The sequence below is a fragment of the Labeo rohita genome, chromosome 20 (genome assembly GCF_022985175.1).
Source record: "Labeo rohita strain BAU-BD-2019 chromosome 20, IGBB_LRoh.1.0, whole genome shotgun sequence".
Lineage (NCBI taxonomy): Eukaryota > Metazoa > Chordata > Actinopteri > Cypriniformes > Cyprinidae > Labeo > Labeo rohita.
The window spans coordinates 17,540,767-17,829,124 of record NC_066888.1 but is presented as its reverse complement, the minus strand read 5'-3'; the positions used below and the strand labels follow the sequence as shown (position 1 = coordinate 17,829,124).

Here is a 288,358-nt window from a genome sequence, read left to right as displayed (position 1 = left end):
TATATACAGTATATACACACAAGGTCATATACACACAACCGTTTAAAAGTTTAAGGTCAGTCAGACATTTGTTTTTTTTAAAGACAGTAAAGACATTGATACTGTTATACTGTATTAAATATATATTATATATAAATGTTGTAAATATTGTTCTAAATATTCATTAAAGAATTTTGAAATATTGATTACATTATCCACTAAAATGACTTTTTTCAACATTGTTATTGAAAAGAAATGTTCTTTCAGCATTAATTTAGATAAAAAGCATGTCAATAAATGATATCTTTGTTGGACAACAGGTTTGTAAACAGGCTCAGCGTTGGACTGTCATAAAAAAATGTAACACATTTAAACAAATTAAACATTGAAGAACTGTAAGAAAATATAATGAATATGTTATATGGTGCATCTATTTAGCAAAATGCTCTTCTCTGGAGTTCTTTTTTCTAGCTGACTAACAAGTTTATGGCCACAGAATATGTTTTTTTCTGGGGTAAATGTGACCTTAGGTGACATTGTTTACAAACGTCCTTGCGCGGTTGAAACTATGAAACAGGATATGGATTTCGGTAAGTTGTACTCTTTCTTTTAGCACACCTTCGGGTGTTTATTCATGTTTATTTCGTGCTGATGATCAGTTCACTGTCGATTCTCTAGAACTGAGGCGCTACAGCGATCTGTCACTCCACATGCAGCGCCAAAGCAGCATTTATTGTTTGAATACTGTAATAAAATGGACAGAATTCGGAATCTGACGGTTTGTTCCATATCAAAAGTAACAAAGCACAATGCTTATCATGATTTATTGGATGGGAGGTGCACAATGTTCCATTCGGGCACTGAAAACAGGCTAGACTAAGTATGATATTGCTTTGTTAAAAAAAAAAAAAAAAAAAAAAAAAATCGAGTAATCAATCATTTTTTACCCAGCCCTAGAAAACAGTTTACAAATATCAAGAATTATTTCATAAATGTCATCACATATACCACATGGAATTTAGAACCCAAACTATATATATTTCACCAAAGAAAAGAGATTTCAACTCTGTATTAATGCATTTTCACTACTTGCTTCAACCATTTCAAGTACACAGTAAATGATGAGTAGTGATCAGAGGTCTGCCACTGATGCTTGTAATGGGTTACGGAGTTCGTGTCCACATTAACCCTGTGCTGACCCTGGCCTTTGCCTGTGATTAAGTTCATACACTCAGAAAATCATACGTCCTTGAGTAATTAGTGAGACGATATTGCTAGAAACTGAAAATACGGGATACTGTACATTCATAACAAACCTATTAATATTTGCATGTCACAAAGAGCACAGACAGAACAATCAATAGAAGATGCAACTGCACACCCACCGGCTGTCAAATATTGGCTTGTAAATTATAGCAAAACAGACGTGAGTGCGAGGTACAAAGGAATAAACCAGACATAATCGGGTTGACACAGGCTGTTTGAATGATCCATCTTTTCATGCTCATGCAGTAACATGTATTTCCAGCAAATATCCAATCGGCATTACTCAAAAGCTCATTCACACTGGTCAATGGACATATCATGTTCATAAAGCATGCTTTTTTCATTTATTTCCATCCTTCTTGGATTCAGCTCATTTCACTGGGCATTTCAAAGCATGTGCAACATAAAAAAGGACACATAATCAATGTTTCTATGAAATCATGTGTTGGACATGGCATAGTGCACGTCAATAGCTGTATGTAATAATGTACTGCTCTTCGATTAAGTAAAACAACATGGATGTAAGAAAGAAAATTCTGTGTGCGGACAGTTCCAGCCATGCATTTCTCACCCTCTTTCTGGAAAATGAAGCAAACGACACACATTTAAATGTTTTTTCCAACCAGCCTGAAAAAACGCAGTGTTCGTCTAATTGTTGTCTGACTAACAGGCAGAAAATCTCTCCTGAATGTAAAAGTCTCACCGCCTCAGGCAGCTTCACGCAGCTCGCATAGCACGCAAGTTATTTAGCCTCTATCTCTGTGTTACTCTGTCAAGGCTGATAAACATTGAAAAATGAGGCACTGTTGGCACTTTTATGCCCATCCTCACTTTCGTGCAAGTGTGTGTGGTCTCTGATGACTGCAGGTACTTATGTCAGCTATATTTAGAGCAGCATATATAGACCGCAGACATCCAGAGCAGTCAATCTAAAGACATATGTGAGAAAAAATCCCACCAAGCGTGTGTTTTGATGAAAGCTGGCTGTTGTGTTATGATGGTGCAGACATTCAGTTGGGTTATTGTCCTGTAGAGTCAAGCTGGTCATATTACTCTTGGACTGACAGAGTCTATCCAGGGTGTTTTGTCCACAAAAAAAAAAAATAAATAAATAAAATAAACAAAATACAGATAACTTGGCTAATAAAACAGTTCTTGTGTAAAAAACAATTTTATACAAACAATGCAATTTTAAACCATTTTAATGAACTTAAAAAATATTATTATAGAATTCTAACAAAATAATTGTAAGTAAAAAAAATGCTAAAATGTTTAAGGTACAGGAAAATTTGTGTTTTGCAATACACTTTAGTTTAAACACATTATTAACAAAATATATATTAATAACAAACAAAAATACATTAATTATTAATAATAATAATAATAAAACTAAGATTAAGATACATTTATTCAAGCTGAAGTATATTGCTAATGTAAATATTATACTCAAATAATTTCCAATAAAAAATAATAATAATAATAAAAAAACTAAATGCCAGGGCCTAAAATAAAATAAAATAAAATAAAATAAAATAAAATAAAATAAAATAATAAAAACAGATTACTTGGCTAATAAAACAATTTGTGTTAAAAACAAATTAATACAAACAATGCAACTTTAAAACGTTTAATGAAATGAAAATATATATATATATATTATTAAAGAATTCTACCAAACAAAAAATCTTAATAAAAAAATCTAAATTATTTAAGGTATAGGAATATTTGTGTTATGCAGTACACTATAGCTTTAATACATTATTAACAAAATATTTATTAATAATAAACAAAAATGCATTAATTATTATTATTATTAAATAAAACTAAGAGTAAGCTGTATATATATATATATATCTTATGTAATATAATATAATATATGATATAACAAACATTATTACAACATAAACACAATTACACTCAAATAATTTCTAATTAAAAAAAAATAGTAATAAAAAGCTAAATGGCAGGGCCTTAGACAGCATAAGCCTATAATGTTTGTGTTATATTATATATTATATTATAAAAGATATTTAAAATAATATATATATATATATATATATATATATATGTAAGAGGTTTACATACTGTCCTGCATGTGTCCTATTCATGCACTGACATCAAATTTGTGCTAAATACTGCTTGTATTTATCCATGCATACTCTCACATGCTAATGTCTCTCAGTGAGTGTTCTGTCAGTGATTTAGAGAAGCCGTTTGACATGCCTGAATATCCCAAACCAGTCATGACTAATGAGCTCATGTGATGAGCACAATTACCAATGTCAGAGCTCAGAAGCACACTGAACTGACTGACACAACAGGCTTTAAGCCCATACTGAGATGAGCCCTGCCCTTTGGGGACGGGTCATTAGAATAAAGGCAGGACATGAAAAGTAAAGTGGAGGGGGGGCACCCCATATATAGCAGCTGAGGGAATAGATGAACCTCTGAACCTATGATTAATTTTAATGAGGATATTAGTAAGTAGGTAGCGTCTCCTCCCAAAAACCTGCCATGCCTGCTAGAAAATCCACCTTAAGCTGGTAGCAGTGGTATAGAACATGATGGCTGGTCTAAACTGGTCATCATGATAGCTGGTCTGGTTATTAGCTGGTCCAAACTGGTTATTGTTAGGTAACATGTCAGATGAGAAAAAAAAAAAAAAAAAAAAAAAAAAACACAAGAACTAGCTGATGATAATACCAATTTAAGGTGGTCAAGCTGTTTTTTTTAGAACACTGTGCCTAGTTACCACACTCAAAAAAATAATCTGTTGAATGAACATGATTTAATCGTAGCACCCATTATGCATCTAAACAAATCAAGTAAACCTGGACTGAATTGAATATGTTATATGAACACAATAAACATTTGTAGATTTAACATGATTTTAATATGTCAGTGTAACAACTTTTTAACTAATTGAATCAAAATGTTTGTATTGTGTTAGTCTAATCAAATTTATTCTTATTCACTCAATGTCGGTAAAGCACTTCAATTCAACCACATCCTGCCTTGTTACATCAACTAGTTATTGTCTTGTTCATGTATGGTTTTAGTAGTTTAATGAATATCGATCTTGTTGTTTCAATTAGATTTGTTTTAGATGACAGCACTAAGAAACAAGACATTACCCAAAGCTCAGTAATCTTCAGAAAAAGCACAGACAACATGCAAACAATATACATTTTTTATTTTACCATTCAGCTTTAACATGCACTGATTAAGTTTAAACTGCTTTCTTCAATTTAAGTCCCCTATCCATTTGAGTGTCTGTAACACAGTGTATAAGAAACATTTAACCAACAAAATATTGGCTCTTGATAAAACTGATCCCCAAGCTTGTAGGATGTTAATGCCCTATTGGTCTTAAAACTTCTAAAAATTAAGCCATTTTAACACTACCCTTTTGGGAATTTGTAAGGTAAACCTTGGCCTGACACAAAAAAATAACATTTGAAAACAAACAAGAATGCACATGAATTTATAACATAAAACAAACATTGATATCACGTGTAATATTTTGATGATTCTAAATGACCCATGTAGCTATGTTGCTTCACATCTGAAAATAAACAATACTGTGCATCAGTGACTGCTCCACTCAGAGAAAAAAAAAAAAAAAAAAAAAAAAAAAAAAAAAAAGTGTGTAACAGCTGCTTCAGTCAGTTACTACAAAACACTGTTAGTCTCAGTCCATTTAAAACAAACAAAAACAAACTACTACTTAAAAGTGCATTTTGTTTGATTTTTGTTTGTCTTTTTCAAGCTCACTCCAAAAGCTTGTTTTTGAGAAACTGTACCTTGGATGACAACCTCTGTCCATTTAGAAAGATCTTCTGCAAGAATTCAAAAGTACATGTGAGCTCTGGTGGGTTGCTCAGGTTCAAACAGTGTATCAGTCCAAATAACAAGTCACTCAGGACTTCCACACCTTCAATACGGACACCAGTGTCATGTGGGTCATCGTCAGGCAGCGCTCCCTCCTTCAGTATGTCATACACTCCCATCACAGTTTGCTCCCTGGAACTTTGTGACTCCATGTCTGAATCCTGTGTGACAAAATACCTGAAAGATCACAAACAAAAATTAGCTCAAATATTTATTCCAAGAATTGCACACGTATACACTCACTTGCCACTTTTATTAGGTACACCTGTAAAGTAAACTTCAATCCACTACAGAAGCTCTGCTGTGAATTCTACATTTACAAGGTTATAGTTTCTCAGTTTTAAGTTGAAATTGTAACTTTAGGTGAGAATTCTACTCACCTAATATGTTTATTATTGAAGTCACAGTGGGTGCTGGAGTGTTATTGCAGTGCATTATATTATAAGATTGTTATAATTTATTTGGCTACCATATTTAAAATGAATAAGCTGGCTAAAACATTAGAACCATCTTAGAATATAATGCACTGCAATAAAACAAAACCATGCAAGTACAGTTTTCTGATGCCGTTTATGCATTTATATATTTATTTTTTGTAGCATGCCTCTTCTGCCTTTCAGACCAATTTTTAATTTTTAGTAGGGGTTTACACATAGTTTTGTAAATTAGGCCCCAAGAAAGCTCAACAAATATAAATAAAATTAATTGGTTTAGTGCATTAACCTATTCACATAAGAAATTTGTCATGGTGTACCATCAGTTTCCTATGAATGAACAGTTTGTCCAGCTCAGTTATTTGACAAGTGTTCTCTCGTCACATTTTTGAAAACACGCCCCAGTAAAGAATATATGGGTTTTTTAAACTTTTTTTCCGTAAAATCACCAAATATGCCTTGACTACTTTTTCAGGGTCTTCATTTCAAGTAGGTCCACAGAAACTTGATGACACAGGTTCTTCTGATATGTATAGTGTCATCCTGTAGAGTGGGGACATGATTAACTCAAACTTCAGTGGCAGCACAGCTTAAGAGTATTGAACATGTTGCTGTCTATGTAGAATGTAACGGGTGAAATCTATACACATGGGTTTTAAGTCCTGCCCATGTCTTAAATGTGCATGGACAATTTAAATTTACACAAACATAATGATTGCAGCTTCCAAAGCAATGGTTTAGTTTATAATGCTTAAGTAATTAGTACCTACAACTCTTTCCTTTGCAACACACTTCCTGCACTGCCACATACACCTCACTGAAAGAGAAAAAAAAAAAAAAAAAAAAAAAAAAAAATGGAAAGTTCAGTATTCAAGGAGTTAGTTATACATTACTGTATGTGAGCATTAAGAAAAACTACTTACCATGTAATAAAGGTGAGGTTCACACCAGAAGAGCATGGGGACAGCTTTATATTGTGATGTATTTCTTCCTTTCTTTTTATTTTTGTACATAAAAAATAACATTTCCACTGTGAAGAAAAAAAAAAAAAAAAAAATATATAAAAGTTCAATTTTCCCCTAATGTGTATTTAAAAAATTGGCCCAAAGAAAATTACGACTACTGGGTGCTGTTACTAAATATCAAGACTTTTACTTAATATTTATAACTATATTCCCTGAATAAAACCATGCATACAACAATTTTCAGTTGTACTGTATTCAAAAAGCTGGGTAGCATTCTGAGACATTTTGAAACTATGTTTGAATAAACAGAAATGTCTAGTTATAGAAAGTTTAAAGTAATATTCTGCTGATATACAGTGGTCAACATTTGAAGTGGATCAAAAAAGTTAATCAAAGTTGTTGTAAGACAAGAACAGGTTTAGTTTTGGTTTTAGGACAACTTCGATAAAAGGTTTTGATCCACTTCAAATGTTGACTACTGTATACACACGAAAAACCAGGATAACGTTAGTTTATTTAGCTAATGACAACAACAGTCCCTCCGTTGGCATACTAAGCAAAATCTCAAAAAACAAAAAAACAAACAAACAAAAATACTAGCTAGACTTAAAAAAAAAGCGATGAGAAACGGATGCATGGTGTGTTCGACTCAGCATTCACTTTTCCTCCCGTTTTCCCCTCTCGTTGTTTGGGTAGACTGCAGGATTAACGTAGGTTAGGTAGTTAATAGTTAGGCTTAGTTACCATTGAATTGTGACAGAAATGCACCAACTGTAGCGCATATATTAACGTAAGATGAAAGACACGGAACTTAACCTAACACATGTGCTTCAAGCCTGAGAGAATGAACCTGCTTATAAACATCGCCACTGTCTAATAACTTATTTTTAATCTATAATGCTACGTTACTAATTACAAACAGGTACATATTAAGTACTTACCCTCAAAATCAAGTACGCAAAGCAATTAGACGCAGCAGTTCAAAGCGCCGGCGCTCTCACAGCTCCATTTCTTCCATCCGCCTGTACCCACGTGTTTCCGCCGCTGTGCTGAGCATGCGCAGTGACTCACCAGAGAGAGTCGTTGATATAAGCGCCCCAGTCTCGTTGAATCAACAAGTGCTGATCTAATTAATTTGATGATTTCTTAATTTAGTTACACATAACAAGAATGAATCACTTAACAGAAGTAAACTCGTTATATTCTTGTTAATCAGACATATTTGTATTTTGCAAATCAAGCAAGTGGCTAGTTCACTTTTTTGAGTGCAGTCTAAACTGCTCATTGGCTGGTCACTCAGTGAGCTGCCGTGCAGTCAGTACAACCTTGTTGCTATTCCAATCATTTTATTTTTTTTATTTTTTTTATTTCATTTTTTCCCAAATTCATGATCATTTTTTTCCACACTCTAAAAATGTTTTGTTTTGACCCAGTGTTGGGTTACATATTTAGCCCAGCCTTCTGGGTAGTTTTATTTAACTCAAATATTGTTTTAAAATGACTATATTACTGCCTTAAAATAAACCCAAAATAGGTTGTAAATTAAAAAACAGACACATAATTGCTAGAGGCATCAGCAGTAATAAAAAAGTGAGCTTGTACTAATAAGCAACTGAAAAATGTTGATTTTTTATTTTATTATTTATAATTCAACTTATTCATAAATGTTAATTTATTGAACATACTAATAAATGTTAATTTCCAATCTATTCTGTTTTCATTTTAAGCAAGAAATATAGTAATTTTTAAGCAATAGTTGAGTTAAATAATACTACCCAGAAGGTTGGGTAGGGTCCATATTTCACTCAGAGCTGGGTTGTTTTTTAACCCAGCATTTTTAGTGCAAACTCTCAAATATTAATTAAAATACATGTCTAATTAATTGAAATCATGAAACTTACACAATTTAACTGCAATTTAGTAAGTTTAACAAAAATTACCTTTTTTTAAGGCTCTATTAAATGTGTGTTGTTTTTTTTGTTGTTTTTTTTTTCAAATTCAGTTTTATTTTTACCCAATTCTGTTATTATCTGGATTCCATTTTAATAGTTTCATTAAATTTTAATAATCAAAAATATTAATTAATTTAAATAATTAATTTATTTAATTAAATAAAATAATTTATTATTATTTCATTTATTTATTAATTTTTTCAGAAATGTGTTGTGTAGTTACATTTTTCTGGTAAATAATTTCTAATAAAATATTTTATTCCAATAAATATTACTTTAAAATAATGGTTTAACGATTATTTTATTAGTAGTATAAGTACTATCATTACATTAAGTAATATATTTGTCACAGTTACTTCAAGTCGAACCAAACTTTTATTTTGACAGGTTGCTGTGAAGACCTTTAACTTTTTGTTTGTATATGATATGACGATATCACAAAATAAAAGGTGCTCATGAAGTGACTCTCAGAGGAGTTCTAGAAATTATCTTCTACGCATTTATTGAGGCGGTAGAGGCTGAAACAACGGTATCTCACAGCCAGTTCGTATGTATTTTACGAGCTGGCTAATTCGTACGAATTCGTACAACCTCACTCATACGATTTTGTACAATTTTTGTGATGGTTAAGTTTAGGGGCCTTCCACCTTGTAAAGTACGTAAATTTTTCACAAATCATATGAAATTGTATGAATGAGGTCATACGAATTAGCCACCTTGTCAAATATGTAGGAATTGCCGTGAGATCAGGTTGTCTGAAATCACTACAAGCGTCACAACCGCTAACCGAAACCGCTAAATTCGTATGTATTTTACGAGGTGTCTAATGCGTATGACCTCACTCGTACAATTTTGTACGATTTCTGTGATGATTAAGTTTATGGGGGGCCCAGGTGTGGTCATTCATACTAACTCCTATGAATTTGCCACCTTGTAAAATTCATACATTTTTCACAAATCATACGAATTTGTACAAGTGAGGTCTTACAAATTTGTACGAATTAGACACCTTATCAAATATATACGAATTGGCAAGAGATTAGTTTGGCTGAAATCACCACAAGCTAATCGAAACTGCAAAATTCGTATGGATTTTACGAGGTGGCTAATTCGTATGACCTCACTCGTACGATTTTGTATGATTTCTGTGATGGTTAAGTTTATGGAGCTCAGTTTGATGTGGTCGTTTGTATGAATTCCTACAAATTGTCCACCTCATAAAAACATATATTGAAAACATACATACGAGTGAGGTCATACGAATTTCCTTGTCAAATATGTATGAATTGCCATGAGATTGGTTTGGCTGAAATCACCACGAGCATCACACGTGCTAATCGAAACCATGAAATTCGTATGACCACACTCGTACGTTTTTGTACGAGTGATGTGATGATTAAGTTTATGGGGCTGGGTTATTTCGTCACACCAAGACTCATTTTTATGACTGGACTTTGCAATTCCATCCGCTTTTCTCGCATCATGGAAATCATAAAGCCCTGCTAGTCCAAGATACTCTACCAGCTAATAACTAGCTTGGGCCATTTTATGACTACCCCCTAAATGACCACCATCTAAAGACCACTTTAGACCAGCTAAAACGCTGTTCCAAAACAGTTACCAATTACCATTTTTGCCTGGATTTTCTAACAAGATTTTTATTTTCAGAAAACAGCAGCACAGTATATCATTATTAGGTCATATGGTCAATTATTTAATAGTTTTATTTTGCTTTTGAGTCCAATTTTAAATCATTCAGCACCCATTTTTTCCCTGAACACTTTCCATTTTCCCTATTAAGGTGATTCCTGGGTAGCAATGAACTGTTTCATTTTTAAGACTTATAACTGGAGAAGATTGATTTTCACAGAAACACTGATTGACACACACAATCCACTTGCTTCAATCACAAGTAATGAACCTCTCCGCTTCTCTGACCTTCTTCTTCATCACCATTTCATTCTATCCATGGGGTGGTTGCACTCGGTAATTAGAGAAAATGGGGCTATTATTATCGTTACACCTTGATGAGTTAAGGACGAAGCATATGTATTCTCCCACACTCTTTCTATCGCTCCCGCTCTCATCTCAGAGCTGCAGGGATTAACGCCATTTGGACTGCGGCGGCGTTTATCTGACTAGCATGACGATGCATCTACTTGCTAACATGGGCTTTAGAAAGAGTTTAGAAGACCAAACCCAAAAACGACAGCTTTTCACCATAGCTGATTCTCATAACACGGCTCTTATTTGACAAAGATAATCACATTAGCTTACTTCAATGGCAAAACAATCATATTTTTAGTTGCTTACAGCACTAATGCTCATGAATGTCTGCACGCTCAGTCTAAGAAACCCCAGGAGAGCTGCTTATTCCCTTCTATTCAATTCAATGTCAGCTTTCATCATGTGTTCGCTTGTAGGCTGCTATAGCGAAAAATCGCAGGCTGTGCTCATTATTCATTCCCTTAAAGCGACCGCACCATCATCCTGACAATCAAGATGCCCATAAACAGCTGCCCATGCATATATACATGCACAACTGTAGGATCGGTACAACTAGGACTGGTTCCCCAGTTCCACCGAAGATTTGTTATTATACCCCTGGGCAATCAGCATTGCAAATGGATGGGAGAGTGTCAACAATGGATAAAGGCCAATGCGCTGGCAGGGCCGACAGATCAATATCTCCGCCATTGATTCACGTGTTTGAGAATGCAAAACAGGTGGTAATCATGGGCACCACCTATAAAGCTTGGTGAACGGCATAATTAAAGGCAGTGGAAGTGTTTGGTAAGGGGGTGGGGGTATTCAGATTTACAGAGGCTTTGTTCTGACAATGTGTTACTAATGTGCAAAGCTATCGCGGGTATCTCTTTTGACCTGTAGAGGAGAAAGATACCGAGGTGCTCGTTACTGACGGAGCTGCAGGGGGATGTGACTTTATCAATAGCCCATCCCCGTTCATCTTTGTCGCTTTGTCATTTGTTTGGGACTAATTTTTAACAGGTACAGAGATGAGCGGGTCAGAGAAGGAAAGGCTATTGTAGTCACACAATTGAAGGCTGATTGTAATCCACGCCTGCTCCGACTTGATTTCAATCAGTGCTGTTACATTTTATGAAGGCTGAAAGGCTCCACATTTGGGGAGAATACATTTTCACCAATGGGTGGGGAAAAAATTAATTACATTATTTTCAGATCATCAAAAATTTGCATTATTAAAAAAAAGAATTATGAAATAATAAATTTAAGTAGTCGATTATGATTTTATTAACTTTTAAAGTTATTAATATTATAAAATTATCCAGTCAGGTATCATATTTTGTAATATACTTAAGCTTTTTTAAATGATCACAATTATTACTAATAAATAAATGAAAAATACAATATTATTGTTCTGATTATTACTATTATAACCTTTATTATTCTTAATAACTAAAGTACATTTAATACACTCATATTGATCATTTAATAAAATTTAATTAATGGCTCCACATTTGGGCAGAATGCATACAAAGTAAACACATTAAAAAGAAATAGGTAATGAGAGGACAATATATATAATATATATATAAAGGAATACAATACATAAAAATATATAAATTCAATTCAAAACCTTCATTATTTTCAGATTATCAATAATTTGTATCATTTAAAAATATATATATATATATGATTTAGTAAATTGATGATTAACTATTAAATTATGAATTAATAAACTTGAATCACTCTTAATGATTTTGGTAACTTTTTAAGTTGAACATACTATAAAATTATCCAGTCAGGTATCAATTTTTTAATATACTTAAGCTTTTTAATACAAATAAAATACATACATTATATAAAATAAATACATTTAAAATTATTATTGTTCTGATTATTATAATCTTTATTATTAACAATACCAAAAGTATATTTATTAAAGCTAAAGTACATTGAATGTAAAGTACATTGTCTCATATGAATTAATAAACCTGAATAATTCTTAATTATTTTATTAACTTTTAAGGCTGACAATATTATAAATCATTGTTTTAATTATTAGTCATGTATCATATATTGCAATATACTTAAGCTTTTTTAAATGATAAAAATATGAATAATAAATAAATTAATGTTCTGATTATTACTATTATAATCATCATCATTATTATTATTATTAATAACTTAAGTATGTTTATTAAAACTAAAGTACATTGAATTGGTTCATATGGATCATTTATTAAAATGTAATTTAAAAAAACAGTAACAAAAAAGGACATATATACTTACACTCGGATACTCAAAAAAAAAAAAAAAAAAAAAAAAAAAAAAAAAGTAAATAACTAAATAAATAAAATGAGAAAATAAGATAAAATAAAATAAATACACAAGTAAAACAGTGGTAAACCACTGCAATGAGAAAAGCAGCTTTGATTTTCTCAAATTATTCCCTAGCCTGAGATTAAAGGTGATTAGGGACACACACTGACTGCATTTTCCTCTGTTCAGTCTGCAAATGTACGGTCTCTCTGTCTCAAATCTAACAGAGTGAGCTCCACTAATAGTGTGGATTGATATGTGACCTGATTTCGCCAAACTGAGGTCATAAAGGCTGACACAGCTGTACTTTGGTGTGAAAAATTAGATATAAAAAATGAAAATTACCCATAAGTGACCTGTACAGTAATGAAGAAGAATTCTACATAGCCAAAGGTGTTCTCGATATCCTGAGGCCATGAGCAATTATGATGTTTTCAAGCAGGCTTCTGTGGGGAGATCTGTTATAATGAGATCTCAGACCATTACATAAGAATTGGCTTTCTTCACAAAAGCATAAGATGCTCTGCTTCCTGCTTATACTCTTTCACAATGATAATGAATGGACTTTGTCGACTAGAGTCTTCTTAGGCCTTGTAGCTTGTATAAAATGTGAATTCAGTTATGCTTGATTTTTTCAAGAATAATACTGAAGTTCATAATTCATTGTTTTATATACAACAACAACATCAACAAATCATAAGCCTAATTTCTGTAATTCCACAACGCTTACTTTCTATTCGCATAACTCTGATGATTCATTGAAATCACCCAAGGCCAGTCGTCTCACATTTGCTGGTGCTATTTGTCAATGATTGGGTGAAGGGAAGCGATTAGTGAGATTAATCATCCATATGGTGTTTCATACTATGTTGAGCCGACATTCTGTTTACCGTTCCCCATTGATCAGCTCTACAAATGCAGCGCACGAGTCCTATGACAGCCTGCAAGCGTGTGTTCATGAAAAGAAAGCCAGTAGCACACAGATGAGAAAACAGGCTTAAGATGGATTTCGAGGGGCAGATGGAAAATTAAGTTCTTTACACAAAAAAAAAAAAACGTCTCACAGTCTGCAAGTCTGTTTGCTCTCAATTATTTTCACCCCTCCAGTGGGAAATGCCAAGTATGTATAATTTTCCAAAAAACAGACAGTAGGCCAGCAATAAATTGTATAAACTAATAAACTAAAAGTAAAGCTATTAAAAACATTTTTGTTGACTGAAAGCTGAAATCAAATATGAAAAACTTAAATTAAATGAAAATTAGACTTGAAATAAGTTTAAAAATGACTAACTAAATTTACTAATTAAAACTACTATTACTATACTATTATACATATATATATACATACACACACATATATTAAAAATAGTAGTAGTAAAATAGTAAAAAGAATAATCGTTTTCCAGCAGGTAAATACTCTTTCAAAATGGTGTAAAATACAAGAGTTTCAGCAGTGAATGATTATTCACTAAAATAAAAATATATCATAAATTCAAATATACAAAAAGATAAATACTATTTGGCTCTCAAATGAGTATTTCAGAGATTTTTATGTTGTTTTACTATATTTGGCTCTAATGGAACTTACAAAAAAGTACTAAAAAGTACTAAAAATAGGCCTGTTTTTTTTTTTTACAGAATAAGTGGCAACAACGATAAATGCAAAATTAAATAAATAAAATCTAAAAATACAAAATAATGAATCAAATATTAATAAAAACTATAACTGTATATAAACAGTGAAATAACTTTGTCAACAATATTTAGATCATAAAAAACCAAACAAAATATAAAAGTTGAGATTTAATGTTGTTTTACTATATTTGGCTCTAATGAAACTTAAATAAAATGAAAATTAGACTTGAAATAAGTTTAAAAATTACTAATTAAAACTACTATTACTATTACACTTTGTAGTAGTAGTTGTACTAAAAAATTAAAATAGTAGTAGTAAAATAGTAAAAAAGAAAAACTATTTTTTTTTTTTACAAAATAAGTGGCCACAGCAATAAAAGCAAAACTAAATAAAATCTAAAAATAAAATTTTAAAGATTAATAAAAACTATAATTGTATATAAACAGTGAAATAACAGTGGTTTGTGAACAATATTTAGATCATGAAAAACCAAACAAAATATAAAAGTTGGAAATATATTATTTCACACAAGCAAAACTTTTACTTAACTGCTTTTAACAATCTCATTAAAACATAAGCGTGTCATTTCTAGAAGTGCAAAATAATAGTTTTCCAGTAGGTAAATAATCTTTCAAAATTGTGTACAATTTCAGCAGTGAATGATAATTCACTAAAATAAAACATATCATAAATGCAAATATACAAAAACACAAATACTATTTGGCTTTCATTTGAATATTCAGAGATTTCATGTTGTTTTACTATATTTGGCTCTAATGATACTTTGTGTAGGACACGGTGTAAAATTTTGATTGGTGTAACGGCATAAAAATAATTACGGGCTGTCATTAATCTCCCGTTTTTGGACACACGTCCGTTGCTGCGGGACACAACAAAAGGGGAAGCAGTAATTGGCAAAGAAACTGTTGAGATAGTGGCAAACAGCCTTGCGTTCTGTCTCTCTGGCTTTGTATGATGTGTGATTAAATCCCTCTTTGTCTCTTCATAGCCTCTCACTCACTCACTCTCACACACACTTATACACATGGCCCTGTTCCATAGCAACACAAAATTGAATTAGATCTCCTGGACCCAATCTGAAAATGATTAAAGCTATCTCTGGAACGCCGGAAATAACGTTTTATTCTAACGCACCTGGCACAAGCGCATAATATCGCTCTTGAATTACAGAGTGAAGAACTAACATTTCCTCCCTCACAGGCTTTCAATGTTTATGCTTTGTTTTAACCTATTACAGGTTCATTTATTGTTTACTTTTCATGATTTTTTCCTTTAACATCCTCAGAATAGATGTTTATATGTGACTTCAAAGGCTATCATTAGGGAAAGTGATGGGAAAATTTGTTTTTGTGTCAGTCTATGTGAAATATAGGGCTCTCTGGAATACTTGATTTTGATTGTTTCATCACAACACTGAGAGGTCTGATATTACATCAGTATTTATTGTACATCATTTTACAATAATGACTAGCTGGACAAATAAATAAATATATGGACATGAAATCATTTAAGAATTTTACCTGCATATTATATTAATGCTTCCACTAAGAAAATTAAAGTCCATTACAATGTACAAAACAAACAGCCGAGTGGCAAGACATACTGTAACTGCAACAATAACACAGATACATTAAAGTATTACTCCACTTCCAAGATAAAAATTTCCTGATAATTTGCTCACCTCCATGTCATCCACAATATTCATGGCTTTCTTTCGTCACAAAAAAAATTAAGTTTTTTAAGGAAAACATTCCAGGATTTTTCTCCATGTAGTGGACTTCAGTGGTGGCCAACAGACTGAAGGTTAAAAATGCAGTTTCAATGCAGCTTCAAAGGGCTCTAAACGATCCCAGACGAGGAATAAGGGTCTTATCCAGCGGAACGATCTGTCATTTTCTCAAATAAATTAATGTTTATACACTTTTTAACCACAAATGTTCATCTTGTCTAGCTCTGCGATGTGCATGCCTACTCTGTGCACTCCGGTTCAAGACAGTTGCATTTTCAGGACCGCAGCCATTTTCACTGCAAGAGAGAGCGAGTCCATATGAAACATGAAAGTAGCATTTACATGTAATTATAACTGTGTGTGTGTGGGGGGGGGGGGAGGGTGATCTATATGGTCTACAATAATATATAATTGTTGTTAAAATTATGCAATTTGACATTACTGAGTAAACTACACAATGTAAGTTAGACTATTATGCTAGTACATTTAAAATTCAGGCTTTCATTGCATGGTTTACTCTATTACAATACATTTAGAATTCCCCCAAAATTCAAGATAAGGGGGCAAAAAAATGCCTCCATATGACATTTATAATGTCTTTTATATTTATATCTACTGATACAGTTAATAATACACAAAGAGTTGCGTTTTTTTTAACCAAAATATTAGCACGATTGCAAATGTTATATTGATTTGATGAAAAGTTAAATAAACAGGTTAATATTAAGTGACTTAATTAGAATTAGCTTTAAAGGGGTCATCGGATGCCCATTTTCCACAAGTTGATATGATTCTTTAGGGTCTTATTGAAAAGTCTGTAATATACTTTGGTTAAAAATTCTCAATGGTAGTGTAAACAACACCCTTTTTACCTTGTTAAAATGAGCTCTGGAAAAATCATCCCATTCTGAGAGATTGTTCCTTTAAATGCAAATTAACCTTGCTCGCCCCGCCCCTCTCTACAAATGTAATCAGTTGCATCGTCAGTGGCTCAAATGATGACCACTATGTACATTATTACATCCAGCAACACAACACCTCAATCGGAGATATTCTTGTCTAACTTACATCCCTGCTCCGGCATCGAAACAAAGGAGGTCGGACTTTTACAGTTGATCTGAGATAAGACGCTCATGTCAATCAACTATCATGGGAGCGGCCTCTGTCGGCTCGATTTGAAAAAGGGAATATTATTTTTACAGATTAATTAAAAACCACTGCATGGATTTTTATCATTATAGGGTAGATGTGTACAAACACTGCCAACACACATTAATGTTCAAACAATGTGTAAAAGTGAACTTTGCATCCGATGACCCCTTTAAGCGACTTAAGCAGATTAGTCTCTGAGCAACACACGAAGGTGTATCGTTACAGAGCCGTTTGAACTAATCAGTTGAATGAATGAGTCACTGAGTTTGAATAAATCACTCACTAATGCAGTGATTTGCCGCCACCTACTGGCGACTTTAGGTTTCAATTTAAATAAACCCTCCCCCTCCCCCCTCCCCAAATAATTTCAAACATCACTCCTGAACGTTTGGTTTTTAAAACATCAAAACATTATTTATGCACTTGTAACTGCAGGTTAAATGCATTCATGCCCTCCATTAAACAGTCTGTGTAAATGCATCTAAATGCCACTTCAGATGCATATTACAGTATGTGCCACCTCTACATTGCAAAGACAAATTTTGTTGATACTAACTTCATTCGACTGGTAACAGCCCTATTGTGTCTTACTATTTGAATTTATTGATTACATTTAAGAATTTGACACAAAAGATGATGCATACATTTAATAAGGTTAGGGAAAAAATGAACTGTCCACGGCAGTCCTAAGCTTGCCAAAATTGCAGCACAATAACATGCTCAGCAAAATATTAAGTACTGTTATCAACAAAAGTCCAGAAAAAAATTAGATATCATTTTTTGTCATTATCGCACACCCCTATTTACTATTATATTGTTTTCATCTTTACCCAGATAAGTGGACAACCATGGATGGCGCGATTGACCAATAAAAGATTTAAGAAAGAAAGAAAGAAAGAAAGAAAGACAGACAGACAGACAGAGAGAGAAAGAATTCAATTCAGATGTTTAGCCCTTTAGAAGCTTTGAAGGATATGATACAAAATACTCCATTCTTATAGTCATGAAATATACATATATCATTAACAGAAAGAGACTGAAAACTGCAGAGATGAAGAATGCTTCTTACTCACAGGGCACCTCTAGTGCCTAATTTAGCAGTCATATTAGTTCTGAGGAAATACCCAATGTGACCATACACAAATATCAGGGAAATAGAAGAAACTACCAGACTCAATTATCTTTTGAAGCGATACAGCCACTCCAGGGACTCCAGCCTAGTGTTTGAGCCTCTTAGCAAACTGTCTATATCAATATGACGCCCCTGTTTGTTTCCACTACAGTCTTCCATGAATAAAAATCACAGATTTTCATGGACTTCATGCATAATCTTGTATTGGTACTTTTCCCCTCTTTGAATAACTGAAGCTATGTACGTCCCCTTCCTGTAGTGCTTCTCTTTTCAAGCTTCCCTCATGTTTTAAATTGTATGCAGGAGCGAGACAGCGCCTCTCATCCTAGTGTGCGTCTCATCCCAGAAGGGCATCAGGCATCCATATCATTACACCATGTACGAGACCACTTTTACAATGTACATTCTCACAATGGCTCTCTGGTGTATAAACTGCAGAAGGATGTAAATCGAGGGTACAAAGTGTATCTGATTCTTGTCCTCAATGACATTGCCTTCCAAAACCTTTTCTACTTTAACAGCAGCTATACATTTATGAGGTCACTCAGGGCGCAAGCCTGCATACAATACAGCAATTTTCTGTCTTTCTAGTTTCACTTCCTCCATTTCCTTCACTCTCAGTTCAAATGAACACATCCTAGATACCTTCTCTTTCTCTACTGCTGTGTGCTGACCAGTGGTCGTGCTGTATTAATAGTGTCTGACATGACTTCAGCCTCTTTCCCACAATGCTCTATTTCTGTCACAATTGCTGATTTCATGCATAACAGGATTCTCTCTAACTGATCTACTCTAAGCTCAGACTGCCGTGTCTTTCATACACACATAATAAACAACCAAAGAAAAAGAGTCAGTCTGACCAGCATGGATCTGCTCTGGCCTCACATAATATAAAAAATAAAAAGCGCTGATGGCATTAGAGCTAATTTACTCTCGAAACGGGTATTTGCTGCATTAACAGCCTAAATCTCTTTTGGAATCACTGATAGCATTTTAATTAGTTGCTATGTTTCAACTCGTTAAGCTCTGAAGATCAATGCTGACTCCTGTTTTGGATCATTTAAGTCTGCATTGCGCTGTCAATGGTGCACATCAATGGTGCTGTGTTTGTTTTACATCCTTTGTTTTGATTGTTTTATGCTTCTTTAGGCTGCCAACGGGTTGAAGGTACAAATTGCAGTTTCAGTGCAGCTTAAAAATGCTCTACATGATCCCAGCCAAGAAATAAGGGTCTTATCTAACAAAACGATCTGCCATTTTCTAAAAAAAAAAATTAAACGTATATACTTTTAATCACAAAAGCTTATCTTGTAGTAGCTATACAATGCGTGTCCACAATTTCACGCATTACGTAATCATGTTGGAAAGGTCACACATGGTTAGTTTTTCGTCTGTGTACTCCGGTTAAAAAAGGTAGGGTAGGGCGAAAAACTCCATTGTTGTACTTTTTTTTGTAAAGGGCATTTGATTTTCTTTGCACATTCACTTTGTAAACACTGGATCGGTACTTCCACCTACGTCACACGTGACATTTCCAACGTGATTACGTAATGCGGGAAGTTGAGCTAGTGCAAGACGAGCATTTGTGGGTAAAAGGTAGGGCTGTCCTCGACTAAGGATTTTTCTGGTCGACTAGTAGTTGTTAATTTCAAGCATCAGTCGACTATTAGTCGCATGTTTAATAAACCATATAAATCATAATAATAACCCTTTAATTGCTTATACAGCCTAATAAGCGCTCAAGAGCACGCAAAAAAGCTTTCCACAACACACCGACAGATATAATAATTTATCGCGATTATTCACATAGAAAAATAAAAAAAATAAACGTTTGAGTTTGTATAATATATGTATGTGTACTGTGTGTAATTATTACGTACATATAAATACATACAAATTAATGTATATATTTAAGAGAAATATGTTATTTACAATATATTTTTATTTATATATAATATAAATTCTATAAAAATATAATAAATACATATACTTGTAAATATTTCCTAAATATATACATGAATGTGCTTGTATTTATATATACCTAATAATTACACACAGTACACACACATATATTAGGCAAATTTAAACTTTTATTTTGTATGCGATTAATCACGATTAATCGTTTGCCAGCCCTAATAATTATGAATGTTTCAGCAAGGAGACTGCATTAACGTTTTAATAATTTGTTGATAAACTAGTGTTTCTTTGGTTTCGGCTTAAGAGATGAAGTTGGCGATACTGATTTGTCATCTCCGCAGTAGTGATGCACCTGTATGCATGTTTCATACAGATGACATAATATGAGAATATTTGTTTTCTATTTGAATTGGTTCATTTCAAATTAGACATTTCACTCTCTATAGATATATTTTTCATGTCAGAGTTTTGAAGTTTCATGCTCAAGTTCACAGAGACTGAGATGGCAGAAAGCACATCCTGTTTGCCTTAATTATTTTACAAAAGCACAACGTTTCGTTGTTATTCAGAGTGGATACAAATAAACGTAGAGTCTTTACAGATTTGAAAGATGTATAACTTTTATCTGTATGACCAAAAATGATGAAGTATTTTAAGAGCAAGTGACCGCACCAGCGCCTCCATCTGTCATGCAGTGAGCGAGCTACTGTTCAGCTTCCACACTCTGTACAGACACTTCAATAGCGGACAATTTTCTAGGTTAACATTAGATTGAGCGGCCATGTAAAGTTGCTATTACTTACATATTTCAGATGAAAAGCCGTATTTAAGACCAATGAATGATAGGTGAGCATTTGGATGTCCTGCCCGATGTACTATATTACCACATAGACGAGCCGTTAACAATCTGTCCGTCACGGTCTGCGTGACTTTGCCACTTCCTGTGGAATTACTTTTTTTTCTTTCTAAGCAACTAATAACATTTTGGTTGACCAAGCTTCTTTTCGTCAACTAAGGGTTAGTTGACTATTAGGGGGCAGCCCTAGTAATAAAAGTATTAAATGTAATTTTTTTTTATGAAAATGACCAATCGTTTTGCTAGATGAGACCCTTATTCCACAGCTGGGATTGTGTAGAGCTCTTTGAAGCTGCATTGGCCCTTCAACCCGTTGGCCGCCATTGAAGTCCACTATATGGAGAAAAACCCTGGAATGCTTTTCTCAAAAACTTTCATTTATTTTAGACCGAAGAAAGAAACACATGAACATCTTGGATGATATGGGAGTGAGTAAATTATAAGGAAATTTGTACTCTGAAAGTGAACTAATCCTTTAATTGTAATAATAAGTAACTTAAGCATTTTTAATGTTTAACTACACTAAATGATGCAGTGTTGCTTTAACAAACACGTTTCTTGGAAAAGAAAACCATCGTTCAAGCCATATGCCAAATGAATCCATTACCAGCTTGTTCAGACATCCGTAATGTGATGTAATGATGAAGCTGATGCCGCAGATAATCCTAGAGTAATCTGGTAGATATTGATTTAGCAAGCTCTTGATAAAAACACAATCAAGTGGGCGGCAGAGTGTGTTCTGCTTGGACAGTTGTGATGGATGTGTTTCTGCCCTAATGACAGATCCCCAGCGGAAACATTAGGCTGATACTTTTTCATAATTTTAATGCATTAATATTATTGATGTTAGCTGGTCTCCCATAGCATGTTTGCTTAATAAGCTGTAGATCAGGGGTGCCACTCACTTTGTTGGTTTAACTAATGGGCATTTTAAGTTAGGTTAATTCATGTCATGAATGTATTAGTCAAACACCGTGAACAAACTTGACTTAAATGTAAACTAAATATGTTAAAAGAATAGTTCACCCAAAACTTCTGTCATTACTAACTCACTCTCATGTAATTCCAAACCCGTAAGCCTTACGTTCATCTTCAGAACACACATTAAGATATTTTTTATGAAATCCGAGAGCTTTCTGACCCTGCATAGACAGCAACACAACTACCACATTCAAGCCCAGAAAGGTAGTAAGGAAATCATTAAAATAGTCCATGTGACATCAGTGGTTCAACCTTAATTTTATGAAGCTACGAGAATCTAAACAAGCCGCAGCACATCCAGGTTCTACATCAGAACGCCAGCTTCTGCGAAAGCAGCATCACACGCGTCGTGGTACTTTCGTGAACGCGAGTCAAAAATATGGAGGAGATAAGAAATTGTTGAACAAAGTCATTATTTTTGTTTTCTTTGCACACAAAAAATATTCTCGTGGCTTCATAAAATTAAAGTTGAACCACTGATGTCACATGGACTATTTTAACGATATCCTTACTACCTTTCTGGGCCTTGAACGTGTCAGTTGCATTGCTGTCTATGCAGGGTCAGAAAGCTCTTGAATTTAACAGCCCAGAAAGGAAGTCAGGACATCGTTAAAATAGTGTTTTACCAAAAATATCTTAATTTGTGTTCCAAAGATGAAGGTCTTATGGGTTTGGAATGACGTAAGGGTGAGTAATTAATGACAGACTTCTAATTTATTGGTGAACTATCCCTCCAAGGATGGGTACTGCTCATTACTTTGCCTTCAGGATACTAATAACGCTAGAAACGAGTACAGCGCCAGGAGCATTTGATTTATGAAAAGCCAACTCCGTATCTGTTCTCTCGAAAATAGCTTATATAACCTGTAAAGATATAAGTGCTAAGTAATTTTCAGTGAGAAAATGATAAGAGAAACCTCTTCTGTGAGGGCTAGATAGAAATGATCTGTGCTGGATTATCTACACTGGAAACAGATATTAAGAAGGTTTTGGATGAAAAGCTTGTTCTGGTGAAGGATATTAAATATTTAGTGTTCTGAGACTGGAAAAGCGAAACTACTCTATAAAAACAAAATGCTGTGCTTTTCATTCTTAATAGTTATACAGAATGCTTCATCTTGGGTCTGGATTAATAGTTATGAATAAATGAAAAATAATATAAATCGCAGTATGCGCATGTGTTTGTATGTGTGCTTGTGCATGAGCGTGAACATCGTATGGTGTAATTTTGCAAGACTATTCCCTTACGTCTATGGTTACATAGGCAAATAGGCCCCCTGGTTCCCACTGAGGCAGGTGAGTAATGTTTTAACATCGGCAATGGACCAATCAACTTTATTGCAAGTTGTAAGGTGCTTTGCATTTGTGGGCACTTACAGCTTGCAACATGAATAATGCAAACTGGATATCATTTTAGTAAAACGTTGTGTGGGAGCACTTCAGATGATTCACGTACTAAGAGAATGTGCAGTCACGGCACAAGATCTGACTGCCTGATGAATTCTTGAGAAATTACAAAGAAAATGGACTGCAAAGATCTTTTAGGTTTATAACCTAATCTTACATATAGGATTAGAATCTTATCATAAAACAGAGATGCATTCTAATGCAGATGCTTCAAAGGGTTAGTTCACCCAAAAATTAAAATTATGTCATTAATTACTCACCCTCAAAACGTTCCAAACCCGTAAGACCCTTGTTCATTTGCGGAATACAATTTAAGATATTTTTTATAAAATATGAGAGCTGAGAACTCTCTGAGAACGTACAAGGCCCAGAAAGGTAGTGCAGACATTGTTAAAATATTCCATGTGACATCAGTGGTTCAACTGTAATTTTATTAACCTACTAGAATACTTTTTGTGCATAAAAACTCCCCCCAAAATATAATTTATTCAACAAATTCTTCTCCTAATATTTCTTCTCTGCGTCGTTATTTTTGTTTTCTTTGCACACGAAAATTATTCTTTACTGTTGAACCAATGATGTCACATGGACTATTTTAATAATGTCCTTACTAATTTTCTGGGCCATGAAATGTTTGTTGCGTTGCTGTCTATGCAGGGTTAGAAAGCTCTCAGATACCACCAAAAATATATTAATTTGTGTTCTGAAGATGAACGAAGGTCTTACAGGTTTGGAACAACATGAGGGTGAGTAATTAATGACATAATTTTCATTTTTGGGTGAAATATCCCTTTAAATACAAGCATCATGAGAAAGCAAAGACCCTATCCAACCGGACCGAATGAAAAAAATGATCAATATTGCATGTCTGTGCTTTCCGACATCGCTCAGAAATGTCATGGACTGGGTGTTTTATGAAATCAGAGATAAAACTGATCTATCCATCTGTTTACAGTCTTGAAATGATTTAAGATTAACTGGGCATCAAGCAATCCTTCTTAAATGTAACAACAAAAAAAAAACTTGATATTGTCCTTTCTTTTTCTGTACTGACTAAGTCATCATTTATTTCATAGCGTGCATGTGAAAATCTTTTACGGAGACATCTCATTAAATAAAGAACAAAAAACTCACAGCGGAGCTCTTCGGAGAGAAAGCAAAGCAAGCCTGCACATCGATCAATGAGAATGATTAGAGTGGTTGGAGCAGCAGGGCGGTGTCCATCCTGCTGATCTAAGCACTGTCCACACCAGGACCATCGATCTCCGCTGGGCTGCAGACTTGGCTGTAACTCCTCTATCCTAACTACCTGCTGTTCTGTCCTTGCTCAACACATCCTCTAGGAGGTCACAAAGTCGAGTCCCAAATTCTAAATCAAAAGCACCATGCATATTTAATCTGATTCATTCGTTATGAATAATTGAAATGGAAATTTAATTAAAAACGACCACAACTTGAGGCCTGTGAACGTAAACATTTGCTAAGGGATACAGGACATAACAGTCTCCACAGGCATAATGTGATTTACACTGTTATAGGACATGTTCTAACATGAACAACTTTGGTTGTTCCTGCTGATTAGTTTACTGAAATGGATTTTGATCCAGGGACATGTCCTACTTGGGCAAATCACAAAAAGCATCCAAGGGAAAAGAGACAATTGTAAAGCACCAACATCAAAATTTATGTTAATTATTTTCATGTTATGACATATAACCAATAAATGGCCAACAGTAAAATTCCATATTATTTAGTCCTTATAAATGAACAATAAATCACTGAAATCAATTATTTTATTTGCTACAAGTGATTTAGGCACCACAACATTATAGTATGAATAAGGAATGTTCATTTAAAGGCATCATTCACCAAAAAAAAGGGGAAATTATGTCATGAATTACTCACCCTCCCCTCATCTTATTCTCATCTCGCAAGACCTTCGTTCATCTTCTGAACACAAACTAAGATATTTTTGATGAAATCCTAAAGCTTTCTGACCCCGTATAGACAGCAACGCAAATGTGTTTAAGGCCCAGAAAGGTAGTCAGGACATTGTTAAAATAGTGTTTTACCGAAAATATCTTAATTTGTGTTCCAAAGATGAACAAAGGTCTTACAGGTTTGGAACGACATGAGGGTGAGTAATTAATGACAGAATTTTCATTTTAGGGGGGAAATATCCCTTTAAGATTACATTTAAGAGTGCTAATATTTTTAAGATTAACTTAGCAGTCATCTAACACTCACTTGATATTAATTTAAATATTAAAAAGGGGAAATGTGCATGCATAATTAAATATCCAGTATCCAAATATCCAGATTTGTCTAATTCTTGTTGGAAATGGAGCAAAAAAATTGTCATTGACTAAATTTATTTCAGTAGTACAATAGTTTTAAGTTGTCCTCTCATGACCTTGACCTTTCAGCTCCTGGGTTTGGCATTTCATGCTGATTTCTAACTCACTTCTGCATGTCTGCTGCTTCTCTCTCATATAAACAAACAGGAACGATGTTATTGGAATGAAGTAGCACATTACTGCTCTAACGTTGTATTGCCTCGGTTTCAAATTCTTAACAGTGCTTTTCCCCATTCAGATTATTTATGATGCATTTTAGCCATTTATGGTTTGACTTTTGCTGCATCTGTAAATGTTAAAAGCCTCCTAGATATGTAACGATTCAGGATTATTCTCAGTGTATAGTTTTTACTGTTCAAATTTTACTAGCTATAACTGTCAGCAGCTGGGTTTCAATGGCAGTAAGAAATTTCAATGCCTCTTTCTGGCTGGTAATCAGTGATGTGTCCAGATTTTCTTGACTGGAGCGATCCATGTTGGACTGACTCAAGGGGGCAAAGCATAATGTGATTACCCTAATAATAATAATAATAATGTAAAAAAATTAGTTACATTTCTGCAATGTAATTATAAAAAGACTAAAATCTACAAGATGTGGGGTTAACAGAACAGATCTGCAGAAAAACCAGTTTAAATCTCATAGTAAAAATAAAAAAGGTCATTTTAAATATGACATAGTCCATGTGACATCAGTGGTTCAACCTTAATTATATGAAACTACAAGAATAAATTTGTGTGCAAAGAAAAAAGTGTATTCAACAATTTCAACAATGCATGAATGTGAGATGTAAAGTCACAATTATAAAATGTAAAGTTAACATTATCTTCTTCCATAGATTTGCAATATTGTCATATCTTTGAAAAATTGACGGATGTTTAAGTAGTATAACTTTGCATGAGTTTGTTATTGAAAGATTATCCATGCCAACTCGTGAAAACAGTTTTTCTAATTACCTATTACTTAGAGAGATCATCTCACTCAGGAGAAGCACTATTAAAAATGAAAAATATGTAATAAGCCATTCAGAGGTTCTTGCATGTCTATATGAGAAATTTCTCTAATTGCTTGCTGAAAGACAAATACATTGAGCTCAAATGATAAATGCAACTGCCAGTCCCTTTCAGGGAGGAGGGATAGTGATTTTTCCTGCTGAACGAGTTATTTCTCCACGTCTATGGTAATGGATTTTTTAGGTGGGAAGAAAAACAAGAGCCTTGGTTTTCTGTCATGTAGTGAAGAGGTTGTGTGGGCTTGAATTGGTAGAGACAGATTTTATGATCATCAGGAGCAGCTGAACTGATTGAAGCTTTCTCTTGAGACATCATGGGGTCAAAGAGAGTATTTGTATATATTTTCTAAGAGAAATGTCAGAAACAAAATATTAAATAAAATTATAGAAAACATGTATAGAAAATACTACAATTTGAATTTTTCAGAACACATTTCTTTGGCTTTTCGACCAGGTCTGGTCCGACTCCCTCCTAGGTTGTGCATTGAATAACCCTCATGTTTACAGATTGTTTTGAGCCGGAGGTTGTTCTCCCTTGGGTAAAGTATGCACAGCGTGTCACGTCTGTTCTAACCCTCCATGTGTCCCCGCAGACCCTACTTCAAGGGCACAGCTCCATCAGCCCTGCTTACAGAGACACCGGCACAACACATTAACATAATTGGGTGTGAAAATTGCGACTGAAATGCTTGCATCTCCTCCCTCTCATTCTCCAACCCATGAACCAGTCAGGAATAAGATCTCAATGTAACTAGTGGAGTAAAGCACTCTTGAGAAGGAGCAGGACTGAAATGAAATCTTCAGAAGCAAACAGTTCATAAGCAAGAGTATGTATCTGTGTCCTCACTTTGTCAGTGTGTCTGCTGGTGTGTCATTCTGTGGCAAAAATCCACAAATGCAGGGAATCTGCAGTCCCAGCAGGAGGCTGTTGAGCTGAACAAACTCATGGTGTTATGACAGACTGAAATTAATGTGGACTCGCTTCTGTGGTCACTTACAGGAACATCGTGGAGATAAATAAAGGGGGAAAAAAGGAAGATAATGACTATGATCATTTTTTATTGAACATATTGTTACTGACATTTAACAAATGTTTATCTAACAGTATCAAAAAATGCATATTTTAACTTGCTATATGCTGGTATATCTACCAGTATTTAGCAATAATAGCAATTATTACTAACAGCAGTTCCATGTTTTAAACACAGAGCCAGAATTTCACAATGTACCTTTAAATGACCGCCATGGAAGCTCTGATCATGTGCGACAATTTCATTCCATTTTTTAATTCAAGTACTTTGCAATTTACTTTGATTATGAAATCTTTCTAATGTCCAGGAGTCAGTAATTAAAACCCATAAATACAAAAGCCAAAGAATATTTAATCACTGCAGTTAACACTCAATAATTTAACTGAGAAAATTACAGCTGTACAGCTGTTAATTTGTGTAACAAATGCAAATAATGTAAGCATCAATCATTTTTTCTGTTCTCCATACATCTAAAATTGTAAAAGGGTTATTTCACCCAAAAATTAGAATTCTGTCATTAATTACTCACCATCATGTTGTTCCAAACCCACGAGAGCTTCATTCATCTTTGGAAAAAAAATTAAGATATTTAGCAAGGCGACTGAAACATTTAAGGCCTAGAATGGTAGTTGAAGACACTGTTAAAATGTTGAATAAAGTCGTTATTTTTGCTTTCTTTGCGCACAAAAAGTATTCTCGTAGCTTCATAAACATACAGTTGAACCACTGATGTCACATGGGCTATTTTAAAGGGGACATCGGATGCAGTGTTAATTTTGGCAGCAAATTTTGATTTAGTCTTAGTCAGAATCTTTTGACTAAAAAGCCATTTAGTTTACGTCATATTTTAGTCATCTGTATTGATTTGGTCTAGTTTTAGTCAGCTAAATATCATAAGATTTTAGTCAACTAAATCTACAGTAGATTTAGTCAGCTAAAATGTAATGGGTTTATTTAGAGTGTAATGCATTTATTAATTTCTTTATGTGAATACTTGTCAAAACAGACAAATACAGTTCAAATGTCCACATCTGACCTCCTAACCACACAGCAGATTCGTTCTGAATGACTCTCTTCAAAAATCGTCCCTCTTTAACATTTTCGTCTCATTTTTATTTGTTGCCAAAAATGTCAATAGTGTTTTGTAATAGTTTTTGTCATTCACAATTAGCCACGGAACTTGCTAACTAGCACATTAATAGGAAAGGTGATTTGCAAAGATTCATAAAAAAACCCTTATACTCACTTCTTCTGCAGGTGAAGCTGGATCACAAATGATTTGTGTAAACATAGACGCATTTAGGTAGATTGGGAGGAGCATTCCCTTCGAAAAAAAAAAAAAGTAATCCACTGCATCTTCAGTGGCTCATATGTCGAGAGAAATGATGACTGCTATGATCATTATTACATTCAACAACAGAACACCTCAATTGCTTAGGAGCCATTCTTGTGTACTCCTGCTCTAGCATCAAAACACTGGCGGACTGTTTACAGCTCACTCAGGACGGGTCTATGCTGAAACGGCCGTGTCAATTAACAATCGTGGGAGTGGCTTTGTTTGTGTGACGTCACACAGCCAAGAATCTGAGAATGGCTTGATTTGAGAAAGGGGTTATGATTTATAGGGATTTAAAAAAAAAAAAAACCACTGAGTGGTTTTTTACCATTATAGGGTGGTTGTGTACACACACTGCCAACACACATTTATGTTTATACAACATGTAAAAATGAATTTTGCATCTTAACCCCTTTAACAATGTCCTTACTACCTTTCTAGGCTTTGAACATCTATGCAAGGTCAGAAAGCTCTCGGATTTCATCAAAAGTTTCTTAATTTGTGTTTTGAAGAAGAACAAAGGTCTTACGGGTTTGGAATGACATGAGGGTGAGTAATGTGGTATAGTGTAATGTGGTGAACTAATCCTTTAACACACTAATCCATCTGCTCAAACATTGGTGTTTGGTATTGATGATTTTAAACTAGCCTTTCTGGCAAACAGTCTAATTGGAGTTTAAATGATTGAGCATGATGTGAGTATTTTCTCAGTCTATTTCCTTGCAAATTTCTAATTCAGATGAATGTAATTGGAAAGCTGCAGAAGGTAGCTAAACCACAGTGTTTAGAGTAGGATTGGTCTGCCATTTCCTTTTACTGCAGCAAGGGGGAAACTGCACACCCCATTACTCATGCAGTACTTCTACAAGACAGGGACATCAGCTCACATCACTCAGACGGGGGACGTGACACTCACTAACACCTCTGGAAGTTTCTAGCAGCAGGTCCCGCCATGGGCTCTGGTTCAGAGTGTGAATATGATTCATCTCTCACAACTTCCAACCTCTTGTTTCTAAATTTCACTGCTCATTTTCAATTTTGCATTCACTCTTCTCATGCAGTTTTCTCAGATTTAATTAGACATGCTTATATGTTCATATCAGGAATGTATAAAATCCTTGTCCCATTTCCTTTTCTTTCTCCATCCACTTTTCTTTTCAATCTCAACTGTCCTCAGGAGCAGTACTCATGGTAGTACTAACACAAAGAGACAGAAAATCACTTTCCTGAACTTTCAACCATAAAGGTAAAGCATTCAGCTTCCTAACTTCACCCGAGTAGCTGAAGCCCTTTCCATCTGCAAAGAAACACCTGAAGACACAGTGAATCCACACTTTCTGTTAAATTATTTAAGGGATAGTTCACCCTAAAAAGAAAGCCATGTTCTAAACTTACAAGACTATACTTTCACAGAACATAAAAGGAGACATTTTTAAGGACATACTGGTTGCTCTTTACCATCCAGTTTCAATAACTAAGAATGGAGTTCTTTCAAGCTTTAAAAATGGCACACAAGAGCACTAAGTATCATAAATAGGGCCATATGATTTCCATGATGCGGAAAATGCAGACGGAATCATGGAAACCATTCATAAAAATGGAATTTAGATGAATAAATCAAAACCTAGTTAGTACACCTAACATGTGTCTTTGAATATTAAGCCGCAAAAGACTTTAAAAAATGAATTCTGCATGTTCTGCGTGTCTCTGTGTGAATAAATGTCACAGACACGTGGTTTTGTTTACTACACACGTACTGAAGCGCGCGTAACGCTCACAGTGTTTTCAGCCTCTGCCACTGCAATATATAAGTACATGAAAACATAAACATCTCTATAGATCTGCACTGTCACTTCATGACTTTTGGCATATCAAATACAAAAAGAAACTTAAATGTCTTTACAGCAACCCATCAAAAGTATGGTTTAACTTGAAGAAACTTTGACAGAAATATATTACTTAATGTAATGATAGTACTACTACTAATAATAAAATTATTATTAAAACATTATTTTTAAAGGAATATTTACCAGAAAAATGTAAATACACAACAAAAATAATAATAATAATAAAAAAAAATACAATATATATTTTTTATAAAATCAATTAGAGATGCCTTTGATTATTAAAATGAAGCCATTAAAATGTAATCCAAAAATGACTGGAAAACCGAATTTCGTCAGAAATAAAACTGATTTTGAGATAAAAATGAAATGAATTTCATAAGGGCTTACAAATGTATTTTTTGTTAAACTTTTAATAAATTGCTGTTAAATTATGTATGTTCCATGATTTTGATTAATTACACATTTTTTAAATTAATATTTCTTAATTTATTTAATTTAATTGAAAAATTAAAACAGAAAAAATGGAATCCAGAAAAACTAAAACAGAAAGAACTGAATTTGGAGAAGAAAAAAAAAACAGAACAGAAAAAATAAAATGAACTTAATAGGGCTCTACATAAATAACTTCAGAAGACTTGTGTGCAGTACAAGAGTATATTTGCTGCTTCTTATGTTGTAGATATCCTCACAAATATCTTTTAAACAAATATGAAATTATGACACTGTTTCAGGATCAGGTGCTTACTGTAGGTGCTGTGAGATTATTTTTGTACACACTTCATGAATTCTGTGAAAACTCCAGGAGTCCTATCAAAAAAATTCAACATTCCCCTCAGCTCAAATGCAGCTGCACATGGCAGGTTTACACAGCAACCGAATGTCAATATGCCCTAAATACACTTCTCCAAACACACCCCGATCATAAATGCAATGTAATATGTCTCCTGAGAGCGATATTGCCTGCCATTTCAAGTGTTGCCATAAAACTACTGATGCTACAAACTAAACACAACATTGTATAGCCTTAAGTGAATTTACAGCAAGCGCACGCACCCTACCGTGCTGTACCAGGTGTTTACAGCAATCAATCCAGATTACTGACGCTGTTAAACACAAACTGTGTGACTGCTGGTATTGCAAATCTGTGGTGTGTAATGCCTAATGCAAGTGGTTAAAAAGATCTTCCAGCTCTTTACTGCAGAATAAATGTAATTTAAATTTTAGGTTTCTCTGCAAGCTGAATCATCGTGTAAGTTTACAGTCAGATGAATATTCAAAAGCTGATTGCATACATAGGCCTTTAAACTATCTAAAAGAGCACAACTGCTAATTACTGCCTCTTAATAAAGGAAGATCACATCTTTTCCTCTGTCTCACAGCTTCCAGATACTAATTAAGCCCGTAATGTTTTCTACATATAAATTATTGTAACGAGAACAGTTAATTGGATTCTGAAATTGAGCAGACAAACTCTTTCGTGATGCATTACAATGTATTACATCAAGCAATAAAGCAGAATGGTGTTTCAATTTTATGTGACAGATGTGTGTGGTTTTAAAACCTAAAAGTTAACTTTATGACAGTTAACAGAAAGTACAGAGTAATTCCTCTCAAATAATTATTCAGCAATCATTTACTTCTCAAATCACGTTTGCTGTGACTTCCTGACAAAATCCTTGTATTAATAATTTATTTTGTCTTTCAAGCAGTGTGATTGTTTACTGCCTTTGTGTGCTAAAAAGATAAATGACCTTCAAAGGCATAAATAAATGCCAGCTGAATACCAGAGACGAAACAATAATCTGGCATTTTAATATAAAAGAAAAACAGTGAATGAATGAGTTCCCATGTTAAGTCCGTATGCAGTTTCTTAAACAGGATTTGTTATTGTTCCTAGAAGCAGACCTCTCTGACATCCATACATATGAGATGCTTTGTAGTCGTGTTTGATGCTAATGCCTTCATTTATTTACATTGGAGAATTTGTTGGATTTGTTTTCTTCCATTTCCTTTTGTAATTCTCCCTGATGGCAACACTATACTGTGTGTTTGTGAGAAATAAGTCTGAAGCTTTTACCAGACAAAGTCTTATTTAAGGAAACATTCAAATTGATTTTGAGGTCAAGCACAGTATAGGGAAACTACAAAACAGTTTGTCCCAGGGGACAGGATATTTATCCTGATTGCATAATCAGTCATTTTACATTTATGAACCTTTCAGAATCTGCAAAATGTTAATTATTTTGCCAAAATAAGAGGGATCATACAAAATGCATGTTATTTTTATTTAGTACTGACCTATTGTGTTGATACCTGAATGATCCATAGTTGTTTTTGTTTTTTTGGTGATAGTTATTCATGAGTCCCTTGTTTGTCCTAAACAGTTAAACTGCCTGCTGTTCTTCAGAAAAGTCTTTCAGGTCTTTAGTTTTTCAGCATTTTTGTGTATTTAAACCCATTCTAACAATAGCCACGTTTCCACTACAGATTTGCACAAACAAGTATGTCAAAAAAAAATTGCGAAATGACGTTTCCATTAACCGATGTTATGTGACTAAAACGTAATTTGTTCCTCTCGCGATAAGCCATGGCAACGGATTTTGGTGGGATTTGGACGGATTTTGGCTTTTTTTAATCGAAAGAGGTGTATGAGTGTATCTTTACAGAAGCAGCATGGAGAACCGCTTCAGAAACGTGTGCGACACTGCTGGTATAAACATAACATCAGATGCGTGCAACGTACACAGTCTTCTGTAGCTTCAAGGGCAGTACTAAATGAAGAAAAAAAAGATATTTAGGCAAAATAAGAAAAATGTACGCATCTTCAATCTGTTCAAAAGTTTTCACCCCCCGGCTTTTAATGCATTGTGTTTCCTTCTAGAGTATCAGTGAGCATTTAAAACGTCTGTAATAGTTGCATATGAGTCCCTCAGTTGTCCTCAGTGTGAAAAGATGGATCTCAAAATCATACAGTCATTGTTGGAAAGAGTTCAAATAAACAAAAATGCTAAAAAAACAAATAATTTGTGGGACCTGAAGGATTTTTTGAAGAACAGTTTAACTCTTCAGGACAAACAAGTGGCTCATGAACAACTATCACTAAGCAAAAAACCACAGCTGTGGATCATACCGATAACAACACAGTATTAAGAATCAGGCGTATGTAAACTTTTGAACGGGGTCATTTTTATAAATATAACTATTACTTTCTCTTGTGGAGAAAAAAACTAATCCAAAATAATCGATATCAAAATCATAATTGAATCGCACGCTTGTGAAGCATAATCGAATCGTGAAATTTGTCTCAAAGCGCAGCCCAAGTAACTAGTTACATGTAACGGAATTTACCTACAAAATAAATGTAACTAATCCCTTACTTATAACTTTTAACTGTAATCCACAGTTACTTATGAAAATGTTAGCGGTTACAAAAAGGGTCAGATCTGAATATTTTCTGTAAAAAGCTAGAATATGTTTTTGCAGACCTGCTGCAATGGCCAGTAATTAAAATGCATTCCAGACTAGAATTTCCAGTGCTGGAAATGTAAAAATCAAAAATCAGAACAATCTTAAAGTAAAAAGAAGTGTCTAAGTCTGAGTTTGCGGTGGCTGTGCTTTAAAATTAAATTATTTATATCTTAATTAAAGCGATGAAGGGTTTTGAAAGTCTGACAGTAATTAGTGTCGAGGACTACTGAAAGGTTAATGTTTGAAATGATTAACAGTTGAAACCATTCATTGGAAATTTAGAAAAGTAATCAAAAAGTAATCAAATGTAATCAGTTACATTAATTTAATAAAGTAATTGAAATAGTTTTACCTTGTAATCTGTAACCTACTGCATTTTCAAAGTAACCTTCCCAACTCTAATTATTACCTCAGAAACCATAACATGATAAACAATTTTAAACTGTTTCTGTAAACAGTCAGGCTTCATAGTGATGTATTCAGTTTACTGTCAGCGGAGACAGAGGAAACACAGCCGGATGGTGCAATGCAATTAGCATACAACTCCAGCCAGCAGCAATCAGCAGAACCTAACCTTATTACTGTCTATGGACTACATGATCTGTTTCACGGAGAGGTGAATTAATTACACCAAATTAACCTTGCCGGGAATACGAGACATGTTCAATATGAAAACACAGAATGTTTCATATCCGTCCGTGTAAATGACGATCCTTTGGACAGCAAGAAATACTTTGGCTTTTCCTGTGTAATGTCAAAGTTAAGAGAAAAACCATGTGAACAAAATAATTAAACAAGTCGGTTCCTGGACAGATGCTGATTATCTCGTAACACCATTATACTGAATTAATCAGTGGCAAATCATATTTCCAGTGACTGGCTTTGAAGAGACTTCCATGAGAATAGATATTGGCATTTCTGTTTAACCCAGGGGTCAGTTTTTTTCAAACGCACGCTGCAATAGTTTATATGAAATAGGTCTTGATTAGATTCTGCTATCCAATTACTCGTCTTGTCATTATCATTACATCAGCCCGCTCTGGACTCAAGTCCACTCCACAATATAAAACAGCTTACCTTCATGTATTTTTGTATTAACATCAATGAAGCTTTTATATGAACAAAAACGCATATTTTCAGTAAATTGATGTTTTAGTGAAAGCGGATTGAGACCATCTATGACATTCTTTACTTAACAATGGTTTAAGAAGAAAGAAAGAAGAAAGAAAGGTTTAAGAAGTTATCTGTGTTTCTAACAAAGACTCACAGATGGGACCAGTCCAGATAATCCAGCATAATAAGTGGTTTAATAAGAGGTTTTAGAGGTTATAAGGTCTATAAGCCTTATAATGTCCAGAACATTGTCAAAACACAATCACCATTCATATTCAGTGTTATCATTAAAAGTGTCTTATTGTGTGGAATTAAACAGCATAATGAAACATGCCCCACAGTGACAATAGAGAGTGGCAGTAACTTACACCAGACATCACATTCTATTAACCTCTTCCTCTCCACAAAGAGTCAGTGCGTCACCTTAATTTAACTGACGATCTTGAGCTAAATGACCAGTGTCATATTGACCACGACACATGCATGCCTCTGATGCCCTGAATGTGATCCACCCGTGAAGTCACAGACTAAAAGAATTAAAGTCATTCAACCCTGAATACAATGGAAATGCGTGTGCCGATAGCACATATACAGAATGTAATCACGGAAGAGCAAGTAAATTTAAGCAAACCAATCAACTAGACTTCATTCTGACAGTAAATTAAACTGGGCTATACTTGAGCTAAACTGTCATATGATTTTTTTAGGCTAATTTGCTAGAATCCTGTTTTGCCAAATGTGCAGCTCCATAGTATATGTGGCTTGCAGTAGGGGAAAAAAATCTAATTTTTATTTATTTATTTATTTATTTTTATTTTTTGGTGCAAAAGAAATTTGAATAAAAAGGCATTTAATTTTTGCACATTTTTGCACTTACTATTAGCATTTTCAGTGGGAAAAAAATAATTAAAATACAAACTTTCAATACTAAATAAAGTGAGTGACTAAATGCCATCAAGAGGTATGTAGATTTGATTTTATTACAGCACCTGTTTACTTTGGAATCGATACTCATTACAAATAAAACAAACAACCCTACTTTTCAGTTCAGCGCATTTAAACTTATTCATTGTACTAAATCTATGTTACTGTACTTACTTAAAACATTTTTTTTCTGTAATTGTATGCTGCTAATTGTATGTTTTTTTAGATAATTCATATTATTATTATTATTATTATTATTATTATTATTTTTACTATTATATTTAAAAATAACTACAACTACAGCATAAATTTCTTTGAGTGCATCCTGTTATACCTCAATTCAAATTCCAGAACTGAACTGGAATGTCGCCACTCTCAATCCAATTCTGAGTGGTGCACAATTCAGACCAAAACTGTGAATTCACTGCAAACTCCACACTCTAAAAAATGCTGCGTTAAAAACAACCTAACTTGGGTTAATTGGCAACCCAGCACTGAGTTAAAGCGCTGGTTGGGTTAAATGTTTTTACCCAGCATGCTGGGTTGTTTTAATTAAGTCAACTATTGTTTAAAAATTATTATGTTGTTGGCTTAAAATGGGCTGAAAATTAAAAAATTCCAGTGTAATGTAAAAAAGTGTAATCAACCATTCTCTGTAATCACTTTTCACCAAAAAAGTGCTAATTCTCGTGCCAGTGTGTCAGCAAAATCTAATCCGGTGATGGTCTACTGCTCGCCAAGGGAACTACGAACCTCAGACCACCACCTTGTGTTTCACTCATAGCTGAAAGATGCCGTGACTGACTCCATAACCTGCCTATAAACAAACAGCACTGAGATTAGAGAACATATTTTAGCATCAAATTAAATTAAATTTAGTATTACAACAACTAAAATCAGTTTATGTTATGCAAGGCAAAAGGCGTTTCCATCATGTAAAATGACCACTGCTGATGCAGCTGACTGACATCTTGTCCTTGCATGTTGGGTTGCATAAAATAATATAATTTACAGCACAGTAAACACTTGAGAAATTAAATAAAATGTTGGCAAAAATTGGCAGTGCTGAGAACAGCTCTCTCCTGTAGAGGACGCAAAAAGCCTATGTTCTAACTGTAATTCAGCAGCTGGGTTGATTCGTCGGAGACAGGCTCAACCCAGTTGCTGGGTAGAACAACATAACCCAGCATTAAGAATGACCCGGCAGCTAAGTTACAGAAAAAAACTACCCAGCTCCTGGGTAAAAAAATATGGGTATAAAAATAATACAACGACCCAACAAGCTGAACCCATCATTTGGGTTAAAAAAAAACAACATGCTTGGTTCAGTCTGCTGGGTTATTTTATTGAGTTGTTTTTAATATTTTTTTTACCCAGGTGCTGGGTAGTTTTTCTGTAACTAAGCTGCTGGGTCATTTTTAATGCTGGGTTGTTAATGTTAGGTTATTTTTTTCTACCCAGCCGCTGGGTTGAGCCTGTCTCCACCAAAACAACCCAGCTGCCGAGTTACTGTCACAGCTTGGCTCTTTGAGTCCTCTACAGGAGAGAAGTTCAGTGCCACCAATTTGGTGCACTTCTTGAGCAGAATAAAGGTTTGTATACATTTTATTTCATTTATAAAGTCTATACAGTACTGTAAATTGTATTATTTTACACAATGTGACATACATAAATGAGATGTCAGTCAGCTGCATCAGCAGCGGTTGTTTCACATGATGGAAACGCCTTTTGCCTTGCATAACATAAATTGATTTTATTCGTTATAATACTAAATGTAATTTAATTTGATGTTAAAATATCTTCCCTAATCTCAATACTGTTTGTTTATGGGGAGGTTACGGAGTCAGTAATGGCATCTTTCAGCTACGAGTGAAATGTGAGGCAGCGGTCTGAGGTTCAAAGCTCCCCCTGGGGAACATCAGCCCAGCTGAGATTTCGGTGACACACAGGCACAAGAATCAGCATTATTTTGGTGAAAAGTGATTATACAGAATGGTTGAATACACTTAAACTAAAATGTTACTTTTACATGTCACATTTTTTTATTTCAAAAATGTTTGTTACACGAGTTCAAATGTATATATTGCTGTTGCCTCTAATTCTGTGTGATTTTTAATTTGCAGCCCATTTTGAACCAGCAATATAATAATTTTTAAACAGCTGACTTTAAAAAAAAAATAACCCAGCATGTGTTCGGTCCAATATTTACCCAGCGCTGGGTTGCAAAATAACCTAAGTTAGGTTGTTTTTAACCCAGCATTTTTTAAAGTGTACAGAGCACCTGGGTAAAAATATTAAAAACAACCCAATAAAATGAATCACCAGGCTGAACCCAGCATTTGGGTAAAAAAATAACCCAGCATTTTTTAGAGTGCATGCTTTCGTTTTATATATATTTAGAAATAAATATGAAAAAAAAATCATACGGTACTTGTGGCCAGATATACATGTCATTCATAATTCACACACTCTTAAACTTGCTGTGCATCATAAATGCCTCTGCTTTATATGAACTGACAGTGCATAAAGACAAACGACTGGGATTGTGTGAGCTTGTATCGTGCACACTGTGTTGTAGAGTCCAGTATTGGGGGTATGAGACAATTGCTGCCGCTGATGTGACGTCATGACTCGCTCTAAAAGCAAACGCTCTCACACCAGCCCAAGAGCTAAAATATAGTCTATTACATTATGCTAGCATGTATATTTCATATAACCAGTAACAGATTCTCTTCTCAAACAAAGCATTTTCTTTGCATGCTCAGATTTCTGAATGAAATCAGACAATTTTTTCTTTGCAAATCAAGTTATTCTGACTCTCGCTGCCTTGTATGTAGTATATGCCACCAATGTAATAGAGTTGCCTCAAAGTGTATTTGTACACTTAAGTGACACACAAAAAAATGTCTGAATGTTATTGCATTAGAAACAAAATATCAAACCAAGCAATACCAAAAAAAAAAAAAAAAATGCTACAGCTTTTCTTAGAAGTCTTACCTACAACTTTTACAATTATGAAACACAAGGTGGATATAATGTGATTCAATTCATGAATTTTTTAATTTTGGCTTCAGTGTCTAAATACTTTTGGGAGCCACTGCATGTCAGAAGCTTATTAATTTCATAAAGTTAAGGCCCATGCTCTCCCAGTTTTTAATACTGAGAGACTTCCACTCTTTCATAAATTATTTCTCCTTTGCTCTTCAAGACGTTTGCTCATGCTACAGTTGGGCAGCACATGCAAACCTCACTAAAGCTGTCTTGGCAATTGACAGGCCTGCCCTATGTGAGAACATGCTGTCTGGGAGACGTGGAGAGCAGCCAGGATTGATCGGAGCTCAAGGCGGGAGCTGAATCTTTCAGTGTGTATGAAAACTCTCCGCTTTTCTCTCTTCTCTCTTTTCATCGGCACCATCCTCCTCGCAGTGGATAATTGAGGTGCAGGGGGATGGAGACAGGGGAATCTATTTCAGCACAACATCAGGCGAAAAGGACGGTTGGATGGATGGCCAGCCGTGTCCTGAATGCAAAAGCCTCTTTGGCTCGGTGGAACGTGGCGGGTAATGGCTGCCTTATCTTCTCAGTCACAGCTCCTTTGTGCCCGTTAGAGCGTCTTCTGAGGCAATACAGACTCAAAACAAACAAAACTGGAGCTGTTTGGGTCACACTAGTAGGACAGAATCGATGCAGGTGCAGCAGCATTACCACATTGTTCAGGGTCCAGTTGCTGGGACTGACAATACAAAGATTATAATAAATGCTTCTCAGGCTGGATGTCAAGAAGATTGGTAACACGGAACTGGACTAAAGTTGCTTAGCACAAAACCATTCGGCAAAGTAAGGTCAAATATCACTCACAGCTTCATTGCAAGATACACCCAGTGACCGAGCCATTTACCGTGGATAATGATGACTTAAGAGGAGTCCCCAAATCAATACGGTGTCGAGACAGCCCGGGCGTGAAGGGGACTGAGTGACACTACACCTATCAGAAGCCACAGCTGCTTCTTGAAACTGTCATTTCTGATCATATATTTACTCGCCCTCATGCCATTTTTGGGTCCTGCTCCTTCAAAGTCAGCAACGATGTACAGGTTCTAATCAAAAATAGCTTCTTGTAATTCAGAGCAATACTCGGTACAGCAAAACCTTATTGATTTTCCCGCTGTATCAGGAGGGAGTACCAAGACTGCTGTCAGTCCAGTAGTTTCCAGTTATTCTTTAAAAAAAAAAAACGCTTCATGTAACAGTAACTCACACATATATTGCAATATAACAAGTGAAATTCAATTGTGCAATGTCTTTCATTTTAACATAACTAACTTTTGCAATAATGTGTGATGATCTGAAGCAGTAGTTGTTCTTAACCAGGTGGCCGAGGATGATCAGGGTCCTCAACAAACTTTCAAAAGGGTCACAGAATTAACATTAATTCATATTTATGCTATTATTAATATATTAAATCAACCTAAAAGAATTGCAATACTAAAACATGAAGATGTAAGTAAAACTGCTGTTTTATAATGACACTTCATATTAAGATACATGATATCAACACCAGTGTTGGGGAGTAACTAGTTACATGTAACGGAATTATGTAATTTAATTACAAAATAAATGTAATTGTAATTAGTTACAGTTACTGAGAAAAAATGTGTAATTAAATTACAGTTACTTTTGAAAAATGCCAGTGATTACAAAGGGGATTACATCTGAATTTTTTCACACACCCACCCCCACTTACAGATTCAATTGACTTCTTTTATAAATTGTATTGACTGCTCTAAAATGAGACACCAATGTTTCAGGAGTTTAGGACACAGAATAGGACACATGCTTATTCGATAACTGTTTTATTTCCTATTTGGGTTTATGCATAAACTTTATTTTTTAAGATTGTTTTTTCCAAGGCACTGTTAGATGCTAGTGTTTTCTGTCATAACTATGCAAACATTTGATTTCAAACCCAGTATCATAGCTATTAAACTATTTATTGTTATGATGTTATTTATGTTATGATCTTGTTATGACATATAGCACAACTGCGCTCACGGTGACCCGAGTTCGATTCCCGTCTCGAGGTCCGTTGCCAATCCCGCTCCCCTCTCTCCTCCCAGCTCTTTCCTGTCATCTCTCTACTGTCCTATCACAATAAAAAGGCATAAAAAGTCCGTCCAAAAAAAAAAAAGTCTGAATTTGTGGTGGCTGTGCTTTAAATTAAATTACCTGGCTCCACGGAATGCTTGATTCTGATTGGTCAGTCATTACATTCCAAGGTGTGTTATTCCCCAATAACAACTGGTAGGAGCAAATAACAGACTCATTCGGGGCAACTTAAATCAGTGCTATATGCTTGATAATTTTTTCTTAGCGGAAGCTTTGTGTTTGCTTAGCTAATAAAATATTAAAGCTTAATTCAATATTATGTGGACAATTTCTTAATTCTGTCATCCTGGTATCGTGGACTCGCTCTATTGTTTCATACAAACGCAGCTGCTGCCATTTTTTTTTGTACACTGTAATGGATTATAAGATAACTAACAAGCTAGTACTACTTCCTTAATTATTTATGTGGTGAAATGTGGTATGACTGCACTGTATCCCTAAAATGTCTAGTTTGAACTTGCCGTTTGCTAGCAACTGATTTCTTCATGGAAGCTTTGCGTTCAAATATTTCAACTCAGATCAGTGTTTCGTGTCGAATTATTTTGACACGAAACATCTAAATAATCTATCAAGCAGTTGTGTAATAAGTTGGATGCTACTGTAAGGTTAACTCTGCCTGGTTTAAATGTTTCAAAATGATTAACAGTTGAAAATATTAGAAATTTAGAAAAGTAATCAAAAAGTAATTAAAAGTAGTAAGTTACATTACTTTTATAAAGTAATTAAAAAGTTACACTACTTATTACATTTTAGATCAAGTAACTTGTAATCTGTAACCTATTACATTTCCAAAGTAACCTTCCCAACACTGATCAACACACATACTGTATAAAAATCCTTTTATTTTTTATATAAAAAATGTCCTATTGATTATAGTTGTTGTATAATACAATTTAAATATTAAAATCCATTTAAATACCTGTGGATAGAAAGCTATTCAAATAAAAAGAAAATAATTTATAATTTAAATGTATAATTTAAATTATATTTGTTACTTGCAAGCTTAAGTCAATCCACCTCTTATGGCTAACTGTCAATTAACACAGAGCTTCAGACTCTCTCCTCTACTACTTCTTGTATTAAACAGGCCTTTCGAAATGTTGACATGCTAATTAAGTTGTTGGAGAAATAGCCTTTTGTGCTACACGTTATTAGGCGCATAAACAAACAGACGCGGCAAGATTCTAACACAAACAATTTGCTCACGCACTGAACACGAAATGCTGTGAGTGACAGCCCACAATAAATCACAAACTACAGCCAATCACAACAACGTGCAGACGAGTTATCTGTGTTTGCGCAAGCTTCTAAAACGCGTTTCACATACCTTGTATCTTCACGACTTCCGTGACTCTTTTCCAGGATTTATTTTTGTGTGTTTCCTTGTAGAACTTGAGCAATATATCATAATATCTAATGTTTCCCAACATTCACAATCATTCTGCCATCGTCATAGACCTTTCTTACAGAAACCGGAAATACGCAATCGCAGGGAATGCAGACTTCCTGTCTAATGTCAACACAGCAGAAAGCCGGGTAATTTAAAAATGGAGAGAGTCTACACAACTTCCCTCACGGGTTTGCCAAAGATCACCTTTGCCGACGTGACAAGAGTCATGGAGGAAAACTCTGTCACAAAGAGGAACAAACTGGATAAAGGATATAAATTTTTCCACGAAGAGTTTATCTATAACTTTCAAGGTAAGTAACGTAGCTAACGTTAGAGAGCAATCATACAACTTTATTAAAGCAATATAACAGTCGTGGTCGTGATGTTACAAACAATATGACATTTACTGTCTTACTTATTCGTTAGCAGGGAAGGAGTGGAAAGATAAATAAGGCTGCTTTTGGGCATTACAAGAACAGCCCGGTACGCTACAACAACTCTTGCTCGATGCTTGCGCCATCTTTGTTGTTTACCTGGTTACCAGCATACCGGGGAGGAAATAGGTTTCCACAGCAATTGCGTATTTCCGGTGCAAAATACGGAAGTTGTGAGAAAGGTCTATTGTTGTAAAATACACCTGAGGAGCAGTACTTTGGTCCAACGAGAATTCAGTATGGGTGGGGTTAAAGGAGAAGTTCACTTCCGGACGATTTTGAAGTTCAAGAAAATGAGATGGGAGATTTCGACATACTCGAACTCTCTTGAACCGGAATGCACAGTGCTCACGCAGACCTAGACAAGATGAGCATTTGAGGTTAAAAAGTATATAAATTGTAAGTACTTTTAGAAAACAACCGTTCGTTTCATTAGATAAGACCCTTCTTCCTCGTTTAGAGCCCGTTGAAGCTGCATTTAAACTGTACTTTGGAAGTTCAAACTCATGGGCACCATTGAAGTCCACTATATGGAGAATATTCCTGAAATGTTTTCCCCAAAAAACAATTTCTGTACAACTGAGGAAAGAAAGACATAAACTTCATGGATGACAAAGGGGTGAGTAAATTATCTGTTAATTTTTGTTCTGGAAGTGAACAACTTCTTTTAGGCTAAAAGGGAGACAGCTGTGGCTACTGGGCATGCGCACATCAATCTAGTGTAATTTTTGTCACACTGTACAACAATAATACTGTTTTTGTATTACTGTAGTAACGGGTGTTGTAGCGAAAACCTGGCAACCCTGGTTTGTACACCACTGGTTTGTACATCGGTTGTACACTCATTATTGCTGTGCATTGTGGGATTGAATGAGTGCACTCGATAATGTCCACTAAGTTTTCGTACACCACTAAAAATGGCTGTCCTCTCAAATAGTGCCCTATTTAAGGGTAGGGGGGTGATTTCAGATACAGCCATCTGCATTATTCTTCAACACGGAAGTGAGCCTATGTGTGAGATTTACAGTTCATTACCCACTATAGTGAAATAACGAGAAGAATAACAATGTAAACGGTAAAACGGTTTGCACTACAAACCAATGTGTTCATAATATAATACATTACAATGACATGGTAAGACACACCCATTTGCAATACCAAGCAGCAAAAGAAGCTGTTTTGTGCAGCTGAAAATAGATAAATGTGGATGAGATTAGAAGCCAGACCCATAAAATTTAAAAAATGGCCGTGCACACTCTTACGGGAAAAAATTGGTGGATTCTTTAGCAGGAAACACATGACTTCACACTCTGTGGTGCTTAGTTAGTGAATTTTGGAGTAGCACCAGATGACTGCAAATATGTTTAGCTATGTGTCGTATAAAATTGACAAAATAAACGCAAGAAATAAAATATGAATTGCCTGGGAATTACTTCAGACTGTAGGTCATTGTAATCTACTGTCCTGCAGGTTTTGAAACTAGGCAGCCAGTGCTTTCATGTTTGGGACACAGAGGTATAGAAAAGCAGTTCAGTGATACACTTCAATTAGTAAAAGTGGTCATGTCATTGCCAAGGAGGCCAGCAACAGGAAAAAAAAAAACATTAGGAAGGAAAAGGCACATGCCACTTCCCCCATTGTCCTCAATCCTTTTCCTGTCACAGTTTAGCCTTCATTTCAATCCACCATGTCTTATAAATATAACATGCTTTCAAGGTCTTTGAACAGAAACAAAGCCGCCTTTCTGGAAGCAGAAACACTTTATGAACGTCTGAACAGACCCCCTGCAGAGAAAGAACATTTGAACTTTGGGATTGAAGAGACATCGGACAGCTTCTTAAAACCGTAAAACCCATCTCTTTTCTACTCATGCCCGGGTTTAGGAGGCTGTGATACTCAAGACCCTTGGATGGTGACAGGCCCTGCAGACTCCTTAGATCCACGGCTCTGTTTGATATCTGAGGCAGAAGTCTGTCTACATGACCTTAGGCACAAAAATCGGGCCTTGATTTTACAAAGCAGTTCCTTCTGCTGCATTTTGACTTTTTTTGCTAGAATTCTTATTTTAAAGATGCACTCAGATTTTTCCTCATTAAAAACAAAGAAATTAATAATAAAATATATTAAAAAAACATAGACAAAACATTTGTTACTGGAGATGAATGAAGGACGAGCAAACAAGATGAACTTGGGGCAGAAAATGCAGGAATTTTAGCATTCAGATTTGACCTTGTTCTCTTTCAGATTCAGCCACACTTTCCACCTTGAGGATCCCAAGAGCCATTTGAGGGATTTTCTTCCTCTGTGTCTGTCCAAGCATGTTTATTTCTCGAGGACCCCAGTGGGCTTCAATGTGAGAGCAGCTTTTTCCAATCCAATATGAAAGACATTATCATGGTAAATGGGCTGGAACAAGAAATGGCTCCAATGTGGGAATCATCCACGGATTTAAAACCGCAAACTCAAAAGCCTATCCTCATTTCACAGCAAAGGATGAAGTAAACCAATGCATGCACACATATATTATTTAATATGCATTAGCTCTTACAGAAAAAGGAGATTTCAGAATGTTAGTTCTGGTGATTTTGTGTTTACCGGTGGTCCAGTTTTGAATTCATGTAAAAACAAACCTCACAGACCAGTTATTTTCAATATTAATAAGCATCTAGTCAGCTGAAATGAGTCAATCTATAACCACTAGACCTTGGTTTCAACAAAAGGACAATCTGTAAGAATAACGCTGGTCAGCAAAAGCAACAAATGCGGTTACAATCCAATTAATGCCACATACTACGACCAAATCATGAAGGCAATCAGTGGACCTCCATGTAAGTAAAAAGAACTTAATTGGACGCAAGTTAATTCAAACTCAAATCAAATAATAATTACGGGCAAGTTTAATTAAAGCAATTTTCCCACCCAATCACACAAAAGCTGCAATAAATATGGCTCACAGCTTTACATTCACAACAAGGTGCCTTATTGTGTTACAAATTTATGTTTTTTAACGACCCAAGCTTTTTAATCAAACTGGTGCCATGTACAATGCTTATCAGAGTACTGTGTTTTACGACTACATGATTTACACACACTCCTGACACATTAATGACATGAGCTAGACTCAAACCCCATCCATATTAATGGAAATACAGCATTGTGAAGGGAAAAGGTGAGGAGATTAAACAGAAGCTCCACTGAAACAGCACAAATATACCACAAGACAGACCTCCAAAGTACACACAAAGGTCAGAGGTTAACTGGCAAGGGAATTGAATGTAGATTAGCAAAACTGACAGGAGATAAGAATAAGTGCTCTCAGGCTGGGTCTGCCGGTGGTCTGCTGTGGTTTATTATGCATGTGTCTTACACACAGATACACAGGTACGCTGATCAAAGCTGGTGCACGTGCACATGAAAGTGTTCACACTGTGTCTTGATTCGAACACAGATGCTAGTGAGGCTGAAAGGCAGCTCTGTTGCTCAAAAATAATATAGGGTTTGTACTTAAGTCACAATTTGGTCAGTTACTTAGATGCATGGCCATATATTGTCAATACTCAGATGTAAACGACAGCATGGATTGCATGGTTAACGTACTAGTGAATACATTGTTCTGCTAATTTATGCAGTCTGAACCATGGAAAAAGTGTGTGGAAGCTGCTAAATTATATAGAGAAGGATTTAGTAAGCAGGAAAGGGTGCAATATTTTGACAAACTAAAGGTAATAGGTGGTAAAGATACGTATGAGTAGTACTAATTAAGATATTAGCCTAATATTTTACCTAGCTGACCCGGAAATGATAAGAACAAACACAAGATTGCCAAGATTCTTGCCCTAGAAATCCTGTTTCAGTTTGGCCAACCACAAACTCTTTACACCCTTCTACTTGATTTGTTATAACTTTTGGCAGTCTATTGTACTCCAAATGCTTAGTACAGCCCAAAACATGACAATAATTGACCATTTTCAGCAGCAATAATCAGCAAAACATGCACGTTTTATTCGGTTCAGTGGCATTGTTTATGTTTAGTGCTGCCAATATGGCTGATTGATGACGTGTTGTGAAAACACTATATAAAGTGCTGCTTCTTTTTTACTTTAATACCATTAAATTACTCAAATAATAGTCAAGAAAAATTATAGGCACAAGCTGATTGGTCAAGCTTGCTGGTTTACATTTGAATGGCTGGTTAGCATTCACTAAAGCATTTTTACAGTGCGCTTTTAGAGTTTTAAAAACCTTCACCTCCCCAGCTCCACCTGTACAGATCTGCTATGGGTTATTATATGTGACCCTGGACCACAAAACCAGTCATAAGGGTCAATTTTTTTTTAATTGAGATTAATACATCATCTGAAAACTAAATATATAAGCTTACAATTAATGTATAGTTTGTTAGGATAGGACAATATTTGAAGCAAGATGCAACTATTTGAAAATCTGAAATTTGAGGGTGCAAAAAAAAGTATTGAGAAAAATCGCATTTAATTTAAGTTTTTGGAAAGATATTGCTAATACAAAGTATTTTCATGGAACATGATTTTTATTTAATATCTTATTGATTTTTGGCATCAATAATTTATGCCAAAATCAATTATTTTGACCCATACAATGTATTGTTGGCACTCTCTCTCTCTCTCTCCTTCAGCTTGCTCCCTTTATCAGGGGTCGCCACAGTGGAGTGATCGCACGCAATGTATTGTTGGCTATTACTACAAATATATCCGTGCTACTTACAACTGGATTTGTGGTCCAGGGTCACATATGTACTTTTCGTGCAACAGAAGTAAGTCTTAAATACTCACAGTACCGTATCAGCATATATATTGGCAGTAGTAAGTTCATGTACTTGTGCGATAATCAACAGCAGAAGCAATTCAGCAGCATAGCAGATCTATTCTGCCAAGGCTATATATGAAGAGTTCAGATGCAAAACCAGCTAAAAGCCATCTTGGTCAAAAATGAGACAATGATACTGAGTGAATGCTCTCGACACATATTATATGTCCATCAAATTATACATTTTTTTTCAAACTCGCTAAAATACCAGCCTCAGCCCAATCAGAAGTACCGGACCGGTACTTACATGGAAACCTATACATCTGAGTCTAATAAAAATTGTTTTTTTTTTAAAAGAAAGACGTCAGATGGATTTAGCTGGTTTTGCATCTGAACTCTTCATATATTAACACTGTCAAATCCATTACTATGCTAAAATCTTCCAAGAGTCATCATGATAGAACTTTAATAAACATAACCAAAAAGTTGATACCCAGTACTGAAGGGCCTGTTGGGGTATGAAAGATGAAAAAAGACTGAAAAGAGATGGAAAAAAATTCCTGGCATGCTTGCCTGTTGCCTGTTTTTGCATTAGGGCAGCACAAGCTTATTGCCATGTGCACAAAAATATGCTGATCTTGACCTGAATGAACTGTGTCATTAAAGCAACTGACAGCTAATTGACACAAACAGTTTGGCAGAGGTCATATAACAAAGTTTAATTAAGATAGAGGGAATCTGCGCAAATACTCAGTTTGAGGAAGGGAAAACAAAATAGATCGCTCCAGGCTATCGTCAGAGCACAGGCTAATTTGCTCTGAAATGAGTCAATAAACCCCATTTCATCTCAGCTCGCATGGCACAACAAACAGTAAAAATGATATATAGTCTCCTCTCCTGGGATGAGAAAATATCTTTCATACTGTAAAGGCATAAACAGCTTTTGAAATGTGTGTTCTCTACCTTTCTGACTGTGAGATTTTTTGAGACAATATTGTTCTGTTGTGAGATGCTCCTAAAGTAACATTTTACTCAGTATAGCTGGCAGCCCAAAATGCCTCTTCTTTCACAAAGTCATGTACATGTACAAAGAAAGAAAATATCCGAGCCCAGTCTACACGGCAACTAAAGATGAATTTAAAAACTATTACCGCAGGCTAGGCAAGGCTATATTCTCAAATGGAAGCCACAGCAACCGTTGCCATGCATTTGATAGGCACACGCTGCCTCTGATGGGATTAATGCAATAGGCGTGACAGGCGATGCATTGGCTCCTCACAACAAGGAGCAATTAACCCTGCTACTATTCACCCTTACATTTCAATGTGCCAGTAAAAGAAATATACATCACCCTGTCACTGCCATGTGCCAATCACATTGTATTCACAAATGCATACTCACAGTTTGGACCTGTCACTCTAGGAAATAAGCCTTGTTCATAGCAAATGACTTCCCATTGCTTGGTTCACTGCTTCAGCTCACCAATCAAGGCGTCACAGCAACCTCAATCAGCATGGAAGGCAATGTGTTGAGAACAAACATTCTTGCATACCAAAAATAAATGCTACCCCTTTTCATGAACAGGCAAGGCCAGAAAATATAAACAACATTAAAATGCAAAACAAAACAAACCAAGCATCAAGACAAAACAGAAACCAAAACACAAAAATAAACACAATGAACCAGTGAACAATGAACTAGACCAGGGGTGGCGAACGTCGGTCCTGGAGAGCTGCAGCCCTGCTGAGTTTTGCCTTAACCCTAATCAAACACACCTGAACAAGCTAATCAAGGTCTGAAGGGTTACTAGGAAGCTACAGGCAGGTGGAACTTTATTAGGGTTGGAGCTGAATTCTGCAGGGCTACGGCTCTCCAAGATAGGTGTTGGCCACCCCTGAACTAGACAAAATGAAACATAACAAAATAAAACAAAAAATAAAATAAAACACAGAACTCTAAACAAAAAACTGCTAACAAGTGGTGGAAAACGGGTAAAATCCGAGGAATAAGAGAAAAAAATTGTTGTGGCTTTGGATGTCAGAATTGGAATACAAATCATTTTTATAGAATGCTGTCGTCAAAGATGCAATTTGAAGCTCAAGTCAAGTCAAGTCAAGTCGAGCTTTATTGTCATTCCTCTACATGTGTGGACATACAGTGGAACGAAATGTTGTGTCTCGCAGGACCACGGTGCTACATAAATAAACATAAATATGAACATACATACACTAGACGTAGAAACAATTTTTTAAACCTATACATGTAACTATATACTATAAATAATTGACTATACATACATATAACCTAAGACAGACTATACAAGTACTTTACATAACTGTGCATGATAATGTGCAGAAGAGGTATTTAAAGGTTAAGAGGCAAATAGCGCAATATGATTTGTGGTGCATTGACAAGTAAACATTTGTTAAGTCCTTATTAGGTCTTTGTAACCTGGAGTGTTAATAAGAAAGTGTCTGGTGCATAAACACAGACGTTTAAATGGACAGACTAAACCTGCTATGACTATACTTTTAAAGCATGAATTTGATTTAAACAATTTGTCTACATAATATTCACATATGCAGTGCATAGAGAACATATTACATTAGCCCTAAATTTTCAGCATGAAATACTATTCTGATTTTTTTTCACAAATGCAAGTTTATATCTCGTATTTCTGACTTTAGAACTTGATTTAATTCTGAGAGAAAAAAACAGGTGTGAGAGATAAACTCCTGATTCTGAGCCGAGGGGAAAAGAGTGAATGACGAGTACATTTTTCTTATTCTTATTAGCATTGTGAGAAATAACCTCGGCATTGCAAGAATAAAGTTAGAATTTTAAAATAAATTTATAAATGTACCTTTTTTTTTGTCTTTTATTATTTATTTCACATATATACACAATTTGGCTAATGCTTCAGCTTGCAGAAACATGATTTTAATAGTTTTATATCACCACTGTTATGCTCTTTTTATAAAATTATTCATGCATTCTCCCAGTAATTTTCCATTTATGGTAGTTTTCAATATAAATGCAAGAAGTAGTATTGTGTCAGAGGATGGAATTAAAATACCACGGACTTCACCTCCATTTTTTTCCATTTCTGTTGCACATATTCACAGGGTGACGGAGAACTCAATCACATTCAGAGCCTGGGGGTTGGACTGTCTGCTTTTGAACCTTCCTTCCCCCATCCATGTACGTAATGAACAGAGCAAGGCAGATACAGAAAGAGACGCATCAAAGGTTTTCACTGTAGGAGACCAACAATTGGGGGATGTGTAGAACTTTAGCAATGACGGGTGATCAAATTCTTCAAGCCTTTCTGCGGGAGCAGTTTCGGTGTGCTTCTAGTCAGCAAATTTGACAGGGTCACTTGGTGGCTCTCACTGACACGTTATGACATAAACGACTAGATGTCTTCAGAGAGACTGATTAAAACGTCTCGATCCATTTGATGAGACCATCTGCTGAGGAGAGCAGGTGGAATAACCCGCCAACGGAATCAGTCATAAAGGGATTTTACCCTGTTGGCCTTTAGAGCTCTCAGTTCTCTTCTGCATCTAAGACTCACAGCGCCCAACACCCTAAATGAATCACAAAGCCAGTATACCACCATTTATAGAGCTGAAAAACCTAATGAAGATCAATCTGTGGTATGATTAAATTCTCAAATTTGTTTTGGCTCCAGCCATCTGTGTAGGAGCATCTTTTCATCGACCCTATTGTGACTAGTAAAAATATAACAAGTCCACAGTGGACAACTGCTTTAATGTCAAAATGTTATTACTTTACACAGTCTCTTCTCCTGCACATGTGAAAGTTTCTTATACTCAACATTTTTGGTCAGTAAATAAAAGTAAAATCAGTTATATTATGAAATGTTATTGCAATTTAAAATACATTTTCTGTTTTAATAGATTTTAAAATGTAGTTCATGCCTGTGATGACAAAGTTGAATTTTCAGCAGCCATTACTCCAGTTTTCAGTGTCACATGATCCTTCAGAAATCATTCTAATATGACAGTGCTTTCTTATTATCATTTTTTTTAGGATTCTTTGATGAACAGAAATCTCAAAACAATAGCATTTATTTGAAATATATATATTTTTCTGTAACAAAGAAGGTCTTTACGGTCACTTTTAATAAATTTAATGTCCCCTTTCTGAATAAAATTATTAATTTGTATTAATTAATTAATTAATTCTTTTATTTTCCTGGTAAAAGTTGGTGATTATGAGCTCCGAAAGTAACCTGGTAAAATGCAACAAGTATATTAAACACAGATACGTCACGTTTTAAAGTGTTATCACTTGTTAAAAAACAAGAATTATGGATTTCATTCAGTTTTGCACTCTGTTTTGCAGATATTAATGTACAAAATCATTTATATTACAGAAAAAAACCTGCATGTTCTTTTAAAATAAAAGACTTATAATAACAAATAAATATGCAGAAAAAAAGGAATAGCCACACAAAGAATTATAAAGAGGAAACATTCTTTTTATTCATATTTTTATGTTAATGCAAACTTAGGAGTCTATACATGGTTTTTAAAAAGGATAAAAAACTGTACAATACAAAGCAGGAACACTGATAAAATGTCATAGACATTGAAAAAGTCTAAATGCTTGGCAAATCTGTTAAACTTAAATTATTAGTAGAAATCACAGACAAACATATAAAACAAAGAGGAAAAAATTAAATAAATTGTACGAAGAACAAATAGAAAATCATGCAGCGACTTGGAGAAAAAGCCTTTTTCTCTTTTTTAAATAAAGAATCATTCAACAACAAAAACAGAGACAGGATTTTAAGATGTAAAAAAATAGCCACATATTCTACTTCAAACCTTCTGCAAATCCAAATAATCTCTTCTATTTGTTTCTTTATGAGAAACAGCAGTCACACTTCTCTGCAGAGACACTTTAAGGATTAACATGACAAACAAAAATCATCAAACATCAGAGGCTGAAGATAAATCACGGGACACAGTGAGGAGAAGGTCCTGTGAATTTGTCAACAGATGATAGCTGTTTGTATATCTGAACATTTTGAAATTCATTTTCAGTGTAGAAAGGCATAATCTTTTGAAGTTCAGGTAGATACAGTGGATTTGTTTACCACGTTAAAAGAAACCAGCTTAACGCTGGATGTTGCATGATCAGAGAAGAACACATGCATACGGTACATTACAGTATGACGCATACAGCACACACACTGAAATTCAGAAGTACAAACTCACTTCGGTTTGATGTCCTGAGAAGTGTTCGAGACAAGCTCTAATTTCTGATTTGCCACCAGCTGCACCAAACAGTTAAACAAGTAGATCTACATCCAGGGGAAATGACATGTCATCTTAGAGCCAATCATTATGCAGAGCAACTGTAACCAAATGAGACAGACGACAGCGCTACTGCTTTATCCAATTGAGAGACATCACAAGTGTCAGGGTTTATCAGGTAATTTACATATTAGAAAAGGCAATAGTATGGGGTGTTTTTTTTTTTTTAATACTTAAAACTATATTTTTACACACTTTAGCTCTTATAAATACACTGTACACTGCATTGCAATGCAAATACTTTGTTTTCAAAGTGTACTTGGGAAAGTTGGTCTCAATACTAGCACCAATCATAAAACAAAGACAATGGGATTTTTTTGTTTAAGGCACTTCCTGGTAAAGTGTAACGAAGATCTCAGGACACGGTCTTGCTCTTGTTTTATTCAGTCTCCCAGCATTTCAGGGAGCTTCTAAAAATGCTTATTCAATACCTTCACTTGTTGTGTTGCTCCTAGAAGTACAGTCTTAATTAAAAAAAAAATGTTCCTGCCGTAACTCACAGCTAGCTTGCAAACAACGTCCTGTTTTGTTCTCTCCTAGACCTCCATCTCCTGTTGTCCACTCTGTCCTGGGATCGCGGGCACTGCAATATCGAAGCAGGTCTCCATCATCACACGAGACTTGCATAGGTTGACACAAAACTCCAGGTCTCCGGTGGCCTGAGCCAGAGCCTCCAGGTAATCCTGCGACTCCTGGTCCAGATCTGGGTCCACATCAACTAATGGAAAAAAAGGTTGAAAAATGCAAACAAAATGGTTATTTTAAAACTTAGAACTTACAGTTTAATAACCACACTCTAAAAAATGCTGGGTTCAGCTTGTTGGGTCATTTTATTGGGTTATTTTTAAAAAAATGTACCCAGGTGCTAGGTTATTTGTTTAACCCAAATGCTGGGTTCAACTTGATGGGTCATTTTATTGGGTTATTTTTAAAAAATTTTACCCAGGTGCTAGGTGGTTTTTCTGTAAGTTGCTGGGTTATTTTCTTCTACCCAACTGCTGGGTTAAGCCTGTCTCTGATGAAACAACCCAGCTGCTGAGTTACAGTCAGAGCACAGGCTTTTTGAGTCCACTATAAGAGAGAGCCGTTCTCAGCACCACCGATTTGGTGCACTTCTGCAGCGTAGTAAAGGTTTGTATACATTTTATTTAATTTATGAAGTCTTTACTGTGCTGAAAATTGTATTATTTTATGCAACGGAACATAAGGACGAGATGTCAGTCAGCTGTGTCAGTCAGCTGTGTCAGCAGCGGTCATATCGCATGATGGAAATGCCTTTTGCCTAGCATAAAAAATATGTTCTTTAATGTCAGTACTGTTTGTTTAAATGGGCAGGTTTTGGAGTCAGTCACGGCATCTTTCAGCTGAGAGTAAAACGCGAGGCCACGGTCTGAAGTCTGCAGTTACATCAGTGAACAGCAGCCCATCACCAGATCATATTTCATCGACACACCAGAACGAGAATTACAGCTATTTCTGTAAAAAGCGATTACGCTTTTTACAGAAGAGAACAGTTGGGGACACTAAAATTAAAAGAGAACTGTTGGGGACACTAAAATTAAAATGCTACTTTTAAATGTTACATTTTTAATGTCTAAAATGCTTGTTAAATGAGTTTAAATGTACGTAATATTGTAAACTATGCTGTATTCACCCAAATAAATTCAATTTGTCTTGTATTTTGTCCATGTGTTTTTGCTTAACAATATTATTCTAGTAATTCTGTGTGTGTGTTTTTTGTAAGTTCCCGTCCATTTTAAGCCAGCAATATAATAATTTTTAAAGAATAGTTAACCCAGCATGTTTGGTAAAAACATTTAACTCAACCACTGGATCAAAATAACCCAGCATGTGTTCTGACCAATATTTACCCAGCGCTGGGTTGCCAAATAACAAAAGTTGGATTGTTTTTAACTCAGCATTTTTTAGAGAGGGATGTCAGTTTAACATGGATTTTAACATTTAAATATTTAGTTCACTCCTGAGAAAAGAAAATAAGGTTTTTGAGGAAAACATTCCAGGATTTTTCACCATATAGTGCACTTCAATGGGAACTGATGGGTTGAAAGTCCAAATTGTAGTTTCAATGCAGCTTCACAAGCTCTACACGATCCCAGCTGAGGAAAAAAGGTTTTATCTAGTGAAATGATTGGTCATTTTCTAACAACAACTAGCTCTGCGATGCATGTCTATGACTTCACACATTACATAATCACATTGGAAAGGTTGCACGTGATTAGTTCTTCATCTGTGTAATTCGGTTCAAAAAGGTAGGGAAGGGCGAAAAACTCCATCTCATTTTCTTCTCCAACTTCAAAATCGTCCAACATCGTTGTTTTACCTTTTTCTGTAAAGGGCTTTCTTTGTACATTCGATTTGGAAACACTGTGTCAGTACTTCCACCTACATCACACATGACCTTTCCGATGTGATTATGTAAAGGGTTACGTTGTGGACACAGAGCTAGTGCAAGATGAGCATTTGTGGTTAAAAAGTATATAAATTTACATATTTTTTAGAAAATGACTGATCGTTTTGCTAGATAAGACCCTTATTCCTTGGCTGGGATTGTGCAGAGACCTTTGAAACTGCATTGAAACTGCAATTTGGACCTTCAGCCTGCTAATCCCCATTGAAGCCCTATATTGACTGTACACTATATAGAGAGAAAGTCCTAAAATGTTTTTCTCAAAAACTTTAATTTCTTTTAATTTACAATAATTTGTGTGGTAAATCTGAAAAATTAATTTGAATACAGTCCTAATTAAAACATGTATAAATATAAAAGTCAAGCAATCTGTAAAATACCTCCACACATAGAAGCCACATTATTGTGCCACATGATAAAGATGTGACTAAGGGCTGTGAGATGCAGCCCTGCTGACACACCTAGATTGATAGTTTTATCACCCAGGACATAAACAAAAATCTCTGCATGTGATGGTTGGTTGGTTGGTGTGGGAGAAGATGGGCTTACAAAAACACCATCCTTATTTTGCAAGGCTCTGAAGAGGGGCTGATTTATACAGCATGACAGCCTCAATCACAGCTTTACCCAAGACAGCAGTCACACATGAATGGTAAACATCACCTGGCCAGTGGGCAGGTAGTGATTGCAGAAGAGAAAAATAATACCTTATTGATTCAAGAACACACACAGACACGCATATTCACTCCCTCTCTCCATGCGCCTGCCATTTTCTCTACATTACTCCTTTACGTCCTGCTATTTCGCTCCCACATACTGTTTACAAAAGTGTTTTTTCTAGCAAAGTGAAGACAGATACTTTGCAATATCAAGGTTGTTGTATTGGTGCCTTGTAATAGTTGTAATTCTAACTGAAACTGAGGGTTGAATACAGAATGAAACAGATACAGAATCACCAGAGCTTTCTTTGCTGCTGGCAATGTGCATTTTCATTTTGAATAGAGTAAACAATACTAATAACATGATTCAGCTTAATTTTCTTCAAATCATTTTCTTGCCCTGTGTACTAAAGCTCTTTGTATTTGAGAAAATCCTGAAATCTACTAATAAACCAAGTCTAAGAGCGTAGGCAGCAACAGCAAAAGAGAATCACAGTTACACGACTTCAACTAATCGTTTCACAGCTTACATTTATAGAGAATATTCTAGAAAGCCAATATCATCCATTATTGTAACACATTGTCTAAGGTACTAATTCACAGTAGTCAATGCTCAAGACATTTCTGTGAGTGCACCATTACCTCAGCATTTTCTTGTAAATTCTCCTGGCACTAAGTTCAAACGCTTAAATTAAAGTCATAAAGGCAGCCAGTAGTCTACATCACATCACTGGGAAACTTATGCTGTGTAAGATCCATGGTAAAATTAATCATTCCTGACCTTGATTCATGGTAGAGCGTCAAAGTAAAAATCCCAAAAGAAAGTACTTTTGGCTAAGTGAAATTGCTACTAATTTCAGACAAACAAAAGTGTAAATCCCTGAACACACCAAAATTATTAAATGAAAGTTATCATCGTAACTGATATTCAAAATGGCAAGCAAGCGCTGCTTTGTTTACGTTTTGTATATCTGGTATGTCATTGTTTTGGTTTCATCTTTTGAATTATGAATATATACTATTAAGAGCTAAATCTTCTCACACAGGTGCAGAACGCACATGTTAGCTTGCAGACAGCTGTAGTCTGTGTAGTGTGTTCAAGTGCAGCTTTTTTGTCAAGGCGCTGCTGATGCTCTTTTCGCCACTAGTTCTTTGAAGTCAGCTTGGTGTGTCCCACACTTAATATTTTTGCGTAGTACTTGATAATAGTCTGTGTCACTTAAATGAGTGGTTTTCAAATTGAGGTCAAAAGGGCCACAAGGGGGCCAAAGGAAAATTAGCATCAATAAGGCATCAAAGTTAACTTGTTAACTGAAGATATTAAATATGCCTGACACAAATTTTCAGCTTTTTACAGTCATAAATCATCAGATTTGTTTGATTCTTTTGACAGTCCTAGTTAAAGCCCTGGGTATTAAGACTTGTATGGCTTAATATAACCTAAATGTTATGTATAAAATATGTATAAAACAATGTGGATTTTTTTAAATAACATAAATTTTCATTGGTTCACTAGTACATATTTCAGTAAGAGACATCATTTATGTCATATTAAGCCATACAAGTCTTAATACCTAGGGTTCCCTTTAAACAAGTGGATGAAAATAAGGCATTGTATGAACTTAATACAAAGTAAATATTCTTTAGATAATATTGTAATTATTTGCTTTGGTTTTAGTGCTGTAACAAAATTCTAAGATTTAACTTTGGATACAACGTGGTTATAATATGCATAGATGGGTCTTCATACATTAAAATTTAGTACGTTTTTGCCATAATACTTAAAAAAAAGAGCTCTTCATAAAGGGAAGGTCACCTTTTTAAATGCATTAGCATGAATAAATTTGAAAAGCCCTGACATTAGATAGCAATACACTTACATTCTCCCATCCATTTGCTGGGGTCCAGCATGAGACGTGTCTTGGCGTCCTCCAACTCTTTTTTTCAGTTTCTCGTGCTTGGCTCTTAACTCCCTGATCTGCTGCTGCCTCTTCTCCAGCATCCTAAGGCGGGCGTTGAAGTACTGCAAACCCTGCAAGTATGGGAAAGCAGTGTACAGTCAACCACAAACCTTTTATACTTATACTTATTCCAAGCACCTGCTAGACTATGTGTGGCCGTCCTTAGGGCCGATTAAAAGTGCAGTGGCTTAAGCCGAATTGATCCAGTGCAGGCTAACCTGACCAGAGGATTTAGATCCTCAGCCGTTTGGTCAGATTAATTGGGGCCAAGCTGGAAATAAAATTAGCATCCAGGTTAAACACTCGCCGGTGTCCTGTAGGCACGTTTGCTTAAGGGATTAAAAAGAACGATCATGTTCGAGAGGAACCTGTTACTGAAAGGTTGAATTACAGTATAGATTACCCTACTCCTATCATGTGTATTCTGTCACTACCAGGTGGCCATTAGAAAGTAAAATGTGAAATAACAATTGAAATTACTTTTTCTTATCTGCAAATATCTCAGGTTTCCAAACAGATGAAGAGAAACGCATTCAAGCTGTTATGCCTAGTGCAAATAGAATTTAATTTCACAAAACATTAATAAACTCAGCAGTTATACAGCCTCCTACCCACATACACACAGATTCACATAAAACAAGAGGGTGAACAGCCTAATTCTTCATGAGCAAACTGCCAGACTCTAATATGCGAGCTGAGATCATTTTTTCTTAATTGAAAATAAATCAGAGCGCCATTCGACTGAGTTAATGTCTTTTCCTCTCGTCTTCTCCACACAATTGCCTGTGTGATCAGGGTTAGAAACTCACAGAGAAACGGTTAATGACCCATGGACACGCTTTGTGGAGTGGGCCATAAAGACCGATCAGGCGGGCCACAGATTGTGAAGCCACACCTCATTCATCACGGACACCCCTGACCCCCTCCCCAATGCTCTCTCTCCTTCTATCGCTCTTGCCATCTCTTCCTTTCCCTAGAAAGACCTTTGCTAATCTCATTCCACTTCTTTTTTGTCCTACAACGCCAGTCATCACTGTCTAACTAAAGTTATCAGTCCAATCTAAAATCAATTAGCCAACATAAGTAATTGTCACAGAGATAAGCTTCATTCCTGACAACTACACTTGTCACAGGATGTGTGAGAAACATCAGAATCTCATGCTATCGGATGCTTTTGTTTTTAGCATAAATGAAAAACTGTTACTGCATCATACTTGGACTGTGCCACATGCTGAACACTAAAGTGAAAAGTATTAAAACATACTCTTTTCTTACCTCTGCCAACCCTTCTTTGCGTCTCTGAAGGCGTTCCACATCATCAATCTCGTACACTTTGATCTCAAAGGGCTCCTTCATGGCACCCCCCAGTGGAGGTAGATCGACCCATTGGCCTGCTGCACCAACCTTCCTGCCCAGTGAAGAGGTGTCTGGCAGAGGAGCAGGAATCAGACGGCGTCGCTGCAGGCCTGGAGGGGTCACACAGGGTAATGCTCTTCATGTGGGGCGAAGATGAACAGCAGAGTTTGCTGGCATGCTTTTAAATATGTATGAGGCTTGCAAGATGTTAGAGGATTTAAAGCAAAAATGATTTTGGGGTAAATGCAGATTAGAGAATAGGGTGAATGCAAAACAAATACCAGATATGCCTAATAACCTTGGGTTTCTAAATTTAAATGGACGAAATAGACTGACTTGCTAGACAGGATGCATTACTAATATTTATTGTCCCTGTGGAATCTTAGGTAAAAGCTGTGGCACACTGTGCAACATCAATGGTCTTTTATCTTAGACTGTACAAAACACACCATATTGAGGATTTGGTTCCTAAGACACTCTGTCAAAATCGTGTGAAACCATTTTGAGGATGGTACTTCCTTTTCCATGGCGAAATATCAAACTTTGTCATTAATATTATTGTCATTAAATCTCTAGGAGTCTGTTACTGCGTAAAACATGACACTTCCTGTCAGGACTCCTCAGACATGTGAAGTTTGGGGCAGATCAGACATTGTATGCCTGAGTTATAACAACTTCCTGTTTCATGGCGAACTTCCTGCCATTTCGGATTTTGCTCCCAGATACTTTTTTGTAGGTATTGGTGTGTTACATGTGTCTTCCAATTTTCATACATGTATGTAAAACAGAGCTCGAGGGACACTTAGTTGAAAATGTATAGGTGGCGCTATCGAGCCATTTTGCCACATCCACTTCTGAAACCTGTATCAAATATTAAGCAATATTTGTGGTCCTCATTATCAAAGTCTAGTTACATTACAACACGCATTAAATTTTCCATTCTAATCTTCAAAGGCCATCTAATAAATACATTTTGAATTGTCACCATTGAATAGCACCCAGAGTGGTTTCCCAGTTAAACTCACCATTAGATCTCTTTTTGGGAGATTTTGAGGCCTTTGTTCGACTGGAAGTGGACACTCCACTCTCACTCATGGAATCATGGGCGGAAGATGCACTACCTGTGGTTTCACTGTCCCTGATCATGCTTTCATACCCACTGCTGCCTCCACTGTGATAAAAAAGTGCAGTGCGCCCCATGGCAGGGGGTAGTTCACCGCTAAGTACACTGCTGTTGTCACTACCGTGGCCACTACTGTAGCGCTGAGGACGGCGAGGGGCTGTGATCTTGCTGTAAGGAGAAGGCAAAGGAGCAGCCAGTGGCATCTCGCTAGAAGTTCTGGCATCATTGCTGCCATCTGCTTGGTCAGAGCCCCTGAGGTGTTTCTTGGAGCTACCAACTGCTAATTCGCTGACCCGACTGTTGGCTGCACGAATCGCTTGCTTTGTGCCCATAATAGTGCCCCTTCCTTGTTTAGCACTGGAGCTTGTGACAGAGCGAGTTGGGGGCTTTCCAGTTGGAGGTAGACTGGTGTTCCGAGCAGCTGAGGCGGCAAGGAACTTGGTGGAGGAGCTAAGGGACTTTGAAGCAGTACTCGACAAGGTCTTTCCTTTGTTGCCATTCCCAACAATAGATCTAGGAGTTATACTGGCTTTTATCTGTCCAAGCTTACAAATTCCACTAGTAGATGGAGGGGAAGTGGCGGTTGGTGTAGATATTGAACAGGCTGAACCAAGTTTTGGCACCATTTTAGCAGATTTACCAGTGCTGCTGATACTGACATTGCTGTTTTCCCTCGAGGAACTGTCACATCTTTCAAGGGACATAAGACTACCAAAATGCCTTGCATTGTCTCCTTTAGCACTATGTGATCTGAGACTAGAAGCTGTCTTCAGGCTGGATGACTTAAAACTAAAGGATTCCCCCCTAACTCGAACATCAAAGTCCTCCTCAGAAACAGATGCTTTGGAGGAAGACAGTCTTGTTCCATCATTACCTACAGACTTTAAGGCACTAGGAGACAACAAAATCCTTGTTCTCTGGTCGAGGCTTGACTTTCGGACAGGTGGAGCAGGAGGTGACATGCTTCCAGACTTAGGGAGCATACTACCCTTCTGTCCATTAGCTCTCTTTCCTAAGGAAGAGAATTTGAGGCTACCAGTCGTTTGCGAGGCATCGTTACCCCATTTCATCTCAGAGGAGCTATGGGGCACTGAGACCATGCCGAGAGTGGTGGCTCCTCTCCTGAGCTGAGGCATCTTGCTCAGTTCCCCTTTCTTAGCACTCGACTTCTCACAACCATCCACAACCCTTTGAGATGTGGATGGCACATGCATTTTAGGAGGACGAGGTACGCTGTTGCTATTCCCGTTTGTCTTTCTAGATGGAATTCCACTTGAGCCATTTTTTGGTGGTTTGCTTGCAGAGCTAAACTCAGAATTCCTGGCCGAGTGTAGCCCGCTACTAGTGTGGGTCCATTGTTCATCTATTCTGCTACCTTGGCGTTGTAGCTCATGGCTGTAGCTACTGCTAGAAGAAGCAGTTTGGGTGCTCTTTCTAGGGAGTGTAGAAATGTATGAGATCTGGGCAGACTGTGAGCTCATGAGTCTATTAGATCTTATCGACTTTGGACCACCAAGGGATGCTTTGGTACTGTCATGAGATAGAGGGCACTTAGATATGGACAATTTGTCAGTGGTCCCAGAATCATAGTCTTGTTCCGAAAAGCAAATTCCACTGTCACCCAATGGACTGTTTGTTCTTTGCTGGGAAAAAGACTCTGCGTGTAAACCACCAGGTAAATCCATCATGGAGCTGCTGACGGGTCCCTTGCGCACTCCCTTTGATGAGATGCTCCCTTCAGTCTCATCACTACTTGGAGTGCAAATATTTGTCTTGCAAGACCAGGAGCCGACAGCTGCATGTCCAGCTGTAAATTCCTCCTGTGACTTGGAAGTAGCACCTTGGTTCAGCTGGGATCTGTTTATCTGGCATGTGTATGCATCAAACTCATCGTTGATGCTGCTGATAATGCTAACAGGCCGTGAGCGAGATGCCATGGCCTGCAAAGAGCAGTCTGTGTTGAAGCTGATAATGCTGGAGGGTCTTCCATTGTCTGGAACCAGACCAGCAGGCAGCTCTTCGACCACCGTAAACACCAGCTCATCCTCGCCATTGAGCTCCACAGGCTGCTGCAGTGTAACCGTAGTCCTTAAAACATCCCTATCGAGGCACCTGTTCCTCAGAGTGGCACGTAGGTGGCTCACCTCCATAGGACTCCTACTGAGGTGATGGGATCTGTCAGTAATTTGGGAGTCATTGCGTTCTCCCTGCCTTAGGGCTTGCTGGCTCATACCTACTGGAGGCGTCCGTGTGGCTAAGCCACACTCTGTATTTAAAACTGAGGTCTTTGAGATGTTTTGCAATGATGAAGAGGCACTGGCTTTTTGTACAGGTCCTCTACTAAAGACTTTTTCTCTCACAACAGGCTCTGAATCTTGTCTTAAAGTCGTGTTAATTTCAGATGCAGCCCCGTGTTGCAGGTGTGCAGGCTTTTGAAGAGAGGACTTGGTGGTTCTGGTTGATACAGAAGCTCCTTCCACGCCACTTTTGGAGGCTGTTTGTTGGGCTTTTCCTTCACTGGTGAAAACAGAAGTGCTCTCACTGCCATCAATACATTCAAGCCGTTCTTGCAACTCTGCAAAGGTGTTGCATTTGAGATGGTCCCCATCAGACTTAGGTCCCTCTTTTACACGCTTCTTGTTCAGGGAGGGAATAATAGGAACAAATGCTGGTGGGCCTTCATTGTCGCTGAGTTCACGATCAGAGATAGGGGTCCCACCAGGCCCCACATAGATCACTGTATCACATGAGTGCTCACTGCTGGAGGAGTAATCTGGGTCACTGGATAACACTGCAGGGTGGTCCGGGTCAAGAGCCACAGTCCGAGGGTAGAAAGGTCTTCGTCTGATGTGTCCCTCTTCACAGGAGCTCTCCCCTCCAGAGGAACTTGATGCATACTGAACAAAATAACATAAAACACTTACATCAATATATCTTTGGAGACAGCTCTTTCACAGCACGCAATAAATTCAGAGAGGCATCTCTTCATGAAACAGCATGTCAATATCAACAAAGGTGAAAAGTGCACACCAAAGGCAAAGCTAAAATAGTTGTCAATACTATGCATAAGTTAGAGAAAGGACTTTTTTAGATCTATAAAATATTAATATATTCTGTCAAAACAGCTTAATTATGGTGAAAATTGCCTCTGTGATGGGAAAGGTTACATGCTGTTCTCCCTCCGGAACAAATGCATTGATTACATTTGTTGATTACATGACATAGGTCTCTAAGAAATTTTGCAGCTAAATTATCACCGTAACATTTGATTCTCTGACAAAGCATGAATCATTATTTAAATTGTGAATGATTCTAATGAATAAAAGCCAAAATGTAATTTAGGAAAATGACAGTCGTGACCTATTGCAGAATGTAAAACAAGAAGAAAATGGACAAAAATAAAGACTTTTAGCAAATACTATGTTGTCATAGAAAGTCAAAATTAAAAATATATTTTAAATTATCTGGAAAATATTATTGTTAATTCAATTAATTATTAATAATTAAAATATAGATACTTAGCATTTTCAAAATGAATGTTGGTCCAAAACATCTTTTTCATTTTTTACTTTTAGAAAAGTTGCAGTACTTACTGTCTTACCTTGGTAACATGAATCAGTGCTTCAGTTTTTTAGTTTTATTAAAGGACCATGAATACACAAGCATACACAATTCAAATGATCAATACATCAGTTTGAATCACAAACCTTGGATTTCTTCTTTCTCATGCGGTGAATACGGGAGGCAAGCTGCACAGTGGTGAGAGATTCGGCATAATTGGCTGGCGAGTCAGAGATGTGGGCGATCATGGTGGTTCTACAGTTGATGTTGCCCAGCGATTCCCTCAGCAGCATGGTAAGCTTGCTGTCTCTGAATTATACATCAAAAAATCTTCTCGTTAGCCAAAAAGGAAGCTAGGCTTTACAACATTCTACCTCTTTCCTTCTAAGATCATTGAGAGGTTGTCTTAAAATAGAGGATTATGAATCATGCTTGAATAAAAACAATCTATAGAAAATGATGCTCACTTTGTGGTGACCTGATTTGGAGTGTTTTTATTTTATCCTGTTGTGGAGGATGATATGGTACAAGAAAAAGATTCATTTTCTCTGCTCGCGTCACTGTATTTAGTATCCCACTTTCCGGTGAGTATTTCTTAATTTTCCTGTAGCATAAATCTGACTCACTGACCCACATTCATGTCAATACATCCCACCTCAAGTCCAATTCGCCCTAGCTGCCTTCTCTCCCTGCAAAGCTGGCTAATTGGCTTCATTGATCTGAGGAGGCTGGGAATGAAACCCTTGCAGATGCAGATCAGGAGGGTTCAATGTGTGCTCAGAGACACATTACCACCATTAACAGAGATCTATCATCTCCCACTATTGGTTTGTATTGATTAATTGAACCATAAAACACATACCTGTATGGCACATGCTTGGCTCCATTGGCCAAGGCTAGGATGACATTTCCAAGGGCACCCAATGACAGACATTGGCCTCTCCCTCCATCTCGTGTTTGACTCAAATCAGACTCACAACTTCCCAAGTCTAGAAGATGCAGACGGCTACGACTCCCAGACACTGCAAAGTTATAGACAGCCTTTTAAAAGAGAAGTTCATTTCCAGAACAAAAATTTCCAGATAATTTACTCACCCCATTGTCATCTAAGATGTTCATGTCTTTCTTTCTTCAATCGATAAGAAATGATGTTTCTTGAGGAAAACATTTCAGGAATTATCTCCATATAGTTGACTTCAATGGTGCCCCCAAGTTTGAACTTCCAAAATGCAGTTTAAATGCAGCGTCTGCATGAACTCTTTTGTAACATGAACGTTTTTTTTCGGTTCAAGACAGTTAGGGTATGTAGAAAAACTCCCATCTCGTTTTCTTCCCCAACTTCAAAATCATCCTACATCGCTGCAGAAGTACCAACCCAGTGTTTACAAAGTGAACATGCAAAGAAGATCAAATTCCCTTTACAAAAAAGGTAAAACAGCAATGTAGGACAATTTTGAAATTGAATAAGAAAACGAGATGGGAGTTTGTCGACATACCCTAACTGTACTGACCCGGATTACACAGACTATGCATGTGCATCGCAGAGACGAGACAAGACAAGCATTTGAGGTTAAAAAGTATATAAATTGTCAATCTGTTTCGAAAATGACTGATCGTTGCGCTAGGTAAGACCCTTCTTCCTCGGCTGGGATCATTTAGAGACATTTGAAGATGCATTTAAACTGCATTTTGGAAGTTCAAACTTGGGGGCACCATTGAAATCCACTATGTGGAGATAATTCCTGAAATGTGTTCCTCAAGAAACATAATTTCTTATCAACTGAAGAAAGAAACACATGAACATCTTGGATGCCAATGGGGTGAGTAAATTATCTGTAAATTTTTGTTCTGGAAGTGAACTTCTCCTAAAAACAGAAATTGACTCCCAACGTCCATGTTAAAGACTCTTTAGGCTTAAAATGGCATTTAAACACAATCTACGAATGGCTTAGTTGCTCTGGATATAGTATTTTATCATCAAAAGGACCACAGGTACTGCACATCAAAGTGTTTTAGGGGACCTTATGAGACAGCAGTTGGATATAGGATCTCTGCTAGGTAAGTGGTGATTCAATATCCTTGGCAGTCCATCAAACAGCAAGCAATAAAAGTAAGTACAGCTAGTTAGATTACAGTCCCATGTAGGTCACTAGAGTAAAATTCATTCAGTATCATTACAGAAGATGCATTTATTTCACACTGAGATGGAGGCCATTAACCTCACGTCAGTAGGATTTACAAAGCCAGCCCTCGGAACCGAAAACGCTCTGTGAAGCGGGAATGCAAACGAGCTTCTCATTTCATGCTGGGCTCTATAAACATCTCTGCAGAAGAGACTCCAGCCTCATTACATATTAAAATCTATTCTGGCTAGTGTCAATGGCCAGAACAGCCTGCATTGCAGCGGCAGGAGCGCAATACTAATGATCATGCTAATGTTGACATGCTGACTTGACAGGATGGCTACGCCCAGTAATGAAAACGTGCTAACCCTTCTTGTTAGCATTCTCGTAGAGCCGTTATCAGCAGGACTAAATTGAGGTAACTGATACTCTCTGTGAACATGGAGAGCATGATAATGGAAAAGTCAGGTATTGGCTGCTCATAGTAACAGTCTTCTCAAAATACTAATGATGCATAAAGATATATGATATGAATTCTTAGAAAGGCAGTATAACTTAATTTTTGCGGTGGAGTTAAATTGCCCTTGAAGTTGAATTATTTCAAGCCCTGCATGAAAAGGTATGGATGTTCAAAATATTATTTTAACATTTCTTCTCATTTCTTAAAAGAAAAACAACCTTACATAAAAAGCGTATCACATTTCAGTAATGGTTTCCTACATAAATGAGAAAATGAACGCAGCAAGCCATACTTCCTGCTTTGGTGCTCTTCTCCATACGGTACTGGGAAATGTGTAGGGTGAAGAGCATGTGAGAATTCCGGCGGTCCTCTTCCTTAACATCAGATCTGCTGGTGCTGCGTGCTGCGAGAGCTGCATCTAGGAAGAATGCCGCCCTTTCTGCAGAGTACGCCCGCAACTCACTCTGGTTCTGCAGCTGGACACAGATAAAAGAGAAGGGAGACAGAAGCAATTTGATATTAACATTTCATTTTGACATTACTGTGTACTACCATTCAAACATTTGAAAACATTTCGTAGACCGATATTAAAAACACTCTAATGCACCTGTGATCCACAGACCGGATCTTCTCGTAGGGAAATTCCTGCGCCCTGACTGTCCTGGGAAGTCCCTGTGGAAAAGTCAGCCAACAGGTCTCGCAGCATCTCCTCCCTGCCGCAGATTTCGACAGCGGACACACGAATGGAGAATCTCGTGCCAGCCTTCTCTTTCCTTTCCTCGATGAGCTTGAAGAGCCAAGAGATGGCACAGGGTGCCACACCCAAGCTCTGTGTAGAGCTGTCCCTGCCGATCATGGTGTAGCTTTTGCCTGTGAGGTAAAGGTGAGAAAAAAGATAATACTTTATCATTCGTTTTAATTGTCCTTACATGGTTCTTATTTAGTTCAAATTAAAAAATGGCATTAGTGAACAGCGTTTGTCAGTGTAGAGATGATAAAAATTACACTGTCAACTGATTAACTTTGCTTGACTTAACTACATAATGATATAAGAGCAGGTCTATAATAGGATTTGCGTTAATAATAGGACTGTCTGTGTAAAACGCCCCTAAGCTAATAAAATTAGCCCACAAGGATGTTAGTCATGAGAGAATATACCATGTTAAAGCAGAGCAAATGAGCAGCCAAGCTAACTATGGGGGATTGAAGCAGCACGGTGGGAAGCACACAGTCTCTCACAGTGAGGGGCTGTACAACAAGAGAGCAGGAGAGAGAGAAACTGAGCGCTTTTCAAACACAAAGTGTAAAACGAGGGCACTTTGTGTTCAACAAGCTGCTATTACTACTCAAACACATATGCCCTCCCTGCGTTTTCTCTGCCTTCTTGTTAGGAATTTTCAAATGCAGCCAAAACAGTCTTTTGTGTCACTTTTTCTTTCACCTCATGTAAGTGAAGGCTACTCTATCTAAAAATGGATTCTGAACTACAGTATGCATAATCTGTCAAATCATGAGGAGTTGTGAAATAGAGGTGGGTGATTATAACAATGATGTTAATTACTGTAAAATATGGCTTACTAGGTTGAACAGATGTGTACTAACCGAGGTTGGCTTGACCAAAACAGAAGATGCAGCCATCTGCCCCGTTGACCACAGACTGGATAACCTCTGCCACTGTCCCTGAGCACACCTCCGCCTGAGGACACAAACCCAGATTTAGACACCAACTCAAACTGTTTTACTAGTTGTACATACAGTATTTTTCTTCAGACAAACAGACAGAATGACAGAAACAAAACAAAAGACAAACGTGAGATACACAGAATGGCAGAACAATAGATAGAATGGCAGACAGAGAGACAGAGAGACAGATAGACAGAACAACAGACAGAGTGACAAACAGATAGATAGATAGATAGATAGATAGATAGACAGAGACAGACAGGGATAGAATGGCAGACAGAGCGACGAACAGACACACAGTCAGACAGGGATAGAATGGCAGACAGAGCGACAGACAGACAAATAGATCCGCAGACAGACAGAATGACAGACAGACATAGAATGGCAGAGAGAGCGACAGACAGATTGAAAGATAGATAGACAGACAGACAGAGATAGAATGGCAGAGTGACAGACAGATAGATAGTCAGAGAGGGTGACAGACAGACAGAGCAACAGAGAGCTAAAACAGACAGACAGACAGACAGAGATAGATAGATAGAATGGCAGACAGAGTGACAGACAGATAGATTGAGAGGGTGACAGAGAGAGCAACAGAGAGCTAAAACAGAGACAGACAGACAGAGCAACAAACAGAGAGCTAAAACAGACAGACATACAGAGATAGAATGACAGACAGAGCAACAGAGAGGGTGACAGACAGACAGACAGAGCAACAGAGAGCTAAAACAGACAGAGAGATAGACAGAGAGGGTGACAGACAGACATAGACAGACAGAGCAACAAACAGCTAAAACAGACAGACATACAGAGATAAAATGGCAGACAGAGCGACAGACAGAGAAGAGGACAGACAGACACAGCAACAGAGAGCTAAAACAGACAGACAGACAGACAGAGCAACAAACAGAGAGCTAAAACAGACAGAGAGATAGACAGAGCAACAAACAGAGAGCTAAAACAGACAGAGAGATTGAGACGGTGACAGACAGAGCAACAGAGAGCTAAAACAGACAGACAGACAGAGCAGCAAACAGAGAGCTAAAACAGACAGAGAGATAGACAGACGGTGACAGACAGGGCAACAGAGAGCTAAAACAGACAGACAGACAGACAGAGAGGGTGACAGACAGACAGATAGAGCAACAGAGTAACAAACAGAGCTAAAACAGACAGACATATAGCGATAGAATGACAGACAGAGCAACAGACAGAGAGGATGACAGACAGACAGACAGAGCAACAGAGAGCTAAAACAAACAGAGAGATAGACAGAGAGGGTGACAGACAAAGCAACAGAGACATAAAACAGACAGAGAGACAGACAGAGAGGGTGACAGACAGACAGATAGAGCAACAAACAGAGTAACAAACAGAGCTAAAACAGACATACAGAGATAGAATGGCAGACAGAGCAACAGAGAGCTAAGACAGACAGAGCAACAAACAGAGCAATTTAATAAAAACTTTCTAAGTTAGGGCTAATAATTGTAATTATTTCATTTCCACTGTTATTCAAACAATGAACAAATTATATAGAGAAAGCAAGCAAAGAACACAGTATCAACAGAGCTTTTTAAAACTCCTAATTAGTTAAACCACTGCGTCACAAAATGATTCACTGTTTCAAAGTGCTGCAATCGGACCGCGTATCACAAATCATTTGATTCAGAATGGGACTTCAAAGCACACATCTCAAATCAATTAATTAAGAACGGGACTTTGGAGCGGGTTCGCGGGATGTTTTTTATCCCCACCGGGGATGAAAATAATTCAGCGGAAGCAGGGATGCATAGCCCCCCACCACCCCCCCACCCCAGGCAAATCGCACCCTGTAGATAGATAGATAGATCCTTGCAAACTTGATCCTTGCTCATCCTTGCAAACTTCCCAAAGAGATGTAGAATACAGTAGAAGGACACAGATGAAGATTTCAAACCGTGAAATTATGTGTGTGTATTTTGCTGCTTGAGGAAAGCTTTGACAATGTTGTTGTAAGAACCACCTCTGATGTGTGCTCGCTCAAAGCCTCTTTTGTTCTGAACAATGTGGGGTAGTCATTGATCATCAGACCTGATGTTTCTAGGACAGGAAACCCAAAGACTCCTAACTCCCAAAGAGTTCAGGAGGAAGCTGAGAAAAGAGCTATGTTATCTTTTCCTCTGAGATCCCTTCAGGCGCTGTGGGCTCGGAACGATAACCCCAACTCACCAACCCAATGCTTTTATCTACCTCGCAAACCAAGCGAAACTGAATATCTCCCTTATGCATTGCTTTGATCTCAGCATGGATGTCCTGCCTGTTTGACATCAGTTCTGTGAAGATTTTTGTTCAATATAAAATTATAAGTACAGACAGGAAATACAGGATTTCTCCTTGGTATAACTTGTAAAATGCTTGCTTTTATTACTCTGATTGCCAAAAATTGAAGCATTTATATCATTACTGTACCTGTGAAGCATCTTGAGCAAAGACAGCATCAAAGGTAAACATCTTTGGGGCGGTGGCAGAGGTGGAGCGTGCGCAGGTGGGTGGCTCACAAAAGGTCAGCTGTTTCTTATGGGCATCTACCTTAAGAAAGGACATGGATTCGGAGGTGTCTCGTGATCCTTTGGCAGGGCATATCCTCACCATTACTTTGACCTGCAAAGCACACAATTATATTCGTATCATAATTATATTCCTACATAATTTTATATGTGACCAGTTTTTTTCGAATTTGCGGCTGAATTCAAAGCATACAGCTGTAATTGCACCCTCCCACCCACTAATTCTCACAATTATTGAGTGGTTTGAAAATAATGTCTTTCAGTTTCCTGGCCAAGAATGCCCCTCATTCTGGCAAAGTGGAAAGCATGTAATCAGCAGAAGCTGAATACTGAGATTCCCAAAGCCCTTCTGCTCCCACACATGGGACATCCTGCTGTAAAATGCGGCTGGATTCAGAAAACCGACTCACAATGTTCTGACCAGACACATTATATTAACAAATATCATGTTAATATAAAAAATATAGTATTAGTAGTAGCACAACTGTTAATTCTGATGATAATAAGAATGGTTTTCTGAGCAACAATTCAGCTTAGACTAGAATAATGGCTGCTGAAATATCGACTTTGCCATCATAGGAATTAATTACATTTTGAAATATATTAAAATAGAAACAAACTCAACAAAAGTTAAAAACTTAATTTAGGGATCATGAATTCATAACTGTGTGTCTGACAGAGTAACAAACTAGCTATAATCACTATGAGAAACATTATGTAACACAAAGCATGGATGCAGCATTTCTCCTCTTTTACAGTCATAAACATGAATGATAGTAAAGTGAAATATGACTGAGCCAGAACAGTTCATTATTACACCTACTCAATGAAGCAATAAAGTACTCGACTGTCTGTGTTTAACACCTATTTTTATAGCTCTGCCACTAGGGACACTTTCAGCAACAAATAGCCCCTAAAGTTTACAGTCCTCCACTGAGATAAAGAATTCAATTGGCAAAGAATAAGAATCTCTGTTGCCTGATCAGGCTCACTATGTTCCATACATATACTGACATGTTTGGGATTAAAGACTTGCAACTGTGTTGGATAAAAAAGAAAAATAAAATAAATTTGCAATAAATCTTGCAAATCTGACATTTTTCCACAATTCTGTTTTTTTCTTCAGAATTGTAAGATATAAACTCACAATTGTGAGTTGTAAAGTCAGAATTGTAATATATAAGCTCGCAATTCTGACTTCTTTTCTTTGAAATGTGAGTTTATATCTTGCAATTCTGAATTATTTTTAGAATTGTGAGATATAAACCCACAAATCTGAGAAATAAAGTCGCAATTCTGATAAAAACTCACAATTCTGACTTTTTTCTTGCAATATTGTGAGAACATATCAGTCTTTTTTCCCCCTCAGAACTGGACTTTATAACTCACAAATTGCAGGTTTATCTCTCACAAATCTGAGAAAAAAAATCTGAATTGTCAGAATTACGAAAAAGTCAGAATTGTAAGATTTTATCTTGCAATTCGCACTTTATTTCTTGCTATTGTAAGTTTGTATCTTGCAATTCTGACTTTTTAACGCAATTGTGAGTTTGTATCACACAGTTCTGAGAAAAAAGTCTGAATTGGGAGTTTATATAGCACGATTTTGAGAAAAGAGTCTGAATTGCCAGAAAAAAGTCAGAATTGCAAAACATAAACTTGCAACTGTGAGAAAAAAGGCAGAACTGCAAGTTTATATCTCACAATTCTGACTATTTCTCGCAAGTTTGTATCAATTTTATTTTCTATTTTCTGAGAAAATGTCAGAATTGTGAATTGTCTCGCAAAATTTACTTTATTGCGATCTTGTATCAGGAAATTCTGAGAAAAAAGAATTGTGAGAGGAAAAGTCACAATAACCCTTTTTTCCCTTGGTTCCAGGTCCAATAATAAAATGATTTTTTTTTTGCAACAAAATTGCAACTAAACCTGACAGCAAGTGATCACCAAAAATTGCTTATTATGATAGACATTCCATTGGTGTTTTCATTATTTGTTTTAAAGGAGAAGTCCACTTCCAGAACAAAGATTCACATATAATGTGCTCACCCCCTTGTCATCCAAGATGTTCATGTCTTTCTTTATTCAGTTGTAAAGAAATTATGTTTTCTGAGGAAATTGTTTTAGCATTTTTCTCCATATAGTGGACTACAGTGGTGCCCCATTTTTTGAACTTCCAAATTGCAGTTTAAATGCGGCTTCAAACGATCCCAAATGCGATTGTAAACGATCCCATCCGAGAAAGAAGGGTCGTACTAGCGTAACGATCAGTTATTTTAATAAAAATAATACAATTTATATACTTTTTAATGCCAAATGCTCATCTTGTCTTACTCTGCACAGACTGTTTTTGTTCCGGTTCATGAGAGTTAGGGTATGTCTCAAAACTCCCATCTCATGCTTTGCCTCAACTTCAAAATCATCCTAAATCGCTGTTTTACCTTTTTGTTAAGGGTGTTTGATCTTCTCTGCATGTTCACTTTGCAAAGACTGGGTCGGAACTTCTGCAGCGATGTTGGATGATTTTAAAATGATTTTTGAAGTTGAGGGGAAAAATAATATTGGAGTTTTTAGACATACCCTAATTGTCTTGAACTAGAATACACAGAGTTCAGGGAAAGAAAGGCAAGACGAGCATTTGAGATTAAAAAGTATTTGAATTGTATTATTTTTATGAAAATAACCAATCGTTACGCTAAAAAGACCCTTTTTTCTCAGGCTGGGATTGTTTACAACCACATTTGGGATCGCTTGAAGCTGCATTTAAACTGCCTTTTGGAAGTTCAAAATCAGGGCACCATAGCAGTCCATTATATGGAGAAAAATGCTAAAATGTTTTCCTCAAAAAACATAATTTCTTAATTACTAAAGAAAGAAAGACATGAACATCTTGGATGACAAGGGGGTGAGTACATGATACGTGAATCTTTGTTTTGGAAGTGGACTTCTCTATTCAGCATTTATCAATGATACAATTCAAATCCTTTTTTTATGGAACGTCCGATTACAAAAAGACAAATCAAGCAATTCCCTTGAGTGCAAAAGCATGTATCAGTCAGTCATTTCCACACAGATTAAGTTCCATTACCCTCAGTGCATTAGCACTGCCTTCCTACAATCACCTGTTCCTCTCTACCTGCTGCCTTCTAAGCACTTTGACATTTCCTTCCTCCACAAATAAAATAAAGAGTGCTCATACCCATTTCCTTCACAAGTACCCCAAAATCAGCAGGAAACATACTTCAACTCAGTGGGGCTTATTAGCAATCACTTCACTCTGTCTTTTTCTTGATAAAACTCATTAAAAACATGCAGCTGTCTGCCTTTGGTGTGACTTTAGAAAACTTTTAATGCCTATTGTGCACATTTTCTAATGCTGTGTTTGCACAATGCATCAACACAATTAGGTGCACAATTAAGGAAAGGAAAATGCCTTCCATAGCCATTGCGATATGGGGATGATGTAATAAGCTGACTCCTCCAGAGGTGGCTGGATACATTTTGAGGAGTAACTCAGGTGACTTCACCGTTCTTAATGAGCGAATCATCTCCCTGCAGACATGACGCTATAAAAACCTGCACCACCTGCTGGTGTTTATGACTCAGCAGTCTATTATAGCATCTAATGCTAAGAACACACATTATCTTCTTACTTTCCCACAGAGAAGTCGTCCTAAAGCAGACTCTAATGGGTCCCATCTCTTTGAATTTATTTAGAGTGCATCACCTGTGCTGGAGGAGGGTCATACGTGGGTCAGTGCAATCTTCAATGGCTTTTAGACCTTCAGGGGGTGTTAAGAAAAGGAATGAGTTTGTTACCCTAAATAGCAGCAACATGCTGAGATGCTCACGATGCTTTAGAGAGTCCCATGAGAGGGTATATATGGAACTGTCAGTTACATGACAAGATGTAGCAGTATATGTGCAGATGTGCCAGAGAGCATGACCTCAGCTCATTATGGTTAGCAGGTTAATATTAAGCAGATGCTCTTCATACAAGTGCACTAATTGCATGAACAGTCCCCCTGGAGTGACCTGGGATTAAGTGCTTTGCCTAATGGGTACCAACATGCTTTAGCATGACAGTGATCATCCAGGCACTAAGAATTATGTCATTTTTATAGGCAAAACACATGTTATGTCAACTCATCCCTGTACTGCCTGTAAGACCACATTAGGGAGATATAGTAATGCACATATCAGCACCATGCGATTATGGCCATCGCATATTTAATACTGCTTTTTCCATTTAGATTACCTTTGTTGTCATCTAGTGCTAGTTAAAGGGATAGTCCACCCGAATATGAACATTTTGTCATTAATTACTTAACCTAACTACTTAAAGCTGATCCAAACCCGTATTAATTTCTTTTTTCAGCTGAACACAAAAGAAGATATTTTGAAGAATGTTTGTAACCAAACAGCTGATGGTCTCCTATGACTTCCATAGTATTTTGTTTTACAATATGGAAGTCAATGAGGACTGAATGAATAATAACAGAATTTTCCTTTTTGAGTGAACTATTCCTTTAAGTTAAACACTAATTTAAAACAAAATCCTAAGCAAATCTAAATGATTAAGCATTTTTCATTCTATGCATTATAAATGTGGGTACATTAAAGTTTGTTATGCATAAAATTCACTTTTAAGTTTTTAGTGATCTTTTATCAATTTAAACAAGATCAAATTGAATTTTAATATGTCAGTTAATGTGAAAACAATTATTGGAATTTTAATATCATGCTTCCCTAAGGGAAATGTTTTATTAGTTCAGTTTAATTTACTGTAATTTTCACAAAAAGACAAGTTTTTATCATTAAACCCCAGCACTAAGCAACTACACTGTGAAAAACAATTTGTTGAGTCAACTTAAAATAATTTGTAACCTGGCTGCCTTAAAATTTTAAGTTCAGTCAACTCAAAAAAAGTTTATTCAACTTGAAATGTTAATTACACTAAATGACAACTTAGATATTTGAGTTGAATCAACTTAAAGTTTTAAGGTAGCTGGGTTACTTACCCATCTGTTTTTAGCAAACACAAATAATTAAGTTGTTACTTAGTACGACTTAACATTTCAAGTTGACTAAACTTATTTTAGTTGACTGAACTTAAAATTTTAAGGCGGCAGGGTAACAAATTATTTTAAGCTGACTCAACAAATTGTGTTTTTTATTTTTTACAGTGTAGCATGGAGAATCAGGATTGTTAGTTTGCTTATTTTATCCTATTTTATCTTAAAACAGACTTATCTTACATTGCTGCAGGTTCAAACAATACTAATTCCTTTGCCTTACAATCCCAAATATCAAACAACATCTGTTCAATGTTTTTTTTTTCATATACTTAGCAGAAATTCCTTATACACAATTATCCAGATCACCAAAAGTAATGCTCACAAATCTGGTGTTCAAATAATCCAAGAACGAGACACAAATATAGCTCCTTGAGACACTGGGATATCATAAGCATTTCCACACTCAGTCAATCCGGCACTAATAAACAGCTCTATTCTGAGAGAGAAATATGTCTTTCATTTTAATGCCCACTGATGTCATTCTTTGACCCTGCTGTTTTCATACACTGCTTTTCCCACTCCCACAGCCTGTCAGTCACTTACAGCGAGGAATGCTGTCTGGCATTCCGAAGGAGCTTCTTGGAATTCCAAGAGCCTGGGAATCACGACAACTGGGCCAACCCATGCTGTCACACACAGTCTGCTTTGATGGTAACCCGAGAACTAGCCAAATCAATAAACCCACGGGGCATTCATGAGCAGAGGGCAACCAAGAGTTTATGTATGATGTCATTTTATTAATAAAGAAGAAAAAACTCTACAATTATAAAATACAACTGGGTCATGTCAACATGGTTTTAAGATTCCCTATTATTCTTTGTCAAATTACAATGATTTTGACACAACCATGACCATCTGAGTTTTGATCATGTTTTACAAACCATTTCCATTCAAAATCTCTGAAGAACTGGAGAGAAAAAAAACAGAAAAAAACATACGCTTTAGCAATGACAACATTACTGTACCTTTCCCATCCCGGGGCTGTCCTTAACCTTTGACCCTGCCCTGAGGAGACATGGGGGTACAGGTGGGGGCGAGAGCTGAAGGGCAGCGCTGAAGCCATCAGTGTAGAAGAACGGCTCTTCTGGGTCAGGTGGTGAGGGTGGAAGCGGCTGAGGCTTCTTCCGTTTGGAGAGGTTCAGCTTCTGGGCAGCCCTGCGAATATATTTGAGATGAACACTTTTAATGGATGAGTAACAGACAAACCAACAGCAAAGAACATGATTATGGACACAAGAAACTATGGTGGATGTGGACTGTGGTGACTTAAAGAATTAAGTGCTGCATTTATTTGATAAAAACAGAAATATTATTAGTATAATGTAACTATTATGTATGATACTATATAGTTGAGGTCAAAAGTTTACATACACCTTGAAGGATATGCAAAATGTAAATTATTTTACCAAAATAAGAGTTTTTGAACCTTCTGTAAAAGTTGCATATGAGTCCCTCAGTTGTCCTTAGTGTGAAAAGATTGATCTCAAAATCATTCAGTCATTGTTGGAAAGGGTTCAAATACACAAAAATGCTGAAAAACCAAAGAATTTGTGGGACCTGAAGGATTTTTCTGAAGAACAGCGGGCAGTTTAACTGTTCAGGACAAATAAGGGACTCGTGAACAACTATTACTAAAAAAAAAAACAAAAAAAGCTGTGAATCATTCAGGTAACAACACAGTATTAAGAATCAAGTGTATGTAAACTTTTGAACAGGGTAATTTTTTATAAATTCAGCTATTATTTTCTCCTGTGGACTATATGTAAACGTCTTTTATGTTAAATTATTCTTATTCAGGTCAGTACTAAATAAAAAATAACATGCATTTTGTATGATCCCTCTTATTTTGGTAGAATAATTAACATTTTACAGATTCTGCAAGGTGTATGTAAACTTTTGACCTCAACTGTTTTTTAAAATATAATTTATTCCTGTGATGGCAAAGTCATTACTCCAGTGTCACATGATCACATGAATGTACTGATTTGCTGCACACACACACAAAAATCTTTTCTTATCACACTTGAAAACAGTTTTGCTATTTAATGTTTTAAACACTGATACATTTTTTCAGGATTCTTTGAATTTGAACCTTTAGTAATAATATAAAAGTCTTTAGTATCACTTTTGATTAAAGCAAACAAAAACAAATCTTTCTTACCCCAAACTTGTGAACAGTAGTGCAAAATTATGTTAAATGAAATGAGAAAGTGGGGTGGAGAAAGCCACAAAGACAAAGAGAATCTTGAAGGAGAGGAAAGTTAAAAGAAAAGACAAAAGTGTCCTTTTTGCCACAAGTACAGGCATAAGACTGCTGACAATGGTTAGTTAAATCTGAAAAACCTTCTTTTATGGTGTAATCAGAAGCTACTGCAAATGGTTCATAAAGACACAATGTCTTCATTATTCTAGAAATGCCAAATGTTTTATTTTTGGTTTTAGTTAGGCTGAAGTAATTATAATTAGCTACACAGTCAAAAGAATGTGGAGACTCATGGGTTTGGCTTTCCAATTAAGTCAAATCTTCACCCAACGGCAGTGCCTGACCTCACTTATGCTAAGCATTCATGTTCCAACATCTTGTAGAAAGCATTCCCAGAGGAGCAGAACCTTTTAGGAAGGACGAGATTCCTATTAATGAAAATGTGCATATTGGTGTAGTGTTTGGTTGTCTGCATGCTTTTGGCTATATATGGCTAGTAACAGTAAAAAGATGCAAGCTACCTAAAGCTGTGTGTGTTTTCCAGCTCACGTTTGCATCTTTATGCCTGTTATCATGAGGTTGAAGGGCTTGAGGAGAAGAGCTTGAGCTCATTAAATGCCTCACTCTTCATCACATCCTTTCTCTCCCTCCAACTCCTTCAGCACAGCCTCTTCAGCGGTGAAAAATCACAGAGAACACTGTGTAATTACAGTCTCCATGAAGGACACAAGAGGAGGCCCCCACAGGAAATGTGCATGTGCCATGCATTAAAAGGTGTGACGGGATGTGTGTGCAAACACACACAGATTACAGAAAGAAATTAGCACTTAGAATTATCATTGTGTGCATGTTTAAATGGAGACAAAGCACAATTGAGTTTGCATTTTTGGATAAACTGCAAGAATTTACTGCCAATAAATACATTCCGAAACATTTGGTGGCGTTTCAATAGTGATTTTTATTTTTTTTTTGGGTGTGATCCCATAAAATTGTCACTACCGTAACAGTCATGACCAAAACATGTCATCATTGTTTCGGTAGTGACAAAAGGGAACACATAATCCTCATATTTGGGGGAAATAAACAAAATTTTAGTACAGTTATGTAATTTTTTTTGCATTTTAATATGTTTTAGTAGTGTTTTAGTTTGCAAGTTAAAATTCTGTAATGTGATGCAGTTGCTACCAAAGCATTACTGTCATTACCGAAACATGGGATGTTTTGTCAAAAAGTATACTGAAGTATCAACTAAGATGTTATGATATTTTTTGGTTCAATGTATATTCAAACTAATTAATCTTTTACTTTTAAATCAGTATAATCAACTTTTTGCTTTTTTGATTCAAAATACAACAAATCTCATAAATTACATTTAAAATGTTGTTAAAAATGTAAATGTTATTGATTTACCTCTGAAAAAAAATTAGAAAATAGCAAAAAAAAAAAAAAAATATATATATATATATATATGTGTGTGTGTGTACAATGCAGATGTAAGCAAAATCTTAATCGGTCAATATAACCCTTCTAATTACATTATTATTAATGTGTTATGGTGGTAACAAATTTGGAGAGAGGACAAATATTCCAAAACTTTCTGAAAATACAATATGAGAATTAACTGCACAATTACTAGAAATGTGTACCTTGGATATTATTCAATTTGCATACATACCATTTTTTTTGGAAAAAGACACATTTTTTCCAAGACATTTCCAACTCCGACTTTGGTCCAATTCTGTAGAATGGCCCATATATTGACAGTATAAGTTTATATATTTTCCTAAAAGTTAGATATACAGACTTGCATATAAATAAATAAATAAGTAAAGTAAACAGCAAGGCATTTTGTTTACTCACCAAAGCCAATTTTTATTCTCATGTGGCACATATCGAGTGTTAATTTTGGACCCTAGGTGTGAATGAGGGAGACAGACTGAGAGTGAAGATGAAGAGCTTGTAATAGGGGGCATAAGAGGTTGGAAAAAAATACTTGAGTGAGAGGAGGAGGGTTTTATTAATGTTAAACCCACCTATGGAGACAAAGCCTCTTCTTTGCCTCCTCCTCCACACACTTCACCTATTCACACACACACACATGCAGCGCCTCCTCTAACATAAAGAGCAGACCCACGCCCACACGCAGGGCAGAGAGCCGCATTCACCGCGTCTGGCTGCACGACAAATGCTTGACAAGCTCTTTATGAAGCACAACACAGTCACGCACACACAAAAGATTGAGATATCAGTCTGGATGCGAATAGAGGTGAGTGCCCAGAGTGGGTGAAAAGCAGCATGGGAGAGTGAGCTCCGACACGCCAGGCTGGGCTTTATCCAGATGCACCCACCTGTTAAATCTCCCTTCCCTGCCCTGCAGTGAACAGCCTCCCTCTGGATTTGCCATCATTGCTACTAGTTCTAGGGTGAGGTTTTAGGGTTGCGACTGAGAGCAAACCAATGCAACTGTGGTCAGTAAAGCACTTTTACAACCCTAATTATGTATACTTAGCTTTTGAACAGTGAAGCAGCACATTAGAGAAAATTTTATTAATTTACTCACCCTCATGTCATTCCAAACCTGTCTGAATTTCTTTCTCCATTGACTTTCACAGCAGAAAGCCACTAGAAAATTGTGTTATGTAGAAGAAAGAAAGTCAAACAGGTTTAAGAAGAGTTGAGGATGAGTAAATATTGACTGCATTTACATTTTATCCACATAAACCCTAGGAATCAAACCCCACATCCTTGGTTTACCAGAACCAGGTTTAACTACACAAACCCTGATGAAAAAGCTTATAAGGATGGACAACTAAACAATAAACAACTAAAGAGTCAACTATACTTACAGTTCTCTCCAATCCATTATCTCAGTTCAGAGGTCATATCATCACAGCGGTGAGAAAAGCAGCTTTTTAACTTGTTCATTCCAGACCCCGGTAAGAGCACTCCACGGCTCCCGGCACATGTGAGAGCGAGGCGGGGCGGGTGCGAAAGACGGGCTGGAGACGGGGGGCTAGAGGTGTCTGCTGGAGGACGGGGCGATGTGATTACTGTCACTGTCATCAGGGGTCCATTTCATGCAAATTCCCAGACGAGGAAGTGGATACAGGTGCAACAAGATGAGCGGATGTCAGAAACGCTCATGGCGACCCTTAAAAGTTTTCTGCAGAACGAACAGATACGTTGCACTCCCGCAGAGAAGCATTTTCTGCCAGTTCCACAGAGTGAGTCGACTTCCCAAAGTTCACCTGTCGGAAAAGTTTGTAACCCAAAACTGCGATCAACTTTTCTGCTTCCCTCCAAGGTAGCCCTCACTTCACCTCTGCATCGAGGCTGGGCGGAGGCACGTCGTCCCTCTCTGCTGCGCTCCTTTCCTCCACTCTTTTGCACTCCTCTCTGACAGAACTCCCAGGGAAGGCAGCGGAAAAGGCAAATCCCCTGGGATGAGGGAAAAAAAGAGTCGATTCCTGCTTCTGCTGTTGCTGGGAAACCCTGGCAGAAGTCCAACGGTCCTCTCCGTCTACTCTCCGCGTCTCTCTCTCAATCTGGTGAGTCGCTCTCACCTTCTCCCTCTCGCTTTGCTGCACTCGCTCTCTCCCTCTCCTCTCCTCAGCCCAGCCCCCTTTCCATTCCCCTCCCAGACACAGTGTCAGTACACAGCTGCTGTGCAAAGCGCCACTGATAGGCAGCATGCTCCACACACACTTGTCTGCGCGCACACATTCTCTCTTTCAATCACACGAACACACTTCGCTGACGTGCAAAGCATGCACTTTCACACACACTGGCATGAATACTTCATGAGTGCAGAGGAGCCCCCTTTCCTCATTCTGCTGGACTTCAAAGAGACTGAGTTAGTGTGTGTGAAACAGAAGCAAGGAAACAGTATAATAAGTGTCTTCCTGCTCTTACACATGTGTCAATCCGTTTCCTGTTATTAACATAACAAAAAAGAGACCAATGAGCGTAGATGAAACTTATAACAGATCATATAGTGAAAGCAGAGTGATTGGCCATACAATGAAAGTCAATGGGGTCCAAAAAAATCTTCTTTTGTGTTCCATACAGGTTATACAGGTTTGGAATGACATGAAGGTGAGTAAACTGTCGTTTTTGGATGAACGGTTCCTTTTAGGAAGGTGATTAGCTGAATACAAATAAGGGCTGGTTAGATGGATGGGAGCACTGATGGATAAATCAATGAAGCAAGATAAAACAAACAAAGACTGCAGAAACAGGTGAGCTGCGCGATGTTAATGAGGACATTAGCCCGCAAGCAAAGCTACAGACCTCCACTGCTTTCACTGATAGTCAGAAAACAATGCTGTTAACTATTAACCATGCAGACCCTGCCTTTAGGGGCTTGGGGAAAAGAAGTGTGCCAATTATCATGTAATATTTATGGGAATGTGTGTGCGTTTGGGATGATGAATTGGTGAATGAGGTAGAATGAACGAAGAAGGATGTTCTGTTCCAGCAGGAAGTATGACATATAGCCTTGCTGGACTTAGTCTGATAGCTTTGTTCAAACGTTGATTCATCTGCTCTGAGTCACCATTCCCTCAACAATATGTAATATGGCCATTGGTCAAGCTGACAATGCAATAAGCTCAGAGTTTTGTGGTTTGTGGGTTGGTGAGAGTTTGTTTTGGTGTCTCTTTAAACTCCAATCTCTCCCAAATGTATTGAACTTTCCCGTTTTGTGAGTTTTAAAAAGAATGAACCAATGAGTTGTTCACGACAAGACTAGACACACTACCATTCAAAAATTTGGGGTTGGTAAGAATTGTTAATGTCTTTGAAAGCATCTATTTAAAAATACAATAAAACTAGTAATAATGTCAAACACTTTTGATCGATTTAATATGTCCTTGCTGAATGAATGTATTCATTTCTTTAAAAAAAATCTTACTGACCCCAAACAGATTGTCTAAAGGTTGATTTCATGCTGACACCTGGCATCCTGCCCACTGGACGTCAATGCACGTCAAGCAAGAGTCAACTTTGCCACCTGCTCATTAGCTGAGACAGCCCTTAGGTTACTTAAGGACAATTTGTCACCAATCTATCTAATCCCCTTGCAGCCAATGTCTTGAAGCTGATTATGTGACTAGATGTCCAACACATCCTTATTTTCCCCCACTTCGATCCTCCCCTTATTCTCTTTCCTTCAGTCTCCTTGGATCAGTCAACTGTTCAGGAAAAATCCTAGACAAACCATGGCAACAGATACATTTAAAAAATCAACTGTCTTCACTTGCGTCAGACATTTCTGCGGCTGCAAATGTAGAATAGGCGAGAAGTCTTTGACGCAAAATATTGTTGACCCTCAATAAGACACTTTTTCAAAAACTGAATTTAATTCACAGAGTAGTAGCTTAAAAGCCTATAGTTCTGAAAGAAAATCTTCTTAGAGAGTTTTTTTCAGATTAAACTGCATAAGGCATATAACCTTCAAAACTTCAAGTCATTTTGAGTCAAGGCTTTTTCGAGCCAGCATTAAAGTTTGCCTTGGCATACTTAAACACTTTCTTAACTGTGGTTTCAGTTAGTCTCACTGAGAAGTTTTGATATATCACTGACAACTGCAAATCTTCCTGTTAACATCTTTCTAGTATAAGATTCTTTCAAACAACAAACGAATTTTGTAAAAGTATATCATTTCACTGAAACTACTGGACAAATGAAAGTTCATTGTTAGTTTGTTAACTAATGGTAATAAATGAGCCATTATTAAAGGAGACATCGAATGCAAATTTCCCTTTTATGTGGTATTTGCAAATAAATGTGTCTTAGCGGTGTGTGGACACAACCACCCTACAATAATAACAATCCATTCATTATTTTTTTAATCTACAAGAAACCTTAAAGGAGAAGTTCACTTCCAGAACAAAAATGTATAGACAATTTACTCACCCCCTTGTCATCCAATATGTTCATGTCTTTCTTTCTTCAGTCGTAAAGAAATTATATATTTTTTTAAGGAAAACATTTCAGGAATGTTCCCCACATTGTGGACTTCTATGGTGCCCGCGAGTTTGAACTTCCAAAATACCGTTTTAAATGCAGCTCCAAGGGGCGGAAACGATCCCAGCCAAGAAAGAAGGGTCTTATTTAGCAAATCAATTGGTTATTTTCTAAAAGAAAACGACAATTTATAACCCCTTTAACCTCAAATGCTTGTCTTGTCTAGCTCTGTGTGTGCTCTGTGTATTCCAGTTCAAGACAGTTAGGGTATGTCGAAAAACTCCCATCTCGTTTTCTCCTCCAATTTCAAAATCGTCCTACACTGCTGCAGAAGTACCGACCCAGTGTTTACAAAGTGAACGCTCATGGAGGGTCAAACACCCTTTACAAAAAAAGATAAAACAGCGATGTACAATGATTTTGAGAGAAAATGAGATGGGAGTTTCAGAAAATAACCGATCGTTTTGCTAGATAAGACCCTTCTTCCTCGGCTGGGATCGTTTAGAGCCCTTTGAAGCTGCATTTAAACTGCGTTTTGGAAGTTTAAACTAACAGCCACCATAGAAGTCCACTATATGGACTATTTTTTCTGGAGTATTTTTGTTCTGGAAGTGAACTTCTCCTTTAACAGTCTCAATTATTATGCTGTTTGGATTTTCTGAACAATATGATATCATACTCTTTAGGCCCCACCCATGATTACTGACGGACTGTCCTGTATTAGCATATTTCCAACCTCAGCAAGTTGTACGCTGTCCACCATTTTCTCCGCTTTGGAGCAGCTGTAGCAACAACGTCTCATAAGCAGTGCAGGTATTCTGTATTTGGATGTTAAAATGAACATAAGAGTCTTCAATTGCTCCCGACATTGGAGCCACAGAGGACGTAGCTGATTAGTTTTGTTTTTGATGGTAACAAACCAACAAATACACAAAAAAGTGGAAGAGAGGGGTGGGATGAACAGTAGCTCATTATCATTTAAAGAGACATGCACTGAAATGGGTCGCTGTGAACAGAGCTGTTAGGTAAAAACATTCAGAAATTTTAATCAAAGCATGTTTCATGAAAAGCCTAAAAAATCATACCAACTTGTAGAAAATGGGCATCTCATCTCATTTAAAGTTTACCAAATATGTATTACCTGTCAATACAGATAAACTAGAAAAAAAATCTCCAACAGATAATCAGTATGGTATGGATATACTGTGCATTCCTAATCATGTATCATAACTCTATTACTTATTTGGGAGATGCATATGTCCTGCAGTCTGCAATGTACAATATGTTGGTAGCGTTCTTATTTAACATAATACTCTTTTCATGGCCGATCTGGTGCTGTACAGTACTTGGTATTCCTTCATAATGTATTTGTGACTGAACAAGGCTAATCCGCCATGCCGTTTCTTTCCTTTAAATCTCAGCGAATATGTTCAATCTTTTAAATAATGAAAACACAGTCCTCCTCCTCACTCATAGCATGTCGGGTCTCTTTCATTTCAACTATATTCCCTTGGTTAGAATCAGCATGAAGCCACTGATTCATATATGAGACACCATTGAGAGCCTTCAACGCCTATGGCTAGAAAAAGATCAGCTTAAAGGGCACCGTGGCTCAATAATTGCTGTGAATTCTAAATGGTGTACCCAAAACACCACGACATCACTCAACACCTTCTACTGCATCCTGACACCTGTGTTACCTGCTGAGCCGCATGTTCTCACTCATTCAGCTCTTTGTCTTAATGTTGTATGGCAGCTGCTTTGAACTCCCGTCATTATTGACTTCGGTTTCGTGAATTGTGCACCGCGACCTTGCCCTGAGGGACACTGGAGCTTTTGTCATGTAGTGCCAGGGGGGTTTGCCTCCACAAATGATGGGGCAGCTCTTTAACAGCATGCTAGCACATATGAGTTTGTTGGCGACTATTAGCACACACGCATTTTGATTCTGCCTGGCAGAACATATTCGGTTTCTGTTGCTGAACAGAACAAAGAGAAAGCAGAAGCCACTAGGAACCGATTCCAATCAAACATTCCCGTTCAATATTTTGGCCAACAACAGGTTGAGCAGTTGTTGGAGGCATCAGGAGCTACCGGGGCTCAGCTGCTTCAAGGACATGGCAGCTCAACTGATCGAAATCCAGAATCTCCCCTGTCTCCCCCTTAAATATAATATGGAGAAGGGGGGAGTTCAGACACTGGGGTGGAGGCACAACCCCCCCCTTCATTTTCAAAGGAATAGTGCCCGACTGAAAAACATCAAATAGTCCAGCTCAGAGACTCAAGGATCGGCTCTGTCAATATCTGCCTGGCATGTGTCCTTTATTGTTTTCCTCCCCTCTTTTTCTGAATGACAATGAAGCATCTACTGTATGCATGAAAATAAAAACTCTCGAAAGGAGGTTAAAATGCAAAAGTAGGCAGTTAAAAATGAAAGGCAGGTAATCTCTAGTGATCTTATTAGCATTCGGCTATGATGGCACAGAGTGTGAAATGAGAGAGGCAGGATTAAGGGGATACCTAAAAAGCAAAGAGTGCATAAAAAGCGGAGGGACAGAAAAATAATTACAGAGAGCAAGACAAAAAAAAACTCAAATATTTTAGAGATTTGAATAATAGAAAAGATATAAATAAGGCAGGACTTCATATTAAAAGCGTCTACACAAAAATGATCATTGACCTACCCTAATGTCATTTCAAACCTGAATTTGGCAAAACACAATAAGGACATTTCAAAAAACGTCTCAGTATATTTCTGTCCTTTAATGGAAGCAAAGTTTTTCGGACCCTATTGACTTTCATTGTATGGAAGCATTCTTCAACTATCTTCTTTTACAGACAAAACAGTAAATCCAATCATTGCTTTCGGAGGTGGATGCTTGCTGTTTAAGAGCACAGTCATGTAAGATAGTTCTGGGAGGCAATTATACAGAAATATTTTGACGTCAGACTTTGCTCAGGCATTTAACAACATAACAGATTCTGTGCAACAAGATCGGTCCACTGGTTATGCCATCCCATAGTATCCAGTCACATTACTTTTTGGATGTGCATTGAGGAATTTATTTACAAAATGCATTTTCATCTCCCATTATTCGCACTAACCCTTTTTCACACAAGTCAAAAATCAACTCAAGTAAGCGTAAAAACTTTTTTGCAAATTAAAGCGGTCATGAACTGCCTTTGTTTTTTTGTACTGTTCTCTGAGGTCCACTTAAAATGTTGTCAAGATTTTTACATCAGAAAATTTAGAATTCATAGGCTATCTTCTGTCCTGCTTTTAAGCCTTCCCAGAAGAACGCTTTGTTTGAATAGGCGTTATGGATTGTAGACTATGATTGCTATGATTGGCTAACAGCATACATTCATTCCTCATAGTTGGACGCCGCTGTGATTTAGGTTTAAAAGACATAAATAGCCAGTGCCGGCGTTAAGGGGGGGCACTCGCGGGCCGTGCCCCCCCCAAAGAGGTTGTTGTGCCCACCCTACACAATTTTTAATTCATTTAATATATATCAAGAATAATTAAAATAAATTAAGCATCGAATGGTCCATGATTTTTAATGTAATAAAAATAAGAAACTACAGCTGATGTGTGTTTATTTTTTTATGAAAAGAGACTTGTTTCTCTGATTGGTTGCGTTGCGGCGTCTCATGCGTCATTGCGTCTTTAGCATGTGTACATGGAGTAAAGCCTTGATGCTAGCAAGCAATGTGTTTTTTTCACAACATTTTATGGATCGCATAAAATATGGATATTAGAAAATGGCTCGTCAGTTCTACTTCTGCAAGGCCTTCTTCAGATTTAGAATGTACTACGATCACTCTGCCTTTTCAGCCAGCACCGCCTATTCAATCTGACATCACGGAAACACCTGTTGGCTCAAACTCGGAGACTGGGGCTAATGGAGCCGAGGCGGAATTTTCAAATCTACAGGCCGTGGATGATCTCGGGATCGATCAACCCAATCAAGTAAAATTAAAACAATACCCTGCACGCATGTTCGGTGGCAAAAAACGTGCTTTTGTGTCTAGTTGGTACATTAATCGAGACTGGCTTGAGTACAGCGTAAAAGCTGATTCTGCGTTTTGCTTTTGCTGTCGTAAATTTAATGTTGGCACGAGCCGTGTGGATGCGTTTGTGAACGCTGGCTACCGTAACTGGAAGAATGCCAATGAAACAGACCGAGGATTTCACAAACACCAAACTTCTAAAGAGCACCTTTCTTCATACGCAATGTGGAAGGAAAGAGAAAGACGTGTAAGCAGCGGAAAAGAGATCTCCACTCTTTTAAACGCAGACCAACTGCAAAAGAACCGGTACTACGTGTCCTCCATAATAGACGTTATTGGCTTTCTGGTGGAAAATCAGCTGCCATTACGGGGAAAATTGGATGCTTTTGACAACATGTCTGAGGGAGGCAGCGGCCTTTTCTTTCATTGCTGGACTACACAATAAAAAAGGATCCCCTTTTGGCTGACGCAGTGAAAACGCTTCCTCGAAATGCCACGTATACCTGTCATGATATTCAAAATGAGATCATAAGTTTACTAAGTGAAGTGGTAACTGAGGCTATCGTGAAAGAAGTGGGTGACTCCTATTACACATTAAAGGTAGATGGTACCCGCGACCCTACAGGCTGCGAAAATATATCAATTGTCATTCGGTTTGTGAATGAGAGCGAGTCCTACGAAGTAGCGGAGCGCCTGTTAACCGTAGCTACTGCTGAAATGGGTGATGCCCGGACACTGACAGATACCATTTTAGCAGAGCTAAACAAAGCTGGACTTAACCCATCAAAGATTCTTAGCCAAGTATATGATGGTGCATCGCTGATGTCAGGAAAGATTGGTGGAGTCCAGAAGCTGTTACAAGAAAAACTTAATAAGAATATCCCTTATGTTCACTGTCTTAATCATCAGTTACATTTAGTTGTAGTGCACGCCATGTCAGCCGAGGCAGCTGTGATGGATTTTTTTAACGTTTGTAACGCCTTGTACAAATATTGTAAGAAGCCCACAATAGCTGTGCACTACAAGGGTGAGCGCCTCAAACGGCTTCTTGAACAAAGGTGGACAGGCCATTTAGCTACCGTCTCCGTCATTCTGAACAACTTCGAAGAGATCACATCTCTTCTGACTGAAATTGACTCTGTAAGAGCCCATGGTCCAGAGCTGCGAATGGAAGCTGTTGGCCTGCTGAGAGAGATATCTACACCCAGCTTCTTGTTCATTGCGAACCTTGTGCACGAAGTGCTCGCATTGTTGGATCCACCAAATAAGCTTCTGCAGAGGGAGGACACTGACCTTTGGACAGGTCTGAGCATTGTGACCAGTGCAAAAGTGTGCATGCAGAAACTTCGTTGTGTTGAGGGATTTACAAAAGTGTGGGAGAAAGCCAGGGCTGCTGCCAATGCGCTGCCGAAATCCACGACCCCAAAGCGAAGACGCACGGGAAACAAGAATATGGACGATTACTTGGTGGAAGAAACAACGGGTCAAAGAGAGGATGACGTAGAAACAGAACTCAAGAGACTGTACTACAGCACTGTAGATTCAGTGGTTGGAGAAATGGATCAGAGATTTAGTGAACAAAACTCACATTTATACCGCGCACTGGCTGTGCTTGATCCAGAGAGTGATTTATTTCTGGATCCTGAGACTGTGAAATGCATAATGGACCTGACACAATCACCAATTTGTTATGCAGAGTTTGAAGTTGCGAAAAACTTTTTGAGGTCGCAAAAGGAATCGAAAACAGAGGGGGACAACTGGACCACAAAATTAATTCTCTCCAAATACCACAAAGCTCTGCAAACGATGCCCAGTGTACTGACTGCATTTAAACATGCTCTGACTTTCGGTGCTTCTACAGCGATGTGTGAGAATTCTTTCTCCTCTCTGCGCAATGTTTTTAGCGACCACAGACGCTCAATGCTTCACAAACGGAAGGCCCAGTTAGTACAGCTGGCCTTTGAGAGAGATCTTACTCGAAAATGCACGACCGAATGGAAGGACACCGTTTTAAGGAGGTTTAATGTTCGCACGCGCCGCCTTCAGCTTTTTTAAAAGGTAATGCCTTTATTTTATTTACGCACGCTTAAATGTGTTACTTGTTTTGTTGGTAATAATGATTTTTGTGATTTTCTTTACGGGAAATGAGCTGACAGTCTGTGCCAGTTGTATGAGTATGCGCTTGCACTGTATTGGTTTTTTTTATGCCTTGTTTTTGCAAGTTATTGTTGCTAATTGTATGCCCCCTTGTTAGATGTCGCGTGCCCCCCTGTTAGTCATGGTCTGGCGCCGGCTCTGTAAATAGCTCAACACATATCAAACGATCTGTAAGAAGAGACAAAGCAATAGTGATCACGTAATGAAAAGAGTTACTCACACTTTTGTTGCAACATCACTGTCTGATCCAATATAGGCGGCACAGCATTGTCTTTTATTTTAAATCTTTTAAAAAATCCTGCGTCGAATTGTGCCGCAATTCGATAATGGCGTAATCTCGGTTCCCTGCGATAAGAGAACAAGCGTTGTGTCTCTTACGCTGTAGGTAATTTTAAATGAATCAGCTGTAAAATTAAGTAAACAAAGGACCAAGTTCTTAGTGATGTGGTCTGGAACTTTAAAAATAAATTTCATCCATTCTTTCCTAACGTTGGGATCAGAAGGAAGGCAATGCAAAGACTGTTTCCACAAATTGGCACTGCAGAGCATCCTGTTGTTGTCGTCCTGTTGAAACCCTCTTTATTGTTTGGTTTCTGTGTAGACCTGCACGTTCGCCTCTTTAGTAAACACTATGCGCGAACCAGTGGGCGGGGCTTTGACACTAAAAAGTATATAAACTGTACTATTTTTATGAAAATAACCAATTCTTACACTAAATAAGACCCTTCTTTCTCGGCTGGGATCATTTACAAACGCATTTGGGATCATTTGAAGCCACATTTATACTGCATTTTGGAAGTTCAATATTGGGGCACCATAGCAGTCCATTATATGGAGAAAAATGCTAAAATGTTTAACTCGAAAAACATAATTTCTTTACGACTGAAGAAAGAAACACATGAACAGTTTGGATGACAAGGGGGTGAGTACATTATATGTGAATCTTTGTTTTGGAAGTGGACTTCTCCTTTAATATAAGCTGTTTTTAGAATAACGACAAAGTTTTGAGTTCGGAAACTTAAAGTATGTTTTTCTAGCACAATGACCTCTTATATGTCAAAAGATCAAGGAAATTTGGGTTTTCTGTCCACATAAACAAAGTCAGCCTCAACTCATCAAGTGATTTCAAAATGACCGCGCTCATGAGGTGACCTGCTCCATGTAAAGTAAAAACAACCTTTATGAGCGGTCTTCATCTTCAGTCTTCAATAGTACCTTTAAATAAAATAAATCTCAGTGTTTGTGAACGTACAGGAAAGTTATTGTTAGTAATAATTTATAAGATTATCTTCATAATCCTTAAATTCTCCCCTCCAGTCTACTGTTGCTCTACACTCCCTCCAGAAGTCTGAGATCCACCAGTGAGCGACGCCTTGTTGTACCATTACAAAGAGGCACAAAATCACTGTCCAGAACATTGTCTTACACCGTTCCTGGCTGGTGGAATGATCTTCCCACTGCTATCCGGAATGCCAACTCCCTAACAGCTTTCAAGCGACTGCTGAAAACTCATCTCTTTTGAAACTATTTGACTTAAAAAAAAAAAACTTTTATTCTACTCTTTTCCCCTTCTACCTTGTACTTATCTGAACAATCCCTGTTTTATAGTATTATGAGCACTTCCTAAGTCGTTTTGCCTCTTTAGGACAAATCGCTTGACGTATTCCCCACTTGTAAGTCGCTTTGGATAAAAGCATCTGCTAAATGAATAAATGTAAATGTAAATGTAAGAGCTGACCTGGAAAACAACAGCTTTTGCTGCATTTGCTATCAGTGTATTATCTTTCTTTCCTTCTACCCTCTCACAGATTTTGTGTTGAGATGTTTCCACTGTTGCTTCACCTGAAGTCTCTCCGTCTCTCTCTCTCTATCTCTGTCAGCTGTTTCCTGAGTGTCAAAGTTCCACACACTCACAGACTGATGTTTAATTACCACTTAGACAGCATCACCTACATGCCTATACATACAAATACACTCACACACACATCCGTGTGAGTACAGCGCTGACAGGCAGCATCGTGCTCAAAGCACCTGAGAATATTCTCTCTGTAAATAGCATTTTAAACAGACTTTGTGTCACGAGCTACTTACTGCACGGAAACGAGGGATGAGGTAGGAGTGAGAGAGCAAGACAAAACAAAGCGGGGGAAACAAGGCTGACAGGGGGTGATTGTGGAGAGAAATGAACGCATGAGAAACAAAAATAGAGTGATGGGGGAAAAGAGAGAAAATGTGAGCTCTTTCTCATCAGACTTTTACAATTACTTATTCAGCTCCATCTTTCTGCGAACAAACTGGGTCACAGGCTGAAACTTTGGCCCAGAATTATCAACACAGGCTGCCAGACCAGAGACATGGCTATATGCCAAACAACAACAAAACACACTCGACCTGAGAAACAAAAACTATGACACTACCTACACACTGATGCACAATACGTCCTCATCAGAAATATGATGAGAAATAAGAATGAAGTGCCTAGATGAATTCATAAATGAACTGCACAATAAATATTGATCCCAAATTTCACAGTGAAACAGTCCTAGAGAAGTGTTTTTCTTCTGATGGTGGTGGACAGCACTGAAAAACAACGTTAAATGCAAATAATAAAATGCAACTAACTAAATTTCAAGCATCGCCAGGGTAGGAAATAAGGAAATAAAATTGGCTTGTCAATCAAAGGCATTTTATTATTTTTTATACATTTGTACATATTTTTGTGCACATTCATCTGTCACCTGAAAGAAACTATAGTAGCCAAATTAGATATGTAAGCTAAAAGAAAAGATATTTTTGGTGAAATCTGAGAGCTTTCTGACCCTGCATAGACAGCAACACAACTGACACGTTCAAGCGTGTTCAGGGGGAGTGCCACGAGAGTAACTTTTTTTTTTTTTTTGGCAGTTCACTGAAAGTTCACTTAGCTAAAAAAAGAGGATGTTTCACAAATATGTAACATCATATTTTATGTATAAAATCATATATGTATTTTTTTAAGAATATGTATCTGTATAGTGGCACTGAAATCCTGTTTTATCTACACAATGTAAGTTATTTGGAAATATGAATAATAACAACCATTTTCGATTCACTGCCAGTAAAGCCTAATGCACACTGATAAACAAAACAGAGAGAATACAAAATGTGGAGACCAGCAGTAAACAATGTCAGTTTCTATTACGGAAGCTTTGTATTTATACTGCTGTGCTGCAGTAAATCTTGTTGCATTGAATTTTGTATTGAAGCTTCAATGCACAATCACAACAAATTTACATATACGCTTTTGCTTTCAGCAAGTTCTGGAGGTTATAACTTTTCCTAACCACGATAAGGTGACACATTTCTACAACGTGCATATAGTATCACACAAAGAGAGAGAGGTTACTATCAAACCAGAAAGCTTCTGTTAAAAGCAGGTAACAGAACTTGTTAAAAGCAGAAATGCGTGTTCAGCCACATCAGTTACATGATGCATTCCCAACCCCTGCATTCATTACGAGCACTTTCATTCAGTGCAAACAGGTGTCGGCTCTGTTGTTCCCTGACGATTATGCATTTCAGCACAGCAGTCAGCAGGACAATAATGTGGTGCATGACTCCAGCAGATAATACACACTCAGCGTGCCGATGAAAGCCCATGGAAATGCACATGAGAGAGGCCCTCGTCCACAGGACGACATCAAAGCCGTGGAGAGACAGTCCCCATCTATGCGAACAGAGAAGCCACTCTGCTTTTATCTGTAAATCTTTAAAGGCGAGATTATAGCTGGCCTTCAGTCATAAAAACCCACTTGTTCCTGGTACTTGCTTTTTGCACACTTCTGCACAATTCAGCATCATGCATGATGTGAAGTATATCACACGCAATACATGACACATATATGTTTGCTATAAAACATAACACTAATCTGCTATATCCAGTCGTGATCTTAAAGGTCACAGGGCTGCTGATTGCAGGAGATAAGTGTAAATATCCCTCCATCACCAGAGCTGAGTGCTCACCTCTTCACTTAAGGTTATGATCTGCCATATCAGAAAATAAAAAACAACTTTATACCTGAAACCTCCCAGGCAAATCTGTGGGTGAGAATGTGTGTGTCTGTATCTGTTCTTACACTCCCTCTGGCGTGTTTACTAGACTGCCACTTTCAAACAGATGAGAGGAAGGGAATCTGTCACAACAACCATCCTTGATCTGTATCTGTAATGGAAACAACTGGGGTTAAAGGTCACAGACACCACAGTATGCCTTCAGAGTGTCTTGCTGAACTGAAAACGTTTATTCGCACAGACACAAGGCTTGGATGGCCCATTGGGAGTGCAATAAGAATATGGGAAGCTCTAACTGGGTCATTCTCAAAAAATGTTGACTTTAAGTTAATAACTTATAAATTAATAACTTCTTCAGAATAGTGGGGATTTTAGCCTTTTTATATTTTAAAATTTTAGCCTATTCTTACTCTGAACTGTGATCATAAGTGCTCTTTGAATTTTTGAAGTGCAGGTTTTTAACATTGATAATAACCAGGGCATGGAAACAATATACAAACATTTTTTTTTTAAATAATGGATGATACTATTTTTTTTTATATTACTAATGTCTATTAATAACTACTTATTTTGTTTTCTAATAAATAAACATACAGACAGACCGACTGACAGACAGGCCGACTGTCAGACATACAGACTGACAGATTGACCATCAGACATACAGACCAAAAGACAGACTGACAGACACAGACCAAAAGATAGACATACAGACATACAGACGGACAGACAGGTCAACCATCAGACCAAAAGATTGAAAGACAGACCGACCGACCGACAGACTGAAAGACAGACTGACAGATAGAACGACCATCAGACAAAGCGACAGACCAAAAGAGAGACTGAAAGACAGATTGACTGACTGACACAGACTGAAACACAGAGAGACCGATGGTCAGACAGACTGACCGACAGACCAAAAGACAGACAGAGCGAAAGACAGACAGATCAAGAGACAGACTGACAGACCAACTGACAACAGACATACCGACAGACAGACTGACTGATTAACCAACTGACAGACAGACTAACAGACAGACTGACCAAAAGACAGACAGACAGACTGACCGACTAACAGACCAATCGAAAACCAGACAGACTAACTGAAAGACAGACAGACCGACAGACAGATCAACCATCAGACAAAGAGACAGGCAGACAGATTGACAGACCAGAAGAGAGACTGAAAGACAGACTGACAGGCACAGACCGAAAAACATAGAGGAACCAACAGTCAGACAGACTGACCAACAGACCAAAAGACAGAGAGTGAAAGACAGACAGATTGACCGACAGACAGACTGACAGACACAGACCAAAAGATAGACAGACAGGCCGACCATCAGAAAAACAGACAGACAGACCGACCAACAGACCAAAAGATTTAAAGACAGACCGACTGACCGAAAGACTGAAAGACAGACTGACAGGTAGAACGATCATCAGACAAAGCAACAGACCAAAAGAGAGACTGAAAGACAGATTGACTGACTGACACACCGAAACACAGAGAGACCGACAGTCAGACAGACCGACCGACAGAGCGAAAGACAGACAGATCAAGAGACAGACCGACAGTCAGACAGACAGACAGACCAACTGACAACAGACAAACCGACAGACAGACTGACTGATTAACCAACTGACAGACAGACAGACTAACAGACAGACTGACCAAAAGACAGCCAGACAGACTGACCGACTAACAGACCAATCGAAAACCAGACAGACTAACCAACTGAAAGACAGACAGACCGACAGACAGATCGACCATCAGACAAAGAGACAGACAGACAGATTGACAGACCAGAAGAGAGACTGAAAGACAGACTGACAGGCACAGACTGAAAAACACAGAGGAACCAACAGTCAGACAGACTGACCAACAGACCAAAAGACAGAGAGCGAAAGACCGACAGATTGACCATCAGACAGACTGACCAGCTGACAGACAGATTGAAAGACAGACAGACCGACCAACCAACAGACAGACCAACCGAAAGATCGACAGACAGAATGACTGACGAACAGAAGACAGACAGACAGACCTGTGCTGATCCCATCCTATCATCCCCCCTCAAAATGTCAACTAAGCTGACAAATGGGATCCCAAGCAGCTCTTCCCTTATCTTATCCTTTTTTTTAACTTAATCTCCAGAACATCCATAATATCATATCGCATTTGTAGTTTTATTGTGTATAGTTCATTTACACATCATCTGTGATCCCATTCTGTTGCAAGTACAAACAATTGGAAGGCTAATACTTAGAAAAGAAAATATATAAATATTCAAATCAGTTTTAACAAAACATGCCTTCAATAGAGAAAAATCAACAGGGGGTCCTAAATTATATGTTCCTGATCACCTCTCCACTTCCTCTCTAATAATTATTTAGTCTTTTTTGCCGCTCTTTCTTTCACAACTGTGCAACCATGGCAACTTGGTTTTAAAGACCCTGAGCAAGGTGTGAACTCCAGGTGGAAGTCAAGGCCAGGGAGAGGACATGAGCCCAACGCCTGACATTTGAGCTGCTCTGACTCGTATAATTGAGGAAAGCATGAAAACATTTTGCCATGAATATGGATATTTTGCCACAGGCAGTCTAAGCAATATTCAAAATGTCTATTTGTCAGTCGTGCCTCATTTACATAATAGCACATTCTTTCTTTCGCAGGATTTTGGACTGACTGAGTGTACACAGAAATCACTGCCAAAAGCTTCCCTTATGACCCACCTTATTTATCAACCACTGTGTGCACTGGGCATCAAAAAGACAGATGTGCTTTAGCTGACAACGCATACTAATTCACTAAATTCGGGTCAACTCAAATGGAAAAAGATTAGTGGTAATGCCTAATGATGCACACAGAAGCACAGGTCATACAGTGATCAGTGTCTAAAATCAATGGCATGACTAACCCACTGCCTCTTTATTACTTTTTGTAAGGGAACGTAATCGCCTAGGCAAACCCCCCGGGGTGATGTCTGTCAGTCATTTACAGAAGGTGGTACTAAAGGTGGTGAGCTAGAGATGAGGAGAGCTGCTGTCAATAGGCTAATTGTATGCAGTGTCACACAGCAATTAGTGTCTCGCACCTCTAAGCATCTCATTCTATTCCCAGACATTCGGTCACGGACACAAGCTCCTGCCTGTGTTTATTAGGTGAGCCACTGTTGCTTGTTTCTTTGTGTGTTTTTTTGTTGACCAAAATAATGATGACAAATAGAGACAGAATTCTGTATATCTGCATCTTTTTTCATCCTCCGCTTTGCAGCTGAGAACCTGCCTCAGTTTTTTAAGTATATAAATAATTTTAAAAAACATTACAAATGTTAAACTCAACTCAACAAAATGAATAAAAATTTAGAAATTAAATAAAAATTAAAAATGTACATTTCACAACTCAACTTTGATAGATACATAGATAGATAGATAGATAGATAGATAGATAGACAGACAGATGTCCTCTACATGTTACACTAAACCATCAATCCGCAAGAACAATTTTGGCAAACAATTGGTCTGTTACATAGCGATTAACCATTATCCCTGTGGATACATGGCCAATCCAGCTCTGAGACCTCTGCCATTTGGATTTTGCACTCTCTCTGACTGCTAAGCCTGAGCATTGATCGATGACATTTCAACACATTAGGCTGAACTGCCTTCAACATCGCTGCAGTCTCCACAGGCACTGAGAAAGCATTGCCGTGACGTGACTGCCAGAGGCAATGGAGGCTTCTGGGTCCTTGGGAGTAAGGGCCTGCGGAGGTGCTAAGGGACCACGACACTGAAACCGAGATCCACAGAGCAAGATAAGCTGAATTGATGGCTGCACACTGTGCAAGACACATCCCCAACAGGCTTTTAGGCTTACCTGAGGAAGAATGAGGCTGCTGAGCTGGTTTGGGGTGCTGGTGGGATGGCTGGCTGGTCATGGTGGGTCGGTTTATGTCCTGATGGAGAAACCAAGGGTACAGCACTGGCCTGACCGGACTTGGAGGCTACAATTGCCAAACTGTCCTTCTCTACGGTAGGACTCTGTTGGGAAATAAATCACAAAAGAACAATGTAGTAAATATTGCATTAAATGCAATTAAAAAAGGTATAATTCACCATGCACAGACAACAACGCAACTGGCCCAGAAAGGTAGTAAGGACATTGTTAAAATAGTCCATGTGACATCAGTGGTTCAACCTTAATTATATGAAGCTACGAGAATATTTTTTGTCCACAAAGAAAACAAAAACACAGTGCCTTGCAAAAGTATTCATACCCCTTACATTTTATGTTGCAGCCTTATGTTAAACTGCTTTAAATTACTTTTTTCCACAACAATCTACACCCCATACACCATAATGACAAAGCACAAAACAGATGTGACAACTTCGCAAATTCATTAAAAATAAAACACTGAAATAAGTACATTGCATAAGTATTCATACCATTAGCTCAGTGCTTAGATGAAGCTATCTCTATATTTTGCTGTGTTGAGCTTTCCTTTTACTCTGACAAGTCCCTCAGTCCCCGCCACTAAAAAAAACAGCCCCACAGCATGAGGCTGCTACCACCACTTTACTGTTGGGATGCTACTGTGCAGGTGATTAGCATTGCCTGGTTTCCTCCATACATGATGCTTGGAATTGGTTCATCAGACCAGAGAATCTTGTTTCTCACAGTTTGAGAGATCTTTAGGTGCTTTGTTGCAAATTCCACATAGGTTTTAGCGTGTCTTCACACGAGGAGAAGATTGAGTTTGGCCACACCGCCATAAAGACCGGATTGGTGGAGTGTTGCAGTGATGTTTGTCCCTCTGTAGGTTTCTTCTATCACCACATACGATCATGGAGCTCAACTAGAGCTTCTTGGTCACCAGTCTAACCAAGGCCCTTCTCCATAAATTGCTCAGTTTGGCCAGAAGACCAGCTCTAGGAAGAGTCCTAGCCATTCCAAACATCTTCCATCATGGATAATGGAGGCTACGTGCTTCTGTGAACCTTCAATGCAGCAGAATTTTTTCTCAACTCTTCCCCAGATCTGTGTCTTGATGTAATCCTGTCTCCGAGCTCTACAGGCAGTTCTTTTGACCTTAGGGCTTGGTTTTTGTTGTGATTTTTAGCTTGTTAGATATTTTATTGAGAGGCGTGTACCTTTCCAAATCATACTCATTCAAATGAATTTGCCACAGGTTAACTACACTTTAAGTATAGTAACATCTACAAGTGATATGAATGCTCCTGAGCTAAATTTCAAGTGTCCCGGGAAAGGGTATGAATACTTATGCAATATAATCATTTCAGTTTTTTATTTCTGATAAATTTTCAAAGTTGTTACAAACCTGTTTTGAGCCTTGTCATTATGATGTATGGAGTGTAGACTGATGTGGAAAAAATCTGGAGTGGAGTAATTTAAAGCAGTTTAACATAAGGCTGCAACGTAACAAATGTGAAAAAAAAATGGGGTATGAATACTTTTGCAAGGCACTGTAACAACTTTATTCAACAGTTTCTTCTCTTCCGTGTCAGGCTTTGATGCGCGTCCACAAGAGTAAGACAACACATTAGTGTGGTGCTGCTGACGCAGGAGCTGGCATTCTGACGTGGAGACTGACTTTGGCTTTCTTCGTGCTCAACAAATATTCTCGTAGCTTACGGCTGAACCACTGATGTCACATGGATTATTTTAACAATGTTCTTACAACCTTTTTTGGCCTTGAATGTGTCAGTTGCATTGCTATCTATGCAAGGTCAGAAAGCTCTCAGATTTCATCTTAATTTTTGTTCACAGATGAACAAAGGTCTAACAGGTTTGGAAAGACATGAGGGTGTGTAATTACTAACAGAATTTTCATTTTTGGGTGAACAATCCCTTTAAAGGGTGATTCATGCAATCACTGTAGAAGAGTGATGAAATGGTAATGACAAAAAATGTTTACCTATAATCCTTTCAGCACCCTGTTGATTAAATGAGTCTTTGCTCTAGTTTATACCAGATAAACACTGTGGTCATGACATGATTGTGTCTGGAGGAGAGTAGGTTGCTGAAGAATTTGTCTTACAGCTTTTTCACTACGCTCAGTCTTTGGCTAACAGGATTACAAACACATACCATAATACCACAAACAGAGCATGCTGTAAAATAATGAAATCCTGGGGGATACTTAGCAAATACTGGTGTCAAAAAGACAACGGCTACTCGTGCAGACGCAATGTGAATTCAGCCAAGCAGCCCATGAACCAAACGTGAAGGCATTTCTCAGTGGTACTGATAAATATAGCAAATTTCTCTTTATAACTGCTATAACACCCATCATCCACACTTTATGGGTATCTTTTTTTCACATAAAGGCAGTGGTGTTAGGCTACTGGCTGATGAAAATCGAGCAAAGTTCACATACTGACTAAAAAAAAATACTAGAAATCTGTACTCTTGAGAGAGGCACTCCAGGAATTGTCCTTGAGGAGGTTAATAAAAAGCTCCAGATCAAATGCACCCACTATTTGTTATGTAAGAGCAGCTACTGAGCATTCACACAGAGAGAAATGAGTATTCCCAAAGGTACAGGGACCAAACAGAAGCGTCATGCCCATTCAAGGCCATTTAGACTTCTAAGCCCCAGTCATTTGTAATACAACTTCAATAAATATTTGTGTCTTTGATAACTGGAGCTGCTTAACTTACACACGAGGCCTTTGGAAAGATCACCTATCTGGCAGCTACCTCTTCATCTTAAAATAACCTAATCTTTGCATCCTCCGTATGTACATGTGTTCGTAATGTAAGTTTTAATTAGAATTTTTCACCTTAAAGAAAAGAGAGCAAGTAGTACATGACAGCACATGCATACACACATGTACTCATGAATGCACAAGGATATAGGGGAAATGAGAAGGCATGAGAAGGTCTGGTTGGTGATCTGCTGACAGTTTGATGTAGAGATAACGCTCACCACCAGATGTCGCTCTCCAAACACTGTTTACACACTCTGACTGTTGCACTACACCCCCCCAGTCCAATCAGAGACCGTATAAAAGCCCCGGCCTTTCTGTCACTCACCGCCACCACCAGAGTATTGAACAAGTTTATCTAGTCATACGAAAAAGCGTTTCTTTGTGTTCCTCCCGTGTTGTGTCTTTCTGTTATTCTGGCTCCTCGTCTGGTTTGTCTCAACCCCCCGCCTGTTTATCGACTATTCTATTGCCTAGCCCTTCACGGATATCGTTCGCCGCTGGATTGACCCTCGCCTGGATTAAGGATTACTCTTGTCTCGCCGTCCATACACCTGCCTGCCGTTGTTTGACCCTGCCTGCCTGACCATGTTTATGTCTCGTCCTGTTAATAAAGGTTTGCACATGGATCCGCTCGCCTCACGTCTCTCACTCAACGTTACAGAATACTCGGCCGCAACAGGATCCAGCAGCTTTCATTTTGGACATTCTACAGGTATGGACTTTGGACTATTTAGTGTGGGCTCGTCATTTACTGTGGGGTTGCGGAGGTGGAACGCGACAACGCGGTAATGGCGGCCGCGCACCCCGCTCATATAATGACGGCCGCGCCGGAGCGCGACGCCACAGATCCACTGGCCGCTTGGCTCACTCGGGGAAATGCGGCCACGCTGGAGCGCGCCCGAGCAATGACGACGGCAATGGATCGCATTGCTCAAATGGCGGCGAACGTAATGGATAGCATCGCTCTAATGGCGGCGACAGCTGTGCCCGTTCACAAAATGGCGGCCGCGTCGGAGCGCGTCCACACAATGGCGGCAACGGCGGAGCACGTTCACAAAATGGCGGCGGAAACAGAGCTCCGTCACGTCACAGCTGCCGTATCAGAACCAATTAAAAGTACAGTTACATTTCCTGAGGCAAGTCAAGTTAGAACTGTTGTTCCTGTGTCAAGTCGGGTTAAAGCTGTGTTTCCTGTCTCAAGTCAAGTTACAGAGCCACCGCACAAGATGGCTGCCACGCCAGAGCCACCGCACAAGATGGCTGCCACGCCAGAGCCACCGCACAAGATGGCTGCCACGCCAGAGCCACCGCACAAGATGGCTGCCACGCCAGAGCCACCGCACAAGATGGCTGCCACGCCAGAGCCTGCTAAAGCCCCGTCAGCCAAGCCACAGCCTGCTCAGGCCATCTCAGTCAAGCCACAGCCTGGTCACGTCATGTTTTCTGCTCCTGAGTCGGCACCCATCGTGGCCGGTCTTCCCGAGCGGTTTCTGAGTCAAGTCACGCCCCGCCTGACGGCCCAGAGTCAAGTCACGCCCCGCCTGACGGCCCAGAGTCAAGTCACGCCCCGCCTGACGGCCCAGAGTCAAGTCACGCCCCGCCTGACGGCCCAGAGTCAAGTCACGCCCCGCCTGACGGCCCAGAGTCAAGTCACGCCCCGCCTGACGGCCCAGAGTCAAGTCACGCCCCGCCTGACGGCCCAGAGTCAAGTCACGCCCCGCCTGACGGCCCAGAGTCAAGTCACGCCCCGCCTGACGGCCCAGAGTCAAGTCACGCCCCGCCTGACGGCCCAGAGTCAAGTCACGCCCCGCCTGACGGCCCAGAGTCAAGTCACGCCCCGCCTGACGGCCCAGAGTCAAGTCACGCCCCGCCTGACGGCCCAGAGTCAAGTCACGCCCCGCCTGACGGCCCAGAGTCAAGTCACGCCCCGCCTGACGGCCCAGAGTCAAGTCACGCCCCGCCTGACGGCCCAGAGTCAAGTCACGCCCCGCCTGACGGCCCAGAGTCAAGTCACGCCCCGCCTGACGGCCCAGAGTCAAGTCACGCCCCGCCTGACGGCCCAGAGTCAAGTCACGCCCCGCCTGACGGCCCAGAGTCAAGCACGCCCCGCCTGACGGCCCAGAGTCAAGTCACGCCCCGCCTGAGGCCCAGAGTCAAGTCACGCCCCGCCTGACGGCCCAGAGTCAAGTCACGCCCCGCCTGACGGCCCAGAGTCAAGTCACGCCCCGCCTGACGGCCCAGAGTCAAGTCAAGTCACGCCCCGCCTGACGGCCCAGAGTCAAGTCACGCCCCGCCTGACGGCCCAGAGTCAAGTCACGCCCCCGCCTGACGGCCCAGAGTCAAGTCACGCCCCGCCTGACGGCCCAGAGTCAAGTCACGCCCCGCCTGACGGCCCAGAGTCAAGTCACGCCCCGCCTGACGGCCCAGAGTCAAGTCACGCCCCGCCTGACGGCCCAGAGTCAAGTCACGCCCCGCCTGACGGCCCAGAGTCAAGTCACGCCCCGCCTGGTCCCAGGTCTGCTCCAGAGCTCCCGGCAGTTGGAGAAGCCGCGCCAATGCCTCCTGAGGTGTCAGCCGTGGCTGTGGATCCTCCCTTGGAGGCGGCGCCCCCGCACAAGCTTTCTGCTTCTCCCTTTTTCCTGTCTGCATCTTCTGTCCCAGCTTTCCCCAGGTCCCAGACCATGACGCAGCCTCCTGCTCCGCCCGGAGGGCCGCCCCGCCTCCTGCTCCGCCCCGGAGGGCCGCTCCGCCTCCTGCTCCGCCCCGGAGGGCCGCTCCGCCTCCTGCTCCACCCCGGAGGGCTGCTGCTCCTTCTCCCCCTATTCAGTCTACCTCCTCTATCCCTGCTCTCCCAAGGTCCCAGGCCGTGACGCGGATTCCTGCTCAGCCTGCTCTGCCCTGGAGGGCTCCTGCGCCTCCTGCTCTGCCCTGGAGGGCTCCGGTGCCTCCTGTTCCGCCTTCGGCGGCGCCCTGGAGGGCCCCTGTGCCTCCTGCACCGCCTCCGGCTCCACCCTGGTGGGCTCCTTCTCTGTCGGTCCTGCCTCAATCACCGGGTCCTCCGCAGGGACCTGGCCCTCCAGCCCTTGCCCTGTCTCGCTCCCGCCCCACCGCTCCCCTGGACTGGTATTCTGTTGGAGCGTCTGGAAGCCGCTCTTTGGGGGGGGGGGGCTATGTCACGAATCTGGTTGGTGATCTGCGGACCGCTCACCACCAGATGTCGCTCTCCCTCTGTTTACACACTCTGACTGTTGCACTACACCCCCGTCCAATCAGAGACCGTATAAAAGCCCCGGCCTTTCTGTCACTCACCGCCGAGTATTGAACAAGTTTATCTAGTCATACGAAGCGTTTCTTTGTGTTCCTCCCGTGTTGTGTCTTTCTGTTATTCTGGCTCCTCGTCTGGTTTGTCTCAACCCCCCCCGCCTGTTTATCGACTATTCTATTGCCTAGCCCTTCACGGATATCGTTCGCCGCTGGATTGACCCTCGCCTGGATTAAGGATTACTCTTGTCTCGCCGTCCATACACCTGCCTGCCGTTGTTTGACCCTGCCTGCCTGACCATGTTTATGTCTCGTCCTGTTAATAAAGGTTTGCACATGGATCCGCTCGCCTCACGTCTCTCACTCAACGTTACAACAACAAGCTTGCATGGATTTTTTTAGTTGAATTAATTTACTTGATTATACTCATTTTCAAAATTGTGGGGACAGTATGATCCCAGCCAAGAAATAAGAATCTTATGTAGCAAAACATTCTGTCATTTTCTAAAACATTTTTTTAAAAAGTATATACTTTTTAACCACAAATGCTCATCTTGCACTAGCTCGAACTCATGCATTACATAGTCACAATGGAAAGGTCACTCATGACCTTATAATTTTTTTTGTTTTTATTGATAGTTGTTCATGAGTTCCTTGTTTGTCCTGAACTGTTAAACTGCCCGCTATTCTTCAAAAAAAAAAAACCTTCAGGTCCCACAAATTATTTGGTTTTTCAGCATTTTTGTGTATTTGAACCCTTTTGAACAATGACTGTATGATTTTGAGATCCATCTTTTCACACTTATGACAACTGAGGGATTCATATGCAACTATTACAGAAAGTTCAAATGCTCACTGATGCTTCAGAAGGAAAACATAATGCATTAGAAGCTGGGGGGTGAAAACTTTCAAGATCAGGATACATGTAACCTATTTTATCTTCTGGGAAACATGTAAGTATCTTCTGTAGCCTCTGAAGGGCAGCACTAAACAGAAAAAAAGAATAATATTTAGGTAAAATAAGAAAAATTTACACATTCTGCTCAAAACTTTTCACCCTCCGGCTCTTAACGCATTTTGTTTCCTTCTGGAGCATCAGTGAGCATTTAAACCTTCCATAATAGTTGCATATGAGTCCCTCAGTTGCCCTCAGTGTGAAAAGATGAATCTCAAAATCATACAGTCATTGTTGGAAAGGATTCAAATACACAAAATGCTGAAAAACCAAAACATTTGTGGGAGCTAAAGGATTATTTTGAAGAACAGCAGGCAGTTTAACTGTTCAGGACAAACAAGGGACTCATTAACAACCTTCACCAAACAAAAAAAACAACAACAAAAACACAGTTATGGATCATTCAGGCAACAACACAGTATTAAGAATCAAGCGTATGTAAACTTTTGAACAGAACCGTTTTTATATATTCAGCTGTTATTTTCTTTTGTGGACTGTATGTAAACATCTTTTATGTGAAATATCTTATTCAGGTCAGTACTAAATAATGCATTTGTATGATCCCTCTTATTTTGGTCAAATAAATAACATTTTGCAGAATCCGCAAGGTGTATGTAAACTTTTGACTTCCAATGTAAATAGTTCAATGTTTTGTGAGACATTTTTTAATTACACAAAATTAATTTCTATAGTATGTGAATCAACTAACAAATCCTTATTAACAAATGAACAAACCCATCCTAACATCACACAGTACGTTGCCAAATGTGACCAAACAACAACATTTAAACTTCTAAATAAGCAAGCAATGCAATACATATTAACCACTGAGCCATTAATAATATAATACATATTGTATTTGATTGTTTGCCACTGTATTCTGGGAAAAAGAGAAATAGGACTGAACCACATCACCACTGTTTACAGTGCAGGCCTGTTTGAAGTCCAAAAATGAACCAGTTTCACAAACACACTTCCTTTTGTTGTGGGTAGAGCTGCATTCAGATGTACACATGTTTTGATTACTTATGTTACTGAAAGATGCTGATACTTTAAAGTAGTAAATAAAAAAAATGAATGATCAATCAAAGTGATTCTTCAGTTATATCAGCATTATTTACTCGCCTTAAGAATAACTTTCATGGTGTAAGTTCGGATATATCAGCCAGCAGAAAAAAGGGGGTTCATCCATCAAACTAATTTGTCATTTATATAACAGCCATGACAATCCATTTCAGTTTGTCAAATTAAGGTAAATTGCATAACGACCTTTCCCTGTAGTCAACATTTCAATACAGAGCTTTTCATTTTATAGTGCAACATTGCTCTCTCTCTCTCTCTCTCTTTCTCTCTCTCTCTCACACACACTCACACAGGCTCACAAGAGTGTGTTAGATGGGCACAGCTGTGTTCCAATAAAACCCAGCAGCAGATGGAGCTCACTGACAGCAAAGAGGTCACATTGGACTTTAACTTTGACATTTATAGAGCATTCACTAGCACAAGTGGTGACAGGAGAGAGCAGCCCCTCTGAAACGCTATTAATTATCAGCTTATATTAAATGTTGTCAGACAACAGCAATCTGCCGGTCACAAAAACAATTTATAAACCCTTAAACCCTGCTGCCATCTCAAATATAACTTACTATTAAAAAAATCACTGTAAGTAATGAGTGATTCTCCACTGCAGAACAGGACAGGAAATTAAATTGTTAAATTTGGTCTGCTGTTTCTGAGTGTCGCAGAAAAGGCCCTTAACGTCCTTCACAGAATGAGACCACTGCCAAGTTAAAGCAGGGCAGCATGTGCAGTCTAGCAGACAACCATCCCAGATGGACGTCAGGTGCCGTTTTTTCACCCCAGGTGAGACTGCAGTCCCATCTGTTGACAATTTGCACTTTTGGCTCCCTCTACACATTCAAATAAAGCTTGTGCGGGGCTCCTCAAGGCCTTAAAAGAGCCCGGCTGCCAGAGGAGGCCCATTAGTGGGCTGCGGGTGGCACTTAGGCCCGAGGACAAGCTGATGAGGCCTGTCCTACACTACAGAAACACGCGGGCTGGATGCCTCTAGCAGCCTCCAAGCTGATATTATACTAAGTGGGATGTATGGATGAAAGATATGACTCTCCATCCCTGCTTTCCTGACGCAGCTTTGCAGTTTGCAAAAGGTGTATTATAGGGTACGGTCTGCACAATGCTGAAGTATACAAAAATGTGGGGAAAACAACACCTTTATGAATAAGAAAAGGACAAAACACTTTGTCAAATATGGCTCTATTGAAATTCATGGCGCAATGTCTTTGTCTTCAAGGGTGGAAATGTTCTCCTGGGTACCAACAGCCTTGTGTTTCTGTGTGGTTTGGATGTGCTGTGACTTTCAAGGTCTAATTGCTTTTCATACCCTGTGAGATGAGGGGGAAGACAGCATCCATTGTGCTTCTTTGACACAGGGCCAGTCAGCTTTTCTTTACTACAATATTCAGTATTATGCAGAGGTGATATAGAAAGACTACCAAATGCAAACCTGTTGACATTGGAAAGAAAACATTCCAACAAACACGATGGCGGTGAGCCAATCTTTCGTCAGGAATTGTATGTTATACCCACTAATAGTATTTTACACTCTGATTTTCTCTATAATTGAACCAATATTTTATATCCAGGATTTTTCGACCTGAGGGTCCAGTTGCTGTAATCGTGACTTACATTACTAAGCTTGATGAACTTCAACACATCCATAACTTATTGTAAAGATTTATGATGCATAAATGCATAAAGCTCAAGGAACAGTAACCACTAGCAGACAACAAAATAGTGCACACTACAAAATAAAATAATAAAATAAACAATAAAATAAAGTTCAGACTGTTAATACTAACCACAGCAATAACTACAGACAACACACTTTCACACTAACAAGCATATATATATATATATACACACACATTTTATAAAATTAAATTAAAAAGTGAAATAAATAAACTACAGACAGCAAACTATTCTACACTACATAACCAAATAAAATAACATAAAATAAAAACTACAGACAACACAGTTTCACACTAAATAACCAAATAAAGTAAAATAAAATAATTACAGACAACCCACTATTTTACACTAAATAACCAACTTAAATAAAATAAACTCAAATAAAATAACATCAATAGCCAGCACTATTTCACACCAAATAATAAAATAAAAAATCTATAAAATAATAAAATAAATAAAATAAAATTACCAAATAAAGTCAAATAAAATAACTACAGACAACACACTATTTTGCAGTAAATAAAATAAAATAAAATAAAGAAAACAGGCAACAAACTATTTTACACTAAATAACAAAATAAAATTAAATGAAAAAAAATGCAGACAATACACTATTTTACACTAAATAACCAAATAAAATAAACTAACTACAAACAACACTATTTTACACTAAATAACCTATAATATAAAATAATAATAATAACAATAATTGTAATAATATAAAAAAAACCAACTAAATTTCAGGTTTTTACATGCTTATTATACAGCCACACAAATTATGAGAAATCCCCTATGTGCTGCTCAGTATGATTTGCTATAGTAAATCATCTATGAACATATAAAACTAATAGTCTATTGAGAAACTGACTGATCAAATTCTATGCTTACTATGCAGGCAAGGTCACTTTCTCCAATCAAAACATTTATGGCTTGAATGTTGCATTTCCATGGAAACCTTGACATTCCAAGTTACCGCTGACAAGAGAAGGATATGAACTCACAAGCACATCTGCATCCTTTAAACGTAACTCTCACACATGTCTCCATCCTTCATAAAGTGCATAAAACTAGGGGTAACTCACATTCCCAGTGCTTAAGTTTTTTAATCTTATTCATCTCTCTAAACATCAGCCATGACAAATGGCTCATCTGTGACAATGGGGTCACCGCAAGCCACCCAAATGCCTATCAAATTGCATTCCATATCAAGATGACTTAATGCTCAATCTCCTGACGGGAAGGTCAAGTAGAACCGAGAAGGCCGATACGAGACAAGCAGCGGCTAATCTACCTGATAATAATGTCTGGCTAATGCTAAGTCGCTCAGCACGCAAACATCTCAAAGGTGAAATATTAAAATTGTTACTGTGTCTTTCGGGCTTTAATGAGGATTTACCATCTGTGGTTGTGGAAAATTTTGTCCTTTTTGACTTTCTGATATGTCACATGTGCAAAATCAATTAAGATGTTTGGGATAACCTTGAAGCAACTCCTAAAAAGGCATCTCACATTTGAAAAACATCTATAGTACATTACGTTTACCTTCAAACCATTCTGTTTGATTAAGTCACCTTAAGCCTGAACACTACCATTATCAAAAAGCTAATATCTTATTCTCCCTGAGAAGGGTTCTTGAGTCCTGTCATAACAGCCTGATCCTTGGCCCTGAACTGGACATGAGCTCCATAATGGCATAAATATAGTCACATAAACCCCATGATGAGGGACTCCTTTATGAAAGCTAATAAATAATTCTTCTCAAGGTAAAACCATAAACCAAATCACTAGGCCATAATCACAAAGACTTGTATATTTGCAATGCAACCATGATGTGCTTTGTGGCCCAAAAGGGCCTCTGCAGAAAAAGCCCAGACAGTGGCCTTGGTGTCCAGTCGGACCCAAGGACCACCAGAGATACTGTCTGTAAATTTTTTACACGAGTTACAGTTTGTACCACTAACTTTACTCAGGCTTTGATATATAGCCACTTGAACACTTTAAGAAGTTTGGGAAAGTAGTAACAAAAATAAAATAAAATAAAATAAAATTGTAAAAGTTTGTGCTCAGTAATTTTTTTTTAAATAAATTAATTATTTTATTCACTTAGGTTCAATAAATTGCTCATTTATAATGTTACAAAAGATTTCTAAATTATTATAAGCAAGTGTTTTTAAAGCCTTCTAATTAAGCATACTATTTAAAAAGATGATAATAATGGTGTCCATAAAAATATTAAGCAACACAACTGTTTTCAATACTGATAATAAAACAACATTTTTCCTGAACATCAAATCAGCATATTAGAATGATTGAAGACTAGAGAAATGGCTGCTGAAAATTCAGCATTGCCATCTCAGGAATAAATGACATTTTTAAAAAGAAGATTTTTTTTTTTTAATTGTACAAATAAATTCAGCCTTTAACATGACGCCTAATAAATTTATCACAAGTCACAACATGTACTTTTCATGTGCTTGTAGACTTCTTTCAAAAACAAACAAAAAATCTTACCAACCCCAAACAATAGTTACATATATACTGTTGTTCGAAGGTTTGTGCTCATCAGGACTGCATTTATTTGATCAAAAATACAGAAAAAACAGTAATATTGTGAAATAGTATTGCAATTTAAAATAATTCTATGTAAATATATTTTGAAATATAATTTATCCGTGAGATGCAAAGGTGAATTTTTAGTATCATTAGTTCAGTCTTCAATATCACATGATCCTTTATATTCAGAAATCATTCTAATTTGCTGATTTATTATCAATGTTGGAAACTTGCACTGATTTTTTTTTTTTTTTTTTTTTTTTTTTTGGAAAAAAATACTTTTTTGATACTTTTTTTCAGGATTCTTTAAGAAATAGAAAGTTAAAAAGAACAGCATTTATTTGAAATGGAAATGTTTTTAAACAGTATGCACTACTGTTCAAACTTTTGGGAGTCAGTACATTTTTTTCTTTCTTTAAATTGATAAAAAATGATAAAGTAAAAGCAAGTAAAGACTTACATTGTTGTGTTGTTATTCTTTTTTGAATAAATGCTATTCTTTTTTATTTTTATTCATCAAAGAATCCTGAAAAAGGTATCACGGGTTCCAAAAAAAATATTAAGCAGCAAAACTGTTTCCAACATTGATAATTAGCATATTTGAATAAATTCTGAAGGATCATGTGAAACGAAAGACTGGAGTAATGATGCTGAAAATTCAGCTTTGCATCACAGGAATAAATTCTATTTTAAAGTATATTAAAAAAGAAAACAGCATTTTAAATTGTAATAATATTTAACAATATAAAAAATATATTTCTATATTTTTAATCAAATAAACACAGCTTTGGTGAGCAGAAGAAACTTCTTTAAAATAAATAAAAAAATCTTACTGATTCCAAACTTTTGAATGTCAGGGTACATTATTATTATTATTATTATTATTATTATCATCATCATTATTTTATTATTTTTTAAATTTTAAGGCACTCCCTACCAAATGCTTGCACTTCAGAAAATCAAACAGGACTAGTGGGTCTATTAAATATTAATTACATTGATTCAATTAATATTCATGAGCCTAGCTCATATGTCCCTCCCACTTTTCAGATCATTTCTACACTCTTGATCATAAAGAGGTTGTAATACTTACTAAGAAAGATGCTTTCCAACCAGCACTTTCACTTTTAGTTTTTAGCTTTAAAAGTAGCTTATTCAGATTGTGTATATAAAGCATAGCTTCAGAAGTCATCATGCTATAGCTACTCTTACCAATGAGCGAAGATGATCTGAGCCACTAGTCACACGCCACACTCCCTCCAGGTAGTGTTGTGCATGTAGAGAAAGTGGAGTGACAGTGGCCAAACAGGTTCGTTTGCCACCCACTCTCACTGCTCCATCTTGATTCCAACCCATTTCCTGCATTTTCTCCCTGGATAACGGACCACATGGATGCCTGGTGAGTTTTTGACTGCTAGCAATTGGAGAACACTGTGTGGGCCATTCCCAGGAAGCAGAGGGTGAGATTGAACTGTGAGATGCCACACGTGGTGGCAGGAGGCCAGAAAGGGGTCCGGGCTGCAGGTCAGGCATGTCGTCGAACGCCAGCCCCAGGGCGGAGTGGAGTGCCAGGCGCCTCAGGTGGTGAAGGGGGGTTCCACACACTTCACAGCTGCTCTGGGCACCGCTGCCCCTCGGAGGCCATTCCAGAGTCTGGAGCTTGTCAAGGAGGAAGGCTGCAAAGCTCGGGTCCTGCAAGGAAAGTCAGTAGAATGAGAAGTTATTACAGCACAGCTGCTGAAAACATCTTGGTTTTGTTCATGCCGCATTCTGGTTAAATTAACAGGCTGATTATATTTTTCAGAGCTTGTGCATTAACATTCTCCATTTACAAACCAAAATCTGGGCTTAATTTATAGTTGATTAGCTTGTCAATCAGATGCAACACAGTATGAAGCAAGTAATAACCAGAGGCGGCAACACAGCCCACATGTTGGCATACATTATAATTACAAGCCTTTAACATTCTCTGAACTATGTAAATGAGATGTTTCATGGGAAAAACATTCTTCCATTTTTTTCAAGACATACACAATATTGATGCCTGATTAAATTCATTGCATTTGATAACGAACTACGTATCAATTTAGCTAACTATTAACTAGGGGTGGGTGATATACCGTTTGACACAATTAACCGGTATAAATTTGTCAGCCGGTATAGATTTTGGACGACAGTAACATCTCTATTGCAGTTACACTCTCAAGTGACATTGCAGCACTACGTGGTCACAAAAATGTATCGTTTGCACTCGTTTTTAAGCATTGTGGTTTAAAAACAAGTGATTTTAAGCCACTGAAACGCAATCAGCAGTAAAGAGAACTAATTTCAGCCATATCTGCTGTCATAACCGTGGAGAACGGATCTAAAATGAAGTGCAATTTTATACTTTTCAGCTTGAAACAACAATGGCGAAAGCAGCTCAATGAAAATAAACAACTTCAAAATCTGGCTTCGTCATTTGTATTTATTATTAATTACAGATTCATAATTTCCGATCCACATGAATTTGTAAATGCTCACGCTATGAATAACACATTTGGAAATGTAATTTAATCTGTGATATGACTTGCTGCGATCACTGTCATTGTTCATAAAGCAACTCATCTGATTTACTGTTCAGCAGCTCTTTGTAAGAAATTGTGTATTTGTTCAATTCAAGCAGGGCACTTACTTTTGAATAGAACAGACATCTGAGATACACACAAAATGTGCAGAGAGATGGTTCACTTACATGATCAGCTGGCTGAGATCAAGCTATGGTGTGTTTATTTCATCTGGCAGATATCTCAGTGCCACCTAGTTATTAAAAAGTTATTAAAAATGTGTATGGTAATGAATTCCAATCATTCGTAAATGTGCTCATGCGGGCTTATGCACAATTACAAGCTACGCATTCACAATTACAACTAGGCAAATTGTGTGTCCAGGAACGCAGTGGAATATTCTGGTCTAATTTAGAGGTTTTGCTCTAGTATATTGCATAAATGTGAAAAAGACTAATAGGCCAGATGCTTAACAATAAATATTCAATAACATGTCCATCAAAGAGTTTTTAGCCAGCTGAAAAAATGTCAGGAGCTTTTCTTAAAACGACTAGCTGGTGGTGCTTGAGAACGCTTTGGTGGCAGTGTTTTTCCAGCTGATGTAACGATTGTTGTCCTCAAAGTTGTCGCATACTACTGTCACCAATTTCAAATGGACGACTCTGGTTGTCAGTTCTTTTATTCACCGCATTGTATTAATACACCCAGTGATAACATTGCAGATGCAGACATAAACGCAGAAGCGTTAACCATTTTCTGCTGAACTACGGTAGGCGCAAATGAACAAAACAATGACAACGTCTGCAACGTATTAACTAATAGAGGGCACCAAAACACCATTTGATTTAGTTCACCATTCTAATTTCATGTAATTCAACATGTTCTTTTTAACTCCGTTACACTGAGACACTTTGCCATGATTTGGAATATCCACGGTGGCACGCTGTACAAGTAGGATGGTTGGTCGGTATTTGTCCCACCCCTCCTCTATTTACGGCTGGGTAAATAGTGACAGTGACGAGCACTGCGTTTTACAGTTAAATCAACTACAATTATAATGGCAGTGCATCAAAATTCAGTGTAATCACTTTGCCAAAAAGAACACAGAACATTTTACGCACTGTTTACACGTGGTATTGAGCAGGTGTACATTTCTTTCGTACCACAGACTGTAAAAAATATGGACATAGTGTCTGTGACGTCACCCATAGGTTTCTGAAGACCATTTTTGAAGCTCTTAGTGGGCGAGAGTCGCCATCTTGGAATCTCATCACTGCACGTCACTCCCAGATAATCAAAAATGGGCAAAGAGGCGGGACGTGGGTGGAGCTGGTTGCTGAAACCACGCCTGCCTAGCGTGACGGTGGCTACAGCAGCAGCAATCCACCTGTCACTCAAGTGGCCACGCCCTAAATTATGCAGAACTTTAAGGCTTAATATAGTTTAAACTGATGAGTTATAAAAAAATTCACCCCTCTCGCAGTTTTTTCTGCTGTAAAGTTGGGCATTTTAACATGGGGAGTCTATGGGATTGTCTCCCTTTTGGAGCTAATCTTTAGCGGCCAGTCGATGAATTGCAGTTTAAGTCACTTCCGTGTTGGTTTCAATAGAGAGAGTGGGAGGTTGCTGCTTGTTTCGTACCAGCGGACACTCTGAAAATATGACCATTTTCATTCATTCGAAAGTTTACGTTAGAATGAATTTACCCACGATTTACACAAAAATTTGTTCTACTCGTGTTTCATGAATGAGGCCTAACGTTTTAAGTTTAAGTCCACCAAAGTTAATCTACACTCCTGTCTGATTTGTTTGTTGGACAGAATGGCAGATTCTGAGCCTTATGATTGGTCAGATCGCCTGTCAATCAAGCTGTTTGCAAAGGGTTAATGTAGGTCTAAAGTAAAAGCAAACAGCTGAAAAAGAAAACACATGTAAAAGTATGATGGACCCGGGCAGGTCTTAAAGTGACAGCAGTCTAATATTCCTGCTGTCTGTCATTCCTGTTAATCAAACAATGGAGAGAAAATTTCTCACTACTCTTGACTAAATCACTTTTGTAACTTTAACAAGAAGAAATGTATATTTAATTTACACAGTGAAGAATATGCATTTTTTGTATACATTTGATTACTTTACAGAATGTATGTAGCATTTCTTCTTTGTTCTACTTTAGTTTTTTATCGTATTGCTTGTAATTAGTTAATTTGTGAAACTAAATATCTTTTAAAAATCACTCTGAAACCAGTCGGTGGTCCAAAAACTTTTTTGGGGCCACTATAAAAATATTTAGATGAAGATATATAAATTATGGTAATCTTTTGGTGAACTTGGGCATATAAATGTCACTCCTAACAGCTGCTGTTTTTAAAAACCACAAAATCAAAGGTCTCTCTCCATGCTTTGCAACATTGTGTGCAGTTTGATTTAAGGATTGTAATAAACTTATGCTGCCAGCACCCCAAGTGTATATTTTGCAGGAGTGAAATGGAGGTCAGGGGCCAAAAGCCCCGACCTCAGCACAACACTAAACCATGATTGAGTGCTTTTGTTTTGGACTGGAAGACTTCTACAGCAGGTTCACTCACTAAAGGGGGAAACCGTACAACATTGGCATGCCAGATGCCTGCAATCTGCTTCAGCTTCAGTCTGCATGCAGGCAGCCCCTCCAACCTGTTAGAGCTGCCTGTGGGCATAAGATTTTACATTTATTCATTTAGGCAGACTTGGCTAACATCTTTACAAGCAAGAGCTTTCGGGGATATAGTCTAGAAACCAGTAATATCATGATGGGGAATACAGAAAATGATACTGCTAATGCTATTGACAATGAATATGAATTAGTGGGGACTGAATAGAATAAAATAGCTCAATTCTGACTCAAAGATGTTACATGGAACAGGAAAAAATAAAATAAATTGCAATAAGACAGTAAAATCACTGAAACACTTTCTCTAAAATAAAATTAAGTTAAAAACAAAAGCAAAATCACTAACACACATCTGTAAAAAATTAAATTCTGCATCTTCATTAGAAACATCTAAAGGCTTCCGAAGCGGCTCAGTCAACATGTGTTCTCAGCAGCCTTTACGCATGTACATTTAAACACTGCGAATCGTAAAAATGCAAAATGACAGCTGCAGAATGCAAAATAACCAGATGACATGAACGCAAGCACAAATGTGGCGTGTGTTAGTCCATCCACCCACTCAACAGACACAAGCTGCACTTGTTAAGTGCTAGTCACACCACGGCGCTATCAGAGAGGACCTTCCTTTGTATAGAGATTTAAAGCCAGGCTGCCGTCTGCATCCTTTATTGTGTCTGTGGCTTCTGGTGTCTTCCTGGACAAACACATAGAGGTTATTCACGAGTCAATGCCTTCCTATGAGCCCGTGCTCTCTGAAGTCCCACCCCACATGTGCTCGCAGTAGCCACTGCATTCTGATGGACAGGACAAAGGGGTGAGGATGAGCAGGCACACTTTTGGAAGACGACAACAACGTTACACATTTGTACCCCTCCACCAACAGTGAACCTATAAGGCACAATGGTGAAGTGAAAATGTAGGATCTATAAGTACACCTGCGATAAATCAAAAATACTAGCCGGTAGGTATTAGCGGTGATGGACTACCTATCTCTGTTCAAAGAAATGAATAAATAAAAGAGCAGCTTAACCAAAGAGTGTGACATACTGACATACACTTAAATAAAAGATAGGATCACGGAGGCTGTCGAAGATGATGCAGTGCTAGATATAAGGCTAAGAGAGAATTGAGGCCTTCCTTCGAAGGCTTCATCCATGCTCCACAGAGGGGAAAATTGCTGGAGAATTGCAATTTTCTGTTCTGTTAGGTAACAGACAGATGATGGAGGTAGAAGACGAGAGGAACAGGAAATGGAAGGAAGACAGGCAAGGAATAAGTAAGGACTGTCAGAAAGGTTGGATGAAATCCAGTGTGCATGACAGAACCCAGTAAGAGGGCACATACGAGTGACCGGAATGACAGAACATAGGAAGTTTGAGAAGATTCATTTTACAAAAATTCTGAACGCATGGGCCATTCACACACAGAACACTCTTGCGTTTAAAAACGTGAAGCGCAGTAGAATGGAAAAGAGCGTCTGGATTTGAGACTAGGGCTGTTGAGCATTTTGGTAATTGAGTAATCTGATAATTATAATTAATTATTTTGTGGTAATAAAAATAGACCTAAGTACTTTAAAAGTACTTTTAAAATTCATATGTAATAGCAATGAGGCAATAATAATTGGTTAATATAAAGTATCAAAAGTAAGTAATCATGTGGTTTTATTGAACAAAGCTGTTAAAATACATTATGTATCATAAACAATAGAACTAATGTACATTATGCATTATAACAAATGCCTGCAGAGGCCGCCAACAGCCTGACGATTGTTTTTACACTTTACTGCGCGATCTAATCCTTGTTTAATATTGGCTAAACATCATTTAATTAAAATATTCACTTAATCTTTAATATTTGGCTATTTCTTTATAACATTAATACTACAGCAACTGTACTTTCTTTAATATGTCGACATCAAAGCCAGTGAGTGTTTGAGCTTTTATTTTGAAATCGCGATGAAGAGTGGCAGACAGATATTGATGTATTCACCTGTGTTTGCTTAGGTTTATAAATGATTTACCTTACCAGATGAACGTTATAACAAACCAAAAGTCACAGCAATACGCAGAAATGGAGTTTGAGATACATGTAAACGTGTGGACTGTCTGGAGCATTCACTGTGAATGAAGCCGCTCTGAAAGGTACGTATGTACACTACCGTTCAAAAGTTTGGGGTCAGTAAGACTTGTAATAGTCTTTAAAGAAGTCTCTTATGCTCATCAAGGCTGCATTTATTTGATTAAAAATATAGAAAAAAACAGTAATATTGCAAAATGTTTTTACAATATAAAATAATGTTTTTTATTTTAACATACATAAAATAGAATTTATTCCTGTGATGAAAAGCTGAATTTTTATCAGCTGTTACTCCAGCCTTAAGTGTCACATGATCCTTCAGAAATCATTCTAATATGCGGATTTATTATTAGAATGATCAGTGTTGGATAATATCAACAGCTGCCAAATATTTTTTGGAACCTGTGATTTTTTTTTTTTTCAGGATTCTTTCATGAATAACAAGTTTAAAAAGTACAGTGTTTATTCAAAATATAAATATTTTATAACAATGTAAATTATTTATTATTAACTTTTAAGAAACTTTTAATTATTAACTTAATACATCCTTGGTGAATAAAAGTATTAATTTCTTAAAAAAAAAAGAAAAAAGAAAAAAAGAAACAATAAAAATGTACTGACCCCAAACTTTTGAACGGTAGTGTACGTGACGTCGTAGCATTTGTGGATTCACAACAGCATTATGCTTAATTATGAATTCTTGATTGGTTTAATATATCATACTGCCTTGGAAAATGCGTTTTATGGATTCTAGTCAGTAGAATGGGCCACTTCCGGTATTTTAAAGGTTACTCTACACGTGCAAAATGTCTAGGATTTTTGGAGTCATAACAGCCCTACTTGAGACCTGTTGTAAACAGTGTGCCTATGCAAAAATAAAACAGCTGAATTACATACATTCATTAATACACAATGTGCATGTTAAGTGTGTGTACAGGTCTGTGTTTAGCTGCAGTTTACAACAGATTTGAAAGGGGCTTAACCAATCAGAATTAAGAACCCCATGCATCAGCCAAAGAGTTCTATCTTAAGCTTGCTCAATTATTTGAAAAAAATAAATGGACGTTTATTCATAAATGCAATCCACTCAACAGCTCCTCCAGACCTCTTTTTTGACTGACTGCCAATCCGCATGCACAGAATTGTGGGATATCATACAGTAAGCAGTGAATGATAAATCTATGCCCCTTTCAAAAACCAACCAAAGGCATCTTAGCAGACAGGAGGACACACAAACACTGGATTTGGACATGTCTTGTGGTCTTCCAACCTTCCAGCATTCTAAGGCTTTTAGACGCTGTCACATTCTCAACAAAATAAGACACATTTTCTCACTTATCTACTCTACAAAATGCACATTTATATAAAAATAAGCTATGGTGCAACACATCAAGCTTTCATTTTAATATGCTATATATATTTTACATGCTGAAACACATTTGCCAAAATATTGTGACATTAAACGCACCTGCACACTTTAAACAGCTGGGGAAAAAAGTTGAATTTATATTATATTATGTGACAAAACAAAACCCTGGGAAATTCAACAGCCTCGGCAATACAGTTTGTAAAATGTAAACCGCTTAACCGAATGATCTAAATAGCACAATATCCACAATTTAATCCTAATGTAAATTTTTCATACATCAAAAAAAAAAAGAAAAAAAAAAGAATTACCTGCTTTTCTCAGCAATCCGATAATACTGGCTGATAAAAGTCGACTGGTCACTTGATTACTTCATATTCTCGTAATCTCTCTGGCCGCAGCTTCTGGTATGCAGTCAGACCACAACTGACTCAACTCAGAGACAATTCTACTTACTCACAGAGCAGTGTTGTAAATCACTTCACACAAACAATTGAGATTCATCCTCATAAGCATAGCAACAGACGGAGTGCTTTGTATGCCGGTGGTCAGGGGGGAGACTGGATGCTCCTATCAGAAGTCTAGGAATGAGCAGCTAATTTCAGAAATGCCACCAAATCCTGATGATGTAAACTTCAAAATGATAAGATACTATAGACATTAAAGACAAGAATAGGTACGAAGATATTTAAAATGTCATGCAAAATGTCTTCAACCAAATGCATAATTTTACTTGTAGTAGAACAGCTGATAAAAACATCAAAATAATACACGTTATCCACACGACTCCAGTCTATCAATAAACATCTTGTGAAGTGAAAATCTGTGCACTTGTAAGAAACAAATATATTGCTAAGACTGTTAACTTCAAATTGTTGCTTACAGCTAAACTACATGTATTCCATCTAAAATATTGCTTACTCCAGTGAAAAAGTCATCTTGTCTAAAACAGGAGAGAAATATGAATGAATCAAACACTGTTTAGAACAAAAAAATATCCAAAACCATTTTAAACAAATATGTTTAAGTAGAGAATATAAGGTTACAGAAAATAAAGCATGATACCAAACAGAGTTTTAAAAGTGCACCCCTCTGCTTGGTCTTTACCTAATTTACCATCTGCAAGTCAATGTCTCATCCACACAAGAGCTGTCCCCAATGCTGCCTTCAAGAAAACCCTGATTTATTCACCTCTTTGCATATTCATGCTACCAGCAGTCGTCTCATCAAAAACACCTGTGTACATCCCATATGAAACCTGTTCTATCCCTCTTTGGAAGTGTACTTCTTTTAAAAAAAAAACTCATTAAAAACAAATTATGCATGTGTCACAAAATACTTTCAAATACGAGACTCTAATTAGTAATGCAAATTAATCCTCTTCACATAAAACGATGAACTGCCTCAATACAAGCTATATTAACATCAGGCGTCTGAACTGGTGTACTCAGTGTAAAAATGTGTGTTGTAAGTAAAAAGAAGAAACAAACAATCATGTTTCTTAAAAATGACATGCAGAGACAGAAGATCATAAATGCAAAAGTTTGTGAGAAGAATTTCACAGATAAATCTTAAAAACATTACTGAGATTATTCTCCTTTCATACAAAATCTGCTTTTAACATTCTGTATACTATGACACATGAAAGCGTCTCAGAAATGTAATAACTTATTTAGTCTCATGTATGTCAGTCTTCAAAGAATCTCTCCCAGAATAAATCACCTTTGATCACCTGGATGCATGATATAGGCCTAGTTATCCTGCATAATCTATCGCTTAATTCCCTGCAATGACAAAAACTGATACAGATATGACATTGACATCCTGGCCATCTTTGGCCAAATACTGACACAAAGTCCATAGCACTGAAATTACATATGTATATTATAAGTATACTCTGACACTTTTTCTGTTTGCTTCTATTTTACAACACTTGATGATTACCTAATCAAAAAAAACTCTAAAAAGGCGGTTACACAAAGAAACACAATACGAAGAAACAATGCTAGGACAACTCAAGATTGCACACTAGACGCATCATTTTCAATTCAAACAGTGGTCTAAAGGAGTTCATTACAGGCAAAAGCTCACTTTAAGAATGAGTTTGTGTGTTTCTGTTGGCTGCATGAATATAATTAGCTTTAAATATGCAACTTCGCTGGAAAACTAATGCATAAAAGTGACCAAATTAACGTAAACCAATGCAAATAAATGTTAACTATGACATCAAAAATCTGGGCCGAACCTGTGTTTGTTTTTGTCCCATTGTTGTAACAAATTGAGATGTTAGCATCCTCTCAGCCTCGTCGGCAAACATACTGCTGTTTATTCTCTACTAATGCAGCATCCAGTCAAAAAATTAATTACTTTAAAATTATGTGAAAACATGTAATGTGGTTTAGTGTATACACACCATTTCATTGTTTGTTTTAAAGGATAAATGCACTTCCAGAATACATTTTTTTTTTTTAATTTACTCACGTCTTCCAAGATGTTCATGTGTTTCTGTCTTCAGTTGAAAAAAAAAAAAGGTTTCTGAGGAAAATATTTCAGGATTTGGGTCTATATAGTGGACTTCAGTGGTGATCAATGGGTCTATTCTAGCAAAACGATCTGTCATTTTCTAAAAAAAAAAAATAATAATAATAATAGTAATTCAATTTATATACTTTTTTAACCACAAATGCTTGCCTTGCACTAGCACGTTGGAAAAGTCACATGTAATTAGTTCTTTGTCTGTGTACTCCAGATCAAAAAAATTGGGTATGGTGAAAAACTTCATCTCATTTTCTCCTCCAACTTCAAAATTGTCCAACATTGTTGTTTTTGTAAAGGGCATTTGACATTTTTTGCATGTTCCCTTTGTAAACACTAGGTCAGTACTTCCACCTACACTACACATGACCTTTCCAACGTGATTACGTAATGCATGAAGTCGAGCTAGAGCAAGACAAGACTTTCTTTACAAAATGACCAATCGTTTCGCTAGATAAGACCCTTATTCTTCAGCTGGGATCATGTAGAGTCCTTTGAAGCTGCACTGAAACTGCAGTTTGGACCTTCAACCCATTGACTCCCATTGAAGTCCACTATATGGAGAAAAATTCTGGAATGTTTTCCTCAAAAACCTTAATTTCTTTACTGAAGAAAGAAAGACACAAACTTCTTAAATGACAAGGGGGTAAGTAAATTATCAGGAAAAGTTTATGCTGGAACATGTCAAAACAAACAGCTCGAGGTGTCAGTGATTCTGCCTCTAGAGGACGCTCTTGACAGTAATGACAGTGGACCACCCAGAACCTAAAACAACTGGTTTAGGTGCGGATGTACATCTTAACACAGAAGAAAATATCTGTTGTTACTTCCATTTCAAGACGAGTTGAAACCAGTGGAGCTCCACAAACCACAGTCCAGTCCTGACTAAATGTCATACATGTCTCTGCAGGAAAATAATGGGAGTTACCAGATTTACAGAGTTACCGTTTTCGACAATGTTACCTCATTGGCTCACATCATAGTGATGGTTATGTTTAGTGGTGGGGTCAGGTAAGGGGGATAATTTTTCCTGCATGATTTAGAAACACCCACCAGTTTGCCCAGGTCACCGCCTGATGCATCCTCGATAAAAGAGGCAACGCAAGAACACATCCAGGGATTTGAACAATACTTGGTTAAATGTGAAGAGTGTTTGGGCAACGACTAATGGCGTTTCACAATTTCACAAGAGCAAGTACAGACAAGACCACATATTGAGAAATAGCTTAGTGATAAAGGAGAAGTCCACTTCCAAAACAAAGATTTACATATAATGTACTCACCCCATTGTCATCCAAGATGTTCATATCTTTCTTTTCTTCAGTCGTAAAGAAGTTATGTTTTTTGAAAAAACATTTCAGCATTTTTCTTCATATAATGGACTGTTATGGTTCCCCCATTTTGAACTTCCAAAATGCAGTTTAAATGCGGCTTCAAACAATCCCAAATGCAGTTGTAAATCCCAGCCGAGAAAGAAGGGTCTTATCTAGCGTAACGATGGGTTATTTTCATAAAAATAATACAACTTATTTACTTTTTAATGTAAAACGCTCGTCTTGTCTTACTCTGCCTGGACTGTTTTTTTCCAGTTTATGACAGTTAGGTTTTGTCGAAAAACTCCCATCTTATGTTCTCCCTCGACTTCAAAATCGTCCTATATCGCTGTTTTACCTTTTTTGTTAAGGTTGTTTGATCTTCTTTGCATGTTCACTTTGCAAAGACTTGGTCGGTACTTCTGAAGCGATGTAGGATGATTTTAAAATGATTTTTGAAGTTGAGGGAGAAAATACGATTGGAGTTTTTCGACATACCCTAACTGTCTTGAGCCAGAATACACAGAGTTCAACGAGAGCAAGGCAAGACAAGCGTTTGAGAATAAAACATTTTTTTTTTTTTGAAAATAACAGATCGTTTCACTAGATAACTAGATAGACCCATCTTTCTAGGCTGGGATCGTTTACAACCGCATTTGGGATCGTTTGAAGCAGCATTTAAACTGCATTTTGGAAGTTCAAAATCGGGGCACCATATTAGTCCATTATATGAAGAAAAATGCTGAAATGTTTTCCTCAAAAAACATAATTTCTTTACGACTGAAGAAAGAAAGACGTGGACATCTTGGATGACAATGGGGTGAGTACATTATATGTGAATCTTTGTTTTGGAAGTGGACTTCTCCTTTAAAACAACCGATTTTCTTCAGTTCTCAAATTCCGCAACTGTCGTGCAGTAAATATAAATTTCAGGGGCCTTCCTAATGCAGATTCTTATCAAGGGCCCTTTCATCACATCTTCAGAGTACAGTTAGCATTTTTGACAGTGAAAGCATTTATATTAAAATGACTTCTTTTCTAGTCAGTCAACAGTGTCTGATTGGTCATACGGCACCAATGATACCAAAGATAATGGCGTTAACGGAACAGTCATAATTGACTATGAGATGCAGGGAGAAATTGTAATGATGGCACTTAATAGAGCAATTATGCCCCATTAGGATAACATCTCACCCAATAAGCTCCCATTATCATAAGCAAGCGCAGATGATGATGACAGCATTTGATTACATGTGGGTGGGCCTATATTACACATTCAAGTGAATGTCTATAGAAATGCACTTTTTTACGACTCCCAAAACATTTACACGAACCTGTTGTCTCACTTAGAGGACTAATTTCATAGAGATTTGTAAACAAACAGGTTATGCCAGACAGACAAATTACAGCACGCTAGTTGAGTAATTTGGTTGCATTTATAGTCTCCCTGGTGGCTAGAATTTATGCCAAAGATTTTTCTTAATTAGTATTATATTGTCACTCACAAATGTTTTCGTAACAATATCAAGTATATTACAGCTGTGTTCATAAATGACTTGTGTGGCAAGGAAAGTTCCTTAAGAAGAGGAAGGAAACGACATGTTTTGCGAAAAGTCTGCTGTACGTTTGCACAGATATTGTTGAACTGTTTGTGACAGAATACAAGAGTAGGGATTTACGTCTATAAAGAATCGAGGGATGAAGCAGAAAAAAGAACAGCCACTCTCCCACCACAGTGACTTAGCAAAGACTTGTTTATCCTGGGTTTCTCTTGCATTTCAAGTCATCCGTATCAAAGCCGAGTTCCTGTCACTGTAATGAGACAGTTACGTAACTGAAGTGACATACACATACATCACTGATGCATTCAAAGCAGTGCTGCCTCTGTGTAGGTTATTGCATAATGTGCTGGAGGATGTATGCTCAGGTAAAATACGAAGGTAAGAGAGATGAAATAAGAGCTGCCAAATTAAATCTACAAGCTGTTTTTTAAAATAACAGAAGCCCTTGGTGCCACTTTGATTGTTTCAAGCAAACCGAAAACGAGATGGAAAGATTTGTTTCACCCTGGTTCAGCTCTGTGGTCAAATGAAGCGACTTTAGAGGGCTTAATTAACATTACACACAATCCTTCCAGCAGTGATTATGAAGCAAGTATGTCATCCCGTATTGAAATATGTAGCACTCTCATAAGAATCATTAGTGTCCCACTGATGCATATCAGCCAAGCCAATTAGCCAGATGATTAATACAATCATTCAGAGGAATGAGTCATAATAAATGAATGGAATAAATGAATTTTTCAGATGGTGCTGAAATAATTTCATACTTTGAACATAAATATTATCTTCTTCCCATATGCCTGGTTCCAACTGTTTGTATCTGCTGATCACAAAAGAGTTTTCTGGGTAGAAAATGTTGTTAGGAACAAGCAGATAAAGTAAAATTGCAGATAACTGGGGACTTCCAAACCTTACAGGGATGAATGTGGGGGAAAGATTTTATCACTAGTAGCTTTAAGTGTGCGTTTGGTCAAAAAGACATTTTTTGATGCAGGTTAAAAAGGAAATGTTGACCTGGCTTCCTTCTGCGTGAAACGCTTTTAACCCACACAGAGCAGAGCGAATAATATTGACTGTCAGAATGTACTGTCTGTAATGCAGAATTTATTATTTTCATTTGTCACATGCTCTAGAATGATGATATATCTGTATAGTCACAAAGATGATTGGGAAATGACTTTACATTAGTCAGAATATTGTAAGTCACTCTTTGATGGATATTTTTTCATCTACACGCTACAGAAATTCTCCTACATCTTCTACATTTAGTTTTATATGAAAATTGACTTCTGCCACTGCAGATAAGTGATATCCATGGTCAAATCCCCCCATCATGATTAATTTTTGAACAGGCATTATACTAGATTAGCATTAAAAGTGCTAATCAAAAGTTTGCATCCCCCTTTCAGAATATTACAAATGTTAATTATTTGACCAAAATAAGAGGGATCATACAAAATGCATGTTATTTTTTATTTAGTACTGAAATAAGATATTTCACATAAAAGTTGTTTACATATAGTCCAGAAAGAGAAAATAATAGGTGAAGTTATAAAAAAATCACCCAGTTCAAAAGTTTACATACACTTACACTGTGTTGTTACCTGAATGAGCTGTTTTTTTAGTGATAGTTGCTCATGAGTCCCTTGTTTGTCCTGAACAGTTCAACTGCCTGCTGTTCTTCAGAATAATCCTTCAGGTCCCACCAATTTTTTCCAGCATTTTTGTGTATTTGAACCCTTTCCAAACAATGACTGAATGATTTTGAGATCCATCTTTTCACACTGAGGACAACTGAGGGACTGATATGCAGCTGTTACAGTTAAAATGTACACTAATGCTCCAGAAGGAAACACTTCAAACACTTCATGCATGAAGAGCCAGGGGGGTGAAAACTTTATGAATTTGAAGATCAGGGTAAATTTAACTTATTTTGTCTTCTGGGAAACATGTAAGTATATTCTGTGGCCTCTGAAGGGCAGTACTAAATCAAAAAATATGATATTTAGGCAAAATAAGAACAATGTACACATCTTCATTCTGTTCAAAAGTTTTCACCCTCTGGCTCTTAATGCATTGTTTTTACTGCATTAAAAAAAAAAAAAAAAAAAAAGTCACAGCTGTGGATCATTCAGGTAACAACACAGTATTAAGAATAAACAGGATTTAAACTTTTGAACCGGGTCATTTTATAAATTCTATAAAAATTATATGTAAACATCTTTTATTTCAAATATCTTATTCAGGTTAGTACTAAATAAACAACAAGATGCATTTTGTATGATCACTCTTATTTTGGTAAAATAATAAACATTTTTAATGATTCTGAAGGGGGGGTGCAAAGTTTTGACCTCAACTGTATATACTATTATATTCTTTGGGGGGTTGTAATTCAAACACATACACAAATTTAGGTCATTTCATAACCTAATTTTTTCAAAATGCTCCATGGACACACTTCTTAAACAAAACAAAAAAAAAGCTAATATGACTGTAATTTTAATGACACATTTTAAAAGCAAATTTAAACTGCTTTGCTTTTTGTTTCTATCATGTGCCAAACATACATATTCTGAGTGATCGATTTTAGCTTTAACAATCCTTAGTTATGACGCTGTCATGCACTGTAATCAATCTTGATTGGAAATACAGTACTACTCTACAGATAGGAACAGTCAAAATTAGCTAAAGCAAACGCCATTTTCTTTTTCTATATTCAGATAAAAGTTTGCAATCAGGTCCTGCCATCACAGTGTTGGAAAAAAATCTGTTTTTCTTTAGAAATGTTATCGCAGCAGACACATAGACATAGAGGTCTAACACATTGTGAGCGAGCACCAAAATCCATATCTGCTCTGGGCCATGCCAAAAAACCAGAACGATAGGTAACCTAAGAGTATTCCACAACAGCAGGAGATAGAATTCAATGTTCCATGTCAACAGGGCAGTCAAAGTTCCTATTTTAGGTACCTCACCACAGGTTTCATCTTTTATGAACTTGTTTTTGAGCCAAGAAAGGTCAAAGCTGAACATGTCAGGCCTCCAGTCAACAGAGATCAAATGAACAGTTCCACTCCTCCCTGTGTCCACCGTGTAGTTTCCTGTTTTTACAGGGAATGTACAGTGATGGCACCACCTTTTAAAGAAAACAGCTATGGCTTGCTATTTTTTCCTTTTTAAAGCTCTGCTGTGGTGTCCTCTCACACGATGCCTCTGTTTTTCAGCAGGCAACCAGCTGAGTTTCCTCTCTGTGGCTCTCAGATTATCTGTGTGCATTCTGCTGGACACACATTCAAATGTATCTGCCTTCAAGAACATTGACTTCTTATCACGAAGTGTAAGTATTAGAAACTACTTTACGCACGCCTCTGCTACATTAACAATAATGCAGCAGACTGCCTATAAAACACCGCACATTCACAAGAAAGCTGTTTAGAAATGTCAATGAGATAATAAACTTCAAGCGTTCAGTTATTTTATATGCTGAATGTAAATGTCACACTAGGCCCAGTCAAATAAAACTGACAGGCAAGCGGCATTTATACATTAAAAGATATTCTTGCAGGTGCAGTATAAGATAAGTGGCAAAATATTCGACCACAGGAAGTGGGATTGACCTCTACATGCACTCTGTCTAAGAATGGCCATTTAAAATATTCACAGGAAGTTCTGAGGCTCAACATTAAAAATGAAATTAGACCAGTGAATGGTTCTCAACTGAGGGCCGGGACTCACTAGAGGGCCTCAGTAAAAGGTTTGGAAGCCTGTTTCTGCCAATGAATAAAAAAATAGAAAAAGGTAACTGTGACTTTTTTTTTTTCGTCTGCGAGTTATAAAGTCAGAAGTGTGAGATATAAACTCGCAATTTTAACGTTTTTCTTGGAATTGTGAGTTTATATTAATAAACTCAAAATTGCAAGTTATAAAGTCAGAATTGTAAGATATAAACTTGCAATTACGACTTTTTTTCTCAGAATTGTGTGACAAACTCGAAATTGCAAGTTAAAAAGTCAGAAATGTTCTGGCTTCTCAGAATTGTGTGATATAAACTCGAAATTACGATTGCGAGTTATAAAGTCAGAATTGTGAGATATAAACTTGCAATTATGACTTTTTTCTCAGAATTGCATGATATAAACTCAAAAATTGCGATTGCAGGTCATAAAGTCAGAACTGTGAGATATAAACTAGGAATTTCTAACTTTTTCATAAGAATTGAGTGATATAAACTCGAAATTGCAAGTTATAAAGTCAGAATTGCGAAATATAAACGTGCAATTATGACTTTTCTCTCAGAATTGCATGACATAAACTTAAAAAAATTGCAATTGCGGGTCAAAGTCAGAACTGTGAGATATAAACTAGCAATTTCTAACTTTTTCGTAAGAATTCAGTGATATAAACTTGAAATTGCAAGTTATAAAGTCAGAATTGCGAAATATAACCTCACAATTGCAAGAAAAAAAGTCAGAATTGTGAGATTTGTAACTTTATAATACAAAATTGTGAGTTATGAATTGAGAATTATGAGATATAAACTTTCAATTCTGAGAAAATATCAGTTTCTTTTTCCCCTCGGAATTGGACTTTATTCAGTCCAACTCACAATTACAAATTTATATCTCACAATTCTACAGAAAATCACAAATCACAATCATGAATCACAAAATGAATCGTAATTCAACACTCTTAATTTTTGTTAATAAAGGGGCCTTCAAGAATTAGTTCACTTCCAAAACAAAAATTTACAGATAATTTACTCACCTCTTTGTCATCCAAGATGTTCATGTCTTTCTTCATTCAGTCGATAAGAAATTATGTTTCTTGAGGAAAACATTTCAGGAACTATCTCCATATAGTGGATTTCAATGGTGCCCCCAAGTTTGAACTTCCAAAATGCAGTTTAAATGCAGCTTCAAATGGCTCTAAATGATCCCAGTCGAAAAAGAAGGGTCTTATCTAGCAAAAATTATCAGTCATTTTCGAAACAAATTAAAAATGCATATACTTTTTAACCTCAAATGCTTGTCTTGTCTCATCTCTACGATGCAAATGCGTAGTCTGTGTAATCCGGGTCAATACAGTTAGGGTATGTCGAAAAACTCCCATCTCGTTTTCTTCTTCAACTTCAACATCGTCCTACATTGCTATTTTACCTTTTTTTTTGGTAAAGGGCATTTGATTCGATTGATTCGATCGATTTTGAAGTTGGGGAAAAAAACGAGTTGGGAGTTTTTCAACATAATCTAATTGTCTTGAACGGGAAAAACCACTATATGGAGATTCCTGAAACGTTTTCCTCAAGAAACATAATTTCTTTTTGACTGAAGAAAGAAAGATGTGAACATCTTGGATGACAAGGGGGTGAGTAAATTATCTTTAAATTTTTGTTCTGGAAGTGAACTACTCCTTTCAGATATTGCGTTGGACAATGGGGGGCCTTCGAGTCAAAAAGATTGACAACCAAAGAACTAGAGGGAACCCTTTGTTGATAACGACAGGATCTCAAAGTTAACATCCCATAATACACCCACAAATGTTGTTTTATGAGCTCATTATCTTAGAGGCAATTGTAAAGTGTTGTTGCATTATATAACAAAAATGAACTAAGTGACAGTTTTTTTAAAAGAAATATAGCACAATTACTCTTTGGACACTTGGTTGAAATACTTTGCTAAGACACCTGTGTAAACCTGAAAATTCATTAAAATCACCGCAACTGCTGGTAATAAGACATTGCTTAAAAAGTATCCAGTGTATTACATTTTTTTATTTGACTTAGTAATTCAGCTACTGTGGATCTCCACTGAACACACCTCTTGGGTCCCATTTTCAGCCTTTGTGTGTTTTTAATACTAAAATAAGGTGTGTGAACATTTACAAGATATCAATCTGGAAATCAATACACCAGGTTTTCAATGCGTGACTTTTTCCTCTCACAGAAAAAGTATGAAGTCTATGAAACTTTTTTAATTATTCCACATTGCTTCCTTTTGATGACATTCAGACTTTGTACTCTAAGCTTAAACTCAGTTCCAGGTGTGAGAATAGAGCTATCTCCTCAACACAGCTGCTGTGCGTCTCCCAAAACACCAAAATCTCACATTCTAATCTTTGAGCCATCACTAATGACAACTAATCTGAAAATGTGACCGCCAGGCAGGCTGTGGCTGAAAGGAGATAAGGAGGTTGAAAGTAAGACAGAGACAACCTGGTTGCATGAAGTGACAACAAGGACAAACGACCGATGGAAGTGACTTAATCAAAGCCGAGTTAACACACCCATAGCATTAATCACAAGTTCAAAGTAGCTGAAATAACACCAGGAAGCTTGTAATGACTTGTCCTGTGTTTGCTTCACTGGACCGCTTGTATCCCTCCTCTGCTACAGCACTGGCATCCAGAACTCATGAGGAGAGAGCCGTAACCCTGCAGCTTTATTGCTCTGGTGGCTATTGAAAATGAGTGTGGTGAGAGTTATAAAGCCGGTTGGAACTTAAATATTCCAGCTCTGACAAGGCGTATGGGGCCTCTTTGGGCAAACTGGTGCATAAAACTGTGGCGGTGCTGTACCGAAGCATTCTCTTGAGCATCCTTTAACACTGCTGCACTGTGAAAGGATAAAGTGTCTAAGCTACTACCTGCTTTGTGCTAATATTTTAGGATATTTGTCAATGAAGAGAAGCCCTTTTTTCTTTTTTGTGTGACTTGGGCTTTCAATGTGACTTATATGATGCACTTATCGCAGTGCCAGACGATGAAAGTTGATTGAGGTGCAGGTTCAGGGACAGAACTGAATTACGGCTACCAAACCACTGCATTGATCTGTTTCACAGCTCACTTAGCCTGTTATTCAATCTGTTCCAGTGTGCTTCTATCAGCTTAGCGATCCCATATACTCGAGCTGATCCGGCCCACCGCACTGTCAGACCCCCATCGCCTCAGGTTAATGACAGACTCTGAAGGATGCAATGACAAACCTCTATTTCACTTCCCTCAACTGTCTTTCTTACGTTTGACTTGTCACCGTTTTCTTAATGTCTTCTCATCACTGATTCTTTTTGGTCTCTTCTAACCATTGGACCCTTTTTCTCAAGATGTGGTCATATTAGACTCTGTGGTCAGTTCAGTTCCATTATACACTTAGGAATCAAAGAGATCGGTAATCTGACCTGCACATTCATATAGTTAAAATGTTTGAGTCATGTTGTGGATCTAATCATCACAGATTGACTTCCTGTATGACTTAATATGAAATATATAAACTTCAAAGCTAGATGGATTGCAGTGCCACAGGAATGAGAGGTCTATTATGGAAGCCCATTTCTGCTACTCAATAAAAATAAGAACAGATAATTGTGACTTTTTATCTTAAAATTCTGACTTGTTTCTCAGAGTTTCGTAACACAAACTCGCACTTCTTACTTTTTTTCTCAGGACTGTGTGATGTAAACTTGAAATGAGATTTGAACTTACAATTCTGAGAAAAAAAGTCAGAACTTCTCAGAACTGAGAAAATATCTTTGGACTTCATAACTGACTAATTGCAAGTTTAAATGTCACAATTCTGAGAAACAATTGCGCAAAAAAGTCAGAATTGCGAGATATAAATTCACAATTGCAAGAAAAAAAGTCAGAATCAGAACTCACACTTCTGACTTTTTTTTCAAAATTGCATAATATAAATTCGAAATTGCAAGTTAGAAAGTCAGAATTATGAGATCTAAACTCATTTCTCATAACTGCACATTTATATCTTGCAATTCTGACTTTATAACTCACAATTGCATGTTTATATCTCACAACTGCGAGAAAAATTGTTCTTGCATTGTGAATTGTGAGAAATAAACTCGCAATTGCGAGTTAAAGTCCAAAACATATCAGGAAAAAAACCTGGTATGTTTTCATTATTGCGAGTATATATCTTACAATTCTGACTTAACTTGCAATTGCGTGTTATAAAGTCAGAATTACGAGATATGGAATTGCGACTATTTTTTTTTTAATCGCAAGCTTATATCTCAGAATTGCGAGTTTATTGCTTGCCATTATGACTTTATAACACGCAATTGCGAGTTTGTAATTGCAATTCTGAGAAAAAAGTCTGAATTGCAAGATATACACAATAGTGAGATAAAAAGTTGCAATTACCTTTTTTTTTTATTCAGTGCATGGCAGAAACATGCTTCCATAGTATATGGTAGATTTTAACATCTAAAAATTTTTATTTATTATTTGTGATCTATTTTTTATTAACAACTTCAAACTCCCTAGAGTGGTGGTTCTCAATCTTTGTGCCTCCAGGGCATCCCAGTGTCTACAACAAGTATTTTAGTATAAAGTAAGTAAGTATAACTTACAGTTTTATTTATTTAGGTCCCACTTTATATTAAGTGGCCTTAACTACTACGTACTTGCATTGAAATTAATAAGTTGATACAATGTACTTATTGTGTACATGCATTTACACTGTACTTAGATTTTAAAAATACCTGTATGTAATTACATCTATAATTCATTTCTGTAATTACATTCATAATTACACTGTTGACCCATCCCTTACACCTTACTAGGCATCACTAGGAAAATGTATTATAAAAAGTTTATTCTAAAAATAACTCCCATGGAGCTAAGATTTTATTAATTTCCATGACGTTTCCAGGTATAGAAATCACACTTTTACAACTAGGCTTTTATATTCCAGTTTTTCATATTTCCTGGATCATGAAAGGGAAAGAAAAGGGGGTAATTTAAAATATGAAATATTTTAGTTTTACGGACTGATTTTAATGTCTTTTTTGTCGTATTTTAAAAAAATACGGTTTTAAAGTTGACTAAGATCCACAGGTTGAAAACCTCTGTCCTAGTGCCTGACATCATATACTGTTGCTGTTTTTATTTGCGGTGTCCAAATAATTTTGCATTTTCAAAGCCTACTGTGACAAAATATTCTATTTCACGATCAGACCCACACTGAATCCACACCATCCATCATTAAAAAAATCTCTAAGCATTCTTTGCCATTGTTGTTTTGTTTTATTTGGTATTTTGACTATAATGACGATAAGAGTGCATTACTGTTATTAGTCATTAGTATGAATGAAAGTCATTACTATGTTCAGCACGTTTTGTCATGTTTAAATCCATTCTGTGGAATTTCACAATTTCCAAAAATCTGAAAGAGGTCTCTGCAGATTCAATCTGGGTCTGCTCATGATCACTTTGCCTCTTCATGCCAGATGTGCTGGCTATGTGAGCTTTTTTCCCATGTGAAGTACTAGAATGACAACTGTTGGTGGAATACTGTGGAGTTTTCCATGCTGGTGTTTCTCCCACACAGGTGCTGATTTGTAGGGTCTCCGTACGTAGTGCAATACCCTGATTAGCTCCTGGCTCTGTTCCACAGCCCAGGCGCTTTATAACCCACTCCTCACACATGTTCCCACTCACACATTCATCAGTCATCATGTGTTAGCCGTGAATGAGCACTCTGGAGTGATTAATGCAAATGCAGCATTGATCTGAGCTCTGCTCTCAGCTGCAGGAGTGCAGCCACTCTTTACCTGCAGAACGACTCACCCGGCCTCTGAGACTCCAGAGAGAATGAAAGGTCACTCTCATTAGTTTGGACTCACCGGAGACAAAACTCCATGGTGGCCGGGCATACAAAAGCACCATGGTGGCCAAATATGCTAACATTTCATTAATGTGATTAATGGATATGCAATGTTTAAAAAAAAAAAAAGTTAAGACTGTATTATAGTATTATAGTATAATTCTATATATCTTTTTGTTAACACAAATAAGGGATTCGTTGAAGTTTCCTGATAATTTACTCATCCCTATGTCATCCAAGATGTTCATGTCTTTCTTAAATTGAAAAGAAATGAAGGTTTTTGAGGAAAACTTTCCAGGGATTTTCTCTGTATAATGGACTTTAATGGTGGCCAATGGGTTGAAGGTCCAAACTGCAGTTTCAATGCAGCTTCAAATGGCTCTACATGATCCCAGACGAGGAATAAAGATCTTATCTAGCTAAATGTTCGGTCTTTTTGTAAAAAAAAAAAAAAAAATCATACTTTTTAACCACAAATGCTCATCTTGCACTAGCTCTGCAATCCACATCTACGATTTCATGCATTACGTAACCATGTTGGAAAGGTCATGCGTGGTTAGTTCTTAATCTGCAAACTTTGGTTCAAAGAAGGCCAATTTCAAAACCGTCCTACATCATTGTTTTACCATTTTTTTTTCGCATAACCTTGCAACTTGACTACATAACGTGAAGTTGAGCTAGCGCAAGATGAGCAGTTGTGGTTAAAAAGTTTTTTTTTTTTTTAGAAAATAACCAATCATTTTGCTAGATAAGACCCTTGTTCCTCGACTTGGATTGTGTAGAGCCCTTTGAAGCAGCATTGAAACTGCAATTTGGACCTTCAACCCATCGATCCCCATTGAAGTCCATTATATAAAAATCCTGTAATGTTTTCCTTAAAAACCAACTAAAGAAAGAAAGACCTGAACATCTTGGATGACATTGTGGTGAGTAAATGATCAGTAATTTTTTATTCTTAAAGTGAAATAATCCTTTAATGCATTTATTTCATTAATTTTGTTCTGTATGATTTCTAAAAGTATATATTATAATATTGTTAGTCTATTTTTAAAATATATTATTTAATTTTTACAGATTTGCATTCCACAAAAAATATTAAGCAAGAAAACTGTTTTCAACATTAATAAAAATGATTAAAAAAAATGATTAAAAAAGAGCAGCAAATTAGCATATTACAATGGTTTCTGAATGTTAATGTGACAGTGAAGACTAGAGCAATTACATTTCACATATTAAGCATATAAATTAGAAAACAACTCAAAGTATTTGTCATTTTATAACTGCATTTACTTTTACAGATTATGCATTTCTCTATATTAATACATCAACTATTTTAACTAAATGACACTTCTAAATATACTGTAAATAAAAAGTATTTTGGTTTATTCAAGTGGACGCACACACAGACAGACAAGGTCGGATGAACGATTAAGCATTAGGAAATGCAAGAAAGCCTTGTAATTCTTATTCCATCCTTCAAACAGGTTGCTATGACAACCAGGTCCCATCAGTGTGATGGATTGATCTGTGATGGACAAGTTGTGACCCCTCAGGGCATGACATAATCAGCACAGGATGGAAGGGGGAGAGTGACAGAGAAGAGCTCGGTGATGATAAGTCATCTGGCCACAAATGCACTGAAGATTACCTATTCACTAGAGTAAATCACACTCTTACCATGTCCAGAGTTTGGAAGGAGAAATAACAGGAAGGAAATGGACCTAAATAATGAACCGCTTCGGTGATAGAGGCATTGACTGTGTAGCAGACTACATCAAGCGCACAGATGATTTTTGAAGCTGTTGCGCACTTTGAGCAAAAGGACACACAGGAGGAAAGAGTTTGATCCTCAGCCGTAGCCTTTTGCCCTTCACACTGTATCGCAGTTGGAAAACTAAAAAGAGTGCTTGCAGTGCCAAAAGGTCACCTGCTAGCAAGCCAAGGACAAGACGACTGGAAGAATAATCTCATAGAGGAACGCAGAGACCCTTATAGGTATAGACCTGTATAAAAAAAAGGAAAGCCATAATCCCCTTGGGAAAGTACCCCACTTGCTTTTCCCTATAAACCGCGGTCATGCCTGGCAGACTGACTGCTGAGACAGCAGGGACATGTACAGGTTTAAATTTTCATCACATGGGCCAGCACATCATTCCATCCCAGTTTATTTCTTTGAGATTGCTTCGCCCCCTCCAGTGAAACCACAGCCGGCCTCTTCTGAGACTTGCCCAGGGAATTTACAGTCAGGTGATTCTCCATAGGATGGTCCTGGCTGATTGTAGTAATCATCCTTTTTACCTAGAATCCATTGCTCGGTAAGTAGTCCTCACAGTACGTTCAGTAAATATTTTCAGAGCTGGATGTTCCCCCCGTTCATGCTAGTGTTGAACACAGGGGGGCAGTCAGACGCTTACAGTGTCATCTAAAGCTCACAGATAGGAAAATGTTCTTGAGTGATTTTCTCAGTGAATGTAAAAGCAAAACATGCTGGGAGCCTTTTGGTTCTTTACTCTGGCATTTTAGGGGATATATAAAGGGCCAGCACTCGGAAATGTCCCAACATGCCTCGGGACTAGTTAAAGAAAATCAGCGAAGTGGGTGATGACTGTAAATTGAGAAAACAAAAGCACAGCACTACATGTAAGACAGTATTATCATTTGTAATAGCAGAAATATAAGCAAGTAGACAGAGGAATATCTATGCAGAAAGCTGGACAAAAAGGTTGAAGGTCTAGTTCACCCAAAAATGTAAATTCTGTCATTAATTACACACCCTTTTGTCGTTCCAAACATGTAAGACCTTCGTTCAGCTTCAGAACACAAATTAAGATGTTTTTGATGAAATCCAAGAGCTACCACATTCAAGGCCCAGAAAGGTGGTAAAGACATTGTTAATAAAATACAATGTAAAATACAGTGAAAAAAAAAAATGTCTGGGCCTTGAATGTGGTAGTTGCATCAAAAAGCTCTTGGATTTAATCAAAAATATCTTAAAGGGGCCATATGATGTGATTTCATGCTTTCCATTGTCTTTGGTGTGTTACAAGTTGTTTGTGCATATATAAGATCTGTAAAGTTGCAAAGATTAAAGTCTCAAACCCAAAGAGATATTTTTTTTAAAAAGTTAAGACTCAGCCACGCCTTGCTCATTCCATCACACCCCCACATGTCTATGTCACGGTGTGGGAAGATTTGCATAATACCGCCCAAATGTATACTCAAACAAAGAAGGCGCAACTTTTATTCTCACTGTAGTATTGTTGCAGCCATCTGCATGTTGTGGAGATGCTGTGTGTTTCGTTGTTTAGCCTTCCAAATGAGTACACAACTAGAAATCAGTGGTTAAGTTGTATTTACAACACTGTTCCAGAACAGTACAATGCAAATATTCAAGTATGTGCAGCGTTTTTTACGTTGGATTGTTTCCTGAACCTGGAAGAGTACCCTACAATTCCGGCTGTGCACACTATAAAGTGGGGCAGTTCCAACTTTGCAGTCTGGAGCTTCTGACTCACAGCCTGTAAGTACATTTTCATATTTAAAGAATTTGCTACTGGCTAATCAAGCATGAGTTTTGAGCAGTGTAGAGTAGTGCTTGTTTGTTGTTTCTATGATAACAAATGCAGACATGGTGTTATGTTTACGCAATGCAACACAAAGCAATGCATGAAAAGTCAGTATGAGTCATTATAATCAGTAATTATGTCCTCACTGGATGCAATAAATGACTCATTCATAATGTATTTTATTGTTTTTGTCTTGTTGTCGTGCCAGGACACGGCATTACAACATGGTAAGGGCTGTAACATTTCCGTCAAACGGTTGAGGTATTCGGCCAGTCACAATGCACTGAATAGCTGGCTAATCAGAGCACAGTGTGCTTTTCAGAACGATGAGCTTTGTAAAAATCAACGCATTTCAGAAAGCAACAATAGTGTACAGTATATGGAAAATAATGTGATTTTTAAATCTCAAACCACGCAAATACATTGCATTACACCAAATATAGAAAATAATGTTCGTTTTAGCAACATCTTACGACCCCTTGAAATTGGTTTCCGACGATAAATTAAGGTCTTTTGGGTGAGTAATTAATGACGGAATTTTCATTTTTGGGTGAACTATCTCTTTAAAGGGTGAAAACAAGTCATTAGTTTCAGACAATCATGTGTTTTTCAGGTTTTCAGAATTATTGTAGTGATAAAAACACCCACATATACTCAGAAGTGAAGTGTTGTGCCAAAAGGAAAACCAAAACCACACAGCAGACTAAATAATGCTATGGTTAGCTTTCCCAATAAATATTTGATATCACATGCCTTTGCCTAGTCCTGACGCAGAGATCATAATGTGACTTTAAGCCATGTGACCTTAGATACTGAATACTGTGATGGCCTGGAGAAAATCAGATGCATGATTTGCTTTCGCTAGGTTTATATGAGAATTTCACTGAACATTGAATATTGCAATAACATTTACCATGGCTTTCAGACCTTATGAAAATTGTGCTCACTATATTTCAACCAAGATATCAAGCCTGTAAAGAGAAAATTCTGTCATTAATTACTCACCCTCATGTCGTTCCAACCCTGTAAGATATTTATGATAAAATCCGAGAGCTCTCTGACCCTGCATAGACAGTAACACAACCGACACATTCAAGGCTCAGAAAGGTAGTAAGGCCAATGTTAAAATTGTCCATGTGACATTTGTGGTTCAACCATAATGAAGCTTAGCTTATGAAGCTAAGAGAATAAGTTTTGTGCGCAAAAACAACAAAATAACAACTCTATTGAACAATTTCCTGTCAGTCTTGCACGCGCATTCATGAGAGTACCACGACATATGCAGCATTCTGGTCCTAGTGGTACTTGTGAACATGCACTGAAGACACAGAAGAGAAGATTTTTTTTTTTTTTTTCGCACAAAAAGTATTCTCGTACCTTTATAACATTACGGTTGAACCACTGGACTATTTTAATGACATCTTTACTACCTTTCTGGGTCTTGAACGTGTCAGTTGCACCGCTGTCTGTGCAGGGTCTTACGGATTTGGAACGTCATGAGGGTGAGTATTTAAAGACAGAATTTTCATTTTTGTGTGAGCTATTTATTTAATCTGCCCCAATATTGATTTTAAAATATTTTTACATGTTTTCAGCTCATTTTATTTACTTATATTTCTTCATATTTTTAAAATATATTTTGGCTGTGGAAAACAAATTCCATATGAGCACTCTTTAAACTCTTCTTCCTGGAGATCTGCAACATAAGGATTTGTTTTTAATACATAGCGTGACCCACTGTTATGTGATCATAATGATGTGAAATTGAGATAAATCTCTCCATTCTACAATCCAATTTGTTTTCCATTGACGAGCTAGAATGGATTTAGACTGCCATTACACTTTTTAATTTAAATTCTTTCCATGAGGCAAACTTATGGAGTCTGGTATTGACAGCATCATTGTGTGCTAAAAGTGGCCTGAGATTCTTTCATCTTGCTTTTGTTGAATTCACAGCCTCTGCAGGGGTATCTTACAGCTTAATCTGACTGTCTGGACCCAGACTTGATTGTCTAAGCTGACAAACAATTTAACTCTGTCTGAGGCAGCAGAGAAGAAAATGTCCTTGCACATTTTACAGCTTTACCACATCTTATCTTCAGGCTTGTAATTAGATTCTAAGAAAGCAGCTATTTATTCTGTCCATGCATTAAAGGCTAGCTAGTCTTCCGAATACCTTTTATGAAGAAAGCCAGATTGGATATAGTTTGTCCATCCTTGTTTTTTTAGTGAATCCTTCATAAAACTGAATTAAACCATGCTTGTCTTGTTATGCTTTGTTAAAATCATTGTTGCATTAGCTAAATTCACTTGTCATCTTTAAATATCAAGCGCCATCTAAGACGATTGAACAATGCAATAAATATTCTAAAAGGGATAGTTCCAAAAATTATGTTAAGTTATTCCAAATCTGTATGAGTTTTATTCTTCTATTAACCACAAACAGTTGATAGTAGACTTCCATATTACTGAAAAAAATTCTATGTAAGTCAGTAGCCGTCAGCTCTTTGGTTACCAACATTCTTATAAATATCTTCTTTCGTGCCAAACAAAAGAAAGAAACTCGTACAGGTTTGGAACAATTTGAGGGTGAGATGACAGAATTGCAATATTTATATAATATTAAAAACCTCTAAAATGATTGGATGATCTACAGTATTTGGATTAAATTGTTACGTTCCAGTGCATAAGGGAGGGACTGGAAACCACATTTTTGTTAGCCAACTAGTAGAGCAGGCCTTTCCCAAAACAAGTGAGTGAAATCTACACCCATCCCCAAAATAAACCTTGAAATCTGTTGTAATCAAACAGTGCGTGACTGAATCAGACACTGTAGCTTTACAGTCCAGCACTGCTGCCTTTAAAGAACTCCACTTCCAGAACAAAGATTCACATATAATGTACTCACCCTCTTGACATCCAAGATGTTCATGTCTTTCTTTCTTCAGCCGTAAAGAAATTATGTTTTTTGAGGGAAACATTTCAGGATTTTTCTCCATATAATGGACTGCTATGGTGCCCCGATTTTAAACTTCCAAAATATAGTTTAAATGCAGGTTCAAATGATCCCAAATATGGTTGTAAATGATCCCAACCGAGGAAGACGGGTCTTATCTAGTGAAACAATCGGTTATTTTCATTAAAAAAAATACAATTTAAATACTTTTTAATCTCAAATGCTCCTCTTGTCTTGCTCTCCCTGAACTCCGTGTATTCTGGCTCAAGACTGTTAGGGTATGTTGAAAAACTCCAATCGTATTTTCTCCCTCAACTTCAAAATTCATTTCAAAATCATCCTACATCACTGCAGAAGTACCGACCCAGTCTTTGCAAAGTGAACATGCAAAGAAGATCAAACACCCTTAACAAAAAAGGTAAAACAGCGATATAGAGCGATTTTGAAGTTCAGGGAGAACATGATATGGGAGTTTTTCGTCATACCCTAACTGTCATGAACCGGAAAAAAGTTCAGGCAGAGCGAGACAAGGCGAGCATTTGACATTAGAAAATATATAAATTGTATTATTTTTATGAAAATAACTGATCGTTACACTAGATAAAACCCTTCTTCCTTGGCTGGGATTGTTTACAACCGCATTTGGGATCGTTTGAAGCTATGTTTAAACTACATTTCGAAAGTTCAAACTCGGGGCACCATATCAGTCCATTATATGGGAAAAAATCCTGAATTTCTTTACGACTGAAGAAAGAAAGACATGAACATCTTGGATGACAAGGGATGAGTCAGTTTTTGTTAATTAATCCTACCCACCATCAAGAAGCAACACATATTCTTTCCGGAAAGAATATGATTACCAAATTGCTAAAAATATTATTTTTAGTTTATTTATTGGCATCTACTCTTTCAGAATAAAAGTACAAAAGCTGTCACTGGGTCAGTACCCACCCGGTACCTTTTCAAAAGGGACACTTTTGTACCTTTTAGGTTTTAATATGTACACTTTAGGTACTTAAAGTATATAAAGTATGCACTTTTATGCTACCAATATGGACCCTTAAAGTACCAAGTGAATCCTTTAAAAAGAGAATCGCCCCAGTGTGTATGGTTCTATGAAGAACGTTTAACACCCATGGAAACTTTCCATTGCACGAAAGGTTCATTACAGTTAGGGTTGCCAGGTTTTTACAACAAAACCTGTGCAATTACTACTCAAAACTAGCCCAAACGCGTTTCAAGGGGGGTAAAAATTACGTTTGAGTTGGAAAAATACACTTTTTTTGGAAGGGTTCTCCTGGCCATTATTTTTTGGGTTGCTTTAACCCACGGACATTAAAAACAACCCGCGGCAACAGTGTTAAAGTAGCCCAATTCCGCGGGAAAACTGTGGACCTGGCAACAATGTTTACAATGGAAAATCGTTCTTTACATTATTTTAAAAAACATGGTTGTTCGCTAAAGGATGCTTTAGGGAACCCAAAATGCTTCTTATATGGCATCACTGCGAAAAACCCTTTTTGGAACCTTTATTTTTAAGAATGTGGGATGAAGTATCTGAAAATGTGCTGGCCTGATAAATTATTCGTCCCCTGTGGCTGGGTCAGTTTGAAAGACAAAACTTAAAAACAGGAGGTTACGGACAGGTCCAACTCTTTATAGGCCCAGTCAACGTGAAGGAATGCACAGCCTCTGGCCATTTGAGGAAATGCATTACCAAGCCAACAGGATCACACTTTCATTGAGTAGTAAAAGTTAGGTGGCTTTAACTTCCTTTTCAGATGGTATCACTTTTACACTTCCCTTTACATACATTGTTGTTAAGAACAATAACTACCAAGCGCTGCTGTATACAAGCGTGGAAACAAGACAATATTAACACTCATAAATAATGATGTCACTGCATAATAAACACAAGCAATAACAAAGGAAACATGTGAGTCAGCTTTAAATAACTATAAGTCAATGACAATGAGTGAGAGGCTAAACTGTATATACAAGCTTTATAAGTTTAAAGGGACAGGAGATTTGCATTAAAAGTTATGCTTCTGCCATAAACATAATAAAGCTTAGCTGCAGTTTAGTTTAAGCTGATTCTTCAGTGAAACACTAAGGTGGGCTGCAACCTTCTCTTTATGCACTGCCAGGACAGTTAATATAATCAGAACTCTCATCACCAATGATAGGCATGACTGCTTACATTCATCTCAGCAGTTTTTCTCTTGAATATAACCACTCAAAGTGTGTCATCGCTCACGATTAATGGGACCATAAAATCCTGCTGAGTTGGACGGTTCTACTGGTCATTGAAATGTGTTTTACCTGCAATACATCTCGCTATCATCTAAAATAATCACTGTGGACAGTGTAGACGCTGGTGGCCGTGTCAAAAAGAAGTAGCACACCTCATATTTTTGATCACTGTCTAAGGCTATTTCAGATGCATGGTGGGCTGAAGAGGCAGACGAGTCAAAATACTGCAATTTCAGCTTCATAGAGCAGGTATTATCCTTAATGACAGCGATGTGTCCAAAGGTGTTTGTGTCAAATGGTGATCTGAACTCGCACTGCATCAAATTCGTATGCGTATTGTAAATTTTAGAAGTTCATGTGGACTTCTTGAAGTCAGTAAGGAGTCTCTTATGCTCATCACGACTGCATTTATTTGACTAATATTATTACAATTTTTTATGGAAGCCTGTTTACGCCACTGAATAAAAAATAAAAATAGGTAATTGCGACTTTATCTCACAATTCTGACTTTTTTTCTCACAGCTGCAAGTTTACATCTCACAATTCAAAATTTTTATCTCAGAATTGTGAGATACAAACTCACAATTGCATGTAATAAAGTCAGAATTGGGACTTTTTTCTCACAATTGCAAAAAATAGTCAATTGTGAGTTTGTATCTCGCAATTCTGACTTTTTTTCACAGAATTGTGAGATATAAACTTGCGAGTTGTGAGTTATAAAGAGTCCAGTTTTGAGGATAAAAAGACCAATATTTTCTCAGAAATGTGAGTTTTTAGAATTAGAACTCGCAGTTGCATGTTATAAAGTCAGAACTGTGAGAAATAAACTCGCAATTCCTAGAAATAAAGTCGTGATTTTATTTCTCTGAATTGTAATTCTGACAATAATAACTCGCAACTGGGAGTTTATATCACACAATTCTGAGAAAATAAAGTCAGAATTGTGAGCTTATATCTTGCAATTCTGACTAAAAAAAAGAATTTCAAGACATAAACTTGTAATTGCAAGAAAAAAAAGTCAAAATTGTGAGATAAAAAGTCACAACTACCTTTTTTATTTTTTATTCAGTGGCAGAAATGGGCTTCCATACTTTTTTAGAATCTTAGATGAATAGAAAGTTCAGACACCTTTCTAATATAAATGTTTAAATGTCATTTTTGATCAATTTAATGAATCATTCTGAATAAAACTATTAATTTATTTAAAAAAAACAACAAACAAAAACTTACTGACCCCAAATTTTTGAATGGTAATATATATAAATCTAAATTCTTTCATCATTTACTTCCTGTCATGTTGTTCCACACCTGTTTGACTTTCTTTATTCTGTGCAACACAAAAGGAAATGTTAGGCAGAATGACAGTCTCTGTCATCAAACACTTTCATTCAATCTTTTTTTCTTCCTACAATAAAATCGAAAGAAGACTGCCAATATGCTGAACATCATCTCTTGTGTTCTACTAAAGATAAAAGGTGAGACAGGTGTGGAACAACATGAGCGTGAGAAAAAAAAATCTATTGTATTTTTTTTTGTAAACTACGCCTTTTAAGGTTTTTGAACTCTCCTTATTCTTTATTACTATGTAATGGGTATTGTTTGAAATTAACTTTTACTGCTTTTAATTAGAGTTTAGCCCTGATCATTTCTAAACCACAGTCACTGTCTTCATTGTGTAACAGGCCCTGAGATGAATTGATTTAATGGTTTAGTTGAATGCACAAACCTTCAGAGTTCCTGGCTCTGCCAGCTCACGCGCCTGCCTGTTCAGTTGGTTCGCAATGATTTGACATCGCTGACACAGACTTCCCCTCCCGTGCTTGTTCTCAGAATAACTTAACTCCGTTACGGACACTGAACCGGCACCCTCCGGGTTTGGCCGGCTGCCGCATTGCACTTCCTCTGCAGAATGAAGCCTTTTCCTAGGATTGAGTGCTGGATTCTGCACCGATTCACTGGCTGCTGATACTTCAACAACCTTAAGTGAGAAGAGAGCAGAAAATAATTCAAACTGAGAGATGAATTAAAAGTAGCTGATAACTGTATGGTCAATATGGTCCTCACAAAAACAAGACTGTACTGCTGAATTGTACATTGCAACATAGTTTGCTGGTCTTATCAGGTTTACCAAGCTGGTCTTCAGTCTTTTTGACCAGCTGAAAGACTTTGAAAACCAGCTTAAAGACCAGCTAAGACCAAGTTTTCCTAGTTTTCCTAGTCCCTTAGCCTTTTTCCAGTGTTCATGAATCAATAATTAAATACTAAGAATTTACATAACAATAAAATAATCTACAAACTTAAATCATACTATAACTCACCGTGAACCTCCTGAAATCTGGACTGCGTCCTGCACCTTGAACCCAATAATGAGAGCGCATGTTTCTGTTTTAAATATCCCCGCGTGCCCGTTTGATGTCTCCAGACTCACTGTGAGATTCGCATATTATCCATTTGATTTCATGAATGTTAACTCATAACTTTATGTACGCCTTTAAAGTTTCGTTTTTTCCAGTCTTGCGAGTTGTTGCGCTTCTCAATCCCACGTTGACGATAAATGAATTTAAATAAGCTCTCAAAGTTAGACTGTTATTGAATCTCTGGGGGGCGGAGCACAGCCACTGCTCACACCGCGCGCTTCTGACTCTGATTCACATTAAAGGCGCATCGCTCTCTTGTGAGAAGGGGAGAAATGTAACCTGTTTTCATTGACAATACGGTGGTGTAGGCAGAATAAACGTACGCAGACGTATCGAGACGCACTTTTTCATTTACTGCCATAGATAGCTGAGTGAAATACTTTGGAAAAACTCTCTAATCTCGTTATTTTCCTGTCAGAACGTATAAAACTCATACATCTGTCAGACACAACAGAGACGTTTTAATGTCTATTAACATACAGAGCTAATATATTAACTTACTCAACACGTACGGGTAGTTTATTGTGTCAATTCACATTTGCTGCTCAGACTTTTTGTTTTTCTTTTTTTTTTCTATGTATATTACACTTAGAATTTTATTAACATTACTGGCATTTTATATGCCTATGTTTTATATTTTATTATTTTTCTGCTTTTTTTACAGTCAAACCAACAATTATTCAGACACAAGATATAATTTTTGATATTTTTATAGTGGGTGCAGGACACTATAATTCATTTATGTAAATGAGCATAGCAAAATAAAGTAAGCTATGACATATTATACCCAAAAAATCTTCATACAGTGGACTAGCAGTAAAAATTTGGGAGGTAAAATTGGATTTGACACTTTGACCTAACCATGTTTTGTTGAATACCTTTATATCAAAGTTACCTGACATTATCAAGATGAATTTGTTCTGACACAGTTTAACTCTACGTTCTTGCCATATTACCATTTTCTAATCTATAGCGAATAAACTGTGATAACGTGAGAAATTTTGAAGGCGTCTGAATACATTTTTGTTTATTTAGGAACACTTATTGTAAAATAAGCATGTTAAAGTACTACGAGAAACAGAAAGGGAGTATTATCAGGGCGTACCATTTACTATTCTTATAGCGCCGCCACATGGCTAGAATCTGCAAATGCATTTGCATAAAACAAACCATTACTAAGTTTATTGGTGGAGCTTGTATAAAAATATTTTGCTCTTCAAATATGAGTGAACTGATTTAGAAATGTTAGGCGATTTTTTAGACTACATTGTTATTATATTTGCTTTCATTGTGGTCAACGCACTTTACAGCTGTTACGCCACGCAAGTCTGTGCGACATCTAAAACATGACATTAAACACTGTGCAAACACTTTGTGGGAATCGCTGTGGTTACAGTGGACAAACGCATTTATGGGTCTTCTCGGAGGAGCTGTTCGTGGTCCTGAAACATTCTTGATATTTTTGCATTTTTTATTTGATACTAAAGCTAAGCATATAGGCTTAAACGTGCTGTTTAATAGCTATATCAAGTTAACAAAGCATGCAAACGGACAAGGAGTTATTACCTTCTGTTTTCTCTTCAGATAATGACTGGTCAGTCCAAATATTATATCGGTATCCAAAATGAGAGTATCAAGTTCCACAGGTGGTTCCCTCTGCTGTAGTATATTCCCTGAATCTTGTGGTGAATCATGTAAAGCCATGGGAAACCTCTTGTTTGAGCTGTGTTGTCATCTGGGTGCTATACAGACAATTTCTAATTACCAACACACGCCGCTTAATGAAACCACGTGAAAGAGCACCAAAATGAGACCAAAGACTGGCGACTTTTTAAAAGAAAATGTTATCCTTGAGAAGCTTCTGAGTATGTTTAACCACCTCCATCCTTTGCGCATGGAGATGCGCGAACACACCTGGTAGTCCAAATGAAAACCATGTGGATCGATTCAAAGCGTCGCTGGTGTCTCCGCCTCCTCCTCCTCTCTCTCTCTCTCTCTTCATTCTTAAAAGACTTGTATGAATTATCACGTCTCACAACACAACATCAATTTAACCTGTTAGGCTACCATTATTGTATTTAATTTGTAATGCTGTGTAGCCTATACGCAGCCATCTCGTTTTGTCATAGGGCATTCCAATAGTCTCTCATATTTGTGTAAAATATTTTTTTCATTGGCAGGTTAATACGATGTGTATTTGCTTAAATAATGTCTGACCTTTGCAGGACTTTATCTCATTAATGCCTCCCTGCAACTATAGCTAAAACGTCATATGAGTCTTCTGGGGGTTAAAATTTACATTGTATGGGATTATTGGGGTCCGAGCTTTTTAATCCATGTTGAAGTGATTTATATCATGTCCAGTGGTCCCTTGAGTCTCACAGACATGAACTGCATCTTAAACACAGCGTCCCAAGGGAACTCCTCAGCTGTTTTCATGCCTGTGTAATCTCGCCTTGTTCCCATTAATGGAATCATCATCTTCATCTCTGATAAATATCTCCTTGAAACTCTTCAAGTCGTTTCTGAACGTCTCAACCGTGAAATTCAACAGTTCTGAGTAAACGCAAAAACTGTGTAAAAGTACACTCTTTTTCTTTGTGGTGAAATAAGGTTCTTCAGATTATAAAAAGGTAGGAAAGAGATGGTTCTTTAAAGAACCTTTGACTGAATGGTTCTTTGTGGGACCAAAAATGGTTCTTCCATTGCATCGCTGTGAAGAACGTATTAAAGCACCTTTATTTTTAAGAGTGTAGGGGTTTTACTTACCCACCCAATATTTTCCTCCAAAATGTATGAAATGCAGGCTAAATAATAGGCTAACTTCTAAAAACGTTAATAGTTAAGCTTAAAACAATCAAGAGTTACCGCAGCACATAGCACACAATACAAAAATAAGGTGTACTTAAGGTTGGCGAAAAGAAGCTACAGTGCGTTACCAAAGACAATCACTCAAATTACTGTTTTGTAACAAAATAACAAAGAACAGTTTTAGGTTTCATTTTGAATTAAGTTTATTATTTTCAGTCAAAATACAAAACATTACATGTAAAGCTATACAATCAGACATTTAACACAGAGCAATGACAGCAAGAGAGAGTAAATAGGCCAGCAACGCAGTCATCATACAGTTAATTTAACAAACCTGCTTTTAACAAAGTAACAAGCCCGACTCTGCGATGAATTTTCCATCGTCTGATCAAGTGGTCCTGAACATTTCACAATTATAAAATGAACTGTTGAACTGTTGAGAACCACTCGGCCAAAGAGGAAGCCACAGGTTACCGACGAAAACAGCGTAGGGTGAACACCATAGATCCGGGATCTTTCGATACCTGCTTGGAAAAAGTAACACTGATTGAGATGATTCGCTTTTTTTAAGGTCATCTTTCCACACAGACGAACTGCACATCTCTTGCCAAAAGCACGGTGCTTTTATAGAGAGCAAACGGATGGGGTCTCACTCAGGGCGGCGTGGAATGATGATCCTGCCGGTTGGACTCGTCAGAGAGGTTATTACCAATGCGTGGGTTAGTTCACCCTAAACCTGCCTGCTAGACCGGTTATGAGTGAGCGAGCGAGCACACCTTTCCTTCTAAGAAAACCCCACTTTTCGAGTTTACTTAAACGATTGAAATGACCAATTTGCTGATCTGAGTGTCTCCATTTTACCTGTTTACTCACAAATATCTTATATTATGAATTTAATGTAATGAGTAGTTAGTAGTAGTGAAGCATACATGCATTTCAGATGAGTTTAGGCTGTTTTGAACCACGGCAGTCACTTGATAACAGATATAAACTGTAATTTACTAACTAACTAAAAATCTATCTATCTATCTATCTATCTATCTATCTATCATACACACACACACATATTTTATATACATCACAAATTACAATGATTGGTATTATATTTTCAGCCCAGTTTACTCAACTTTATTCATAAACAACAGACTTCATGTGTACTCTTAAAAGTAAAGTTTCCTAAATTAGTTTTTCGATGCCATAGAAGACCCATTTTTGTTCCCAAAAGAACTGAAAATATAAATAGATTAAAAAATAATAAAATGTATACAAATTTATATATACACACGGTACACAGTTAAAAAAAAAAAAAAAAAAAAAAAAAAAGGTCAGTTTATATGCATATACACTGCCATTCAAAAGTCTGGGATCAGTAAGATTGTTTGTTGTTTTTTAAAGAAGTCTCTTATGCTCATCAAGGCTGCATTTATTTGAATACAGAAAAAACAGTAATGTTAAATATTATTGCAATTTAAAATACCAGCTTTCTATTTTAATGTACTTTAAAATATAATTTTTCCTGTGATGCAAACATGAATTTTTAGCATTACTCTAGAATTCAGTGTCACATCATCCTTTAGAAATCATTTGAAACTAATAAAACTTTGTTTATTTGTGGAACCTGTGATACTTTTTTTCAGGATTTTTTTGATGAATAAAAAGTTAAAACGAACAGCATTTATTCAAAATAGAAATCTTTTCTAACAATATAAGTCACTTTGAATCAATTTAACACATCTTTGCTGAATAAAAGTATTATTTTTAAAAAAGAAAGATTTTTTTTACTGACCCCAAAGTTTTCAACAGTGTATATTGTTACAAAAGATTATTATTGTTTTAAATAAATGCTGTTCTTTTTAACTTTTTATTCATCAAAGAATCCTGAAAAAAAGTTAAATCAAAATAAGAGAACACATATAGAGCACACTTTAGGAAAATTATATGGAGAGAAAAATACTATTCTTTTAAATTTACATAAACATAATACATTTAAAACATGTTAAAGCACTAATTCCTTTCTTGAAAGCCTGCATTGCAATTTGCTTGACAAACGCGTTTCGTCATATTATGAATAAGAGAGAAAAAATTCAACGAGAGCTTAAAAATACTCTGCCTATTGAGATGCATGAATAGACTTAAAATAGCATTCGCCTTAATGTTCAGCTTTAAGAGTTTAAAGCTGATGTCACTGTATTCTTTAAAAAAGGATTCACTCTGGGTTCAGAAAAACATATGAATGCCATTCCACAGGATATACTTGTAAAGATGCCATCCTGTAACATGCGAAGTCTAATCAGAGACTGTTGTCTACAAGGCAGACCTGTTCTTTGAGGTCACAGTGAAACTTAACTAACTGCTCGCATTCCTCTGCTTTCAGAAGAATAGATGTGATGGCCATAGTGTGAGAGGGTATTTTTAAGATTTAGCACAAAATCATACTTGTTAGACTTGTAAAAATGTTTAAAATATAACATTAAACATGCAATTTATCATTTACTGATTCACAATCTAAAATCTGTTGTATGAAGCTAAGTGCAAAACAACAATAAATCTTACATATGAACTAAAGTATTGAAAGCTATATTTTAAAACACTGTGTGTGCGGTCCTGGTACAGTAAGGATACACTCTTAAAAATAAAAGTTCTTTATTAGCATTGATGGTTCCATGAAGAATCTTTAACATCCATGGAAGCTTTCAAATGCAGAAAAGGTTCTTTATAGTGGAAGAAGGTTATTTAGAATTTTCAAATGTTCCTCAAAATGGTTCTTTTAAGAACTCTTCACTGGAGGGAACTCTTCTGGAGGAACCAAAAGTGGTTCTTCTGTGGCATCACACCCTTTTTTAAAAACACCCTTTTTAGAGCCTTTATTTTTAAGAGTGAGTAATTCCAGTAAATTTGGACTTTGTGGGGGACATTTTTTGGTCCCCATGAGGGAAACAGTTTATAAATCATTTGAATTAAGTGTTTGAAAATCTAAAATAGCAGAAGGTTTTGTGTGAGGGCTAAGTTTATGATAAGGGGATACAAAATACAGTTTGTACTGTATAAAATCCATTACGGCTATTGAATGTCCCCTCAAAAAATGAACCAATATATTTGTATGTGTGTGTGTGTGTGTGTGCACTTGCATGTGACAGAAGCTCACAGTGATGTCCATGTTTGGCTAAACTTGCTTGTGCGGTAGAGCTAGTTCCGGTGGTAGCATCAGATCACATTTCTTTGTTTGTTTTTTGAGATGTGCACGGAGAGAAAAAAAAATGTTTGCAGGTCAAGTATTTACCTACAGTGTAGTGTGTAACATATGTTGCTTTACATTTCTATGAGATCAAGCCACATAACACAAATAATTCACTGAAGCTCATCTCCTGTAGCCCATTGGAGTGTCCTGACAGACCCAGGCTGACCCTGCTAGAAACTTAAACAAAAGTCTACATTGTCTATTCTCAAAGTACTGTATGCATGTATAGTTTTCTTGTGCTGCTAACAACCATATAATATTAAACGGCAAACCGGTAAAAACGAATCGCAAATGACATAAATGCTGTATCTATGAAATCATCATTTGGCCAGCAGAGAAATGGGAGGGAGATGAATGGAATGCTGTCTGTACTGAACTCAACAATAGCTCCTCCGCATTCTTCTTCTGAGAGAGGCACTGTGACATTTTTAGCCTCTGTGACAGATCAGTAACCAAGCTCTTTTATGTGTAAACTAAAGGTTTGGATTGTTACTGACATAACCCATGTCCTAACCCATATATGTAGTTACAAATTGCTTTGAATTAGTTATGAAAGCTTGTAGACTGAGGAAAATATAAATGCATTTGTGACTCTGGACCACAAGACCAGTCATAAGGATCAATTTTTTGAAACTGAGATTTATACATTATCTGAAAGCTGAATGAATAAGCTTTCCATTGATTTATGGTTTGTTAGGATAGGACAATATTTGAAAATCTGAGGGTACAAAAAAATCAAAATGTTGAGAAAATCGTCCTTTAAAGTTGTCCAAATGAAGTTCTTAGCAATAAATATTATTTAATTACAAAATTAAGTTTTGATATATTTACAGTAGAAAATTGACAAAATATCTTCATGAAACAAGATCACACTGTAAAAAAACAATTTGCTGAGTCAACATAAAATAATTTGTTACCTGGCTGCCTTCAAATTTTAAGTTCAGTCAACTCAAACAAAAGTTTATTCAACTTGAAATGTTAAATTATACTAAGTGACAACTTAGATATTTGAGTTGATTCAACTTAAAATTTGAAGGCAGTTGGGTTACTTACCAATCTGTTAAGTTTAGCAAACACAAATATCTACGTTGTTACTTAGTACGACTTAAAATCTCAAGTTGACTAAACTTATTTGAGTTGACTGAACTTAACATTTTAAGGCAGCAGGATAACATATTTTTTTATAGCTGACTCAACAAATTGTGTTTTTTACAGTGTAAAGATTTTTGGCATAAAAGAAAAATCGTTCATTTAGAACCATACGACCTAAGACTGGTGACATATTTAAATGAATATGTAAGTGTCACTTTTTTTGTTGTTGTTGTTGTTGTTGTTTATAAAGTTTTTTGTAATTTGACTGATTTTGAGAAAAATGCATTTGCCTTTTTCAAAATACCACATGAAATTATTAATGTGACAATCAGTGTTGAGTGAGGGTTCATGATTATAAGCATGATAGTGAGTATTCACATTTACTTGTTTCGCTGCAACTGACTAACACATAACTCATTGTGACAAGCTAATCACAGATCACAAACCCATGTTAGAAAGCCATTATTGAGCTTTAGCACCCAAACACAGACTATTAACATCGTGCATTACTGCTCCTTATAATCACATTGATTTGGTTTATTTATTTCTCTGACTTTATTTTAATTTAATGCTTACAGGTTTAATAAATTCCCTCCTGTGTGAATGATATCAGAGTGGGTGGTCATGCACTAGTAGGTCTGGTTAAAGAAATAAAATGGACGTTATTTTTTATTCCGATTTTTTCTCCATTTAATATATGTCACTTATAGTAACAAACAAGTTTAGAATTGCAGAAGTCTCTCTGGGCCGAATTGGTCTGTTACTCTATATTAGGAAAGCTGCTATCAGGGGGCAGTGATGTGACTCTGAATGTGCCTTGGGTGTAATTAGCCCTCTTTTTGTTTTCGTACAGTGTGCACTTTACCACTTGTGTGCCTGATATGATCTGACAACAGCAAAATAAACGTATACTTTTAAAGAGCATTTAAAGAAAATATTTCCCAGTGGTACTTGACTAATTTGTTTGGCTGGATGAAAGGTTGTTGATGAGGTCCAGAAAGAAGAGTCTGGTGTATTGAGCGTCTTTAGAGAATGACCTAGACTTATTCAACCTCTTTAATTAACAACAGAAATCATTTTGCTGAGTCATCAGGATGTTTTACGCATATAAAACCATATAAAGAAATAACAGAAATGTTCTGTCAGGTTTTTAATATTTAAAAAAAAAAATTATAATAATGTCATGTTAAATTTTATAAATTTTATAATGTTTACATGTATAATCAATACATGTAGATTATTAAAATTTAAATTTTGTCCATTGAACATCACACTAAATTTGTATGAAATGCTAAATGTTTATGTAGATATCACAACATTTTGGACGATTTCGTTTAAATTATTACTGTTTTTAAAATTTTAAGCAAGCATTAGATGACTTTACAATAAGGTTCATTAGTTAACATTAGTCAACATGAACTAAGAATGAACAATACTTCTACAGCATTTATTAATCTTAGATAATGTTAATTTTAGCATTTACTAATGTATTATTAAAATCACAAGTTGCTTTTGTTAACATTAGTTAATGCACTGTGAACTAAGATGAACAAACAATGAATGACTGTATTTTTATGAACTAAAATGAACAAAGATGAATAAATAGTTGGATAAAATTTATTGTTCATTGTTCGTTCATGTTAGTTAATACATTAATGTTAACAAATTATACCTTATTGTAGAGTGTTACCGGTTACTTTAATATATTAATAATAATATTAACATACATTTATGAATATATAGTAAAATATTCATTTAAGTCATCCTCAGGCCCCCATAAAGTTAGTTGAGGCCCCCTAGTGGGTTGAAAACATTTAACCATTTTGTATCACTAGTTTTTATGACAATTTAAACATAAAATGAGAGTAGAGATTTTACTTTTAATAAACAAATATAAAAACATATTTAAATGCTGGTCCAAATTATTTACAAAAGAGTGCCTTGATTTAAAGGAATAGTTCACCCAAAAATGACAATTATGTCATTAACTACACACCCTCATGTCAATCCAACCCATAAGACCTTTGTACGCCTTCAGAAGTCAAATTAATATATTTTTGATGAAATACGCTTTCGTCCTACCATGCTTAAGGTCCAAAAAGGTACACTGTAAAAAATAAAAAACACAATTTGTTGAGTCAGCTTAAAATAATTTGTTACCCTGCTGCCTTAAAATTTTAAGTTCAGTCAACTAAAATAAGTTTAGTCAACTTGAAACGTTAAGTTGTACTAAGTAACAAAATTTTAAGTTGATTCAACTCAAATATCCAAGTTGTCACTTAGTATAATTTAACATTCCAGGTTGAATAAACAAATCAACAATCAACAAATTGTTTTTTACAGTGTACCAAGAACATCGACAAAATAGTCCACGTGACATCAGTGGTTCAACCATAATTTTATGAAGCTGCAAGAATACTTTTGGTATTAATAAATAACTAAAATAGCTTTATTCAACAATTTTTCTCCTCCACTTCACCCTAGCATCATTCTGGAGAGTACTACAATGCAAGGCGCAGCATATGCGTACAGCGCAACATGCATGCATTGTTTACGCTGATATCACATGGACTATTTTGGACTATTTTGTCAAAGTTCTTGGCACCTTTCTAAACCTTTAACCTGGCAGGATTATGCTGTCTATGGAGGGTCAGAGAGCTCTTGGATTTTATCAAAAAAAATCTTAATTTGTGTTCCGAAGACGAACATTGGTCTTACAGGTTTGGAACGACATGAGGGTGAGTAGGCCTACGCACCAAACGTATAATCTCAACATATCTTATGTGAGGCCTAGCCAAGCCATCACTGCCATAAGTGTAAAAGGCCCTGTTTTAAACAAACAGGCCTGTGTCATAAAAAAACCCCAAGGTGTTTGACATCAGTTCGGATCAGTAAACAAACAGCAGCTGAAATTTGTCCCTCGACAAGGCCACGCAAGACCTGTCAAACATGGTTCTCTCGGGGGTCTGACATGATTTATTTCACCTTTAAAAATGGCTTTCCACTCTCTAAGTCAGATTTGACTTGACGACTTAGCATGAACGCGCAGACTCTCTCCACAAACGCCACGGTTTCTCTTATTCAACTTTCTGTCGACTTCTCTGAACCTGGACACTACTTCCTATATGCTTACCACATCATATTCGCCACAAGTGCGGTTCTGCTGTCAGGATCGGTAGTCGTCGGAATCTTAAAAACGAAGCACCTCCGAGTTCAAAACAGATTTGTGTTTATGCTGAGCACAAGCATGTGTGACGTTGTCACGGGCCTATCTCTATATTACTCAACTCTTTTTGACGTTCAAGAGGGATACCCATCCAGAAACGGAACGTATAATATTTTACCGTCTTTTCTCGGTGTGAACCTTTTAACGTTTATGTTTTCTCAGTTTGATAGATACTGCGCTGTGTGTTATCCTTTCTACTACAAGCGCTTCGTGTCGCGCTCCCTTGTCATAGGCGTCTGTTCGTACTGCTGGTTCCACACTTGTGCTCTGTTTCAGCTTGTGGTGAATTTAATTCCAGTTACACTAGCTAAGAAGGTATACGCCTTCAGCATTGCCACTTTACAGATTGTCGTGTTGACCAATGTGGTGATGACGATTAAATTGTTCTTCGTTGCCAGACATCAAGTTAAACGGGACCCTCCAAGTGCGGAGAGGGACAGCAAGGTAGAGTCCTTAAAGATTATAATTGTCGTCGTAATTACTTTTTTAATTTTCTGGTACCCCGCATTTGTAAACATAGTCGTAAAGCAAATTTCTAATTACGGCATTTATTTTCAAAACGACGGCACGAACCCTTTTTTAATATTGGCCCGTTTCAATGCACTGTCTACTTCGGCGCTATACGTTTGGGGAAGTCCGGCGTTACGCATCGCTGTGTGGCGCATCGGTTGGTACAAGATCTTGCCAAAGTGCACAAGAAGGTGACTGATACGTTAAAACTTTAAGATCATAAGTTGATTTTAAGCGTACTAACACACTCTCATTCTCCTCCTTTCTGCTTTCTCCTTTCATCCACACAGAATTAATGTTCACAACGGAGAAAAGAAGACAACAGAGAAGCCAGAAGTCCAAAGACAGTAACCTACACTACCAGTCAAAAGTTGTTTTTTTTTTTTTTTTTTGTTTAAATTTTTAGAAGTCTCTTCTGCTCACCAAGCCTGGATTTATTTGATCATACATTTATTTGTAAATATAGTAAATATTTTTACATTTTAAAATAACTGCTTTCTATTTGAATATATTATAAAATGTAATTTATTCTGTTGATCAAAGCTACATTGTCAGCATCTTTACTCCAGTCTTCAGTGCATGATCATTCAGAAATCTGCTGATTTGCTGTTAAAGAAACATTTATTATTGTTATTATTATTAGCAATATTTAAAACAGTTGAGTACTTTTTTTCAGGATTCTTTGATGAATAGAAAGATCCAAAGATCAGCATTTATCTGAAATAAACAAGCTTTTGTAACATTATAAACTATAACGTAACTATATCAAAAGCTTGGGGAAAACAAAGAAATGATAGAAATTAGTACTTGTATTTAGCAAGGATGTTTTAAATTGATCAAAAGTGATGACAAAAGATTTCTATTTCAGATAAATGCTGTTCTTCTTAACTTTCTGTTCATCGAAGAAGCCTGAAAAAATTCTACTCAGTTGTTTTTAACATAATAATACATGTTTTTTTAGCTGCAAATCAGAAAATTATAATGATTTCTAAAGGATCATGTGACTGGAGTAATGATGCTAAAAATTCAGCTTTGAAATCACAGGAATAAATGACATTTTAAAATATATTAAAATAAAAAATAGTTATTTTAAATAATACAAATAAATCAAGATTGTACTGTTTTTGCTGTACTTTGGATCAGATAAATGCAGGCTTGGTGAGCAGAAGAGACTTTAAAAAACATTAAAAATATTACTGTTCAAAAACTTCTGACTGGTATTGTGCTTAAAAACGTTTTTCATTTCTGAGAACTTTGAATTAACAGTAATGGAAAAAATATCTGAAACTGTGAAAACAGAGTAAAATTGAGTAAAAAAGGCCTAATTATGATTTGAACAGTAATTGTGTAATTGTATTTTTTATAATTTGCTGTATGTAATATAATATTTTCTGCTGCATTAATTTCTGAATAAACAAGTTAATCAACCTTCATTATTTTTGACCCAATGATGTAGTTAATGTTTGTAATCTTTAGTTTATACGTGTAATTGTATGGTATCACCATAAGATAAATATGGCATTAACAGTCACAATCACATTATGTTTTTAACACAAATCGATCAAAAACATAAGAAAATAACCAAAATTCCATTTTTTCAAAATTTATTTGGAATAATAAAAAACCTAGACTTAAATTTTCTGTTTTGCTGAAACCTAAGGAATTAGGTGGGGCTTCACTCCCTAATTTCCAGCTATATTTCTGGTCCGCTCAGATTAAAAATATGATAAATTGGTTTCTTAACAGGACAGATTCACAGTGGTTAGGGATCGAATCTACAAGATGTTTTCCAAATTTGTTAAATACTTTACCATTTATTTACAATGTGCACAAACTTGAATCAGTCCTAAGCATTTTTACAGTATCAAACACACTTTTAGCTTGGAAAGATGTGTTGAAGTATTTGAGTATCCCACTCACTCTATCTTTAAAATCTCCTATTTCACTCAACCCTGACCTACCCCCTGCTATTCAGAGTATTGGCTTTCGCTCATGGAGACTGAGAGGAATTTTGGATTTAGATCAATTGTTTGATAATGGCGTTTTGAAATCTTTTCAGTTGCTAAAACAGGAATTTAACTTACCCAGTAATGATTTTTATAAATTTTTGCAACTGCGGCATTTTTTGGAATTCATTCTAAAGAACGAAGGAATACGTTTTGATCTTTCTGATATAGAGAAGCAATTGTTTTCTTCTCCTGCTCTCAAAAAGAAAATCTCTGTCTTTTACAGTATGTTATACAATGTGGGAACTTCTTCTTTTGATTCTTTGAAAGTAATATGGGAGAAAGATTTCGAAACTAATTTTAGTGATGAAGAGTGGCTGTCGATCTGTTCTGGGGTTTTCTTCAGAAATGCTTCGATATCAAACCATGAGCAGAGTTTTAAGTTCATCTACAGGACTTATCTAACACCAGTCCGTCTTCACAAAATCTTTCCTAACGTTTCTCAGTATTGTTTTAAATGCAAATCTAATATTGGTACTGTGATGCATGTGTTCTGGGACTGTGACATGATTAAAACTTACTGGAAGGAAATACACAAAATGGTTCAGAAGATTATTGGAAAATCTTTTGAATTATCTCCAAGTATTTATCTCTTGAACAGTAAATTTGAATTGCATCTTAATCATAGCCTAGAACTTGTGTTACATCTCTGTTCTTTTTTGGCAAGAAAATGTATACTTTTGTTGTGGTCCACTCCTCATATTCCTTCTACCACTATGTGGTTAAATCAAATCACCACTTTTCTACCCTTAGAAAAACTGACCTGTGACTTGCGACAGAGATCTGACGATTTCTGGCGCATCTGGTCCCCACTTTGGGACTTCCTTGAGAATGTACGCTAATTGTGTTCTTTCTTTTTTTTTTTTTTTTTTTTTTTTTTTTTTTTTATTTATTTTATTTTATTCATTTGTTTGATCATTTTATTTAATTATCGCTTTTTTCTTTGGTGCTATTGCCCTTCACTGTGCTCTTTAAGCATAAGCTGATGGATCATTGTATGTTGGACGATTATGTTTGCTGATATAAGACACCTACTGTATTGTATTGATTTGTTTTTGTAAAATGCAAAAATGCAATAAAAAAAAAGAAAAAAAAAAAAAAAAAAAAAAAAAATAACCAAAACTTACATAAATTTAGCTGTGTAACTATTTTTTCAGCCACTTGGTGGTGACAGAGACAATAAAACAGCAAATCCATACACAGTAGATGGTGTGACGAACGCTTGGTTGCACCAGCATGTCTAGAATTCAGTACAGCTTTACATAATACATTTGAAAACAAAAATAAATGGTACTGCTTATTATTATTTGGGATGTATGTGGTGCTATAACATAGGAAACTAATAATCAGCAAGAATAGAATTCCAGTTGCATTTCAAAAAAGTACCACAATAAAACTAAGAGTTTTAACCACTTTTCAATTTATTTATAAATAAGATATTATAAAGGACCCAGCAATCAATGATTTTGTCAATCTAGTATGTGTTGGTTAAAACCAAAAGATTGGAATAAACTCTGCACCTACTGTATAGGTAAGAAAATAAAGACAGCATAAAATTATTTAGTTTTATTTCTGATTATAATTTTTTCCCATGTACAGTAGAGCCCGTATAGTTTCTATATGTGAAGCAGACCTTACATTTTACATCTGAGTAAACTTGAGCTGCGACATCTGCTCAAAGACAGCGTCCTCATTTACGCTTTACTGACTCTCCTAAATGCACAGCTGCCTTCTCAAGAGAATGAGACACAACACAATATCTCACAGGCAGTGTCTTCATATGTAAAAATATGAGGGAATAAAAAGATAAGCTTGGCTTAATGAGAATTCTGTAAGGATGCTGTCTAAAGAACAATTGAGACTATTTACTACTCTGGTATCAACCGTGTATATGTTTCCATGATCGTTTATTTAAACATGAACATAGCTAAAAACTAAGACACAGATCTAATGTTTTATAAAAATATGTTTATTCTGAGGGTTTAATACTGCTCTCAGAAACTGGTTCATGCAGTGTAAATGGACTACATGAGAGATGTTCGTTTAAATCATGGCGTTCCTGTTGTAAGAACTCCTCTGTAAAGGATGACCTAGCAGGAGCTCCTTCTCTTGAACAAGACTGTCCAGCAGCTCCTGCTGCCGGTGGTTATGGTAAACCTTCAGGAAGGCTAGTACCGTTAGACCCAACCAGCATAACCAGGCCGACCAAAGGCCAAACTGTAAAACCAAGAACATTTTGACATTAGTGTCACATATTACAGAGACTTTGTGCAAGAGACTCATTAAATATATACTGGAAAATTTGTAAGGTTTTATGATGGATGTTTACCTGTGCAATGGCAAACTGGTCATAAAAGGAGTTGTTGTCAACACCAAGCTCTAAATCTGTGTCTTGAAGATCCTCACAACTGCCAAATGAAATAAACCAAATTTAGAGCAATTGTAAGTTTATTACCTTGAAATATCAGTTTCTAAACTGGATTTTGAAGCAGAATGGGTACAAATTGGCACTTTGCTAGGGGGCTCCAGTGAGATACAGTGCAGCACTTCTGCTTGTGTGATATTGCTTGATTCTTATTTAAAATAGTTTAAAACTGTTTACCTGCTTGGCATGGCCCCATTTTCAGTGACAGCATCACACCATGCACTGAAGCCAACACTGGAGATGGTCCCAGCCACAAACACCACAAATACCACCAACAGGCACAGGAGCAGATTCAGGAATGCATGGAAAAGAGAGCTGCAAAGAGATGTAAAGACATAAAATAAACTTTAATAACATTTACTGATTGCAATGCAGTGTGGTGTACTGTAAGTGTATGAGGGGTTGCCTACTCGTCGTGGCCTTTGCAGAGGAAGAAAAAGGTCCGCCACGCCTGTACAGCGGAGAGGATGAGAGACACGATGCCCACGAAAGTGATGAAGCGGCAGGATGACTCCGGTCCCCATTCTTCAACTATAAAGCGCTGTTTCCCCATCGTCATGTTCTCATTTTGCCACATTCCCTCAGTAAACAACAGGCATTTCCCCTGGAAGTCATCGCTGTTTTCAGAAAGCGGCACAACGGCGATGAAACCGAAAAGAAACGCTAAAAAATAAAGGATGCACTGGCCAAAGAGAAAATTATCGACGGCCATCGTTCCCGGCGACTGCATTCGGCTACTGCGCATGACGGGGAATGTTGAACTATGTCTGCATCATGTTATTGGACGACGACAAAAATGTCACTACTGCATACACAGCATCTTTGAACATTTTGTACGTTTTGACTGCAATGATAGCATAAACGGTTGCAAACTCTGTAAGGGAGAACTACAAATATTCCATGTTCAGTTAAGTATAATGGACGTCTTATTGAATATGTTTTTACATGAACGCAAAAAACAATTCCGACGTTTAATTTTTCACATTTCATAGCCATTCAGCTAAAAAAAAAAGGAGAGAAAAGAGAGAGACAGAGGGGTTAAGCATTATTCTCACGTTCTGAGATTTCGTTTGACCCCAGAACAAAACAAAATTGTCAAGTACTTACAAATTCCAGTGTCAAAATATGTAAACTTGTACAGTAAGTCTCTTTGAGGAGTCTTGGTTCCTCCCTCATATCTAAAAATTTTAGGGAGTTTGTCCTTGTTGGGTTGAACTAACCCAATTATACGAGTTGACCAGGTACATGTTTTGGGGTGGTGGGACTTATTTCACAAATGTTCACAATATAAATGTTAATTATTTATCAAAATAAGAGGGATCGTGTTTTTTTTTTTAATTTAGTACTGACCTGAATAAGATATTTCACATAAAAGGCATTTACATATAGTCCAAAAGGGAAAATAATAGTTACATTTATAAAAATGACCCTGATCAAAAGTTTACATACATGTGATTGTTAATACTGTGTTGTTACCTGAATGATCCACAGCTATGTTTTTTTGTTTGGTGATAGTTGTTCATGAGTCCCGTTTGTCTTGAACAGTTAAACTGCCCGCTGTTCTTCAGAAAAATCCTTCAGCATTTTTGTGTATTTGAGCCCTTTCCAACAATGACTGTATGATTTTGAGATCCATCTTTTCACACTAACTCATATGCAACTATTACAGAAGGTTCAAATGCTCACTGATGCTCCAGAAGGGTGCTAACTTTTGAACAGAATGAAGATGTGTACATTTTTCTTATTTTGCCTAAATATCTTTCTTTTTTTTTTCATTTAGTACTGCCCTTCAGAAGCACTCATTGTTGGAACCCTGTTAGCACACGTACATCACAGAGACATCTATTTAACGTCTGCATTTACATCTGGACAGCACATTTTAGAGTGTTTGCTCTTCTGCTATACGTCTGCTACACGTCTAGGACGTTTCCTATCAAATGTCAAATAGATGTCTTTAAGATGTTTATGATTTAAAATGTATGTAAAACTGACATCATACAGACGTCTATCAGATGTTTGTACACAGCAGATGCTTTCCAGATCAAGTGATCTTGGGAAAATACACAAAAATGCTGAAAAACCAAAGAATTTGTGGGACCTGAAGAATGAAGAGCAGCGGGCAGTTTAACTGCTCAGGACAAACAAGGAACTCATGAACAACTATCACAAAACAAAACAAAACAAAACAAACAATCAAAAAACAGCTGTGGATCATTCAGGTAACAACACAGTATTAAGATTCAAGTGTATGTAAACTTTTGAACGGGGTCATTGCTATAAATTCAGCTGTTATTTTCTCTTGCAGACAATATGTAAACAACTTTTATGTTAAATAGTTTATTCAGGTCAGTACTAAATAAAAAATAATGTGCGTTTTGTATGATCCCTCTTATTTTGGTAAAATAATTAACATTTTGCAGATTCTGCAAGGTACATGTAAACTTTTGACCTCAGCTGTATTTTACTATTTATTACTGAATCATGGGGGGTGTGGAAGCACCAATGTTATTCGCTTGGGATTGGCCCAGATGGCTTGGAATTGTTCAGTTAAATCCTGAGGATAAAGGGATTAGGTGGAGGTCACAGTGAGTCTGGACAGCAATTCACTTTAAACACACTCCTCACCTCTTCTGTGGTCCCTTACCTAAAATATGCAAGAAAGGGAATATGACAGCAACTACAATGAAGGTCCATGGATTATATATGACAATATGAGATCTGAACAGGTAGGTTATGTGGTTTTAAGGGGGTGGGGATTGTGGGAACACAACTGAGAAAGAAAGTATAGAAGTGTCTAGTGCCAAGAATAAGAGCTAATTTTCTTCTGTAACTGTTTATGTTTTTTAAATGTGTACATGGAATACACTTCATACTTGACAAGCTGAATGCCGTGATTGATTACAACCTAGATTCATACTCAATATGTATTAAAACAATAACTCAAGTAAAACAATGAGCCACAGCAAGGTATACACTGTACATTTTAACAAAATAATTGGCATTTCTATACTTACTGATCTAAAATAAGCTTGCAAATTTGAGAAATAGCCCACAAGTGTCATAATATTAGTATATGGTATAGTTACAGAAATATACAAATATAGTACAGTATATATTAAATAATCATTATCATGCATTGTAAACTCTCCGTGCATTTATTCTGTTACATTTTCATCTTGATTTCAGTACATGTGCTATTATGAAGCTAAGGACGTCATCCAGGAGTGTAAAAATACCTAACATAAGCTGCTTATGTGGCTCTCTTGGCCTTCTCTCCCAGTTCACTTCCTTCATCCCCATGGAACATGTTCCCCGTCTTCTCCCATTTACCCACTACATTATATTGCCCTAAAATAAAATGAGCTTTACACATGGATGTAAAAATTTACCGCTGAGACGGTAAAAGCAACATTTCCAATTGACAATGGCAGTCTTAAAAGTGACATTTACAAAGACAAACAGAGACAAACTGGCCCAGGTTTTATGGGTGCTGAATTGGGTGTCTGTGATAACTGGAGTCACGCTCTTCAGCCTGGGCCTGTTCTTAAAAGTAGAGATCCAGAAGAGGCGGGAGCTGATGTCAAAAGAGATTGTGTCAGTGCCAAACATGCTTATCTGTGTTGGCCTGACTGCCTGTGCGATCAACTTCCTGGGGGGCAAGATCTGCTACGACTGCGTGGACACTACCAAGTTCTTGCGATGGAAGCTGCTGATGCTGCCTTACATCATATGTACCTTTTTCTTTACGTTTTGCATCCTCGTGGGCGCCCTGATGTGCTATAGCATGCGTAACGATTTGGAGGAGTCGCTGTTTTTGGGTTTGCGTGATGCCATGCGCTACTATAAGGATACAGACACGCCTGGCCGATGCTACATCAAGCGCACAATGGATATGCTGCAGATGCAGTTTCAGTGCTGTGGCAATGGAGGCTATCGAGACTGGTTTCACATTCAGTGGATTAGTAACCGCTACCTGGATATGACCAATAGCGAAGTGGTGGAGTAAGTCAATTCTTCAATATAGGTACATTTTAAGTAATACTGCAGAAAGTTATTTAATGCATTCTACTCTTCTTCAGGCGGCTGCGGAGTAACGTGGAGGGGAAGTATTTGATTGACGGAGTGCCGTTCAGCTGCTGTGGCCTGCATTCTCCTCGGCCCTGCATCCAGCATCATATCACTAACAATTCAGCACATTATAATTACGACTACAAGAAGGAGGAGCTGAATCTGAACCGGAGAGGCTGCAGACAGGCCCTGCTGGAGCACTACACACAGATAATGCAGTCCATTGGCTTAATCGTTCTCATCATCTGGCTTTTTGAGGTGTGATATTAAGCCTGATTTCTATTTTAATATGTTTTCAAATGTAATTTATTCCTGTAACGGCAAGGCTGAATTTTCAGGAGCCATTAACGCAGTCTTCAGTGAAAAATGATCATTCTAATAAGCTGATTTATTATTATCATCAATATTGAAAACAGTATCATTCAAAAGTTTGGGATTTTTTTTTAATTAATACTTTTATTCAGAAAGGATGCATTAAACTGATCAAAAGTGACATTTATAATGCTACAAAATATTTCAATTTCAAATAAATGCCGTTCTTTTAACCTTCCTATTCATTGAAGTAATAAAAAACATATAATGTTAATAAAAATATTAAACAGACAAAAACACTTTTAACTTTGATAAGAGCCATTATTAATAATTGAACACCAATTATAATTGTTAATTACAAATATTATATTGTTAACTGAAGACATTTACAATGCTACAAAATATTCAATTTCAAATAAATGCTGTTCTTTTGAACTTCCTATTCATTAAAGTAATAAAATAAAACATATAATGATGTTAATAAAATATTAAACAGACAAAAACACTTTTAATTTTGATAAGAGCCATTATTAATAATTGTAACAATTATAATCAAGCACCAAATGAGCATATTTGAATGATTTCTAAACGAAATGTAAATACATGTCTTTTTCTGGGTTAAATAAACATTACTTACACTATTTTTACATTAACAATGTAATTAATAGTCCATTTAATAAAGCAAAGTATAAATCTTATCAAGTTAGTGTTTTTAAGAATTTTACATTTATTCCAAAATAGCTGTAGAAATTCATACGTGTTGTGCAATTCGTAAAATATGTACATTTTCACTCTAATCGTATGAGTGAGGTTGTACGAATTCGTACAGATTAGCCACCTCGTAAAATATGTACAAATTGCCGTGAGATCTGATTACTTATTAAAAACTCCCACAGATCATGTTTTTATCCCATTTTAAGTCTTATTTTGTCATAACAAAGTGGTTTCATCTTCAGTCTAAGTTTGCGAGTTGTTTACTTACTTTTTTAATCAGTCTTCCCATTCACGCCATTATATCGTTCATTCAGAACGTGCACAAGAGGCGGAATTTATCGCATTAACCAATAACAGCTGAACATAATCAGTCACATCCAATCATAACGTATGATGGAGGTTTAGTGCCAAAAAATCTACAATTACGAGATTAAAGTTGTAATATTTTTAAAAATAAAACTGAAATTACGAGAAAAAATTTGAAATATTAAGAGAATAGTCAAAATATTTTGGAAATAAAGTTAAATTTACGAGAATAAAGTCAAAAAATTTTGAGAATGAAGTTGAAATATTTTGAATGAAGTCAAAATTACAAGAATAAGGTTGAAGTGTTTCAAGAATAAAGTCAAAATGTCCATCCCTTCTGATGTTCCTTCATGTTTATATCATGATAAAAACTTCAAATAAAGAGGAAAAACACATTTATAATCTGTGTTTCATGATAAAACAGACAGAATTTAAAAATTGTGTTATATTAAAAGCAACAAAGCACGAAACTTCGCAATTACTTGGTGGCTGGCATGCTACAAATAATGAATGGAAGACATTTAATATTATTTCCAATCATTTACTGTATTATACCATAAATAACAGCTTGTGAATAATCACTTAACGTTATATACCTCAGAAATGACAACAATATAACTTATGTTAACGAGTTGGTGTCCACTTCAACCTTTAGAACGTTTTATTTTTGTTTTTAATTAAATACATGTGATGTTTAAAGTACCAAAAGCACAAAGCTTATTGCTATTATTGAGCCCAGTACACATAGTGCTAATGAATGCAATCGAAGACATGAAATATTATTTACAAGCATACTGTCCCTGCAAATATAACAGATGGTATGATTTCTGCTAATAATCCCACATATATTCAAATAAATTCTGGTTATCAGTTTGGCCCAGTTTGGGCCATCAAAATATTATGACTTTAATTGCTACAATTTAATTCTAATAATTTCGACTTTATTCTCGAAACACTTTGACTTTATTCTCGAAACATTTCGACTTTATTCTTGTGATTTTGACTTTATTCTTGAAATATTTCTACTTTATTATCGTAATTTCAACTTTATTCTCGAAATATTTCTACTTTATTACAACTTTAATCTCGTAATTTTACATTTTTTTAAGTTTGGCACTAAAATATATAGTGGTGGTGTCACTGCTGGACGATGTTTCTTTATAAAACAAGTGATTTATACACTTTTAATAGGCGTTGTTCTATTTTTGTACCACTATATCTTAAAGCAAGAAAATCACACAACCTCATTTAGATAAATCTTTTCTCCTTCCTCTAGGTGTCAGTGCTGACAGGAGTGCGTTATCTTCAAACAGCCATGGAGAATGTGCTAAGGTTAGGAGACCCTGACTCTGAGTCTGACGGCTGGCTTCTGGAGAACAGCATTGCGGACACTGCACGCTATAACTTTAACATCATCAAGAACCTGGGCAAATGCTACCAGGTGGATGACGATCCCAACATAGATGTACCAAACACCAGCCAGCAAGCACAAGAGAACGTGCCTGTAAAGCAAATCCCTGTGGCCCGGTAGTACAAGAGACACTGAGACATTTGAGACCCAGCCATTCAACAATGCCTTGAAGAGGCAGATCAAGCTCTGCATTGCAGCCTTTGACTCTTTACTTGATGCACACAAAGAGGAATGAAAGTGAAGAATGCACTGAAACAATAAAACATAATGTAAGGAGCTCTAAGATGAAAGGCACTTCATTGCAATGTAATCCTTGTGCCATACAAAAGGAAAAGACAATGAAATGTGAAACGCATTATAAGATGCTGGGGGACAGGACTGATTTGCAACACTGATTAACATTGCTGTAAAGAAAGATGGTAATGGAAGACAAGCTTCCTTGTGCCTCTACCCTGTAATGAAGATTATATCGTCCATCCTAAAAATATCTTAATGATAAACACATTTCAAATTAATCTGAAAAGGGTGCAATTAAAGGCCTTTGTTCCATTACTAAAGAGCTATTACCATCCATAAAGTATACAATGCCTTTTTCTCTTTCACTCACTTGCTTTTTACTTCTTTCAGTTTTCCTACTAGTATAGCATTCACATACTGATTTGGAGTTTTGCAGTATCTGACAGGATGAATTTTGCCTAGGTCAATGGGGCTAAAATGTATTATTATTATTTTTTTGTCCCAGAAAACCTATTAACTAATGGTGGCTTCTGAATGCATTACTACAGCACTACTGTTTCATATAAGCTTAAATTGTTTCACAATATATTAAACCCACTGTGTTTTTTTTATTCTTTTAATTGTGGCTTTCTCACAGTTGCTATTTTTTTCTTACATTTGGTGATGATTCAAAGCAAAATGTTTTAATTTTTTCAGTTTTTACCAGCCATTTCTCAAATGCACAAATAAAATCAGACATCTGAGAAATGACGCGTGAAGGCGTTTTGGCAAAATCTCAGTTGTAAGAAATTTAAAATTCAGTGATTTTATTTGTATTTTTCAGAAATGTTATTTGTACTTAAACTGTTGATGACATTTTCTGCTTTATTTATAAGCATGTATTAAAACACTTACTTTTTTATTACATTTTATTAGTCAATAGCCTACATTTAAAAAAAAATAAAAATAATAATAATAATAAAATGTACTGCGTTTCGTTTGCTCTTGTTATGTCTGGTAAGCCGTTCAAGGTAAGCCAAAGGATGCTTAACTTTCGGGCACAAGTACTGCTCCAAACCAAATCCCCTTAACTAAAGAGATTGTTCTGCACTTGCAGTCCGTTTTCGAGACACCCATCCGATTAACAGCGTCTTCTCCATCTTGGATTAAAAACAAATCGACTAAAGTAGTAATGCGCCGGCGACGTTGTCACGTGGTATAGGTTACTTTTCACAGCGCTGGTCAGGAATACCAGGATTGACCAATCACAGTCATTTGTGATTACGCGAACATTTTATGCAATCTTTTTAGGATTTTAGTTTACATCATCTACAGCTTTTACTGTTCAATACATTTTTCACATTTGTTTCTTCGCTTGCCGCGCTTGTTATATATGTCCTGCAAGTCATCAGATATGTAGCATATAGTACAGTCAGAGTTAAATTGTCAAACATATGTAACTAATGAGAACTACTAAGGATATCAAGTGGTATTCTCGTGTACACTGTACACCATATAAACAACTTTAATAAGGATATACAGAATTAATAATATTATTCGTTATTATAACTATATAGAATATTTATTATTATTATTATTATTTTATTTTTATTTTTTATTTATTTATTATTTTTTTTTTTTTCGTAAGCACTCCGTTTTCAAACACAATGCAAAAATAAATATCACGGAAATAAAGTAGGCCTATGAAAAAAAGTAAAAGCATCGATGTATAAGTATATGCCTTATGTGCGATGACTGTAGGACATACGTAAACTGCGTACCTCATCAAGAATGCGCAAAGGGCGGATGTTGCGTAATCTTCGTACGTAAGGTTTGTTATTGATGGCGACATCATGTGAACTGTTAGTTTAGTCGATTTAATGTGCTTGCAGTCAATGGTTTTGAAACATTCCTGTCTGTAGTCGTTCAACAAGGATATTAGGCACTGACGTCGAATCAAAAAATTGTAAGTAGTTTGGCCTCGACCATATTTTGCTAGATTTCTATTTAAATCTATGAGCATCTAGAACCTAAAGCACATGAATTCGAACACTGTATTGCATTATTTAACATTTCTATAATGTTCAGTAACAGTGTATTTGTTTGTTAGCGCAGAATGACTGTATATGCGAAAGAAATCTTAAAAGTAGCACTGTCAACATCATGCCTGCCTATCATTCACGAATTATATTACAGATACTCACATCCTTTATATCCTAGTTCAAACGACGCTGTTTTGTTTAGCTGTTATTTCTGGCTGTGACGAGAATGACAGACTGATTACTCTTCTATAGTCATTACATAACGTTCTGCATTGCATGTAAACTACAGCTGCCATTTGGTTTTGAAAACTATATGAAAATATTGTAGTATTTCAGATTTTTACAATGAAAAGGCCGTATGAAAGACATAACATACGTAAACAAATCAGTTGGAAATCCTGTAGATGTCTTATTTTATTGCATGTTTTGTCCCCAAAACTAATCATTTCAAATATCATCTTACTAAGACATATTCGAAGATATAGAGTAAATAACAGATATTTATATACAGTTTATGTTAGCACTCAGCATGTTAAGTTATATAAGTCTAATTGAGTTACAAGCATAGAATTTGATCTTACCTTTCAGCCATATAAATGACATCTGCACCATATTTTTTTGCAAAAAAAAAAAATAAAAAAAAATATTGCATTCTCCTCAGATATATTCTTCCTATATCATATTGTATGAGCCATAAAAGCCTGATGTATTGAACATAAAACAATATATGAAACACATGAAAACTTTTGGTATGAGATAAATGTATCTTTTTTTGGTGGCAGTATTTTTCACCACAGCATCATGAAGACGAGCATCTTCTCCCTCTTGGTCAGAGCATCTGTCCTTGCTGTGTCCGTTCTTGGGCAAACCACAGATGTCGACGAGCTTGCCGAAAGGAATGCCGACTTTGCTACCCGGCTGTACAGCAAGATTGCTAGCTCAAATGATGACAACGTAGCCGTTTCGACCCTCGAGGCTACCTTGGCCTTAGCCACGTTAGCAGCCGGGGCTGGTGGGGCTACTCGCACCGAGCTGCTACAGGGTATAGGTGTGGCCTCCATGGAGAAAGATGGAGAGCCAGAACGGATTCAGACCCTACTCAAGCAGCTGAGAGTGACCACATCTCAAATCCACGCCACTGGCCTCTTCATTAAGCAGGATGTCAAAGCAGGCGACAGCTTCAGCAACCAGATTAAAGAGTTTTATGGTGCAGATGTTCAAAATGTGAATTATGCCAATGGACAGCAGGCCAAAGGGAGTATTGATGATTACGTAAGAGGCCGAACAGGGGACAAGGTCAGAGATGTGGTACAGAATGTAGATCCACAAAGCATGGCGATGTTAATCAGCGCAGCTTTCTTCACAGGTGAGGAGAAAACAAAAGAATGATGTCATAATTAACATTTTATCTTAATATTTCAAGTAGTAGCTGCTATTGATGTTATATATGAGCACATTTGTTTTCTAATATATGCTAATACCACATTATCCTGCTTTCCGAGTTAAAATTTTAGAAAAACAGTCCATTACAATGTTCAAAACAAACAAGATGAATAGCTGATCACTGAATGCCACAACTGAGCAATTAAAATCAGGTATTTCAAAGAGCTGTGTATTAAGTTTCAAAAAAGTGAATGTGAAAAGACAATCATTTGGTTTTCAAACAGGTCAGTGGCTGCAACCCTTCAACGCTACCTTCACCCAAGAGGAGCGTTTCTATGTGAACAAGTATAACATTGTGCAAGTGCCCATGATGCTCCATTCTGGCAAATACTACCTGGCTTATGACCCCACATTAAAGGTTGGGATTCTGAAACTGCCCTGTGAGGAGGGCATTGCCATGCTTGTCCTTCTTCCAGATGAAGATGTGGACTACACCTACATTGATGAATCCATGACTGGTGCAGTGTTTCGTGGATGGGTTGCAAAGCTGAAAAAGACGTGAGTCATGTAATCAGTCTCTCACATTTTCACAAATCAATGTGGTTTTTTTTAAATGACTCAAATCTCCATCAAACTCACGCTGAGCAGCCAAAGTGAGCAATCATATGACATACTTGAAAACAGTTTATAGTTACCCTGTAGAAACGTGCGATTTTCAAGACACATTTCTGTTGATCTCTAAAGATCAGTTTTGTCTCTGTCCTCAGGAAGCTGGAGATTCAGTTGCCCAGATTTTCTTTGAAGCAGTCCAACTCACTAAGTACAAGTCTGCCCAGTCTGGGCATTAAAGAGATCTTCGGGAGTACAGCAGATCTTTCTGGCATCAGCAGTGATGAAGGCCTAAAACTGTCAGAGGTGTGACATCTTTCCAACAATACATGAAAATCTTCAACAGTTTCCTTGTTAATTGATTTTTTTCATGTCTACTAGTATTAGCTAGTAATCATAAGTTAATTGTATTGTGAAGCACAGAAAAAAAACTATAAAAACTTGAGATGGATAAGAACTCTGATCAAAATTAGAGAACACTAACAGATACCTGCAAGTTATTGGTGTTAATCTGGCACCTGCTGCTAATTTCCTTAATTATCTGACAAACCCTATTTAACTGGCAGCATTCCTCCAATTTTCACTGAGATTGCAAGATGGTGGGTCAAAGGGATGACACTTTCAGTCACTGCAAGAGAAGTTGGTCAAGCCAAATCTGTGATTTTATTTAAGTCCCCCAAAAAGACTGGTTGTCCAGATAAGACAAATGCACGAGAAGACAGGATAATGCAGAGACTCTCAGTGGGGAATCGGTTCAACACTGCAGCTGGAATTGCTTTTCAGTTCAGTGCTGAACAGGGTAACAATCTGTCTCAGCATGTTTTGTACAGCCACATTATATTCAGCGTCAAACTGGGGAAAGACTGAACCCAAAGTGCATAAGGAAGTCAGTGAAAAGTGAAGGAAGTTTCATGGTTTGGGGGATGTTTTCTGCAGTAGGAGTTGGGGCTCTTATACAGATGCATTGGAAGAGTGAATGCAAATTTTATCAGAACCTCCTTCAGCAACATGCAGCTCCTTCTCTGCATGCATCTCCCAATCAGCCAGCAATTTTAATGCAAGACAATGCCCCCGTTACACTGCAAAACGGGTAAAGCAGTTCCTTGAAGCTAAGGACACTGAAATAATGAAATGGCCAGGCCAGAGTCCTGTTCTAAACCCAACTGAAAATCTGTTAGTCTTTCAAAGCATTACTAATATCTGACAGCTGTAACCCTCCAAAATTTGTTGAAATCTTCGTTCATGCTACAGTGGTTACTGTTCTATCATTTTGATCACTGTGTTTTCCACAAAATGATGGTTTTTGTTGAAATCCCTTAGATATTTTGTCAAACATGTTAGCAGAATAGTGGTATTCCTACAGCTAATATTCCTTCATATTTTGAGGGATGAAGATTAACAATATTTCAGAAGAAAAAAATCAAGTGTTTATAGATTCTCTAATTTTGATCGCTGTAATGTATAGTAAAAGATGCACCATCATGCATTGACCAATGCCTCTTGATTCCAGGTGGTACAGAAGGTCAATGTGGAGGTGGATGAAACCGGAGGCTCAGTGGCCGATGCCTCCAGCAATCTCTTTATGACCCCTCTTCCTCCCAGGCTCACATTCAACCGACCCTTCATTTTTGTTGTCTACCATGAGGCCACAAAATGCATCCTCTACATAGGACGTGTGGTCGACCCAACTAAGAACTAATTATGTATAGAAAAACTACCAATGTGTGCTCACAGTCTACTCATAGATTAACCTGTTGTTTAAATAACCAATTTAGAATTTAACATTTATTTGTGTAATGTAGTGTTTTAAAGCAAAAATGTCAGTGTAATATAATAACAGTACAACGTTTGATAAGGAACAACTGTAAATGTATAGTGTTTCTGAAATGGTTGATTTAGGAGATTTATTGTTGGCATGGAGTGTTGCCTACACAGTATAACGTTACATGTGACAAGTAACTTGTTTTTTGTGCTTCTGGAGATTTGTCAGTATCAGCATAGTATTCATATCAGCACTTTAACAGGCTGTTCAAATGCAACTCATTAAAGCACGTCATATTCAACATGAATTTTATTCATTGGGTACTAAGATGTTGGCGTTAATCAATCAGGTGCTGGGCAGCACCAGGCACAATTTCATTGGTGGGATGGGATGGAGAGTTCCAAAACTCTTCAATCATAAAAATACATAGTGCTTCTTTTTCTCTTAGCCACTTCAAAAATATAAAACAGAGAATTTGCAAAGCATGCTATAATACAAGAAACAAAATAATGAGGCAGTAAATTAAATACATTCAATTACTCCTCAACTCTCGGTTTCATTTTATGACGTATGGTGCGAGTTGTCGTGTGAAATAAGGCAGAGATGGATCAATGCAGACCTTAATTGATGCCCCAGCATATCTTAAGCCGTTTCTGGTGTAGAAGAGAATGGACACATCAAAATGGAGGGACACTGCTGCTGCAGAATGAAAAGTCTTGTAGAAAGGGGCTTTAAGTCAGAAGGCAAAGTGGTAATCACTCTCTCCCAGACTGCATTCCAAATGAATTTGACTTCCGCTGTCTGTCGGACACAAATAGAAAAACATCACAGAAGTCAAGATTCGTCTTGTGGAATCGTAAGATAATATAAACATAAAAGACTTAGTTGAAGTCAAAAGTTTACACACATCTTGCGGAATCTGAAAATGTTAATTATTGGACCAAAATAAGAGGGGTCATACTAAATGCATAATACTTTTTATTTAGTACTTGTCTGATAAGATATTTCACATAAAAGATGTTTACATATAGTCCACAAGAGAAAATAATAGTTGAATTTATAAAAATGACCCTGTTCATTTGGGGGGTTGGGTGAAAACCTTTAGAATCCGAAGATCAGGTTAAATTTAACTTGTTTTGTCTTAAGGGAAGCATGCAAGTACCTTCTGTAGCTTCTGAAGGGCAGTACAAATGAAAAAATATGATATTTAGGCAAAATAAGAAAAATGTACAGATCCTCATTCTATTCAAAAGTTTTCACCCCTCAGCTCTTAATACATCGTTTTTCCTTCTGGAGTATCAGTGAGTGTTTGAACCTTCTGTAATAGTTGCATATGAGTCCCTCAGTTGTCCTCAGTGTGAAAAGATGGATCTCAAAATCATTCAGTCATTGTTGGAAAGGTTCAAATACACAAAAATGCTGAAAAACCAAAGACTTTGTGGGACCTAAAGGATTTTTCTGAAGAACAACAGGCAGTTTAATTGTTCAGGACAAACAAAGGACTCATGTACAACTATCACTAAACGAAAACATTTGCTGTGGATCATTCAGGTAACAACACAGTATTAGGAATCAAGTGTATGTAAAATTTTGAACAGGGTCATTTTTATAAATTATAAACAATTATTTTCTCTTGTGGACTATATGTAAATGTCTTTTATGTGAAATATCTTATTCAGATTAGTAATAAATAAAAAATAACATGCATTTTGCAAATAACATGCAACTTTAGACTTCAACTGTATACCCAAAATGTCATGATTAATCAAAAAGTACAGGATCACATTACGTACACAGAGAGTTTCCTAGACTGTGTGTCTTTATTCCCATTACTCCGGTGATCCACAGAGCTGCTCGTGTTGCTGCGGATCAGGACAGGCATGGAGGAGGATGATGGGGTGGCGGAGATTGATGAGGCAACATTAAAGTGGTGGGGTCGCAGATTATCGTCTATAAAACAAAAAATTACAGGTAAACAACAGAACGTTTGTGTAAAAGAGCACAAGTCATTATAATTCACAACGAAATTTTTATAGATACCATTTAATGGTAACATAGCGCTCTTTCCCGGTCCAGGGCAACTTCCTGTGTCCTTCACTTTTCTAAAGAGAAAATGGTGAGTATAAATGTGCTATGTAACTACTGGTGAAGGGTCATGGCAAATTCATGACAAAATTCAAGATTCAGACAGAAGTCAGCTGGTGCAATCCACTGCAATAGCAACACAAGAGCGATGAGATGATGACGTTACATACAAGGACTTGTCTGGGTTTGTCATCTTGGGTGTCGTGGGATGACCGCTGAGGGAACGACTGCGAGCTAGTTTGGCCCTCCGCATCTCCTTACCTGCAAACATAATCAGTGTTGAGAAAATAAGCACCTTTGAATTCCGAAACCTTTAGAAAATGTTTACATTTTAATGTCATTTGTAAAAATGAGCTGACAAAATTGGCACGTTAAAGCAAGGGATTAATTTTTCCAGTTTAATGGCGTTAAAAATATTTAAGGTTGGCCACCCCACTCACAACTGCTGCTTCTGTCTCTTTTTTTAATGACAGCAAGTGCATTTATTTAGTCGCAGAACATCTTCACGACTACATCAAATGGAGACTTTCAGACGCACACTCCAACTTCACTTCAGCGCCAGACAAACGACCGCATGAAAAGGTACAGGCGACGAGAAGCTTCAGTAGAGCAACAGTGAACTGCGGTCAGATGAGATGTTGTCAGGCCATATGTTAGTAAATACGAATTTTCCTGTCCTGTCAGCCGTTATACTGTGCTCATGCTCTTCAATTGCACACAAATGCCGCAGCGCATTATAATCTGTATCATTTCATATTAAAGCATGAATGAAACTACGAGCATGCGTGTCAGATTCGTTTTAATTTGAAGATTGAATGTGAAATTATCACATTATGAAAGCATATTTAAAAATTTTAATGTTATTAATCATTAATGTGGAATTAATCATGATTAATCACTATTAATTTCAGAAAAAAAAATGTTTGACCAACCTCAAACTTTTAACAATAGTGTACGTGAACATTTTTTTAAAACATATTTACTAGTGCTGTCAATCAATTAAAAAAATGACTTAATTAATCACTTTTTTTTTTCTGAAATTAATCGTTTAACATTAAAGTTTTTAAATATACTTTTATATTGTAATAATTTCCCATTTAATCTTCGCATTAATGAAGAAACATCATAAAGACAGTATTTTTTTAATATTTGTTAAATATTTTTTATGACCAGGAACTAGTCTAGCTCTAGTATGACTAGTTCTTTTTTTATATATATATATATATATATATATATATTTTTTTTTATGTTTAAAGGCTGCATTTGACTAAAAATACAGTAGCTGTTTTCTCAACTGTTTTCTATTTTAATATAATTTAAAATGTAATTTATTTCTGTGATGGAAAAGCTTAATTTTCAGCATCATTACTGCAGTCTTCAGTTTCACATGATCCTTCAGAAATCATTCTAATATGCTAATTTGCTGCATTTGCTGAACTTACTATTTACTCTTTAATAAAAAAAAGTTCAAAAGAACAGCATTTATTTAAAATATTTTTACTGATCAATTTAATGCTTCACTGCTATATTTATTAAAAAAAAGAAAAAAAGAAAAAGAAATTACTGACTACAAACTTATGAACTGTAGCATATACAGTAAAACAAATGTAATGTTTTTGCTATTCATTATTCAGTTAACATGAATGTACATCAGGAAAGATGCTAACCAGCAGAAGAGGATGATGTTGCTCCTGATGTAGATCCTGACATTCCTTTACTACCAGAGAGGCCTGACTTGCTGTCTCGTTCTGCATTACAAAAGCATTACAAACTAAAGTAAACGCCCACATTTGGAAAATTTACATATGTAAGCTAGTAAAACATTCAAAGTTTGAGAGAGAGGGTGCATAAATAAACATCACTCACGTTTCTTCTCCGACTGTTTATCCCCAGCTAGTTTCGCCTCACTCTGCTGTCGTTCTAGCAGTTCCTATGTGTTACAAAACCACAAACACGACAGTAATGTATAAAATGATATTTTTGTCTTCTTTTTTCTGACATCAAAAAGTTAAATTTACAAAATTTCATTTGCAGGCCCAGTCAGTCAACAACTAAAATGAAAAAATAAAATGATTTCGATGTAAAAAAAACATGACTACCATTATAAATGAACTTGCTGCCTTCATAAAATGATTAAAAAAGGGTAAATCGCTCACCATTTCAAGTAAAAGAGTCTCCTCCTTCTCCTTTTTCTGATCCAAAAGCTCTCTTTCATGCCGTTTATGATACTATAAATGTAAAAGTTATTTCATCACTAAAAATGAAACAAAATTAACTCACAGTGTTCAGAAAAAATCAAAATGTTAACAAATCTTTCATACCGGCTCTGTTATATCCATTTTGTCAAGCTCTAGAACTGTCTAAGAAAACATAATAAAACAATATGAGGATTTAATGACATCTATTAATGAAATGATTTTCAATTTATTAATAATCTTCACAAAAGACTAAAGGTATGATCACATTTACTGTTTTTAATGGGTAAAATCCTGTAATTTCAGGTGAAAACTGTGTGAGTGTGAGAGATTTCCCTACGCAGATTTCGCAATGAATTTAAGTTGATCACGTGAATTCACCATGTTGCTGCTTGGTTTGAAAGTAACTTCTCTGTGAGCTTTTTGGCCACAAAATTTTACCAAAAGTTTGCTAATGTGAGCACATTTTAATAATGGGAGGCTCACCTTTCGCAAAGTTACCACTACATCTTTGTCCTTCTCACGGCACAACAATTTCCGCACACAGAACTCCAGCTGCTGAAGTAGATGTTTGTCTGTTGGCTTGATGGTGGATCTCAGTTTGGGTAACATATAACAGAGCTTGTACCTGCCAGATGTTTATTTTTGGTTAAATAAAACAAACAGTAAGCAGTAATGTTGAACCATTAGTCACGGCACAGTAAACAAGGACGCAATAACAGAAGTTAAAAAAATGTTGTTCACCTGACATTGGCTACGGGGTCACTGACCAACTCAAGTGCTGGAATGAGGAAATGTTTGCAAAAATACGACTTGGAGAAGAGGTCTATTGTGATTTCACACAGGTCCAGATAGCGAAGCCTGTTCCAGTAGCTTCTACCTTGAGCAAGGTCTTAAATTCAGAAGAGATACAGTCCTGAATCACTGAATCTCATACACAAACATGTAAAGTAAGCAGATCGTGCTTTTTTTTTACCTTGCTTTATTTTGCTGATTATTTCTTGCCGCTGTTCCTGTTTGCGGTTATAGCGCAAGAACACGCATAACGTCCTGACAGCTTCCCGCTGGACTGGTAGAACGTTCTAGAACAGAGTAAACAGGACAGATGAAATATACACTTCAAATTCAGAGAATGTACAGACAGGAGTGTGTGTAAAAGGTTTACATTGGTAGTGATGATGCTGAACATCCTTTGAAAGAAGCGGAAGTAGATCTGGTCTCCAGAGATGACACGAGGCAGACAGGAGTAGCACTGGAGGAGTTTCTCATGAACCCGCCAGTGCAGTGAGGATGCTGCTTTTTGCTCTGCTGCTACCAAAGCAGGCACCAAGTCTGGTATATTCACCTGCTGTATAAGGTTGAGAGTGATGTCAGTAAGATTTACTTTATTTATTTTTTAATTTATACTTCTATTCAACAAGGACACATTAAATTGATCAAAGTGGCAGTAAAGACCTTTAAAGAAAAATATTTGAAATTGGTTTTGAACTTTCAAAAAGATTTGAAAAAAATGTTGTTTTGAACTTTTTATTCATCAGAGAAGTATACTTCTTTTAAAATAAAAAATAGTATACTTTCAGTCTACTTTTATGGTTTCCTTCATGTACTTACTTCAAATGTGCTTTATATACTTAAAATTTATATACTTGATTTATACTTAGAAAAAGTATTTGAGCTATACTTGTGCTATGTTTTCATTGTTATACATGAGAGATGCTATTACACATCTTCTGTACAAAATTTCCAAAATAAAAAGTGCCCACACTGTAAAAAGCAAATCAAAACATTTTGTCTCAAATACTAAAAAATGCTTTTTATTTTTTTAAAAACTAAAAACCCTTGTCAGACCAATAAAATTACACTAATGTTGTCCCAACTAGTCAAACACAGTTGTCTGAGCAAAGAATTTCATATTGTTGAAATTTTAAGGCTTTGTAAGTTCCCAGCATGCATTGCAGCATGAATAAATGATCCAGTTACTGTTATAGGATTATTGTTTTGCTGTTTGCTGACTTCATTTAAACTTTTTTTTTTGTTGTTGTTTTGTCATTATTGTTAGTTATTTGTTGTACTGTGACATACAGATCTAATCTTTTTAATATTTGGCTGATTGCCACCGTTCTTGAGGTTTGTGTATCTAGTTTTGAGGCCTAGATACTTTCAACCACTTATGTTAATTCCCTGGATATCTTAATCTTGTAAAATGCTTTACAAACAAAGACAACATTGTCTACGTATTAGACTAAGTTATTCATAATGTTGATTATGTTCAGATATTCATATAACAAAATATATACAAATTAATACCTAAATAGGGACATAGTATTATACTCAAAGTATGATGTAAAGTTCACTTAAAGAAAACTTACGAGTATACTTAAAGTATAAAACTACTAATCTTGTAGTTTACTGAGACTTTACTTCAAAGTGTACTAAAAATGCATAAAAAAGTATTTAATTAGTAAACTATGAGTATACCTATTAGTTCACTTTTAGTATACTTGCAGTACAAACTGAAAACATAGATGTAAACTAGTTGTGTACTCAAAGTTTACTACTGTTATACTTAAAGTATACTTAAAAGTATACTTTTATATACTAGAAAGTGGGCCAATTTAGTCCCAAGGAGTATAAAAGTAGTAAACTGAAAAGTATACTACTAGTATGCTGATATTTGTATACTTACTACATAAAGTGTACTTAAAAAATATACTTGAACTTTACTTAAGTATACTTAATAAAATAAACTTGAAGTATACTTCTTTTTGGTAAGGGTTCCACAAAAATATAACTGTTTTAACATTGATAATAAGAAGAAATTAGCATCAAATCAGCATATCAGAATGAATTTTGAAGGCTCATGTGACACTGAAGACTGGAGTGATGGTTGCTAAAAATTCACCTTTTCCATCACAGGAATAAATTAAATTGCAAAAAATTTAAAATATATTAAAACAGAACATGGTTGTATTTTTGATCAAATAAATGCAGCATTGGTAAGCATAAACAAAATATTAAAAAAATATTAACAAAGCCAACATTTTGAATGTTAAAAAAGTCAATAAATTAAATATAATTTCATTCATTAGAATTAAAGCCTTATACAAACTGTTATGTTTTATGTTATTATGTTTGACAGTTCTTGCTATTTTGCTAATAATTTAATTAGTTAATTAAAATATAAATAATTGTATGAAATATTTTTAAATAATTTAAATAAAACATTAAATATAATGATTTATAATAACTGTCTAAAATTGTTTTCAATAATTAATATTTTTAAATAACAAAATAATAACTGAAATGTTTAGTATTGTTTATTACTGTTAGGACCTTAAATATTGCATAAATATTAAAACTAGTGCTCTCAAATTGATTAATCAAAAATAAACTGATCTAAAATTACAGTTGTATATTTACATGTACATATATATTTTTTCATATTTATATATCAAGTATATTATATAAATATACACTACCAGTTAAAAGTTTTTAAAGAAGTCTCTTCTGCTCACCAAGCCTGCATTTATTTGATCCAAAATACAGCAAAAGCAGTAATTTTGTCAAATATTTGTACTATTTAAAATAACTGCTTTCTATATGAATATATTTTAAACTGTAATTTATTCCTGTGATCAAAGCTAAATTTTCAGCATCACAACTCCAGTCTTCAGTGTCACAAGATGCTTCAGAAATCATTCGACTATGCTGATTTGCTGTTCAAGAAACATTTATTGTATATATATGTTTTAGGATAATAAACAGAAAGATGCAAAGATCAGCATTTTTCTGAAATAAAAAGCTTTTGTAACATTATACACTATACCATTCAAAAGCCTGAAGTCAGTACTTTATATAATTATATAAATTAATACTTTTTTTATTTAAATAAAGATGATTATATGATGATAAAGATGATAAAGACATTTATAATGTTACAAAAGATTTCTATTTCAGACAAATGCTGTTCTTCTGAACTTTCTATTCATCAAAGAAACCTGAAAAAACTTCTATCTCTGTTTTCAACACAATAATAATATTAAATGTTTTTTGAGCAGCAAATCAGAATATTAGAATGATTTCTAAAGGATCATGTGACTGGAGTAATGATGCTAAAAATTCAGCTTTAAAATCACTGGAATGAATTACATTTTAAAATGAATTTCAGTTTTAAAATAATAAAAATATTTCAAAAATATTTACTTGCTTGGTGAGCAGAAGACACATCTTTAAAAAACATAAAAAAAATCTCTTGACTGGTAGTGTATTTCTTAAATATACACATGTATGTATACTTTTATTATGGATGTGATCAATTTGACAGTGCTAATTAAAAAAAGTCTAAAACACAGTCAAAAAAAGCATAGCAGATACCTTGCTCTCAGGTCCTGCTCCCTCGCCTCTGGAAGTGGCCAGCTCTAAAGTCTCTTGAAGATTGTTCAACAGAGCATCCAATACCTGCAGATTCAAAAGCATTGAGCTAATGCTAATCTAAGTCCTTCAAATCGAACAAAGCCTTCTCGTCACCAGATGTTTCAGAAACACATTTCTACCAACCCCAGGAAGGAATGCTAAAATTAGAGATAAGCTGGGGTAAGATCACTGACTATAACAGATAGTCTATAATGTTCAGTTTCCATCATCATTAATCATGAAAATCACTATGTCTGATGGCTCGGGCAGCTTTGCACTATAGTGGATGCTAATGCAGTGTGTGACTAACACCGCTCAGAGGATCATGACAGAATAAACAATACCACACTCTAGTCTTAGCTAGGGAGGTGCAATGCATTCATTCATCCTACACAGTTGCATGCAACCTCCGCAAAGGCTCACACACTTGTGCACACAGCCTTATACATACACACACACGTAGGCATGGCATGTCTGGCGCCTATGAAGAATTTTTGGTAGTTTGGTGTTAAAGGTGATGTGTGTAACTTTTTTTTGATGCTACAAGACTTTTCAAATGGATTGCAAATGAGGGAGTGTTTGGAAAACCTGCTATTTTTTCCGCCCCAAGTCCATTTAAGTGCTGCAGAAATTACACACTTCATCTTTAAGGTCTACATATACTTAATTTTTGTTAATATATTACAAAAACAGGGCCAAATAATTTTATTTCTATGCTCTACACACACTCCAAAAGGGAATTTCTTGTCTAACTAATGGGCATCCAAATCTAAAGGTTACATAAGCGCAGCTGGCCTTGCGAGGAGGGGATTTTGAACGGTTTAGACGGCTATTTGTTCATGTGAACTCAGCGGTTAGTAGAGGTCCTGAGAAAGACTGAGTCTTTCTGTGAAGAAAGTTGCGATGTCTCGCACAGCACATTGTGCCAAGAAAATGACTGTTCTGACTGAAGCTGTCACAGACAGCTGAAAGCTCTTTTAATAAACAAATACACACACACACATACACACACACACAAACGTTTTTTCAGGTCTCACCTCTAATGAGTCATCCTGCAGCAAAGTGATTAGCTCTTTGTGTATGTAATGCACATTTGGGCCCAGCAATTTGACCACCTAATGCAGAGGGATTAGAAAAGATGGTATTGTACGTGCTGAACTGAGGCATTTCTACCTGTCAAAATGTGAGTCACATTGTGTACTGTGACAAAAATATGTTTAAATGAGATTCTGAGTTTGTACCTCATGGAAACCACCAGCTGCCGTCCTCCGTACTGAAATCTCAGGATCATGACAAAGACTTGAGAAGGTACGATATAATTCAGACAGAAAGTGGTTTGGATCGGCAAATAACACTATGGCCTGCAAATAAATAAAAAGAAGAAAATCTACAGGCATGCTTATAAATTATTCAAGAAAGCAACCAAATATACACTACTAAATATTTCAAATAAATGCTGTTCTTTTGAACTTTCTCTTCATCAAAGAGTCCTGAAAAAAAACTTGGTTTTCACAAAAATATTAAGCGGCACAACGGTTTTCAACACTGATAATAATAAAAAACGCTTTCAAATCAATATCAGCATATTAGAATGATTTCTGAAGGATTGTGTGATGCTGAGCACTGGAGTAATGGCTGCTTTGTCGTCACAGGAAAATAAATGACATTTTAAAATATATTCAAATAGAAAAGTTAGTTTAAATTGTAATAATATGTTACAGTACTACTGTTTTTACTGTATTTTTTCTGAACAATTTCTGAACAATATTGTTACAGCTGACATGGAGTAATGGCTGCTTTGTCATAACAGGAATACAGTACATTTTAAAATATTATATATATATATATATATATATATATACACTACCGTTCAAAAGTTTGGGGTCAGTAAGACTTGTAATAGTCTTTAAAGAAGTCTCTTATGCTCATCAAGGCTGCATTTATTTGATTAAAAATATAGAAAAAAACAGTAATATTGCAAAATGTTTTTACAATATAAAATAATGTTTTTTATTTTAACATACTTTAAAATAGAATTTATTCCTGTGATAAAAAGCTGAATTTTTATCAGCTGTTACTCCAGCCTTAAGTGTCACATGATCCTTCAGAAATCATTCTAATATGCAGATTTATTATTAGAATGATCAATGTTGGATAAGATCAACAGTTGTGCTGCCAAATATTTTTTGGAACCTGTGATTTTTTTTTTTTTCAGGATTCTTTTATGAATAACAAGTTTAAAAAGTACAGTGTTTATTTAAAATATAAATATTTTATAACAATGTAAATTATTTATTATTAACTTTTAATAAACTTTTAATTATTAACTTAATACATCCTTGGTGAATAAAAGTATTTATTTCTTAAAAAAAAAAAAAAAAAAAAAGAAACAATAAAAATGTACTGACCCCAAACTTTTGAACGGTAGTGTATATATATATAGGGCTGTCAGTTTAAAACGTTAATTAATAATAAGTTATACAAAAATAATGCAAAAAAATATTTTAACGCAGTTAACGTGCCAGCCCCGCCCCCAGACCTGTATGTCATCTTATATTTTTTATATATTTTTTTGTCTCATATTTATATATCACATATCACACAGGCAGCAAGAGCAATTTGACATGAGTGCTGATTTTGTCCAGATCTATCACAAGCTTAAATGTGATTTTATACAACAGTTCAGTAAATAAGAAGTTGATATTGAGTTATATATTAAACACAATATTATGTGTTTTTGCTCAATTCTGCAGAGAACATATTACCTTTGAAGCCACAGCAGAATTGTTGCGCGTCTCTAAATGAATCTGTGTTTTAAATGAATCATGTGAACCAATTATTTAAAAGCCCATTCATAAAGACAGCCATTTGCTTCATTCCTGAATGAATCAAATGAATGAATGAATGAATGAATGAATGACCAATGAAGACATTAACCCCCACCTGCTGGCAGATTTAGTTTCTTATTTAGAGTGTCATATATATATGAAGTAACTTGTATATGTATATATATATATATATATATATATATAATCTTAAAAACATTACAGGGATAGTTCACCAAAAAAATGTAAATTCTGTCATCATTTACTCACCCTTATGTAATTTCAAAACTTTCTTTTGTGGAACATAAAAAAAGGTATTTTGAAGACTGTTGGTAACAAAGCTGTTAACAATGACTTTCATCATATGAACAAAAAGTACTGACATTTTTCTCATAGTATCTTCTTTTATGTTCCATAGTTCACGTTAGGCCGTTGCAGCCTAAATGTTTATGTGTAATAAATTCTATGTTAAAACATAAAATATTTCTTTCTAAAGCTACAATTTGTAATGTCTACTTGATACTTTTTCATTTAACACAAAATAGCTTTCAATAATCTGTTGTGGGTAATTTCACAGTCAAATTTATTTTGCGATTAAAACATCATCTAGTTAATTAGATTACAATTTTTAATTGACTGACAGCCCTAATATAAATAGAAAGGTTAAATTGTAATATTTTACAGTTCAAGTGTTTTTGCTGTATTTTTATTCAAGTCAATACAGCCTTGGTAAGAAAAAATGGAAAAAATGGAAAAAAATAAACTTCGGTAATGTAGTTCCGGCAAAGATAAAAATGATAAAAATAAAAATCGCATTGCATTGCGAATTGAGTTAATCATTACATCCCTTTTTTTAGTTGGATCTTTTCAGTTGCACCCTGTTGAAATTAAACATTATCAGTGAATAACAACTTATATATAATATACAAATCCAGACTACTTTTGTAACACTTTTACCATGCTTTTGGGTCCCTCTTAAAGACCTTGAAAGCTCCAGTGTGTAAATGATGACAGCATTTCCATTTTTGGGTGAAATGGTTCTTTAATGAAAACCATTCTGAAAATGAGCATGTACTGTATCTGCTTGAGTCATTTAAAATAATAATGGCTTCTTGGACATAACTTTCAGCCACCTACATCTCAGACTGTTCGCAAACTTCTGAATGACTGCGGCTATATATAACTACACTAACAACAAAGAACCACTTCAGACATTGATGATGGAGCAGTCAGAGGTCTAAATTCCTCAGATGAGCTGTTGAGCTATTCTAGAAGCTTTTGCCTCCACTGACAAGCGTTAAAAATAGATAACAGTGCCCGGAAATTTTGGTTCAAATCATAAAAATATTCTGGAAATTTTTTTAACATGCAATTCCTAAACAAAAAAAAGTATTTATTAAGATTGGTTAGACTTAGACTAAAACAGTTATGGATGCAAGCCAGGGAAACTTACAGGAAAGTTGTAGGCACAGTTCCTGCGCACTAGGGCGTATTTGTTCTCCAGCTCCAGTGGGTAGGGCTGGCTCTCGCAATGCCCGTTTTCATGCTGCAGACCCAGACAGCACAGCTTCTTATAAAACTCCAGAAACCAGAGGTGCTGCTCGTCAGTAAAAGACTCTGTTCAAATAAAAGATACAAAAATCCATGTTATGACTCATAGATTGTACTTCTAAAACATTTCAAAAAGATGTAAACAGGAAGCAGACAGTCACCTGAGAGCCCGTGACAAAGTTTTCCATACTGGAAGGACAAGGAGGCCAATACTGCCTCATCTCCTTTGAAGCATTTTTCACAGAATGCCTTCACCAAGGGAAATATGACACAAGTCCTGTCATCTATGAAAAATGGTGACAGAAAAGAGGGGAGGGTGAGAAGATGACAGAGAAAGAGCATGAGACAAGTTTCAACATCTTTTCACAAGGGAGCCACATGCCAGTTTTTAAGTCTGATGTTCCAGTATGCGCCTAATGTATGGAAATAACTGTGCTGTGTCTGACGATATGAGCAGGTACACAGCATGTGTTTCAAACTATACTCTGTGAAACAATAGAAAGTGCAAATGTTTTCACACCTCTCTGACACATCTCTGTTTTTCTGTAATTCAAGTCCCTTTCAGATTGTCTGACTTCCACAACAGAAAAGCTGATATTAAAGCAAGACACTACAGGTGAAAAGGGTAAAAATTAACTAATAGATATCACCATATTTCACACAAGGGATAGTTCACACAAAAATAAAAATTGTCATTAGTTACTCACACCCATGTCGTTTCAAACCCTTAAATTCTTTTATCTTCAGAGTTTTCTGACCCTGCATAGAAAGCAACGCAACTACCACGTTCAAGGCCCAGAAAGGTAGTAAGAACATTAGCTTCATAAAATTAAGGTTGAACCACTGATGTTACATTTACTACTATTTAACTATTTTAACGACGTCCTTACTATCTTTCGGGGCCTTGAAAGGTCAGAAAGCTCTCGGATTTCATCAGAAATATCTTATTTTGTGTTCAGAAGATGAACGGAGGTCTTATGGGTTTGGGACAACATGAGGGTGAGTAATTCATGACAGAATTTTTATTTTTAGGTGAACCTCTTTAAGACAATTGTTTTGTATTTTGTGTTTTCTGAAATGTTTAAATGAGAAGTTCACTTCCAGAACAGCTATTTACAGATAATGTACTCACCCCTTGTCATTCAAGATGTTCATGTCTTTCTTTCTTCAGTCATAAAGAAATTGTATTTTTTGAGTTAAACATTTCAGGATTTTTCTTCATATAATGGACTGATATGGTGCCCCGAGTTTGAACTTCCAAAATGAAATTTAAATGCGGCTTCAAACTATCCAAATGTGGTTGTAAACGATCCCAGCTGAGGAAGAAGGGTCTTATCTAGCAAAACGATCGGTTATTTTCATAAAAAAAATCCAATTTAAATACTTTCTATTCTCAAACACTCATCTTGTCTTGCTCTGCGTGAACTCTGTGTATTCTGGCTCAAGACATTTAGGGTATGTTGAAAAACTCTGATCATATTTTCTCCCTCAACTTCAAAAATCATTTCAAAATCATCCTACCTCGCTGCAGAAGTAGCGACCCAAAGTGAACATGCAAAGAAGATCAAACACCCTTAACAAAAAGGTAAAATAGCGATACAGGACGATTTTGAAGTTGACACACCCTAACTGTCATGAACCGGAAAAAAACAGAGGTCAGGAAGAGCAAGACAAGATGAGCGTTTAAGATTAAAAAGTATATAAATTGTATTATTTTTATGAAAATAACCGATCGTTTCGCTAGATAAGACCCTTCTTCGTTAGAAGCCGCATTTAAACCGCATTTAAACTCAAATTCGGGGCACCATAGAAGTCCACTATATGGAGAAAAATCCTGAAATGTTTTCCTCAAAAAACATAATTTCTTTACGACTGAAGAAAGAAAGACATGAACATCTTGGATAACAAGGGGGTGAGTACATTATCTGTAAATTGTTGTTCTGGAAGTGGAGTTCCTCTTTAAATATACAACATACAAATTTGCATACAATTCCAGAACAGAAATATGAACACTTGATAAAGCCAAAATTCATTCGTTTCATTTTTTCACAATAAATGTTTTACAGAGGAGATTCTGAACACCTTTATCACTCTATAAATCAGAAAATACTGTCAACAGCTAGAAAAACTGAAAAACTGTCTTCAAATACATGCATTGTAATTGAAAACCTGACACAAATAGATAAAGTTAAATAAAATAACATCTTAAATGTGTATTTTGGATGTTTTCTTTCCATTATTCTTAAAGAAGAAAAGCAAAACAGCCTAAAATTTCAAAATTAACCAGTGCATAAAAACCAATGGTTTTACTAGTACACTGTAAAAAACAATTCATTGAGTCAACTTAAAATAATTTGTTACCTGGCTGTCTTAAAATTTTAAGTTCAGTCAACTCAAAAAAGTTTAGTCAACTTGAAATGTTAAGTTGTACTAACAACTTAGATATTTGAGTTGACTCAACTTAAAATTTTAACAAACCAAATTTTTAGTTTAGTCAACTCAAATATCTAAGTTGTCACATAGTATAAAATTACTTTTTAAGTTGACTAAACATATTTGAGTTGACTGAACTTAACATTTTAAGGCAGCAAGGTAACAAACTGTTTTAAGTTGACTCAACAAATGTTGTTCTTGTTTTTTACGGTGTAGTAGTAGTTATTCTGTTTTAATAAAACAACTAATATGAGAATCAAATTCATTCAGTGAACACTGTGAGTGGCTTACCACTGTCAAACATTTCTAAGAGGTTGATGATGGTGTCGAAAGCTGCCAGTCTAACAGTACTGGCTTCATCTTGGGCCAGCTCAACCAGTTCAGGGAGCACTTCAACCTTAGTGTGGTCCAGCCTGAGACAGAGCAAATATACACAAACTAGTCTTATGATCCATACTAATACTGTACACATAAATGTTCACCATAGACGTTATTATTTCTAACAGAATATCCAGAAGTGCTTAAATTTAGGCATCATTCTGTCACAAACTTTCATTCCTTTGTTTAAATATTTGAGAAACAATGTCTCACATTCAAAAGAAGTGTTAAAAACACATACCCAGGTATTAATAAAATTGAAGTCAGTGAAAAAGTTATATAAAAACTAAAACTAAAAATCATATACACTAAACCTGATGATACAATATACTGTGTTTTTCTATCTGATGTCTGTGAATCAAGATCAGTACTCTTCCATACAGGAATAAGTCATTTAGATTTGGCAGCATTAGATATTCAAATAACAAAATGTTCTTTTTAATGTCTCTCTTCATATCTTTTTACCCAATTCCCCTGGTGATGTTCTCCAGCTGGCGGCACATGCAGGCGCGCACCTCGTACTCCACGTCCTGGCATAACGACCTGATCAGTGGCAAAAGGTCTTTCTTTACTCTGCAGAGAAAAGTCACGGTAGACATTTTAAGTCGACAATTTATATTAAGCTTTTCAACTTCAATGTCATTATTCTATATTAGGAAGATCATATAATAGGTTGTTTCTGTCCTTTTATTTGATTGGTCAAGTGGTGCTTCCACTGTAGAACTCACATTGATGACTCAAACTTGCCAACAACTTTTCCTAAGATGCGACAGCTGGCCAGACGTGCCGGGACAGACTGGGAGAGCTGATGCTTCGATAATAGAGGACTCAGAATCTGTGCAAACAATCAATCAAAGCAAATTGAATTTTAATTCACACTAATAGCTGATTTCTACGGATTATCCCATGGGTTTAGAAATGATAGACAGAAAAAAAAACTGCAGCTGTCTTTACCTCTTGCCTGATAGTCTCCTTTGGTAAAGCATCAATTGCTGACAGCAACGTCTCTAACCAAGCATTGCTGACCACTGTTAAAAATAAAGACATAGTAGCTGATTGTGTCCTCGACATGCAGAAATATGTTTTTTTTTATTTTGGCACACACTACTGTTCAAAAGTTTGGGGTCTGTAAAATGTAAAACAATTTTAAGCAATATTTTTGAAAGAAGCTTATCCAAGGTAGCATTTATTTGATCTACAGTAAAACTGTAGTGTTGTGAAATACAATTTCTTATGAATGTGAAACATTTTTATTAACATCAAAACAGCTGTGTTGCTTTTTGTAAAAACCATGATATATCTTCTAAGACATTCTTTAATAAACAGAAATGAAACATTTATTTCAAATAAATGTCTTTACTCACATTTAATAAAAAAAATACATCTTTGCTGAATAAAACTAAAAAAAAGGACCATGCTGACCCCATAGTTTTGAACAGCAGTGTTGTATTCCACTCACAAGACTGAAAATAAGCACTCATGCATTCAAGTAGTCATTTCAAAGAGAATGCTGAAAAAAAATCTCATCAAATTTATTGTATATACTTTCTACAAGTGCTTTACAAGCTTTCTCAAAATGGCAACCTGTGTCCCTGTGGTCGAGATTCAGGAGAACTATCTGCAAGATTGAGTGGGTGTGTGTCTGGATGAGGACAATGTCATCTTGGAGGACCGTCAGGAAAGATCCTGCTGCGGCGAGCTGCATATCCGCCCCAGCTACATGCAGCACTTCCTGTTGGGGTTGAAAATGGAGCTCTGTATGATCATTCACACACAGTACACACTAAGAAGTCATAGAAGGATCCTAACAACAAAAAGCAATAAATTGCACATTGTTTGGCCTACCCTGACTTTTGGCACCACCCTACGAAAGGTCTCTGCTGGGTTTTGACGCACCAGGATAGGCAGGTTGATGATCACGCTGGCCCGTTGGACATCCTCACCAGAACTGAATAACAAAGAGATATGGCTGATGATATCCACCTTATTTTAGAAGTCAGAGCGGGCATAGCCATTTGGCCATTTAGTCTGGCTTCCGAGCTCAGCTGGGTCCAGCTATTTTTAGCTGTACAGAACATTTAATTTTGCTGCTTGATATTGCAAATTGGTGTGTCTTACCATATTATTTTAATGTATTGTCATCCAAATTGTGTTTTTTGAGAGAAACATTTCAGGATTTTTCTCCATGTAATGGACTTTTATGGTGGCCTGATTTCGAACTTCCAAAATGCAGTTTAAAATGCGGCTTCAAATGATCCCAAATGTGGTTGTAAACGATCCCAGCCGAGGAAGAAGGGTCTTATCTAACGAAACGATCGGTTATTTTCATAAAAAGAAAATACAATTTACTTTTTAATCTCAAATGCTCGTCTTGTCTTGTTCTCCCTGAACTCTGTGTATTCTGGTTCAAGACAGTTAGGGTCAAAAAACTAGGATCGTATTTTCTCCCTCAACTTCAAAAATCATTTCAAAATCATCCTACATCGCTGCAGAAGTACCTACCCAGTCTTTGCAAAGTGAACATGCAAAGAAGATCAAACACCCTTAACAAAAAAGGTAAAACAGCGATATAGGATGATTTTGAAGTTACGATGAGTTTTTCGACATACCCTAACTGTCTTGAGCCAGAATACACAGAGTTCAGGGACAGCAACACAAGACGAGTGTTTGAGATTAAAAAGTATTTAAATTGTATTTTCTTTTTATGAAAATAACCAATCGTTTCGTTAGATAAGACCCTTCTTCCTCGGCTGGGATCATTTACAACCACATTTGGGATCATTTGAAGCCGCATTTTAAACTGCATTTTGGAAGTTCGAAATCAGGCCACCATAGAAGTCCATTACATGGAGAAAAATCCTGAAATGTTTCAATGTGTCAAAAAAATGTCAAAAAACACAATTTCTTTACGACTGAAGAAAGAAAGTCATAAACATCTTGGATGACAAGGTAGCAATACATTATCTGTAAATTGTGGTTCTGGAAGTGGACTTCTCCTTTAATTATGCACACACTGGTTTGAAGTGCCAACAGTTTTACCATTTACTGCACGTTGTTATTCTTCTCATTATTTCCCTACAGCAGCTAACGAACCAGACTTCTCGCCCATAGGTTTACTTTTGCATTGCGTTTGACTTTTGTGGAGCTGTTATTGAATTTCTAATTCAGCAAAAAATTAAGTCATGCATAATCTTGACTAATGTAAATTATGGATTTGTTTTGTTTTGTTTTTTTTTACATTATTTGAATATGTACAATTCCTTTTGCCCATAAAGTTTTTGGAATGTTTTTGTTTTCAAAAAAAAAAAAATATATATATATATATATATATATATATAGCCAAATCTATTTTTCAATGCAGAAGTAAGCTGTTTTCTGTAAATGTGAAGACTTATGGTTCATTAGCCACTGTAGGGAAATAACAAGAAAAATAACCAAGTGCAGTAAATGGTAAAGCTGTTTGCACTAAAAACCAGTGTGTTCATAATTAAGACAACACATTAAATGATAAGGTAAGAAACACCAGTTTATAATGTCAAACAGAAAAACGAGCTGTTTTGTACAGCTAAAAATATCTGGAAGCAAATGACACTGGAAGTCAGACCCATTACATTTACAAATAAACACATCCACTCTAATGGGAAAAATAAGCGGATAAGATATTTTCCCCATTAGAACAACAGGTCGCTATGGGCAGAGACTCCTTGCTGACTGTATGAATAAGGAAATTAGAGAACAATTAGAGATTTGATTTGTAGGACAATGAATCAATCCCAATCTTTAGATGCAGGGTCGACCCACCTCTTTCAGCAATACTTGGATTAATTAACACAACAACTTGTGTCGGCTTGTTTTATTGCATGCACTGTATATTACTTTTGATTGCTTTGTACTAGTCCACACTTGTTTTTTTTTGTTCATGAAGCACTTTATTCCTACGGTAGCAGATGATGCTGAGTTGCATGCTTGCCATCTGTTGATCACAATGGGCTCTTATGTGAAACCAAAGCCCTTTTGTAAGCTGCTCTTTGTATAGGAGTGTCTGCTAAATGCCCTCAATGTAAATGGTTTAAATGCCAGTGAACTGCTGATCACATGACCAGCAGAATATAAAAATTCCATTTTTTTGCACCAACACAGTCCAAGAACATTTGGTTGATTACTAGGAAAAACAGAGCACAGTCATGACCCTTTAATTACTACCTTTCATTTTCTTTTTAAACATTTTAGCCATTTTATTTTAGATGAAATGTGCAAGTAGCCATAAATGTGAAGGAAACGCCTACATGCTCAGATTATTTATAGAACCATTGTGCTGTAGTTGTTTTTACCATTCAAGCAGAACCCTCTGAAGCTTAGTGCAGCTGAAGCTCCTAGACGTTCTCTCTGAACACTCTCATGTCTATCAGTCTCTCATGTGTGCTGTTGTTCTAAATAATGAACCATAAACAGGTATTCATTACTTTTTCAGGGATAGGTTGTCCTCCTGTGTCCTTTGTTGGCAGACGGTTATTTAATAACCAAGAAACAGCCTGACCTGCTGCCAAGTTTGTCTAAGAAGGGAGTAATTCGGTCATGCTTTGTGCACTTCTTGAATATGGTCAATAACCTGCAGCACCTCAGCAATGCCTGTGTTTATACACTAAATGACAGAGGTACCATACAGAGAAAAGAGCAGCTGGCATGTATACGAAGACGAAAGACATAATCAGCTAAAGACCAGGTGCTGAATGGTTTGGAAACACAATCCCACTGCCGTAAGCCTCGAGTCTCTGTTTGCTCCGGCCAGGTCCTGCCTGGAAAGTGGTCAGAAAGTAAAAAGAGCTTCGCTCGCATTTGTAATTAGATTTCCCTGGTGAGTGAATGATACACAATGGCCTCAGCCTAGAAGAACATTTCATTGAATTTAGAAGTTGCTAGAGATCTCAGATGGGAGATGGGGCTAAACATGGGGCTAAATGGGGCTATGAAGTTAAATGAATAGAGCAAAACTATGAAAGTGGGTAACATTGGTTTGGATAATTGAATAGGAAGAATCTGGGGAAATATGTTTGAATTCCTAAACTACTGATTGCGACTTTGGCAAATCTGATTGTCTAGAGAAAACAAATGTGAGATCACATTGGTCTATTGGTCTAAACTGACAACAAAAAAGAAAGCACAAGTCTCTGTTTGCACTCCTGTTATCTCATTGCTGTCTAGGAAAAAACATTATGTCCACTTCCTATGGAAGGTTACATCATCTAAATATGTTTGGAAAGGCCCATTTTGGAAACATACTAGCTCGTGTTCAGAATCTCTGAAAACAATTCACATCAAACCCTAGCTGAGCTCAACTGCGTCTCGAGTTTCAACACAAAGTTAGGAAAGAGAGAAAGAGCCGGTGAAGGCAACATGCAGTGGCAAAAAGTGACACACTGTTTGATTTCTCCCCCTCCAAAAGAAATGAGTCGGCAGTTGATTGTTGAGCCAGCAGGACTGTAATGAAACCTAAACAAAGCCCACTTAGTAATTAGTTTACATTTGGCAGCCTCTCTAATCCTTCCAACCCCAACAGAGCCAATGATGATGCTGGGAAGAAAGTGAAGAGCACAGGCTGTTTGCAGTCTGTCTGTGAACAAATATTTCATTCCCTACACAAGTGACACTTTCTTCTAAATTGTGCACATCCTTCATTCCATAATGCTATTAAAGGAAATTCTGGGTATTAAGACTTGTGATGTCTCATAGTGAAATATGACTTATACACATCATTTTATACATTTGGACAACGGGAGACACCATTATTTTGATGACGTGACGGCTGCACTCAGTGAGTTACTGACGCAACACAACTCAGAAAACACAACTTGGAAAATAAAATATTGATACGATGCCTCTTTTGGTTGTAATTTTCAGTCTAAAGGCAACAAGAGAAGCAAAATAAGTCTTCACTGCTTTCCTAGCGATAAAAATAGGAATGGGAAGATGCCTTTGGACGCATAAAACTTTCTAAAGACCTGCGTCTTTGCTCTCTCCACTTTAGCCCAGATGCCGTTGAGGCTTTTAGTAGACCACAGCTACTGAAAGAGCTTACAAACGGCAGAGACAAGAAACGCTAGATACCATCCTGGCAGGATGTAAACATGCCAACGCTTGTCATGATGCCACGGCCACTGAAGGAGTTTCTCACTGTGGATTTCACTCGATATCTGGGGGCGTTTAGACTCCTTGTGGGGAAAAATCAATGGTACAACATTTGGTTTAAGCCTACACTTATATCCATCACTACCTGTAGGTTCTTTCAGTAGCTGTGCTCATCATACCGGTATTTTATTTTCCAAGTTGTGTATTCCAAGTTGTGCTGCGGTAGAAATGGCAATATGTAGCACCAGTAGTTTAGAAAGTGCAACCATTCAACATCATTGAAATAATGGTGCCCTCCACAGTCCAAAATATGTATAAGGTTGCTTTCACACCTGTAGATTGATTGCTTTGTTCCTTTTATTCTTGGTGCGGTTCGCTTTCACACAGCAAAATGTCTAAAAGGACCAAATGTGTTAATACAAGTCACGCGCCTCATTCATCTCGGACCGATTGTTTTGCCGCGGATCCGAGAGTGATTGCCGTGTTCACATATGTCCAACCAAGCCGAGCTAAGGGGGGGAAATGCGCCAGGTTCCGAAACAATGTGCCAGGTATGAAAACACCCTAAAACAATGTGGATTTTTTAAATAACGTAAATCTTTCATGGGTTTTCTACTACATATTTCAGTAAGTGACATTATTTACATTATATTTAACTAGGGCTTCCAATTTTATTGATTCATTCGAATTTACTGTTTTGCCACAATTTTTTTTTTTTTTTTAGAAATAGAGGAATCGCAATTTTGAATAGAAATATTACCAAACGTCAAAATTAGACATGTCGGCACATGTGATTAACCGCACACGTGTGATGCACTTGTATTGCTAGGCGATACGAGTAATATGTATATGACAAGTTTGTAAAAGATGTAGTTGTAGTTTATGCATCTTTTCTGCACAGATATTTAACAAGTTGACAACTTCATGTGTGGTGCACTCGGAATAGAATTTTCTTTAACTAAAGGTTTAATAAAGAAAAAGTTACTTGAATCATGTTGTAGTTACAATTTTAAGTTGACTAGTTAAAAATCGTAAAAAAAAAAAATTGAACGAACGGTCTGATTTTTTCGCCATATCGCCCAGCCCTATATTTAACCATACAAGTCTTAATACCCAGGGTTCCATTTAAAGGAATATCAATGTTTTGAAGATTGGAAAATTAATGTAAATCACCAAAAGTATATGAAAATGTTGCTTGCAAAAAACTCTTCCAAATAACATATGTATAATATATGTTTTAATGAACGTCAAAGTAGACAATGTGTTTTTAGAACCAGATTGTGTAGTAACAGATATCTACCAGCAGGGAAACTGGGCTATGCTAAACTCTTGGAGTGTAATACCCTAACAGAGTCATTACGACAAACAAGTCCTGATGCAAACAACAAAAAGCATGTTTTAAAACCCTGCAGCTTCATCAGTATGACTCTCAGCAAGAGCAGTGACGCATTCAGAGCCGTTCCTGACATCAGCACACCAGAATGGAAAAATCCCTCACTGAGCCTCATCTAAACTCACAGTACCTAAAAGCTAGTCAGCAGCAACGTCCCTGGCCAAGTCTTACTTTATCAGAGGCAGTGAGGGTTTACATGCTACTCACGCTGTATCTGAAATGCACAATTCCAAAGTTGCACAATCTTTTATTTGTATGTAGCATAGCAGCATATTTGCGAATTAAGCCCAATGATACATGCAAGCTTCAACTACATAGATTATCAAGTGAATCACTGATAAAGGAAGCAAAATACAATTTTTGCAAATGTGTCTCTTGTAATTGACAACAATGCCCAAATCGCTAAATAAAATTGCCTCAATTAATCAAGCTAAATGTGCAGTCACTTTTACCATTGCTCTGCAAAATTTAATGAGCATAATCTAATCTTTTCAGTATGAATCTGCATGTTCAGGAGAACTGCTAAAATATCACCTGTTGTCGCACTTATATGCAAGGCATGCAAAGCATTTTAAATTTAAAAAGCAATGTGTACAACATTGAGATAATAACAAAATCATGACATGCAACCTCATGTAACTGGACATTCAGAGGGGTTACTTGATGTCAGCGTGGATTATTCAAGCTTTGTAATTGAGAACAATTTCAAAGTTGTCACAGACAACAAACAACTAGGCAATGTAGATACACTGAAATCTGATATTGGTTTATACAATACAAAATGACTAGGAGTGCAAAATGCTAAAAATGTCTCACTAAGATGGCACCACGTTTGCGTAACCATAATCTGTGAGGTGTCTGCATATCAGAAACACCTCCTCTTTTAACCATTCATCCATTTCTTAACAAGCACTCGCTTTCCTGTCATCTTACAGATGCTCTGGCAGCCTGCTTTTGCGTGCCAAATGACAGCGAACAGGGGCAATTAAATTGTTCTCAGAACTAGTTTGCCACCCAAGGGAGTCAGGCTGTGGACCGACACTGGCACTTAATTAGCACAGGCATGGAGTTTTATAGGTTAAAGAGGGACAAATACAGACCATCCAAAAGAGGGAAGTGTCTTGAGTTTTGGATATTTGGTACAAGCATTTTTATCTCTGCATAGCATGGAAGTAAACAACACGTAACCAGATAACAGGTCAACTGCTGCTGTTGCTCTAGTACCAAGAAACCAATTTCTATATATCATGGACTGGGGAACAAGAACTGAATAGAGGCAGCTAAATAGGGACCTAAAAGCTGACTCCATAAATGTCAAAAGCAATGGTGCTCCAACTAGACTGATGATGTGAAAATGTGTCTACATACTAATACTAACTGAGAATTCATGTAGCAAAAACAGTGGAACATGCCAATAGCAACAGCAAGGTCGTGGTTTGATTGTCAGGGAATGCAAGGACTGATAGAAACATAGTTGCTTTGGATAAAAATGTCTGCCAAATGCATAAATGAAAATCTATTAATATATACACTCAAAAGATTTAGGCCTAAATTTAGGGTTTATGTATTTGAATTGAATATCAAATATCCATCTATTTGAATTACAGTTTAAAATAAACTAATGCAATTCATGTGATGCATTTTTGTCAGTTATATACAGTATAAATAAAACAAGAAACAGCATATGTATTAAAACAAATATGTAATAATAAATTGACAAATATTAATCACATTAAGGTTTCTCAAGTTAATGTTAAAACAACATAATCCAAACTGATTAAAATTCTATAGAATTCAAATACCTCTAAACTGGGCAATATGACACGATAATTGTAAAATTTTTATTTCAAGTTTAAAGGTAGATTTTTGCTACAGTATGAAAGTTGTAAAAACCAGACAGTTAATCGTTACTTTAAACTATTCTTTATGGTCAGAACATGACAAACACTTAATGTTTTTTGAATTCTTTACACTTTTTCCAGTCGTTTTTACATAACAAAATAAATATTTTTAATAGAAACAAATAATTTCTTAGTTCTGCATGTTTTAATGAGCAATACTGTTTCAAATCAAGAAACTGATTTATGTTGCCAATAATATTAATTATATATATATATATATATATATATATATATATATATATATATATATATGTTGTCTCTTAGAAATAAACATTTGATAGTAGCTTGATTTAGCATGCTGATGTAGATTTATGTTTATTATCAAAATCAGTAATATCTGTAAAAATTGTAGCAACCTAATTTTTATATCTTCTATATTTTTTTATATCTTTTATACTTTTTTTATCTACTCTTCCATAGTAACATACATTTAGATTATGGTAATAACAGCTAAAACCACAAATATAGCAAATCAATACCATGGTAAAAATGTAATATGGTTTCTGGGTTTTGTATGAAAAATAGTAGTCTAAATACATTTAGTATAAATGCATAAATGCTATAGCTTAATCACAAAAAAAATACTGTAATTATATTCCATTACTCCTTCAATACATTTAATACATCTCTACATTAATAAAATAATACAATTAGACACAAATATACCCACATTTCTGACACAATACCATTGTACAGTTAGTGCTACTACAGTAAATTTACGGTAAATAATGGATAATTATCGTTAGCGATTTATTGCCCAGCCCTGTCAAAACATGATATATCAACCTCTTTTAAAATAAGATGTGCCTGAAGTACCCTTTTGTACTGGTTTATGTTCTCTGATAAACAGGTGTAAGAACAAAACAAACTATAAAAAATCATATGTAGAGTAATTAAAAGTGTCCCTTCTAATGTAACTTTTGTAAATGTTTTGGAATGTTCTTAAACTTGTCGAAAACTCGACTAAAACAAAATTGAACCAAGAATACACGCACATTTGCTCACTATAAATTCATGATACTGTAAGATCAGACAAACCCTAGATGTGCAGATTCTAGAAATCTGATCAAATTTTAACTCAGTCTCTCCAGTAATCAGCACCATATCCATTCAACTTTAATGATCAGATAACACTATATCACTGCTAAACCTGCATCTGAGCGACAATAACATTGAAACTTAAGAGTGGTGACTCCTCAAAGTCCTTCGAGATGAGCATGCAGTCAGCTAGCTCTACCTAGATCTCAATGAGCGACCATTCAAGAGATCCATTATTCATCAGACTAGTACAGCGGCGATGACACCGCCTGCCCTGACCCACTGAGCTGAATGTTCTGTGCCAGTCAGCAAGCAATGAGAAGTTGTTGTGCGGTCAGCTTACCCCGGATACACGTTTGGCTAAACAGTTGCAGCCAACAATGTTGGCGTGGATAAACAGTTTCCACAGTGTCAAGTGGAAAGAAAAGAGCAATGAGCACAACTGATTTCGACAGTCTGGGACACACAGACTCGACTAATGATGCAAAACATGGCACAGTGGCCTACCTGAGAACAAGATGATGTGGCTTGATTTATGTTGCAATATTGTTTAAGTGATCACTTTTTTAATTTGAACAAAAATGGCACCTGTTTGTTAGTAAATATACACTGCCGTTCAAAAGGTTTAGGATCAAAGTTCCAATTATTTGATCAAAAATACAGAAAAAAGGTAATATTATAAAATATAACTGCAAATTAAAATAACAGCTTTCTATTTTAATATACTTTCAAATGTAATTTATTTCTGTGATGCAAAGCTGAATTTTTAATCAGCCATTACTGCAGTCTTCAGTGTCACATGATCTGTCAGAAATCATTCTAATATGCTAATTTATTATTAGTGTTTGTAGGTGCTGCTTAATATTTTTATGGAACCTGTGATGCTTTTTTTCAGGATTCTTTTGATGAATAAAAAGTTAAAAAGAACAGCATTTATTCAAAATAAAAATCTTTTCTAACAAATTAAGTCTTTACTATCACTTTTTTATCAGTTTAATACATCCTTGCTGAATAAAAGTATTAATTTCTTTAAAACAAAGAATGAAAGAGAAAATTTACTGACCCCAAACTTTTAATGGTACGCTGTAAAAAACAATCTGTTGAGTCAACTTAAAATAATTTGTTTCCTGGCTGCCTTAAAATTGTAAGTTCAGTCAACTCAAAAAAAGTTTATTCAGCTTGAAATGTTAAATTATACTAAGTGACAACTTAGATATTTGAGTTGATTCAACTTAAAAGTTTAAGGCAGCTGGGTTACTTACCCATCTGTTAAGTTTAGCAAACACAAATATCTAAGTTGTTACTTAGTACAACATTTCAAGTTGACTAAACTTATTTGAGTTGACGGAACTTAAAATTTTAAGGCAACAGGGTAACAAATTCTTTTAAGCCGACTCAAATTGTGTTTTTTATTTTTTACAGTGTAGTGTATAATGTTACACAAGATTTCTATTTTAAATAAACGCTATTCTATTTAACATTTTATTCATCAAGAAATCCTGTTAAAAGTATTGCACGTTCCAAGAAATATATATATTAAGCAGCACAACTGTTTCCCAACATTGATAATAAATCAGCATATTAAAATGATTTCTGAGGGATCATGTGACACTGAAGACTGGAGTAATGATGCTGAAAATTCAGCTTTTCATCACAGGAATAAAATTCTATTTGAAAGAATATTAAAATAGAAAACCACTATTTTACATTTCAATAATATATCACAATATTACAGTTTTTTTTGTAATTTTAATCAAGTAAATGCAGCCTTGATGAGCAGAAAAGACTTCTTTACTTATCCCAAACTTTGAAATTTGGTAACATTATATATTTTTAATCTATGCAACAAAGACCAATTGGATGGGAGAATCGATCCATCCAATCAACAACCTACTGTATAGATGGAACCAAGTCCCTGCCATGCATATCAGAAATGATCTGACACTACTTCTGTCACATCACAACTTTAAAGCATTCCAATTTTTTTTTCAAGCTGATAAATAATAAAAACATTGACAGCCAATCAGAATGCACTTGACTTTAAACAGAAGGTTGTCGTTCCTTGGTATGGATGCTAATATAGTTACCGTTAGTTATCTTTATAGTTTGTATTATTGGTGTGAACCGGCCTTTAATCTAGCAAACTTGGATCTAACAATTTCAAAACAGTTTCAAGAACAGTTAAAGTGGCAGTGCCACAGATGGGTCCTATTTTTACCTTAGAAGGTAGACTGCTCGCTCTATGTCATTCAGATCTTCATCCACAGTGAGCTTGTCAATCTCTTCAGCAGTCTGCAAATGGTGGAAACAAGATGAACAGCTATGAAACCTGGCCTTGCTGTCGGCACTTTACAAAAACCACAGTGCTCTCATAAAAAAGAAAGCAGAAGTCATTAGCATAAAATGTTGAGCGTCTCCATAGCAAAGCCGAAAATCTGCAAAAGTAGTGCATCTTAAATAAAGAATGGCCAGTAATTGGGCAAGATTCCATTACAGATGACTCAGCCAAATATGTGAGGAGGCTGCAGGGAGGCAGGATGCGAGGCAAGAGGGACTGCGTGGGAAGAGATAGTGTGGGGGACGGGAGCCATGTGTGGGTGCCTAGTCTATTACTTTAGGGCTCTGAGAGCCACGATGCTTTTCTTTGGAACCTCCCCATTAAAAAAAGATAAGGGACAGAAAACACCCGCCCCCTCTGTAGGCGTTGCATTATTCCCGCATACGTGATGCTGCTGAGAGACGAGATGAGAGAGTATCCTTAACTTCAGTGCTGCCAGGTACATGATTGCAGAGACGCCCAACACGACGCTCACATGTGAACGCAACCGCCTTTCGCGAAGGAATTCAAGGTAGTGATAGGAATAACGATATGGTTTGAAGTGGAAATCCTCTATTCCGCAGTGGTGAGGCGCGAAAACGAGGAGGCGAAGCAGTGATGCGGACAGCTGACAGAAACTGCGTCACTCAGCAGACTGAAGTGGGCAACCCCCGTCCTTCCCTAAGGATGCTAGTACAGTTACTACTTCAAATAAAGATAATAGTGCGACGCGATAATGTAAAATAAACGGTCGTGGCGAAAGCGTCAAAACGCGTAAATGTTAGTATTTCCCTAAAGAAATCATCTGCAGCGTCCAAACAAAAATTCCTCCACTCTTATGATGTATTAACTATTGAATGCCTTCGTATTAGCGTTGCAGTTTTGTTGGTTAATCAGCTTATGAATTCTATACGAAACATTTACTGAGGGAAGAAAACATTCTACATACCTTCAGGCTCCTGCGTATGGGTCTCTCGATGAAAGTAAGATCCTGCAGGTCATCTATCTCTCCAAACAAACTGGACTGACTCGGCGTCATTTTCCTGACAAACATCTGTCCTAAGTGTCTTCGTCAATGTGTCAGACGCGGGTGTCAAAGTCCTGTCATTATTGTGGCTCCTTGACAGTGAATGACTGATGTGATGTCTTTGATGAAGAGAGGACGGTCCTCCCACGACAAACGCGTCCCACTGGTTGCAAAGCTTGATCTATCACTAATTTATTTGCGTGGTGTTCAATTGTTTGTGCAGTTTCTACACGCGCTTTCAGCTGACGCGCCTGCGCTGACGGCACATAGTAAGGGATTCCTGCGATTAAAGTGTTGCTTACTTCCCGAGAAAAAAAGATGGATTTGGTGCGCGTTTTCCCACTGGAGCAGAGATGTCGAGTGCGTGTGGTCAGATAAAATCCTTCCCCCGCTTATGATGAAAACCATCCAGATATGGCTGTTGTCATGTGAAGAAAAGATCCCTGATATTCCTAAATGTAAGATAAACTACAATCGCTGCTTAACCTGATCACACGTACCTGTTCACCTGCCCCTGCTGCTCGGTTGACGTTAGCTCGCTAATAATATGACAACAAAGTTGAAAAAAATGGCCTGTCGAAAAAACTCCTCTCGATAAAGCCGTGCATTTTGTCTGGTTAATGCTCACCTCAAGTAAATCCTCTGTAAATCTACCTCAAATGGCAACACGGACCATTTCATAAAAGCTACGTCTTTTATATTGTGGATGTGCTAGCAAGCAGGAATATTCAAACCACGCAAACGCACTGCACCAACTAAACTGGTTTCCATGGAGACAGCATGCCACAGCAGCTCCGAACGGCTGGAACGTCAGAGCGTTCAGTCGAAGTTCGTCATCGAAATGGACTCGGAACACAGAACGTCTACTGAATGATTTTGACTGTTGTGCTGTAATTGATTACGTTTACTTACGGCATAATATTCTAAATATGGCTAATTCCGGGTAAACATTCGGTTTAGAACGAACTGACAGTGTGACGTTTTGCTTGTTGTGTAAACTTGTAAACCAGTGCCTACCACAGGAATTCAGGCTAACGCGTTTCGCTACACAACAATTCAGAATGATAACTTAATAAGTAATTTAATAGCCACTTTTAATTTACTTAAGGGCTGTAGGATTACAGATGTTCTTTAACTGTAGTACAAGTATGGTAACAAACGTACCGTGTTCCTTTTGTTTACATTTCTACTTTCTCACCTGCAGCTGTACCGAAGTTACACTACAGTGGACTTTAAGTATGCTTTATTAAAATATACTTGTGCTGTAATGTAGTGCCCTAAACTCCAGTTGCACTACTATAAACTATATGTCCACTGCATGCAGTTAAAGGGATAGTTCACCCCAAAATGAAAATTCTGTCATTAATTACTTACCCTCATGTCGTTCCAAACCCAGAAGACATTCATTCAACTTTAGAACACAAATTAAGATATTTTGGATGAAATCTGAGAGCTTTCATAGACAGCAACGCAACTGACACGTTCAAGGCCTAGAAAGCTAGTAAGAACATCATTAAAATAGTCCATGTGCACACAAAAAGTATTTTCATAGCTTCGTAAAATTAAGGTTGAAACACTGATGTCACATGGACTATTTTATCGATATCCTTACTATGTTTCTGTGGCTTGAACATTTTAATTTCATTGCTGTATATGCAGAAAGCTCTCAGATTTTATTTAAAAAAATCTTAATTTTTGGAACAACTAAGGGTGAGTAATAATGACAGAATTTTCTTTTTTTGGGGGTGAACTATCCCTTTAAATTACAGTTAAGTCAAAAGTGAACTGAAGTGCAAGTATGCTTTATTGAAATATATAACATTAGCAGTATAATTTAAAACATTTCAGCTAATTTTTAGCACAATTTGTGTGGCAAGGCATCATACTGCTGAACAAAACTGCATGTTATTCTAGATTAAACAATAATAGAAAACAAATTATACTGCAGTTAATTTTTGTAAAGGATGGACATTTTGCTGTGAGGCTCATTAGACTCAATATTGTTAATGTATGGCTATAAAACAGCCTCGGTTGGGCTCTTCCAAGTTCTGAAACAAATAAATTGGCACAAGGGCAAAGTGGTAAAAAGTGTCAGTCTTCAGAAGCCAAAACTGAGTCAGTAAAATGTCTACTGAATTATCATTAACTCCGATTTGTAAAAGTCATGCAGGAGTCAGGTTATTTCTACATAAAACAGATCTATTTATAAGCACATGTGGCTACAAGCCTGTGTGAAGGAACTTAAATGCTAGTCTGGCCTCTAGAGATCTTCACCATCCTTGTTTATATCCCTCTTGAATAACAGGTCATATGAGGCCAGCTGGAAAGGTTTAGTCTCCTTACCACTGGGATCTCATAGAATCCATGCTTAGCCCCCCGATCTGAGTTCCTCACTTCACTGCTAGACTGACAACAGTCAACTGTACATATCCTCATCTCAACTTGTGCAGTCTCAGATATCTGAAAATATCAAAACTAATGTCTGGTCAACAACTCTTCCTTCTAGCTAATTAAGGTTCGTTATGCATCCAAAATGAATGTTTCTGTAACAGCAAAAAATACATGGCTAACATTATTTTACTGTATAATCTATATTGTAGTGTGGAAGTGTTGTTACCTTAAGGAGCCATTTTTATCTGATTTTACCTGAATTCCTTGAGTTGGTCGATTCTATCAGTCTTTTTTAACATATTTTTAAAGGTTACTTTTTTCAATTAACGTGATGTTAAGCATGAGAATACTTGTTTATTCTTAAATTATATGAGAAGCACTGTAATGATTTGTGTTGTTAGGTTTTTTTAATGATCAGAATAATAAAAAAAAAGAAACAAAATATCCTACAGGCACAGATTTGTGTTTGACATATTTTAACCAGATGGTGGTGCCAATGTACTGACTGTATGCATTAGGGATGAGTGGTAGTCTGTACAATTCATGCATTTAAGCTTAAATTGTAACATTTATTTCAGTGAAAAAAAAACAAGGTGGATGTATAAATGAATTAATATTTTGAATTAATGAATTACTGAAATTAATGAATCAATAAATAATACATTATTGTGACCATAACACAATCATAAAACAACTGATAATTAGATCTATGAGAGGAATGAAAGATGTGATGTCCTGAATGTGTTAACCTTAAGGTGTGTTAAAGGTTAAGACTTTGAGCTCCTGAGCATAGACAGTAATAAAACCAAAAGCACTTGTGTACATAGAATGCCATCAATATACAGTCTGAACTGCATGTTTGGGTCAGTTGTTGATCAGAAATCTGGCTTATTATTAACACATCTAGTATACCTTCAGATTTCAGTATTGCTCTATTTTGACGCTCCAGATCCTCATTGCTACACTGCTACAGATGAAAACACATGAGTCATTTAATAGGACACGAGGTTTGGGTGTCCATCTGAGATGTTTACAGTGTCACAGAGAGGTTTCTAGCACACGCCAGCATTCACAGACAGCTGTCTCTAATAAGTCGGGTCACTCAAGCAATAGACTATATAACGATATTTACGTATGTAAATAATGCATGGTAGAACAGCCATATAGTGTGTATAAACCCCTATTTGGTCATTATAGGACACAATGTAAATCTTTACACTCTTAGCACAGTACAAAAGCTGTCACTGGGGTGGTACACTTTCAAAAGGTAATAATATGTACACTTTAGGCACTAATATGTACCTTTAAAGTGCTTATATGCACAAAAGTACCTTACTTATCCCTAAAATGACAGCTATTGTACCTTTTTTTCTGAGAGTACAGTATAGCGTGATTTACAGTCTATAACGTTCCATACAAGAAAAAAACAAGCATTATTTTATAGAAGCATGAAACTTATTTATAACATTCTGTTTTTGCATATTTAACCACTGAAGTTCATGCTGCACGATTTGTCAACTTTATCATTGTCATTAATAGTAAATGTATGGAAGTTCAGGTTTAAATGTTGTTTTCAGGGAAAAGTGATTTTTCCAGTTTCAAAACAGATCTCCTACTTATCCTGTTTCTTGGCCCGAATGCAAGGCCAATCATGTTACATCTAAGCCAGACATGCTTTGATAAATCACATGCAAGCCAGGCAGATATATTTATAAGGCAATCAGTGTTTACACCATAACATGAAATCAAGACCTCTCAGAGACTCCTCATAAAGCACGCAGCAGCAACTGCTGTACAGAGAACAGAGAAGAACTACATGCACCATATTCAGCTTATAATAATTGATATCCTGTAGAAAGGTAGGTGGACTTCTCAATAGTAGAAATGAATTATAGCGATGACGTTAGGACTTGTAAGGGAACCTGTACAGTTAAAAAATAGCCTTTTTAATGTTTACTAAAAAAATAAATTATATTTTAATTAATTGTCCTTTAGTTATTATATATTTTTAAGTAATTTATTGTCTTGGCAATTTGTGTGATTGATTAGAACTATGTTTTTTTGAATGTAAATCCGTTTTCAAATTTTTGTGCACCTTGCTATTACAGGTGCAAAATGGCAGCTGCCAGTGTGACAATGGCTGCTTCAGGGACAACAACAGATGACCTGGAGGACTTCAGTGCTTATGCACACTTGTCTCAAGAACAGCTGTTGCAGATAGCTATTGAACGAAGTCTAGCTGATGCAAATTTAACTCCATGGCAGAATCGACAATTGCAATCCCACACGCAGGCAGCTGCCACTAAAGCTACACAGCAACTGCCATGTAACCCTAACTCAGCAAACCCTCCCAGGTGATTTTTGTCCTGTTGTGATGTACATCTACGCTCTTAAAAATAAAGGTTCTAACAGGGAGCTTTTGCAGTGATGCTATAGAACATGGGTGTCTAGTCCCGCTTCTGGAGGGCCGAGGTGTACTGCAGAGCTCAAACAAACTTGCCTACAAGTTTCTAGTCAGTCTAAAGATCTTGATAAGCTGGTTCAGGGGTGTTTAGTTAGGGTTGGAGCTAAACTCTGCAGGACAGTGGCTCTCCACGAACAGGTTTGGACACCCCTGCCACAGAAGAACCATTTGGGGTAACTTTCTGTGAACAATTTTTAAAATCTAAAAAAAAAAAGTTTTTTTCCACTATAAAGACCCTTTTGTGGAAAGGAAAGGTTCCTTGTATGTTAAAGGCTCTTCATGGAACCAAAGATGCCAAACAACTATTTTTAACAGTGTACCTGCTTCATGTAAACAATCAATTATGTATTTAAATCACTATTATTATTGTCTCTTGCAAATATATATATATAAAACCTTGTTTTTATCTTCTTTTTAGTGAGATGAAGTGTGCAAAAATTGACAGAAATGTTCACAATCATATCTTCAGTAATAACCAAGAAAAGGTGATTGCCTGGACAAGGCACAATGGACACCTGCGGGTCACAGTGGAGACTGTGAAGTGAGTGGCAAGACAAATTTCATTTAATTTGTGTGTGTGTGTGCTGCTTTTCTGAATATCAACAACTGGTTGCTGTGGGTAGTCACAGCCATATTGAAATTCAACAGAATGATTGTGAGTGTGACAAGCCTATTGCTTTTGTACAATGATGTTCAATAATCAGGGCTATGTTTCTTATGCTGGGTACACACTAAAAGATTTTAAAAATCTTGTAAGATCTTCAAAATGTGAGAGACCACAGACACAAGGACAAAAAAAAAATCCTAGATTTAACCGTTTTGCTCCTATAATGTGTGGTGTGCCATGATGTGACAAAGACAGCACACCACACAAAAAAAAAAAAACAGATTTTTAACCAGAGTCCCGACTGTGAGACTTGAGAATAAAAATGGCGGATGATAAGCAGGAAGAAATTGCGATGACTGCATTTGTTATGCTTCTGTCTTCTGTCAGCCCGCTTTCTGATTGGAAAAATCGGCCGATTATCTTGTGGTATGTACCCTGCATTAAAAGCATTGTGAGTTAAGATGATCGCAGAGACCACTGGTGGCAACGGTTCTACGATCTACTGAGGCTTGCAATGCTTTTGGGAAATGCAGTCCAATATACAATTTTGTGACAATATTCCCTCTGCATTTCCGAATGACACACCATATTGTTTCCTTCCTGAATGGAATTAAAGGGCTAGTTTACTCAAAAATGAAAATTAATTAATTACTCATCCTCATGTCATTCCTAAGACCCTGAGACCTTTGTTAATCTTTGGAACACAATTTGAGATATTTTTTATGAAATCTGAGAGCTTTCTGACCCTGCATAGACAGCAACACAGCTGACCCGTTCAAGGCCCAGAAAGGTAAGGACATTGTTAAAATAGTCCATGTGGCATCAGTGTTTCAACCATATTTTAAGAAGCTACGAGAATAGTTTTTGTACGCAAAGAAAACTAAAACTAAAAGACTTTATTTAACAATTTCTTCTTATCTGTGTCAGTTTTTGATGCATGTTCCTAAGAGTACGCAAGAGTACCTGAACACATGGTGAAGACATGGAAGACAAACATTTTTTTCTAAGTCATAATTTTTGTATTCTTTGTGCACAAAAAGTATTCTCGTAGCTTCAAAAATTATGGTTGAACCACTGATGTCACATGGACTATTTTAAAGATGAACTATTTCATCAAAAATATCTTAATTTGTGTTCTGAAGATGAACAAGTTCTTACAGGTTTGAAACGACAGAATGACAGAATTTTCATTTTCGGATGAACTATTTGTTTAATGAATAAATCTTTTGGAGTCAATGACTGGCTCACAACTAATCACTTATCGCCACCTACTGGCATTAGAATGTAACTTGCAGAAATAGTCACTGAGAAAAAGGTCAAGATAGAATTGTGTGGCATATTGATTTCATCCACTGACATAACAACCCTTCAAGGAGAAGTTCACTAAAATTTACAGATAATTTACTCACCCCCTTGTTATCCAAGATGTTCATGTCTTTCTTTCTTCAATGGATAAGAAATTATGTTTTTTGAGGAAAACATTTCAGGAATTTTCTCCATATAGTGGACTTCAATGGTGCCCCCAAGTCTGAACTTCCAAAACGTTATTTAAATGTAGCTTTAAAGGGCTCTAGCGAAACAATCTGTTATTTTCTAAACAAATTGACAATTTATATAAATGGACTTCTCCTTTAAGATTCTTGTTCTTAAGATTTGTTTGTTCTTCCAGTAATTTAGACCCTTTTCTCTCGGCCATTTGGAGAGGGGATGCAAAGGCTCTACTAGACATCATTCATTTAAAATCTAAAAATCTTGATGAACCCAATAAAGATGGCTGGCTACCGCTTCATGAGTCTGCGTACTATGGCCATTTTGAGTGCCTTAAGATTTTGCTCAAAGGTGATAAATGAATCCATTACTTATTATGTCCAGTCTGGAATCTCATTCTAAAACATGACATTTGTACCCTATCTTGCCCACAGCCAAACCAGATGCAATCAACAAACGAACAAACAGAAGTCAGACACCGCTCATACTGGCTGTGAGTCGCAAACATGTTTCTTGTGTCAAGCATCTCTTGGAGGAAGGAGCTGATCCTAACCTTGCCAACAGCCAGTGGGAGACGCCACTGTATAAAGGTAAACATTTTAGCCTGATATCTCAAAACAACTAAAGACCAAGAAGAGGTCTAAACAATCACCCTTGATTTTTACAGCATGTGAGAAAGCTAATGAGGAGACAGTGGAGCTTCTTTTGAGATTTGGAGCTTCTCCAACCAGAGCCTGTGTTCAAGGTGGGACTCCGCTACATGAAGCAGTGAGGAACAAAAAGTTAGACATCTGTAAGATGCTGATACATGCAGGGGCAAAGCAGTGGGCCAGAAATGTTTATGGCATTGACGCTCTGTTTACGGCTGCTCAGTGTAATGCTGTCAAAGAGCTTAACTACCTAATATGTAAAGGTAAGAATTTTTTTATTTGATTTTTTTGGATGAATAATAGAAAAAAAAAAATCTATTAACTACTGGGGTTTATTCTAGCAGCATTAACATAGTGACCTATTCTTTAGGGGGTAATGTAAATACCCAGGCAGGTGATGATGCATCCGCATTGTTTGAGGCCTCTAAGAACGGTCATGCTGAAGTTGTTGAGATCCTTTTGTCAAAAAGAGCAGATGTTAACAAAGCCAACAAAACTGGATTACTTCCTATTCATGTTGCAGCAAAGAATGGTCATGACAGGTTAGTAGGCCTACTACACTATATAACAGTTAATTTCAAATTTATTGTTATTTATTGTATAATTTATATATTATATACAGCTCTTTGGAATATTTAATCACGACATTCAATAGTCACAAATTTCCTGAAGTCAGAGTTTTTTCATTTTTATTTGACACAAAAAAGGGATTAAGGCACAAAGGTACAAGTCTGTGAACTTAAAGGAGTAGTTCACTTTCAGAACAAAAAATTACAGATAATGTACTCACCCCGTTGTTATCCAAGATGTTCATTTCTTTCTTTCATCAGTCGTAAAGAAATTATGTTTTTTGAGGAAAACGTTTCAGCATTTCCCTCCATATAATGGACTTCTATGGTGCCCCCAAGTTTGAATCTTCAAAATGCATTTACACTGCATTTTGGAGATTCAAACTCGGGGGCACCATAGCTTCAAAGGGCTGTAAAGAAGCGTCTTATCTAGCAAAACGATTGGTTATTTTCTAAAAACAATTTACAACTTCTATACTTTTTAACCACAAACACTCATCTTGGTCTAGTTCTGCTGAACTGTGTGTATTCCTGTTTTTGACAGTTAGGGTATGTTCAAAAAACTCCCATCTCATTTTCTCCCTCAACTTCAAAATCATCCTACATTGCTGCAGAAGTACTGACCCAGTGTTTACAAAGTGAACATCCAAAGAAGGTCAAATGCCCTTTACAAAAAATGGGAGTTTTTTGACATACCCTAACTGTCATAACCCATGGATGCACAGACTATGCATACACAACGCAGAACTAGACAGGACAAGCATTTGAGATTAAAAAGTACATAAATTGTAATTTCTTTTGCTAGGTAAGACCCTTCTTTCTTGTCTGGGATAATTTGTAGAGCCCTCTGAAGCTGCATTTAAACTGCATTATGCAAGTTCATACTAGCAGACATCACTGAAGTCCACTATATGGAGAACATTCCTGAAATGTTTTCCTCAAAAAACATAATTTTTTTACGACTCAAGAAAGAAAGACATGAACATCTTGGATGACAAGGAGGTGAGTAAATTATCTGTACATTTTTGTTCAGGAAATGAACTACTCCTTTTATGGTTTTAATGAGAGAAAGAACTACAATCCCATGAAGCACTGCAAATGCCATTCAAATTAACATATTATTTTATATACAGAAACAATATCTTTTACTTTTTACTGCAAAATATGAATATATATTCAAGTATTTTAAGAGCATAGGGAGATTTGCAGTGCTTTGAGATTTTCATGGGAGTTGTCTAGTGTGAAATTGTTCATTTGACTCAATGCAATTCTCTGATTCGTAGAGCTTTCTTTGCAGTATCATGGGTAATGTAGTTTTACACTAGGAATTCAACTGTTAAACATGATTATAAAAAAAAAACAAGCTATTTAAACACTGACCTATAGGTAAATCTAAAATTATTTCAGATCAAATTAATATCTCATCTCCAAGTATTTATTTATTTTGTGTGTAGCCATGTAATAAGTGGAAAGAATTAAAATTTCCTGATAATTTACTCACCCCTATGTCATCCAAAATGTTCATGCCTATCTTTCTTCAGAAAAAATAAGGACGTGCATCACAGAGATAGTGCAAGACAAGCATTTGTGGTTAAAAAGTATATACTTTTTTTTTTAAAAAAAAGAAAATTAACCATTGTTTCACTAAATAAGACTTTCCGCGGCTGGGATCATGTAGAGCCCTTTGAAGCTGTGTTAAACCTGCAGTTTGGACCTTCAACCTGTTGAAAAATCGTGGAATGTTTTCCTCAAAAAAAAAAAAAAAATTATTTTCAACTGAAGAAAGAAAGACATGAACATCTTGGATGACATGGGGCTGAGTACATTATCCAGAAATTTTAATTCAGGAGTGAACTAATCCTTAAATAAATATCTGTTTCACTTTCTTTCTCTCTCTTATCTTTCTCAGCATTGTTGCCATGCTAATCCCCAGAACTAACGTAGTCAAAGTGAGACGCTCTGGCATAAGTCCTCTTCATTTTGCTGCAGAACGTAACAGAGATGACGTTCTAGAAACGTTAATTGAGGGTGGATATGACATCAATTTCAAGCTGTCAGATGATTGGTCAAAAATGTATGAAGATCGTCGCAGTACGGCTCTGTACTCGGCTGTGGCAAACAGAAACACTGAGGCAGCGGCTATGCTGTTAGAAGCAGGTGCTGATCCAAACCTGGATATTTTCAACCCCCTGCTGGTGGCTGTAAGGAAAGGAAGTATGGAAATGGTGTCCTTACTGGTGAAGCACGGTGCTAATGTCAATGCTCTGCTTCCAACTCATCCCACCAGCTTCCCAGCGGCTTTGGTTTTCTGTATGAGGTACAAAGCAATGATGAAGTACCTGCTGGACAATGGCTGTGATGCACTATCATGTTTTACATGTCAATATGGCAGTAATCCTCATCCCCCCATTAAATTAGCACGAAATGGACGAGAAACAATGTATTTTTTAAATGATGAACCATCAGAATACTGTGTAGAGGTACAGATTTTGTTTTCCAGTCAAAATATCTATATTATAGATATGTGTGACCCTGGAACACAAAACCAGTCTTAAGTAGCATGGATATATATGTAGCAATAGCCAACAAAACATTGTATGGGTCTTCATATTTTTTTAAATGTAAATTTACTACTGTAAATATATCAAAATGTAATGTCTGATTAGTAATATACATTGCTAAGAACTTCATTTGGACAACTTTAAAGGTGATTTTCTCAGTATTTTGAATTTTTTTATTTTTTTTATTTTTTTTTATTTTTTTGCACCCTCAGATTCCAGATTTCCAAATAGTTGTATCTCTGCAAATATTGACCTATCCTAGCAAACCATACATCAATGCAAAGCTTATTTATTTACCTTTCAGATTTAAAAAAAATGTACACTTATGACTGGTTTTGTAGTCCAGGGTCACATTTTAGTATACTATATATATACACATTATACGATTCAGTTGTACATTTACTATTTTCTTTTACATTAAATTCATTTTTATTTGTTTATTTACAGTTTTGTGAGGTCATTTCTGCTCCCTCAGTCAGCAGCTGGGTGGGACCCATCATAGACACACTGCTTGACTATGTGGGTCATGTTAAACTTTGCTCTAGAATAATTGAACACCTAGACAGCAATAAAGATTGGGCCCATATTAAAGAAAGATCAGGTAAGAATATTCAACTTTTCCTGATGTTTCCTGATTATTGACATCTGACAAGTTAATTAATAAAAAAAGGAACTAAAAATGAATAAGTGAATTCGAATACTCTCTATTTCAGTTCTTCCATGCACATTGATGCATCTGTGCAGACTCAAGATTCGTCAACGAATGGGCATCCACAGACTACAGCAAATCAGTGTTCTTCCTCTACCAGGAAGACTAATCAAGTTTTTGAGTTACGAACCAGAATCATTTGAAGATATTCTGTGATGAAAGGCATGCCATTCTTAATTGTTTACAGAACATTTACTACTTTAAATCATTTTGTTACAGATATCTGAGTGTTTTGAAAATCATTTAGCATAATTCATTTCTGTTTGTAGGAGTCTCAATACATGTAAATAAAGTAATATTTAAAATGTACACAGTATACATAGAGTACAAAATAAAAGAACTAGCACACAAGTAACGACAGCATATGAAGTGCTGGCTTTTAGTTTTCAGCAATATGTAATTTTATTAATACCCACCTTTTTCCTGAGTAACCGATGAGCGCGGTCATAATGGATTCTAACTTAAGTTTGGGTGCTCTCCTGTTCCGGTCTCCATTAAAATCCATGTTAAAACAGGTTAAAAAAAGATCGACTGAATTAATTTAAAAGAAACTTTTTCAAACTAAATGTAAAAATGACACAGGGTTTAGCTGCGCTGTTATTGGCTCCCACAGTAACAGCAATATGCTTAAGGAATTCCCGTAAAGTAAGTTACTAGTGTGTTGCGTACCAGAAAATCTGTCCTTGTCCGGCGGTGTATGCGTTGCGTAAACGATGACAAAAGAAAGCGAGTACGGTTTAAATCGCTTAAGTTAAAATACTGACACATTATGTGTGAAATAATAAAATAATAAGTAAATAATAAAATAACGTGTGCTCTCATCTTGCGGACAAACTTCACCCCGATCGGGAGCTGTATATATGTGCCCTGTTTTTTTTAATACACCTCGCGCTTCCTGTCACCTACACACTCATTAAACTATGACAGGTGAGTTACTGCAAAAAGACGGTCATTGCGACACTGTAAAGTGCTTCAACTGGCGCCATGAACTTTTTAAAACCATTTTTTCATAGTTTAACGTTATATTATCAGCTTGGAAAATATGTTAATTTGAGTAGAAACACAAGAGACCGGAATGTGTCCTGACGATTGAAAAATGCGCACCCAAGGTGCAGGGTAGGATATTTTAATAAAATAATAAGTAGGATTAATTTCTTACGCATCTCATACTCCATTGCTAGTTCCAAAACATCGTTTTAGACCTATGGAGGTTTGAGCCATTAATAGCGGACTAACGCAGTTATTAATTAAATTATTAGAGAGAGAGAGAGAGAGAGAGAGAGAGAGAGAGAGAGAGAGAGAGAGAGAGAGAGAGAGAGATTAAGCCTGTGTGAATTACCTGTGAGTCTGTCTGTGCGCCTCTCACCGTGTCTACACCGGACGCGAGCGGCGCGACAGTAAACGGCTGCCGCGTTCTATTTATGACGTGCTCACACAAAGTTCAAATGATAGGCAACTTTCGCTTTGTCGCGTCCAGTGTAGACAGACTTTAGCTGTTGCGGCGCGGCGCGACGACTGTCGCGTCCAGTCTACACCAGACGCGAGCGGCGCGGCGCGACAAAATACACCAGAACCCATTATAATGATTGATGCTGTCTACACTGGATGCGGCGCGGCACGACACGACAAATCTTTGACAGTAAACTGCCACCGCATTCTATTTATGACGTGCTCTCACAAAGTTCAAATGATCTGCAACGGTCGCTTTGTCGCGTCCAGTGTAGACAGACTTTAGTTTTTAAACAACTGTCGAGTCCAGTGTAGACACGGTGTTAAAAGTGTTCGGCAGCAGCGTCTCTACTAATAGTGAAACTTATAATGTCTTAATGTCTTTTTAGCCTGTTGTTAGTGTATTTATTTTGTTTAGTTTTGGTTAGTTTGTGGGTTTTGGTTATTTTGCTGTTTTAGGCTGTATGGACCTTTGAAATAACTGAAATCATGTGGCGAATGGGAGTGATATAGACATGTAATGCCGTCAAAAACTGCAAAATCTGCCTTGAACTACATTCGCCATGTGTTTTCCTGAAAATATTTGCACACCTTTGAACATTCGTCAGCCAGTCAGTTTAAAGGATTCAACAGCGTTGTAGTATAACTATTAGTGTACTTGCACACTAAGGCTTTTTATAATGTGATTATAATACTATATAGATCTTTATAGTCTTTAAACATGACTGAATATCTTTTGTGTAATGTTTTGTTATTCTACTGATATCATGAAGACAAACTGTACTGTAATGTACATTAGTTTTGTAATTACTTAAGTGATTCTGTCAGATTATAATTAGAATTAGAGTTTAAAACTTTGTAATGAAGAAGACCTGTACACGTTTTACGATAGTTAACGTAAACTAGCTTTGTAAATTAGTTTACAGTGATGCACTTGTCAGATTCTAAGCAGAATTTGAGCTTAGAGTTGTTTAACTCTTGTAGTTTTACTGTAAAAGTGTGGTGTTTTCTATTTCCTTGAGACTGTCTCTGTAATCTTGCAGTAAAATAAAACCCGTGCATCTTATTACAAGTTCTTGTCTCTTGAAAAATCTACTGACCTTGCTGTGTGACAAAGGGCGGAGTTGGAGCTGTGATCAGAATCAGTTTTTATAAACCTCTAATAAGCAGCAGAGTACAGTGAACCAGCTGCAGTAAAATCTCAGGCCACTCACACTGCGCAGACAGACACAGACTAACACGACAGCCGACTGAGTATGTCACTTCTCAGACATTCCAAGACACGACAAACACAGATTCAACATGTTCAATTGGTGAAAAATGGCAGCAGATGCTGGCGGACGTAACACACTGATCAGATAAAATCCCTCAAACGTTTCAGTGGGTGCAGTGTAAACTGGCCTTTAGAGGTAAAAGGTAAAACTGTTCATTGGCGACCACCAAAAGTCTTATGATCAGTGTAAATTTACCCTCAAGGACATCTTTAATATCCTTCTGAATGTAAATCATTTGAATCTCCTAACACGCGGTTTAGATAAGCTATCTATAATTAGCCAATAAGCCAGACACATGTAAATATAACCTTTGTTACCATTCTTGCTCTGAACTGAAAAAAAAGTTTAAAAAATAAAAATAAATTAACCAAATATTGGTCATTTAAATAAGAATTTTAAACATCATATGTGTTCAAAACTGCAAAAATTGTTTACAAATGTCAAGAAGAATCAAGAATTTTTTTTATAGTCAGAAAATTCCACTGGTGTTTGCTCAAAAGCCAAGGTGTCTTCTTTCTGACCCTTGGAAGAACTTATAATGAAACAAGGTCATACAAATGCAAAAGTGCAAATCTGCAAATCTGCAAATCTGCAAACTAACGTGGTGTGTTGCGCAACCCTCTTGCTTATTTGATAATGTTTGTCAAATTATTCATCAATTATACACAATGGCATCTTAAAAAAGGTTTTATTGTTACATCAGCACAAACAAAATAACCTTGATGTTATGTCCATTTGACCTTAACTTAACAGCTTCACCTATAAATAAGGAATAAGGTATTCACACAATGCTTTTCTATGTCCTGTTTGTCTCGTAGCCTTGACGCACCTGTAACCTGACACAGCAAAAACAGCCTAACAATTTAACCCAGTTATGCACTAACAGCTTCACTTAACAAAGCCAATGTATCAAGCGAAGTCCATCTATTATTTACACTCTTAAATTTTCCTTTTTTTGTCATCCACTTTAATCAAGAAATCCTCTGTATTGGGTTTTTTCAGCTAAGATATATTTCTAGAAACACAATTCATTGCACTAGAGCTCAAAGACTTTCTTTGTAATCTACACCAGGTCTGCAACCCCTTAAGAACAGTAATAGCTGAGAGGCTGATCTTGGCACACTGCGTATCACGTGTACCCAGAATGCACTCTAAACAGTCGGGTGTGGGGTGATAGTTAAAGGCCTCTCTTTGCAGAGAGCTAAACAGGTCCCAGTGCAAGCAAGTGTCAAGTGTGCCACTAGACACTGGGATAAACAAAACAACCTTTTCTGTTTGGAAACCTGACACGCAGTTAAGGAAAGGAAAAAGAAAAGAAAAACAGTGGTAAGTAGCTTTTTTTTTTCTTTTTTTTTTTTTGGTGTTTGTTCTGGATTGTGTTAGTTTGTTTCAGATGAAGGTGCAGTATACATTGGTGCATTAATAACTAAGTTAAAAACTGTGAGATAAATCATTTTTTCAGCAATGGTGTTGAGTCACACTTTTTGATTGAACTGTTAATTCAGTTTACAAAATGTATAATTGCACTATTTTATATGTTAAAACAGAAACAAGAATGAGTACTTAAAGAGACAGTTCACCCCAAAATGAATATTCTGTCATCATTTACTCACCCTCAATTGTTCCAAGCCACTATGACTTTTATCTATGAAAAAGCACTTTGAAAAATGTCCTGCGTTTTCTATTCTTACAATAGAAGTCATTGGTTAGCAACATTCTTTGAAATATCTTATTTTTTTAAAACAACATGACTTACTGTAAAGTGAATGAAGTGAATACATGATGACAAAGTTTTCAGTTTTGGATGAACTATCCCTTTAAGGCTAAACAGCTGTATATGCAAACATGAAAAATTCATGAAAAAGTCCTGTGTCCTTTTTTTAAAAAAGCATTTAAAATAAAAAATTAAAAAAAATATTTTTCCAACTTTGATTATATGTTGCATTCATTTTGCACTGAAATAATATTTCACAATATTACTGTTTTTTTTTTTCTGGGTTTTTGATCAAATAAATGTAGCCTTGGTGAGCATCTGAGACTTTTTTCAAAAACATTAAATCAAAAATCTGTACCATTAAATAATTTAGTTGTCTGTCCTAATCAAGCAAGTTAATGACATTTGCAATAATAGTCTTCTGTAATAAGCATGCAAAGCAAACAGATGTTCAACTAACGAATGTTTTGATTGTCTCAGGATCCATCATGGCTACAGCCCGCGTGTCCATGCCGGGTACTACAGACACCAACCTGGAATTTGCTGACTACAGTCTCTATAGCAACCTGTCTGATGAGGAGCTCATGCAGCTGGCAATCGAGCGGAGCATTGCTGATGCCCAGAACTCTGGGTCAGGCATCACTGAAAACTCAAAGACCGCCGTTGCTCTAAACAGGCCAGCAGCCTCACGCCGAGCTCCACCATCACAACGTCCCCAGCAGCAGCCAGAAAGGGCTGCATGTCCCGCCAATCCACCCAGGTACATTTTGACATACTTCGCTACACTGAAATGAGGCACCATCACAAATCAAACTCTCACTGCGAGCATAAAAATAACCAGTGCTTAGTACATCGTACCTACACTGACCTTTAGTAAGTCCATATGCTAACTGTAAAATATCTGGACAGATTTTCAACATGTTTATTTTCAAACTTAAAGTAAGCTTACTTTTTCTTTTAAACAGATATGTACGCAATACAGGAAATTAACAAGACTGCCTGTAAAGCATAAGATCAAAACATACAAGTCAATGTGTTGCCACATAAAATTTCCAGTCATGTTTTGATGAGCAAGGGAGGGATACAATATCACTTACAGATGCCTACTGCATCTTCTCTGGTGGCTGACACAACTGCTTCACACCTGTTCCTCTTCATTCAAAAGCCAACATTAGAAAGAGGAGCAAGCATAGTGTAAGAAGTTCACATGCCACCACGCATAAAAATAGAGACACTATCCTTTGCTGTGCCCCAATCCACTTGTTTAAATTTCTCCTGTAATCTGACATTAAACTAGCTTTTCGATGGTGGATTTTTGTTTAATGGCAAATAACGTAGGTAATTTAATCTGGAAGAACTATAGGCTTCAAAATACAAATTCTGAAAATAATCCCATGCCCTTTCAGTGGAAGTTCAGTGATCTAACGCAGCATTAAATTAACTCATATGAACTCAATTCTTTTTTTTTTCCCCAAAGAGAAAAAATAAATCCACAGGATGTGAGTTCAATAAGCCACTTTGTAACTGGTTATGGCAAGCGAATGGTGGCGTACCGAAAATACGATGGAAGCTTGCAAGTCGCACCTGAGCCTGAAGAGTGAGTGAATGCACAATTACATGACAATGTGTGCTCATTAGTAAGTATTAGGAAGTGAAATATTATTGCAATTTCAAATAGTGGTTTTCTATTTTAATCTACTTTAAAAACAGAATTTATTCCTGTGATGCAAAGCTGAATTTTCAGCATCATTACTCACATGATCTTTCACAAATCATTCTAATATGATGATTTTTTATAAAATGTTGTAAGCAGTTGTGCTGCTTAATATTTAGTTGAAATCTGTGATTCTTTGATTTTTTTCTTTCTTTGAAAGAAATTAAACCTTTTATTCAGCAAGGATGTGTTAAATTGATAAAAAGTGATAGTAAAGATGTATATTGTTAAAAAAAAAATAAAAGATTTCTGTTTTGAACAAATGCTGTTCTTTTTAACTTTTTATTCATTAAAAGAATCCTGAAAAAGGAATCACAGGTTCCAAAAAAATATTAAGCAGCACAACTGTTTCCAGTATTAATAATTCTAATAATTCAGAGATGACTGGAGTAACGGCTGATGAAAATTCAGCTTTGCATCACAGAAATAAATTATATTTTAAATTATATTAAAATAGAAAACTGTTATTTAAAATTGCAATAATATTTAATAATATTATTATTTTTCTGTATTTTTGATCAAGTAAATGGAACCTTGATCAGCATAAGAGACTCCTTTTAAAAACATTAAAAATCGATCCCAAATTTTTGAATAGCAGTGTATATATGAAAAAAGTGTGGTTCTTTATATGCTTGAAAAGACTATAATAATTTAAGAAATGAAATGTAAATAAATATTTTAAAAGTGAAATATGACTATAAAAGCAACCTGATCTCATGAAGATAATGAAAATGTACCTGTGGGAACATTTTCACAAGATGCAAAATACGTACTGCCATGTACGTTTTGTGACATATTCAATGAAATATACACAACCATTCAAAGTCTGGGACATTTTTTAATGTCTATGAAAGAAATTTCATGCTCTCTGCATTTATTTCTAGAAAAAATACAATAAAAACAGTAATACTGTGAAATATTATTACAATTTAAAATGTTTATATTTTAAAATGTCATTTATTCGTGTGACACAAAGCTGAATTTTCAGCAGACATTACTCTGCAGTGTCACACGATTCTTCAGAAATCATTCTAATATGCTGATTTGCTGCTCAAGAAACATTTATTATTATTAATGTTGAAAACAGTTGTGATGCATAAGACCCTAACCATTTGAACGGTAATATATATGTTTTAATATTTATGTATATGAGATGGCTAATGAACAACTTCTCACCTGCAACACTTTAATGCATCAAAATAAAAAACGGTTTCTTCTTTAGGGAGATTGAGCCTATTGCTAAGGCCATTTCGGAAGGAGATGTAGGATCAGTGAGACTTATGGTTAAGCAACCTGAGTGCAATCTTCTTAAACCAAATAAAGATGGATGGATTCCTCTGCACGAGGCGGCATATTATGGACAAGATCAATGTATAAAAATTCTCCTGAGAGGTAAGAGTGCACTCATTCAACAATTACTCCATTTAACTTTATTTAGCCGCGCTCTAACAAATTGCTCCGGCTTTGATCATGAACACTATTCTCATAGCTCAACCTGGGATGATCAACCACCGCACTTTGAAAGAGCAGACAGCTTTAATGATAGCTGTGACCAGGGAACATCTCGCATGTGTCCAGTGTCTTCTGGAGAAAGGAGCCGATCCTGATATTCCCAATAAAGAGAGGGAGACTCCCCTTTACAAAGGTAATATTGTATTAGTAGGTTTTCATTTAACTTCGGTTAAAGTCAAAAGTTTACATCTGCAAAATGTTAATTATTTACCAAAATAAGAGGGATCATACAAAATGCATGTTATTGTTTATTTAGAATTAAGATATTACACATAAAAGACACATTGTATATAGTCCACAAGAAAAAACAATAGTTGAATTTATAAAAATTACCCTGTTCAAAAGTTTACATAATACTGTGCTGTTACCTGAATGATCCACAGCTGTGGATAGTTGTTAATGAGCCCCTTGTTTGTCTTGAACAGTTCAACTGCCTGCTGTTCTTCAGAAAAATATTTCAGGTTCCACAAATTCTTTGGTTTTTCAGCATTTTGTGTATTTGAACCCTTTCCAACAGTGACTGTATGATTTTGAGATCCATATTTTCACACTGAGGACAACTGAGGGACTCATATGCAACTATTACAGAAGGTTCAAACACTTACTGATGCTTCAAAAGCATCAGTAAAAAGCAAAAAGGCAAACATGATGCATTAAGAGCCGGGGGGTGAAAACTGTTGAACAGAATGAATATGTATACATTTTTCCTATTTTGCCTAAATATATATATATACATATATATATATATATATATATATATATTCATTTAGTACTGTCCTTCAGAAGCTACAGAAGATACCAGAAGACAAAATAAGTTAAATTTACCCTGATCTTCAAATTCCATTAAGAGCTGGGGGGGGGGACTTTTGGAATTTGAAAATCAGGGTAAATTTAACTTATTTTGTCTTCTGGTATCTTATGTAGCTTCTGAAGGACAGTACTAAATGAATATATATATATATATATATATATATCAGGGCTCTCAGGTCTCACGCATTCACCGTGAGACACACGCATTTCAACCAGCCACACCTTGTATTTCTCACGCTGAGAAAAGGATAACTTTTCCCGCTCTATTTCTCCCACTCTGGTCTATGCATCCCTGCCTCTGCTGAATCCTAAGTTCCGATCTAAATCAAATGATTCGTGATAGACGCTCTGAAGTCCCGTTTCAAATCTGATGATGCGCGATACTCGCTCTGAAGTCCCGTTCTGAATCAAATGATTCGCGATCCGACTGGAGCGCTTCGAAATCATTTTGCGACGCAGTGTTTTACTGATTCGGAGTTTCAAAAAGCTCCGTTGATACTGTGTTCTTTGTTCGCTTTCTCTATATAATTTATTCGTTGTTTGAAATGAAATCATTACAATTAATAGGGCTAACTTACAATGTTTTTTTTTTATTAAATTGTGATCACGTTAGACAGTTTCCATCGTATTAAAAACATTTCATGACATGACACTCATTATCTGGTACTTGTCTAAAAAGACGGGTATGTAATATGCGTTGTTAATAGATTACACTAACATTAGGTTACTTAGTTAGGCTATAGCTTTATTGGAGTTGGTTCAACCTCCGCCTATGTAGAAAGAAAAAGTTTTTTAAGGCAATTCCCCCTCTGCTTTTTTCACAAATCGCACCCTGGGTAAATCTGATAAAAGACAAATTTATAAAATAAATTGTTTTATATATTTCAAAAATTCAAACGTATCAGCATTGTTAGAAGGGTTATTTTGGAAATGTAATAGGTTACAAAAGTTTAAAATGTAATAAGTAGTATAATTATTTTAAGTGTTTTAAAAGTAATGTAACTGATTACATTCGATTACTCCTGTTCTGTGTCCTAAACTCCTGAAACATTGGTGTCTCATATTTTAGAGTCTAGACCAGCCAATGCAATTTGGGAAATCAAATCTGTATGTGTGTGAATCGTTAACATTTTCTTAAGTAACTGTAATTTAACTGTACATTGTTTCTCACAAACTGTAACAGATTTTATTTTGTTATTAAATTACATAATTCCATTACTAGTTAGTGTAGTTAAGTTTGAGCCCCTACTACTGTCATCAAGGTATCAAAATGTGCAAAAAACACTTGCAATACAAAATGTTTTTCGTAAGTTTAAATGTATAGGCCTACACTCTCTCTCTCACACACACAGCTTGACAGGCTACATGCTCAGGGCAAGTTCTGCAATCCTATTGTATGTGTACAGTATGTACATTGAGCACTGCAGTTGGCTTGTTTGGGGCTAACTTTCTTTTTATTTTTTAATACATTTGCATTTTTGAAATATATAAAACATTTTATTTTATTTGTATGAATTTGACTTTTATCAGATTTACCAGTTGTTATAATTTCTATTTTGTGCTGGTTAATTTTGAACAATAGATAAAATTCTTCCAGCAAAAACTTGAGAGAATTGCGTGGGGCAGAGGGGCCGCTGCTGCAAATAGGCTCCTCCCCTAATAGTAATCTCACTCCAAACTTTTTCCAAAACTTGAGAGCCCTGTATATATTTAGGCAAAATAGGAAAAATGTATACATATTCATTCTGTTCAAAAGTTTTCACCCCCCAAGCTCTTAATGCATCGTGTTTCCTTCTGAAGCATCAGTGAGTGTTTGAACCTTCTGTAATAGCTGCATATGAGTCCCTCAGTTGTCCTCAGTGTGAAAAGATGGATTTCAAAATCATACAGTCATTGTTGGAAAGACTTCAAATACACAAAAATGCTGAAAAACCAAAGAATTTGTGGGACTTAAAAGATTTTTCTGAAGAACGGCAGGCAGTTGAACTGTTCAGGACAAACAAGGGACTCATGAACAGCTATCACTAAACAGCAACAACACCAAAAAACCCACACACAGTTTTGGATCATTCAGGTAGCAACACAGTATTAAGAATCTATTATTTTCTCATTTTGTATGATCCCTCCTATTTTGGTAAAATAATTACTATTTAGCAGATTCTGAAAGGTGTATGTAAACTTTTGACCTCAACAGAATCTCAGCTGGCTATTTATTCTCTCTCTCTCTCTCTCTATCTATCTATCTATCTATCTATCTATCACAATCTGATTTTATTTATCTATAAGGCCTATATACACCTGCTAATTTCAAGTTAGTGAGAACTACCCTTACCAAAAAGAATCATACTTTGTTTATTTTATTAAGTATACTTAAGTAAAATTTTAATTTTTAAGTATACTTTATGTAGTAAGTATACAAATATCAGCATACTATTAATACTTTTCAGTGTACTACTTTTATACCCCTTGGGACTAAATTGGCCCACTTTCTAGTACATAAAAGTATATTTTCTTTAAATGAACTTTATATCATACTTTAAGTATACTATCATGTCCCTATTTAGGTATTAATTTGTATATATTTTGTTATATGAACATCTGAACATACAAAACACTACGAATAATTTAGTCTAATGCATAGACAACATTGTCTTTGTTTGTAAAGCATTTTACGAAATGTATATATCCACAGAATGGATGTAAGTGCTTTAAAAAGTATCTAGGCCTCAAAACTAGATACACAAACCTCGAGAACGGTGGCAAGCAGCAAATCACTGGATAATTTATTCATGCTGCAATGCATGCTGGGAACTTACAAAGCCTTAACATTTCAACAATTTTAAATTCTTTGCTTAGTCAACTGTGTTTGAGTAGTTGGGACAACATTTGTGTAATTTTGTTGGTCTGACGGGTTTTTAGTTTCAAGAAAATAGCATTTTTTAGTATTTGAGACTTAAAATGTTTCGTAAAATGGAAAATATGTATTTGCATTTTTTGCAGTGTGGAAGCATCTGTTTTGGTTTCTTCTTCTAATTTTAAGTATATTTCTGAGAAGTATATAAAGCACATTTCTGAGAAGTACATAAGAAGTAGACTGTTTTAGTTTAAAAGAAGTATACTAATAGCACACTTGAATAAACTTCTTTTTCGTAAGGGTAATTCTAGTTCTTTACATTCAGATTCAAATATTTGAGGTTTAAAATCCCGGATTACCAGCCTAGATCCTCACTATTTCATTAAAAAACATCAATTCCTAAAAAAAGGTTTTTTGTTCAGCTCGTCATTTAATATGACCTTCAGCACTGTGATGGACATTTTATCATTTCTATACATATCTGCAGCTTGTGAGAAGGAGAACCCAGCGATAGTTGCCATGTTACTGAATCACGGCGCCTCTGTGAATAAGAACTGTATTCAAGGCTGGACCGCTCTCCATGAGAGCGTGTGCAGGAACAATGTGGAAATCTGTGAGATGCTGGTGAAAGCTGGAGCCAAAGTCAGCATGCCCAACATGTACGGAATCACTCCTATCTTTGTGGCCGCCCAAAGTGGAAAAGTGGACTCGCTTCGCATGCTTTTAAAAAATGGTAACATCGTTATTGTTTCTCTTCCACTGTTGCTTTGTGATGTAATGCATCTGACATATAATCCATCTCACCTCAATCAGGTGCAGATCTCAACAGCCAGGCTGCAGATGGAGCCACAGCGCTGTATGAGGCCTCTAAAAATGGTCACGAGGACATTGTAGAGTTTCTACTATCTCAAAATGCGGACGCCAACAAGCCGGGCAAAACAGGACTGTTGCCAATCCATATTGCTGCCCAGCGTGGCAATGATAGGTATGAATTCAGATTTCACTTAATAAGAAATAATGAATAAATGAATTTGCTTTGGGAGGAATTTTCTCAGGTCACAGTTTATCTGCATAACTGTATATGCGAAGGCCACTGGTTGTTAAGACTTTAGGTGTAGTACATCTCATAATCTTGCATTAATTTTCAGCAAAGACCTCCTGACTTTCGGGTGTACCCCCAAAAATGTCAGGGCAACTAAGTAAGTCTCAATGGGTGCTTTAGAGCAGTGCTGTGTCAAGAGGGTGCTAATCCTGTAACCTGTAACCTTAACTCAATCTAACTCAAGTAGGAGCAAATGGTTTTATTCGCAAAATACCATTTCAGATAAGTGCTCTTTCTTCTGACATACATGTTATGTTTTGTTAACTCTTCTAGTTTATTGTGTGTAGGGTCTTTTTCTCACCTAACAGTAAAACTAATCATCCCATAGCATAATTCCTGGTAGCATGACATGTTTAGGGATGGGAATCGTAAAGAATTTGATGATCCCAGCTTCCGTTTCCTCTTAACTGTTTCAATTCCCTAACAGCACTATTAACAATTATTTTAGCATTTTTAAGCAATAAATATTTATTATAATTTTTGCAATAGGTGTGTTTAACTTTTTAAAAAATCTGACTAAACTCTTAAAGTATGGTCTGACAAAATATGGAAATTACTCCATAATTTACTCACCATCAACACATTCTAGGTGTATATGACTTTCTTCTTTTTCCATCTATCAAAAAAAGTATTCCACACAGCTCTGGGGGGTTAAGAAAGGCCTTCTGGAGTGAATCAATGTGTTTGTGTAAGAAAAAACTATAATCCCTAGCTTTCGATAACTGTTGTATGCATGTACACGAGAGAGTGGCATTCCAGTGGATGATGTAGGTGTAGCAGTAAGCTCTGGTGAGAACCAAGTTTTGTTTACAGCAAAGGAAAAAAAGAGGTCTTCTCTTGTCTTATATCAAAATCCTCAGACGTTTTTCTTTACAAATCCTCGTTTAGTTCTTCTAATTCTTGACCGGTGTTTTGTTTTGCTCTCTCTTCTGCGCTTCTGTGTTTGTCACCGCATTCGTCAACGTCCTACGTCATCTGCTGGAACACCACTCTTCTCTATGACAATTAGTGGAAGCTATTGTGGATAAAAAAGTTTTAAATATGGATATTTTTCTTACACATATGCATTGATTATCAGAAGGCCTTTATTAACCCCCTGGAGCTGTGTGGAGTATTTTTTATGATGTATGGGTGCACTATTTTGGACTTTTTGGATCTCAACGCCCATTCACTGCCATTATAAAGCTTGGAAGAGCCAGGACATTTTGTAATATAACTGATTGTATTCGTCTGAAAGAAGAAAGTCATATACATGTAGGATGGCTTGAGGGTGAGTAAATCATGGAGTAATTTTCATTTTTTGGGTGAGCTATTCCTTTAAGGTGTTTCTTTCACACTGTCATATGAACAATCAGTCAGTGGTTGTAGTTGTATGTGTTTGATTCGTTAATTTTTTAGAGGGAATCAGAGTACATATTTTGTTTCTGTGTTCCCAAATTATTTTGAATTCAGTTTTTCTTTTATCCGTTTTAATTTTCCTAGACTCTGTTTTAATGAAAAATCATGAAACTTACAATATTTAACAGCAATATATTAAAAGTTTAACACAAATTAACTGAATTTGAATTGAAATTTTCCATTAATTTTCTGGATTTGATTTGATTGGTTTCATTAAATTTCATTAAATAAGCAAAAGCATCTCTAATTTTTACAAAATCATTTTTCATTATTTTATTACATTTTCCCAGAAATTCTGTGTTGTCTATTTGCATTATTCTGCTACATAAATTTTGGTAAATAACTTTTCTGCTAAATATTTATTTAAAAATAATGTTTTAATAGTAATTTTATTAGTAGTAGGCATAGTACTATCATTACATTAAATAATATATTTGTCACAGTTTCTTCAAGTTAAACCGAACTTTTATTTTGACAGGCTGCTGTGAAGACCTTTATGTTTCTGGTTGTATATAATATATAAAAAAAAATTTGTCTCTCAGAGCAGTTCTAGAGATTATGTTTATGCGTTCAGGTACTCATATATTAAGGCGGCAAGCAGTGCAAGCATCATGAGTATGTGTAGTAAACGAAACTGCATTCATTCGCAGAGACACGCAGAACATGCAGAATTCATATTTAAAAGTATTTTTGCAGCTTAATATTTATAGACACTAGCCCGTATTGTATTTTGATATAAGCGTACTGACTTCCGTTTTTATGACTGGATTCCCCCGATTCCGTCCGCATTTTCCTCATTGCGGAAATCACAGTGCCCTACAAACATGTTCTCTTCCATACTTCTTTTTACCCAAAAATTTTCGGTTCCCAACCCTAGAACTGTTCCTCTAATTGCTAATCACTACATACAAGCTTTTTAAAAGTTCATATGTATTATTACTCTTCTTTTGAAATGATTTTTCCATCTTATGATGGTCATTTCACCTTAATAGTGTCAAATTCTAACATTCTGACATTCAAGAGTATTTTAGCGCACACTAGCAAAGTAACACTCAAGAACACAAAACTTCTCATTTTCAGTATCGTATCCATGCTGATCCCAGCCACAAGCAAGGCCAGAGTGAGACGTACGGGTATCAGCCCCCTCCATTTAGCAGCAGAGCGCAACAGAAATGATATTCTTGAGGTACTGATCGAGGCCGGTTTTGACGTCAATGCCACTTTGTCTGAGGATCGTTCTATGATGTATGAAGATCGGCGCAGCACAGCTCTATACTTTGCCGTCATGAACAACAATATTGAGGCTACCACTATGCTCCTGGAGACTGGTGCTAATCCAAACCTGGACACGTTTAACCCACTCCTGGTAGCCCTGAGGCATGGCTGCATCCAGACAGTGACTTTGCTGGTGGAACATGGTGCTAATGTCAGTGCCTACATCCCAACCCATCCAACTACCTTTCCAGCAACTGTTATGTTCTGCATGAAGTATCTTACCATACTGAAGTATCTGATGGATAATGGCTGCGACGCCTTGTCATGTTTCAATTGTGTATATGGCAGCAATCCTCATCCACCTATAAAGACTAGGCGTAATCCGAGATATGATCCCGATGAAGCTGTAGAAAAGACCTGTGTTCAGGTGAGTGGATTCAAGCCAATTGTACATACAGTTAATATAAAAAGTTTACATACACCTTGTAGAATCTGCAAAATGGTAATTATTTTACCAAAATAGGAGAGGTCAAACAAAATGCATGATTTTTTAAATTAATACTGACCTGAATAAGATATTTTGCATAAAAGATGTTTACATATAGTCCACAAGAGAAAATAATAGCTGAATTTATAAAAATGACCCATTCAAAAGTTATGCTTGATTCTTAATACTGTGTTGTTACCTGGATGATTCACAGCTGTGTTTTTTTTTTGTTTGTTGTTTTTTGTTTAGTGATAGTTGTTCATGAGTTCTTTGACAAATTATTTGGTTTTTTAACATTTTTGCGTATTTGAACCCTTTCCAACAATGACTGTATGATTTTGAGATCCATCTTTTCACACTTAGGACAACTGAGGGACTCATATGCAACTATTTCAGAAGGTATAAACGCTCACTGATGCTCCAGAAGGAAACAGGATGCATTAAGTGCCAGGCGGTGAAAACTTTTTGAATTTGAAGTCCAGGGTAAATTTAACCTATTTTGTCTTCTGGAAAACATGTAAGAATCTTCTGTAGCTTCTGAAGAACAGTACTAAATGAAAAAAAAAATGATATTTAGGCAAAATAAGAAAAATGTACACATATTCATTCTGTTCAAAAGTTTTCACCCCCCGGCTCTTAATGCATCATGTTTGCCTTTTGAAGCATCAGTAAGTGTTTGAACCTTCTGTAATAGCTGCATATGAGTCCCTCAGTTGTCCTCAGTGTGAAAAGATGGATCTCAAAATCATACAGTCTTTGTTGAAAAGAATTTAAATTTGCGGGAGCTGAAGGATTTTTCTGAAGAACAGCAGGCAGTTTAACTGTTCAGGAAAAACAAGGGACTAAACAAAAAAAAAATCAGCTGTGGATCATTTAGGTAACAACACAGTGTCACGAATTTGGCCTGTGCTCTTCTGTCCGCTCGCCACCAGAGGTCGCCTTGCCAATTACATTACACTGACTGTTGCACCTCACCCTGGACCAAGTTCCCCATCAGCCACTGCGCTGATCATCTGCACCCAATCAGAGACCATATGAAAACCTTGGACTTCCTCCTAGGAGTCACAGAGTATTGTCTTGCATTTAGCACTTGTTGTGTGTTAGCAACTGTACGGAGCCTCTAAGTCAGTTTGTTATTCTAGTCTAGCCTTGTTCCAGTATCTTGTCATTCACTTGGCTCTACACCTTGTTATATCGTCTTGTCTGTTTCGCTGCCAGCCTTTTGGAACTCTCGCCTGTCTTTTCGGATTACCCCTTTTTGCCTAGCCCCTTGGATTACGTTCGTGGATCGACCCTCGCTTGTTTTACGGACTACTCTTGTGTCTTGCCCACATATACCTGTTAGCCATTGTCTGACCCTGCCTGTTTTGACCATGTCTTTGTCGATGTCCCTAAATAAAGCTCTGCATTTGGATCCGCCCGCTTCACGTATCTCTCACTCCGTAACACACAGTATTAAGAATCAAGTGTATGTAAACTTTTAAACGGGGTAATTTTTATAAATTCAGCTATTATTTTCTCCTGTGGACTATATGTAAACATCTTTTATGTGAAATATCTTATTTAGTCAAATAATTAACATTTTGCAGATTCTGCAAGGTGTATGTAAACTTTTGACCTGAATTGTATAATATAATATTTTTTTTCTGAATCATATATTGTGTATAGTACCACATTTTATACCACTTTTTAATAGTTCTGTGAGGTGATCTCCACCGAAAACTACTCCCGCTGGGCTGGACCGATTATAGACGTGCTGCTTGACTATGTTGGGCATGTGAAACTCTGTGCACGACTCATTGAACATCTGGACAGTTACCACGAGTGGCAGAGCATCAAAGAGAAAGCAAGTATGTGTGCCCGTACCTTTTGCTTAAATTATTCATATATGCAAATGATTTCAGTCACCTGTGTACTCATTTGCTGGTTCTGATTGCAGTGCCTCCACGCCCACTCATGCAGCTCTGCAGACTGAAAATCCGCAAACTGCTCGGGATCAAGAGACTGAAGAAAATTCACAAGCTTCCAGTTCCTCCCAGGCTGATCAAATTCCTAAACCATCAAGAACGAGAGCAAGACTTTTAAGCCTTCTTTTGAATGTTGACTCTTAGCAAACACAAAGAGACATTGGAAATGACGTTGACATTAGAAAATCATATACTTCTGTTTGCAGAACTTGCACTGAGCTAAAATTATGGAATAAATGGAGTCAATATTTGCACAAATGTACGGCTTAATAGTGTAATAAAATGCCATAAATGTTTATATGTAATTATCAGGCACAAACCGAATTTAGGGAACATGCACTGAATAGATTTAGTAGATGCATAGTACTTAATTTTGTCTGTAAATGTAAGCTTTTTAAATGGTATAGGAGCCAAAAATGACAAAGGGTGACAGAAAATAGTAAATGTATTTTTTTGCAATGTAGTAGTAATGTATTAAAAGTGTCAAGAAATATACTTGATGCTTATATGTATAGTTTTGTAATAGGTTTTGTATTTTTACTTTTGACTCATTTTCAAGTGTACATTTTGTTCTAGTATTTTCATGGTTTGTTTGCTTGCAAAGCAAAACCAATACTCCGAGATTACATCACATTCTTCAAACTATAAATTCTATTTTATATTGTTGTTAATTGGCATGAATTTCCCTCAATCAGACAGTGCTTTAAGTTACCTGTGACAATGCTTATGTTTGAACAACTTCCATCTTCCATATGACTTGTCAATTTCAATCTACCAATAAAGTGTTAACTAAGTGTTAACTATTTAATATCTTAACTATCTGAGTTTCATTTATTCTGCCTTTACGGGCAAAATGTCGGACTGGATATGTAATATTGTTTATTTTGTGATTCATGTATGTTGCCCCATGTGCAGGGAGACAAACAGGAAGAAAAAAAAAAAAAAAAAAAAAAAAAAAAAAAACTATTAGTTAAGATATTACAGTTAAATGACAAGTTAATGCATTTAATGGTGCTTTCATTACTTATTTTACCAGACACCACTGTGCATAAATAATGACTGATTTTCTTTTGGGTTTTTGGATTAGATTTGGATTTTCCTTATTTTTTAGGTTTGTAATTGTAAGGATAAATTGTAATTGTAAGGATTTGTATTATTTTTTTTCTAAAGTAAAACTGATTGTGCAGACCAAACTGTAAGTCCTAAAGACTTCAAACTTGGCCAGATGGTAGACCTCTATTTGGGGAGAACCTATCAAAGTCTCAGCCCAATCGGCCCATAGGTGGCGCTACAGCGAACAAAATTGCGAAATCGCTCTACGGGGCTCTGGTTTTTCTGTCATTTTGAAGTAAATTCAAAACCTACTTTTGCAAACTAGGTTTTTCACCCGATCAGAACCAAACCTGTGCAGAAATATCAGTGAATATCAATAATTATCAAAAAAAGTTGAATTTTCGACTCATCATTGCGAAGGGGCCCCAAAAAGTTTGTAAGGTGGGGGGCCATTTTTACTTAAATAGCTATAACTCATGAACCAAATGAGATATCTTCACTAAATTTGGTACACATGTGTACAAGCTCAATCTTTGGTCAAATAAAAAAATTGCACAGCTCTGCCACTTGGTGGCGCTATAAGCCTGAAAAAACATAAAATGACTATAACTATGCAATCGTTGGTCCGATCGACCTGAAAATTGGTATGTTGTGTCTCTGTCTAATGTGCCATAAGGACATTGGCATATCTCAAGAAACATGGCCCCATCGGCCAATGAAGTTTGAGCACCTATTAGACAAGGTTAACGGAGGGCGATCGGAACGAAACTCACTGGGCATGTTCGACTCATGGCCCTAAAGGTCTGTAAGAATTTTGAAACAAATCGGCCACTAGTTGGCACTAACGAGTTTTATGGCTCTGTAATCACGTGGTGTTTCACACATCCACACAATATGCATTTCATTTGATAGATCTCCTCATGATGAACAACTTTGCCTCAAGAACCATTGCTGTCAATCAAATCGTTTATTAAATATTCACAAATATGTGAAAAACCTACTTTTGCGAACCAGTCCTAGGTTTTTCGCTCAATCTTGACCACTGCAGTAATATTCTCTGGACTCTCTAGATCAATAATTATCAAAAAAATGCTGACAAAAGGGGTGTGGCCACATATACCCAAAAGCCTATAAATCCTAAACAAAAACTCAAAACGTTACGAAAATTGGTGACAACATGTGTCAGTTGAGTCTTAACAAGCATGCAAAGTTTCGTGGAGATCGGACCATAGATGTCGCTATAACAGTTAAAAAGGCTTCAAAAATACAAGCTGTGTATGGTAAATGGCTTCAAATGGCTAAATAAATGCACATATATTCACACAAACACTAGATCTTCATATCATTTGATAGATCTCCTCATGATGAACAACTTTGCCTCAAGAACCATTGCTGTCATTTAAGTCCTTCAGTAATATTTTCACAAATATGTTAAAAACCTACTTTTGCAAACAAGTCCTAGGTTTTTCACTCAATCTTGAGCAGACCACTCAGTAATATTCTCTGGACTCTCTAGATCAATAATTCTCAAAAAAATGTTGAATTTTGTCCTTTGGTTAGCTATAACAGGGTCATTTAGAAAAGGGTCGTGGCCATGCAAACCCAAAAGCCCATAAACTCAAAACTTTATGAAAATTGGTTAAAACATGTGTCAGATGATTCTTAAGAAGCATGCAAAGTTTCTTGGAGATTGGACAATAGGTGGCACTATAACAGTTAAAAAGGCTATAAAAACACAAGATTTATATGGTAAATGGCTTCAAACTGTTAAAAAAATGCTCATCTATTCACACAAAAATTAGGTCTTCATATCGTATGATATATTCCCTTATTCTGAACAACTTTGCATAGCACCTTAAAGGCCTTATTTGCTCGAAACCCGGTAACTGCTGCTTGCAGCTATATTTTCTTTTTCTTTTTTTTGCTTATCTCAAAGTTGAGGCTACACATGTAGTTTTTTAAGTTACAGCTTTTTCTTCCTGTTCGTTAAAACAGACTATTTAATTGAATAACAATGTATTTTAATTACAACAGTTCTTGAAATATAATGTGTTATAATTAAACTTAATATGAAAGAATAGCATAACTCAAGCTGCAAACTGGGTCACTGTGAAAAATAACAGAAAATACAACAGCCATTTATCTCAACCATGTTTTTCAAAGACTAAAAAGCCTTTTCCCTCATAATTGTTCTCCATTATCACCTGCACAGAAAATGTTTGCAACGTGTTTTTATGAATTGGTGCAGGTCTGCTGTAATGTTTTAAAGATAACAGCTCTGAACAGCTCTTTTATTCAGTTGGGAACATTTGCACCTTGAATGGCAACCATCCACTGAGAAGGCAACTTGTTCGCTCACTAATGATTCAGAGTCAGATGTGGCTTGACTTTATGTTGTTTGTGGGAAATTTTTGGGTTTTATTAATTCATTTGTTAATTCATTAGCTAAATTTTATAGTGATAAAAGCAAATCATATATTCCAGACTAAAAGCATTTTTAATTAAAAAATAATACCCTTTTTGTCAATTAAGTTATTACGTGACTAAGTCATATTTTCTCTTTTTGTGCATGTAAGACTGACGGGTTAAAAATCAGGAAATAACTATGTTACCAACATGTTGACATGTAATATGTTTCCTAGTACTTGATTCATCGTGATAGGCTATTGCATGCTTCGGATGACTTCAGAAACCCAGTCTGGGTGCCAAACTTCCTGCTGCCAGCTGGTGGTGCTATGAAAATAACTAGATATTGGCATGTAGATGTCTTCAAGCCTGGACTTTGAAGCATTTTTCAAACATGTGAAGTTTGGTGCAGATTGAAAATGGTATGTTTGAGTAAATCATGACATATCCTGTTGCCCACAGGTGGCACTATAATTATAACTGCATATTGGCCTTAAGATGTGTTCAGGCCAGGATTCTTATGAAACTCGAAGTTTGGGACAGATCAGACACTGTATGGCTGGGTTACAACAACACACACCACAAAACTTGAGAGAAAGTTCAAATAACAGACTTCCTGTTGGGTTTCGGGACTTCGTACCAGGGGACTTTTTGTAGGTATTACTGTGTTACATGTGTGTACCGAAACTTCTCAAACCCATATCAGATGTAAAATTTCATTTACTGTTTTCAGGCATGTTTAGGCCCTCAAAAATGCAATTCATTTTGGAGAACAAGAAGAAGAAGAAGTAACTGAGCAATTCCAATAGGGTCCTCACACCTCGGTGCTCGGGCCCTAAATAACTATATTTACATGTTGTCAGCGATAATGCTGCCAGTAACAGTAAGCAGTAACAGAAGCTGTCTGTTTGCCCTTGAAGGTGGGTGCTGACCCCGACCTGAACTTTTTTCAGGTCAGTTCCAGTGACAGCCAGTTTCCAGCACTTTCCAGATGGCCAGACTGCTTGTTGAGAGCAGAACTGATGGCACTGCCCAGATTCCCAGTATGTCAACTCTTTTCCCAGCCAATGCTATGCTCTGTTTGAAGTGCCTCCCCTTGAATTATCTCATGGACAATGGCTGAAATGCCAATTCTGGCAAACTGCACCTCCCCCCATACCCTCTTTCACAGTTTTTCATGTTTTAAATAAAGATCAAACATCCATTGAGCTACGAATGCAAACTGTATAGTGTGATCATTTTTGTTTCATCTGATGGACAGTCCTGCTCCTGAAGGGTCATCGTCTTGCAAAGTTTAACTCCATTTTTAATAAAAACACATCTGAACCAGCTAATCAAGGTATTCCTAGACATGCTAGAAACTTTCAGGCAAGTACGTTGGGGAAAGCTATAGCTAAACTCTGCAGAACAGTGGCCCTCTGCCTTTATATATTCTTTAAATCATTGGATGTCCTACCTGCCTGTCAATCTCCATGCAGCAAATAGCGAGTGTTTGGGGCGTGGTTACTGTGGAATGATCAGCCAAAGTGTGTTTAGCCTATGTGGAAAAATAAATTCAGATTACAAGCCAAAATTCAAAGACTTGCCAAATAACACAGAAACAGACAACGGTGTAAAAAATGGGTAAACACTGGCAGTGTTTTTACAAGATCGAGGCATTTGATGGAATGTTTGGGTTTCAATCCATACTGTTTTCACAATGCGTTCTCAATCGGCCATATTGGCAGCACTGAACGTAAACAATGTCACTGAACCGACGGGAACGTGCAAATTTTGCTGACTATTGCTGCTAAAAATGGTCAATTATTGTCGTGTTTTGGGCTGTACTAATTGGTAGGTCTGTGAAAAACATTTGGAGTACTATAGACTCCAAATGTAGTTATAACAAATCAAGGAGAAGAGTGCAAAAAACTGTCTGAGGAACAAAAGGTGTTTGTGGTTGGCCAAACTGAACCAGGATTTCCAGGGCAAGAATTGACAACATTTGTGTTTGTTGTGTTTATCATTTCTGCTCAGGAAGGCTAATATTTTAATATTTAATAAGCTTAATATTTAATATTGCTCGTACACTACCACCTATTTAACTTTAGTCTAACTAGTGTCCTTTCCTGCTAACTAAGTCCTTCTCTATATGATTTAGCAGCTTCCACTCGTCTTATCCATGGTTTAGACAGGATAAATTAGCAAAACAACGTATTCAGTAGTACATTAACCGTGCAATCAATACAGTTGTTTACATCCGAGTATCGCCAATATGACCGCGCATCCGGGTAACGGACCAAACTGTGTAAACTCGAACTTGCGGAGTTTCCTCTTCACAGGTAAGCTAAACTTAAGGTTCAAATATTCTTAATATGTTATTGAAATAAGCATAATTTTACCAGTTGACACATGCCTTCACTTCTTTCTGTGTTTGTGAAGTCTGAGTTGGCAGAGGAGTGATGCGCGATCAAGGCCTTTGGTTGTTTAAAAACATGATTTATTAATGCAGTTCCGCTAGGTGGCGCTAGTATCACAAAAAACACCTGCCTTAGCTTTAAGGATGAAAGAATTTAAAACCAACATAGAGAATGTTTTAATTCATTTACTATGGTACAACAAAATATACGTTTTGCTACATAATTCTTAATGGATTATGAGGTGCATTTGTGTTACAACACAAAATAATGTTACTAAGGCACATCTAACTCTCACAACAGGCCACTATAAATTGTTCTCCATTTCCTCTTTCAAGATCTTCCAGATTAGCTTCAAAAGCTCACGTGACATTGGCCTTAATTCTGCAGAGCTGGCGGATGTGGTGGCTTTGCAGGTTATAGAATTTCTTGGGGTTAGCAATAAATAAACACGGCTGAGGAGCTGTGGTGTGCCTGAGTTCTCACCAGCAGGGGGCAGAACGGAAAACAAACTCTGTGGGACTTTTCCTGTGTTTGTTGCTTTGGCTCACGTTTTCTTCCTCAGGCAAATCCTGAAAAAAAAAAAAAATACACACACACATATATATATATATATATAGTAGTTTATTTTTATCGGGTTGCTCCTTCTTTGACCTGGTATTACAGTAAGTCAGCATATGAATACATTTCTAGATAAGATTATACAAATACAAAAGTATTATAGTACTTACAAAATATTGTTCACGTATAGTGTTCACAAAATATTAGTGTTTTTGTAAAACTTCCTTTATGACTGTGTTATTTTCTTTATTTGAGTTAAGAACAGAAATTGTGCCTTCATTTAAATGACACATGTTGGATCAGACTCATAACTGTCTATTTTAGTAATATATTCAGGCCAGACTGACTCAGGTTTCATCAATATTTTTTGCGGAATCAGATTACAGAGCACAGTTTCCTCTGTTTTAACATATTTGTTTGTCCTGCTGGGTCCACTTCTTTGCACAGGTAAGTATTTGATGTCTTTATAAATAACCACAGGGTGGCAATGCAACTCCATAGCTAATAAATTGAGGAAACTAGAGGCTCCAGATAAAACACAGTTGGTGTTGGTGTTGCTTTTCTTTTTGTTTTGCTAAGTATCAAATCATAACATACAAATAAAATACAAATCATAACCATAATGACAGTGATTTATAAGAAAAATCTTCACTCATACACTCATGCTTTAGTATTTATATACATTACATGTATGTATGAGTATTTTATATAGTGTTGCAGTAATAAATGCATATGTAAGTTTAATCTAGAGGTAAATTAGTAACACAAAGCACAGATGATTTCGTCATTGCTATGGAAGAGTTTTCTCTCTTTTCCTTACCTTGTCTCCCCTTTTCAGAGGCCAGGAACTTGCTATCACTCTATCCCACAACTGTCCACTATCATTAAAATTTGTGAGATGGGCCAAACCACAACCCTCTGTCTTTTCTTTTTCTCCATCAGTTTTCCATTGCGGCATTTATGTGGATGAATGGCCTTAGAAAGGTCAACACTGAACATTGATTACACACCTCGCTGTCAGAAGGGCCTGGGGGAGAGGGGTAAGTGGCCATTTGTTTTGTGCAAACTCTTGAGTGTCTAGAAATCTTCAAAAAGTGCTGGCAGAAAAGGCTGGAGCATTGTAGGGCTCTCCATCATACTCTGGCACCGGTTGACACTACGGAGCCGTTTAAGAGCTGACTGCTCCCCAGACATCCAAAACTGCAGTGTGACTCTGCGGTTTTATTAAATGCATTGCTGTTAAAATGAAAGCCAAACCTCTTAAAACATACGTTTTTACAGGGCTGCACCATAGAACATTACAACTTTTATACAACACTTCAATAAAGGGATAGTTCACCCAAAAAGGAAAATTCTGTCATTTATTCTCGTCCTCGTGTTGTTCCAAACCCGTAAGACCTTTGTTCATCTTCAGAACACAACTTAAGATATCTGAGAGCTTTCTGACACATAGACAGCAACACAACTGAAACATTCAGTGCCCAGAAAGGTAGTAAGAACATCGATAAAATAGCATGCGTCATGGTATTGTTGTGAACGTGCAGCAAAGACTGACACGGAAGAGAAGATACTGTTGAACAAAGTTGTTATTTCGGTTTTCTTTGCACACAAAAAGTATTGTGGTAGCTTTATAAAATGAAGGTTAAACCACTGATGTCACATGGACTATTTTAACAATGTTCTTACTACCTTTCTGGGCATTGAACGTGTCAGTTGTATGTTGTCTATGCAAGTTCAGAAAGCTCTCAGATTTCATCAAAAATATCTGATTTTGTGTTCCAAAGATGAACGAAGGTCTTGCGGGTTTGGTACAACAAGAAGGTGAGTAATTAACGACAGAATTTTCATTTTTGGGTGAACTATCCCTTTAATATTGAGTATTTTAGACAATATTACCCATTGCTCCATCAAGAAGCACTTCAGACTAAGTTGTAGCAGATGAGCTCTTGAGCAACACCCATAGTGATGTTTTTTCATTCCTGAACGAACTGTGTGATTCAGTGATTCAGTGACTCACTCATAAAGAGTTTACTTGTGTTATTCTTAAATCAGTTAAGTAAACAAATTTTTGACTCACTCAGTCATTTCATTCCTAAATGAAACCATGTTTTTAAACAAATCAGTTAAGTGAATAATTCAACGACTCATTTGCTTAGTTTTGAAATGAATCTGTTAGTAAACAAATCAGTAAATGAATGTTTGCTTGACTTAGGCCCTGTTTACACTAGTGCATTTAAAACAGCGTTTTAAAATGAAAACGATCCTTGATTACACTGCATTTTCACTGTGTTTCAGAAATGATCTCCATCCACACTACACAACCGAAAACGCATGTCACATGACTATCCATAATGAGCATGGAGTTACTGTTTACACAGTCATCAACGTCAAGGATATGCAAAGCGAATGTGGGCAGAAATGCCATAGTTTTCAAAAGTCTCAGTTTTGGTCCGTTTACACTGAAACGCAACCCCAGAGATGTCAAAACAGGGTCTGCAGCATTTTCGAAAGTCTCAGTTTTCAAGGGTCAAAAATGCCGGAGTAGTGTAAATGACAGACGTAACCATAGCCAAAAGGTATGCGTTTTAAAGGGGTCATCGGATGCCCATTTTTCACAAGTTGATATGATTCTTTAGGGTCTTAATGAAAAGTCTATAATATACTTTGGTTAAAAATTCTCAATGGTTGTGTAAAACAACACCCTTTTTACCTTGTCAAAATCAGCTCTGCAAAAATCATCTCATTCTGGTCGAGGCTGCTTTAAATGTTAATGAGCTCTGCTCGCCCCGCCCCTCTCTTCTCTCTGTGGAAAGACGAGCCTGTTTACTTTAGCCGCGTTTAGCCGTTAAACTTGCTAGCTAGCACTTTATTAGGAAAGGCGATCGCCAAGATTCATAAAAAATACTTATACTCACTTCTGCTGGAATGATTTGTGCGAAAATAGATGGATATATGTAGATTGGGAGGTGCATTCTTTTCACAAACAAATGTAATCTACTGTATCTTCAGTGGCTCAGATGTCGGATGTCAGATGTAAATGACGACCACTATGTTCATTTTTACATCCAGCAACACAACACCTCAGTCGCTCAATCAGAGATATTCTTGTCTAACTTACATCCCTGCTCCGGCATCAGAACAAAAGAGGGCGGACTGTTACAGCTGATCTGAGGTAAGACGCTCATGTCAATCAACTATCGAGAATGGCTCGATTTGAAAAAGGAGATATTATTTTTACCGATTAATTAAAAACCACTGCATGGATTTTTATCATTATAGGGTAGATTTGTACATACACTGACAACACACATTAATGTTCAAACAACATGTAAAAGTGAACTTAGCATCCGATGACCCCTTTAAAATGAAAACAAGAAGGCACCTCAAGAAGGCACCGCTTTTGCAAGAAGGCACCTCATGAAACTGATTTGGGACAGGCTTCTGAGGCAGCATTTTGATTATAACTAAATGAATATTTCATTACTATAATACTAATTTCTCACTAGAAATTCCATCAAAAGTGCAAAAAATTAGACACAAACTGACCACCAAACGCAACTTTCGGATCCGTCACGGAATGGAACACACAGAATTGTGGGATATCAAAGGCAGCGAAGGATACATCTGTGCTGCCTTCAAAATTCGATCAGAAGAAGGTACCTCCAGAGACAGTAAGTCAAACCGAATTTGTATTCGGACGTGCCTTGATGCCTTCCTGTCTCAGAATGCCTCCGAAGGCAGCATTTTAGAGCTTTCGGACGTAGCTGTAGCCTTACCTAGCTGTTTCGTTCCTGAATGAATCCGTGTTTTTGAACAAACTGTGCATTTTTGCGTAGAAAAACAATGCAAAAACAGTGTGGTGGAATGTAAAACTACTCCAGCGTTGAAAATTGAGACTTTCGAAAATGCTGCAGACCCCGTTTTAGTTTGACAACTCCAGGGTTGCATTTCCGTGTAAACAGACCAAAAAGACTTTTAAAAACAATGGCGTTTTTGTCCACATTCACTCTGCATATCCATGATGACCGTGTAAACAATAACATCATGTTCATTATTTATGGTCATGTGACATGCGTTTTCTCGGTTGTGTGGGGTAGATGGAGATTGTTTCTGAAATGCACCAGTGTAAACGTGGCCTTATAGTGCTCTTGGAATGTTGTTGTTCAAACAAATTTGAGGATTAGAATTAACTATGTAATGCATAATGTAGTTTAGTTACATCATACATCCAGCTGGATTAAGACTGAACTGAAGCTGCTGGTGACCTTGTCGGGCTTTCTCACTTTTGTACCAAGTCTGAAAACATCTCTACAAAGAACAGCCTGTACAACAGAGAGGTGCTTTTTTCCACAGATGTTGTTGTTGTTGTTGATTTTGAGGCTTGGACCAATGAGATGCAAATGGGCGCAGCCACATTAGCGGTGGTGCATTGGTTTTGTTTATAGGGGACAGCAGAAGGATTATCCCCTCCAGTCCATTTCATTTGATCCATATGGCCCAAAAGGCCTTAGCTTCAGCTGTGCCACAGCTTGGGAGCCACGGCTGACTTTGTTATTGTCCCAACTCGGTCCGAATGCAGTGCTACAAATCCTGACAATATAATATGCACAGTCAGAGCTCTAGCTTTCTCTCGACAATGACACAGACAGAAAAGCAAAGCTTCTTTAGTGTTCGCTTTGCTTATTTAACCTTCAAGCGCAAATATTGCGCATACGCGTTGAGCAAAGTTTAAATTGACCTATCATATTTCCATATGATGTCTTGGTGGAATCATCAATTACTGAGCTGTCATGATGAAGTCATATATCTATAGATTTGTGTCATCGTCTAAAAGTGGACCTCTCTCTCTCTCTCTCTCTCTCCTCTCACGAGCAAGAGCTGAGCAGAGCGATTTACAGGCTGTCGGGTTGGCTTTGTTCCCGTGTAAGTCAAGTCTCGGTGGAGAAGAGACGCATCAGTGCTCCAAATGGCCCCAGCCGTCTCATTGCATTATCTTCAAATGGCACGTCTGATGGAGAAGTTAGAGAACAGCCCTCCTAGCTTCTCTCATTTAGATATGCCTCCCTTATTAACATGTAACGCACCTAGATAGTCCTGTATGTCTTTGTGTTAACCAAAATTTGACATATTTGCTTAATACCCTGATCTTGAAGATTTGTGGTTGTTTGTGCCATGTCATGTCCTTTCAAGCAATCTTCATATGGATTTATAGGGTTCTGGGTGCCTTCGCATAGATTAAACATACACCCTGCATTAATACTGGGTCACCTATTATAGAGGGTGATTATGAGGAAAGCTTTCGAGCAGAAGAGGTAAAAGAACCACCTCCTTTTTCTGCCAGCGGCCAATGTGTGGCTGCCTGGAGGGAAGGGAGCTCTGCACATAAAAGCTTGTTGATAATTAAAAAAAAAAGTAATTTATTCCTGAGATGCCAAAGCTGAATTTTCAGCAGCCATTATTTCAGTCTACAGTGTCACATGATCCTTCTGAAATCACCTGAACAATGATATCTTAAAGGGATAGTTCACCCAAAAATGAAAATTCTGTCATTAATTACTCACCCTTTTGTCATTCCAAACCCGCAAGACCTTCGTTCATCTTCAGAACACAAATTAAGATATTTTTAATGAAATTTGAGAGCTTTCTGCATAGACAACAATGCAACTGACACATTCAAAGGCCCAGAAAGGTAGTAAGGACATTGTTAAAATAGTCCATGTGACCTCAGTGGTTCAACCGAAATGTTATGAAGGTATGAAAAGACTTTTCTGTGAGCAAAGCAAACAAAAATACACTGTAAAAAATGCTACTGCATATTTTCCAGTTTACGAAATATTTTGAGTCGCAAATACAAAAAAATGCCACTTTCTTGAAACTGCATAAAAACCCTTGTCAGAACAAAAAAAGAACCCCAAATGTTAGTCAAACACAGCTGTCTGAACAAATAATTTTTCTAAATTATTGTTTAAATGTTAAGGCTTTGTGAGTTCCCAGCATGCATTGCAGCATTAATAAATTATGCAGTTACTATTATAGGATCATTGTTTTGTTTGTGTGCTGACTTAATTTAAACGCGCATCCCAGAGCCTGTGCTATACAAGCTTTTGTGCTTAAAAAGTATACAAATTTTTATTTTCCGGAAAAAAACAACTGATCGTTTCGCTAGATAAGGCCCTTCTTCCTTGGCTGGGATCGTTTAGAGATCTTTAAGCTGCATTTAGACTACATTTTGGAAGTTCATATTCGGGGCACCAATGAAGTCCATTATATACAGAAAAATCCTGAAATGCTTTTCTCAAAAAACATAATTTCTTTACAACTAAAGACAGAAAGACATGAACATCTTGGATGACAAGGGGGTGAGTAAATTATTTGTAAACTGTTGTTCTGGAAGTGGAGTTCTCCTTTAACAACTGCAATTTGTTTAAGATTAATTGAAATGCACATGAAAAAACAAGATTTTTGAAAATTGCTGAAAAAAAAAGTTTTTAAAAATCTGTTTTTGCAAATGAACTCTTCATTTGTTGATTGCCACTGTTCTTGAGGTTTGTGTGTCTAGTTTTGAGGCCTAGATTATGTTATGTACCACTTACATCCGTTTGCTGGATATCTTAGTCTTGTACAATGTTTTACGAAAAAAGATAATGTTGTCTACATAGACTAAGTTATCCAACAAACATAGCATCGAATATAGTTATCCAATAAGCATAGCATTTATAATTTCACACATTATTTTTTTCATCTAGGAAACAGAAAAAAAACATGAATTACCTCAACGACAGTAATTGTTGTTTCAGTCGCTGTGACAAAAATTTTTCTCTTCATAAAATAAGATCATCAGCATTGCATGAACAAACAAATTTACGTTGGCTAAACAAAGTATCTTTACTGAAAAGAACTATTGTTGAGAGAACTCAAAAGTCTTACTGCATCAGGTTGTCTTGTTTTTTACGTTTTCTTTTTTTATTTCTTTTACAGCATTTATTCAACTTTTTTTTTTTCTTCCGTGTCAGTGTACTCTCTCATGTGGGACCTGGATGAATAAAGTCATTATTTTAGTTTTCTTTCCACACAAAAAGTATTCTCATAGCTTCATAAAATTACAGTTGAACCACTGATGTCACATGGACAATTTTATCAACGTCCTTACTACCTTCATGGGCCTTGAACGTATCAGTTGCATTGCTGTCTATGCAGGGTCAGAAAACTCTCGGATTTCCTCAAAAATATCTTAATTTGTGTTCTGAAGATGAACGAAGGCCTTACAAGTTTGGAACGACATGAGTGTGAGATTGAATTATCCATATAAACTTTGACTGACTATTTATGAAACTTATGAAAAATCTGATTTTTGCTAATAAATCACTCTTTAATACAAAACAATGTCATCTTAAACAATTTCTTTGTGATTTTCAGTGCTTTAAATACATTTTAGAGAATTGTAATGTATAATGAGAGCACTGGGTCTGAATAATATGAAGCCACGGACAAATAACTTTGACTGACGTGAAGCCTCACTGGTGCCTGACTAATTGACAGTGTAAATATTGTAAAACATCAGTTTTTTCTTGTGAAAATGACTGACTGACTGACTGACTGACTGAGCCCACTCGGCCTTCAGATTCTCCAAACAATTTATCATCCTTATCCACACTGGGGTAATTTATCTAGCTGAACAGAGAAAATATGTTTACACTGGTTCTTATAGGACATCTTGATATTCCAGACATCTTGATATTCCACTTTCCTAAATTACTTGTCAAGCAAGGTGTATCGGCAGATGGAGGTGAGATGCCAGCATTTTATCCATACAATTTTTCCCAGTTTATGCTCCTGCTTGCCTGACATGGATGTTTTGCAGTCTCTGCTAACCCTTTATTTGAATAAAAATGAACCTTGTACATCTAAATATTAGAGTTTTAGAGTAATCTAATACTAGTCTTATCAGTTCTTGTTGTTGCTAGTTATTTTTAGCATGATATTTTTAGTACAACTATTATATAGAGATAATTATATCTCAGATAGCATTTAATAGAATATAATTATCCACCACATACAACCACAAAACATTCCAAGGTTGACAGATACAATGCGTCAACAGTGTAATGAAATCATATTAAAACAGATTTATCATCATGGACCGTATCTTCAGACTGGAAAGCTGCAAATTTATTCTGCAAATTTAAATAGATTTTCCCACACAAAAAAACACCAGATACGATTCAGTAATACAATTTTATTTAAAACTAAAAAAGTCAGCAAGTTGCAATTAAATTAGTTCAATGCACAATATATAATAGTTTTACATTTTGGTATGTGATGCATACATTGTGCAACAACCTCTGATTACTCAAATATACATTAATGGCTTGTTCCAGACAAACAATAACACTTATTCTGTTCTGACGACACATCGACTTATACTTATCCCTATAAACATTTTCTCTTACTCTGTACACACAATAGACTGTCAAGAAGGCAAATATTGATATGTACATTCATGCAATACAATTCTGAGTACCTTATACAGTATATTATGTACAGTATAATACACATATATCTTCAGTTCATATATCTTGTTGAACGGGTGAATGATGACTGTACAGTAGATTGTGAGAATGTTTTACAGAATACGAAGAGGGATGTTTGTTTACACAAGCTTGAATATTATGTAAACATCATTGCTCAGTTGGATATGGTTGTATATTATGATTCATAGTTCAGTGTTACTATGCTTGAACATCACTTTTTTTCTAAGTACAACAAGCTCCTGTCTACAAAAAAGGGAGTGGGTGAGATTTAGACATACAGTTTCGATATACAGTTCCAATGAAAAATAAAGGATAAAGGATTACTTCGCTTCCAGAATAAAAAATTCCTGATCATTTACTCACCCTGCTGTCAGCCATAATGTCCATGTCTTTCCTTCTTTAGTCAAAAAGAAATTAAGGTTTTTGAGGAAAACACTGCAGGATTTTTTTCCATAGAGTGGAGTTCAATGGTTGCCAGTGGGTTGAAGCTCCAAAATGCAGTTTCAATGCCACTTCAAAGGGCACTACATGATCCCAGCCAAGGAATAAGAGTCTTACCTAGCAAAATGATCAGTCATTTTCCAAAAAAAAAAAAAAAAATCTATATACATTTTAACCACAAATGCTCATCTTGCACTAGCTCAGCGATGCACATGTGAGTCTTCATGCATAACATAATCACGCTGGAAAAGTTACGTGCGGTTAGTTATTCGTCTGCATACTTTGGTACAAAAATGCAGGGGTTCATTTTCTCCTCTAACTTCAAAATCATCTGACGTTTTACCTTTCTTTGTAAATGGCGTTTGACTTTCTTTGCACGTTCGCTTTGTAAGCACTGGGTCAGTACTTCAGTCTACGTTACACGTGTGTGATTACTAAATGTGTGAGATCAAGCTAGTGCAAGATGAGCATTTGTGGTTAAAAAGTATATAAATTTTCATTTTTTTTAGAAAATGACCAATCGTTTTGCTAGATATGACCCTTATTCTTTGGCTGGGATCGAGTAGAGCCCCTTGAAACTGCATTGAAACTGCAATTTGGACCTTCAACCCATTGATCCCCACTGAAGTCATCTACATGGAGAAAAATCCTGGAATGTTTTCCTCAAAAACCTTTATTTCTTTTTACCTGAAGAAACAAAGACATGAACATCTTGGATGACATGGGGGTGAGTACATTATCAGGAAATTTTTATTCTGGAAGTGAACTAATCCTTTAAGCTTGTTTGATGAATCACCTTGATACATCTTTAAAGCATCCACTAACCCACATGAGATCACAGTATTAGCGACTTTAAAAATAGCTTTAAACCATCTTCATAAAAGCTTGTAGCATCTTCGTTTTTAAGAGTTGCCAAAAAAGACTTAATGTGAATCTAGAATGATTTGCAAATATTCCAAAGAGATGAACCACAAAGTTACACTAGTACACTGTTTTCTGTTATATTAACTGTACTGATTTGAGGAAATGACTGACTAATATAAAATCTATATATTTTAAATGATTTCAACCTCAAAATGGAATTTTATGTGACCATTTTATTTCTTGTTTCCCACTTGTAATATATTAAATTGGTTTCATTTAAAACTGTATGTGTGGCTACTGAAAGATACACTCTTAAAAATAAAGGCTCCAAAAGGGGCCTTTTGCCATAGAATTCCCCCCAAAAAACCTTCAGTGAACAGTTTTCAAATAAACCATTTTAAAGAACATTTTAAAACAAAGAACCTTTTTCAACTATGAAGAACCTTTTCTTCATTTGGAAGATTTCATGGATGTTCAAGATTCTTCATGGAACCATCAATGCCAATAAAGAACCTTTATTTTTAAGACTGTAAACTGATACTGGACATCCATTATATTGTGTACATTCCATATAAATGTAACACAGAAAGCCAAACTACAGTAGTCAACATCTGAAGTGGAGCAAAAAGTTGTTCTAAGACAAAAACGGGTATTGTTTTGGTGTTAGAACAACTTTGATTAAGGTTTTGATCCACTTCAGTTGTTGACTACTGTAGTTAGAGATGCACCATACATCAGGACTATATTTGTTATAAGACAACATTAATCAATTTTTAATCAGTATCTGTTCATATTGGATATTGGCAGATAATGGATATTTAATAGTGGACACTTGCTTTGAAATGTCTTTTGTCTAGAGCCAACTTAAAAACATTATGGCAAAGATTTAGCCTTTATAATGGAACTCACCTCTTATGATTTTTAAAATCTCAACTACTCAATCAATTATTCATCTTAAAATAAAGAGTTATCCATATTTCACACTGTATATAATGTTGTCTATGCATCCAAACATTCGCAAAAACTAACAAATTTAGTTCGTGGTGCAGTTTATTTTTAGACAAAATAGTATAGATTTTAACGTCAGCTATTTATCAACATGAAATTATTCATCAATCCATCGCTAAAACTAATCCATCATGCCTGTTGTTGTTTTTTTAATGCATTTATAATTAGATCTCAGTAACACTTTACAACAAGGTTCATTAGTTAACTAAATTAGTTAACATGAACTAAGAATAAACAATACTTCTACAACATTCAGCATTTACGAAAGCATTATTAAAATCACAAGTTGTGATTGTTAACATTAGTTAATGTACTGTGAACTAACATGAACAAACAACGACTGTGTTTTTATTAACCAACATTAACGAAGATTAATAAGCAGTGTAATAAAAGTATTGCTTATTATTTGTTTATGTAAGTATACAAGATGAACTAATGTTAACAAATTACACCTTATTTTAAAGTGTTACCTAGATCTCTTTCACATGTGGAATACCCCATCAGACAAACTTGTATACAAATGCATGTATACAATGTATAGAGCGATCAGACTACATTTGTAATGCTAATGCTAGCCTTGCGTTTTTTTGTATCATAAACATGCAACTCAAGAACTCAATCCTTTCCAATTGCATAGTAACACAAACCACAATAAATTTTTAGGAGTCTCCAGTGTATATTTGGTACATAAAATGCAGGATCATCCGATCCAATTTGGCAATTGTACTTAAAGAATGGGGCCGACGCAGTCATTTAACCATTAAACACTCGCACAATCTACATGAAGTGAGAGAACCCTTAATGTTTAATGAGGAACACTGCAAAGACAGAGTTAAAGACAAGAGAAGACAGGAATTTTAAAACATCATTGCATTCAACAGAAAGTGCATGCGTTTATTTTGTTGTTGGTGTGTATATTGTCCTCAAATATGGGGCCCCTGGGGGGCCGCCAGGTTGAGTCTCGTGATACTCGTGCAGCTGCCATCATCACTAAGAGTTTCCGTGTCTCTTTAAAACCTGCTTATACTTGCCTACACATGTCAGTCATTACGTACTTGCTTTAAACATCATTTTATGTCCCAAAAAGGGCATCCATGAGGTTTACCATTCCTAAATTCATACTATATCTTGCGTCCATCTCATAAACCCAAACAGAGATGGTGGAGCTGTAGGGTACAGAATGTTCCGCTGTACATGCCTTGCTATAGCATGGCCACTATACTCCAGTGTTATTGGTTTCCACTACCTGCTGTTTGCAGCGTGAGCTCATGGCGTACTCCCCTCGGCTTGTGCCGTTCTCTTCTTTTCGAAGGGGTTTCCTGGAAAAGAGAACAAAATGATTAAGCTTCAAACAACTATTTTTGCTCAGACTGAGGATGCTATTGATCGGGGGTTGTAGAGGCTTGAGTGCAGTGCAGTGAAATACAATGTCTCAAAGGCAAACAGAAAAACTAGGAAAAGAAAACACAAATAGTACTTAAAGGAGATCTATTATGCCCCATTTTACAATATGTAATGTAAGTCTCAGGTGTACCCAGAATGTCATATACCCCACAGATCATTTATTATATCATATTGAAAATGCCTATTTTGAGTGGAAGCAGAAACACAGTTTTCGTGCATGTCTCTTTAAATGCAAATGAGCTGCTGCTCCCTGCCCCCTTTTCCAGAATAGAACTGTGCCTTTACAGCTCCTATCTCAGATACTCTGATAAAAAAACATATGTTTGGTTTTAATTATCATGTTTGTCACACTGTCACACCATATTAATTTAAACTTCTGATATAGGCACACATCCGTAGTGAACTCAGAAAACGTCTGTCACAAGGCATGTGAGTACCAAACTAAGTTCTCTTTCATGTCTCATTGCGCTTAAACTGTCAAACACACAAGTTTATGTTAAAAACACACAGGAGTTACAAAAACAGTCGGTTATATCTGTGAAGGGAAACCGCTGGGAAAGAAACTGCATGTTTATTTTAGATCTGAGTGGCACCAGCATAATATACATTAAATAAATCAATAAATCCACTGCTCTCTTTAACTATAGGGCCCTATGAAATCTGTTTATTTTTTCCCCAAATTCCGTTTTTCCATTTAAATTTTTCTGGACTTTTTTATGGTTAAATTACATTTTATTAATCAAAAAGCAAGGCTAATTAATTAAAATCATGAAACTTATACAATTTAAGCTTAATTTATTACAAGTTTAACAATAATTACGTTTAGGGCACTATGACATTTTTTATTTTTTCTTCTGTTTTATTGTTACCAAATTCTGTTTAAGCATGTCTAATTATTTGATTGCATAAAACAACTTCATTTATTAAAGTTTAATTTTACAATAATTTTACTATATTTAAATTTGTCTGGTTATCAAATGAAGGCATAAAATATTAATTGATCTTTTAATCAAATGAAAATTAAACAAACTTTATTTTTTGGCAAACAAAGTTACTATTACAATTAAAACATGAAATAAATATTGTGTGATTATTCCTTAATAAAATAAGGTTTTAACAGTTGTAATAATTATACTAGTAGTAGTAGTATAGCGTAGGCTACATTCTACTAGAAAATAGTATTATATGTCTTCAAGTTGAACCAAACTTTTATTTTGACGGGTTGCCGTGAATACCTTTACATTTCTGTGTGTAACGTTATATAATATGATGATATGATGAAGAAACTTCAGAGCAGTTCTGGAAATGTTGTTCATGTATTTATGTCCTCATTTGGCGAGACGGCAGACACTGAAATCACCGCGAGCATCACGCGTGCTTCAGTCTGTGTGAAATTAAACCGCACGTCTGCGTCACTCACAAACATTCACTCACATTCTGTTTTTATGACTGGATGCATTTTCCACATCGCGGAAATCACAGGACCCTGTAAATAGTAGTCTGTGCTTATCTGTGCAGCCACTAACAGAACAGTTAGCATCCTTTGCTCGAGCTTTCGCCATGGCGTTAGAACTAGTACACCGCTGTCGCTTGCGAAAACAGAATGGCGGCGCCGTGGGTGGAAACCTTTCTACGTCATGGGGAGCGAAACCGACTTGTTTTTTTCACAAGCTTGCAGAGAAAGGCTGTAAAAAATTTTACTGGGTTGATCTTTTTCAAGTTTTCTGCGTTGGTAGATGAACCAAGACCCGATTATTCAACTTAAACATGAAAAAAGTCATATTGTCTTGATATGTCGCCTTTAAAAATTATTTTTCTACATACCGCATTTTCCAATCAGTTTCAGGAAGCCTGAGTGCACACTTTTAGGCGCTCCTTGAGACACTAACAAAGTCTGGGTTGATAAACAGCAGCACAGGTCATCAAAGTGAGTTATTCTGCAGTTTAAATGACTTCCCGCAAGCCGTAATGGCTGCTGGACTTAAAAAGCTGTGGTATGCGCTCTGGCCCGTCCGTTCTTTATTACGATTTGAAATATGCAACCTGCCTGCAGCCAATTGCCTTCATAACTGCATTAAAATCCAGAGCTGCCCAAACAGCGGAGCACGCAGATCCAATCTGTTGGTATTTTGTTAAATCATGTCAGTCACGTATTGACTTAATGGTAGAGAGGGCCTGAGGTAAGAGCTGGTTATCTAGAGAGATGGATGCTGGGGATACACATTTTGTAAGATGCCAAAATGAATATCAGTAAAGGTTTGAATTAGTTGGGGCTTATTTAATGCTTCAGCTTTTGCAAGGCTGTACAGAAAGCGGCCACATGAAAGCAGCTATCGACAATGTTCAATAAGCTAATGGAGTAGCCTGATGCCAAGCAACCTCATCGCTGCTAAAACGACGTGTTCGTACAACAGGGCTCAACAACTGGCGTATGGATGTAAAAATGCCATTCGGAATCTCCACAGTGAGATTGATTTTCAACGATACCTGATAAATATTTGAAGACACCCTTAATATAACTCGAAGGTTAAGTGCTGAAGTATGCCTCCGTAGAAACCATTAGCCTGCTTCCTTTTTTAGTAAATCCGAATTAAGTGAAATCCACTAAGAAGACAGTTACCATGGAAATGACACTAAAGTTAACAGTACACCTCACTAAATTCACAAACTGGTGAAATCAAACTAATAAATAAGAGAATTACACAAGAGCACAAAAATGTAATATAAAACTATAATATGTACTACTGTTCAAAAGTTTGAGTGACCCCATGTTATGGTGACCCCAAATTTTTGAACAGTAGTTAATACATACAGTATTCAAAGATGCTTTTATTTATTTGAGTGTTGTTAAACCAATACAATTTAACCACAAGGAACTTTATTAGTACTTGCAAATATGTGACTCTCAATTTTTATTTATTTAATGGGTTTTTTGGATCCATTACCACCATTACAACTGCCATTATTCAACTCAGAGCGGTCTGGGTTTCAAGGTTTAGAACTGTGTGAAAGTAATAAATGTGAATTTGATTAAAACACACCATAAAAAGTGTGCGGTCACTGAGTTCTACAGTAAACACACAGAAAGCTTGAACAATAATGAACAATAACAGTAAATACCAGAACGCGAGATTCCACATCACATTAATGATTAGGTCAGGAAAAATAAAAATGGTCATGAGAAAGAAAACAACCTGACCTTTACAGAGCCCATCTTTACTGTCTGCAGCTCTCTGGGGTCTGTCTAGAGGACAAGTCTAATTTCATAAACAGGGTTTGAGCTCATTAAAATTGACCCGTTTCTTCCAGAGAAATACGCATGAGATAGCAACTTGTTGAATCAAGGCTGTTTTTGCAGACAGATAAGATAAAGAGCATTTGTTTTAGCTCACCCAAATGAAATGTCATCAGGGTGTGGGGAGCTGAGCTATAGCCTTAACATCCATCATTTAATTCATTAATATTTATCAAGTAATTCTAATATATATATATATATATATATATATATATCACACCAGTAAAGTCCGCTAGTTCACTTGCTTTGGTCCTGACCAAATACAGTGTTGATTTTTTTTTTTTTTTTTTTTGGTGCAGTTTGCTTTCACACTGCTCTTTTTGCAAGTGAACCAGAAATTGTAAACAGAACAACACGTGTACTAAGGTCATCCATTCATTGGTTCATCCATTCAACCGTACCAGAGTTCGTTTGGACTGGACCGAGACCACCTCTTCAGCTGGGTCTCAGTACAGTAGTTGTTTGGTCCGCACCTGAGTGCGATTGCTGTATTCACACCTGCTCAAAATATCCGCATCAAGGGCGGAAACGAACTTAAGTTTGATTCAAACGAACCACACAAAACAGGTGTGAATACACCCTTAAGCCAGTGGTCTCAAACTCAGTTCCTGGAGGGCCACAGCTCTGCACAGTTTGGCTCCAACCCTAATCAAACACACCTAATCAAGCTAATCAAGGTCTTCAGGATTACTAGAAACTTCCAAGCAGGTGTGAGTTGGAGCTAAACTCTGCAGAGCTGCGGCCCTCCAGGAATTGAGTTTGAGACCTCTGCCTTAAGCTCAAATTTAAGACTTTTTAAGACCTGCACAAATAAAATGAATACCATGAGCATGGAAGGGCAATGCCTATGGCATATTAAACTGTAAAATGATTGTAAAAAGCATGATTTCCAGTTCAGATAAAAACATGGGTTGATTTTCACATTGGTCTGAACAAAAACAGCAGACAGGCTTATTTAAAATTGGAATGTCAGAAATAAAGCTGTTTACCTGGTATAAATAAATAAATAAATATATATATATATATATATATATATATATACACTTTTTAACCTCAAATGCTCATCTTGTCTATTCTCTGCGATGCACATGCGAACTCTGTGTAATCCGGGTCAGTACAGTTAGAGTATGTCGACAAACTTCCATCTAATTTTATTCTCCAACTTCAAAATTGCCCTACATCACTGCAGAAGTACCGTGTTTTCAAAGTTAACATGCAAAGAAGATTAAACAGCGATGTAGGATGATTTTTAAGTTGGAGAAGAAAATAAGATGGGAGTTTTTCAGCATACCCTAACTGTACTGACCCGTACACAAGTACACATGCGCATTGCAGAGAACAGACAAGACGAGAGTTTGAGGTTAAAAAGTATATAAATTGTACATTTTTTTAGAAAACAACTGACCGTTTCGATAGATAAGACCCTTCTTCCTCTGCTGGTATGTTGAGCCCTTTGAAGTTGCATTTAAACTGTATTTTGGAAGTTCAAATTCACAGGCACCACTATATGGAGAACAATTCTGAAATGTTGTCCTCAAGAAACATCATTTCTTTACAACTGAAGAAAGAAAGACATGAACATCTTGGATGACAACGGGGTGAGTAAATTATCTGTCATTTTTTGTTCTGGAAGTGAACTTCTCCTTTAAGACATTCTTGTACCATTTAAGACTTTTTAGGCCAAAATTTAATACTTCAAGGACCCGTGAAAACCCTGCAGTAAAGATGGTCCAAATTTGTAAACTTCCATATGGGGAAAAAACATTCTTCAAATTTTCTGTTCTGCAGAAAAGTTAAAGTCATACAGTCTGGAATGACAAGAGGACGAGTAAATGACAGGATTTTCATTTCTGTGTGCCTTATCCCATTACTTTTTCTGCTGTTTGAGTAGACGGCATATTATTATGAGCATAGACCTTGTATCCTCCTCTTTAGCTTTCGTTATGTCGAACCTTGAGCAACAAACACAGCTATGCCTTCAAGTGAATTCGACTATAAGTCCTTGTCGAGATTGATTAAATGTTCAGAGGTAGCTAGCGCTCATCTGTTGTGATAAACACAGTCTCTGTCTCTTGGGCAGGACTGATGAGACAATCCCGTAGCTCTGCAGGGGCCATCTGTCACAAGATGCCCCAGGCTGCAGGGCTTTCCTATAAAGACATCCTCTCGCTTTGCATGATTTACACATGGGAAAAACTCTGCCTCATCTGATTTTTGAGGGGTGGAGTGGAGAAGGAGGAGGATAGCAAAAAAATGTGAAGAAAACAAGGTCTCGCTATCCTCCTTCCTTTCAGAAATAAACACTCGGGGAGGAATAAAATAGTCACGTAATCCTTAGGTTGACATCACATTAAATAGAACATAATTAGCTTAAGTAAACACAAAGATTATACAAGCATATAATAAATAAAAGAAGAGCTGGGGAGCTGCTGCACGGGGTCACTTAAGGACTGGTCTTCGTCTATTTGACACGCTCGACCGCTGGACAAATGAAGAACAGTTGCATGCAAATGGAAAATGCAGACTCTATAATGAATAGTTAGCTTCTTTAGGCTCCTTAGACTGATCACATCATCCCTGTCTACAAGTCCACTGCATAAAACTACCGTTTATGCTTTTTCAGCTAAAGAGTAATTTTCCACTGAGAGCTTGTTTCTGTCCCCCCTCCAACCTGCTAAAGGCTTATGGACTCCAGCAGTCGTGTGGATGTCCCTCGAGTCGTGTTGCTCTACTGCACCGTGTGCAGATGCCCTGACAGTCGCCCAGTTTCTCTGTGGACCGCTCACAGCTTATGTAACGTGCCAGGACGGGAAGCCAAAAACTCCTTTATCTTTCCCCTGAATCAGCACTGAGGCTGCTCGCTTGCACACTCTCCCTCGCTCAGTTTCTGCTCTTCTTACCACCTTTTCTCACTGATGGACAGCAGCACCTGAGAGGTCCTCGTGGCCATTCCCCAGACATTTCAGCACGCTGTTCGGATGCCTGAATCTTACGTGACCTCTCCTCTGAGTTCGACACATAAATCCTGTGGGAAAATGTGGGCCAAAAATGTCTCTCAGACTAAAATAAATGCTGATCTGGAAGGATAAGTTCTGAAGCATAGCTGAAGTTAGAAAAACAAGCGATAACTTGTAAGAGCCTTTCTCTTCCTGTGTAAATGCCTAAAATATGAATGATTCAGCTTATCCTATCTGATTTAGAATTTCTTAAAGTTTAGTTTTACAGACATGCTATAACTAAAATTTAAAGCTGAATGCAATCTACATAAACATTATAAATGTATACATACACTCAACACAGGGATGCTCAGTAGTTCAGTTTGTTCTTTTTCAATGAAAAGAAGGCTGGAATATCACTGCAGAACCTAAAACAGACACATCCTCACCTCCAAATCTGGGCCTGGGCCCTTAATAATACATGAATTGTAGTACAGACATGGCAGGAAACTACACAAAACATTACAGGTAGAGATAAATATTTTATAACATGGCTCTTTGGAATAGGCACCAGAATATATTCATTTCCTCTGAAAACAAACAGAGAGGGCTGAGATTGTTTCCACAGGACTGTAGGTTCAATGGATAATGTAAATGATGCTGTATAACTATTATGTAGCATGTTGTCATGTCCCCGTTGAATCTAATTTTTCTTTGCAAAAGGCAAAAAGTTGATCATAATGATTTCAGGATTCATTAGTTTGAATATACATTGAACCAAAAACTCATAACATCTTAGCTGATAATTCAGTATACTTTATTTTTGACAAAACATCCCATGTTTCAGTAGTGACTGCACATTTTCGGTAGTGACAGTAATGCTTTGGTGGTGACCACATCACTACTAAAACATACTAAAATTGTGCATAACTGTTCTAAAATTTTGTTTATTTCCCCCAAATATGAAGATTATGTGTTACCTTCTGTCACCACCGAAACAACGATGACGTTTCGGTCGTGACTGTTTCAGTAGTGACAATTTTATGGGAAGATGTCACTACCAAAACTCCACCAAATGTTTCGGTAGTGACAATTTTAGATAATTTTAAACCTAGTTTAAATAAGCTAATCAGCACATGGTTAGCTAGCACAGTTCTGAGAAGTGGTACACATACAAAAACTAAAAGCTCCGAAAAAAAGTGTTTAATTGCAGAAAAAAGGTGTTCGGTAGTGACGTTCCTTAAAGTTACACACAGAGTTTTAAACACATTTACCTTAAAACAATGGGGCCCATCTACTCACATATTGTAGCTATGAGAGAAATGGACACAGGAATATTTCCTGAAATTTGGTGTGTAGTCTTAGCCAATGGACTAAAACATACACTCTTTTGGTAGTGACATGAAAATGCAGGACCCATTTTTTTACATAAAGTTTCCTAATTTACAAAGAAAATACAACATTTTTTGAACCTCTCTTTTTAAAAAAAAAAATCAAAGAGATACTTTTAAAAACAACAATGGAAAAAAAAAAAAGATTTCTATATAATTTTCATAAGCTGAAACTTAGGGGTTAGGGTTTGGGACAGCCACCTCCAAATTGAAAATACCCAATAAATGATGATTTTAAATATATTAGCAAGCTTACTAATATTTTAAAGATTATTGTGGGTTTCAACAGATGATCGAAGGATCTCAGTAAACATCTTTTAAATGTGTTTTTTGGTTGTGGGACAGCAGTTTGCACCAATTCTGTAGAAAGGCCCATTCTTTGGATTGAACTGATGTTGCCCGCTATATCTTGTCAAAATCATTAAAATAAACCATGTTTTCTTGCCAATATTTATTTTATTATTTATTGTGTAATATCCCTTTAAAATCTGTACAAATTTGGTTTGTGGTATTACTTTTTTAAAATATACAAGATGCTTAAAAAACATCATCTAAAATCAAGCTGACTGTCAATCCCTTACTTTTGAATATTTTCAAATAATTTAATTATTTTCATCTTGTAAAGTTTCTTGTAATTTCTTGTAGTTTAAGTGCCTGTATTTAACCACAGCATATTTATGAAAACCTGGTGTACTTTTATTTATAGAAATGACAACACAGGTGTTATTTAACTTATTAAATTTGAGAGTTCAAAAGGTACTGCATAAAAAAAGTTTGCCCAATAGTAGTACTGTCTAAAAATGTTTATCACCCTCAAGCATAAGTGCAACACATACACTCAAATATTAATCAATAAGAGATTCCTTGGTGTATGAGCACATTTTTATCCTGGAGGGGAAAACACATAAGCAAAGGTTGATAGAACATAATTTTGAAAATGCAGTACGTTTTGATAAATCACTATTGTTATCAATGCTAACATCTAATAGACAATTTTAGCCACATATTAAACACAAGCCTAAATCTAATTAGCATTTCAAATGTGGCTGAAGTTCACCCAAAAAGTTATTTTAAGATGTGTTGACTGTAACTACGCATGACAGCATTTAGCAGTTCTGCATGTTTAGCAGAGCTAAGGGGGGGGATGAACTGAAGTTATGTTTGTTCATCTTATCCTGAGGGTTCTGAATTTGTTTGTTTAAAGTCTTCGTTATCCTAATTACACTACCGTTCAATGACCGGGATGCTTTATCATTCGTTTCCAGCGGTCAAAAATCACGAAGCACCGCATTTCTCTCCTCCAAGATCTATTCTTCACTATATGCACTGAGCAACTTTTCAACAAAACCGCTTTGGCTTTCCCCTCCAGTGCCTCTAATTCCATTAAACTCATTACAATAAGTGAGCCACACCAGGCTTCAGCATGCAGAAGCCATAAAGCAATGATTGGGGTAATAATCCGAGCCTTCACTGGGACATTTTAGCGACTGTTTGAAGAAGCACCATTTGCGGTGCATCGGTCATTGGGCATAGCTAAATGATGTGTTCGCATGCATATAAAGGAAGGCATTAAACATGTCTCTCTCTTCATTTTGGCAGACTGGGCAAGCTCATTAGTGGGGAAATAGCTGCCAGCTGGGTTTTCCTTTGGGAGTTGGCTTCCTTATACCAAGTTCTCAGGCGAAAAAGAGGCAATGTGTAACAAACGAATTCACCAAGTGAAATGATTCCAAAACAGAGCTCATAACAAGTCCCCGTTTAATAGCCAGGAGGGGATGTTCCACAGCTTTCATAAATAAAAGATTAATTTCCACAAGACTGGAATGTTTTAACATTAACAGATTGGATCCACCTCCACTAGTTTCACTGGAAAATCTGAATCGTTTCAATTTAATGAGAGTAGCTTCAGGATGACATGAACCAGGCCATATATAGTCAACTGACGCTTATCACACGGATTCTGGTTTTTGGGGGTGAGGAAATCAGTTCTGCTTCTGCCTGCCAATTTGTCGATAAAGCATTCCAGTCATGCTAAAATATATGGCTATGATGCTCATACAACAACCATGATGCAAATCACCTTTCACTAATGTTTTAATTACGCTGTTACTATTTATCACAAGCAATAAGGCACAAAGGGTTGCACTATACTGTGCATATAGTCACAAAAAAATATCGAAACTTATTGGATAATTTCTCCCTCCCCACTTGCATGAGACTTATTGGATAATTTCTCCTGGTGCTAGCCCCGTACTTGACCAATGAGACAAAATGCTTGAGGATAGCTGATGATATCAACAGTTCGCATAGATAAGGCATCGATTTATCATAATCCTGAGCCAAGTGTGAATTCACTTGCAAATATTTTATCTGTGGTATATTTCACAATCGGCACCCAAAAACTAGAAAGGTTTAAATAAATATGGAGGTGGAGAAATCTTCAGTTTCTGCAACACCTGCAGCGATAAATCCTCATGATAAATAGTCAAAAGTTCCAGTGACATGCTGTACTAATGCAGATAAAATGCAATCTCAATGGAGATTTTATTACATGATCAGGTTTTCACAAAATACCTGGAGTTAACACTATAGCTTATAAGTTAAAAAAAGTGTTGAAGCTACTGCAGAAAGTGATATAGTGATAGCATAAAAGGTAAAAAATGCTGTCTGAGTCCAATGTGACAGATGAGAGCTTTTTTGATTACCTACAAGAGAAATAAAAAGAAATATGATACAGCACAATGCAAAATAGCAATAAAATCCACAAATTGTCAAAGTTTAGCCCTGGATGTATCAAAGACAGTCTGGGAGCCTCTTTCCTTTTTCGCTGTGTGAGTGATTTGGACTGTCTGAGGCCATTTCCCTGTCTGCGGCTGATTTGACAGGCCTCTCAGTTGTTCCCTTGACAGCATGTCACTGGTCCCAAACCAAAAGAGCAGCTTAAGGCTGACACACCACGCAATACTTATGCCTTCTTCTGCACCATCAGTGCAAAACACATTCCTTTTCCTAACCATAAATCATAGCTATTGTTTTTCCTAATGTAGGAAGGCGACAGCCTCATGTCATCGCGACTAAAATAACAACATTCACAATTCATGTTTCAGACTAGAAGTGGAGATATCATCTTTTTGCCTTGTTATCTTGTTATATTAAGGAAGCATGAAGCTGACACAGATAAACGCTAATGGAATTTTCTCTGTTTACCTGTAGGCTTGTATGGTGCTATGCCAACATCAGCCTAAAGGGATAGTTTACTCAAAAATGACAATTCTGTCATCATTTACTCACCCTCATGTCGTTCCAAACCTGTATGATTTTTTTTCCTCTTGAACATTTTGTTTCTCTAGTTGAAACTCTTTTTAAAATATTTTCTCTTGTTTTACATAAGAAGCAACTGAACTGCAAACAGAGGGAATGACCAAAACATACCTCTGATGCTCAAAATTCTGTGCATTCAGTATTAAATAGCCAGAATTATATAAAATGTGTAATAAATTAAACAAATTACACAATTTAAACATGAATACAATTAAGATTAACTAATACAAGAGACAAAATGAAATGCAAAACTCTTGAGATTACCTCTTGATGGCCTTGTAGCAAATGATGGCAGTCAGGAGGAGGAAGACCACAGATGCACAGCTTACTGTCCCCAGTACTAAGATCTCCATCTCTCTCCTCCAGGGCGTTATGGGGGATACAGTGGAGGGAGCCACTGGAAGAGAGACAAAGTGTTCAAAAGCATGCAGAGCACAGAACAATAAATGAAGAGGATTTGCAGAATAGTGATGTGCAAAACTGCATCATCTAGTGGGTCTTAAAGGATTAGTTCACTTCCAGGATAAAAAATTCCTGATAATTTACTCACTCCTACTGTATGTCATCCAAGATGTTCATGTCTTTCTTTCCTCAGTCAAAAAGAAATTAAGGTTTCTGAGAAAAACATTCCAGGATATTTCTGTATATAGCGGACTTTAATGGGAGCCAACAGGTTGAAGGTCCCAATTGCAGTTTCAATGCAGCTTCAAAGAGCTCTACACCAGGTGCGCCCAACCCTGATCCTGGAGATCTGGAAGGTCCTGCAGAGTTTAGTACCAACCCCGATCAAACACACCTCTCTGTAATTATGAAGTGCTCCTTCAGATCCGAATTAGTTGGTTCAGGTGTGTTTGATCAGGGTTGGGAGCGGAACTCTGCAGGAAAGTAGATTTCCAGGAACAGGGTTGAGCACCCCTGCTCTACACGATCCTAGCCGAGGAATAAGGGTCTTATCTAGTGAAACAAACTGTAATATTCTAAAAAAAAAAACAACAACAAAAACAAAAAAACATTTATTAGGGCTGCCCCATAATCGTCAACTAACTGCTTGTCAATGAGAAGAGGCTTGGCCGACCAAAATGTTATTAGTTGCAGAAAAAAAAAAACCTACAGGGACTTGTGAATTCACACAGTCCGTGATGGACAGATCATTACTGGCTGGTCTATGTGGTAATATAGGACATCGGGCAGGACATACAATTGCTCACCTATCATTCATCGATCTTAAATATGGCTTTTTATATGAACATTTCAACTTTGCACGGTCGCTCAGTCTAATGTCAACCTAGAAAAATGTGTGCTATTCAAGTGTGTTTGCGGAGTGTGGAAGCTAAATAGTAGCGTGCTCACTGCATGACAGATGAAGGCGCCGGTGCGGTCACTTGCTCTTAAAATACATCATTTTTGGTCATACAGATTTGGTCATCAGGTCATACAGTAATACATCTTTCGAATCTGTTAAGACTCTACATTTATTTGTGTGCACTCAGAATAACAACAAAACGTTGCGCTTTTATAAAATAATTTAAGTAAACAGGATGCGCTTTCTGCGATTTCTCTTTCTCTGTGAACTTGAGCGTGAAACTTCAAAACTCCGACATGAAAAATATGTCTAGTTTCAAATGAACCACTTCAAATAGAAAACAATATTCTCAGATTATGTGATCTGTATAAAAACGTGCATACAGGTGCATCACTACTGCGGAGGTGATGAGTCAGTGTCGTCGACTTCATCTCTTAAGACGAAAAAAAAATAAAGCACTAGTTTATCGATAAATTATTAAAGCGTTAATGCAGCCTCCTTGTTGTTTTCCCAGACACATTCATAATTATTAGATCTCCCGGTGCACTGTGGCAAGCTTTTTGCGTGCACTTGAGCACTTATTAGGCTATGAGGTAATTATAGGCTCATTATTATGATTTATATGGTTTATTAATAAACGTGTGACTAATAGTCGACTAATGCTTAAGATGAATGACTACTAATTGACGAGAAAAGCCTTTAGTCGAGGTCAGCCCTAAAATTTATATACTTTTTAGCCACAAATCTCATCTTGGACTAGCTCTGTGATGTATGTCCATGACTTCACGCATTACGTGATCATGTTGGAAAGGTCACACGTGGTTAGTTCTTTCATCTGTGTTTTCATCTCGTTTCGCTAGGAATAACTCCTATTCCTCAGCTGGGATCGTGTGGAGCTCTTTGAAGCTGCATTGAAACTGCAATTTAGACCGTCAACCCGTTCGCCATCACTAAAGTCCACTATATGGAGAAAAGTGAAAGTGAAAATTACAGACATTATAAAATTTGTTATATAAGTGGTGGTCTGATGCCTGTAGCAGAGATAAATTTACAGATGCAAATTCAGAGAGGACATTCGATGGGTAGAAAAGACCGCTTCACTAGTTAATTTGTCAGTTACTGCACAAGTAGTTGATCATCCCACCTGTCTGTAATGTAGAGAACAGTATTTTTACCATGAAATACTGGTCTCTTACACCAATACAATCTGATTGCCCAATCACAAGGCTGCAGAATTCTGCTCAACTCCATTTATCATTCCATATCCGAGAGGCGCTTTATTTGGACCATTACACAGCCGTCTCATCCAGAAACATATTAGTCCTTCAGGCTGCTCTACCTTTTCCACCACTTTAAAGTTTGGATGAGTTTTCTCTGGTTGGGAACTGATAGTGGCACCCTGCATTAGTGAGCAGTTTTAATGGTACTTATAAAAATTCACAGGAGAAGGCTAATTAACAAGTTCATTGCCCTCATGAGCATACAGGGCTACTGCCTCTTCTCTCTCACACTCCCTTCCTCTCGTTCTTCGTTTCTCGCTTTCCATCATCGCATACCTCACAGTCTCTCTCACTCTGATTGCCTTTCTGTCTAAACACCTTTGAGAACTGAGCTGCAGATTTGTTCTGAAACTCTAGCTGTTGACAGTCAGTATTTGGGATTGACAACCACATTTATTAATAACTATAGAACTTTTTGAATTTGAAGATCTGGGTAGATTTAACAGATTTTTTCTTCTGGGAAACATGTAAGTATCTTCTTAAGTCCAGCACTAAAAGAAAAAAAATATGAGATTTAGGCAAAATAAAAAAAAATTACCTATCTTCATTATGTTCAAAAGTTTTCACCCCCTTTTTGTACCTTTTTGTTTGTAAACACTTTCTTAGTCTTTGCGCGTTCACTTTGTAGACACTGGGTCTGTAGTTCCGCATGACTTTTCGATGTGATTCAATAGTATGTAGGGCCGTGAACGCGCATCCCAGAGCCTGTGCTACACAAGCTTTTGCTAAAAAGCATAAAAAATGTATTTTCCGACAAAAATGACTGATTGTTTTGCTAGATAAGACCCTTCTTCCTCGGCTGGGATCGTTTAGAGCCATTTGAAGCTGCATTTAAACTACATTTTGGAAGTTCAAAATCAGGGCACCAATGAAGTCCATTATATGGAGAAAAATCCTGAAATGTTTTCCTCAAAAAGCATAATCTCTTAACGACTAAAGACAGAAAGACATGAACATCTTGGATGACAAGGGGGTGAGTAAATTATTTGTGAATTGTTGTTCTGGAAGTGGAGTTCTCCTTTAACATTTTGCAGATTCTGCAAGGTGTATGTAAACTTTTGACCTCACCTATATTCTTACCCATTACATCAACATCAGCTGCTAATCACAGATAAATACTAAACAAGATGTAGATGTTCTCAAAACTTACATCATAGTTAAGAAAGTTGGTGAAAACGTCAGTCAGTTTTGAGAAAAGTTCACCACTCTTACCAGCTGAGCACTGGCTCCAACACGACAATCAGCACTACTTCAATAGAAAAGATCCCTGATACACTGTGACACTGTTACACAGGAGAAATACTACAAACATCGCTCCCTGTTATTTCTCATTATTCTCACAAACCTCCCATTAATTAAAGGGAGTGAGGTATTAGCCAGGCGCTTCGGAGTATAAATCACTGAATAATTGTCCCTTGGGTCGAGACCAATGCATCAGCAACTTCATATGGGCTTTTCTCTCGCTGTTTATCATCCTGATCGATGCGCCCAAGCCTCACTATTTAGAACAGACGGAAGAAACGCAAACACGTAACTGCGGAAATAATGCAACAGAGCAGAAAGCAACTCTTGTATTGATTACCAAGTCAGATTCTTTACTGATTAACTACGACACACCCGGAAATCAAAACACATTATAATGAAAGCAGAAAGCCTCAGGGCAAATGAACGGGTCTAGACGGGTGCAAAGATAACCTCAGTGACCTCAAAGTAGACTTGTTTGTTTGTAAAAACATCTACAAGAGGACGTGTACTGGTTGATTACACATCTTTAATACTTGCATTAAGACCATACAGCATGATTTTATTTCAACACAAAATCTGTCTGCTTGTATAAGCTTCTCTGTGTCCTCTGCACATGCTCTCTGTCGTATAATTTAGAGCAAAGAGTGAAATGACTAATATTTGATAATGAGTGCACTGTCTGCCTGGAAGAAAGGTCTGTCCTCAGAAGACTCCCTAGTCTCAGATGGCCCAACACACGCTATGTGTTTACCGAGAAATGATGGCTGCCCCAAAGAGATGACCTCCAGTGGCAAAGAGCGTCTAGCATGAGCGAACTCAATAATTGGACACTTGTGGATCTGTAGGGAATGTATGTAGGGACACTGAGATCCAATAAGGAGATGTTTAGACTCTTAAAAGGATAGTTCACTCAAAAAAATTGCTATCATTTACTCATCCATGTGTTGATACAAAAGATTCAAGTCTCTGTACTTTTTAGGTAATTTTAGGTAATATAATCTACTTTTAGATTACATTTAGATTACTTCTGACCTAACTCATTTATCACATTAAATTAAATTGGATAATCTTGTATCATATTGACATAAAAATACAAAGAGTAAGAAAATATTTTCCATTTGTTGTTATTAACAACATGAAGTGCATTAAACCTTTGTTAGTGAAGGAGCTGCAGGGGGTTTATGAGTTTAATGAAAAGCTAATAATTAATTAAATCATTTAAAAAAATGTTAAAATAAAATAAATTACTTTAAAATCAATAAAAACTTACTAAAAATATGACATTTTTTTGTTTACCTGTATGTCATGTGACCATAACCAATGTCAAAGAACCACTGAACATGCAAATGTGATACTTAAAATCTCAGGGGTATTTCAAGTAAATATGTTAGGTGAAAGAGGATCAGATGACAAAAAAAGCCTTCCAAAGACATAGAAATACATGGTTAAATAACCAACAGTGATAATTCAAATAAATTCAAATAAAAATCAATTTGTTCATCAGTAGTTGTTGCAATGTTGAAACACTTCTTAAACCAGAAATGATTTTTGTAAATTAGACTGACTAATGACTGATCTTTGTGTGAATGTCAACAAAATTTATAGACTTTCTGACTGTATATGCAGTTGGGAATCTGCAAAATGTTAATTATTTGACCAAAATAAGAGGGATCATGCAAAATGCATATTATTTTTTACTGACCTGAATAAGGTATTTCACGTGAATGACGTTTACATATAGTCCACAATAGAAAATAACAGTTGAATTCATAAAAATGACCCTGTTCAAAAGTTTACATACACTTGATACTTAATACTGTGCTGTTACCTGAATGATCCACAGCTGTGGATCATTTATTTTTTTTGTTTAGTGATAGTTGTTTATGAGTCCCTTGTTTGTCCTGAACAGTCAAACTGTCTGCTGTTCTTCAGAAAAATTCTTCAGGTCTCACACATTCTTTGTTTTGTTTTTTTTGAACCCTTTCCAACAATGACTGTATGATTTTGAGGTCTATCTTTTCACACGTCAGGAGCATCAGTGAGCATTTAAACCTTCTGTAATAGTTGCATATGAGTCCCTCAGTTGTCCTCAGTGTGAAAAGATGGATCTCAAAATCATACGGTCATTGTTGGAAAGGGTTCAAATACACAAAAATGCTGGGAAACCAAAGAATTTGTGGGACCTGAAGGATTTTTCTGAAGAACAGTGGGCAGTTTAATTGTTCAGGACAAACAAGGGACTCATGAACAACTATCACTAAACAAAAAGCACAGCTTTGGATCGTTCAGGTAACAACACACCATTAAGAATCAAGTGTATGTAACTTTTGCCCGAGGTCATTTTAATAAATTCACTTATTATTTTCTCTTATGGACTATGTGTAAACATATTCTGTGTGAAATATCTTATTCAGGTCAGTATTAAATAAAAAATAACATGAATTTTGTACGATCCCTCTTATTTTGGTAAAATAATTAACATTTTGCAGATTTTGCGAGGTGTATGTAAACTTTTAACCTCAACCGCAAGCAGTAGGCTATTTAGAAAGGACAGGTTAAAGGATGAAATAATTTATTGCTATTGTGTAAATAATATGTAATCATGCAATCCATAAAAAGTAACTGTGGTCTGTTTATAAGTATGTTAAAATGTAATTTAATCAATTTACAAGTGCTTCATTTTTGGAATCTGATTACGTAATCCAGATTACATGTAATCAGTTACTATCCAGCTCTGACTAGAAGATGCTTGCAAATGCATCCCTTGTGCTGCAAAATTAAATCAATCATGTTTTAACAGCTTATACACTTAGAAGTAAACACACAAAATGAAATCACTAGAAATGATGTGCATCATCTCATTAAAAGTTTTGCCACAAAATGCTTATTATACAACATTAAACGCACTGATGTAAAAGTTTGATGCGAGTACCTGTAACTTGTACACTGTGAACAGCAGTGTCTCCTGTCTATGATAAAGAAGCAGCAGACAGATATCAGAGGTTCAGCCTCATGAAGGCAGAGCGAACCAGGCCTATTAGATTAAGCTATTTTTGTACCTGCTCTCCTGTTTAATGGAGTTACATGGCTCTGGATAGCCTGGGCAAAACTGATTTTAAAATAAGATGACTGACAGGCTGCCAGATATAAAAAACAAACAATAATTCCATCTGAGTCAAGCTCTGCACATTTTTTGTAGACTGTCACAGAAGGAGCAAAGTCAGGGACTTTTAAGTAATTTACGAGAATTTTCAACTCCAGACTAATTCTTACCGCTCGGTTAGAGTATGGGGGCTCATCATTTTTTTATTCTCGCTCTCTCCTCGTTTGCAGTACCATCTGCTGATTTCCTCGTACTTGAAAGTTATCAGATATTACGCAAGCGAGAATTGGCTTCCACCGGCTTTGATTTCACACATATTTAGATGCCGTCGAGACGTGCATTCTGCAGACCCAGATCACCTAGGACTTAACTGAAAGCCCCCACTCTTTACCCCACTTTTATCCTTTGTTGCTCAAGCCACAGACCTCTTGCGTTTGATCGCAAGCGCAGGTAGGGAGGGCCTCCACTCTCCTTCTACAACGGGAAAGTCTACAAGCAGAGGGAGGGAGAAATCGTGGGCCTCCATCCCTGTGGGTGGCTCATCCACACTCATGACAAAGTGCATCCGAGCAAAGGTCAGTGCAGAGCCTGCAGGCAGCTGCTGCTTCCCCCATCCTACCTAGTTAGTCATACTCAAACAGGGAAAACATCACTCCATCATCCAATGACGATGAGTGGTGAAATGAAAAAAAAATAAAATAAGAGAGTACGAAGATGATTCAAAAGCTGTGGGGGTGTGGAAAGCTAGATGAGACGGTGAGGGTGATCGATGAAGGCGACTCTCCAAAGTCTCTGGCACACATCCTAAAGCCCTCTTTAATTAAAGCTAGGAGCCTGGTGCAGGGCCAGACCTGCGAGCACGTCCTGTCCGTTCGGTTGAGGGGATGTGGTGGAGCCAGACCGTGACTCCTGACATTCCACCACAACTCCTGACATTTGCCAGCGGCGTTGGACTGGATGCACAAAAGGAAGATCACGAGCTAGAAAGAAACATTACGTGACTTCAGCGGCGTCTTCTGTTTATGTATCTACGTACTATGCTTTTAGCAACAGTTTCTTTATTTGTATTTTCAAAACATGGGTTTCTCACAGCAGCCTTTACTACTCAGGATTTACAATGTGTTGGATCATCATAATAACAGTTGTTGACTTTAAATTTTTGAGTCACTATCGATTCATTAGGATATTAAGTAAAGATCATGTTTCAAGAATTTATTTTGTAAACTGCCTATGATAAAAACATCAAAACCTAATTTCTGATTGGTAAGATGCATTGCTAAGAACTTCATTTGGACAACTTTAAAAGCGACTTTCTTAATATTTTGAATTTTTGTACCCTCAGATTCCAGATTTTCAAATAGTTGTGTCTCGGTCAAATAAATGTTCCACACAGCTCATGCTACAGCCCTGAAATAGGAATGTCTGTGAATATTTTTCATAACACTTCTCCTCATTTATTTTGACCTTTGGTGAATACCGTAAGCTAATTTTCTCATTGTGCAGCCTGGTGCACTTTCATTATGGATTTAGACCTTTTGCCAAGTTTCTGAGTGAAATAACAGTTGGTCGTTTGGCTGCCTGCTGGCATCCCATCCAACATAAAAAGCTAATTAAATCAATAAGGAGAGCCCGATCCCGGAAACTGCTCAGAATGGCCACTGTAGTAGTAGTAGTTCACAATTCTCACCTTAATGAATTCCTTCCCTTAAAGACCAGGCCATATGGGTTTTCAAAACATATAATTTTTGCAGTTTGTAATGGAGCTATCCTTCAATGTAAACAGTCTGCAAGGTTGTTAATCAAGAAAAGTGTATGATATATAAAGATATTGTCTCTCAAAAGGAATTTTGGAATCTTCTGCCTGTTACCGATCTACGTCACTGGGTAACACATCTGCATAATCCCCCCCCCTGCCTGCAAAATACAAACAGTCTGACCTGCCCACAAACACTTCCGCTAGTTAGTGTGTTTACATACATCAAGAACATACAGTGTTCTGCGCTGTGAAAGCAAGTTTTTGTTTCCATTGCCGAAAGTTAATGTGAAGAATCAGTGGTTAAAATTAATTTTTTTCATGGTACCAAAGCAATACAATTCAAACCTTTTGTTGTGCTTGTCATTTTACAGAGGACTTCGCTTTTATCTTTTTCAATTTTGAATCTTCTTTATTTGAACCAACAAGCATCTCCGAACCACAATCTGTACGTACGATTGATACGGTATGTGTACATTTTTAACTGAGTGCTCAAAAAATCTAGTTTTTTTTTGTGCTAATATGTGATGTTACCTAGTGCAGCTTTAGGTTTCTAGGTAAACCACGATATTACTGTCATGCTGAAATAATTCTGATAAATCGCTGTGAACCCACTATTTCCTAAGAATGTGTCGATTAATGTAGACTACTGTTGTTCTAATAGTCTTTAATAATAAAGAATGTAACTTAGACATGTTTTGGTTTACAAACTTTGTTGTTTCATCAGTTAGTCACGTTAGCACTCGGCTAATATATCCACCATTAATGTTTTGTTATGTGTTTACAGTTTAGCAGCTAAACTTTAGCTGTGGGCACAATTTGCTTGCTATATTATTGTTTTAGGTAAAGGTGCATCAGGGTTGCCACTTTTTCACAACAAAACCCGCCCAATTGCTACTCAAAACTAGCCTAATTGCGTTTCGAGGGGGGTGTAAAATACACGCTTTTTATAGAGGTTCCCCTGGTAAATTCGCATTTTAGGGGCTAAATATGATATTATTGGGGTTTCTTCAACCCGCAACATCAAAAACCACAAACTTGGCAACACAGATGGTAGTGCACGCTAACTTGCTTAAGTACTCCTCTTTGTACCAATCACAACAGGCTTGGGCAGCTGACCAATCAGAGCAGAGTAGGCTTATGGAACAGAGGGGTTTACAGACATTACGCTCAGGACTAACCGTTTTGAAATCATTGACAAATGGCTCTATGTATAAATGTATATTCTGGCAAACTTACGTTTTCTGACCTTAGATGCATTTAAACCTGTTGTAGGGGACTCCAACACTATTAGGACACTTTAAAAAACCATATGACCTGCTCTTTAATTATATACAATTGTTATAGATTCAAACAATAGACCAACCTGCTGTACTGTAGTAACTACAGAGATCCAATTCCACCTGAATCAGACATTTCGTATGCGTTTTTTTGTATTTTTCATCCTAAAAATTGTCACACGCAGAAACCTCACACACTTTGTCTGACAGTATTAATTAATTTGTTCCGAAAAAATTGCAAAACAATACAAAAGAGTCTTCAAGCAGTGAGGATGATTTTGTTCTCCTCTCTCTTCTTAAAAAGAGGAAAAAAGAGGAAATATTGGTTCCATCCAATCCTGAGATTGCGTAGAGAGGAAGAAGAGTTCCACATCCTGCGAGATTATCCCGAGCAATTCAAAGTTTATTTCAGGATGACACTGGCTCATTTTTGATGCTTTGCTACCAATGCTGGAGCCACATATTAAAAAGAAGACCACCAATTTCCATAAACCAGCTGATCCTGAACAGAGACTGGCAGCCATCTGCCATAACGTGAGGTCATACTTATTTTTTAACATATGAAAATTTCTGACAAGACTCAATTCAATAATTTTAACGTAATTCAGAAAATGAATCCCATTTGATCAGCACTTAATGATTAGGGCTCTGACATGCTTCCAGTTCTTTTATAGTATTTAAGATTAATTATTTTTATAATTTTCTACAATTTAAAGTCACAGTGAAACACTAGTAGCTATAGATCTTTACTTCCATTTAAAACAGCTTATCGAAAAAGAAAATGAAATGGGCCGGGACTTAATTCTGTCCATCAATTGATTACATTTTGGCCAATGCACTCAAAAATAGAGGCAGATTAGAATACAAGCTTTCAACTAATTGTAAGAAAGGAGCAAAGTTTAAGCAGACTAAATTTGACTATTTTAACTGAACTGAGCTGAATGATGACATCACTGAATTCAATGATGAACTGACTTTAACTGAAAATTGAGTATTTACTGTTGTCCTTTTGCATTATTGACACACTATTTTCCTATTTAATACTGTAAAGCTGCTTTGACACAATCTGTATTTTTAAAAGCGCTATATAAATAAAGGTGACTTGACTTGACTAAATGATTAGACATATCGGGCTTAAGTAACAAGTTTTTTATGACATTTTCATTAATAATTCTAAGGTTAAAAAACGCTCACAGGCATTTAGAAAATTCCAAATGAGCATTTATAATAACCAAAAAGTTTGGATATGAGTTTGTAAAGGATGCTAGACCAGAAACACAGCCAACCATCAAACGTTATCCTGAAACAGGCCTGTTCACACAGGTGGCAAAACAACTCAACAAAGACATGACACAATGTACAAAGTACATGACATTAAATCTTGATTCTAATCATGGCAGCAATTTGTTTTATCTCTAGAGATATGTGCTTATTCCAGATAGGAGCAGTTTTAAAACCCCAGTATGTTACTCCTACCTGGCACTTTACCTACTACCTTTTTGCTGTAGATTTTTTCAACGCATTACCATAAATGCAGTGAAGTGTACTGTATCATAAGATAGCTGGCAACCCAAAAAAAAATCTGTAAAGCACAGAAAAAGCTGCATCATGAGAATCGTGATCAGCCTGTCTAGTATGTAATTAACCTAAACTGGAAAGTATTAATCAGCAGTGCATAAAAAAGCTTTATGGCCTCCCCTCTATTCTGAGACTATTTGAGGGTCTTGAACTCAGCTTAGCGCACGTCGTGTGCACAGAGCAAGTGCATGGCTTTCCGCCAGTGATTGTCAATCTGCTAATGCTCCTAGATTACCAATGTCCTCTCAAATAAGACAAACTGGATCATGGGGAATCAATCCATGTAACATTAGCAGATAGGCTCGACAACACATTGGACAGAGGGGAAGGTGAATGTACGAGTGTGTGAGTAGAGGTGAGCGGCTCCTGATTCATCAGATTCTCTACTTTATGCCAGGTGAATTTCTCAATTTCACAGTCAGCGAAAATGTCAGTGGATGTTACACCCCTCATCCTTCTGCGCTATGGTCCAGGCATCAGACAGCGAACAAGATCATGTGAGTATGAGGGAAGGTAGCTTTAAATGTCCTCTAGTGTTTGGAAACATATTTGAACAATAACTAAGAATATACACACCTCACCTGTAACTTCTGATTCACTGAGAAATAAAACAAAACGAGGCACTATAATATTTCATTGTGAGTGATCATGTTAGCACTGCATGGTCACTATCATCTAAGCGTGCCGGGATCTTCGATCATGCACCTATTCTCATGCATTGTTTTATAATGTGAGACAGTAAGGCTGCCTTCTTACTGTGCAGAACAATTTTACACTTCTGACACAGCAATTTTCCCTATAGCAAGATATCCTTTGAATAATTCAGAAGTGTGATAAGAGGGAAAATTTTCTGCAATTGGTCACAGTACAAGCAAAAACATTGCCTGGTATCTCAGAAATGAGCCGTCACCTGCTGTGGTTTCACCTGATGGAAAGATACGGAAAGACAGATTAGTTTTGCTTTATTTGTGTTTTGTGTTACAATGTGTTTTTGATTTGGCTACACTTAATTACTTCCTAAGACGCCGAAACGCTTAATTAATGTTGACATGCTTTGAATTAGCATAAACAGGCAGATACACTTGCAAGACAAAACAGCCTTCTGGACAGGGAGACATTAGCTTTGCTTTTTCTCTCCTTTACTTTGATTGTCAGGAGGGGGAGTCTAGCCGACAGCCCCGGAGGGAGAACGCCTGACAAGAGGAGAGAAGTACTTGCCATTTCAAAGCTCTCCGTGTTATCCTGTTGTTTTTAGGCAGCCACTTTCTGCCTAGATTAAGGAATAACATCACGTTCCCCAAAACAACTAGTTTATGTAATTGTTTATGAGTAGAGTAGCTTTATTAGTGATAAAAAACTACCAAAACAAACCTTTGATCTTAAGATATATATACTAGATGTATGATTAAAAGATCTAAAGATACAAGAAACTTACAACCAAGAAAAGCAAAATAAAGACTGTTTTCGTGCTATGTCAAATAACAGAGTTGAAGTCATAAGTTTACATACCCCTTTTAGAATCATTAAAAATGATTATTTTACCAAAATTAAAGGGATCGTACAAAAAAAATGATATTTTTAATTTATTACTGATCTGAATAAGATATTTCACATAAAAGATGTTTACATATAGTTCACAAGAGAAAATAATAGTTGAATTTATAAAAATTACCCCGTTCAAAAGTTTACATTCCCTTGATTCTTAATACCGTGTTGTTACCTGAATGATCCACAGCTGTGTTTTTTTGTTTTTGATAGTTGTTCATGAGTTCCTTGTTTGTCCTGAACAGTTAAACTGCCCACTGTTCTTCAGAAAAATCCTTCAGGTCCCACTAATTCTTTTCCAGCATTTTTGTGTATTTGAACCCTTTCCAATAATCACTGTATGATTTTGAGATCCATCTTTTCACACTGCGGACAACTGAGGGACTCATATGCAACTATTACAAAAGGTTCAAACACTCACTGATGCTTCAGAAGAAAAAAAACATGCAACAAGAGCTAGGGGTAAAAACTTTTGAACAGAATGGAGATGTGTACATTTTTCTTATTTTGCCTAAATATCTTTTTTTTTTTATTTAGTACTACCATTCAGAGGCTACAGAAGATAGTTACATGTTTCCCAAAGAACTAAATAAGTTCAATTTACCCTGATCTTCAAAAAGTTTTCACCCCCGGTTCTTAATGCATTGTGTTTCCTTCTGAAGCATCAGTGAGCATTTGAACCTTCTGTAATAGTTGCATATGAGTCCCTCAGTGTGAAAAGATGGATCTCAAAATCATACAGTCATTGATGGAAAGGGTTCAAATGCACAAAAATGCTGGAAAACCAAAGAATTTGTGGGACCTGAAGAATTTTTCTGAAGAACAACAGGCAGTTAAACTGTTTTAGGACAAACAAGGGACTCATAAACAACTATGTTTATACCTAATAAAAAAAAATAAATAAATAAAAAAAAAAAACAGGTGTGGATCATTCAGGTAACAACACAGTATTAAGAATCAAGTGTATGTAAACTTTTGAACCAGGTCACTTTTATGAATTTACCAATCATTTTCTCTTGTGGACTATATGTAAACATCTTTTATGTGAAAAACCTTATTCAGCTCAGTACTAAATAAACAATAACATGAATTTTGTATGATCCCTCTTATTTTGGTAAGATAATGAACATTTTTAATGATTCTGAAAGAGGGATGTAAACTTTTGACTTCAACTGTATATATTGTATATTTTTCATTTAATTTATATGAATATTTTAAAGATTACCTTTAAGTGTGTGTTAAATCATGACAAGAGTCATGTAAAAATAGAGGAAATCCCACTCTGCCACTGCAAACAACATTTTGACTGACACGTAGGTTATCACCATAAAAATAATATTAAATTCTTTACACCTTAAGGGAGAAGCCTGTAAAGATGGGCTCTTACGGCTTTCAGGTTACTATAATTTGTCACAATGACGATCTTAGTGTCTCTGAACACCTCCATGAGGTTGGCAGAGTCAGCCATGTGTTTCTGACTGCCACACATGCCCTTTTTTGGGCTTAAAAAGAGTGTGTTCTTTTCCAAGAGCCCAGGAGCAATTCCATCTAATCTACTTCCCCTCATCTACATCCTCAGCAGTTGCGCTAAAAATAGATTCAGACTAATCTCGAGATAAAATGTGTACACTTTAGTAATATTCTGCGTTCAATCAGGACTATGTGTCTGCTCCAATACAGTTTATTACAGTTTATTATCCATTGCTGTGTGATAAATGGGCTGCTTAAAAAACATCACGTTGCTTTATTTGTATCAGTCTGGTCTTTTTAGCTTGATGGAATGTCAATTACTACTTAAAGAATCTGTGTATCCACTAGAATGCTTCCGATATTCAGCCTAAGTCAAACTTAGGTTTTTAATCCTACTATTAGGTTTAGGGCAGTAGCGCTTCTTATTGCAATCATGCCCTCTGAAACCGCCTTTCCTTTTCCACAACTAATACATTCCTCAGTTTAAACCTTTTATCGCTGCTTCAATAACGACAGGTGTGGGAGTCCTCATTAAACGCAACTTCCTCATGAATAATTTTAATAAGCTAATGTTAAAGCCATTTCACCCCTAAAGGCAAAGCCTGTCACCAGCCTTCAATTGGTTACTTATCAAAACCGCCTTTTACGGTTAAATCCTCAGCGCTCGTGCGGTTGTTAATAGCTATGTTGCATTTCGCCCTCAAAACATTTCATGTCACAGTATGAAAACATAATATTAAAGCCTCTCAGGCTGTTCATGCAAGGTATTGATTTTATTCGGTTCATATCTGAAGATGTACAAGGCATGTATGCATGAGGCAGGTATTGATGCAAGGCACATACTAATGTATTTGTCATAAATTCTTACAAATGTTTTTCTCCAAGAGCTTGCCGTTGTTGTGAGAGTACATTACTCAGAAGGCTAAAACTCCAGAGGCAGATTGATTTCACAACCCTTTCAATGCTGAGGCCTCATTGATCTGGCTTTTCTCAGCGCCTGACAGGGACCCCTGATGACAAATCTAAAATTTCCACCTCCTGTAATGAAGGGGATTGAGCTTTGTGTCAATTGCAAACAGCAACATAGTTTCCGGCCACGTCCATTTCTCAAAACGGGAGGTGTCAGGAAATGAAAACTGTTTCAGCAAGAAGGCCAATCTATTAAACTGCTTATAAGCTACCTTCAAAAGACAGCCACAAAATCTGATTAAATGAACTCGCCTGTCTTTCTGGCAAAGCGTGCAGCCACAGCCAATTCATTCATTTTGGGGGATTGAACTCACTGCAGATTCTCACAACATAACACTGAGATAAAATCACACTTGTTAGAGGAAATCCTAGATTGCAAGATTTATGTTTGATGCACAGAAATACATAAACACCTCTCTGAGGTGATGCAGAGAAATGCTTTTGAGCTTACAAACTGTAAACATCTGCAGAGGTCAAAATTTGCCAATGTTATGAGCCATTTGCTATTCATAGTTTGCACATGACGTCACAGCCTTATGGGAATTCCCACCTGGAGGGCAAAACAAGGCTTTCTTCTGCTGCCAGCCACTAAGCACTAATGTACTAAGTGATATTAAATAGTATACACGCTATTACTGATGCCTACTATATACAGCAGATGCACCCAGAATATAAATGTGACATGCCGGAAAACCATTTAAAGAAAAGTCCTAATGTGTCTTTAAGACATTGATTTTAGAGGACCAAACTCAATACCTTCCCTTATTAATAAAACATACTATGTCCAGGCAAGCAGATGAATCCAGAATATGAACCAGCACACAAAGTTTCATGTTCAGCATTTTCGCATAGAAAACCAATTTAGTAAGAAAACGCTTAACATGCATTTTAGCATGTTGCACTCATATTCTGATCTCATCTGGCTGCCTGTATATAGTAGGCCTTATAAATACATTTTTTTTGCTCACGAAATAACGTAAGCAAAAAAAAGGTCCATTGCCAATAGCGTAGCAATTCACACAGAAGCCACTTTCAAACCAAGCAGCTTTCTGTTCATACAATGGCCAAATCAGTCTGAGCTGAACATTCTTTAAAAAATAACAGGTCATACAGCTTTGAAATGACATGAGGGTGAGTAAATGGTAACTAAATTTCAATTTTTTCTTTGAAAGGACAGTGGAGATGAGACAAGAAGTGAGTGGGAGCGAGAGAGGGGGGTGGGATCGGGAAAGGTCCACGAAGCGGGATTCGATCTCAGGACACCCGAGGCACAACTGCACCATATGTCAGCACACTGCCCACAAGGCTATTGGCGCTGACAGAATTTTGATTTTTGGATGAATCATCCCTTTTGAAATCAAAAATATGTTAGCCTTAAGGTTGTCTATAAGATAGTGTGTTTCAAAACAATGACAAAATGTGCATATATACAAGATATAAGCATTTAAAACTTACAGTCTCTAACTTCCGCCAACACGGATCAATGATTCTGATGACATCACCCTGCACTTCAGCTTCTCATCAAACTTTCTGTCCAAACAAATGCTCTCTAGAATCTGAAGCTTCCCGCCCCCTACACTATAAATAGACGCTGAAGCTGTGGCTGAAATCGGTCACTTGTTCACAGAAATAGTATTTAATAATAGGCACGTAGTCCACTATATAGGAGATCAATCCAGTATGCTTTGCTTTGGGGCGAAAGAAGTCTGGTTTCACGCAAACTGCCGCAGCGCACAAAGTCTGTTCTGGTCCACTGAAACAATAGCACGAAGTGCATCATATGCACGATTCAGCGCAGACCAAAAAATGTATCTGACTCATTTGAATTCTACACAAAATGCTATATTTTATAGCGATATGGATGAGATTGTGGCTGTCATAGGCTGGCAAATGCTGCTTTACTGAGCTCAATGGCTCCAGCCCAAGCTGTGATAAGAACAAAATACTAATGGCCATTTAAAAAAGGGGGTGGGACTGCTTAATATGTCCCACCCTGTCTTCCTGTTTCAGTTGAAATGACGTCATAATAACACTGCGTGTTTCAGAATGTTTTAAAATGTCCTGCTGTTTCTAGTGATTGAAATATCTTGGCAGGTAATGTTTACGGATAGCAAGTGCCTAAAACTTGCAGTTTGTTCCCATATCTTGTTTTTAAATACTTGTGGCTTGAAACATAGACAGTTGACAGGCTTGAGCTTGAGTTCTATGGATGTTTAGCCCTCTGGGTCTCCGTGCCAGTCACATGACTGAAAACTACGAATTAAGACTGCAGAGACATTAGAGGGTTGCACTACTCACCAGTTGGAGCCAGAAGCCTTGGGGGTGGTGGAGGAGGGGGTGGAGGGGGTAACGGTGGGTATGGCCTACACTGGCATGGCAGCTGGCAGCTCCCTTCCAGCGGTGCCACTGTGGTTCGGGAGCATGATTTCTGGAGCTCCCCTCTCGCAAACTAGGGTGAAAAACAGAGCACAACTCAGATTAGTGTTTTTGTCCCTCTCATCATCATGCCATGTGTAGCACTGCAAAAACTGCAATAGTAAAATGAGATTTTCCGCAACAGCCCTTGGAATTTACAATGAAGAGAGCATCACAAGCACTCTTTCGTATTTTCTCTCTGCACGCTGGCGAATGGGAGCTCCCTCCCACTAAAGTGGAGAATGAAGGGTGTGTGGAGGCTGAGGTCTCTCAAAGAGAGCACCCACCCACACCGCTGAGCCTCGGACCCCCAGAAGAGTGGGAGTAACGAGGGGTGAACCCTGACACTGCCTCCCCCTAATAGGCCATCCAGGAAACACTTCTGCTAGTCTTGTCAGCACCGTTGCCACAGGGGACAGTAGGAAAGCACCAAAAGCCATGTCTCCAGAACTGAACACAGTTCAATATCTATGACTTTAACTGGTGCTGAGAGGAGGGGGTGCTCTTTAAATAAAATGTAGTGCATATTAGTGCACTAGACTAGTAGTAAATACTACTACTGTAGTAATACTAGATGCGTGAGGTCAAAATATGTGACCCTGGACCACAAAACCAATCATAAGTCACACGGGTATATTTATAGCAATAGTCAACAATATATTGTGTGAGTAAAGCCGACTTTTATGCCAAAAATCATTAGGATATTAAGTAAAGCTCACGTTTGATGAAGATTTTTTTTATTAGTAATATGCATTGCGAAAAACTTCATTTGGACAACTTTAAAGGCGATTTTCTCAATATTTAGATTTTTTTCCACCCTCAGATTGCAGATTTTCAAATAGACGTATCTCAGCCAAATACAGTCCTATCCTAACAAACCATACGTCAATGGAAAGCTTATTTACAGATCTCAATTTTTAATAAAATACCCTTATGACTGGTTTTGTGTTCCAGCGTCGCACATGTCCATAGATGTTTTATTTTCAACCATTAAGGGCATCAAAGTGAAATCTTCCTCAACTATTCTCTAAATGTAAACATAGTGATTAAACTATCATAGGTTAATGACTTATACACATATGTAATGTATGATTTATTAGTTGTCAGTTGTATCTGACAATGTATAGGCATACAAATACATAATTAGAAATCTAAATAACTAGATATATGAATAAATTTGATCAATCTCAGCGCAGCAGAGAATCACACAGTGACCGTTTTGCAGGTGCGCATTCCCGACGCTCAGTTATTGAACCTGACTATATTGACTATGAATTATTATAAACGACTTAAGTGCTCAGTCCAACTTACCTGAAATAACGGAAGAAACAGTGAGAGGAAACAGTGACTTAACAAAAACGGCAGAAAACCCAAACTGAGCGGCAATAAATTTCGGATAAACATTCCTCTTCTGTCTCTTCACAGTCCACCTGGCGAGGACGCGAGTCTGGGGCGCATAAAAGTCATTTATTATCCGCTTCTCAAGGCTTACCAACGATGTCTTCCCCGAGTTTGAGCAAATACGATCTCTGAAACATTCTCGTCCAATTAAAGCTACAATAATTGGTGACATGGAAGGGTTCGGAGCGACATAGGAAGGACGCTAGCGCTGTTTCTAAGGAAAGTTGTTGATCCTCCGCCGTATCCACCACACAAGAGTTGCAAAGCAAAGTTCTCTCCGTGCGCGATTCTGTGTGAGCCGAGCGCTGAGTCGGGATTCATTTCTTGCCAGGCATGATGAGATGATGTCAGTTTATGACACAGAAGTTACTGACACGGAGAACCCACGCTGACTCGGTTAATCGCTCGGACGCCGGTGCTCAAGTAGGTCCCAAAACTGTAGACCGGGGATTCACCTCTTCATTACTTGTACAGCACCACCTGACGTGAAGGCGTCCAGTGAGAGACGCGCGCAAAGATAACGCACTATTATTAATGTGCTCGCCATTTACATTAGCGACGTAGTCACACGTTTTCTATCGCTTCCGGACGGAGATAAAGCGATGTATTAAACGAGGACCCTTAGGGTTACGTTTGGTTAGGTCACGGCGTCAGACAGTGAGCGTGCATTCGGGGCGAGTTGGATGTACTCTGCAGAGTAGACAGACACGGAGCACATGAGGCAGTGAGGGAGAGAGCCGAGGGGGAGGGGGGCAGTTTGCCATCCACTGCTTTTGTTTAGGTGGCAGAATTTTAATTTTAGCTTGCGTGGTACATTAAAGGACGTTTTCTGGGGATGTATTTTACCATCCAAATGGGATTTGATTAACAGCGGGAAAATAATGTTTAATTAAGAGACTTCAATAAATGATCCAAATGCCTAGTTCTGAAATAGGACATGCAAGCCAAAATAGAGAAATTGTAACTGGCAGTAAAAGTGCGGGAGCAAAGTGCAGTGAAGTGTCGAACAGGAGGTGCGGGTGCCATGCACTTCGTGTCTGACTGTTGGTTGATGGAACAAAAACGTGGGTATTTTCGAATTATTTTATGACAAAACAATGCACAGGTGCTAAAACTACAGTTTTGTCCAGGTTAAAGCTGTTTGCAGTGATATTTCAAGTTTTCAAGTTATTGGTTTTTGCATTAGATCATGGAGGCAATGCAACATACTATTTTGTCACTTCTGTTTGCTTATATGTGCATTTTTATTTGTACATTTTCTGTTCATTTAAAACAACAGAAACAAGATTTTTACTTAGTAGGTAGGGTGTCTTTTGTACCTGGATGTCAATAAGCTAGCATAACATCAAATAAATAAATAAATAAACCCAAAACATGATACTGTGTAATAAATGTATAATAAACATGTTATATATATATATATATATATATATATATATATTTATTTTTTATTTATTTTTTTTTTTTTTCTCTTCTGCTTAACAAGCCTGCATTTATCTGATCCAAAGTACAGTAAAAACAGTAAAATTGTGAAATATTTTTACTATTTAAAATAACTGTTTTCTGGTTGAATATATATTTTAAAATTAAATTTATTCCTGTGGTCAAAGCTACATTTTCAGCATCATTACTCCAGGCGTCACATTTTTAGTAATTTTTTTACAGTTTAATATTTTTTTTCAGGATTCTTTTTCAGGATTGTTTTTTTTTGGGAAATTTTTTATAGAAGTTAATACTTTTATTCAGCAAGGATGCTTTAAATTGATCTAAAGTGATAATAAAGACATTTATAATGTTACAAAAGATTTCTATTTACAGATATATGCTGTTTTTTTTTACTTTCTATTCAGCAAAGAAACCTGAAAAATTCTACTCAGCCGTTTTTTAACATAATAATAATAATAATAAATGTTTTTTAGCAGGAAAACAGAATATTAGAATGATTTCTGAAGGATCATGTGACTGGAGTAAGGGTGCTAAAAATTCTGCTTTGAAATCACAGGGATAAATTACATTTTAAAATATATTCAAATAGAAAAGAGTTATTTAAAAAAAAATATTTCAAAACATTAGTGTTTTTTCTATAGTTTGCATCAATTAAATGCAAGCTTGGTGAGCAGAAGAGTAATGTTCTTTAAAAAACATTAAAAATAATCTTACTGTTAAAAAACTTTTGACTGGTAGTATGTATATTTAAGATTATGGAAAGTACTGTACGTTATAGACAGTACTGTATATTGATATAAGACAGTATTGAACAGACAATGTGTCTGTATGTTGTAGGCTTTTTTTATTCATGAAAAATTAAACATGGCATCAATTCTACATAAGATCCATATGCCTAGTAAGGATTTAAATAGAAACAAAAAGGTCTCACGAATGTCAGTTATATATAGACAAATTATCAGCGAGATCTTTTTTGTAATCTGAAATATAATTCAAGTTTAATTCCTTCTCCCACCTCTTCCTCTACCAAACCGCAGTGTGTGGTGACAGCTTACACTTTTGCACTAAAACCCCCTCCTTCTTCAGATTTAATTAGACTGAGAAGCCCTCTGATGTGATCATCCTAAATGAGGTTGCTCCACTAAATCACCAAAGCAATAAATTCTACCCAGAATAAATTGAATCTTAATTTATAGGTCTTGTTTTATGGACTGAGTCAGAGTCTGCCAGCACCTCAGACACCATGTCTCCAATGTGTTGCTTCTGTTTAATTACAGCGATCATTCATTGGCTCTTAAATATGAACCGGTCGGATATTTTGATTTATTCACTTGGTAAACACCACCAGGATTATTTAGTGCAGTTTAAATGCACCTTTATTTAACAATCTGAAAGTAATCAGAGTAATTTGAAATATTATTTAGTCAATACTTTATAATAAAACCCACCTCCCTGGGTTTTCTCTTCAGAAAAGATCAGAAAACCAATGCATAGCTATTAGAAATGCAGGCTCCATACATGCGTTCTCCAGAGTGCTGGACAAATGTAGTCAATAGGAATCAATGTGAGTGCTTGGTTTTAGTGATAGGCTCTAGTCCAAGTTAATGCCATTTCATTAGTTGAGACATTGCGTACTGCAGAGTAGATTAGAAATAGGAAGAGGGGTCGCCGAACAGGGAGGGCTGCATTCAGACAATAGCTGATCCTACAGCTTGATGCCAGGAAGTCCTGCTTGTTCTGCAGCAGTCCTCTCCCCTGCCTGCTGACCAACCCTAAAGGGTGCTGTAATCTAGTTAAAAAAGAGATTGATGGCTCTGTGTACATTAAGGTAGATCTGTCCGATTGTTCATCCAATTGAGTCCAGGCCATTAGGCCCGTGTTCAATCAAGATGAGCTCACGCTGCTTCTTTTCCTTCCTCTCCGTCTTTTTCGATTTGTGTTCCTTATCTCCCGGACTTCTTTATTTATTCTTCCTCACCTAAAAAAACCCCTGGTCTATTCTGGGCTTTTTTTCTGCTGAAGACGGAATTGAATTGTGAATCAAACTGGCTGCAGTAGGTATTCTCTTTGGCAGATTCAATAAGGATTGAAGGAACTTTGCACCTTAACAACCCCATAGTTCTGTCTAGAGTTGGCGCCAGCTTCATGGCAATAAAGCAGTTCTGCAGACCACCTGAATGCTCTCTGTAGACAGTATGTCAATGGTGTTGCTATAAAAGAGATCAAAAAGACCTCTGGGATTTAATACTTTGGAAATTTTATAGGTGTACTAAAGAAAGATGATAGCATAACACAATCAAAAATGATCATAAACTAAAACTTTAAGCACTCTGTCTTTAGCCTATTTTTGGCATCTTTACAGCATAAAGACGAAATGCACTACAAGAGTCAGTATATTAATATTTTAATCTCATATATTCATATTTTATTGATCATGAGGTAGCTATCTTCAGTTAGTTTTCTTTTGGTCACTTAGAGGTCATTGCCCTCTTAATTCTTAATTGCAATCTCTGTGTATGTTTTGACAAATATTTGTTGGAAAACATATCGTAGCAATAGGATGTAATGTATGGCTTTACACAATTGATTTGTGTTAGTCTAATAATTGGTACTTCTACTATTTTTAATGTTGCAAGATTTTGCTTGTCACTTAAAGGAGAACTCCACTTCCAGAACAAAAATGTACAGATAATTTACTCACCCCCTTGTCATCCAAGATGTTCATGTCTTTCTTTCTTCATTCGTAAAGAACTATGTTTTTGGACAATTTTGAAATTGAGGGAGAACATGAGATGGGAGTTTTCTGACATACCCTAACTGTCATGAACCGGAAAAAAACAGAGTTCAGGCAGAGCAAGACAAGATGAGCGTATGGCAATAAAAAGTATATACATTTTATTATTTTTATGAAAATAACCGATCGTTTTGCTAGATAAGAGCCTTCTTCCTCGGCTGGGATTGTTTAAAACCACATTTGGGATCGTTTGAAGCCGCATTTAAACTGCATTTTGAAAGTTCAAACTTGGGGCACCATAACAGTCCATTATATGGAGAAAAATGCTGAAATGTTTTCCTCAAAAAACATAATTTCTTTACGAATGAAGAAAGAAAGACACGAACATCTTGGATGACAAGGGGGTGAGTAAATTATCTGTAAATTTTTGTTTTGGAAGTGATCTTCTCCTTTAATAAACTAATCATGTTTTATTAAAGTTTGGAAAAGCCAAAATTGACTTTCACAAATAACGAGATAATGGTTAAAGCATTTGCTCTGGTCAAGGACAAAATTATTACATATTTAATTCGAAGAAATAACGTGGTTCCATCCGTTTTCTGAAAAGTAATTAAAATGAGGCCCGTCTTGCAAAGCTACAGTCATTCATAATAAGAACATTTGCAATTATCTCCATTTCTAAATAGAGTTGGTCACTCATGCAGAAAAACTACATATATTATGTCTGAAAAATTAAGCAGTTCAAAAGTGTGCTTGAAAACACTATTAATGATAAGCCACATAATGATGTTCTTTCATTATACACAATTCTAACATGCAGAACGCTATAAAAAGTCAGCAAGTTAAAATTTAGACTTTGACTAGATTTGCCATAAACTGCTTAAATCAAGCTTTGTTTATTTTAAGCAAAGTCGGCCACAACTTTTGCTTCATGCATTATTCTGTTAAAGGGATAGTTCACCCAAAAATGAAAATTTAAAAATTCAATGTTATGGTTGAACCACTGATGTCACAGCGGACTATTTTAATGATGTCCTTACTACCTTTCTGGGCCATAAAACGTTTTAGTTGCATTGCTGTCTAGGCAGGGTCAAAAAGCTCTCGGATTTCATTAAAAATATCTTAATTTGTGTTTTGAAGATGAATGATGGTGTTACAGGTTTGGAACGACATGAGGATGAGTAATTATTTACATTAATTAATATTCTGGTAAGTTGCTAAAAACATATTGACTTCAACTAACTTGATCAGCAAAATTCTTGACATCTTGACCAGGGTTGCCAGGTTTTCACAAAAAAACTCCACCTAAATTGCTACTCAAAACTAGCCCAAAAGTAGCCCAATCACGTTCCGTGGGGGTAAAATACATGTTTTTGGTGGGATTCCCCTGGTACAGTTCACATTGAAGGGGCTAAATAAAACATTATTGGGGTCGCTTCAACCTGCGGCAACAGTGTTAAAGTAGCCCAATTGCGTGGGAAAACTGCGGACTTGGAAACACTGATCTTGACAGTTGACCTAAAAAGAAAAGTTATTGTAAATAAAAGCATTATGTTTATTCCCAATTTAGTACCATTTGTGGTAATACTAAGAACACATTCTTGAGCTCTGAGCATGTTTTGCCCTTTAATCCATTTTTCTGTAAAACTTTAATTTACTTGTATCCATTCTACATTGTAATTGTTCATGCCGGGCTTTAGAAACACTAAGGCGTTTTCACACCTGGCTGGAGTGTTTGTTTCTCAACCTGGCACATTTTCTCCCATAGTTCAGTTTGTTCAGCATATATGAATGCATACTTGCACTCAAATCTGCACCAAAATACTTGGTGCGAGACTGCCTGAAGGAGGTGATCTCGGCTCAGCCCAATTGAAAACTAATTTGTTTGCTTGTGGTGAGAAAGCAGTCTGACCCAAAAGATCAATGAACCAAGCTGTATCATAATTCATAACGGGCATTTCCTCTAAGGATGCAAGGGAGGCAGTGTCTCCTCAAAAAATAGGATGATAAAAAAATTGATAGGACAAAAATAAAACAGTGCAAATATTACAAAATATGACATGAAAAGCATATAAATCATTTGTTTTTCTAAAGTAAAACTGTCTAACAGCAACACCAAGCAGGTAAGTTACCACGGGAGTCCGCCTCTCTTTC

At 36.7% G+C, this 288,358-nt stretch overlaps 9 protein-coding genes and 1 long non-coding RNA gene across 11 annotated transcripts; 5 read left to right on the top strand and 5 right to left on the bottom strand.

Moving 5' to 3' along the window:
• Nucleotides 1–4,453: 4,453 nt before the first annotated feature.
• LOC127183454 (uncharacterized) lies at nt 4,454–7,550 on the bottom strand. Its single transcript, XR_007830041.1, has 5 exons — nt 7,477–7,550; nt 6,494–6,600; nt 6,337–6,387; nt 6,020–6,113; nt 4,454–5,297 (listed from the first exon to the last, which is right to left on the bottom strand). It is a non-coding gene; the product is annotated as an uncharacterized LOC127183454 (long non-coding RNA).
• Nucleotides 7,551–52,967: 45,417 nt separating this feature from the next.
• Nucleotides 52,968–146,433, bottom strand: kif26aa (kinesin family member 26Aa). Its single transcript, XM_051139398.1, is given in 16 exon segments — nt 52,968–54,547; nt 58,797–58,860; nt 58,862–58,948; nt 60,153–60,343; nt 61,259–64,253; nt 65,064–65,226; nt 65,780–65,939; nt 67,793–67,976; nt 68,108–68,370; nt 69,103–69,196; nt 71,635–71,826; nt 77,776–77,965; nt 99,079–99,242; nt 112,684–113,163; nt 145,637–145,888; nt 146,229–146,433. Coding segments are annotated over 16 exon segments (5,721 nt in total). The 5' UTR covers nt 146,289–146,433; the 3' UTR covers nt 52,968–54,365.
• Nucleotides 146,434–156,505: 10,072 nt separating this feature from the next.
• Nucleotides 156,506–157,399, top strand: LOC127183153 (uncharacterized). The gene has a single exon (XM_051138999.1). The coding sequence runs from the start codon at nt 156,506–156,508 to the stop codon at nt 157,397–157,399; it is 894 nt and encodes a 297-aa protein (XP_050994956.1).
• A 3,224-nt stretch (nt 157,400–160,623) lies between these two features.
• On the bottom strand, nt 160,624–162,632 carry tmem179aa (transmembrane protein 179a, genome duplicate A). The gene is made up of 4 exons (XM_051138341.1): nt 162,046–162,632; nt 161,813–161,950; nt 161,540–161,618; nt 160,624–161,427 (listed from the first exon to the last, which is right to left on the bottom strand). Exons 1-4 carry the CDS (start codon nt 162,378–162,380, stop codon nt 161,254–161,256), a joined length of 726 nt encoding a protein of 241 aa, XP_050994298.1. The 5' UTR covers nt 162,381–162,632; the 3' UTR covers nt 160,624–161,253.
• Nucleotides 162,633–163,976: 1,344 nt separating this feature from the next.
• On the top strand, nt 163,977–169,634 carry prph2lb (peripherin 2-like b). Its single transcript, XM_051138340.1, has 4 exons — nt 163,977–164,361; nt 164,822–165,637; nt 165,715–165,961; nt 168,312–169,634. Exons 2-4 carry the CDS (start codon nt 165,060–165,062, stop codon nt 168,564–168,566), a joined length of 1,080 nt encoding a protein of 359 aa, XP_050994297.1. The 5' UTR covers nt 163,977–164,361; nt 164,822–165,059; the 3' UTR covers nt 168,567–169,634.
• Nucleotides 169,635–170,452: 818 nt separating this feature from the next.
• On the top strand, nt 170,453–174,759 carry serpina10a (serpin peptidase inhibitor, clade A (alpha-1 antiproteinase, antitrypsin), member 10a). Its single transcript, XM_051138339.1, has 5 exons — nt 170,453–170,628; nt 171,487–172,070; nt 172,372–172,645; nt 172,855–173,002; nt 174,207–174,759. The coding sequence occupies exons 2-5, from the start codon at nt 171,506–171,508 to the stop codon at nt 174,393–174,395; spliced, it is 1,176 nt and encodes a 391-aa protein (XP_050994296.1). The 5' UTR covers nt 170,453–170,628; nt 171,487–171,505; the 3' UTR covers nt 174,396–174,759.
• Nucleotides 174,581–205,257, bottom strand: ppp4r4 (protein phosphatase 4, regulatory subunit 4). The gene is made up of 25 exons (XM_051138338.1): nt 204,063–205,257; nt 203,015–203,088; nt 192,184–192,286; nt 191,923–192,070; nt 191,293–191,366; nt 191,067–191,173; nt 190,804–190,911; nt 190,252–190,373; nt 187,689–187,811; nt 187,430–187,593; nt 184,393–184,512; nt 184,189–184,266; nt 183,113–183,196; nt 179,904–180,086; nt 179,715–179,820; nt 179,483–179,630; nt 179,225–179,366; nt 178,865–178,903; nt 178,700–178,771; nt 178,410–178,473; nt 178,211–178,291; nt 176,714–176,804; nt 176,499–176,560; nt 176,252–176,408; nt 174,581–175,259 (listed from the first exon to the last, which is right to left on the bottom strand). Exons 1-25 carry the CDS (start codon nt 204,165–204,167, stop codon nt 175,214–175,216), a joined length of 2,601 nt encoding a protein of 866 aa, XP_050994295.1. The 5' UTR covers nt 204,168–205,257; the 3' UTR covers nt 174,581–175,213.
• A 2,980-nt stretch (nt 205,258–208,237) lies between these two features.
• asb2a.2 (ankyrin repeat and SOCS box containing 2a, tandem duplicate 2) lies at nt 208,238–218,094 on the top strand. The gene is made up of 10 exons (XM_051092174.1): nt 208,238–208,390; nt 208,640–208,885; nt 209,414–209,536; nt 211,272–211,441; nt 211,525–211,680; nt 211,758–212,003; nt 212,111–212,282; nt 214,219–214,789; nt 215,318–215,471; nt 215,584–218,094. Exons 2-10 carry the CDS (start codon nt 208,647–208,649, stop codon nt 215,733–215,735), a joined length of 1,983 nt encoding a protein of 660 aa, XP_050948131.1. The 5' UTR covers nt 208,238–208,390; nt 208,640–208,646; the 3' UTR covers nt 215,736–218,094.
• A 1,369-nt stretch (nt 218,095–219,463) lies between these two features.
• On the top strand, nt 219,464–233,891 carry asb2a.1 (ankyrin repeat and SOCS box containing 2a, tandem duplicate 1). 2 transcript variants are annotated; one of them, XM_051137802.1, is made up of 11 exons: nt 219,464–219,628; nt 220,497–220,776; nt 221,494–221,613; nt 222,953–223,122; nt 223,220–223,375; nt 227,394–227,639; nt 227,720–227,891; nt 228,055–228,105; nt 230,487–231,048; nt 232,805–232,958; nt 233,048–233,891. In XM_051137802.1, exons 2-11 carry the CDS (start codon nt 220,505–220,507, stop codon nt 233,191–233,193), a joined length of 2,049 nt encoding a protein of 682 aa, XP_050993759.1. In that variant the 5' UTR covers nt 219,464–219,628; nt 220,497–220,504; the 3' UTR covers nt 233,194–233,891. The 2 variants fall into 2 exon arrangements, with proteins under 2 accessions (XP_050993759.1, XP_050993760.1); XM_051137803.1 differs by lacking the exon at nt 228,055–228,105.
• Nucleotides 233,892–249,153: 15,262 nt separating this feature from the next.
• prima1 (proline rich membrane anchor 1) lies at nt 249,154–282,700 on the bottom strand. Its single transcript, XM_051137785.1, has 4 exons — nt 281,935–282,700; nt 280,507–280,657; nt 262,947–263,079; nt 249,154–251,654 (listed from the first exon to the last, which is right to left on the bottom strand). Exons 1-4 carry the CDS (start codon nt 282,025–282,027, stop codon nt 251,552–251,554), a joined length of 480 nt encoding a protein of 159 aa, XP_050993742.1. The 5' UTR covers nt 282,028–282,700; the 3' UTR covers nt 249,154–251,551.
• Between the last annotated feature and the right edge of the window lie 5,658 nt (nt 282,701–288,358).

Bases quoted from the DNA above. Each gene is read 5' to 3' on its own strand.
- LOC127183153 (XM_051138999.1), top strand. From the start codon at position 156,506: ATGAACGCGCAGACTCTCTCCACAAACGCCACGGTTTCTCTTATTCAA.
- tmem179aa (XM_051138341.1), bottom strand. From the start codon at position 162,380: ATGCGCAGTAGCCGAATGCAGTCGCCGGGAACGATGGCCGTCGATAAT. The intron at 161,951-162,045 runs GTAGGCAACCCC...ATCTCTTTGCAG, and splicing joins CTCTGCAAAGGCCACGACGA to CTCTCTTTTCCATGCATTCC. The intron at 161,428-161,539 runs GTAAACATCCAT...TTGGTTTTACAG, and splicing joins ACCAGTTTGCCATTGCACAG to TTTGGCCTTTGGTCGGCCTG.
- prph2lb (XM_051138340.1), top strand. From the start codon at position 165,060: ATGGCAGTCTTAAAAGTGACATTTACAAAGACAAACAGAGACAAACTG. The intron at 165,638-165,714 runs GTAAGTCAATTC...ACTCTTCTTCAG, and splicing joins ACCAATAGCGAAGTGGTGGA to GCGGCTGCGGAGTAACGTGG. The intron at 165,962-168,311 runs GTGTGATATTAA...TCCTTCCTCTAG, and splicing joins TCATCATCTGGCTTTTTGAG to GTGTCAGTGCTGACAGGAGT.
- serpina10a (XM_051138339.1), top strand. From the start codon at position 171,506: ATGAAGACGAGCATCTTCTCCCTCTTGGTCAGAGCATCTGTCCTTGCT. The intron at 172,071-172,371 runs GTGAGGAGAAAA...GTTTTCAAACAG, and splicing joins CAGCGCAGCTTTCTTCACAG to GTCAGTGGCTGCAACCCTTC. The intron at 172,646-172,854 runs GTGAGTCATGTA...CTCTGTCCTCAG, and splicing joins GTTGCAAAGCTGAAAAAGAC to GAAGCTGGAGATTCAGTTGC.
- ppp4r4 (XM_051138338.1), bottom strand. From the start codon at position 204,167: ATGTTTGTCAGGAAAATGACGCCGAGTCAGTCCAGTTTGTTTGGAGAG. The intron at 187,594-187,688 runs GTGACTGTCTGC...TTATTTGAACAG, and splicing joins ACTTTGTCACGGGCTCTCAG to AGTCTTTTACTGACGAGCAG. The intron at 179,367-179,482 runs GTGAACAACATT...AACATCTGGCAG, and splicing joins GACCCCGTAGCCAATGTCAG to GTACAAGCTCTGTTATATGT.
- asb2a.2 (XM_051092174.1), top strand. From the start codon at position 208,647: ATGGCAGCTGCCAGTGTGACAATGGCTGCTTCAGGGACAACAACAGAT. The intron at 212,283-214,218 runs GTTAGTAGGCCT...TATCTTTCTCAG, and splicing joins GCAAAGAATGGTCATGACAG to CATTGTTGCCATGCTAATCC. The intron at 215,472-215,583 runs GTAAGAATATTC...TCTCTATTTCAG, and splicing joins CCATATTAAAGAAAGATCAG to TTCTTCCATGCACATTGATG.
- asb2a.1 (XM_051137802.1), top strand. From the start codon at position 220,505: ATGGCTACAGCCCGCGTGTCCATGCCGGGTACTACAGACACCAACCTG. The intron at 220,777-221,493 runs GTACATTTTGAC...TTTTCCCCAAAG, and splicing joins TGTCCCGCCAATCCACCCAG to AGAAAAAATAAATCCACAGG. The intron at 232,959-233,047 runs GTATGTGTGCCC...TTCTGATTGCAG, and splicing joins GAGCATCAAAGAGAAAGCAA to TGCCTCCACGCCCACTCATG.
- prima1 (XM_051137785.1), bottom strand. From the start codon at position 282,027: ATGTTTATCCGAAATTTATTGCCGCTCAGTTTGGGTTTTCTGCCGTTT. The intron at 280,658-281,934 runs GTAAGTTGGACT...TTTTCACCCTAG, and splicing joins TGTTTCTTCCGTTATTTCAG to TTTGCGAGAGGGGAGCTCCA. The intron at 251,655-262,946 runs GTAATCTCAAGA...TCTCTTTTCCAG, and splicing joins TGCTACAAGGCCATCAAGAG to GAAACCCCTTCGAAAAGAAG.